The sequence below is a fragment of the Puma concolor genome, chromosome B3 (assembly GCF_028749965.1).
Source record: "Puma concolor isolate L17-30 chromosome B3, mPumCon1.1.hap2, whole genome shotgun sequence".
NCBI classification, from domain to species: domain Eukaryota; kingdom Metazoa; phylum Chordata; class Mammalia; order Carnivora; family Felidae; genus Puma; species Puma concolor.
In genome coordinates this window covers 115,680,838-115,924,439 of record NC_141672.1, presented here as the reverse complement: position 1 = coordinate 115,924,439, position 243,602 = coordinate 115,680,838, and the positions used below count along the sequence as shown (strand labels likewise).

The window sequence follows — 243,602 nt, the reverse complement described above, 5'->3', positions numbered from 1 at the left end:
TTTTGGGTTTCATTCATCCTAGTACGCGGAACTAACTATGTAATGAACACAACTATAACAGGATCCCGGCACCCACAGCACCAACCTTAAAGTAGAGAGAGGAAGTCAGACATTAATAATACAAGCAAAATTTATGAACAAACAGTTCACTAAATAAGAAATACAAATGGCTGTTAAACATGAAAATACAACTTTGCAAGGAAGAAAGAACATGCGAATTAAAGTTTCCAAGAGATACTTTACACCTCTTACATTGGCAAAGAAAAAAATTTCACTAACATAGTTGTGAGGAAACATGCATTCTTCATCTGTGGCTAGTGAGAATGTGAATTGATAACAACCTCCATTGAGAGCAGTTTGGAAATAACTACCAAAATTTAAAATGCGCATAAACTTTAATTCCCTTATTTCAATTCTAGGATTTTATTCTATAGGTATATTTGTGGGAAATGACTTTACATACAAAATTATTCAATGCAGCATTGTTTGTAGTAACCAAAGCCTGAAAACAACCTCAATGCCTAATGATTGAGGTTAAAATTTTATGGTAAGTCCATATTATCTGGCACATGAAAAAGAGGCAACTATTTACATATTGTCATAAAAGAATTGCCAAGATACATTATTAACAGATAAAACCAAAGTGCAAAAAAAATGTATATAATATCTGCTAAATGAGGAGAAGGAAAAAATCAAGAGGAATATTATGTATATAATTGCTTGTGTACTCAGAAAATATCTCTGGAAGTATATTCAAAATGCTAAACTTGTAAGGAGAACAACTGGATAGCAAAGGGACAGGGAAGAGAAGAGACTTTTTGTTCTATACCTTGTGTACAATTTGAATTTTGTATCAAATGGATGTATTACCTATTCCAATTAGAGAAAAATAAAATTAAATGAAAAGAACTACATAACTATGTAATTAGAATCATGGTAAGTGCTAATAAGAAATATAGAATAGAAAAAGTGAATAACAGGGAGATCCAATATAGACTTGCTTGGACAGAGAAGTTTCCCTGGGTAAGAGATTTTAAAATGAAATCTAGGAGATAAGGCATTAGCTTGGGGAGGGGGCTGAGGAAGTGGGCAGGCCTGGGAAGAATCCTAAGGCAAAAGAAGAGTTTGTGCAAAGGCCCTGAGGATGGAAGAAGTTTGGCCAATTTGTAGCACAAAGAGACCAGTGTGGCTAGAAAGAAGAAAGGGGAAGGGAGTTGTTTACAAGAGGTGGAGAGGTAGGAGAGACTAGTGGTGTAGATCCACAGAGCTCACATGAGGGATTTTATTCTAAGGGGATTGGGAAGGCACTAGAGAGTTCTGAGCAAAGAGTGACATGGTCAGAATTAACATTTAAAGAGTTCCTGTTAGGGGCGCCTGGGTAGCTCAGTCTGTGGAGAATGTGACTCTTGATCTCAGGGTTGTGAGTTTGAGCCCCATGTTAGATGCAGAGATACTAGAAATAATAATAAAGTTTAAAAAAATAAAGAGTTCATGTTAGCTAATGAGTGGAAAATGAATCAAGAGGAGGGACAAGAATTGATCATCTAGGAGAGACTAAAGGATATTGCAAACAAGGTTTGATAAAATCATTCACTTGGACTAGAGTGATGACAAAAGAAAAGGTGAAAAAGTAAGTGGATGGTAGGAGGTAAAACAAATTTCCCATGGTGTAGAATTGGATATGGGAGAACGAGAGAAACGGGGATAGATATCACAGGAAAATCACTAGGTTTCTAAATTTAAAAGCAACTAGATGAATAGTACTACCAATTACTGAGATGGAGAGTCTTTGGGAAGCAGATGTTTTTGAGAAGCTCATGAACACACTTCCCAGTATATAAAATCTCCCTGAAAGGGGTCCTGTCAGGACTACCTGACATTCTTTATGCCTGTGTTACTAAGTAAACAGATGTTGTTATTGTCGTACGTTTTTATCTCTCTCCTTTGATCCCTTTCTCATAGGAGAAAGATGGAGCACTTTCTGTCCAATGGCCTTTTTCATAAGAAAGCATGTTGGTTTCTCAAATTGCAATAACTAAGCATAATGTGCTTTAATTACATAGGTAATTAGAAACAAATTCCTCAAAAAACATAACATCTTCCCAGGAAGATCCCAGAATCACATAGACACTGTTTCTTGTATAACAAATCAGGCTTCATTTCCCTTAGAAATCCTCCTTGGATGTAATTTTGCTTATCAGGATCATTTCAGTCATATAGCTGGTTAAAGCATTCCAAACAAAATGACATTCATCTTTTTCTCCCCCATGGTGGGGCCTGGGGAGGCAGGACAGGAATCCCCAATATATGTATAAGGAGTTATATCCCCCCCAAAAAAAAGGAAAAGGAAAAGAGGAGGGAAGAAAGGACGGAAGAGAGGGAGGGAAGAAGGAAGACTGATAGGGTCTAACAGCAAGCTTTGTTCTGATGCCACCTACTAGGCAACCCTCTAGAACCTTATGCCTCTTGTATGATACTGGTCCTCCCAAAACTCATACCACCAACTCGTAAGGGCCCAGCCAACACCTGGGGAAACACTATAAAATAATATGAAGCTCCAGGAGCCTTCATGAAGCACTTTTTTAAATGTTTATTTTTGAGAGAGAGAGAGAGAGAAACAAAGGAGGGGGCAGAGACAGCGGGGGAGGCAGAGAATCCAACCTGTCAGCACAGAGCCCAACACGGGGCTTGAACCCACCAACTGTAAAACCATGACCTGAGCCAAAGTCCAACACTTAACCGACTGAGCCACCCAGGCACTCCATGAAGCACTTTAAATATACCCATTCCTATACATATACTCAACATCAAAAGAATATATACTACATTGTGAGAAAAAATACTGGCAACAACTCAAATGTCCATCACCAGGGATTGTTTAAATAAACCAAAGTACATCCATGCTAACACATATTATAGCCTGTAAAAGGCTTTAAGATGGTGAAATAGTTATATGGAAAACAAAAAGTGTAAAAAATATAGTATGCTTCTATTTCTTCAAAATAAGGTGGCAAGTGGAATATTCATATTGTGTGAATAGAATTTTGAGAAGAAATCACAAGAAACTGGTAATGATGTTTGTCTCTGTAACATCTGTAACAGAGAGGGTGGAGGGGGAAATAGAATGGGAAGATGACTGTTTTTCATTGTTTACCATTCTATAAAATTCGAGTTTTTATTATCCATTTATTTTTAATTTTAAAAACCAGTTAATGAAATATGTAAATGAAACCATTTTGAAAACTCTCATTCCTGGAATTCACTTCTGATTTGGATGTTAAAAAACACAAGAGGATATAGCTCCCATCCTAGCAAACAAAAGGACAGTTTAGCTAGAAGACCAAAAAACTTTTAAACTCATCAGAAAGATAAGGACATAAACATAAATGAACCAACCTCCAGAAAGTGCTAAGTCCTTCAGAAGAGAGAAGAGCCCTATAGCAGCTCATATTCCTGGCTGAACTATGCTGGGAAGAGGAATCCACAATAGGGGAATAAAGAGAAACCAGTTGATATTTAACAAAATTTGAACAGACCCATAGAGACTAGCATGACATAAGCATCTAGAGGACCCAAATCTACAGAGAAAGCCTACATCCATTCACCAATCTTAGCTTTTGGATCTTAACCAACTACAGGGAGGTAAGAGACTGAAAAGTGGGAGTAGGGTAGATAGTAGGAATTGAGACAGATCAGTCCTGTGTTTGAGGTGAGTAGAGCCTCTCCCAAGTGCAAGATACCCTTTAAAAATGAATGAGCAAGGCAGGAGCACTGAGAAACCCTTCAGAGGCACTCTTGAAGGCTAAGAGTGGGGCAGGGATGCTGAGAGACCCATCCCTGAAGCACTGTGGACATTATTCTTCAAACAACTAAGGGTAGGGCATGTATAGGAACTGACAGAAATACCTTCCCATGACCCATCCCAGCGACCAAAAAAACCTGGCAGCTACGTCAGTTTGTCCACAGTTTCCACGGGAAAGGGGAGATCTCTCACATTTCCAAAGATTGATAACTTGGCTGTGAAGCAAAGTTAGATCTCTGCAATTTTGCCGATGCCCCAAACTCAGAGCTTATTGAAGGGGAATTTCTCTGTCTTCAAAATATTTGAAGCTAGTGGTGAACCAAATCAAACTAAAGCCACAATAAAGCCCAGATCTAGGTCAGATATACATTAGATTTACTGAGCCACTACTCAAGTAGGCTGAAAGAAAAATAGGCATGCCTCATCTTGAAGGTAAGAATATTTCTTCAGTTTCTCCTGTTTTTTACACAAAATGTCCAGTATACAATCAAATCAAAGACATGTGCAAAAGCAAGAAAATGAGATCTACCATAACAGAAGAAAGGTTCAATAGAAGCAGCACTAGAGACAACCTAGATGTTGAATTATCAGGATCTTTAAAAATAACTGTGATTAGGGGCGCCTGGTGGCTCAGTCAGTTAGGTGTCCAACTTCGGCTCAGGTCATGATCTCACAGTTTGTGGGTTCAAGCACCACGTCAGGCTCTGTGCTGACAGCTCGAAGCCTGGAGCTTGCTTCGGATTCTGTGTCTCCTTCTCTCTCTCCCCCTCCCCTGCTCATGCTCTGTCTCCCCCTATCTCAAAACTAAATAAACACTAAAACAAAACAAAACAAACAAACAAAAAAAAGACCTGTGATTAAAACGCTAAAAAAAAATCTGGTGGGAGCAAAATACTGGAATTAATAGAGTTTTTTAAATAGTTGTGATGAAAATTCTAAAAAAAAAAAAAAAAATCTAGTGGGAATGTGGGCAACATCCATGAAGAAATGGGGAAAATTTTAACAGAAACATGTAACTGTACAAACATAATGAAATGCCAGAAATGAAAAATACAACATCAGGGGTGCCTGGCTGGCTCATGGAGTATGCAACTCTTGATCTGAGGGTCATGAGTTCAAGCCCCACACTGGGTGTAGAGTTTACTTAAAAAAAAAAAAAAAAAGTTTATTAAAGAAAGAAAAGTATATCAGAAATAAAGAATTCCTTAGATGGACTTAGCCAGAAAGCATTAGGGAATTTGCTAATGGAAAAGCTAAATGGAAAGTATCCAAACTGAGAACAAAAAGAGAAAAGAATGGGAGGAAAATCATCTGAGATCTGTAGGATAATATGAAATCATCTAATATATATATATATATATATATATATGTATATATATGTGTGTATATACACACACACACACACATATATATATATGGAGTTCGAGTCCCAGAAGGAGAAAAGAGGCAAGAGAGTATGGAACAAAAGAAATATTTGAAGATAATAGCCAAGAAATATCCAATATTAGTCAAAAACATCAACACAGACCCAAGAGATTCAGTAGACTCCATACAAGGATAAACATACCTACTCAATCTGCTAATGACCAAAGATAAAGAACAGATATAATCATTGAGGGAGGGCAAACCACATTATGCAAAGGTAAAGAAATAAAAATGATGACTTCTGACCAGAAACAAATGAGACCTGAGGACAAATAAATGACTTCTTTAAAGTACTGAAAGAAGAAAGAAAAGGTAAACATAGAATACTATATCCAACTAAAATACCCCTCAAAAATAAAAGTAAAATAAAAATATCCTCTGACAGATAAGTGTTGAGATAATTGATCTCTAGAGAAACTACAATATAAGAAATGCTGAAAGAAGTTCCTCAGACTAAAGAATAGTCTAGAATAACCACACACACACACACACACACACACACACACACACACACACACACACAGTCCATTGATTTTGAACCAAGATGCCAAGTCAACCTAATGGGTGAAGAAAAACCTTTTTAAAAAATGTTGCTGGAACTGGATATCCATGTTGAAATAAACCTCATTTTGAACACAAAAATTAATTTGAGATGGATCATATACCTAAATGTAAAACTCCAAACCATAGATGTAAAGCTTAAAACTACTGAGATGGATCATTGACCATCTGTGAAACATTGCAGACATAAAACCCCAAATGATAAAACTTTTAGAAGAAAATATGTTCTTTGTGACCTGGAGATCATAAAACCATAAAAGAAAAAAATGATAAAGTAGACTTTATCAAAATAAAAATTCCTGCTCATCAGAATATCCCAATAAGAAAGTGGATAACCTTTGTCTACAAACCAAACAAAAAAATCACAGCACATATATCTGTTAAAGGACTTGTATCCAGAATTCACAGAATAAGAATCACAATAAAAAGACAATCCAATTTTAAAATGGGAAAAGACATGAATGATTTTGCAAAAGATATACAAATGTAAGATAAGCATATGAAAGTGCTCAACATCATTAATTACCAGGGAAATGTAATGCAAATTAAAATCACAGAATTATTTCATACCCACTAAATTGGCTAATAAAAAACACTAACAACAGCAAATGCTGACAAAGGTATGGAGCAACTAGAACTCTCATACATCATTGATGGGAGTACAAAATGGTAAATCACTTTGGAAAACAGGAAGGCAGTTTCTTAAAAAGTTAAATACACACTTACCATATGACTCAGTAAGTTTCTACTCTTAGGCATTTATCCAAGAGAAATGAAAACATGTATCCACAAAACAAAATTTTAAAATTTACATAAGAATATACATAGCAGCCTTATTCATAATTGCCCCAAACTGGAAACAACCTAAAAGTCCATCAATAGGAGAATGAATAAACAAATTGTGGTATATTTATAGAATGAAATACTACTTAGCAATAAAGAATGATTTACCAATACATACAACAATATTGTTGAATCTTTAAAGCACTGTTAAGTGAAAGAAGCCAGATGCAAAAGAATACGTATTATATGATTCCATTTATATAAACTCCAAAAGCAAGCAATATAAATCTTTAATGATAAAAATCAGCAAAAAGTTATTAGAGATGGGAATGGAGATTATTTGAAAGATGCACAAGAGAACTTTCTAGGTTGATGGTAATGTTTTATATCTTCTTTTGGGTTATCACACAGGTGTATACAACTGTCAAAACATCAAACTTAACATGTGTGCATTTTATGATATATTGATTTCTACATATCAATTTAAAACAAAGGTAGTGGAGGATTCCTATTCCAAGATCACCTGTCTCCAAACCTTTACTGACCTATCTGATCTGTTCTCCTCAGTGTCTTTTCAGGGCTAGGCCCTTGATTCTAGAATTTATCTTAAAGGACACACAATTGAGTGTCCCAAAGAAATAGCATTTAGAATCTGTGACACAATTTTGTTGAAACAGTAGTTTATTTCCATTGGTTAGTGAGCAACCATTTGACCATCGTAAGGCACTGACTTGTACTAATGTGATTTTAACATGAATAGATGGTACAAGAATTAACCTATTCTATTACAAGCTAGTAAAAAAAAAAAAGTAAAAATCAATTCTTCAAAGGCATGTAGAACACTATCACTCTTCATTATGCCCATTCCCTGATATTTGCAGCCATGACCTTTACAATGCTCCAAACCAGTTGCAGGATTTTTAGATACAAACTCATTTCCTATCCAAAGTAGACATCTTTGTTGGACACTCAGGTCATGCCTCCTTCTTTATTAGAAAACTTTAGTATTTGCTCTAGTAATGTAGAAATGAACCACAAGGCAGGGTCATATGGTAGGAATTTATTAATGAGCAAACAACTTTGTTCATACCAGTAAGACTAGCAAACAGGTTTTAAATGACTTGAGAGCATGTGCAAGAGCTTACAATTTTAGAGCATTCCATCAGAATGTCCATTGCCCCAGTAGGCCCACAAAAGGTGCTCCATTTATATCATCATTTTATGCTGGACTCCCTCTGAACAAATGATGTGATCTGCAGAAGGAGAGTACACATAGGAGTCTCCCTTGCAAGGACAAGCTGGGAAATTCAATAGGTGGTGTTTTTAGGTTGGTTCCCTCAGGTAATTTAGGATGAAACCCTACCCTGTGTGTTCGCTCACTCCTCAGGAATCCTACCATGGCCTATTGATTCCAGAGAGCCAACTCCTCACTGCACGATCCCTAGATTCACAATTCTAAGAAATAGCCGTTTAACGTGCACTGAAGTGGCTTCCAGAAAACAGCTTTATTATTATACATACAGAAACCAACTTCAGCTATCAGAAGGCAATCTAAAATCTACAAAGCAAGTTTTCAGCCTACAGAGCTCTCTGGAGAATTAACTGTCTACTATACAGAATTAGTTTTATATTCCTATGATCACCTTCAGAATTCCTACCCTGAAAGAAACTTAAATACTCCATGGCAAAAAGCAGGCAGCTTGAAAAGCAAATATTGCTGTTACACAGGTGTCAAGTAAGACCCCAAGCCAAGAAATGTTACTTTGTGCACAGGAAACCAAATCATCAGCTCAGAATAGATAACATTGGCCTTCCGAAGAGGGTTTGAAAATATGGTGCTTGCTTTGCAACTCTCAATAAAACACTAGGTTGGCTCTCAAAAGTGAGGGAGAAAAGGCATACTTTGGGTCCTTCTCAGAGTATGAGGTTAATAACAAAATAAACATGTTTTGAATAGGTAATAGCCCAAAATAGCAACTGGTCATTGAGTCTCCAGGGCAATCTAAGACTTGAAATCCCTTAACCAGTCTATGTAATTTTAGCAGGTACTTTTGGCAAGGCTCAGAAGAGACTAGTGTGATGAAATTACAGTGTAGTGGTCAAAATATGCTTCCAGCTCTGCCACCATCTTGGTGATGGTCAGCAATCCATCGAGTCTTTATGTAGAATCAGGATTAAGAGTTTAGGACCAACCAGCAGACCCTTTGTTCACTGCTGGGCCTCCAGTGCCTGGAACAGTGCTTGACACCGTGGGTGTTGACTGAAGGATCCTAGGTTAGAATTTTCTTTCTGCCATATACAAAAGGATTACTTTAGGAAAGTTCCCTGCCTTTTTTGAGCTTCTGTTTTCTTATTTAAAAAAATGGGGATGGTAACTATTTCATAGGGTTGTATTTTATTTTTAAAGTACTTTCTACACCTAGCATGGGGCTTGCACTCATGACCCTCAGACCAAGAGTCACATGCTCTACGAACTGAGTCAGCCAGGCTTGTGAGTTTAAAAAGATGGACCTGAAGCAATTAGTAAACACTAAAAAAGTTAGCCATAATGGTCTATTATATACTAATTCCTTACATTTATTTGCAAAAGAAAAAATTCAGGGCATTTTGGTTGTGTTGAAGATGCCTTTTGTGATGTGCAGCTAGCAACCCATCATCTCCCAAGATCTGCCTCCTAATCCACAGGGGTAAGCTCTCAAGAGCCACATTTGTACCAATGATCCTGTTCCATGGTTGTTTGGTTCTGTTTCATGTGTCTGGCACAGTTAATATGTAACACCTGGGGTTACAGGGGAACTGCCTGGAAAAACAGGAGCTGTTCGAATGACGTGGAGGTACAGAGGATAAACAATGCCAGTTTAGTTCCTGCATCCAATCTCATCCTGCCTTTGGGTGTCTAGGAGATAGCTGATTTTTTTTTTTTTCCCTAAATTAGTACTAGTATCCTTATTATTTATAACTAGGCTTTGTTTTCCAACTAATTTTCTTTGATCCTCATAATATCCCTGTACAACAGACAAAAGAACATGATAGAATGAACACATGGAATTAGACAAGCATGACCCTGCCATAAACTCTCTAATTTTGGGGTTAATTATGTATGAACCTGTTTTCTCATTTATAAGATAGGAATGCCTACTCTGTTTTAGGGCTGCTTATAAGATACAGATAACATAAGGCATCCGGCAAGAAGCATTCAACAAGTTATAGCTCCTATTTGTATCCCCATTTTACAAAAGAAAAGCCCACAGAAAACTATGGCTGAGAAATATTGGTATTTTTTCCCACAATACTACACTGGGACTAAGAAACAGGAAAATCCACTGTTTTAACACCCAAGAATGACATCAACAGTGAGAAGCTTGAGAGTCTAAGGGCTCTGAATTGAACTCTCAGTGGTTAAGTGGAATTGTACATTGACCTGACACAAATAGCTTAATGACAGCTTTGCTTAGAACCACTCAACTACCTTTGCTCAAACCCTACGCTAATCTACTTCCCAGATAGATTTCTCCCCCTTGGGAAGAGAATAAATATACTGCCAATTGATGTGAACATTTTACTCTGCTCATCAGTTCTACAGTTCTTTTGGTTTTGTGAAATGAATTATTTTTTACAAGGCAGACCAAATACCAGAAAACTGACAAAAAACAAAAATTGGGCTCTTCACACTAGACTCTTAAAAGGCAGCAATCCACAAAACCCCACTCAGCCATGGCCTCCAGTATAGCCCTTTCCTGAGCTTGTGAATTTGCCACAAATCCATTGTCCCTTATGACCTAGATTGCTCACCTATACTCCTCTCTTGCAACCACACAAATGTCTAGACCAACTGTCCCCACCTTGTCTGCAGGTCTCAAACTGTGTTGTACAATCAGCAGGGATGGGGTGGGAATAGGACTTTAAAAACTGACACCCATGATGCAACCCCCAATTAAATCATAATCTCTGGGGTGGGACCTAGGCATTAGGTTTTGTTCTTCTGAAGCTACTTGGTGATTCCAGTATGTCAGATGGTCAGTGGCATCAAGTTGCAACCCAAGATTAACACAAACTGAGAAATAATATGGCCCAAGTGTAATTTTTCTTTGACCTATACTTAAGAATATTGTAAGTTACCAACATCTCAAAATTGAGAATTCACATGTGTATTTCACATGCTCCGCTCAGAGCCCACTTAACCCACTGTAATCTTTTATTAAAATATTCACCTGGCTCTTGCAGATACAAGTTCCTTGGGACCCCTTGATTTTTACTGTAATAAAGTTGTGCTTTTGACATTTTCAGAGCTGCTACATATCAATGTGTGATTGATTTATACTAATTGGCTCCTACTCTGAACATGGCCCTACCTAAACAAGCATATCTATGGTTTAATCATAGTCTAAAAACTCCCTTTCAAATGAATCTCATAGTATTTTTCCCACCCTGCCACTGCCTAGAGAAAGACCAACAGTTGCCTTAAAGATTTATTTAATTCCACAAAAAGCAAAAAATTAAAACTCAGAAGTTGTCTGTTTACTCCTATAATAGCCACTATTTATTTCCAGTTGAGCATTTCCAAGTTAGTGATTTCATCTTGGGTTATTAAGAAGCAAATTCCTTAAAAAGAACCAGAAATACACCAGCTTCATCGCCGAAGAAACCTGACAAAATCTGACAGTCCCATGCTTTTTCCTGTTCCCGAAGTCAAGATTTCCCCATAATGCTCACTACTTATCTTCTTAAAGCTCCATACATCATCCAGCTGTAAGAGATGCTGAGAACAAATAGATATCAGCTGTTTTGTACATTTTCAGTTGTTATAAAACAAATTCTGTAACAAGTTCCAGTAGACTATCCAAAATTCATTTGAGCAAATAACCAGACCAATAACTGTAAATCCCTTGGCCATTATATCAAACCAAATAAATGCTGAACCATTTACTCTCAACTATCTCATGTGAGTCTTCCCATGAGGATGGTCCTAATCAGCAAGGTGGGAAGGGCTATTCTTTCCTCATGGCTGGTTTCCTTTGGGCAAAACACAGAGCCACATTAGTTGCATACTCTGCCTCAAAAATTAAAGATCAGGAAGAGTACATAACATTCCTCAAACAGGAGCAGTGACAGGCATTCATATGGTCTTTTATGTGGTTTAAAAGCACAATGCCATAGTTAAGAACCACCTTTCCTGGTACTGAATGCTAGGTCATACTGAGACCAAACTAATAAACAAGGAGGTAGTACAATGTTGACTGAGTGACAGAAGAAATTGTGAAATCCTGGGCAAGTTAAATTTTGTCAAGCCTTATTTTCTTTTGTAAAACAGAGCAATTTCTACACCTCTGTAGACAGCAATAGAAGTTAAAGTGCTTTGAAGATAAAGTGATACATGAGCTCTCATTAAGTATAGATCTGAATAAAACCAAATCAAATTGTCCTAAAATTAGGACTTGGCTAGAATTGATCAGTGATGGAGATCTCCGACTTATGGGGACCTTCTTTAAGAAAGCTCTCCCTCCATCCCTACAGGAGATACTAGCTTTTAAGAGTGAACTAAATGGAAGCAATGTGAGGGAGTTTCAATGACTTTTAAAATATTTCATGCTTACAAAACTGACAAACTCTACTGAGCATCTAATATCACCGTTACAACACAAAAAGCAATTTAAATTCAATGTTCAAGACAGAAATTGGAAAGCTTTCAGAAAATGCTCTAAAGGCTTCATTAACCAAGGTAATTGTTGGGGATGGTCTCATTCACAGTTCCCTGCAAAGAAACTGAACCAAATCTCAACATTTTATATTAAGTAGGAACAGTGAATAAGGCACATAAAATAGGTGACTTGGGCCACCAATATGTCTTTTTTTTTTAACTATAAAAATAAACATAAGTAACTAATGGAATAACAAAATAAAAGTTTATTTTATTAGAATTAGGAATGTTCTTTCCCTCTGGGCAACCTGAACAGTCCAGTTACAATGAAAATCTAAGAACAGTTATTTCCACAGCACAGGGTGCTCTATGCACAAAATTACAGGGTTAGGAGCATTTAATCAATTTACCGATCTGATTGTCTCACCAACCCGCCCCCTCCCTTCCCCCAAGTGCTCTATACCGGGATCTGTAGCTAAAAGATTTTGTTACATCAAGTCCTTTTCTCTCTTGTACTAAATTTCAGTTCCTAATCATGGCTGAATCACATTTTACACTGCAGATTCAACCATTTCAAATCAAGTCAGTTGTCTTGGATCTGTTATATATGTGTGTATGTATACACATGTGTATTTAATATATTTATTTAAACACACATAAAACACATACAATCTGGGTTGCAAATTACACAGAATTTAGGGTCTGATGATATTATATGCTACTCAATTTTACCACTGTGTGTATCCTGAGCTTTGGATCAAAATTTTATTGAAAATCATTTAAAGTCCATCTACTGCTCAATGAATTGTTCAAATGAAGCATCATGCACTTTCAAAAGACAATGTTAACTGCCCTCAAGAAGACAAGGAGACCCTGGTGCTTACCGTGAATAGAGCCCTCTGACTAAAAGACTTAGGTAGAAATAGGGAAGCTGTCATTCAATACGGCTTGCCTATCTCAGCTGGGGTCACTGAAGCTACTAACAATGAAAGCAATGAACTCAGGGAATTCTGTCAAACATGGAGATAGCTGTTAAAAGCCTGGAAGTTCAGAAAAGGCCAGTTCACCTTGATCCATACAAATTAGGGAATGCACACACAACTGCAATACCCTTAGGTAATATACCAACACTGAAACTAAAAAGCATCTCTAAAAAGCACTGTTCCTCCATGGGTAGGGGCTGATATTATGAAGTGCACACACTGTTTCTGGATACCTGTTGCAAGGGGAGCATGTAAAGAGGATTTATGACACTGAAACCTAGATACTGCAGTTAACTGGTAAGAGTTTCTAAAACACCACACATACACAAAACGTTTTAAGGGAAGCCACATATATCTAGATAGCAACTCTGGCTGCTTTTCAAAGTTACCAGGGAAAGGAACTCATTCAAGCTTTCTATTAAAAAAAAAAAAGTCTCCTTAGTTTCAATAAATGTATTTTAAGATTGATGCAGTCATTTAAAATAAAGTCAAATGAATGACGGGGGCGGAGGGGAGGAGAAGAGACTGGAAGCAGACACTGAGTTCAGATTTGCACCTGAGGTGGCAAGGGAGGGGAGGATGAGAGGTACGGGTAAAGTTGATCCTAAAGCGACAAGTGGTTTAAGGAAGCAGCATAATATATTCAGCAAACATTCACTGATTTTTGATGGGAAAAGAACAGTTGCAAGTACATCTCATGTAACAACCTTTTTCTAAAAGGAAAAGTAGGGTTGATTCAGCAAAGCCTAACTTAGGCAAAAGGCCAGAGGAAAGTGAACCTACTTCCCAATGGAGTAATAAGATGTACAATGCAAGAGCAGACAAAGCTGCCTCACAAATGGTAAACACTCCCTAGGCGCAAGACATTTAAAGGAAGACAAAGAGGTCACCAAAACTGGTATTTAATATGAAGACCTCTTGATCTAGTTGCCTAATTCACTCTGCACTCCTGTAGAAAACTGACAGATTTAGGGATGCTGACCTGTTGAAAAATACCACAGCCAGAATGGCCTAAACAGGTATATAGTTAATAAAACCACCACCATCCTTTACTTTTAACATAGCTCTTAGTAGAAATTTCATAAAAATGGACATCACAGCTAAAATGCATTATTAATTCTCCTATCTGCTGACAATAGAAAAGAAGCAAACTCATTGATTTCTATTTAAATGCACTAGATGGGAATATTATGTTCTAGGGGTGTTCTCCTTCAAACTGAACCCACAGCAACACACACAAGCAATTTCAGTATCTGCCGTTTTAAATTCACAATCTGAAACTAAGTGAATGGCTATTTATTTATATTTATATTTAAAGCAAAAACATTCTATTTGACACCCTAATGTAAAGAAGGGGTGAGAGAAGAGCCAGAACTAAAATCTTAAAAGGCTCAAAGCAGCAATTAAGGGGGGAAAAAGTTGAAATGTTTCCTCTGGATGTGATAGAGAGCATAGGAAGCCTTCAGGTGTGTGCATGACAGGGGCGCACAAAGGCTTAGGTAGATGGATGAGGCCATGGAAGAGGAGGAGGCTGGGACTGGGTCATTCTTGAAATACAGCAAAAACCTCCCTGTTGCAGCCCTTATCAGGCCATGGCATTTAGTCAGAGCTTGACTTCCCTGTCCCTGATCAAGAGCTGGAATTCAAGGCATGAGGCCCCTGGCCAGCAATGGGCATACCAAACGAGAAAGGGCAAAGCAATCTCAGGAAAGGGAAATCAAAGAGCTCATTAGGTCTTCCAGAGGTGCTAAACCAACACACCTTTATCCCAACCCTCAACCCTGGAAAGATAAAGCAAACTGAAAGAAAATGCACAGCAAATAGACATAATCTTGAAGATTTTTAAAGAATAAATATTTTTTGTAATTAAACATTATGCAAACACGTGCCACGCTTGCTTTGTCCATGCATATGCGCTATATACAATTTTGAAAAATACTGTGTTGTCCTCTTGTTTTAAAAGTCATATACAAAGTTTTTTTGTGTTTTTTTGTTTAATTCCTCCTGCTGCCTACCCCCTTCCCCGCCCCAAGAATTTTCTTTACAAGGAACTAATTCACTAATTCACTCATGACCTTGGGGTATGAGAGAGAGAGAGTCAGTCTGTGTGTGTGGGTGTATTCGTATGTGTAAGGGCGGAAGGGGAAGAGGTCCTTTACCAAAGTACAACAAAATGGCTGGTTTGGACATGAAAAGCAGTGTCAAGGAGCTGTTTTAAATTTTAACTGTACTATACTCAGGAAAAAGAAAAAGAAAAAAAAAGGAGTCAGCTTTGAGAATGAAGCTACGTTACAAGTTAAAGTTGGAGGGCTTTTTAGTGTGTCTGTCACACTTTTGTTGGCGGCCTAGAATACTGTTGTACAATGGTTTATCTACCTTTTTTTATTACAATATAATTTACTTAAACTTTCCGTTAACAAAACAGAATTCTGGTACTATAGACCAGAGGCGTCAGAACAGGCTTAGTGCCTCCTTGTTTGTGTTTGTTTTGTTTTGTTTTAATTGCATGAGCACTCTAGATGGTAAAGTTTTCAGAGTTCATTTTATGCAGGGCCATTCTCAGTCCTCAATGTACTCCCACAGATCTTTTTCATAGCCTTCATGCACATGCTGTAACAAAACCCTTCGTCGACTCTCACAGTATCTGTAATCAAAGAAAAAAAAAATTTGTCAGCCCCCAATAATAAGAAAGAGGCATTTACTTATTTTTTAAAAATGTTTATTTATTAATAATTCTTAATGTTTATTTATTTTTGAGAGAGAGAGAGAGAGAGAGAGCGCGCGCGATGAGCTGGGGAGGAGTAGAAAGAGAGGGAGACACAGAATCTGAAACAGACTCCAGGCTCTGAGCTGTCAGCACAGAGCGCGAAATGGGACTTGAACTCGTGAATCATGAGATCACGACCTGAGCCGAAGCTGGACACCTGACCGACTGAGCCACCCAGGTGCCTCAATTTTACGAATATTTTAAGGTACTCCAGTTTATCCAGAATTGGAACAAGTTTGTTTTGTTTTCTAATAGGCACATTTTCAGGTCTAGGTGTACACAACAAACTGTTTTCTAATTTTAAAAAGGTATTCTCCAAAAGTTGTGAATCCTAGTTTTGGAAATTAATTTCAGAGTAATAGAATGTTAGAAATTCCTAAGGGCTTTAGAAGTAATTTGATTCAACCCTGTCACTGTACAGATAAGTAACAGTTTCAGAAAGAAGAAATTTCAAGGGTTACTGATTCACATCTGTAAAATCTTTGTTAACTGTAAAAATGACTGTTAACACAATGTAGTAGCTAAAGATGACTAAGGGAAGTGAAAATATTACTTGCACCTAAGTCTTCCAAATGCCCAAAGGTTTCTGCTACTATTAAAAAGGTATCTGTCAGGAAACAACTTAGGGGGAAATAGCTCCATGTTAAGAAAGCAAACATTTGCACTTTTAGCTTAAAAGGCAGCATATTTTGAAATATCACCTACCCCTGGAAAAAGTAAACCTCTCTTTAGAAAAAAACCAAACCTTGGGGCGCCTGGGCGGCTCAGCCGGTTGAGTTTCCTACTTCAGCTCAGGTCACGATCTCACGATTCATGAGTTAGAGCCCCACATTGGGTTCTCTGCTGTCAGCGCAGAGCCTGCCTGCTTCAGATCCTCTGTCTCCCTCCCTCTCTGCCCCTCCCCTGCTCATGCTCTCACTCTCAAAAATGAATGAATGAATGAATGAATGAATGAATGAATGAGAGTGAGAGAGAGAGAAGGAAGGGGGTGGAGGGAGGAAGGAAGGGAGGAAGAAAGAAAGGAAGGAAGGAAAGGAGAAAAATACAATCTAATAAAAACTCTAAAAAAAGTTTGGGTAGCTCACCTGTCAATAGCCATGATCCCCAGGATCCCCAGGCTAGAACCAGCACCTGAATCTCACCCCTCATCCTAACAACCACTTGCCCCTTTTTAGGTTTTCTTCCTTACAATGCAGCAACAAGTAGATAAAGCTGAATGGAAGTAGAATCAGCCAGTGTGATAAATGTTTGACTAACACTACTGCCTGCAATTTGTTCCCCAAAAGACAGAAGCAATCTGTGGGAAACATGGCAGCAGCTGAGTTACTGGATATGCTAAACCCAAGTTTCACTATCATCTAACTTCTCCACTAAAGCACACCAGACCACCACAGGCAGAAACTTTTGCTTAACAACTGTTAAAGAAGTCTCACCTGTACTTATCTTGTACTTTCTGCTTTATATCCTGCAGAGAATCTTGGGAAATATCTCTTTCGAGGTAGCCCGAAAGCACCTCTGTGGCATTCTCTAGATCTGCTTGGTTATTCTGCAAGAGAGGAGGAAGAATACATAGTAAATTCGGGCTTAGAAGACAGATGAAACATAAGCCTTCATGGCTGCTTCCTTGCCTATCGACTGTTCTCAACATTGATTTTGTAATTTTCATAGATGGTTTCTGCACCTGTAAAGTTCCTTATCACTTTCCCCTCTAACAACTTGTACTCTCTTTTCCAGGACAGTTTTTTATATATTAAAATAACTAAAGATGGGGGCGCCTGGGTGGCGCAGTCGGTTAAGCGTCCGACTTCAGCCAGGTCACGATCTCGCGGTCCATGAGTTCGAGCCCCGCGTCAGGCTCTGGGCTGATGGCTCAGAGCCTGGAGCCTGTTTCCGATTCTGTGTCTCCCTCTCTCTCTGCCCCTACCCCGTTCATGCTCTGTCTCTGTCCCAAAAATAAATAAACATTGAAAAAAAAAAAATAACTAAAGATGTACCCATTACCTCTGGAAGAAAATGAAGAACAAAGCCCTGAAAAGGACTTAAGAAGTCTTTTGGAATATTCTAGTTCTGCAAACTGCTATTGGCTAAAACTCAAAAAAAAAAAAAAAAAAAAAAAAAAAGGAAAGCTTGACAAAAAATATAAACCCATTCTTGTTTACAACTGGCTTCACCTACTTCGTATGAGAACGCATGGAAAATTAATATTGTTAACCTTTACTACTATGGCTAGTTCTGTACATGTAACCAATTTTATTTTGTTTCTTATAAAACTAAACTACAATAAACATACAGTGTCACATTAGTTTCAGGTGTACAATACAATGATTCAGCAATTCTGTACATGACTCAGTGCTCATCATAAGTCACCATCTGTCACCAAAAAATGTTAATACCATCTTACTGACTATATTCCCTCTGCTATACTTTTCATCTCTGAGATTTACTTACTATTTAGTGGAAGTTTGTACCTCTTAACCCCCTTATCCACTTCATTCATCCTTCCATCTACCTCTCCCCTCTGGCAACCACCAGTTTGTTTTCTGTATTTAAGAGTGTTTTTTTGTCTCTGTTTTCGTTTGATCATTTGTTTTGTTTCTTAAATTCCACATAGGAGTGAAATCATATGGTATTTTTTTGTCTTCTCTGACTTAATTTACTTAGAATTATACTCTCTAGGTCCATCCATATTGAATGAATGGCAAGATCTCATTCTTTTTTATTATGCATCAATTTTAAATGAGCAGCTCTACTTGAAAAACATTTACTGCTAAAAGACCCCTTTCATCACTTTTCCACCAAAGGTAACCACCATATTAACTTCTAATACCATACATTAGTCTTGCCTGACTTAAAACTTGTAATATCCTTGAAAAGTATTATCTCTATTTTAAAATAAAGATATAGATGACATTAAGTAATCTGCTCCAAGTCAAGAGAGCTAAAAAGTGGTTGAGTCCAATTTCAAATTCAGGCTGACTTCAAAGCCTCCACACTTAATTGCTAGCTGGCTAAACCACATCAATTTGAATGCAGTTTAGGACAAGAAGTCTAAACTTCTGAGCAAATAAGGAACCTTTATTATTTTTTTCTTTTTCTAATTTTTAAATTCTAGTTAGTTAACATATAGTGTAATATTGGTTTCAGGAAGAGAATTCAGTGATTCATCACTTATATATAACACCCAGTGATCATCATAACAAGTACCCTCCTTAATATCCATCACCCATTTGCCCCCCCCACCCACCCACCTCCTTCCATCAATCCATAGTTTGTTCTCTGTCGTTAAGAGTCTCTTTTGGTTTGTTTTCCTCTTTTTTCCCTTCCCATATGTTCATCTGTTTTGTTTCTCACATTCCACATGAGTGAAATCATGTAGCATTTGTCTTTCTCTGATTGACTTATTTTGCTTAGCATAATACACTCTACAGCTCCATCCATGTCATTCCAAATGGCAAGATTTCATTCTTTTTGATGGCTGAGTAACATTTCATTGTGTGTGTACACTACATCTTCTTTATCCATTCATCAGTCGATGGACATTTGGGGTCTTTCCACAGTTTGGCTATTGTTGATAATGCTGCTATAAACATTGGGGTGCATGTACCCCTATGAACCTGTATTTTTTTTTTTATTTATCCTTTGGGTAAAAACCTAGTAGTGCAATTGCTGGATCATAGGGTAGTTCTATTTTAACTTTTTGAGGAACCTCCATACTGTTTTCCAGAGTGGCTGCACCAGTTTGCATTCCCAAACAATGTAAGAGGGTTTCCCTTTCTCTGCATCCTGGCCAACATCTGTTGTTTCCCGTGTTGTTAATTTTAGTCATTCTGACAGGTGAGAGGTGGTATCTCATTGTGGTTTCGATTTATGTTTCTCTGATGATGAGTGATGACGAGCATCTTTTCGTGTGCCTGTTAGCCCAGATAGGAAACTTTAAAACTCTACATATCTATGGCAGACCAAGTAGTCCTGTGACACAGCTGGGGTTTTTCCCCACTCAGTAACTATTCCTACCTCAAAGATAATGGACTGGTTATTCTTTTTGAGGTAGAAAGCGAAGACATAAGTGTACATGAGTGTGGCACGACACTGGCAGAGGACATCAACTGCCTTCTTCAGGAACTGCACCTCAATCCAGGACATGTTGTGCTGTTGCATCTCCTCCATTTTCTGCTTCACCTGAGCATACAGTTTGTGCTCAAAGCGTAGACTCTGCATGTGGTTCATATAGCGATTACAGTAGAACAGGTACCTCTGCAGGGCTGCCCTAGATCGCTGTCCCATTAAGAAAAATTAAGGAAACGTAATTGTAACAAACGTATCAAACATACATAAAAGCTCATATCATATTTACTGATGAAACAGTATAGGAATTTAGGCTAAAATCAGGAACAAACAGACATCTCTTGCTACCTTTTGTTATTTAATACTGCTATGAATGTCCTACAGCCGCACTTCCCAATATGGTAGCCACTGGCCACGGGCGGCTATTTAAATTAAAATAAAAAATTTAGGGGCGCCTGGGTGGCTCAGTGGGTTAAGCGGCCAACTTCGGCTCAGGTCATGATCTCGTAGTCCGTGAGTTCGAGCCCCGCGTCGGGCTCTATGCTGACAGCTCAGAGCCTGGAGCCTGTTTCGGATTCTGTGTCTCCCTCTCTCTGACCCTCCCCTGTTCATGCTCTCTCTCTCTCCCTGTCTCAAAAAAAGTTAAAAAAAAATTTATAAAAAAAATAAAAAATTTAGTTTCCCTGTGCTCAGTGGCTACCAAACTGGACAGTGGTGATAAAGAACATTTCCATCATAGGAAGTTCTATTCTGCAGTATGCAATAAGTAAACAAGAAGCATCAAAATTTTAAAGTAGAAAACAACAGAGAGGCAACCAGACATCATACAACTCTTCATATAATACAAAAGAAAATATCCAGCATCATCAGGTAGGTGCCCCCACCTCACTCCTCAATTGAATCTAAATTCAAGTTATCTAGAATTAACCACCAGTTTCAGGAAATACAGGAATAAAAGAACCTATTAATAGTTAACCTATTAAATGATATCAGGGAGTTACAATCAGCAAAATCCAGAATGTGAAAATTTTTACAGGACAAAAATGGCTTCGTTTCCTCAACAAATAAATAGTAATGGGCAGGGAGGGGGGCGGGGGTGAAGAAGAAGGAATGAAATACACAGAGATTAGACAATACTCAAAAGATATCAATCAAATCCAAGTTGGGAACCTATATGGATCCTGATCTGAACTATAAAAGAAAATTTATGAGATAAAGACATGTGAACACTGGATAGTTAATAATATTTAAAAAGTAGTGCTTTAAAAAACATAATAAATATATATACAAACACAATAATGGTATTGCAGTTCTATTAAAAGTGTTTTAAAGGGGAGTCTGGGTGGCTCAATCAGTTAAGCGTCCGACTTTGGCTCAGGTCATGATTTCCCTGTGCTGACTGCTCCAACCCTAGAGCTTGCTTCAGATTCTGTGTCTCCCAATCTCTGTCTCTCTCTCTGCCCTTCCCTTGCTCCCTCCCTCCCTCCCTCTTTCTCTCTCAAAAATAAAACATTAAGGGGCGCCTAGGTGGTTCAACTGGTTAAGCATCTGACTTCAGCTCAGGTCATGATCAGATAGTTTGGTGAGTTCGAGTCCCACATTAGGCTTTATGCTGACAGCTCCGAGCCTAGAGCCTGCTTCGGATTTTGTGTCTCCCTTTCTCTGCTCCTCCCGAACTTGTGCTCTCTCTCAAAAATAAATAAACATTTAAAAAAGTAAAAAATAAAAAATAAATAAAACATTTTTAAAAATAGTTTTAAAGATACATAAAGTGTTACCAAAGAAACAATATCATATCTGGTCTAGATTTGTTTTATGTTATTTATCAGACTGCAAAAACAATTCACCTTGGTCTCTCCCATTATACTGTAAATCTCTAGAGACAGACTTTTTAAAAAGTAATACTGTTATCTCTAGTGCCTAACATGCAGAAAATGATTAATAAATGCTTGTTAACTGCAACCACTATGAAAAAGTTTTTGTTTTTTTTTTTTAAACACACATATATTATTTCTTTTCTTTTACTATCACTTCCTCTTTCTCTCCTTATGCCTTAGTGACTACAAAGGGCACAGATGCTACAAGGCCTTATGTTTGCTCTCCTGCTTAGAAATACTAACTCTGGGGCCGCCTGGATGGCTCAGTAGATTAAGTGTCCGACTTCAGCTCAGGCCGTGATCTCATGGTTTGTGAGTTTGAGCCCCACGTCAGGCTCTGTGCTGACAGCTTAGAGCCTGGAGCCTGCTTCGGATTGTGTTTCCCCCTCTCTCTGCCCCTCCCATACTCATGCTCTGTCTCTCTCTGTCTCTTGATAATAAATAAACGTTAAAAAAAAATTTTAAAGAAATACTAACTCTGAACTACTTAATTGGCCAATCACATGATCCAGTATCATACAACACTGAAACATCTCAAAAAATCTACTCTTACTATTCAAGAGTCAGGTAAGTACCAAATCAATGCTTACACACTGGAAAATTATGCCAATTATATTTAATCATTATTAGATTAAAAGCAATATTAATGTTGGGGTGACTGGGTGGCTCAGTCTTGGTTAAGCTTCTAACTCTTGGTTTCAGCTCAGGTCATGATCAGATAGTTTGGTGAGTTCGAGCCCTACATCATCAGGCTTTGCGCTGACAGTGCAGAGCCTGCTTGGGATCCTACCCGCCTCCTCTCTAAATAAACTTTAATCTGCTTGGCATTTTATCCCACCCCCCAAAACCAACCACTAATATTTCAAGCCTGTCAAATTTCCAAAATTAAATGGAAAACCTAAACTACCACATTAAAATATATAATGTTATAGGACTTGATTTAAAATCCAATTTAATACTTCAATTAATTCTAAAACAGCTTCCTACTAAAATACCTCTAAAACATAGCATGAAAGAAAACTCATACCACCACTACAAATAAGACCAACTTTTAATCAAATTCCAGATTGAGAAAATGCAATGAGTGACCTTAAACACTTTGGGAAAAAGTCCAAAACAACAAACCTGACTACCTAGAACAGGGGTTGGCAAACTGTCCTGTGAGCCAAATCCAGCTGCTGCCTGGTTCTGTAAATAACTTGGAACTCTGTCATGCCTACTCATTTGAGTTTGTGGCTGATTTAGCATTACAAGAGCAGAAGCAGAGTTCAACACGTGTAAGAGAGACCATATAGTCTGCAAAGCTGAAAACATTTACCATCTGCTTCTTCACAGAAAAAGTGTACTGACTCCCCTGGTCTAGTAAATAAGAAAATCCAAATATCCACCACAATCAGCACCATGGCATAGTATGTTAAGTCAACAACTTTCTACAATGCAGGTACACTTTTCCAAGGCACTCAACTACCATCTGTGTTCTTTCTGGACTATGTGCCAACCTTCTAGCACTTTTTAAAGCTACAACTCCCAGTGAACACTATATCAGAGTACTGGAGCACGGAAAAGGAAAGAAAAGGCCAGATGCGTGTGCAATGGTATACTCCATTTTGGGGGACACGGCTCCCACTAAATAAACAAAGCCACTTGTATAAAGTCTTTCTCTGTACACCCATAGGATCAGAAGATTCTAGTTTTTTTTTTTTTTTAAGTTTATCTATTTATTTTGAAAGAGAGAGAAAAGTGTGAGTGGGAGGGGGCAGAGAGAAAGAGAGAGAATCTCAAGCAGACCCCTACTGTCAGCACAGAGCCTGATGGGGGCTCGAACCCACAAACCATGAAGTCATGATCTGACCCGAAGTCAGACACTTAACTGACTGAGCCACCCAGGCTCCCTTAATTAGAAATAAATTTTAAAGGAACATTTTAAAAGTTGAGGGGAGGGGAGGGGAGGGGAGGGGAGGGGAGGGGAGGGGAGGGGAGGGAGGGAGGGAGGGAAGGAAGGAAGGAAGGAAGGAAGGAAGGAAGGAAGGAAGGAAGGAAGGAAGGAAGGAAGGAAAGAAAGAAAGAAAGAAAGAAAGAAAGAAAGAAAGAAAGAAAGAAAGAAAGAAAGAAAGAAAGAAAGAAAAAACATGTTTTGGATGACATCTTAAGCAAGGAAAACCATTTGAAAAGAATATTTTTGGGACAACAGGGAAATTTCAATATGGAATAGATGAAAGTAAGGAAGGAATAATTAAATTCCAGGATTCTACAATTCTGACAGAATTACCAAGCTGAAAGAAGCTCAAAATGTTGATGAACTTAATTCACACCTATTGATTGAATCCTTCTCTACAATGGTGAGTTATATATCCCTAATCAGTAAAAGGGAACTCCCCCTGAGGCAGTCCATTCTAAATCAGCTCACCTATGATCTTACTGGCTTCTTGATGAATAAGTTAAAAAAAAAAAAAAAAAAAAAAAAAGAATTAAATAGAAATGAGAATGCACATAAACAGCAGGAAGGCTTTTTAACAAATACTGTTCTCTAGACTCCTTGCTGGGGTGAAAAAACCTTAACAGCAAAACTAATGAAACCTGGAACTGCACAACATGACTAGATTAATCTTTTAAAAGAAAGAAACAAACCTATAAACAGGAATGTTTCCTGATAGGCATTTTGTTCTCAATGTACACAGATACGCAGTATTTACTGGGGTGTGTTTCCACAACTCTTTCAGAATTGAAAATTTCTGCTAAATTATTCCCTAATAAACATGTGATACACATTCCCATTCAACTGTTACCTGAAAATAAATGTACTTACCTCCTGTGCGTCTCTTGCTGCCTTTGCATCATCCTCATTATAGCGGTTACAGTTGTACCTTAAAGTGAAGTAAGAGGATTCCATAAAGCCAAAAATCAATGAGAAGGAACAAATAACAGAATTTTAGCCTGGATTCAGAGATGATCTAGAATCAAAATTCTCCTTTATATAGATAAACTGAGGTGTTTAAAATGCCCAGGGTTCTAGAATTCCAAGACAGAAAAGAATTCCAAGTGTTGTTGGATTGAACGAACCCCCACCTAGTGCTGGAATCCTCTAACACTGTACAGTTCTCTACTTCCTGAACTAGTCCATTCCAAATCGGCTCACCTGTAATCATTAGAAAGCGCTGTCATTCTAATATTCCATATCCTGACTGCAGTCTGAACTTCTAACTTAATTTTTGAAGAGGTCATCTTATTTCCTAGGTTGTCTGTTATTTAGGCTAAGTATTCCCAATTTTTCCAGTTACTTACCTTCTTATTTTAATAAACCAAAGAGAACCAATAGTTCATGGAATACTATGTAACAGATGCTGTGCTATGTGCTTTACATGGTATTATAACTTACAAGAATCATTGAAAACTGAATGATACACAAAATGAGAAGCAGGGGAAATGTGCCCAGAAGACAGCTCAGAGTGAAGATGGACAACAATGGCAGTTCCCTTGTCCTGATTACTCTACCTTTGCTTTTCTGGGAGTCTACACTATGGGAACAGCTGATAGCTACCTATCACCCACTTACAAAGGACTTCAAATGTACTGTCATATTCAATTCCTTGAGCCACTTTATGAAATATGGATTATTACCCACATTGAACAGATGAAGAATTAGGCTTTGAGAAGGTAAGTAACACACGTAAGGCAAGATAGCTAGAGTTTCAGAGTTAAGAATTAAACATATGCCTGTCTGCCAATTGAGGGCCGTGCTCTGAACTGTTGACTATATAGTTCACATGCTGTAGTTCTTAACAGTAATCCTTTTAGGTCTAAAGGAAGAATTTTGAATTTACTTTAAATCTTGTTAAACTGGATTCACTGTTCTAGCTTGCCAAGTTTCCCAGGATTTTAATGGTCTATATATTTAATATATTTCTGTGATGTTACCCTAAAATGTAGGCAAGATTCTCTTATTAGTTTAAGAAAGTCATCAGTAAAACTGACCAGAAAAGTAGTACACAGTTTACATGAATAAAAAAGGTAAGGACAAAGCCTTTCATTCAGCACATCTTGGGGAAGTACTTCATTAGGAAGAAGGAAATCCATTACCTGTAACTGCAAGAAACAGTCACTCAATTAATCCCAAATATCCTTGTGTGTGTTCATAGCCTAGGCCACAAACTTCTCAGCTCACACCAAAATACCTTGTTGAGATTCACAAAACGTTCCCTAATCATCATCCTAATAATACCATTTGATTCTGGGATTTCATGTAAGAGAAAAGTTATGTGGTTCATATGTATTTCATGGAATCAATCACAAATTTTGGAAATTTGGGATTACATTTTGTCTGCTTTCAGTTTTTGGTAGCTCTCTATTTTCCATAGCTACTCAGAAATAACCAACAATGGCTCACTGATCTCATCTTTAAGTTTTTAAAGTAACCCAGACCATAATTCACTCAAGTCAGGAGATACATTAATTTCCTACCAGCTTGGGTTATAATCCTCTCTTAGAAAAAATTACTTAGGGGCGCCTGGGTGGCGCAGTCGGTTAAGCGTCCGACTTCAGCCAGGTCACGATCTCGCGGTCCGTGAGTTCGAGCCCCGCGTCAGGCTCTGGGCTGAAGGCTCGGAGCCTGGAGCCTGTTTCCGATTCTGTGTCTCCCTCTCTCTCTGCCCCTCCCCCGTTCATGCTCTGTCTCTGTCTGTCCCATAAATAAATAAAAACGTTGAAAAAAAAAATTAAAAAAAAGAAAAAATTACTTAATTTAGCCCAAATATTGGCTCTCCTTGCCCTCTACTGGTCAACTGTTAATACCTCTTCTTCTTATCTAATGTAATATCCTTAAAAACTTTCCTTTTGATATTTTTTGGATATTTTTAAGCCTCAACTCATTTTGTACTCTGCCAAAATTATTAAGGACTTGAAGGCCAGGAAAGCAAACAATTCACCTCTACTTCTAACTCAGATGATGGACAGTGCTACTTGGAATGCTATTTTGAGGATTCTGAGGCATTTTCAGATTTAAATAAGGAAGCACAGTATGACTCATTTGAAATGTTAGCTATGGGTAAAGGCAAGACACAGGAAACATTTCTGACAACTTCGGTCCAGGCCGTTCCTCATCCTCCTGCACCCAACATTTGTTCTGTACTCTTTTCAGTTTTCAAAACAGCTTCTTTAAAATTTGAGTTATGATCCTAGATTTCCTTACACACAGAAAAAGTAACTTAAAAAACGTATTTTTAGTAACTCTTCTCCATTTATTAGGCTTGTTTGTTTAAATATACTAGAGTGGATTTAGTTTCTGAGACAGTCTAATTCTCCAGTTTGCCTTCTTAAAATCTAGAGTATCTGTCAGGCTAAACCCCAAATACCTTTCTTGGATTTGACAGTGGCAAAATCACATTCTTTACTTCTACATAACCAATTAGTTTTTACCTAATTCAGAATTAATTTCAGACAAGTAATCCCTCTCTCTATTCCTCTAACTAATGAAACTAATGAAAGTTTCAGTGAAACTAATGTAAGTACCAATGAAAATAAAAAGAGACTTGCCATTGTCTTCACAAGACCCTCCTCCAAACCTAAGAGATTTCTTCCCCTCTCATTCACTATTTACAAAGCAGCCACGATTCTGACGTAATGTATGTAAAGCACATTAATACAAAGCCCTCTCATCTAAATTACAGATCTAATCAGGCCACTCCCCACTTAAAAGCCTCCTGATAATGTCCAAACTACTTTAGGTCTCAGTCTACTTTCTCTTTTCCTATGCCCTACAACGTGTAAGGGGCCACAAACTGAACTGCCAATAAGTAACATAAATTAGTGAAACGGGCCCATTTGTGTACTCTAACAATCAGAAATACTTTCATTTTTACCAGGTGTGCTAGCTCCCTTCTCTCAAAACTCAAGGCATCATGATTCTAACTTGCATTTTCCTGAACTGGTAAGATATATGCACAGAACAAAGATATGTATCTACTAAATGTGATACCACCTTCTAAATATGGTGCCATCATGCTACATACAAATGCCCTGAAGATTCAGTCTTGGGGAAATAAATGTATCGAACTGGCAAGTTAAGACATCATCTAAGGGGCTATTAATCAATTCCAGATGACTGCTGCCAAGCAGGAATACAGGCCTGTTCTTATATTTCAAAAAGAGGCTTATAATCTGGATTGCACTGGGCAATTTTCCAATTCTTAAAGTTTGGGACACATTTTTTGTCTAATAGTATACAAGGGTAAGTAAAACACAACTGCAGGTTAGGTTCTACCAACAGTCTTTTAGTTTTCAACTACTGCCTAACAGACATATTAGACAATGCAACTCTTCTCTAAATTAGTCATATACTTTCATATCATTCTACCTTTATTCATGCCACTCCTTTTGCCCTGAACGTCTTCTCTACCACTTCCAACTAATGAACTTTTACTCTCCCTTAAAATTCACATCAATTGGTACCTTCTCTGTAAAATATGCCTAATTTAGACTTCTCTCCAGACATCTTGCCCGTACTTTTAACGATGATCACACACTGTATTCATTTACTTAGCTCCCAAGTTAGATGGTGACTTCCATGAGGTAAAACCTTAGTCACAGTATACGCATATATTACATACTTATGTGAACATTTTCTCCCCTTCGTTTCCCCAACCTACCAGGCAGATCCATGTGGTTCCCAAGGGCCAAGACACACCCAGCAAAACTCTGCTTTACAGTTCTGGTTACGACACACCATGTGATTACAACCGCCATCCTTTTCAATTGTGACATGGCATTTGGGACATTCCTATGAAGAGAAACTATAAAGTTGGTGTCAATGCTACACTAGGTTGTATTACTATCACGAAGAGAAGCCAATTCTGGATTTGGTTTATTTTTAAATACCACATTTATTGTTATTAATACATGTAAAGCACTCAGAAAAGTGTGGAATACAGTAAGTACTACTGGAAATGAGCTATTATCATTATTACTGGCTTTGAAGATGTATTATACAAGAGGGGTGCCTGGGTGGCTCAGCTGGTTGGGCGTCTGACTCGGCTCAGGTCATGATCTCACAGTTTGTGAGTTCGAGCCCCGTGTCGGGCTTTGTGCTGACAGCTCGGAGCCTGGAGCCTACTTTGGATTCTGTGTCTTCCCCTCTCTCTGCCCCTCCTCTGCTCACGCTGTCTGTCTGTCTGTCTGTCTCTCTCTCTCTCACTCAAACATTAAAAAAAGTATTAAAAAAAAAAGGGATAAGGAGTATTTAAACAATGGAGGCCAACACACAATTTTATACCATTAGTACCCTGCTCTACCCAAAATGGTTAAAACATATTTTTACCTCCCAGAAAGCATTAGTAATGAAACAATAAGTCTTGTCACTTAAAACAGATGCCCACACCTTTGAGAAATGTATGGTTGAAATCAATATTTTTGTGCTCTCTAAAATTATGGTAAAGATAACTCATGTCACTTAAGAAAAACCTTTTCTGTGTTGTTAGGGAACAACTTTAATGTGTTCATTAAAGTCCCTGAATCTTTGAATATGCTCTATAAAACTAGTAGTTCAGAATAGGGCAGTTGTATTTTCACTAAGTGGTTCATTTAAACTATAGGCCTCTTTTTGCATCTAGAGAAATCCCCAAACCTTTAAACCTCCAAGATGCTTAAACCTCCAAGATGTTTAAAGTAGGGAGTATAGGCTTGAATATGTTTGGCTTTGTTTAGAGAGATTTTTGAGGAAGAATGACAATTAGTAATAACAAAATTATCTGCTTGATAATTTTGAGATAAAACTGGAGTTTTTTTCTCTTGAGTGATTTCAGAAGCTTTTATTATTGTTATTAGTTCCTTGAACAAATTTGCAGATTATTGGGGGACCTCGGTGTCTTGGGTGAGCGTCCGACTCTTCATTTCGGTTCAGGTCATGATCTCATGGTTCATGACTTTGAGCCCCATGTTAGGCTCCATACCGACAGTTTGGAGCCTGCTTGGGATTTTCTCACTCCCTGTCTCTCTACCTGTCTCTCTCTCGCTCTCTCTTTCAAAAATAAGTAAACTTAAAAAAAAAAATTGCACGGGGCGCCTGGGTGGCGCAGTCGGTTAAGCGTCCGACTTCAGCCAGGTCACGATCTCGCGGTCCGTGAGTTCGAGCCCCGCGTCAGGCTCTGGGCTGATGGCTCGGAGCCTGGAGCCTGTTTCCGATTCTGTGTCTCCCTCTCTCTCTGCCCCTCCCCCGTTCATGCTCTGTCTTTCTCTGTCCCAAAAATAAATAAATGTTGAAAAAAAAAATTAAAAAAAAAAATTGCAGATTATTAGTGGTATCGTAACATATTGAGAGCTTGGTTAATTGTGACCAAGAAATATAGAATGAAACATTTTATTTTATTTTTTTAAGAAATGTTTTGTTTTAATGTTTTTTATTTATTTTTGAGAGAGAGCGTAAATGGGAAAGGTGTGAAAGAAGGGATGTGTAGGGGGACAGAGGCTTGAATTCAGGAACTGTGAGATCATGACCTAAGCCAAAGTTGAATGCTCACCCAACTGAGCTACCCAGGCACCCCAGCTACAGATATTCTAGACCTGGAATTTGCTTCTTGAGAAAATGTGAAATATATTAATTGATTTCAAAGATTTGATTTAAAATGTATAATTAGAAGTTACCATATTGACCTATTTAAAATTACTATAGCTTATGGGCAGGGTAGTGTTATTTCACAAAGGTCAAATTGTGAATCACTATAAGGATTATCAGTAATATAATGGGTGATACTCCCCCCTTATGGGAGTTACAGGCATCAAACTAATGCAGGGAAATAGAACCTTTATATCTTATTCATGGTTTTATTAAAATTAATGTTTGATTCTGTGGATTTTCCAAAAGGAAAAAACCAGTAGACCTGCTGTAGGGTAATAACTTTAGCTCACTGGCAACCAAGAATATGACACAGACTTGGAAAAAGCCATGATCTCTGTAGCACAGTTGTAAATGGACCACAGTGAAAAGAATTTAAAACAAGGGTATTTGAGGGGTATTCGACTGGCTCAGTCAGTGGAGCATGAAACTCTTGATCTCTGGGTTGTGATTTCAAGCTCCCTATTGAGGGTAGAGTGTACTTAAAAATAACAACAACAAATAAATAAGTAAAACAAGTGTATTTGACAGAAGAAAGCTGGGAGACTCCGTAGCCCCAAAAAGAATTTATCAGTCTTACCAATCCCACTGACCTTATTCTTAAGGCCAAATTGCTTGGGTTTGAATCCTGACTCTACCATTGCTACCTGTGTGATCTCAGACTAGTGTTTTTATTATTTTTCTCTTCCTTAGTTATTCATCTGACAAAGGAAAATAGGAATAGGATCACTGTAACGATTATGAGTTAATGCATATAAAACAATGAGAGCAAACAGTATGTGGTATACAGGAGTACTCAATAATTATTTCTAGATGATACTGGAGAGTGTATTTACATGAACAAATGTTTTACCTCCTGTAAAACTAGTATTACTACGTGTATGGTTAAAAGTGCTTAATGTTTTAGTCCCCCATCCCCAGTAAAAAAAATCTTTTAATTGCATGATACATCTTTTTTTTAATCTTTTTTTTTTTTTAACATTTATTTATTTTTGAGAGACAGAGAGAGACAGAGCATGAGCAGGGGAGGGAGAAAGGGAGAGAGAAAGGGAGACACAAAATCCAAAGTAGGCTACAGGCTCTGAGTTGTCAGTACAGAGCCAGATGTGGGGCCTGAAGCCATGAACCACAAGATCATGACCTGAGACAAAGACCCTAAACAACTGAGCCACCCAGGGGCACCTAAACACTCCTTATTCTTCTAATTGTCCCGTGATTGAGTGATGGAAAGCTCTAATGCTGGTCAAACAACTCAGTATTCATTAAGCATCATCTAAGACAATACTAAAAATGAATAGCCCATGAATAACCCTATAATCAAGGGCAAGCCACTTCCAATATAGATAGGCTATAAGGCTGAATTAAATAAAGACTGGCTATTTATACAATTTCTACTAAGAGATTGCTGGGTACACAGCTGGGATTCAAATGTATGCTTATTACTTAGTGCTAAAAAAGAAGGGTGTTCAAAACAACTTCCATTTGCAAGACAAAACATCTGTCTAGGGTTAAAGAACTGGTCCATGGTCATAAAGACATGAACAATCTTGAAACTAGTATCCTGAAACTAATATCATGAGCAATAATGTACCTTAAAAATAAAAACAAAAAACCAAGGGATACCCATATTATCCCCAAAATCTCTATTTCTCAGGAGTCAAGTCTCTTAAATCATATTTTAGCAATTTAACATGTTAAAGATGTCAAACATGTTAAGTCCAGTGCAGCTACATAAAAAAAAAGTTATTAGTCAGTTACTCTCAATACTGCTTTAAAGAATGACTCCGTAAGGAGGGGCACCTGGCTGGCTCGTCAGTACAGCATGTGACTCTTGAACACAGCGTTTTGAGTTCAAGCTCCACATTTGGTGTAAAGATTACTTAAAAATAAAATCTTAAAAAGAAAGAAAAAAAAAAAACGACTCCTTAAAAGTTAAACCCTGGAATTTTTTTAAGGTTTATTTTATTTTTAGTAACCTCTAAACTCAACATGGGGCTTGAACTCACGACCCCAAGATCAAGAGTTGTGTGTTCTACTGACAGCCAGCCAAGCACACCAAACCCTGGGAGTTTTTAAAGGCAGAAATGTAAATTTGCCTAATAAAACCAAGCTAGGTGGAATAAACTCTATATACTAAAAGGCAGGTAATAACAATATAAAAAAGCATCATCAAACTCTCAGGTAGAAAAACTGTCAACTTCTTCTTCTATAGGAAACTGTGTCCTAATGGACAAAAATTTCCAAATAAGAGTACTATACTGCAGTATAGTGCTCAATAAAATAAACTCAAACACTAAAAATCGGCAATCATTCTGGAAAAACACAAACAACCAAAACCCAAATCCCCAAAACAACCAAAAAACCCCCAAATCTGAACTGAGGAAAAGGTAAAACAAGTTCCCATCCCTAATTAGGAAACTTACTTGTTTTGCTAATGCCAAGGCTCCTATGCTTATCACAGTTTCATTACCAAGAGTTTACTGAAGTGAAATACCAACCTTTGTGTTGGCTGCAATCCAGTTAGAGGTCTCACTGTCATCATCACACTTTTTAATCCATTTCTTTAACCACTGTTTGAAAACAACAACTGTTAGGGTACAACAAAAGACTTAAGAGAAAGGATAGCAAATTACTTCAATATTTAAATATAGTCAAGCTTACATTTAAAAGGCAAAGGACAAGATTATCACTGGATTTAATTCCTCTTAAACCAAGGGACTCTGGTAGTTCTCATATCCAGTGTATATAAAATCAACCAAAGGAGGATTTTCTCTGGCTGAAGCCAAGTGAGGAACCTAGAGCTTGATGAGAAGCCCGGCTCCAAGATGTATTATTCCCCTTCGTAAATTACAAAATCTGCTCAGGGAGGTGCCTTAACCACTGTTAATCCTGATAATTATCAGGAGCTGACTTATTTGTAAGGAATGCTTTATGAATACTTGTGACGATCATTTGAAATAAAAAGGAAAAAAATACAATTTTCTATCTACAAATGGATAACAAAGTTGTGGGCCCCAGTTTTCAGTCATCAAGTCTTAGAACTGCTCTATTGTATTATTTAAAAAATGAAAATGCCAGACAAACTCACCTTACATTTAACAGGATCGTGCCAATTTTCTCCACAGTTAAAGCTGTTAAGTGATAGAAGAGTTAAAAGAATTAAGTCCTACCTACTGTAAGTCAGTACACAAACAAACCCATTTCATGCTTTATAGTTCCTCAGTGGTTTCACTGTTTTTAAAGACTAGCAAATACAAGAGCATGAGGCAAGTTCATATTATTCTACAGATTATTTAGAATTTAGCATTAGAACAGCATGTATTGTGGTGTGTGCGAGAAATGAAGAAATGATTATAGCCGTGAAGACATGCTATGATGACAACTTCCTAAGAAAGGACTCTCTAGCCACCAAACTATTAAGACAAAAAATTGAGTTTAGCGAGATCTGTATTTTTCTGATAGTTTTGAAAATGTATAGTTCCATGCTGTAAACATTCTTCAATTGAAACCAAACAAATAATTTTCACTAATTTAAACTTAAATTTCAACCAATGCTTCATCAGTATATATTAAATCTCTTACTTAACACCCCCAATGAAGAATTATATAATTTAATCCTAATGCACAGTGAGCAAACAGGTCACATCTTTGCATGACACAAACAAATGAACCTCAGTCTTGTAGAGAGAAAGTTTACCAAGCAAGGTGTAAAACAAGAGTGTGGCTAAACACTCTCTAAGAACACATCAATTGTTCATGCCTTTCTGTTTTCTAGGCAAATGTGGTGTATACATTTGCTAAAATAAAGTATAAATTAAGAATAAATTCAAATGCTTATAAACCTCCCCCCCCAGCTGAATGGCTGATTTTTTCCAGGAATGCCAAAAATCCTTTGTAAATGAGAGGAACAAAGTGCTATCAATTTAAATGAAGTCAAATATAATGGTTACTTCTGGAAAAGAAGATGGCGAATGGGATGGAGAAGGGAACAAAGGAGTGTCAAATGAATCTGTCATTCATTTGACAGATTTCTTAACAAAAACAAAATACTTTGCTTAAAACTGGGTTAGTAGCTACTAAGTATTCACTGCTGTTATTCTCTATATTTTGGTCTGTATACAAGATACTTCATACTAAAAATATGTTTCAAAATACATATGAAATCAGACTCCACGTCTTATTTATAGGGTAAATTCTACATTAGAATGTATATTTAATTTTTTTACCAAAATAGCATGTATTTCACACATATTTAATCTCTGTGAGGTTACCTGCTCTTTTTGGAAATATTTAGTATTAACGACATATAAGTCTAACTCTATAGTTGCTTGTAGAGAAAAAAAAAAAGAATGGTATAGAATACCAATATAATGTCTATCTGCTAGCTCTTAGAGCTACTTGGTTTGATGGGTTTCTTGTTCCTAAAAGATCCAGCAAGGAAATGGAAAATTATCTTAACTTTCTAACATGAATATGCTGTATTGGAAATTCTCTGTTAAGTCAAATCTAGAATTCAAAGACCAAAAGAGCATGCTATACACTCCAAGAACCAAGGTTACCAGGAAAGGTGGGGCCAGAGAAGCCACAGGAAAACTTTTGGTGAAAACGCACATGTAATCAAACATGTTTTATCTTTCCAAATTTATCAAGGCGTATTTTCTTTCTAGAAGTAAGATTTAACTTGTCAGAGTAAAGGAAAAATAATCCTGTTTATTTTATTTCCTAAGAGATAACTAGAAAACAGAGCAAGAGCCATAAAGAAACCAAATATACCCTGACAAAATAAATAGTCCATCAGAAATGAGACGAACTAAGTTCTTACCCCAGATCTACAAGTTTGCTCATATACTAGTTCCAGCAGAGCACACAAGAAAATGTGATTATAGCTGCTTCTTTTCCCATAAGAAAAAAGAGCAACTAGGAAAGAAAAAATTACTGAAGATGCGACCTTTTAATCTAATTCTTATTTAAAAGAAATATACACTATCTTAAATCAACATCACCCACCTCCCTCCCTGAGGTAAAAAAAAAAAAAAAAAAATTCTATTATTTTTCTACCAAGAATAAACAGAACAGCTATGTGTACTATTTCAATTTAGTAAATCACTTGCTTACCAAAACTGGCGCCCACATTTGCAGCGAACAGGTTTAGCATCAGGATATTGGACTTTAACAACATGGTGGCAATCTGGGGCAGGACACCACTTCAACAGTCGATTGCACTGAAACCCAAGTTAGAAAATAAAAAACGATGGCAAATTAAATCACGATTTGTGATTTCCTAGCACAACAAGCAATTATTTACAATGCTTCCCTAGTGTGGGGGCCAAAGACAGGGATGATGACAGAAGCATATAAAAGCCTGCCTCCAATATTTAGTAGTCTTCTACAGTAATGCTCTCAGATGCACAGTTTTTCCAAGATCTCTCAGAGACTTGGTTTTATAAAATATGCATAAAATATGGTTCTATCATCAAAATCCTACCCACAAACTTTAAAATAATTACCCATTTGGGGCACCTGGGTGGCTCAGTCGGTTGAGCGTCTGACTTCAGCTCAGGTCATGATCTCACAGTTCCTGAGTTCAAGCCCTGCATCAAGCTTTGTGCTGACAGCTCAGAGCCTAGAGCCTGCTTCGGATTCTCTGTCTCCTCCTCTCTCTGCCCCTCCCCTGCTCATGCTCTGTCTCTGCCTCTCAATAATAAATAAACGTTAAAAAAATTTTTTTTTAAATAATTACCCATTTTATTAAGAAACATTGATTTGTTTATGGTTCTACTTCAGGGTAATTTTCAAAGATGTAAGGAAACAAGATGAACTCCTACTCAGGGAAGGAGGGAAGGTATTTAAAGATTTTATTATTTTTTTAAGTAATCTCTACATCCAACATGGGGACTCGAACTCACAACCCCAAGATCAAGAGTTGCATACGCTTGCATGACTGAGCCAGCCAGGGGCCTCTCCCCCTTTTTACTTATTATTTTTTTTAAGTAATCTCCATGCCCTTCATGGGGTTCAAACTCACAACCCCGAGATCAAGAGTCGCATGCTCTATTGACAGGACCAGCAAAGTGCCCCAGGGAAGGTGTTCAGATGCTACAGAATATATATGTAATTTCTTTCTTTGACCATAAAAAAAGTCTTCTAAGAACAAAAGTCAGTTCCTAAACCATGGTAAAGATTGCATTTTAGTTCTTAAAAAAAAAAAAAAAGTAAAACCTTTGGGTATTTTTTTTTATCAGGAAACAAAACAGGGTTCAAGTAACACTCTACACCGGAATTCAAGTTTACTATTTAAAAAATGTTATTCCTAAAATATGCTGTTTTCTAGAAGATCTGACCTTCAGTTTAATCCCTAAGTGAAATAAATATTACTATGTAGAACTAAAATACCAATTTACACTGATGATCTCATACAGAGGCTGGCAAACGTCTTCCATAAAGAGCCGGAGAGTAAAGATTTTTGTCTGGGAGGGTCAAAAAGGGCCTCTATGCAACTACTCTATCTGCCACTGTGGCACTAAAGGAGTCATAGAACAAATGGGCTCATCCAAATAAATATTTACCAAAACAGGCAGGCCATAGTTTGCTGACCTGTTTCTGATAAAAGAAAGACATTTGATAAAAACAAGTAACTATAGCTCTCTTTATTAAAGTTTACTGGTAACAGGAGCTAAAACAAGCAGAGATATAGCAAGGTTAAACTGCCAGACATGATTAAACAAGTCATCATTAACAGTCAGCTACAATTTTTTGCTAGGGATAAAGGAAGAATACTGTAAAAATAATTTGATCACCACAGCTCTAGATCTATGAAGAGACACCCACTTATTGGTCTGTCACACTCCTTTGAGAATACGGGTTAGGTATGCTTCATTAATGAAGTCCATAATCTAAATTTATGGTAAAGGTCTTTCTTACTATCAAGAGAATTTCATACAAGAAAAAATATTTTATTAATAAATAATTCCGCTTATTTAAAAAGGTAACCTGAAGAGAAATCACTTACCTCTACAAAGCTATTTGTTATTAAATGTTGATACTTTAATTTAACTTTCGAATCTGTGATCAGGCGCCTGAGAAGAAGAATAAAAATAGTTTATTAGGATGTTTTCAGCCAAGAGTATTTTTCCACATTTACAAAATAAAATTTCAATGCTGCAGCTCTAAAAACTACCCTAAACTGAATATACTCAAATGCATATAGACTATCAACAAATGTAACTGTAGAAATCAAGACAACAATCTCCAAGTTTCTGTAGTTTTATTTTGGTAGACCCCCGATTCCCATGTTTCCTATACACGAAAGTCCATTTTTACCCACTTTATTACAGTCTGATGACAGAGTAACTATTGCCAACTTTAGGCCCTTTTCAGAGTATTCTTACTCTGATATCTTGCCTTAGGACAGCAATTCTCAGCCAGCTTCCTTCAGACCCCTCCCAAAAATCAGTGTGTGAAATAAGAGATGCTGACAGGAATGTTAAGAAATGGATCCAGGTTTTGCTATATATAAATTTAAGGGCCTTCTTCTGAGATCTGTTAGTAATTTACCAGAAATGTTTACTGACTGCAACGTGGCTTCCATTATGCACCTAGAACACTTTATATATTCGTAACAATTTCTAGAACTCATAGTAACCCATCCTGAAACTTAAGTTTTATTAGTCTTAATGGTAAACATTCCCGTGTTTAAAGAAAATAGTTAAAACAGAAAGAGTTAACCACTGACAAAACCAGTAAAAACTATCAAAACACAAACACAGTCTAACCTCATTAAGTATTTTAAACAAACAAAAAGGTTTTGTATAATCTGGCCCCATCAAATTCTTGAGCTTCTATGGCACTGCTTGCCTTCCACAAGACCCCACCCTGTACTGTTCCTCTTTCAGCGTACTCCTGTCACATCTGTATTCTTTCAACAGAATTTGGTGAGTATTGGAACAGAATTCTGGTGAGTATTGCCCTTCTTCAGGGGCTTTTGCATACAGCTACCTCTCTTTAAAAGGAAAGAAGAATATCGTGGTGGGCTCTGAATTGGAACAGCCTAGCTTTGACTACTGTTTTACAACTTACTAGCTATGAAATGAGGGTAAGCTCTTTGACCTCTCCATTTCTGTTTACTCATCTGTGAAATGGATAGCAGAAATGAGGAGTTGTGAACTAGAACAGTGCCTGGCAAATAGTAAACACTCAATAAATATTAGATGCTATATTATTATTATTTTTTAACTCAGCTAAGAAATATTGCCTCACAGAAAAAGGAGGCTTTTTCTGACAATTACCCACACCAGTTCCCTCTCAGCTCTCATGGCACCTAACACATATCCCCTTAATAAAATCTGCCATAATTTTTATTAAAAAGTTATCTGTATAATGTGTTTAATATCTGCCTTTATGCTCTCTTAACCCTAACCAAATAATAAACTCCATAAAAGGATCCCTTGTGTCTAGTACACTGCTTGGCCTACAGTAAGTGTTCAAGAAATTTTTTTCTAAGTTTATTTTAAGAGAGAGAGAGAGATATAAAGTACGAGTGAGGGAGAGGCAGAGAGAGAGGGAGAGAGAATCCCAAGCAGGCTCTGCACCATCAGCGCACAGCCCGACATGGGGCTTGAACTCACAAACCAAGAGATCATGACCTGAGCCAAAACCGAGTTAGACGCTTAAGCGATTGAGCCACCCAGGTACCCCAATAAGTATTTTCTAAATGAGTAAACCTCCACATTTCAGAGATGCTAGAACTGAGGTCTAAAAATACTTAGTGTATTTGGTGATTCCTCAAAAGGCTAAACACAGAATTACCAAAGGACCCAGCAATTCTATTCCTAGGTATCCAAGAAAATTAAAAATGGGTGTTCAAATAAAAAACTTGCACACAAATCTCCAAATAAAAACACAAATGTTTTGAGGCACCTGGGTGGCTCAGTCAGTTGAGTGTCAAACTCTTGATTTCAGCTCAGGTCACAATCCCACACTCAGTGTGGACCCTGACTGAGATTCTGTTTCTCTCCCTCTGCCCCTTTACCCTATTTGCACATGCACTCTCTCTATCTCAAATTAAAAAACAAAAAAACAAATGTTTCCACAAAAAATGGAAATAACCCGAATGTCCAAGAACTGATGAATGAAGAAACAAAATATGGAATATCCATACAATGGAATACTATTTAGCCATAAAAAGGAATCAAGTACTAACACATTCTCCAACATGGGTGACATGGATGAACCTTGAAAACATTATGTTAAGTGCAAGAAGCCAGAAACAAAAGATCATATGCATTATGACATTTAAATGAAATCTCCAGAATAAGCAAATCCGTACAGACAGAAAACAGATATGTGATTGTCAGGTTCTAAGGGAAGGAGGGAATGAGGAGTGACTGTTTAATGAATATGGGAATTCTTTTAGGGGTGATGAAAATGTTCTAGAATTAGATAGTGATGATGGTTGCATGACATTATGAAAAGTATACTTTATTACTATTTAATGTTTATATTTATTTTTTGAGAAAGACAGAGAGACAGACAGACAGACAGACAGACAGACACACACACACACACACACACACACACACACACACACACACACACACACACACAATCTGAAGCAGGCTTCAGGTTCCGAGCTGTCAGCACAGACCCCAACGCAGGGCTCGAACTCTCCCAACCACGAGGTCATGACCTGAGTCTGACACTTAACTGCCTAAGTCACCCAAATGCTCCCTCTTTTTTTTAATGTTTACTAAATTGTATACTTTAAATAGTTAAAATGGTAAATATGTTATGTGAAATTTACATCAATTAAAAAAAAATAAGAATGAGATCCAAAGTCAGATGCCCTGATTTACCATTTTTAATTTCTATTATACCACAATGCTTCTCTGATGTGACAAACCCCAACAATTTTTTTTTTTTTTTAAGTTTATTAATTTAGGGGGGAGCAGAGAGAGAGGGAGAGAGAGAGAATCCCAAGCAGGCTCTGATCTCAAGAACTGTGAGATCAGGTCCTGAGCCAAAATCAAGAGTTAGGATGCTTAGCGGACTGAGCCACCTGGGCACCCCCAGTGATTTCTTATAACTGATCTAGCTTACCTGGTTAGAACAAAGGTCAGCCATAGTTACTAGGGCAAGGTTATTAGTTAGGTCTGTTATTAGGTTATAGTTTATCTTGTGATAAAGAAAAGTAAGAAAGTGATCTTGAGAAAGCACTCTCAAGATGACAAGCATTATCCTGGCTATTAATAAGCTAACTCTCTTGGCAAAGACCTACTGCCATCACTTACGTTGGAAATAGTTATTATGCCAACTCTCATGGTGGAAGGCAACTCTTTATGAAGGTAAACATAATGACTTCTACTGATAGCCTATTATACATTCTAAGCACAGTGTCAGATGCATTTAAGTACCCTTAAGTTTTGGGATAATTCTGTTTTTACAAAAGAGATAAGTGGACAGCTATCCACAAGAATTTTTTTTCTTTTTTAGTGTGCCAAGTAGTAAACCATGCCTTCTGCTTATATAGCACGATGAGTAAATGAACATTATGCTTCAATTCAGGATTAGTAATAAAATATTTTTCTATAATATGGGTTTTTTCTCCTGACAGATATCCCAATTATAGACAAGTATAAAGAAGGAAATAAAAATCACCTGTAACTCTATCACTCAAGAGGAATAACCACTTGACATTTTAATAATCTGGACTTTGGGGCGCCTGGGTGGCACAGTCGGTTGAGCGTCCGACTTCAGCCAGGTCACGATCTCGCGGTCCGTGAGTTCGAGCCCCGCGTCAGGCTCTGGGCTGATGGCTCAGAGCCTGGAGCCTGTTTCCAATTCTGTGTCTCCCTCTCTCTCTGCCCCTCCCCCGTTCATGCTCTGTCTCTCTCTGTCCCAAAAATAAATAAACGTTGAAAAAAAAATTAAAAAAAAAAAAAAATAATCTGGACTTTTTACTCTTTTTTTGGTAAATGTATGATATGTAATTTTAAACAGAATGTACTACATATAATAATTTTATACCTTTGCTTCTTCACTAAGATTATTATAGGCATTTTCCAAAACATTAAAATAATCCACAAATCATTTTTTTTATAAAAACTTGAAGTTAGGTACTCCCCCCACATTAAAAATAAATATAAGATTTACTATAGGGGCGCCTGGGTGGCGCAGTCGGTTAAGCGTCCGACTTCAACCAGGTCACGATCTCACAGTCCGCGAGTTCGAGCCCCGCGTCGGGCTCTGGGCTGATGGCTCGGAGCCTGGAGCCTGTTTCCGATTCTGTGTCTCCCTCTCTCTCTGCCCCTCCCCCGTTCATGCTCTGTCTCTCTCTGTCCCCAAAATAAATAAACGTTCAAAAAAAAAGATTTACTATAATCTCTGGCTCATCTCTTCCTCTTATACTCCAGTATCTGACTTTACCTTTAAAATACATTTAAAATCCAACTATTTCTCATTACTTCCTCTGCTCCCATTGTGGATCAAACTACCATCATCTCTCACCCAGACTGCTACAAGAGTCTCCCAATTTCCCTGCTCCTACTTAGTCTCTTTTTCATGCCAACAGTAGGAACAACCCTCTCTGACCACATCACTCCTCTGCTCAGAATCCTCTCATGGCTCTATCTCAGAATAAAAGCCAACGATCTTATAATGATCTATAAAGCCCTACACAATCAGCCTCATGCACCCGTTCCACACTCTTCTGTGCCTCCTTTCAATCTATTAAGTTTACATTTACAGTTCAAAAATATTTTCAAAAGTTTAAATAATAATCAGTAATTTACTGTCTATATACTTTGCCTTTTGAACTACCAAAATTTGATAACTTATTTCATTTTGCATTTCAATGAGACTAGGAAATTATTTCAGTACGAACTTGAGCTCTGATCCCTTAAGCATGTATTTTAAAATAGATAGTATTCTATAGCTTTTGTATGAAATTTCCTACTTTAGAATACTAAAATGCTTTTCTCTTTCACTGTAGGGAGATAATGGGAGGCATTAAATTTATTCAATTATGAGACACACAACTCTAAAGCCATGTTATCAAAGCATTTTCCATAATGTCTCTGTGGACTATCTTAAAAACAGATACAACTTTGGGGTTAAAAAAAGATTTAAGTAGCAATAATTATAAATGAGGGAAAATGATGAGTTAGATGCCATTAAAATGGAAACTTTGTTCACCAAAAATCATTGAGAGAAAAGAGAAGCTACACATAAGGGAAAGTAGGTGTAATACATATATATCTAACAACAGACCCATATCAGAATATTTAAAGAATTCTTACAAAGGAACAAACAAAGTAACAAAATTTGAGGTTACTTGAATGGGCACATTAAAAAAAAAAAAAAAAAAAAGATATACAAATACTTTGGAAAACTACCTGGAAGTTACATATTAAAGTTAAAACCTTACTCCTGAGTATATACTCAAGAGAAATCAGTGCAGGTGCACCTAGGTGGCTCAGTCGGTTGAGCATCCAACTCTGGGTTTCAGCTCAGGTCATGATCTCACAATTTTGTGAGTTCAAGCAAGCCCCACACTGGGCTCCATGCTGATGGCACAGAGCCTGCTTGGGATTCGGTCTCTCTCCCTTCCTCTCTGCCCCTCTCCTGCTCACACTGTCTGTCTCTCTCAAAATAAATAAATTAATTTAAAAAATCAGTGCATGTTCACCAAAACACACATGTAAGAATATTCTTTGTAACCTTTTCACAACAGTCAAAACCAAGCAAACAAACCAAAAAACTCCAAATGTCTATCATCATCCTAAGAATGAAATTACTATCTATCTTTAGTAATAACAAAAAAAAACAAACAAACCTAAAAATATATAGATATGTTGAATACATATCTGAAAGACATTATGTTAAATGAAACAGATACACACTCACAAGAACAATACATGCTACATGATCCCATTTAAAAGAGGCTCAAGGGGCACCTAGGTGGCTCAGTAGGTTAAACATCCAACTTTGGCACAGGTCACGATCTCATGGCTTGTGCGCTGGAGCCCCTCGTCAGGCTCTGTGCTGACAACTCAGAGCCTGGAGCCTGCTTAAGATTCCGTGTCTCCCTCTCTCTCTGCCTCTCTCCCCTCCCCCTCCCCCACTCACACTCTGTCTCTCTCTCTCTCTCTCTTTCAAAAATAAATTAAACATTAAAAAAATTTTTTTAAAGAGGCTCAAGAACAGGAAAAACTAACTGATGGTCACAAAAATCATGACCGGGAACAAGGCTGAGATAGATACTGTCTGGTAAGGGGCACAAGAATGAACATTCTGGGTACCTCTATCTTGTTTGGGTAGTTAATAAAACACACATACTTTTAAAGTTAATGTACTTTACATATTTTAGTCAATATACTTTAGAACTTACTAAAGTAAAATAGAAAGCAACATATAGCAAACTCAGCCTACTGTACTTTTCCTCTGTAAAAGATGAGATGCTTATTGTACTAAGATTAACACATATCATTGTTTAGTTTTTCTCCTTCCTCAGGCAGTTCAAACTGTATGACTTCACTTAAGGGTCTAGACAGGTTCACAACTGTATCTGTGACCTTTAAGAAACTATTAGAATATAAAAATTAACCATCTGACTTTGATGTCTGGATATTCTTCCCAGAGAAGCATAACTTAGAGGATTACATTTACTTCTTTCTGGATCCATTCAACTACTTGGTTTTAAGTAATATTTACATAGCTGTAATATTAGAAAAGTACTGGTTTATTTTCTGAATAAGCTTGTTGGCAAAATATGAAAGAATCTGTCTCAGAAAAGAAAAAATAACTATAAAGTTGGCAATATAAAGTAATTACATGTCTAACAGAAATTAGGAGGTGAAAGAGATAAAGGTGAAAGTGCAGAGGCATCAATTTCCTAACCTTATGTAATATGGAGTTAAGATCTAGTGCTTACAGTTGATGGAACAGGAAATAATTGCAAAACAGCATTTAAATTATACTATCTAATTTAAAACAACTCATTTCCCAAAAGAAAACTTTCTGCCCTTTTCAGACAGATGGGAAATTAGCCAATAGAGGTAGGCATTATCTATACCGTGATCCTAAAATTCATTTTTAAAAAAATCTTATGTATCAGTTAAAGCTTAAAGTAAAAGCATTTGGCATAATTTTGCTAGAAGTGAATAGCAATGAGTTCCTGTCACAACCTCTGCTTGTCTGTTTCTAAAACCTCCATATATGAAAATAAATCATAAAATTTTTTTAGTGATATCTTAGGATGTTGAATTAGAACATCACATTCCAGATGTGTGTTGGCACTATTAATTATTACTCAAGATGAGACTAAATAGTATTACTTAAAGGTTTTGTTTTTTTTTTAAGTTTATTTATTTTGAGAGAAAGTGTGCATGCGAGTAGGGGAAGGGGAGAGAGAGAGAGAGAGAGAGAGAGAGAGAGAGAGAGAGCGCGCGCATGCGAATCCCAAGCAGCTGCCTAGAGTCTGAACTGGGCCAAAATCAAGAGTCGGATGCTTACTTGACTGAGCCACCCAGGTGCCCCTACTTGAAGGTATTTAAAGACTTAATAGATACAAGTTTACCTTTACCACCCCTAAGATGAATAGAGAAACTGCACACAGAAAAGAAACTTAGGCCCTAAACAACTATATTAAAAAACAACAACAACAAAAAAAACCCCACAAGTGCTAAGATGAATAGAAACAGATGAGTATTTATTTGGTCTCAAGTGGTAAATAATTTAGAGAAGTAACTTACATTAATCTCATGAAAACATCAAGGACAAATCCTGGGACAAAGAAAAATTCTCAGAGTATACTGTTACCCTCCTGACTGTGGAAGTATAACTATATGAGGCCATTGTATAACAGAGACCCACTTAGCCAAACAGCCTTGATGGTATCCTATCTATCACAAATCCATGACTAAAGGCTAAAATGATGACACGTGCTTATAAGTGCAAGAGAGAAATATACACCTCCAGTTACGGATTCAAAGATACATGCCTATTATATACACACTGCTGTGGAATAAAAAATTGAATCTACTAAGTAACTAGTTTTAATTATTAATTTAAGATCACCTCCTGAATGGAAACAAGCATTTAGTGAACACAAATAGTGGACCTGGAATCATACAGTTTATAGTCTAAGAAAGAATATAGATAGGAACATAGGCAATTACAAAAATGTATATTAAGGAAAATATGGGGGAGTTAAGGAACATGTAGGATACTTGCCCAAACCAAAATGCAAATCAGTAAGCTGAGACCTGAAGGAGACTAAGAGGATGAACGGATTAACAGAACTAAAGAGCAAAACAGTAAAGAGTACTACATATCAGTCAAGAGACATTAGAGAAAAACTAAAAGTCAAACTAAACCAAATGCAAATAAAATGCACAGTACTTTCAAGACGCCAAGTTCCACACCACTAGAAAAGAGAATGTGAGAAAAGGCAAGGCAAAGATGAAGCTGCACAGGTAACCAATACAGAATGGAAATAACGAATTGAAAAGCGATGATATAGTATAAGAGAATCACTGAGGAACCAGTCACAGATTCCCAGCTAAGAGAAGATGATAGCCTGTATCAGGTCAATGTCAGTAGGAACTGAGGGAAATTGATGGATTTAAGACTAACTGCGATGTAGGAATGAATTTGGTGTAAGGAACATTCTAGGAAATGTGGAAGAAAAATGAATCAGGGATATGATCAGGATTCTAATTTAGGCAAGTCTTTTACATCTAGTGGTACCATTCTTTGATACTAAGCAGCCAGAAGAATGAGTTTGGTGGCGGTGGCGGTGGCGGTGGTAGGGGAGTTGGAGAAGGTAAAGCCTGAGGAATATACATATGAACATGCCTGATAGGTAGTGGAATATGTGCGTCCTCAAAAGATAGAGCTGACCTGGACATATAAATCTGGGAATTTCCAATGTATGGCCAAGGAGAGTGTATAAAGCATGAAGAAATCCAGAAACCCGAAGAGCAATATTTTAGAAGAGGCAGAAAAAGATGATTTTGCCAAGTCAATTAGAGTAGATGTGGAGTAGGCCTAGGTTGGTAGCCTTAGGAGCTGGTGCTGGAGTAAAGGGGATTTTACTGGAAATGAGTACAACAGGAAAATGAGAGGCTATGGCAGTATGCTGATGTATGCTTAAGTTCTCAAACTACACTAGGAGAGCTTGTTCAGATTGCGGGGGGCCCCATCCCCAGAGGTTCTGATCCCCAGAGATAAGTCTGGATCTGGGCCTGAGAATGTGAATTTTTAGCAAGTTCCTAGGTGATGCTGATGCTGCTGGTTGGGGGGATTACACTATGAGAACCACAGGGTCAGGGTATAGAATAACAGACTATACGTAGAGACACTGAAATCACACTGATGACAGCAAACTTTGGGAGAAAGACAGTGAGTAAGTTGTGAATACTATGAATAATTAAGTGGGTGCGACCAAGAAGTCAAGCAAATAAAAGTAGAAAGGACTACAACATAGCTGAGTAACACAAGACTCAAGGTCTATATGGATTTTAAACTGAAGTAGAGACCAATCTGAATATAACATCTGAAGCTAAGGGGGACAATAACTTCACTTCCTGACCATGAGGCACACATGGGGGGTGTGGGGGGAGAGGCGGAATGCTAGCTTCAACTTGAGAAGTTTATTTATTTTTTTTTAATTTTTTTTTTTCAACGTTTATTTATTTTTGGGACAGAGAGAGACAGAGCGTGAACGGGGGAGGGGCAGAGAGAGAGGGAGACACAGAATCAGAAACAGGCTCCAGGCTCTGAGCCATCAGCCCAGAGCCCGACGCGGGGCTCGAACTCACGGACCGCGAGATCGTGAACTGGCTGAAGTCGGACGCTTAACCGACTGCGCCACCCAGGCGCCCCTCAACTTGAGAAGTTTATATGAGAATGTGTCTTCAAGAAAGAATCCAGTTTCAGGTTCAATTCAAGTTCCAAATGAGATGAATTCAGATTAAACTATTTTTTTAACCTATCAAATTGGAAATTTAAAAATGATAATACCATGACTGTGAAGGATTCTATTTCTTTCATACTAAGAGAAAAATTATTAAGCATATTTCATTTATTATTTAAGATTAAACACTTAAACACATTCTCTCATTTAATTAAAATAATCTTAAATTCTACAATATTTATTTCTAAGAAAGAAAATGGAATTATATACCAACAGTATACAACTGTATAAGGTGAACAATAAAAATCCCTCTTCCTAATCCCCAAACCCCTAGCTGATATCGCTATTAACATGCTCTTCTAAGTATTCTCCAAGCTGTCCTTTTTTTATAGTTTATTTTGAGAGGGGAAGGACAAAGAGATAGGGAGAGAATCCCAAACAGGCTTTATGTTATCAGTAGCCCGACGCAGGAATTTGTTGCTGAATTCCCTTAAGCTAAAGACACAGCAAATCTTAAAAAGTAGCAAATAGGGAACAATATGATTAACAGCTGACTTATTAGAAACAATGGAGGCAAGAAGGCAGTACAATGACATATTCAAAATGATACTATTGCATGAAAAGGCAAAGAGTATATATACATTTGTAGAAATTGCCAAATTGCATTACAAAAAGGTTGCAACAGTTTACATTCTCTACTGTAGTATACTCTCACTCACATTACACATTACCAAATTCTTTAATCCTTACCAATCCAAAATGTAAAAACAAAAACCACAACTTTTTAAAACTAGGGCACCAAATTTTGATTTACATTTATGTAACTAGGCATGATGATAGCTATTATTTATTAGCATTAAAATTTCTTTCATTGTGAACTGTTTTCCATAGGATTATCATCTTCTTGATTTATAAAAGCCCTTGTGATATTAGCCACATTGTTTTATGTGTTGAAAATATTTATTCCATTCCCCTCTAAAAAAAAATGTCACAAAATTTCATAAATTAATGGTCACATCTCCCTGCCCAAATGCCTCCCCACTCTAAACCATCCTTCACTATACTAAAATTGTATTTCTTTTTTTTTTTTCCCCTAAGTTTATTTATTTTTAGTAACCTCTATACCCAACCTGGGCCTCGAACTCACCCCCCATTCCAACTGAGCCAGCCAGGTGCTTCCTCAATACATTTCTAAAAATGTAAATCTTGTTATCAGAGTCTTAACAATCTTCTATGACAAAACTCATCAACTGTCAAGGTCTTTTATCCTCGTCTCTAACAATCTACTACTCTCTAGCCACCACAGAATACTTAATAGAGAAGTTCATGAACTATTTTTTAAAATACTGGTATTTTTTCTTTAACCCCCATTACCCTCCACTCCCTCAATCCACATTTTTACCCCATTTATATTACTTCTTAAGTCTTCCTAATCTCTTCAGGTGGAATAATTTGCTTCTAACTGTACTTTATACATGCCTTTATATATAAAACTTAAACTCTGCATTTTATCACTATGATCCTACTGGCCAAAGGAAATGCACCTAAAAAAAATGTTTTAAGTTATTTATTTGAGACAGGGAGCAAGCGAGCAGGGGAGAGGCAGAGAGAGAGACAATCCCAAGCAGGCTCCATGCACAGGGGTCTGTTGTGGGGCTCGATCTCACAACCATGAGATCATGATCTGAGCCAAAAACCAAGAGTCAGATGGACGCTTAACCAACTAAGCCACCCAGGTGATCCGGGAAGGAAATGTATCTTAATGCTCCCAGTAAATGTTTGTGGAAGAGGTAAGAGATACAGTGCCCTATACTGATGAAATGTATCGCTGAAGCTGATGTATTGATGAAAAATTACAAATCAGAAAGTATCAGGGGACAAGATAAAGACAACTGGAAGGATGGTGATACCTCAAGATGATATATAACTGATTTTTGCTAGCTTAAAACAGTAAAGTAAAAATTCAATTCAAGATAGAGGCAGTATTAACACAGAGCTGACAACAAGCAACAGTACATATGTTTTAGTAAACCAAAGTAGGTTGAGGTTAATAAAGTAGAACCAGTAAGCTTTATAAACTGCTGGCTAAGTCAATTTAAGGCTTTATTAGACAGGTTGAGAAATTTGCTCATTAAAGTCCATGGCTGCTTTTACTTTTATTACCTTCAAATCCCAAAGTTTAAACACAAACCTACCTTTCTACATAGGCAATTATCCACTACTAACTACACAATTTTTTGCAAGACAGTTCAGGCCCTCAATCTGTTTATCTTCCTAAAGTGAAGTCAATTAAGTAGCCTCAGGCTATGTAATAACACAGACTCAGGATTCTACCCCAGGTTCAGGACTAAAAACTATACTTGTTTCTTTAAGTGTATTTCTCCCTTCAAAAAGAGAACCTTTCACAAGAAGAGTTAGCCAACAACCTCCAAATGCAGCACCTTTGGGAGCAGTGTTCCAAATGAGGCCACATTCTCCCTGGGTAGCTCCCAGTGAATGACAGAGCCTGGAAGGGGACCGGGGCTCAGTCATTTCTGCTTCCTGAAGTGTTCATGTATGGGCAATCTATGTGGTAGAATTCCCCACAGGGCTGCTACAGACTCTCACACCTGCCCCACAGTCTGAGTCTCTTCCTACCAAATCCTTCTTCCTTTTCTCTTTTAATAAGTGTCATACCAACATTAAAGTGTGTCCACTCCTGTTCCTCTTTAACCTGCACAAATACTATATCGCAACAAATCCCCTTCCCTGTTACCTCCATCTTGGCAGAGGACCTCAATGGACATATCCTATTTTCCAACTCCAAGGTTTACTGAAATGCAGCTATCACATATTGCCTAGTATTTTGCCATATATTTACAAGAATAGTGTCTGGGCATTTACCCAAGTTAGAAATGAGCTTTTCTACTACGAAGGAATGTGGATTAGAAAGTCTCTTCAGACTAAAAATTTCACCTCCTTTGAGGTTTGAGCAAAAAAATGATTTGGTTTAACCAACTAACCAATATTCAACATGCAATATCTATCAGAAATACTTACATAACTGTGTTGTCATCCACTAAGATATCACAACCATGAGCAGGGCACGAAATAGTCTGAAAAAGATTGAAATTTAAACTATGTCTTCATTCAACAAAAATATTTACTGAATGCTTACCATCGCCAGGCACTAGGTTGAGAATACCTTAACATTCATAGGATCTTAATTGTTCCCTTTCCATTAAAGGAAATGTATGTGTGTATTTATCACCATAATGTAACTAGAACTGCTGACCTGAATAATTGGTTTTTCAATATAAAACTTGAAAGGCACAAGCAAGAGACCTGACAAAATTGCTCAACAAGTTCAGCCTGACATATACACATATTAATGCCGCGGAGAAAACATACCTGGACTGTACCTTTAAATGGATTGCCACATTATAAATAGGAAAAAAAAGCCTCAATTATCTTTTATCTCAATATAGAAAGTAGTTCCTCATGCAATTCATAATCCAGAATGCTTCACCTGTTCATATCTGTGCAAGAGTCTAAACACTGTAGAAAATTCAACAAAAAATGAAAATCAAATTGACATCTTTACCTGTCCCATGCCTTCCTCCATTATTTTGGTAGTTAAATATTCGCTCCAGCACTGCATACAAAACTTATGTCCACATTCAAGGCCAGTGAAATACTGCAACAAAAATAATACATGCACTTTTAAAAGATATTGCCAGAAAAATCACTATACATAGTGACCCAATAAGGCTCTATTAGGTCACATTTCTCATACTGGCTAAAATTTTCCATTTGACAAGACTAGATGGACTCCTAAAATAAACTTGGTGGTAAAATCTAGACACGCAAATACATTTAACACAAAATAATTAATGAGAAATGCATCTATAGTCGATAATTGTAATTTTTAGGAAAGGCAGACAAGTTTGTACTAAATATAATATATCATGTACCAATAAGCATATGAAAACATGCTCAAAATCCACAGCCATCAGACACTACTTAACACCCACTAAAACAGCTGTATTCAAGAAGACACATAATAACAAGTGTTGGCAAGGATGTGGAGAAATCAGAATCTTCATACACTGCTGGTGAGAATGTAAAATGGTGCAGGAACTTTGGAAAACACTGTGACAGTTTCTCAAATAATTAAACACAGAGTTACTCATGACCCAGCAATTCCACCCCTAGGTATATAGCCAGAAGAACTGAAAACATAGCTCCACACAAAACTTGTATACAAATATTCAGAGCAGGATTTTCACAGTAGCCCCAAGTTGACACAACCCTAATGTCCATCAATTGCCGAATGGATAAACAAAATGTGGAATATCCATTTGAAAGAATATTATCCAAGCATAAAAAGGACTGAAGTGCTGATATATAGTATAATGCACATGAGACTGAAAACATGCTGAATAAAAAGAAGCTAGCCACTAAAGACCACATACTGTTTGATTCGCATGTATACAAAAGGTCCAGAATAGGCAAATTCACAGTCAGAGTAGATTAGTGGTTGCCAAGGGTTGGGTGGCAGGCGGCAGGGAGGGAAGTGACTGTAAAAGGATATGAGATTTCTTTTCAGGGTGATGAAAATATTCTAAAGTTTACTGTGATAGTGACTGCAACAACTCTGCAACTATACTAAAAAGCACTTAAAAATTTTTTTTTCTTTACTATTTATTTATTTTTGAGACAGAGAGAGACAGAGCATGAGTGGGGAGGGGCAGAGAGAGAGGGAGACACAGAATCCAAAGCAGGCTCCAGGCTCTGAGCTGTCAGCACAGAGCCTGATGCGGGGCTTGAAGTCGTCTACTGCAAAATCATGACCTGAGCCACCCAGGCACCCCTAACAATCACTTTAAGTAAGTGAACTGTATCGTATGTGAGTTATTATCTCAAAACTGTTACCAAAAATTTCACACAAATATAGGACTTCATAGAGTTGCATGGTATGTTGCTTACCAAGATAATCAAAATCTTATGGAAACCAGAAAGATTATTCAGATAGCTAAGAATAATAGTAACATTTTGGTCTAATCTTGTATTACTTACATGAGTTGAAATACTATTAATTTGAGGGATGGTTATAAGAAGTATATTATTTTCTATAATGGAATATTAAGCAAGTACTTTAGTAAGTGTCTTGAGGACAGTATTGTAAAAAGACAAATGGTCACTAAGAATATGTTATAATATTTACTTGAAATTATTTTTAAGTGAATAGGTAATATAGGCTCATGGTCAAAAATAATTATTTAACAGTATGAATTTATGTTGAAAATAAGTCTCCTTTATTCTTATACTTTTCCTCTACTTCTCTACCTAAAAGTAATGACTATTACCATTATTTTACATATTCTTTCAGAGATGTTCTAATGTACACAGGTATACACACACACACAAAGAGTAACACACACTCTCTTCTGCATCTTGGTTTATTATTATTTAATAGGTTTCTTATGTGGTTCTACATTAGTACACGTGGGTCCACCTCTTTCTACATTCTGTATGAAGGTACCATAATTTATTTAAACAGTCCACAATTAAAGGACATTTAGACCTTCTTTTTTTTTTGCCGCCATGCTACTGCATTGGCTATATATATACATACATACATACATACACACATACATATGTATACATACATACATACATACATACATACACACACACACACATCATTGTGATCATGCAAATTCACCTTGGGACAAATTTTTACAAGTGACATTATAAAAGGTACACATTTACACTTTAATAGATTATTACCACACTTCATTCAAAGAGGTTGTAGCAATTTATACTGTTCAAGAGAACCTGGTTTTACAATACCCATGTCAACATAGTATCAAATTCCCTGATCTCTGCAAATCTGACAGGTGAAAATGAATTATCTTCATCAATTTTGATTTTATTTTATTATGAGTGAAGTTTAAGCATTTGAAAAAAGATTTAAGGCTCTACATTTCTTTTTCTGTGCACTCTCTTCACCTATTTTTCCCATTTTTCCACTGGGTTTCCCCCCCCCCCTTAATGATTTAGTGGGGATTTTCACCTACTTAGAAAATTGACCATTTATAGGTGTGGCAAATATTTTTCAGTTTCGAATCTGAATGTTCCCGTTTTGTTGTCATGCAGAAGCTCTCTACTTATTGATATGTAGCAAAGTGTATTACTTTTACAATTTCTGGCTTCTAAATCAATTAACTTTAATATAAGGAGTTAGGAAGAAATTTAAGATTCTACTCCAGATACCAACCAAGTTGTTCCAATGCCATTTTCTGAACCCACCTGATTTGAAATGCACCCTTTTATAATACACCAAATTCTCACACATATTTGACTCTATCTTGTTCCACTGCACTGACTATTCTTATATTAGGCAGGACTAGCTCCTCCCTGTTCCCCATCAATCTAGTTGTTATTTTTTTCTCAATATTTTACTATTATTCTATTTTTCCAGACACTCAAGTCATCTTTTTATCTCTGTTAGTATTTCAAGTTTTCTTCATAATAGAGCTTTCACATTTCTTGCCAAGTTTACTTCTAGTTCTTTTATTCTTTTTGTGGCTCACATAATATTTTGAATTCCATTCCATTTTCTAATTAGCTGTTATTTGAAAAGTGCTCATGAAATTTCTGATGTTGCTTATGACATAAGATACCAATAGTCAGGATGCAAAATTCTACACTACGGCATATCAACTATATAAAGAATGCCCAGAAGCAGGCATGGGGGAAAAAAAATCTATCAGTGTCCTAAAAGACAGAAAATATTTACCCAGTTTAAAATACAGTGCTATTCTGACTGACAATTATTCTGACTCATTCACAGAGGAAGTGAAGGTAAATATTTTGGAAATCAGTATTCTCATACATTAAAAAAAAAAATCTGGAAACAAACAAAAGAATCTATTCTCATTACTCCCCACTGCTAAAGGAGATCTGGCACTAATTTGTTGCCTGATCACTAATGGAGAGCATATGATTTTCAAGGCTACAATGAGAAGGAGCATTCTATAAAGGACAAATATAGCAGAGTAAAAGATCAACAATTCTAAAATGTTATATTCGTAACTTAAAAACACATATGCATCCTCATATGTTTTCTTTTTTCAAATAAGAATCCTTGAGAATGAGAGACTGAAGGTCACGATGGTTACTAAGTGATCACTGCGAGTAACATCTCTACCTTTGAAACTTCTGGACCAGGGATCATTATAAGATATAAAGAAAGCTTTTTATTCTTTAAAGGCTTCTTTTCAATATATTTTTTTATTAGATACTAAACATTTTAATTAGATGCTAAACAATGCTAAACAAGATAAATTAGAAAATAAATCACACACACGTCTAAAGATAAAACAAAAACTAACCTGTGGTATAAACGCATTTATTGTGCTCAAGAGCAGTGTCATCATTATGGATATATCTGAGTATCATCATTCTGTTGCATTTCCCTTTCCCTCCTCCTACTTTCACGTATCTCTATTCCTTTACTATCTCGTGCTTATTATCTACTTGGGTCCCTCAACCTTTCCCTGACTCAAGGGATCTTATCAAACTTATCCCTGTGTATATCATAAATAAATCTGACTCAGAATACACTAAATACACATGAAATATTATGTAAAACAAATTAATGGTCCCTTAAAAAAGAACTGAAAGATTAAACACTCTTAAAGGGTTTATTTATCCCTGCCATTTTACATACTTGGCAACTAATGTCAAACAGCAGTAAGTACATTAAGAATTATCTTTCCTCCATCAGAAGTTGGACAAATAATCTCTAAAGTTAAAGCCATTATGTTTACAAAAACTGAATAATCAGGGCATCAGTTCCCTCATCTATAAAATGGAATCAGTTAAAAAGGAATACAGGGTTGGACTTAGATCAGATGTTTTCAGTGTTCCCAGCACAAAGATTCAGAGTGAGGGGGTAAGGGATGAGAGAGTGGACTATCCTTATAATCTTCAAAATTACCTTTAACACATCTGATTCTTACAATATACAAATTATTTACTTAAAAATGAGATCATAGCTCAAAGTATACTTCCTAGTAGAGTGGGAGAGTTAATAAAGATAGATCTTACGCTCTAATTCAAAGCAACATTATTATAAAGTGAATGTTGCCAGGGCTAAGAAACCCCTGAATTGGCCCCAACACAAGGGGTTGGGGGATGGGGGAATTTATGAATTTTAAAGTGCCTGTGAGTCTCTGGAAACCGTTTTTAAAGGAGAGATCATCCACGATAGTTACTCCAAAGTGCTACAACCTACGCAACCAAAGCATTTGTTTAAAAAATTTGTTTGCATATGGCACTATAAAGCTAAAGTTGCTTTCTGGAAGGATAAAGGTATTGAAGAAATATACTAAATAAAAGGCAAGTATCAGTGTTTGAAGACAGCAGTGGAAATTGAAACATGGGAGTTGTACAACAGAGGTAAAAAAAAAAATCATCCAATTAAAGCTTTAATGGAGTCTCAGGTGACATTTACTTGCAAAACTGAACAGGTTAAAATTATCTTTATATATTAGTCTAAATATTATGAAAAAAAAAGTCCTAGTTTTATTACACTGTATTTTTCATAATGCTTGGCACAGTTTCCATAACAATCTTTAACTTACTTTCCAAACCATGTTGCGGTTTGTTTTTTTGTCCTATCACTTCCGTAGCCAGACTTCCTTTAAAGAGCAATTTGTTCATATTTATTGCTTCTACTTCCTTTCCCACCTTCAAATCAATGACTCTTCAGGTCATGCAGTATGGTTTTCCATCCTACCACAACACTTAAATTTAACTTTCCAGTATCATCAGTAAACTTCATGTTGTTAATTCCAAAGTCACTCTTCAATTCTTTTCTCTGAAGATTTTAGCAATGTTTCTTACAATACATTCTCTTCCTTTGGTTTCTGTATTGCCACATTTTGATGGCTCACCTAACTATCACACTTCCAGAGGTTATTTCAGAGGTCAATTTCAGTGGGCAATTCTCCCTTATCTAAAACTGGGTTAGGGGTATCTCTCCAACATGTTCCCACAGTATCATGTCCTACTAAAGTGCTTACCATTCTTTCTGAATATGTCATTTTACTTTTCTATCTAGCTAACCTATAAATTACATGAGGCAGGCATTATGCCTTGATTCTCCATTGTGTTTCTAACACTTAGAATAGTGCCTCGTGTGTTGAAAAAAATGAGTAAGTAAATAGCAGGCCTTCTAGTTACAAGTGTAAGCAAAATTTACTATGCAAATCTCCAGTCATGGTTTTTATTCTAATTTGTTGAGACAGTTAGACAATACCAAGGGCACTGAGAAAGTTATAAGGGATATTTGTAAGCAGCTAGTTTCAGTACTCAAATTACATTTAAGATTTAAACTACAGAAGATCTGGTTATGCAGAGCAGGAAGAGAAATGCCAGGAAATAAGGAAACCCTGAATGATCTGGGACAAATTCCTTGGGTTTCAGTATTATTTCACAGAAACTTTTATGAACCATACAAGTATCAACTGGTAAAGAGAATCTGTTAGAGACCAATAATAAAATGGTCAAAACATGAATTTAATGTATTTTTAATATTAATGTTGTTTGTTTTTTTAAATGCTCAAATTAAGGTTGTGATTTAAAGAAGGAAATTCTACAATCCTCAGAATAGTAGAGACTTGAAAAAATATCTTATCCAACTCATGTGAAAGATAAAAAGAACTCCAACCCAGTGAGATTTAATAATTTACTATGTAAAGTCAAATAGTTAGCATTAGAGCTATGATCTAACTTGAGAACTTGGAAATTCAACTCAACACCTTACCTACGAAATTATTTCCATTCTCTGTTCTATTTCTCTAAGAGCACTTAATTACTTTCTTTTAAAACCTCTTTTCTAAGCACTTGTACATGTGCACAAATTAGTTCCCTTCAAATGGGCCTCTACAGAGATACATAGAAATCTCAGAGAAAAACAATGAAAAACCTTCAATATGTTAAAATATGTAATATTGTTGACAAAGACTTTGTATATAGTAATTATTAGGAAGAGTTTGAATAAGGTAGTTATTTTTATAGAATTAAATTATTTCTTAGATATCTTAAAACATCTTAGAGGTGAATTCCAAGAGACTAACTACATTTATGCCACAAATATTATTTTTCTATGGTTACTAATAAAGTAAGGACTTCATACAAAGATTATGTTTAAGCCTAAAATTCTTTACTAGACATGCCAAAATAAATCACCTAAATTCAATAGGTTTTAAGAGGGATACTTTTACTGAAGAGAAACATCAATTAATTGGTCCTAGTGTCTGCTCCAACTCTGTTACCACTTGCTATATTTAAGAATCTCCATTAGAATGGATCTGCATAAATGAAAATCTTTGGTTATGAAAAATCCTGAAAGCTCCATAGTAAAATGCTATTAAAGATATTTTATAAGTGTTTTGGATATTTTTAAATGTTAGTTTTAAATCTGTTTTATTTTGGATGAAAAATTATTCTATTCACTGCCCACCTATTGAACAATTCTCCCATGATAGTAAAATGAACTCAGAATAGATTTAGGTATGTAATGACAACCTGGACAAGTTGCTGCTTAAAAAGCAAACAGGGAAGGAAGGGGAAAGAACAAGCTCTATTCTTCCTCTTCCTTTCCTTTATCCTTAATATTCTGATAGGTTACTGTTTTACTACAATACAATCCCAAACTCCCAGATCTCCCTTTGTTTAAATAATGAAAGTTGATTTACCCTCTGAAACTAAGAGTCAGTGCTGGCCTTAAACTACCAGATACTCACCGAGTTAGGGTAGTTCAAGTAGCAGATCTGACAAGGCATATCCTGTGCTGATGACCTTGTATTCATCTGGCGTGTTCGAGACTTTTTACTTGGATTAATTACATGACACTCAGCAAAGAGCTTCTCCAGGTTTCCATCAAAGTACCTGCATTATTTAAACAGAAAGGATGAGAGCCCAGCAATAGCACACTGTTAGAGCTCTCCAAAAACCTGATTTTCTATAGGGAACAGAAATGAACTGAATTAAAATAAACCCAAATCATAACCTTTTTTTGCTCAGAGGAAATGAGGTATATGGCTACAAACTGTAGCAAAAAAAAAAAAAAAAAAAAATTCATATATATATATATATATATATATATATATATATATATATATATATATGAAAGCAGTTTGAGCTTTTGTTGCTGTTTTGGTCTTTGTTATTATCCTGGAAGGTTAGGCTATTACTATTTTAATAGTACTACAAGTAAAACTTAAGAATGAAAGTTGTTACTATCTCTGATGGTACCTTATAAAGAGTAGTGGTATTTTTAAAAGGCTAGGTTGTATTTTATACAAGTAATTTTATTAATAATTTTAGTTACACCAACTTAAATATATTAGCAAGTAAACTATCTGCAAAGCATATCTTACCCCACAAATCATTTACATGTGTCTCATTCTACAAAATATATTTGCTTTCTAATTAGTCTCTTAAAGTAATTTTTAACTAACTAGCAAAGGGGTGGAAGGAGGAAACAAAAAACTATACCTTAAAATGTTTTTATATCAAATAATCTATATATTAGCCTTTCATACAGGTTTCAACAGGTTTCTAAATATACCTAAGTAGCTCACCATCTAGTATCAAGAGCACAGAATGCCAAGTATGATTTATAGAGCTTCAAGTGAACTGCAGATTTCTTTTTTTTTTTTTTAATGTTTATTTATTTTTGAGACAGAGAGAGACAGAGCATGAGCAGGGGAGGGGCAGAGAGAGAGGGAGACACAGAATCCGAAGCAGGCTCCAGGCTGTGAGCTGTCAGCACAGAGCCCGACGCGGGGCTCGAACCCACGAACTGTGAGATCATGACCTGAGCCGAAGTCGGACGCTTAACCGACTGAGCCACCCAGGCGCCCCTGCAGATTTCTTAACAGAAGACAGTGGCAAATACTTAGCACAGTATTTCCCATTAATCCAGATGAGACATGGTTGCTGGCCTCCCAAAATATCTTAATATTCTAAAGGGACAAGCAATAGATACAAAAAAACTGCAATCTGTAAATCAATATAACTAATGAAAAATCTGGTCAATTACTTTTTAGCTTATAAAGCCTAGGTGTCAATAACTACAGTGTTCTTTACATACAAACAGGAGTCTCTCAAGTTAAAAAATAAGTGATACTCAAAAGAGATTTCTATTTTTTTAAATGCAGGTCTTGTTCAAGCTTTGTGTCAAAGCACTTGCTATGGAAAGTAAATCCAGGAAATCACTCAAATGAGAACAAATCACTCTCCTTAGACTAATAAATATCTTTTTATAAATACTTTGACTACAGTATGTTTCACTAAAATGATCAAATTATTAATCAAAATGTCCATACATTATAAAAGGGGAACTCATATAAAGTTAAAGCTGTTAATGATGATTTACCTAATCAAAATATATAGAGCAGAAAATAAAATGCTTTCCTACTAATTACTTCTGAGAAAACCTAAGATATCAAGTTTTATCTCAAAAGCAGAAAGCATATGAAGCTAACACTAAATATGAACAGGTAAACCAATTAAACACATTGTCAGAAAAAATATTCATGCTCACATTAAGAGACAAACTTCTGCCATCCAAACTTGACTACATGAAATGACTAACTCCTAACACTTTGGTGATCATTCTAAACAGCAATCTCTGCATACACAGACGTGTCTGTAATTTCATATAAATAAAATCTACTCCAGATTTATAACCTTCAGTAAACAATATGTTAAGACATCTTTGTCAATGAACATTGTTTTTCATTGTTGCATAATATTCCACTGTAGCTATAACTATAATTTACCTAACCAGCCTTATACTAGGGACAGTTAGATGTTCCACATAAGTAATTCTACTTTAAAACCTTGGCCCATCTGATAGGGAAAGAAATATCTAGACTTAACTTACATTTCTTTATCAGTGAGGCTGAACATATTTTATTTTTCTATGAAGATCTTACCATTAATTTATGAGTTCAGTGTATCAACAGGAAGAACAACCCTTTGTCTCCTGCATTGCCTTCTTCCTCCAGTTTCTAACTTGCCCTCAACTTGTTTAATGGTGTTTAATTGCCACTTTTAATTTTTATGTAGGCATACTGACCATACAATCTTGTTGTGGGTTCTGGATTTCATATCAAGCTTTGCAAGATCCCTAAACCTAAAGATTATAAAAATTCATCCATGACTTATTTAGGCTTAAACTGTTTCCATTAAAACTGTTGATTCACAAGGAAATTTTTTGTAGTAAGGAATCAAGCAGGGATTCCATTTCATTTAAATTAAAATGGGTATTTACTGAAGGGTGTTTCAACTACCCTAAACACTTCCTCCTACCTGTAGGTCTCAACTTAACCCTCAGTTTCTCCCCACTGCAAACCCCCAAATTAGGTAAGGTTCCCTGTATAACATCCTCACGGAACTCTGTACTCCTGCACAACACTTATCACATGACCAACTCCATAATCATTTATGCTTTCTCTGCCAAGATGTAAATCCCATCAGTACTATTTTATTACTACTGTAGCACCTGTGTCTAGAAGAATATTATAATCACTCGATTGCTTTTTAAAGAGTAACTGACTTAGAGTAACTTCTTAAAGATAATCCATATAACAAATTTGAATTTCTTTGCTTTAGGCATTACTTTTTTTTAATTTAAGTTTATTTATTTTGAGAGAGTGAGCAAGCGGGGGAAGGGGCACAGAGGGAGAGAGAGAATCCAGCAGGCTCCATGCTGCAGCACAGAGCCCAAGATGGGGCTTGAACTTACAAACTCTAAGATCATGACCTGAGCCAAAACCAAGAGTTGGATGCTTAACCAACTAAGCCACCCAGGTGCCCCTGCTTTAAATGTATTTCTTAAAGAAAGACTATAAGCTTTTTGATACATTGTAGGAGCCTTCAGAGAATTTTCAAATACTGCCCAGGTAAGCAGAATGGAAAGGTGAAGAATCCATTCATACTGTTGGACATAGTGGTCCTAGAAATCTTTTTCTTTTACTTAAGTTCCATTTTATACGAAATGTAACATTTTAAAAATTGGCTTCTTTTTGTTTCTATTTTTACTGATTACATGGTCTACAACGACTCTGTAATGGTTATCTGGAAAATACTGAAATCTAATTTATTTTCACTAAATGTAACTTAAAATCTGTACTTAGGCCTATTTTTTAAAAATTTCTTTCTTTTTTCTTTTTAAGAGAGCGAGGTGTGTGTGTGTGCAAGCAGGGGAGGTGCAGAGGGAGAGGGAGAAATTCCCAAGTGGGCTGGACACTGCCAGCACGGAACCCAACGCGGAGCCCAATCCCACAAACCTGGGATTATGACCTAAGCCAAAATCAAGAGTCGGGATGCTCAATCGACTGAGCCATCTAAGGGCACACCAAGCCTATTTCTTCAGTTGTCAACTTTAAATATATTGAGTGTCGTTAATATGACCTGACACATAACCCTCTGGGGTTTTGTTTGGAAATTCCTGGAGCTTTTCCTAGTTGATTATCATTTTATGTAATTGTTTCACTAATTACATTATTTTTATATTATATAACTTTTCTTTCAAGATAATAAAAACTTTTTTGTTCCTTAACCTGATTAACCTGATTACCTAATTACTTACACATAACTCAAATGCTCACTTTGGCCAAAATCTGCCCCCCATCTCCCAATATTCTTTATATTGACAATATCCATTTCCCTCTGATACCTGCTGTTATCAAAGTCCGTGGTCAAAATAATTTTTCTCATTTTATAACTCAAATCCTTTTTTTTTTTTTTTCTTAAGTTTACTTATTTTTGAGACAGAGAGAGACAGAGCATGAACGGGGGAGGGTCAGAGAGAGAGGGAGACACAGAATCGGAAGCAGGCTCCAGGCTCTGAGCCATCAGCCCAGAGCCCGACGCGGGGCTCGAACCCACGGACTGTGAGATCGTGACCTGAGCTGAAGTCGGACGCTTAACCGACTGAGCCACCCAGGCACCCCTCAAATCCTTTTTCACCTAGCATATATGTAATTTTGTTTTCTTTCTTCTTTCTTGAAATCTATTCGTTCTATGGGCTTTATCTTAGCTTTCAGGTTTTTTTTTTGAAATGCCATTTAGGCCTCAATTACTTCAAGATTCTTTTTAGTTATTAAGACTGTGTCCTGGTGGATTTGTACCCAGTCTTTGTTAATTTGTCCTCCTGTCTACCATCTGCTAATTCCTTCTTTGTCCTTTTCCTGTCGTGTGTAGCTCTATTTGCCATAGTGTCTGCTCTGTTTCTTGCTGTTCCCAATGTGATTTCAAGTTCTGCGGGATTATTACGTGTCCTTTTTTTCTTACTTTCCTCAGCTTCCTTTTTATCTTGTTCTGTTGTTTTATCAATTCATCTTTGATCCTTCATCTCACAGAGTCTATGTGTATTTTAATTTCCTTAAGAGAACAGAGAAGCTTCTTTTTTTTTAATTAAAAAAATTTTTTTAAATCTTTATTTTTAACACAGAGACAGATCATGAATGGGGGAAGGGCAGAGAGAGAGAGAGAGAGAGAGAGAAACACAGAATGTGAATCAACCTCCAGGCTCTGAGCTGTCAGCATAGATCCCAATGTGGGGCCTGAACTCACCAACAGTAAGTTCATGATCTGAGCCAAAGTCAGACGCTCAACCAACTGAGCCACCCAGGCGCCCCTTAAATTTTTTTTAATGTTTATTTATTTTTGAGAGCGAGAGATAGAGCGCAAGTGGGGGAGGGGCAGAGAGAGAGAGGGAGACACAGAATCTGAAGCAGGCTCCAGGCTCTGGGCTGTCAGTATGGACACCTGATGTGGGGCTAGAACTCACGAACCGTGAGATCATGACCTGAGCCGAAGTCACACATTTAACCGACTGAGCCACCGAGGCATCCTACTTCTTCTTTCTAATTTTGATTGTTTTATTGTTTTATTAAGGACTACGTGCTCAAGAGTATGGGTGGATTCTTAACTCCCATTTAGCTGGTCACTATTGCTAGTATGCCAGCTTTTACATACATCTTCCCTCATGTAAAACAGGCCAAAATGAAAAGAGACTGACTGATTCAGGGTGAAGTACTGCAGCTCAGGTATCTTGTTTAATCAGTTAACACGTATTTCTGTCTGCTTCAATGACTTTACCAAACAGCTGCAAAGCTTATCCTAGGACATTGCTTCCCTCTTTTCCTGCAACTCCTGCCACCCACCCTTTTGAGAAAACCATTCATGTGATGAAAATAAGAATGGAAGTGAAAATAAAAATAAGAATAGCCATGTGGTTTTTCCTCTGGTGCAGGCCCTCCTCGGTCAGGAAGAGCACAATTAAGAGTATCCCCACCTTCTCTCTCACATGGCCTAGATTTCTCCAGATTAAGATTGTTAGAAGGGCAACTGGAGAGGTTTCTCAGCAGAGATTTTTAAATCCTCTTTTCTCTCTAGGATTCTTTCTGTTCATTCAGTGTATTTACAGAAATATAGTTAAGCAAACTCGCACTTTCCAGACAGAATACCTAGATCTTAAATTTTTCATTTTACTTGACTTCTAGACAGAAATATAGCAAACAATTTGAATTAAATTTCAAGGTGCTAACAGTTACAGCCTAAGAACTATGTCTGATTGTGGGGAGAGGAGACATGCTGATAGGGTACATAGCTGGAAATTGTTGCTTTTTGAATTTTCAATGATGGTGGCATCATTGTTTGCCATTTCAATATTTAATTTTGCCATTAGGGGTTTATCTTAAAAGCCCCTACAGCTGCACATTTCATAAATAGACCACTGTTGAAGAACTTATTTTCACAACAGAATCAGAAAAGCAAAAAGGTTAAGTTAATTTAAAGTTATACGGTGGGCTTTTCTATTGCATATTTTTAGGCTGTTAAAGTTCAATCCTTACAGGTTTTTTAATGCTTCCAATACATATTTATAACAAGTCAATTATCTTATTGCTGTTAAGTCTGAGAGGGAACGAAAGTACACACATATATGATAATGTACACAAATACATTATATATATATATATACACACACACACACACACATATCCATCCATGTATAAATATGCATATACACACACTTTTACTTCTAAATAACCAAATCATTTTGCTTCAGTATTTTCATGTGGCATTTTATGGGTACCAGACTTCAATTTCAAAAGGCGACAGAACAGTCACAATTACTCTGTACCTTAATTAACTATAGTTCTCATAAATCAAAAAAGGTCTGTGACGCCAACATCTCTTCTAGGAATTACAATTTCAACTATTCTTTGGGTCCCATTAACCTGCTTCTAATGGTGTCAGTTTTCCAATTTTAGAAAAAGTATACTTAGACAAAAGGTCAAAGGAGCAAAGGAATAGCTTAAGTTTGTTTAAATCATATGGATGGATAAGAACTGTTATCATATTAATGAAAAGCAAAAATAATCGTTGGGCATGGAAAGGAGTCTCAGAACAGTAAAACTGAACCACAGTAAATAGACTAGGAGAGGCGGCTTTCCCACATATAGACATTAGTTTCAGAAACTCATATTCCATAGAAAGAAACCAGTAGATGCAGTACAGTATGGTACTATAGACATGCTATTAAGAAATATTGAAGCAAACAGTTCTCACTTAACTGTAGATGTGTTACTTCTATAAAAATTTAAATTTAAAAAAGGGCTCTTAAAGTAGAATGTGGTTTTTAAAGGTATTCTTTCAAAAGAAGGACTAAAATCGGAACATAAGATGACTGGCACACATATGAAACTCTACTAGCTAAAAAACTAAAACTTAGGGATAGAACGGGATGGACTGAAGAATAGAAAATCTTTTCTTCTAAGGAAGACTTTTGGCCCTCATAAGAAAACAAATCTAATGAGGACTTATACATGTCTATAAGAACTTGCTTTAACAGTTTTGTCATTTGGGGTGCCTGGGTGGCTCAGTTGATTAAGTGTCCAACTTCAGCTCAGGTCACGATCTCATGGCTCTTGAGTTTGAGCCCCCGCATCAGGCTCTGCGCTGACAACTCAGAGCCTGAAGCCTGCTTCAGATTCTGTGTCTCCCTCTCTCTCTGCCCCTCCCCTACTTGTGCCTGCACTCTTTCTCTCAAAAAAAAAAAAAAAAAAAAAAAAAAAATTAAAAAAAAAACTTTTGTGATTTGGGGTGCATGGGTGGCTCAGTCAGTTAAGCATCTGACTTTGGCTCAGTTCATGATCTCACAGTTCATGAGTCTCATGGTTCTGTCAGCACAGAGACCATTTCAGATCCTCTGTCATACCATGCCCCAGCCCCTCCCCTGCTCACATGCATGCACATGCGTGCTCACACTCTCTCAAAAATAAACATTAATTAAAATTCTTTTTCAGTTTTGTGGGTTTTTTTCTGCTAATCTAAAAATAAGTTTAGTTCTCATTGTAATATTAATGTGTTACATGTGGTTTAAAGCTGAATAAACATACTGGTCATGTATTTTTTTAAAATACTTTTTGAGACTTCTAAGACTGTTCTCCCACTGGGGAAAAACACCCTAACAAAAAAAAAAAAAAAAAGCATGATCCTGAGCTTGCTTACTGTTCAACAAAAAAACCACTCTGACAAAGAAGCTACTAAATAAGTTGCAGTACAAAAATCTCATTTTTTATTTAAATTCCAGTTAGTCAACATACAGTGTAGTATTAGTTTCAGGTGTACAGTATAGTGATTCAACAATTCCAAACATCACTTGGTGTTCATCACAAGCATACTCCTTAATCCCCATCTCCTATTTAAATTTTTTTTTTTTAACGTTTATTTATTTTTGAGACAGAGAGAGACACAGCATGAACGGGGGAGGGGCAGAGAGAGAGGGAAACACAGAATCGGAAGCAGGCTCCAGGCTCTGAGCCATCAGCCCAGAGCCCGACGCGGGGCTAGAACTCACGGACCGCGAGATCGTGACTTGAGCCGAAGTCGGACGCTTAACCAACTGAGCCACCCAGGCGCCGCCCCCCCATCTCCTATTTAACCCGTACCTGCCTCACCTCCCCTCTGGAAACCACCAGTTTGTTCTATGTAGTTAAGTCATTTTGCGGTTTGCCTTTCTTTTTTTCCCTTTGCTTGTTTGTTTTATTTCTTAATTCCTTAGATGAGTAAAATCATACGTTAATTGTCTTTCTCTGACTTACTTTGCTTAGCATAATACTCTCTAGAGCTCTAACCATATTGTTGCAAATGGCAAGGTTTCATTCTTCTTTATATTACTGCATAATTTTTGAGAAACTTTCTGCCATTTGTTCCCTCATCCTTTATGCTTTCTGGTTCTGACCCATGATGAAAGCAAGTATATTAAGAAACGAACTTCAGTGAAACAGATGTACGATAACTCTAGTCTTAAATTCGCACAATTGTAACAGAAACACAATAATCTATGCCATCTTCCCCAAAGGCTCCCATCTCCACTTATTACAGACAAATTTAAATATACAAAAGTCAAAAAAGAAGAGTAAATTGAACTCCCACATACCCATCATCCAGCTTTAACTATCAACAACATTTTGCTAAAGACTGTTATGAAGAATAAAATTTTGTTCTCACATGATTTATTTTTTTCTTAGATTTTATTTTTAAGTAAAATCTAAATTCGGTGAGGGGCTTAAACTCATGACCCAAAGATCAAGAGTCACATGCTCTACTAAGCCTGCCATATGCCTCACTCTCATATGAACTTTTAAGGTAGATCTGAAACTATGCCTGACATTTTAAGAAGGTAATGATTATTCCCTTCACAGGTAGCTGTCCACATTCTCTGGCTCAATTAGGAGTATTTCAATTTACCAAATTCTTCTAACCCAAAGCCCCTGGAACTTCAAGAATGTTACAGTATCCAAAACTTTATAACTGATTTACATGTTTATTCGCTGTACCCCTCCACCGGAGGAAAAGTTGCAAAGCTTTTATTATTTTCTCAAAAGAGACTATGGCCCCCAAAAATGACAAGAACCAGTATCATTATTTTTTTTAAACTATTTTTTACTTCTGAGAAAACAAAGACAGTGGCTTCTGTGCCCTCTGTCCAAATATGTGCATGCAAGGGAAGTGTCTACAGCCTCTACTCAGTGGTGCTTTCCTCCTGCTACACATGAGCAGCACAACTTAGATAAAATGAAATAAATTACTTGTGATTCATGCAATAGTGGATCTGATTCCAATTAAAGAGAAATATAAAAAATATATACAAAACATTTTGAATGATATTTTATAATTTTGCTCACAATGTTTCAATACATTTAATGCGAAGTCCTCAGGCTGTAAATGTTGAGAGCCTCTAGAACAAAAAAGTATATTTAAAATCCAACTATGCAGGGCGCCTGACTGGCTCAGTCAGAAGAGCATGCAGCTCTTAATCTCAGGGTTGTGAGTTTGAGCCCCACACTGGGTGTAGAGATTACTTAAAAATAAAATCTTTAGGGGTGCCTGGGTGGCTCAGTCGGTTAAGCGTTCGACTTTGGCTCAGTCATGATCTCACAGTTCATGGGTTCAAGCCCTGTGTTGGGGCCCTGGGCTGGGCCCTGTGCTAATAGGTCAGAGCCTGGAGCCAGCTTAGGATTCTGTGTCGTCTTCTCTCTCTCCTCCTCCTCCCCTGCTTGTTTGCTTGCTCGCTCACTCTCAAAAATAAACATACATTAAAAAAATAAAATCTTTAAGGGGAGCCTAGGTGGCTCAGTCAGTTAAGCATCCGAATTTGGCTCTGGTCATGATCTCATGGTTTGTGAGTTTAAGCCCCAATTCAGGCTCTCTGCTGTCAGCGCAGGGCCCACTTTGGATCCTCTGTCTCCCTCTCTCTCTACCCCTGCCCACTAGCTCTCTCAAAAATAAAAACATTTATAAAAAATAAAACCTTTAAAAACAAATAGAAAATAAATATAAGATCTAGCTATGCTAACACTAAAAGTAAGTCATCCAAATACAAAACAATAGGGTGCCTGGGTGGCTCAGTAGGTTACATGTGCTTTGGCTCAAGTCATGATCTGGCAGTTTGTGAGTTCAAGCCCCATGTTGGGCTCTGTGCTGCCAGTTCAGAGCCTGGAGCCTGCTTCGGATTCTGTGTTTCCTGCTCTCTCTCTGCCCCTCCTCTGCTCACGCTGTGTTCTCTCCCAAAAATAAACATTAAAAAAAAGGAAAAACAATATACAAGACAGTATATATGTAATATCCATTGTTACATAGTTCCTTTACATACTAAGCAACTATATTAGGAACTGTGCTGGTTTGTGGCAGTGTTAATGGCTCTGAAGGAAAAACATAGATAGTTACTTCAATCTGATATGCTAAGTATACAAGAGGTGGGAGGAGAATGCTAGGAAAGTATAGAAAATAGCAACTAACTTCAAGAAGTTAAAATGACTTAACAGTAAATGTGTTAAGAATTCAGAGATTAAGGGGATCCTAAGGGCATCATATAAATTGTATGTGATGTACAGAATTATACACAATGCCTGTGAGCACAACCTCAGAATGAAATATTATTGATGCTCTCTGAATCTGTATATAATACAGCTCTTGAGGAGACTGGGTCCTGAACAGTCAAAGGCAACCTAACAGAGTGTAGACGAATAAGTACAGACATATAGAATAGAGTGAGGGGCGCCTGGGTGGCTCAGTCGGTTAAGCATCCGACTTCAGCTCAGGGCATGATATCACGGTCCATGAGTTCAAGCCCCGCATCGGGCTCTGTGCTGACAGTTCAGAGCCTGGAGCCTGCTTCAGATTCTGTGTCTCCCTCTCTCTGACCCTCCCCATTCATGCTCTGTCTCTCTCTGTCTCAAAAATAAAAATAAATAAACATTAAAAAAAAAATTAGAATAGAGTGAAAAGTATGGAAGGTTTTTAAAAGTCAGTATAGCTTTGATGTGGTAAGAACCACAAAGGTAGTGGAGGTTGATAAAGTAAGTTCACATGGTCAAAGTTAAGTTTAGGACAGACATGACAGTAGAGCCTAGGAAAGCAGTTGAGAAAACTGTCTTGGAAATATGTTGATTTACTTGTAGGTAACCAAAGGTACTATTAATCCTAAAACAATCCAAAAACAAACTGGACCTTCCCTTTTAAGGTTGTTCTTTTTCCTATGTGCGTGTGTTTTAAAATTATTTTTATTGTGAGATAACACAATTCTAGAAAAGTGCATAAATATCCATGAGCAGCTTACAAACTTATAATGCAAAGACCACAACCCAGGACAAGAGCTAGAATAATGCAAATACTTCATAAACACTCCAAACATTCCTTCTCATTAACAAACTCCTCTTCACCGAGAGGTAATCATTATCCTGTTTTTCTTTATAGTTTTACTGCCTAAATATACATCCTTAAACAATATGGCCTAGATTTGCTGGTTTTTGAATTGCATATAAACAAATTCATATAGGAGGTAGGTATTTAGAGGTTTTCCTTTCACTTAATATGATAGTTTTGTGTTATATATATTTTTAATTTTAGAGAGAAAGAGTGAGAGAGAGAATCTTAAGAAGGCTCCACTCTCAGTATAGAGCCTGATGCAGGGCTTGATCCCACAACCCTGGGATCATGGCCTGAGAGCTGAAATCAGCCAAAATCATTCAACTGACTGAGCCACCCAGGCGCCCTTCAAGATGATGGTTTTTAAGATTCATCTATACAGTCACTTGTAGCTCTAATTCATTTATTTTTCATTGTTGAATAGTTATTATATAAATATACCATAATTATCCATGTATCTATAGGCATTTGCGTTGTTTGTAGGTAGGAGTTGTTATGAATAATGCTGCTATGAGCACAGTTATGACTTTCAATTTAGATGTGCATATTTCTTTCTATTGGGTATATACCTGGGAGTGGAATTACTGGGTCAAAGATATGTGTGTAAATACTAAGAGAAAAAAAATAATAAAATTTATTTTTACCATCTTTCTAAAATCATTTAACAACTTATCTGTAGATTCCTTTGGATTTGCTATATACGCAACTCATATCATCAGTGAATATGAACTGTTTATCATCTCCTTTACAACTGTGATACTTTTTTTATACTACTGGCTAGAATCTTCTTCAGTATTATGTAGAACAGAAGTGAAAATAATACATATTCATGTCTTGAACTCTATCTGAAAGGGAAATCTTTTCAACATTTCAGCATGAACTATGATATCTCAACAGGTATGTTTACAGATTTACTACATTGAGAAAGTTCTCTTTTCTGCCTAGTTTGCTAATGGCCTCTTTTTTTAAATCAAGAATGAGGGGTGCCTGGGTGGCTCAGTCAGTTAAGTGTCTGACTCTTGATTTCAGCTCAGTTCATGATCTCATGGTTTGTGAGATCAAGCCTGGTGCTGGGCTCTGAGCTGGCAGCACCAAGCCTGCTTGGGATTCTCTCCCTCTCTCTCTGCCCCCTCTCTCAAAATAAATGAGCTTTAAAAATAAATAAATAAGATCATGAATGATTACACTGATTTTTAGCAACTGCTCCTTTGCATCTATTGAGACTGTTTTTTTCCCATTAAAATTTGTTCAAGTGACCATATTGAATTGTTCCAGGTTAAACCAACCTAGGATTCCTGGGATCAACTGGAGTTGGCAAGGCTGGGTTATTATCCTTTTTATGTACTGCTGAATTCAATTTGCAAATATATGGGGTTTTATTTTTTGCATCTATGTAAATGAGAGAAACTGGCAAGTAATATTTCTTTGGGTTTTGGAATCAAGGTTGTGACAGCCTTAAGAAGGTGGGTAATCCTCATTTTGTTTTCTAGAAGAATACGAGGTTAGAGAATGTAAAGTTGGAGTTACTATTTCATTTAATGTTGGCAGAACTTCCAAATGTATCTATCTGGACTTACTGTTCTTCACAGAAAATTTCAGTTTATAGTTGATAGCCCATATAGGTTTTCTATTTATTTCTTATGTCAATTTCAGTAAACTGACATTTCTAAGCATTTATCCCTTTCAGTAAAATTTCAAATATTGACACAGTTATCTTATGAGGTTATAATTACTTTTAAATATCTGCAGGATTCAAAGTGACATTTTTTTAATGTTTATTTTTGAGAGAGAGAAAGAGAGAGAGAGAGCATGCGCGCTAGCGAGAGCGAGCATGCAAATGGGGTAAGGACAGAGAGAGAGTGAGACAGAGGATTCGAAGTGAGCTCTGCACTGACAACAGAGAGCCTAACACAGGGCTCAAGCTCATGAACCAGGAGATCATGACCTGAGCCAAAGTTGCACTCTTAACCAACTGAACCACCCAGGCACACCCTAAAGGGACATTCTTTTTCATTTCTGATATTAGTTATTTGTGCCTTTTTCTTCATTAATCTCAACAAGGTGTCAATGTTGTCAGGTTTTTTTTTTTTAATCTTTTGGTTTGATCCCCTTTACTATAGGTTTCTTTTCTATTTTATTAAATTCTGCTCTGTGTTATTTCTTCTTGTAATTTCTCTAAATTTATTATGTTGCTTGTTTTCTATCTTGATACATCTAGCTCATTACTTGAGACTCGATATGAAAGCTTAGTTCACTGCTTTCCTTATATATGCATTTAAGGTTATACACTCTACTCTTGAGCACAACTTAGGCTGCATTCCCCAATTTTTCCCCTTAATATTCAAACAGCTGATTAAATAACAATTATTAATATTCAAAACTTCAACACTGACAGAACTTAAAATGTTGACTTAAAAAAATACAAAGGCTGGGGCGCCTGGGTGGCGCAGTCGGTTAAGCGTCCGACTTCAGCCAGGTCACGATCTCGCGGTCCGTGAGTTCGAGCCCCGCATCGGGCTCTGAGCTGATGGCTCGGAGCCTGGAGCCTGTTTCCGATTCTGTGTCTCCCTCTCTCTCTGCCCCTCCCCCGTTCATGCTCTGTCTCTCTCTGTCCCAAAAATAAATAAAAACGTTGAAAAAAAAAATTTTAAAAAAAAAAACACAAAGGCTAGTTACAACATAAAGGTGTTTATATTAATTAAAAGATAGTACTGTTTATGAAAATATTTTCCATGAACACAGTATTCTAAATTGGCATTTACTATCTTTCAACATACTGAGGTATCCATCTTACTATCACTTCCACTGTTGCTGTTAAGAAGTCAGCTGTCCTCTCAAAGAATACATAATAGGGGCGCCTGGGTGGCTCAGTCGGTTGAGCGGCTGCCTTCGGCTCAGGTCACGATCTGGCGGTCCGCGAGTTCGAGCCCCACGTCGGGCTCTGGGCTGATGGCTCGGAGCCTGCTTCTGATTCTGTGTCTCCCTCTCTCTCTGCCCCTCCCCTGCTTGCTCTCTGTCTCTGTCTCTCTCTCAAAAATAATAAACATTAAAAAAAAAATTAAAAAAAATACATAATGTATGCTTTCTATATTTTTTCTCTATATACATTATATATACACAAATCTTTGCTTTTTGAAAGTAATCTCCCTTGTATCTTATTGCTTTTATGATTATCTATTTTTGCTGTTGTTTCTATAGTTGTACTATGATGTTTTAAAACGTGCATTTCCCCCCACCCAAAATATGGATTTTTTACCATATTTCATGAAATCTAAAATGTTTTGGTGCTGAAATTTTGTGATCTTACCAGAAAGTGATGAGGGGAAAATTTTCACATAAGTCAATATTTCAATATTGTTGGACTGTAAAGTGCCATCAATTGAAAGATGTATTCAAATTTCAAACACATTAAAATATCTTAGAATCAATTAAATATTATTTATTATGCATGGGAACTGTTAGGTTTCTTAAATTCTGTGGCATGTTTTCTTTTACCAATCTGGAAAATTATCAGCCATTATACCTTCATATATTGCCTCTGGGCCATTCTCTCCTAAAACTAAATGAGATCTTCTCATTATATCCTCTATGTTTCTTAACTTTCCTTCTGTATTTTCCACCTTTTAGTGTATGTACTTAATTTAGATAGTGGTTTGATCTTTTAGCAAACTAAAGCTCTCGTTAGCTTTGTCCAATGTACTGTTAAAATTAATTCACTGAGTGAATTTTGCTTATTTTGTTATAGCTTGAGAGCTTAATGTTCTTTCCCCAGAAAAGATTTATATTTGCTTCTGTCAAGTGCCTGGATACATTAATAGTCTAGGACCAACTTAATCCATATTTAAGGCTTAAAGTTGTCTGGACCACCCAAATGACATGAATATTATCTTCAATCTTCAGAAGAGCTGGTTTACCTAATCCTCATTCTTCCAGAAATTCTTTTTTTTGTTTTCAGTTTACTTATTTTGAGTGAGAGAGAGAGAGAGAGAGAGAGAGAAAACACACGCAGGGGAGGGGCAGAGACAAAGAATCTCAAGCAAGCTCTGCACTGTCAGTACAGAGCCTCTCACGGGGCTCAAACCCACAAACTGCGAGAGCATGACCTAAGGAGAAATCAAGAGTCAAGATGCTCAACCGAATGAGCCACCCAAGTGCCCCTACCTTATCCTCATGCCTAAGTGGGCCTAAGACTCTAACATTTTCCCCACTTCCCCCCTCTCCCCAAGCAAAGCGCCAACAAAAATCACAGCTCAGTCTCTCAGCTACCTCTTCTAGATCAGAACATACTTCCAGGGCAAAGCAGACTGGAATGCTTGGCTCATCTCTCTAGATTTCCATATTCTCTTATTCCTATTTTACAAATTTTTTGATTTTTTTGATTTTTGTTTTTTAAATTTACTTTTTGATTTTAACTTTTAAGATGTTCCAATATCATACGGATTTCTCTATTGTATTTAGTAGATAGAATGGTCCAAATTACCAGAAGTTTCCTAGAGCCTTGTATATTCTGTCACAGTTAAAACTCCCCCTGAACATCCCTTCCATCTATACTTTGCATTCAATTAACCATCACCATCCTAAGTCAAGCCAACATTTCCCTTTTACTTAGAATATTAAAATAGTTTTCCAATGGGTCATCCTGCTGATGGATAATCAGCTCATATTATCACCAATTTTTTTCCTGCACTAATGCCCTTTTATCACATTTCTCCATAAAACAACCTTCAAAGCTTTCCACTTAATAGGAATAAAAGGCCAAATTCATGCCCAGGTTCCCATGTCACCTGCCCTCCCAAGTCCAATCAAATGACATCTCATCAATAAATCCTTTCCTACCTGAGCGAGAAATAACCTTTTATGTATTCCCTTAAAACGTTATCTCTAAGTACCTTAAGGGTAAAAAATGGTATATGACACACTGCTCTTTGATGTTCTTCATCACTCAATGTCTCCTACTCAACTGATGTTCAAAAACATTCTTGAAATGTATGAAGTAGTAAGATAAGTAGCAAGACAGGGACAACACAGTAACTTCAGGTGAAGTCACTAATGGAGGAAATTGCTCCAAGTTCATTCAGCTAGGAGATGGTAGAGCAGAGATCCCATTAACCACTATAGTATATAGCAAGATGGTACATTTGCCTCTTTCCATACATGCTCCGCAATAACACTTAAACTGTTTAAATAGTAAAAGATCACTATAATATAGAAGAGTGAAGAATGCCATCACAAAAGCCTGCTTTCTGATAAACCAAATTTATTTTCACATCCCAAAAGTTAACTGTGAAACAATGTATCATTAGTGATGCAGCTAATAAGGAAAGTTCCATACCATCATAATAAACATACAAGTGCTGGTTCTAGTACCTATTCACTAAATGGTGTTAATCCTTCAGAATGAAAACCAGAAAGTTATTTGCTACGTAGTCTGCACTGAAATCCGTCTTCAAGATTCTTTGATTACACCTGCCCATTAAAAGTAGTAAGTCAAAGACCACCTGTATTTCCCCTCTCCTCAAAAATGCCAGTTAACTCATTAACACACACCTTATAGAGGAGATCCTGATTTTGTATTTGTTATCAACTCTAAAGGAGTTTGACTTGGGGGTTATGTCTCTAGCTCCTGACATACTAATATCTGATTTACATGCATGTCATAATTTTCAGAAATTACATACATATTACAAAAAATAAAACCTACAGATGGTTGAATTAAAATATTTACTAAATACTGACTACAGATTAGGAGTTCTGTTATGCACTAGCAATGAAAGACGAATAAGATAGTTTTTATGCCCAAACAACTCTAATGAAAGTGTTGAAATATTAAATCAAATACATTTAAAAATGCAACAGAAGAAGTGATTAATTTTTTGAGAAAAAAAGTCATCTTAGAAGTAAAGTTTAAGTTGGATTTTAAAGAACAATTAGGAAAAAGGATAAAGAGAAAGGCATGTCAGGCATGGGCCAACGACAGTACAATTCCCAAAGTGCTCCCTAGGGCTTTACAGCTAAAAGCCTACGTAGACATCCACAGAAGCCCCATGTCAGACAAAGGAAACAGACGCAAGGTTGAGTCAACACAAAAATGAATTTGGTGACATTTTAAAAGTTGTGTACTACTAAAGTGTAATATGAGAATAGAAATAAAGATACAGAAATAAAGAGAAAATAACAAAGGCAAACAGAAGCTGGCTTTTTAAATGTCTTGTCAAGGGAGGCAGGTGGGGAGAATGGGCAAAATAGGTGAAGGGGATTAAGAGGTACAAACTTCTAGTTATAGAACAAGTAAATCACAAAGATAAAAAGTACAGCAACAGGGAATACAGTCAACAATATGGTAATAACATTATATGGTGACATTATCATAATAAGCACTGAGTAATGTATACAATTATTGAATCACTATGCTATACACCTGAAACTAACATAACATTGTATTTAAATTATATTTCAAAAGTAACAATAATTTTAAAAATCTAAAACAAAAAAAGCCTTGTCATAAAAAGAAAGGGAAAAAAACCAACTCATTTTCATAGTCTCTCCTGCTAAAGGATTCATGCCTACCAGGAGCTGGGTAACTATAGTTTACAAAAAGCATAGTGCCTGAAGAAGACTCAATGAAGAATTCATTCTTTCAAAAGGGTAAGGATATATCCAGCTCTCAGAGGCTGAAAGAGCAGAAATATGAATTGTGATATCACATGCCCAATATGATGATATGAGCTGTGACGCCTGTGTCCAATGGCAACAGCATGTTCACTAAAACAGTTTGATGCTGTGATTTGGACACTTCCTGGATGCACAGCCTTCATGGAGGATTCGCAATCTTTAATGTTGTTTTCACTTATTCTCTTCAAGTTTGTTTACAACTAAAAACCCTCAATGATAACAGGAATGGAAAAGGCTCAGGATATGACAGATGAAATAATGGAAGCAACATCCCACAAAAATTATGATAAAATCAAAGCCCAGATGGAAAGGTTAGCCTTCTAAAGAAGTAGAAGGGCAGATATAGTTGTTGCTGCACTTCTGATTCTCTGATTTGCTGTTCTGCTTTATCTGGAGAAGCAAAGGAAGAAATCTAGTGAACAGAAAAAATTCTATTTATGTAACAGAAGAGAAATCAATCTACAGAGTAAAAATGCAGAAGGCTGGGTAAGAAAGAAAATGGCAAAGGTCTGGAAAGCTGCTATGAGAGATAAAAGATGACACCAAAAAATATAATTCGTCCCTTCTCCATTAGCCCTTCCTCACCTTTACCAAAATGTATTTTTAAAAGGAATAAATTACTTGTTTTTAGGGTCAGGACAAATTTGTTTAAACCATGGACTAGACATCTGGGAGCAAAATAAGAAGAATTATTGGCAGCAATCTATTTATACCTCTATGGCTCTCACTAGACCATAAGATCCTCCTCCAGGGCAAGGACTAGGGCTCCCTAATGAATAAACAAACAAAAAATTGGTATGTTTGGTATATGGAAATGAAGAATGACAACAGAGAGGACAGAATTTAAAGTACTTCACAATTTCGACTAGGATAAGATTTATCTTTAGTATGTCAAAATGAATAGAAAAGATACTTGAATGTATTCTGTGTTACTAAGCGGGAAGCAAGATTTTTTTTAATGCTATGTAACAAAATTATCGGCCATATTGTCTAACCTATGATTCTGGGGAACCTAAATTGTTACAAGATTGACATACAAGCCATCTTCATTTTTATACTCAAAGACAGGAAGGTGCACAGTGTCACCTGAAACTGTATTTCCTTACATTCTGGGTTTCTTTTCACTTTCCAAGGGTATTAAGGGAAGGTGAAGGAGAAGGCATGGAAAGGGGCCTAGGCATTGGTGTTTTTTAAAGTTCTCAGGGATTCTAATGTGCAACCACTTTAATAGTTTATCAGTTGATTCTTTGGGATTTCATAAATAGATGATTATACTGTCGACAAAAATTTCTCTTCCTTTTTTTAAATAAATGTTTTCATACAAATGAGCGTTGGGGCATCTGGGTGGCTCAGTCAGTTGAGCATCTAACTCTTGATTTTGGCTCAGGTCACGATCTCACAGTTTATGGGTTCGAGCCCCGCACTGGGCTCTGCACTGACCGTGTAGAAACTTGGGATTCTCTCTCTCTGCCCCTCTTCTGATTGCCGCTGTCTGCTGTCTCCCTCTCAAAATAAATAAGCTTTAAAAAAAAAAAAAAAAAAAAGAGTGCTTATTTTCTGAATCAGTTATCTTGTTATTATAAAAATTTTTTTTAACGTTTATTTATTTTTGAGACAGAGAGAGACAGAGAATGAGTGGGGGAGGGTCAGAGAGAGAGAGGGAGACACAGAATCTGAAACAGTCTCCAGGCTCTGCACTGTCAGCACAGAGCCCGACGCAGGGCTCGAACTCACGGACCACGAGATCATGACCTGAGCCAAAGTCGGACGCTTAACCGACTGAGCCACCCAGGCGCCCCGGTTATCTTGTTATTATAATGCTTTTCTGTGGTTATTGAAGAAAGTTCACAGCATACATAAAAGTATAAAGAAGAATCTAAAAATAACCCATAATCCTCCCATTCCCCAATCTTTATACCATTTATTTAATTTTCCATGTATTATTTTACTTATCAGAACTTCCAGTTCATTTAAATGCTGGTAACAGCCAGTAACCTTGTTTGGTTTTAATGGACATCCTTCCAATGTTTCAAAATTAAGGATAATTCTGCTATTGATGATTAGTTGATGTTCTTTATTAATACCTTCCTAGTTTGCTAGAAATTGTTTTTCTTTTTCTTTCTTTCTCTCTTTTTTTCTTTCTTTCTTCCTTTCTCTCTCTCTCTCTAATTTCAAGCCCGACATGGGGCTTGAACTCATGACTCTGAGATTTAAAAAAGTCAAATGCTCTACTGACTGAGCTAGCCGAGCGCCCCTACAAATTGTTTTCTTCTAACTCATGGGTAAATGCACAATGTATTAAATGCATTCCTAACATTTATTATAATTTCCTTTTGGTTTCCCTTTGCTAACCTGTTTTAAATTAAATTAGTAAGTGCTATAGATGAGTTTTCTCCCCAATGGTGACCTGTTTTTGCATTCCTAAGAGAAATCCTACTAGACCATTAATTCTTCCAATTTAACTGTTATTTTATTTATGAATTCAACAGCTATGTTCATAATAAAGACAGCTTTCCTATGCTGTCTTTGTCAAATTTTGTAACAAGGGTTATTGTGATTTGGCTAATAGGAATTAATAATGTCCTATCTTTTTCTATGTTCTGAAATAATTTTCAATAGAAACTGGCAGTTCCTTGATGGTTTATTAGATAGAACTTGACCATAAAATCATGTAGTGTTTTTTGGAGAAGTAGAGGGATCTTTTGGTATATTTACTACATTCTTCCGTGGTTATTTTTCTACTTCTTATGGAGCAATTTAAGTAATTTCCATTTCTAAGCTTTCAAATATATTGGTAAAAGTAGCATACAGTATTCAGTTATAACTTTGAAATATTTTTCCCATCTGTAATTATGAATTATTCCCAATGTTTATTTGTGCCCTCTTCCTAGTCCCCATCACATTTACCAATAGTTTATTTCCTAACCCTTTTCAAAATAGCTTTAACTTTTTAAGAGCAGTTTTAACTCACAGCAAAACTGAGGATTAAGTACAAAGCATTCCCATATACCCTTTACCCCCACACACGCACAACCTGGTCCACTAGCAACATCTCACGTTGGAGTGGCACATCTGATAGAATCAATGTACCTACATCAACACATCATTATCAAAGTCCATAGATTACATTAGGGTTCACTTTTGTGTTGCATCTACATCTTATGGGTTTGGAAAAATGTACAATGACATGTACCCACCTTAACAGTTTCATACAGAGTAGTTTCACTGCCCTAAAAATCCTTTTTGCTCCACATATCCATCCTTCCCTTCCCCATCTCCTGGCAAGCACTGATCTTACTGGTCTCCACAGTTTTGCCTTTTCCAAAACGTCATATGGTTGGAATCATACAGTATGTAGCCTTTACAGATTGGTTTCTTGCATTTAAGGTTTCTCCATGTCTTTTCATGACTTCATGGCTTATTTCTCTTTAGCATTAAATAATATTCAATTGTCTGGATGTATACCACAGTTTATTCATCCACCCACCAACTGAAGGGCATCTGATTGCTTCCAAGTTTTAGCAATTATGAATATTCAAGTGCAGGTTTTTGTGTGGAAGCAAGTTTTCAACTCATTTGGGTAGACACAAAAAGTGTGACTACTGGATCGTATGGTAAGAACATGCTTAGTTTTGTAAGAAACTGCCAAACAGGAAGCAGAGGGGCTATGCCATTTTGTATCCCCACCAGCAATGAGAGTTCTCGTTGCTCTACAACCTCACCAGTATTTAGTAGTGTCAGTGTTGTGGATTTTAGCCATTCTAATAGGTATGCAGTGGTATCTCATTTTAATTGGCAATGCCCTAATGATATATGATGTTGAGTATCTCTTCATATTAGCTTATTTAACATCTATATCCTCCTTACTGTGATGTCTATTCAGATTTTTGCCCATTTCAAACTTTTTTTTTTTAATTATTACTGAGTTTTAAGAGTTCTTTGTATATTTTGGTTAACAGTCTTTATCAGAGGTCTTTCACAAATATTTTCTTCAAGTCTGTGGTTTGCTTCTCATACTCTTGATATGTCCCTTTTAAAAAATCCATTTCAAAAAATATTTTTGTTTTATGTATTTTTGTTCCCTATTTCATTTATGTTGTTTTTATCTCTATCTATGCTGCTCTCTTTTTGTGGTTTTCTAAGTTCCTATTTCAAATGCTTAGTTTGTTTTCTACCTCTTTTTCTCTTATAAAGATACAAAGCCTATAAATTCCCCTGTATCTCTTCAGCCATATCCTCCTATATTTGTACTTTCACTGTGTAGTTATAATCATTTTTGGATAATAAGAATTATTTGAAAGTATGAAAATAAAACGCATATCAATTTTTACTGGAATTCATTATAGCCTAAATTTGACCAATTTGAAAATAATATACTCTGAAATGTACCAAATACCAATACATATTTTAAATCCTCTCTGTTTACTGATGAACGGTCTAGAAGAAAACACATTATTTTAAGACAAGTTATGTGCCAAGGGAGATATGGGAAACTGAGGAGCCTCAAAACAAGAATAAAGTTATTAAATAAGTTGGATACTGTTGAAATAAACAATTTAAGATGGCTAAATAGCAGAATGGGTACAAAAAGAAAAGCAAGTTAGTGAAATAAATAAAGATAAACCTGAGGAACTTCACACACCAGAGTAGAAAGACAAAGATGACAAGCACAGAAGAAACATTTTGAAAAAAGTTAAACTTCAAACGAAGATCCAGAAATTTCAACATGTGACTAACAGGAATTCCAGAAAGCATCAGGAGAATATAAAAAAGATAATACTAAAGAAATAATAGCCAGGAATTTCCCCAAACCAAAAAAATTAGTTCTCAGACTTAAAGGTCCCAACTGGACATGCTTTCAAAATCTACAAAATTTCAGAATATTAAAAGATTCTCTTAGAGCCCTTAAAAATTTAGCACATATGAAATGATTTAAATGACCAAAGATATATTCTGGAGAGAAAAAGGATAAATTTGGAGAAAATAGTAGGATGCAAGAAACTAATCAGCCAAAACAAACAAACAAACAAACAAACAAACACCAGTTAAATATATGAGAGCAAAATTGCCTGTAAAGGTGGCCACTAGAAAAACTGAAATAAAATGAGTAACTCTGAAACTACGGGGGGGGGGGGGGGGGGGGGGGGCGGGGGACTTGATCAAACCAATAAAATAAACAAATAGAAAACATAATAAATATAAAGCACATCTTACATGGGAGTAATTATATCTAAAAGTGTGTCAGTGCTAATATCAAACGTAGAGTATAATGTGAAACTCATTAAATGAGAAAAAGATACTGGATATTCATTTTAAAACACTATTTAAAAATATTATAAATATCCAATAACATATCTTCAGAATATATAAAAAACTGAAATTACAAAAAGGAACTGAAGAGTTCACACACACAGAAGTTTCCAAGAAGCTGCCTACTTTTTAATTCATACTTACCACATGTAAGTACAGTATTTAATTGAAAAATGCTTTCAGCAGTATCAGTAGTGTTACAGGAGAAAATTCAGAATGTCTTTGGAGAAATAAGAAACTGTAAGCCTCATTCACTAGAAGATCAGATGTAAATAATGAAAACTCCTTTTCCAAATAGAAGTGTCATAAAATACGTCAGAAAACAAATGTTACCAAAGTTAAAAAATACCACTGACTTCAAAAAGGGTAGTCAGACCCAGCAGGGACAGTGCAGGCAATCACACTGAGGAGGCATTTTATTCTTCATGAACCCTGGGAAAGCCATATAGCATATGTTGAAGAACATAAGCAATTCTGGAGTCCAATAAACCTGAGGTGGGAGTGCTAACTCCTTGTGTTACAAAACTGAGATAAATATATTAAGCCCTAAACCTTAGTTTTTGTATCAGTTAAGTGGAGATAATAGTTTCTAGCCCCTTAATAAAGCTATAAGAAGGATTAAATGAAATAATGCCTGGCACAAAGGGCTCAATAACTGATAACTATTATTTGTTACCATTAAATTGTAGTTGGGGCACAAGATGTGAGAAAGTGAGTAATGTTCTTATTTATTATCTGTTTTGCAAAATTCTTTCAATTTTAAAATCAAATGGGAAATACTTTCCATTTATTTATCATAATATCTGGGTTCTCAATTCCCAACAACTAGTTGTAATTTTTTATTAAAATTAGGATTGTTAATTTTAAACCGAAGAATATGGCTGATAAATACAAGCTTTCACCCTACCACCTTAACAAGTGCTAATTTACAATCCAAGGAAGAAAAAAAGATTAAGAATGGCATTAATATTGTCCTTCTCTAGTCCCTGCAATTTCCTCCCTTCTAGAACCAGAAACATTTTCAGAGAGAAAATATAAAAAATACTCACTGGAATATAATCTTGCCTGAAACCAGAGAAAGAGTCCAAACAGCTATTTTGATGGTCAGGATACCCTGAGCAACTTCTTCATTTTTACTGAATAAAGGTCATTAATATGCTTAACATTGATATAAAGTTTTATGGACAAGAAATTTTTAATTAATGGAAGATATAAATTATGTTTGAAGGCTGTATCAAGGGCTTTTTTAAATGTGTTTTCTTTTCTTTTATTATTTTAAATAGGCTCCATACCCAACGTGAGGTTTGAACTCAGGAACCTGAGATCAAGAGCCACAAGCTCCACTGAATGAGCCAGCCAGGTGCCCCCTAAGAGGTTTTTTAAAACTCATTTTTAGTTCTCAGTACTCAAGAGGATGTAATTTAGAAGATACTGAAGGAGAGCCCCCTCACCTCCATAATAAAAGAAGGAACAATGAGCCTGAGTTCCCTAACACTAAGTTTACTGTAAAATTTACACAAGGAATGCAAGAAATTAAAGCACATACTGGTATATAAATCAATTCCTTATCTGCTTCTTATAAATTCAGTTCGACAAGCTTTCTGTGTTATTTGTAAGTACAAAGCTGACAGTATAGTTCCTTACCTTTCCATTAGCTTCTCTTTATCCCAATTGAAGTGGCTAAGGAGTATTCTTGTGATAGTTGCTGGATTCTAAAGAAGGGGGGAAAAAAAGTTATTTTAAGGTAATAGTACTTAAGTGAATTTTTAGGTTGAATTTAAATTTCATCCCACCCAAATTTCCTTTCCTAAGATTTTTCTTTATTCTACAAAGAAAATATAAAATTTAATTGTAAGATCAAAGCAATTTAAAAATAGTTTGCCATACTAATTTGTCAGGTTTCTATGGGATTCTAAAGCAGAATTCAAAATAAGCCAAAAAGAAATCGAAAATTTACTGTATTAAATCAAGCACTAATTAAAATTCACTGATTTCTGCAATTAAAATTTAGCAGACTGTCACACTGTTAATTGACAAAATTTCTATTCAATAAAATTTCTAACACCTTCAGTAGAAACCATTTATAAGTCAGAAAGTCCTTCAGAGATATTTAATGAAAAAGACAAAATATCTGTACTGTGTAATAATTTAGAGAATATAATCCGAGGATGCTGTTTCATTTCTGAAAAGAAAGGCTAACACCATGAAATAAACCCAAAATTTACTGTCCTACTGTTTAATGCTGTCATTTATTTTTATTAACATTTATTTCCATTTCTCATGAAATTAGGTTACTATTTGGGTACAGAATTTTAACTTAAAACTCTAGTAACAATGTCAGAGGTATAACTCAAACCTCAATCTGTTTGTTTGTAGGTCACAGTACAATTTTATTACATCAAGTAACATTTCAAAAAGAATCTCTGTATAAAATTATTTTGTGACACCATAGTTAGACCAGAGTTTTAGTTAGCCACTAATTTAATTAAAAGGTAATCTTGTATAAAAATAGTCATGAAAGAAATCTGTATCAATTATTCTCAACAATACCATTTGTCACAGAGAAATTCACATAACATTCAATACCCTCCAAAAAAGCCAAAGATGCAGACATGTTAACTCTCTCATTCACCCACTCTAGGCACATGTGGCTAATCCATTTAGGTACTCCTTGCTTCTTGGGTCCAGACTCCTCCAGAATCCTCCTTTAACACAGCATTTAACAGACTCCACCACTTTACAAGAGTTAATATGTGAGGGGGTGGGGGGGGACCTATTAACTGATCCTATGTTATGTTTGTTTGTACAGAATATACATTGTTGTGTCCAGCTCTCTCAGAAATGTGATCCAACAATTTATTAACTCCCCCCCCAAAAAAAAAACCCAACTCAACTCTTGTTTGGAAACAGGTTTCCACAATAGGATTTGCCTACAATTAAAACAGTTATTCATTTAGGTTTAGACACATGAAAAATAAAAGTGGTAATCCTATCAATTGGGAGAATGAAGTCTAGAAGTGCCGATGAGAACTGTGTGACTGTAATTTTGTGGCACCCAATATACTGTATTTTCTGCCACTAGACAGAATGCTTAGAGAAAAATGTTTCAGGAGGTGTTGAGTCTCGACTTGCAAACAGAAAAAAGGGAGAGGGGAACAAATGCCCTCTCTGACTTGATGCTGCAATAGTGTCTTTTCTGTGCTTGAGTTTCAATATCAGAAACTTCTATCCAGAGGTTCCCAAACCTGTTACTGATTCATCCAAAATTACTATGGAAAGTTCTGTTAAAATACAGATCCCCAGGTTCCACCACCATAGTTCTACTTAATAGGTTTAGGAAAGGACAGGACCAAATGTGCTCATGATCCAAAGGACTCAGAAAATTAGACCAGCAGTTCCCCAGGGAAGAAAACATGACAACTTTTCTACTTTTTTAGCTCATCCTTCAAAAATTCCTGTGTAGGTGTGTATGTGTTTGTTTAATAATGTGTGTATTATATTAAAGGTACATGCTCAAAAGTTTTTCCCAAAAGGACAGACTAAAAAAATTCATCTAAACCACAGTGGCATGATAATGCCAAAATACCTATATTCTGCGAGGGTCTATGCTATGGGACAGGAAATATTTCACAATACTAACTAATAATTTTTGGTTCACTATTTCAGTGTAGGTGGCTCAGATCATTTATGTGCACTACATATAAGGAAAGGTAATGGGGGAATAACATATAATGTGAATCTACTGTATGTGAGGCCCTGTAGAAGGTACTTTATATACCTCATTTAATTCTCAAAGCTCTAAGGTAAATATACTTATCTGCCATTTTAAATATGCAAAAACTATGATTAGAATCTTTGGAGATTATAAAAATTACCCAATATTATCCAGTTAAGTGGAATAGTTGTGACTTCTAGCCTAAAACAATCTGAATCTAATATTCTTTCAGTTATTCCATGTAATAGAACCCAAAAGGAACATTAAAGATATCATTTACTAGTCATATGTCTATGACTATCTGTGCTGACAGTGCAGAGCCCGGAGCCTGCTTCAGATTCTGTGTCTCACTCCCTCTCTGCCCTTCCTCCCTTGCTCACGCTCTGTCTCTGTCTCAAAAATAAACATTTAAAAGTTTTTTTTTTTTTAATGGGTATATTTAGTCATATAGTTATACATCAGTAATGTTAATTTATTTAAAAACAAAACAGTCTGACTTCTGGTCCTGGCCAAGATGGAATAATAAGCTAACTATAGCGTCTCTCTCTCTCCCCCCCGACTGATTACAACTAAAAATTGGACAAAATACTCTTAAAATTAAACAACAGCAAGCAGATTGGGGAGGGAAATGAAGAACAAATAAGGTGGTGGTGAATATCCTGTTTGTTTTTTAACCTTTACTTCCTGGCTTTGACCCATGGGTGGGCCAAATAGAGAAACTGTATAGCAGGCATGAGCATCTAACACTAAGAGGATTGCATCATTTTGGCTAGAGGGTTATGGGAAAAGGCTACTACTAAGGTAGGGAGAATAGTTTTTTTTTTTCCTTCTTTTGTTTCTCTAGGTCCTGCCCTGAGCCCTGCTGCAACCATGAGACTCCACTGCTCCAGAATGACAAGAGAAACCTACTGCTCTGAACAGAAGAATAAGGAAGAGGGCCCTGAAAGGGGGGAGGGGGAGTGGAAATCCCTATTCTTTTCTTTTTTCTCTTGCCACTTCATCTCAAGGCACAGGTAAGAAACTAAAAGCTAGAGAACTCCAAGCTTCAGGCTAGAGGAATGAAGGGCCTCTGGGAGTCAACAGTGTAGGGGAAATCACTGAGAAGAGAAAGATGGAGAAGTGATCCTTAAATCTGCAAATGAACCAAGTCCTGGGCTCAATTACAAGCTATGTATATGTGGAACATGGCAATTACAGGAGAGGCTTTTAGAATAGAGCTATGGTGCATTATGGTATATATAACTGCCCAAGTCCTAGATCAACCTAAGTGGGAAAGGGAGGGGCAAACTCAACACAGCAAGGGCTTTGAAAACTGAACAGATAATGGAAAAACTGCCCATATAAACTGAGAAAGAATATGCAGTCATAACCCAATTGGACTTACCTCTTTACTAGAACAAATAAAAAATCCTCACCTCCCTAAAGGATTTTAACAGGATTCAGAATCTCACAACAAAATATTCAAAATACCCAGGATAGAATCCAAAAGTTAACAGACAGAGCAAGAACAACAAAAATGTGACCAAAGCCTTTAAATTTTTTTCTTATGTTTATGTATTTATTTAGAAAAAGAGAGCAAAAGCAGGGGAGGGGCACAGAGAGAAGGGGAGAGAGAGAATCCCAAGCAGGTTCCATGTTCCATACCAAGCCCGACGTGGGGCTCGATCCCATGACCTTGAGATGATGGTCGGAGCCGAAATTAAGAGTTGGGTGGTCAACCGAGTGAGCCACCCAGGCACCCCAGAAATACCAAAGACTTTTAAAGCAGCTATTAAAAACATGATCCATTAGGTAAGAATGGACACCTTAAAATGATGAACCAAATTCTTAGGAAAGAAATGTAAGTTATAAAAAAAGAACCAAATGGAAAGTTTAGAACTAAAAAACAAAAGTTTACTGGATAGGCTCAAAAGCAGAAAGGAGATGACAGAGAAATCACTGAAACTGATGTATCAGTAAGAGTTATCGAAATTTAACAACAGAAAAACTAATTAAAAAAAAAAAAAAAAAAAAAGAATAGTCTCCAGGTACCTGGGCGGCTCAGTTGGCTGAGCGTCCAACTCTTAATTTCAGCTCAGGTTCTGGTCCCAAGGTCATGGGATTGAACCTTGTGTGGCGCTTCAGGCTGAGCGTGAAGCATTTTTTTAAAAGAACAGTCTCTCAGGGTCCTGTGGGGTAATATCAAAAGTTGTCAGCCTAGAATTCTATATTCAGGGAAAGTCAAGTTCAGGATTGAAGACAAAGATATTCTCAGACAAAAGAAAACTGAGAACTCACTGTCAGGAGACCTGTTCTAAATGAAATGCTAAAGTTCCTCAGGTGCAAGGGAAATGTTACACTGTGTTAACTGGAATTTAAATAAAAACCTGAAAATAAAGTGTTATTATTAAGAAGAGAGGAGGGGAGGGAAGGAAAGAATACCACCTGATCTCAAAACATACTATAAAGCTCCAGTACTGGCAAAAGGATAGACACAACAATCAAAGGAACAGAAGCCAGAAACAGATCCATACAAATATGGCAAAATGAGCTTTTGCAAAGGTGCTAAAACAATTCAAAGGGTCGGGGGTTGGGGGGGAACCTTTTCAAAATAACCAATCCTACAATGATTAAGACATCCTATAGGGACATCTGGGTGGCTCAGTCAGTTAAGCTTCCAACTTCAGCTCAGGTCATGATCTCACAGTTCATTCAGGCTCTATGCTGACAGCTCAAAGCCTGGAGCCTGCTTCGGTTTCTGCGTCTCCCTCTCTTTCTCTGCCCCTCCCTCACTCACACTCTGTCTCTCTCAAAAATAAATAAACATTGGGGCGCCTGGGTGGCGCAGTCGATTAAGCGTCCGACTTCAGCCAGGTCACAATCTCGTGGTCCGTGAATTCGAGCCCCGCGTCGGGCTCTGGGCTGATGGCTCAGAGCCTGGAGCCTGTTTCCGATTCTGTGTCTCCCTCTCTCTCTGCCCCTCCCCTGTTCATGCTCTGTCTCTCTCTGTCCCAAAAATAAATAAACGTTGAAAAAAAAAAAAATTTTTTTTAATAAATAAATAAATAAATAAACATTAAGACATCTATTTTTTTTTAATCAACTGTAACCTATAAAGACTTTACACAAAATTAATAATGGATCAGACCCAAATGTAAATCATAAGACTATGTAACTTCTAGGCGAAAATCTTTGTGGTCTTGGTTTGGGCAAACAGTTCTTAGATAACAAAAGCACAATCCGTAAGAAAAACTGATAAACTGGGGGTGCATGGGTGGCCTGTTCAGTGTCCGACTTTGGCTCAGGTCATGATTACGGCTCGTGGGTTCAAACCCCACGTCAGGCTCTGTGCTGACAGCTCAGAGCCTGGAGCCTGCATTTGATTCTGTCTCCCTCTCTCTCAAAAAGAATAAATAAACGATAAAAAAAATTAAAAAAAGAAAAACTGATAAACTGGAATTCACTAAAATGGAAAGAACACTTAATAAAATGGAAAGACAGGCCAGAGGCTAGGTGAAAATATATGCAAATCATATTTAACAAAAAACTTGTATTTAGAACACATAAATTTTCAAAATCTCCCGAAACCTAATAAAACAAAAACCCAATTTTAAAAGTAGGTAAAAGATTTGAACACTTTACCAAAGAAAATCTACATAGAGACACGAAAAAGAGTAAGAAAAGATGCTGAACATTATTAGTTATTTGGAACACAGGAATTGAAGCCACAATGTCACCACCATAAGCCTACTAGAATATGTGTGGGGAGAGAAGGAACCTATCAGACAATACAAAGTACTGCAGAGGATGTGGTACAACTGGAACTTTCATACACTGCTGATGGGAATGCATAATAATACAGCCAACAAGAAAATATTTAACAATTTCTTATAAGGTTAAACACATATTTACTACAACCTCAAAATCTCATCAGGAATTTACCCTAAAACTTATGTTCACCCAAAATCCTATATAAGGAGGCTTACAATGCTTCATTAGTACCTGGCAAAAACTGGAAACAGTCCAAATGTTCCACAACTGGGGAATGGATCCAACAAACTGGTATGTCCAACAATGGAATATTACTCAGCAATAAAAAGAACTATGGCTATATATATAACAACATGAAAGAATCTCAAATGCAAATTCTAGGTGAAAGAAACCATATTCAAGAGGCTACATATTGTATGATTCCACTTATATGACACCCTGGAAAAAGTAAAACTACAGGATTAGTATAAATCCCTGGCTGCCAAGAATTAAGGGTGGGGGAGGATTTGAACGAACAGGGTAGAAGGAAGGAATTTTTTAGGGGGCCACTATGGAACTGTTCTGTGTGTAGATTGTAGTAGTGGATACACAACTCCAGACACTGGTCAAAATTCATGGAACTGTACACCAAAAGTATAAATTTTATGTAAATTAAAATATAATTTTTAAATATTAAGTGTAAAAGTTTTTAACCTACACTGGAGCACCTATAATGGAGTTGTGACTGTTTAAGGTACAATATGTGTCGGGGTACCTGGGTGGCTCGGTAGGTAAAAAGTTTGACTCTGAATCTTGACTCAGATCTTGGATCTTAGGGGTAGGTTGTTAATTTAAGGCCTGTGTTGGGTTCTGTACTGGGTGTGAAGCCTACGTAAAAAAATGAGGCGGGGGTAGGGGGGAAGAATGGGGCACCTACATGGCTCAGTTAGTTAAAGCATCTGACTCTTGATTTTGGCTCAGGTCATGATCTCAACAGTTCGTGAGATCGAGCCCTACTATCAGTGCAGAGCCTGCTTGGGATTTTCTCTCTCCCTCTGCTTTTTCCCCACTCTCCCTCAAAATAAAATAAACATTTAAAAAGAAAATGGGCAGCCACTCTGGAAAACAGTAGGGAGGTTCCTCAAAAAATTAAAAATAGAACTACCCTACGACCCAGCAATTGCACTAGGCATTTATCCAAGGGATACAGGTGTGCTGTTTCGAAGGGACACATGCACCCCCATGTTTATAGCAGCACTATCGACAATAGCCAAAGTATGGAAAGAGCCCAAATGTCCCTCGATGGATGAATGGATAAAGAAGATGTATATATATGTATGTGTATATATATATATATATATATATATATATATATATATATATACACACACACACACATACACACACACACACAATGGAGTATTACTCGGCAATCAGAAAGAATGAAATCTTGCCATTTACAACTACGTAAATGGAACTGGACGGTATTATGCTAAGTGAAATTAGTCAGAGAAAGACAAAAATCATGTGACTTCACTCATATGAGGACTTTAAGAGACAGAACAGATGAACATAAAGGAAGGGAAACAAAAATAATATAAAAACGGCAGGGGGTGGGGGACAAAACAGAAGAGACTCATAAATATGGAGAACAAACTGAGGGTTACTGGAGGGGTTGTGGGAGGGGGGATGGGCTAAATGGGTAAGGGGCACTAAGGGATCTACTCCTGAAATCATTGTCGCACTATATGCTAACTAATTTGGATGTAAATTTAAAAAAATAAAAAATAAAACAAGTTAATAAATAAAAAAAAGAAAGAAAGTACAAGTGTCAAAAGAACAATGCTGAATAGAACACAGACATGAAATTATTCAATGCCAGGCACTTTATATACATTATTATTTGATTTAGTCATCACATCGATACTTTATATAAGGTAGGCATTATTCACATTTTACAGATAAGGTTAGAGAGGTTAAGTGACTTGACCCAAGATGAAACAGATTAATAGGATCTGAATATTAGGAAAAATTTATAAAAATGTATGCTTACAGTACCACCCTTAAAAGATTCTGATTTAAATGCTTTAGGCTGGGGACTAATAAAAGGAGAGAAATCACCTATGCGTGCTACCAAAATTCTTGATTAGTTGTGTAGAACATCAATTCAAGCCCTTGGTTGAAATAACTCTTCATCCTATTCTTACTGGCGGTTTTTTTTTTAAAGATATAAACAAAGCAAGAAAAGACCTAACACAATCTGAAATCTCATATACTCTCTAGCTGTAAACTCTAAAACAATGGTCCCTCATTTGGGCTATGTATTAAAATCTCCCTAGGAACTCTAAAAATATCAATACTTAAACTTCACCAGAGCAATTCTGATTCAATTATCTGGAGTGGACATGGGTATGTGAATTTCTTACTCAAATTTTTTTTTACCTAAAATTCCCCAGATGATAGTAATATGCAGACAGAATTAGGAACTACTGCTCTAAATAGTTTCCAACTGTGAGAGCTCTGAAAGAGTATACATTTAGAACTCTAATATGAATATAGAAGTGTAATACTGTAGTAATTTGAAGAAAATTACATTCTAAGGTGATAGCAAGTGTTTGCTTTGAAAGTATCTACAAAGTTCTGCTTTTGCACTTTTTTAAAGTTTATTTATTTTTTGAGAGAGAGAGCATGCAAAATCAGGGGAGGGGCAGACAGAGAGAGGGAGAGAAAGAATTTCAAGTAGGCTCTGTGCCATCAGTGCAGAGCCTGACTCGGAGCTCAATCTCACGAATCTGTGAGATCATGACCTGAGCCAAAATCAAGAGTGGGACGCTTACAGGACTGAGCCACCCAGGCACCCCCTGCTTTTGCCCTGAAAAGTAAATCTGAACATGCCAACTGTCCCAGCTGAGGCCTTAATATCAATGCACTATCATCCTCCATTCTTTGATCAAGTGGTTCTCAATGTGGGTAGCATTTTAGAATCATCTGAGGAACTTTCAAACACCTGTATTGGGCCACACCCCACAACAAATACATCATCGGACGAGTGTAAGGAAAGAACCCGTGCATTACCATTTTTTGAAAGCTCATTGGCAATTCCATTACACAGCCAAGATGAAGAACCACAATTCTAGTTGTACACATGAATGCAGAGCCTACGTTTAAAAGAATGTGACAGATCTCCTAGTAGACCCAATCAAGTTACTGAGTAACATTCCAATGATTAGTACTGTGGGGAGGCAACTATTTTTTGACATTAGACGTTTGACTTTGGCTCAGGTCATGATCTTGCAGTTTGTGAGTTCGAGCCCCACATCGGGCTCTGTGCTGACAGCTCAGAGCCTGGAGCCTGCTTTGGATCCTTTGTCTCCTTCTCTCTCTGCCCCTCCCCCACTTGTGCTCCATCTCTGTCTCAAAAATAAATAAATGTAATCCAAAAAAATTTTTTTAAAAAGGGAAAGCTCAATATTAAATGAATGGGTTTTATAATATAATAGTCTAGGATGAAGCAGCAAGAAGACACTTTTTTAGCCCAATTAACACACACAGAAAGGCCTCAAAGTATAGCTTTTCATCTATCTCATAATTTGATCTGAAATGAAATTAAACAGGTTATACACTCCATCTCAAAACTCAGTTTGACAATTTTCCTACAAAAGAATGGGCTCATAAAAAAGAATGAAATCTTGCTGTTTGCAACAACATGGATGGATCTAGAGAGTACCATCCTAAGTGAAATTAAGTCCGTCAGAGAAAGACAAATATCGTATGATTTCACTCATATGTGGAATTTAAGAAACAAAACAAATGAGCGAAGGGGAAAAAAAGACAGGCAAACCAAAAACAAACTCTTAACTAGAGGGAACTAATGGTTGCCAAAGGGAAGGTGGGAGGGAGATGGGTAAATAGGTGTTAGAGATGAAGGAGTGCACTTGTGATGAGCACCAGGTGTTGTATGAAAGTGCTGAATCACTATCTAGTACACCTGAAACTGCACGTTAACATTGTATGTTAACTGAAATTTAAATAAAAACTTCTTTTAAAAAGGCCTTGTTTTTATAGTATGTTTCCATGTAGCTTAATCTACATGCTCCTTAAGAGAGCTGCTGCTGATCCAAATTTTATAGACTATTGCTTCGTAATGCCTTACTTAATATTAGGAACCCAAAAGCCATATTTTATAAAAAGTTCTACATAGAAATATTTGCAACACCTAAAATAAACAGTAAATAAGCAAACACACAAGTCCATAAGAAGACAATACAACACAAATGGATGGTTTATGAATTCTAAGAATACAATTAGCTGAAAAACAAGAAAATATTCAACCTTCTTAATACAGTGGTTTGTTTTTTTTTTAATGTTTTATTTATTTTTGAGACAGGGAGAGACAGAGCATGAACAGGGGAGGGTCAGAGAGAGGGAGACACAGAATCTGAAACAGGCTCCAGGCTCTGAGCTGTCAGCACAGAGCCCGACGCGGGGCTCGAACTCACGGACCGCGAGATCATGACCTGAGCCGAAGTCGGCCGCTTAACTGACTGAGCCACCCAGGCGCCCCTTTAATACGGTGTTTTTAATTTACCACAATGGCTAAAATCTTAAAAATTTATAATATGCAGGGACAGAGGAGGGGAAATGTCCCATGTTAGCGAAATGGCAACTTTGGTAAAATTTTTGTGAGAGTAGTTTGGCAGAACTCAACAAAATTTAAAACACACATGACCATAGAGCACCTGGGTGGCTCAGTCAGTTGGGCATCTGACCAGCTCAGGTCATGATCTCGCGGTCTTTGAGTTCGAGCCCCACATCAGGCTCTGTGCTGACAGCTGGGAGCCTGGAGCCTGCTTCGGATTCTGTGTCTCCCTCTCTCTCTGTTCTCCCCTGCTTGTGCTCTGTTACTCTGTCTCTCAAAAATAAATAAAGATTAAAGAAACCAATTTTTAAATGCACATGACCTAAGATAGGATCTAGAGATTCCACTTCCAGGAACTTACTCTGCAGAAATATGTAAGTGTAGAAGGGGAAGGAGAAGAAATTTTACATGCACATTATTTGGAAAAGCAATAAGGCAAAGATAACCTACATTCTTCCAAGGGGGGGCGGAATGCCTACAAATTATGCCATATCCATACTTAGAACATTATGCAGCAATTAATAAACGAAAGAAAATAGGTCTGTACGCATGCACATGGAAGGATATCCATGACACATCACTAAGTGAAAAAAAAAAAGCAAGTTACTGAGCAATGTATAATATTTCATTTTTGAGTTTAAAAAAAAGGTAAAGTTCTATGATATATTCAATATGTAATAAAATGTTTAAAAGGATTTATATTAAAGTTGCTCTGAAAAAGAAAAAAATAAATAAAGCACCTCTGGAGAGTTACCATCCTTGAGGGAGGTGCTTATTTGGGAATGAGGTGAAAATGTGTTTTTTTCTGTACTGTATTACTTTTGTAACAATCAACTATCGGGGCGCCTGGGTGGTGCAGTCGGTTAAGCGTCCGACTTCAGCCAGGTCACGATCTTGCGGTCCGTGGGTTCGAGCCCCGCGTCAGGCTCTGGGCTGATGGCTCAGAGCCTGGAGCCTGTTTCCGATTCTGTGTCTCCCTCTCTCTCTGCCCCTCCCCCGTTCATGCTCTGTCTCTCTCTGTCCCAAAAATAAATAAAAACGTTGAAAAAAAAAATTAAAAAAAAAAAAACAAAAACAAAAAACAGTGTAAGTCTTGCTTCTCAAACTGTAGTTCACAAAATCAATCACCTGAGAATCTGTTAGAAATTCAGAATCCTAAGTCTCAATCCACATCTACTGAATCATTTCAACCAGACTCTCAAAGGTGCCTCCCACAGGTTTCTGAAGTGATACATATGCATAGTGAAGTTTGACAAGCACTGATACAAGCTACAGGAAGTTCTGAGAGTTCGTTATACTAACTCTGAAAGGTTTCATTTCCATTTCTCCTTAATTTTAAATACTTGACTTCTTTTTAAGAAACTATCATGTAAAGGTGGTTGAGCATCTGACTTCAGCTCAGGTCATGACTTCATGGTTCGTGAGTTCGAGTCCCGCATCAGGCCGCTGCTGTCAGCGGGGTCTCCTTAAGATCCCTGTCCCCCTGTCTGCCCCTCCCCCACTCATGCTCGCTCTCAAAAATGAATAAACATTTTGAAAAAAAGAAATTATTATATGTAATTCAGGTATAATTTTTCTTCTCTTAAAAGATATAGAAGTATGTTGAGAGCTTTATACTAAGAATCACTAAAAAGCTGCAATATAATTAATGCTTAATAAATGACATTCAACAGAATAAATTATTTATGTATCCAAAGTTCACACAGTACCATATACAAAATGGAAGAGTAGTATCTGTCACCAAAAGATGCTCTGGATTTTGATTATTCAGGATTTGATGAAGGGTGTAAAAACCACTAAATAGATATTCTGGGCAAAGGAGGAATTAATAAAAGGAATTGAGTGCTTGATTTGTAGATGGACTGGAGGAGTGGACAGTACAAGAACGAGACCAGAATACTACACAACTAAGTCACAAGGAGCTCTTCCTGTACAAGCCACCAATGGAACCACTAAATTCAAGAATGGGAGATGATCCAAGGATTAGAAAGCTAGAATCAGGAAGTCATCATTACCACTGCCACGACTGACTCTAGATACCCAAGAAGCCAGGTGATGTACAAAGCAAAACAGAGTCTATCTGCTGCCTTTGCCACAAATGCCTCTGGATATTTCAGAAGAATGGCCAATGCAATGCTACATTTCTGCTACTGCAAAAAAAATCTCATATCCTTACAATTGCAGGAAAAAAAAAAAAAGGAAAGAGGAACAGCAGAAAAAAGAAATAGTTTTTGGCTTTCTAGCCCAACAGAGCACAAAAAGGTACTTCACAGAACTGAGGAAGACCATCACAGAATTCCCAAATGGCTTAAAAGCTGTATGCATTTAAAACAAATGTACAACTAAACAACACTAATCCTCAAAGTTTCCAGTTTCGAATATTTACTTTTAAGCTACCCTCCAAGAAGGAAGGTAAAAGACAAGAGTAAAATGTTGAAGGTCATGTTGTTAGGAGACTTTCCCATTGAAGATGCTGCTTGGAGATTACTTCAGCAAAAAGTTCACAATTTCACTCACTACCCTTGGACATTAATTAAAATGAAAATTTAACACTGACAAGTTTTGACCAACTACATAGAATTCTGTAGATCCATGACACTTAACTTGAAATTGTGCTGAGGTATGCATTTGAACTCCACATGTAATCCTGTTGCACCCAAACTTGCTAATGAATACATTTAGCCAACTACCATCAATAACATCTCAAATTTGGCTTTGCTGTTCTTCACCTGCCCTTGTACATGCATATTATGAAGGCAATTACTTCCTTCTATGTCATCTTAAATTTGGAGAGCCAAGACTTCACCTCTAGAGAATGTCAAGAGTTTAATCAAAATTTAGTAAAAGAAATAAAATGTTTCTATTAATAGAAGAAAGGATACTATCACTGTATGTATCATTTGATTTATTCTGTATTCAACCCCAAACCAAAGTGGGGCATGTGATGGAAGGGATATATCTTATGTAAACAGTATAAACAATGTTAGGTAAAACTTGTATTTTACATCAGAAAAACAAACTGAAGGCTTTACATAGCACTATATGCTTTTAGCATCTAGTTGATGAACAGCCAAGTCACTTCCAACAAATATAACCCTAGTTTTATTTATTTATTTATTTATTTTTTTTTTCAACATTTATTTGTTTTTGGGACAGAGAGACAGAGCATGAACGGGGGAGGAGCAGAGAGAGAGGGAGACACAGAATCGGAAACAGGCTCCAGGCTCTGAGCCATCAGCCCAGAGCCTGATGCGGGGCTCGAACTCACGGACCGCGAGATCGTGACCTGGCTGAAGTCGGACGCTTAACCGACTGCGCCACCCAGGCGCCCCTAACCCTAGTTTTAAACGTTTACCATTACATGAAGCCCCATTCAAGGCAAGATTTTCTTGGGTCTCAGTCTCCTAACTGAAGGGGAAAAAATCCCCATACTCTTTGAGAGGAAGAAAAATTCCTACAGATAAAAGGGTAAGAATTTAAAGGAAAGTCCAAGAACCAGGTAACTCCCAATTCCAAACTACCCTGGCATAACAGCTAATTTAAACCACAAATGAAAATTCTATATAGTCCACTTTATGTTACTTGACTATTTTTGCAGTAATTCAGAATTGTTAGAGAATTATTTAAGAATCCTCTTAGTTATCTATTCACACGTTCACCTCTGGGTTCCAATTGTCAAGCCCAAAGTATTAGCATTCTATACATAGCTACTGTGGCACCACTGAAAATGTTCCACAAACACACAACCAAAACGTTCTGAGTGACTTCAATGTACCGCACTTAACACAACCACTAGCCATCTCCAAACTACCTGAAGATGACATACAAAATTGAATTCGTTCTGTTAAGTGAACTGAATATTGTTAAGAAGTGTTGTATATAGTTTTATCTTCCTTTGGAGGCACTTCAAAAAAAAAAAAAAAAAGATACACATTCCCAACTACTTCTTAAGAACAAATTTTAACAGTACATAATTTGAATTTTTTTTTCAATGTTTATTTATTTTTGGGACAGAGAGAGAGCATGAATGGGGGAGGGGCAGAGAGAGAGGGAGACACAGAATCGGAAACAGGCTCCAGGCTCTGAGCCATCAGCCCAGAGCCTGACGCGGGGCTCGAACTCACAGACCGCGAGATCGTGACCTGGCTGAAGTCGGACGCTTAACCGACTGCGCCACCCAGGCGCCCCAACAGTACATAATTTGAACTAGTACTTCCTCCTTTCTTATCATAGCAACTCAAAATACCTATTGATAAGTGGTAGGATTCTAACAATTCAGTTTCTTAATGACACTCCATGTATGTATAGATGGCATACAAAAATTTGTACAATATAAACACAAGTGAGATTCTCTGAAAACCATAGTGCTTATTTAAAAAGTATGGGGGTTTTAATTTTTATCTCAGAAAGATCTTACTTAAAAAAAGCCACTGTAAATTTCTTTAAAGCTCAAGAAGTAGCCATAAATTCAAATGATCTTGAAATAGACACATACATACTCCTGTATCATTTAAAGAAAGTTTTATAACCAAGCTATAACAGGCCATGTACATCTCCAGTACATTTTCTTGCCAATTATTCTCAAAAAACACAGGCTCAATGATTAACAATCATGACAAAAGGAACACATGGCATATACAACCGGAATCATCCTCTTTTCGTGAAGCTTATAATGAATACCTAGCCTAAGAACACTTCTACATATACTTGCTGAAAGGATTTTAGAGAATGAAGATCAGTGCTCACTGTGGCAGCACATATGTTAAAACTAAAACAATACAGAAATTAGCACGGCCCCTGTGCAAGGATGCCATGCAAATTCAGGAAGTGTTCCACATTTTTGTGTCAAAGAGTTGGGAGATCAATTAAGGAAGAATTTTCCTGATTGATTAAAAATAACTTGGTTATGCTCACCTACTCCTGCTAGAAGTTTACCCAGTATATTAACATAGTGCACAATAAAAACAAAAAAGCCAAATAAGTAATTAAATAATGACAGTATCACTAAATGTGGATCTTTAATAATGGGGTTGAACTGAATCACTGTTTAAGCATTTTTTAAATTTAGTGTATGTGCATAGTTTTAAAAGTTAATTATAACCTCAAGGTTTAACAATCCTCTCTGCCACATCTCAGTCAATACTGATTTCCAATCCTTTGAGGCAAGTATTTTAAATTCTTTTCACTGTTCCTTCTAGTACTTTTATCCCAAATAATATGCTTTCTCAGATAGTTACTATCTTTCTATTTTAGATATCATCTATCACAATGTTCATTGATGATGATTTTGCACTCTTACATGCACCTTCCCTCCAGTCTTTCTTGTGTAGTTTTATCATCATTTTTATTTAAGCCACTATCCATTGTTTTTAACAATCACCTAACAGGAATTCCAGAAAGAGAGGAGAGGGAAGAAAATTACCAAAGCAGTATTATAAGTTCATTTCTCAAAGCTTTAAAAGGACACAAATCTGAGGGTGCCTGAGTGGCTTGGTCAGTTAAGTGTCCAGCTCTTGATTTCGGCTCAGGTCATGATCTCATGTTGGTGAATTCGGGCAACTAGCCCATTTGGGATTCTCTCTCTGCCTCTCTCTGCCCCTCCTCCCACCCATGTGCATGCATTCTCTCTCAAAAAAAGTAAATAAACTTTAAAATAAATAAAGGACACAAATCTTCCAGTTAAAAGGGTCCACTAAGGCCCAACACAATGAAGAGACTTGAAACAACCAAGAATAAAGAGAAAAGGCTGAAACTTAAAAAAAAAAAGTCATCAAGAAACGAGAACCAGACTGGTATTGGACTTATTAGCAACAGTAAGTGCAGAAGGCAGTTATCTTTCATCAACATTCAATCCAGACTTTTCCAGCTAGCCCATCTAGCAACCAAATTTGAAGACAAATTAAAGACACTATCAGGGCCACAATGAGTAACATCATAAAGTTACATGGGAGTTAAATTAAGGATGTAGCCCAGCAAAATGAGATTAAGTCAAGAAAAGACACAAGTCTAAGAAAAAGGGTCCAATTCAAGAGTTAGTGGGAAGAGTTAGTGATTACAACAGCAGGATGGAGGACTCCAGAAGTGTAAATACAATCCAAATGACCTTGATATCAGAAGCATTGTTCTCGGGGAAGGTCCAGAGTATTTGGCATTAAGCCTGTTTAAAAAAAAAAAAAAAAAAAAAAAAAAGCATAATAATCGTAATACACTATTTGGGCTGTCATAAAAACAAACACTGTTCAATAGTGTCGTTTTTTTTTTTAAATTTTGAGAGAGAGCAAGAGCAGGGGGGAGGGGCAGAGAGAGAGAGAGAGAGAGAGAGAGAGAGAGAATCCAAGCAGGCTCTGCACTGACAGCGCAAGGCTCAATCTCATGACCCTGGGATCATGGTCTGAATGGAAACCAAGAGTGGGACCCAACTGAGCCACCCAGGCACCCCTCATCATGAGTTCTTAATATACGATTGTTACCTTGGCTCTTTTCTCCAACTTGTGATTTTAAAAAAGTCATTTTGTTTTTTGATCATAGTCAAGTCTTAATTTGCTCATAGCTTGATTTGTTTTTTCTTGAAGTGACACTTGATGGGGCGCTTGGGTGGCTCAGTCAGTTAAGCGTCCAACTCTTGGTTTTGGCTTAGGTCATTATCCCAGGGTCAGGGGATTGAGCCCTGCATCAGGCTCTGTCTACACTGACAGCATGAAGCCTGCTTGGGATTCTCTCTCTGCCCATCCCTCACTTGCACTCTCTCTCAAAATAAATAAACATTAAATTAAAAGACAGTTCAGAGAAATGTTAAATTAAAACCAATAATATTTTATCAGACTAATGAAAAATTTAAAGATTCTTAATATACTGTGTCAGCAAAAGAGCAAAGAAAATGACAGTTCACACACTACTGGTTAAAAGATAAACTCAATAACCTTTGAAAACATTTCATCTTATTTATAAAAACTATGAATGTCTATACCCAAAGTCCAACAAACCCACTTTGAAGGTTAGGTTAGGTCAAGAAAGTAAAAGGAAGGGAATGATAGGAAGAAGACACACAATACGAGTGAACAAAATGCCCAACAATAAAAAAAAAAGATAAACTGGTATGTCCCTATTAGAAAATACTGTACAATTTTTAAATCCACAGTAATACTGAAGGAAAAAATAGCAACTTGCAGAATAAACTAAACTGGAGCAGGAAGCAGGAAAGAACACCAATATAACATTATTTTTCTTCTAAAATAAAATACATTTCAACTTTGGATTCGTGTTTATTGACATAAGAACACTATTTAAATTTTTTTTAATGTTTTTATTTTTATTTTTTTGAGAGCGAGCGAGAGAGTGTGAGCAGGGGGGCAGAGAGAGAAGTGGACACAGAATTCGAAGCAGGCTCCAGGCTCTGAGCTGTCAGCACAGAGCCCAATGCGGGGCTTGAACTCATGAACTGCGAGATCATGAACTGAGCTGAAGTCAGAGCCCAAAACGCTATTAAAAAAAAAAAAAAAAAAATCAAATCTTAGCAATGATCTAGATCCAGTTAAATAGTTCCCATCTTCACACCCTTACTAACAATCCCTTTCAAAGAAGACATTAATAACCAACATGCATCTTAAAAGGGGAAAAGCAATCCCTATCAAAATAACACCAGCATTCTTCACAGAGCTAGAGCAAACAATCCTAAAATTTGTATGGAACCAGAAAAGACCCCGAATAGCCAAAGCAATCTTGAAAAAGAAAACCGAAGCTGAAGGCATCACAATCCCCGACTTCAAGACGTATTACAAAGCTGTAATGATCAACACAGTACGGTACCGGCATAAAAACAGACACTCAATAGAACCCAGAAATAGACCCACAAACATGTAGCCAATTAATCTCTGACAAAGCAGGAAAGAATATCCAGTGGAATAAAGACAGTCTCTTCAGCAAACGGTGCTGGGAAAACTGGACAGCAACATGCAGAAAAATGAACCTGGACCACTTTCTTACACCATACACAAAAACTCAAAATGGATGAGAGACCTAAATGTAAGAAAGGATGGGGCACCTGGGTGGCAAAGTCGGCTGGGCATTTGACTTTGGCTCAGGTCATGATCTCATGGTTCATGAGTTGGAGCCCCGCATCAGGCTCTGTGCTGATAGCTCAGAGCCTGGAGCCTGCTTGGGATTCTGTGTCTCCCTCTCTTTCTCTGCCCTTCCTTGCTTGTGCTCTCTTTCTCTCTCTCTCTCTCTCAAAAATAAATAAACATTTAAAAAATTAAAAAAACAAAAACAAAGTAGGAAAGGAAGCCATCAAAATCCTAGAGGAGAAAGCAGGCAAAAACCTCTCTGACCTTGGCCTCAGCAACTTCTTACTCAACATATCTCCAGAGGCAAGGGAAACAGGAGCAAAAATAAACTATTGGGGCCTCCTCAAAATAAAAACCTTCTGCACAGTGAAGGAAATGATCAGCAAAACTAAAAGGCAACCAATGGAATGGGAGAAGATATTTGCAAACGACATATCAGACAAGGGTTAGTATCCAAAATCTATAAAGAACTTATCAAACTCACCCAAAAAACAAATAATCCAGTGAAGAAATGGGCAAAAGACATGAATAGACACTTCTCAAAAGAAGACACCCAGATGGCTACTGACACGTGAAAAAATGCTCAACATCACTCATAAGGGAAATACAGATCAAAACCATGATGAGATACCACCTCACACCTGTCAGAATGGCTAACATTAACAACTCAGGCAACAACAGATGTTGCTGAGGATGCGGAGAAAGTGGATCTCTTTTGCACTGCTGGTGGGAATACAACTGGTACAACCACTCTGGAAAACAGTATGGAGGTTCCTCAAAAAATTAAAAATAGAACTACCCTATGACCCAGCAATTGCACTAGCAGATATTTATCCAAGGGATACAGGTATGCTGTTTTGAAGGGGCACATGCAACCCAACATTTATAGCAATGCTATCGACAATAGCCAAAGTATGGAAAGAGCCCAAATGCCCATTGACTGATGAATGGATAAAGAAGATGTGGTATATATATACAATAGAGTATTACTCATCAATCAAACAGAATGAAATCTTGCCATTTGCAACTATGTGGATGGAACTAGAGGGTATTATGCTAAGCAAAATTAGAGAAAGACAAATATTATATGACTTCACTCATACGAGGAATTTAAGATACTAAACAGACGAACCTAAGGGAAGAGAAGCAAAAATAATATAAAAACAGGGAGGGGGACAAAAACGTAAGAGACTCTTAAATATAGAGAACAAACAGAGGGTTGGTGGAGGGGTTGTGGGAGGGGGGATGGGCTAAATTGGTAAGGGCATTAAGGAATCTACTCCTGAAATCACTGTTGCACTATATGCTAACTTGGATGTAAATTTAAAAATTAATTAAAGAAATAAATAAAAGGGGAAAAAAACTAAAAACTAGAAATTACTTTTGAAATGTCAACAGTGGCAGAGCCAGAATTAGAATGACCCTAGTTTGCTTTACATTAGTTTGCTTTATATTAATCCAGATTTGACAGTTTTAAAGAAATTATAGGCTCGTGACAAATATTCATTTTAATATTGCCATACAAGGTAAGCAATGATTTATGCTCTCTTTAGACTGTGAAATACATAAAATACATTTGGAAGAAAGGGCTAAGTATGGAATAAGAGAGTAAAAAAGTTAACTAAAAAGGATTCCAAGACCAAAAAAAGAGCCATCTTAAATACCAAAACATCTTGTTTCAACACAATTGATTCAAAAAACCTCTACTATGGTATACCATGAAACTCTGAAATACATTTCCACATTTAAGAGAATGCAGACTAGTTCTCCTCAATATAATATATAGTTTATTAAGTATTAACTACTAACCTCAGCCTTTTGGGCCAGAATTTAGGCAGCAGATACTTAAGATCTTAGGTTTTATAGTCATTTTGAAAATTCAGCAATCTTCACTGAAAACCAGATACAAACCTGTATCTGCCTTTTCATTCGGGAAGCCTTAAAAAGCACTGTATTAACCTATTTAGAAAAACAGAGCCCCTTCCTTTTAGAAGTATATCCACAAAGAAAATGATGCACATATCTGTATCATGCAGCTAACCCTACAATCTTACTTTGTCAGCCAATACTAGGGTAATATAAAGAAGCAACCTAATACTTTACCTTCGATGTAAGCTTTCCATTTCTCTTTCTTCAAACATTTGCATTATATTGCCTGAGTTCTTAAAATTTGCCTGTGATTTTGTCTTGGAATTCAGTATAAAAAACACTGTTGCTCTCTCATTCTAATATAGCATTTAAAAAAAGAAAGCCAGGTACTGGTATTGTAATTGCTATCATTTTACAAGCAAATGGATACAAATATCTAAGCAAATGGTACAAACATTGAAATAGAAATGTTTAAACTTCCTTCCAGAAGTTAAGCCTGGAAGATTCAAATTATTTCCATCAAAATATTCCAGAATCAGATATATAAATATTAATGTATATTTTATACATATACACACATGGCCAGATCAATCTAGCTTTCCTCCTTTTCCTCCCAGTTTTACAAATGGGTCCTCTGTCATCATAGTTTCTGAAAATTAACCAACCAGGCCCATGAATCAAGCAAACAGCATGAATACCCTCCATGTAATCATTTCTTCTATTATTTAGCATTAAAAAAAAAAAAAAAAAAGACAACGGCACACACCAATTTACTATTGCCTAAGTGCCGAGTAAGCTTCTCGTTTAAAAAACACAAAACTGTACCCTTTATAAATGGATATATCAAGTCTGTCATGTCAGAACAGGCTTGTCCTCAAGAGGCTTGTCCTCAAGATTTACAGGATAAATGGTAGGCCCTTAAAATAATGAGGTACTGTACTTGCTGCCAAGTGTGCTTGCACATATGTGTATTTAATGGTCCTTTAATGACTTGTCTTTGGAATGATTCTGTCCTACCTTTGCTGCTGCAGCCCGCCTGTCCTTTGCATCACTGAATTCATACTTCTGGAAGTACCCAATATGCACTGTAACAGACAGATGGACAGATCAATGGGCCACAGCGGCAAAGGCCAGATAGACAGACTTGATAAAAATTAAAATCAAGGTATATAAAGGGAAGGGGGAAACCAGAAGAAAATATATCTATCTATATTCTATAAGCAAAATGCCTGAACTTCAGGTCTACAGTCCTCCCAAACACATACCCAAATAAACTAAATTTTGATTTCTTTTCTTTCAAGTAGAAATAGTACCACTGCAGTAATCAGTATTTTTAATACCATTAACAGTTACAGATATGGCAAGCACTTCTGTAACCATGCCACACAATTTCTTCACAGGCTACTCTTTAATACACAAATTATCACATCCAAAGACATTTTATACCAAAATTAATATGGCAATTATTACATGTAGAAAATTTCTCTAATACCAAAGTCTACTAGAATCACAAAATAAAACTAATATTTCAGCATTTTACCATTCTACCTTTCGCTGTCTTCCTATGTAAAAATGGTTGCTAACACCACATCTAGGTAACTTTGGGTGCTTAAAAGAATATATGATAGTGTCATTTAGGCCAATTACCAAGACTTGGTAAAACATTTATATACAAAACTACCATCAGTATCTTTAAAATCTATGTAGAGTCCTTCGGTTACTTCAAATCCATTCAAACAAGTATTCACACTTCAAGAAGTTTCTAAAAGTTATTTTTTAAAACACACCTTAATATCCCAAAATGCTAGCTTGCTTAAGTAACCTTCATTAAAAGCTTAGATCCAGAGGTGACTGGGTGGCTGTTAGTTAGGTGTCCAACTTGATTTTGGCTCAGGTCATGATCTCACAGTTTCTTCATAAGTTCGAGCCCCACGATGGGCTCTGTGCTGACAATGTGGAGCCTGCTTGGGATTCTCCCTCTCTTTGTGCCCCTCCCCTGCTCGTGCTCTCTCTGTCTCTCTCAAAATAAATCAATATACTTGAAAATAAAATAAAACAAAATAAAATAAAAGTTTAGAGACCCATGTAAAAAGCCATTTTAATTTAATCATTTTATTTTGTATACATCTAAAATAACATGGATCCATTCTCCATGTTTAACAAAGACTGAAGAAAAACACTTCCCATTTTTTTTTTTTTAATTTTAACGTTTATTTATTTTTGAGACAGAGAGAGACAGAGCATGAACGGGGGAGGGGCAGAGAGAGAGGGAGACACAGAATCTGAAGCAGGCTCCAGGCTCTGAGCGGTCAGCACAGAGCCCGACGCGGGGCTCGAACTCACGGACTGTGAGATCGTGACCTGAGCCGAAGTCGGATGCTTAACCGACCGAGCCACCCAGGCGCCCCAACACTTCCCATTTTCAATGGGTCTAACCATTTATACAATTCTTACTGTAACCTCTCAAAAAAATAAGCAGGTAATTAAACATGATAATCAAATGTAATGCATGATCCTATACTGGAAGAAGAGAAGTTATAAAATGACATACTGGACAACTGCAGAAATGTCAAAGTGGTGTGTGTATTATTAATATTTTCTAGGGTAACATTATTCAGATATAATTCACACACCACTTTGAAAATTTACTTTCAAAGTGTATAATTCAGTAGTTTTGATTATATTCAGAGTTGTGACACACAGTTCTATCAGCCATTAATTTTAGAACATTTCATCACCCCAAAAAGAAACGTCATACCTGGTAGCAGCCACTCCCCATACCTCATTCCCTTCCCCAACAGAGCCTCTGACAACCACTCATCTTTTTGTCTCTGTGGATTTACCTATTTGGGATGTTTTATAAAAATGGCATCATAAAGTATGAGGCCTGTTGTGACGTTAATTTTTTCATTTTGGGGCTCATGGGTGGCTCAGTCGATTAAGTGTCCAATTTTGGCTCAGGTCATGATCTCGCAGTCTGTGAGTTCAAGCCACGCACTGAGCTGACAGGATGGAGCCTGGAGTCTGCTTCGGATTCTGTGTCTCCCTCTCTCTCTGCGCCTCCCCCACCCCTGCTCAAAAATAAACATTAAATAAAAAGGGTTTTAAATTTTTTTTTTCCATTTACTTTGCTTATCTAGGAAAGTCAACAAGCTGAGAGCTTACCATGGACATCAAATAAGTCTGTTTTATTGAGGGAATGGAGAGGAACAATTAATCTGGAAGTCAGTTAAATGAAGGCTGCTTTAAGCTTCAACTACACTATTTTTCAACTACTCATTTTACAGGTAAGGAAAGAGCATCTATTAAAATAAATGACACCAAGTTATACAACTGATAAAAAGCAAAGCTGGACCTGAACTTAGTTCTATATATGATACCAAAGACTTAACCACTAGCTCTTTTGTCCTGTTATAAAATTTACCAATTCCTACTGATTCCACACCCTAATTCCTTGAATGTCTATTTCAACCTTGCTAACCACATCATGTATTTCTTGCTCAAACTATTTTTAATTTTTAAAAATGTTTTATTATTATTTATTTTTGAGAGATAGAGCACAAGCAGGAGGGGGGCAGAGAGAGAGGGAGACACAGAATCTGAAGCAGGCTCCAGGCTCTGAGCTGTCAGCACAGAGCCTGACATGGGGCTGGAACTCACAAACCGCAAGATCTTGACCTGAGCTGAAGTCAACCTGAGCTGAAGTGGTCGCTCAACCAACTGAGCGACCCAGGCACCCCTCTTGCACAAATTATTGAAATAGACTTCTCACTGCTCTCCTTGCTTCCTAATCTCATCCTGTTCTCATTTATTCCCTATACTGCCAAAGTGGTCTTTCTACACACTAATCCCACATTAATTTGTTTTGCTAGGTCCTAGGGGATAAATGCATCTCATTTAGAACTATGCTAAAGCCCTTCATAAATTGCCTACCTGTCTAGCCCAGCTCCTACCACACTCCTTCCCATACCATACCATTAACAGCTTCTGCCTTTGCACATTCTACTCCTTCTATTCCTCTGGCTGGAATGCCTTCTCCAATCCCATCCACCTAGTGAGCTACTACTATTCATTTTGCAAAATCTAGCTTTAGATCATTTTCCACCAGCATTAGTCCTTACCAGGACTTAACCAGAAAAAAGCATTAAACAAACATTCCTTCTCTGACCTTGTATGTCAGTGATATGCTGCACACATCACTGTATTGTAACTTAGTTATACATGCCTCTTTAAAAAGTTGCCCAGGGGCACCTGGGTGGCTCGGTCAGTTAAGCATCCGACTTCGGCTCAGGTCATGATCTCATGGTCCGTGAATTCAAGCCCCGCATCGGGCTCTGTGCTGACAGCTCACAGCCTGGAGCCCGCTTTGAATTCTGTGTCCCTGCCTCCCTCTGCCACTCCCCCCAGTCGTGCTCTGTCTCTCAGAAGTAAAGAAATGTTAAAAAAAAAATTTTTTTTTTTAATAAAATAAAATAAAAAGTTGCCCAGTATTTGTATTCCCCCAGCACAGCTTAGCAGCTAAAGAAATATCAGTTGGTAAAAAATCAAGTACTCAATTTATATAATGTTCTAAATTAACTGAAGCATTATTTTGAAGAACCCATTAACCTCAGAGAATATGCAATGGGAAAAAGACAGCCTCTTCAACAAATGGTGTTGGGAGAGCTGGAAGGCTACATTCAAAATATTGACCACTGGCTTACATCATACACAACAAAGATAAATTTATAATGGATTAAGGACCTAAATGTGAGATCTGGAACCATAAAAATCCTACAAAGAACACAGGCAGTAATTTCTCTAATCTGGGATGTAGCAACTTTATTCTAGATATGTCTCCTAAAGCAAGAGAAATAAAAGCAAAAATAAACTATTGGGACTACATCAAAATATAAAGTTTCTGTACAGCAAAAGAAGGAAACAAAACTAAAAGACAACCTACTGAATGGGAGAAAATATCTGCAAAGGACGTATCCTATAAAGGGTTAACATCCAAAATATGTAAAGAACTTATATAACTCAACACTCAGAAACCAAATAATCCAATTAAAAATAGGCAGAAGACATGAACAGACATTTCTCTAAAAGAATCTAGATGGCCAACAGACACAGGAAAAGATGTTCAACCCAATTCACTATCAGGGAAATGCAAATCAAAATACAATGAGATATCACCTCACACTTGTCAAAATGGCTAAAATCAAAACCACAACAACTGGTGTTGGAGAGGATGTGGAGAAATAGGAACCCTCGTGCACTACTTGTAGGAGTGCAAACTGGTGCAGCCACTCTGGAGAACAGTACGGAGGTTCCTAAAAAGTTAAAAATAGAACGACCTTATGGTCCAGTAATTACACTACTGGATATATATCCCCAAAATACAAAAATACTCAAAGAGATACATGCAATCCCTATGTTTACTGCAGCATTATTTACAACAGCCAGATTACGGAAGCAGTCCAAGTGTCCTCTGATAGATGAACGAATAAAGATGTGGTATATAATACACAATGGAATATTATTCAGCCATAAAAAAGAATTAAACCTTGCCATTTGCAACATGGATGGAGCTAGAGAGTATAAAGCTAAGTGAAATAAGCCAGTCAGAGAAAGAAAAATAACATATGGTTTCATTCATGCATAATTTAAGAAACAAAACAAAAAAGGAAAAGCAAAGGAAAAAAATTTTAAAAAGGAGAGCGAGATAAACCAAAAAATAAACCCTTAACTACAGAGAACAGACTGATGATACCAGAGGGGAAGTGGAGACATGGGCAAAATAGGTGATGGAGATTAAGAGTACACTTGTCATGATGAGCACTGAGTAATGTATAGAATTGTTGAATCACTATATTGTACACCTGAAACTAACATAACACTGTACGTTAACTATACTGAAATTAAAATAAAAAACTTAATAAAAAAAATTTTTAAGTACATGTGTGAGGCCGTTAGCAGGCAAGAAACACGTAGGCATTCCTGAAAAATTTGTTCTCAGCACCCAGAATTCCTTCCTACCCACTCCAATCCCATAATTTAGAAAAACAACTGCCCCTACTCCCAAATATCCTAGGGTTCTGAAGGCATTTTAATTGAGCAATGACCTTAAAAGACACAGTGGCAAAAACGTGAAGGTCCAATCCCAGACTGGATGAACTTTTTCCTTAGCTTATGGCTGTGTCCACATCCTTATCATACCCGAACTGTGGTTCTTCAACTTTTATCACAATACAGTAATTTGGAACAACAGTTTCATCTACATGGCTGATATCACACTATAGAAATGAGTAGTTCTGACCAAAAGCCTTGCTTCTGGTGGTGCTAATTCTTTCTTAAAGCAATTGTAGGCAGCCCTCCCCCAATCAACATGGGGTAGCTAGAGCACAGAAAGCCTCCCTAGGAAGTAAGGCAGACCTAGAGAGACTCCTTTTTTATCTCTCTTCAAAGATTTGTTAGTATACACTGCAATTGTTCCGCTCTGACACACAAACAAGTGAGCTAGAAAAAAAAAAAAGGTGTCAAATCTTTGACATTCTGGTTTAATAAAAATTAAACTGATTAGATTCACTCATTAAACAAATAACTATACAATCACAATCAAAAGTACTCTACAATTGTAGGAATTTTTTTTTTTAATTTTTTTTTCAACATTTTTATTTATTTTTGGGACAGAGAGAGACAGAGCATGAACGGGGGAGGGGCAGAGAGAGAGGGAGACACAGAATCGGAAACAGGAAACAGGCTCCGAGCCATCAGCCCAGAGCCTGACGCGGGGCTCGAACTCACGGACCGTGAGATCGTGACCTGGCTTAAGTCGGACGCTTAACCGACTGCGCCACCCAGGCGCCCCAATTGTAGGAATTTATACATGTGCTTCGTTTTCATACATTTTCCTCAAAAGTATAGTTGAATTAGAATGCAAAGAACTGGAACACAAGAAGCCCTGGCTGGTTGGGTGGCTGCAGAACACGAACACACACACACACACACACACACCTTAAAAGAAAAAGAAAAAAAAGAATGTGGACTTGTTCCAACCTGGAGACAGAGAAAGTGAATATTCAGGAGGAAAGCATTGTATCCTCCTAGTTCATTTTATTACCAAAAAAGATGGGCAGGAGATGAGCTTTTACCCTGTTTCAGTTTTCACAGGCTTCTGCAGGTCTAAATATTCCAAAGTGCTTACTACAAGAGATGCCATAGAATACACAGGGCATTTTTACGTTCCTAAATTAATAAAACAACTTTGTAGACAGGAAAAAAGAAAACATTTAGGGTCTCAAAAGGAGGATAAAAATCAAGTTAGGAGAAGGGTAGAGGTTCTACTTTTAAGAGAAAAGTATTAGTAAGAATGAAGATATTAATTAAAGTGATCACTTCTGAGGGAGGGAATCAGGTAGTGAACACATTAAGGTAGGAGAGTTTTTACTTTTTGAATTTTGAGCCAAGAAAATACATGCATAGTCAAACAATTTTTTTTAATCCTAAAAAATGTCTTATCAACAGTCTTAGAATACTGAGGTTTAAATCTTTTTCATTTTTATTTTTTTAAGGTTTATTTATTTTTGAGAGAGAGACAGAGTATGAGCGGGGGAGATGCAGAAAGAGAGGGAGACACAGAATCTGAAGCAGGCTCCAGGTTCTGAGCTGCCAGCACAGAACCCAACGTGGGGCTTGAACCCCTGAGCTGTGAGATCATGACCTGAGCCAAAACTGGATGCTTAACCGACTGAGCCACCCGGGTGCCCCTAAATTTTTTTTAAATCAAAGGTTATAAGAGGAGAGTTCAATTATATTGACCTCAGCATGCAACTTATTTCTATATTATGTGTTGGTTACACAAAATGAAGAAAATCTGGATTCACAGTAAGTTTGCATTGCAGTTTCAGGATACTCTTCATTTTAAAAGACCCAGAAGCTTAAAAAGGTAGTTGAAAACATTTTATTCAGAGCTAACTAGTTAACACTGTCTAGCAACTGCCTTTATTTTTATAAATGCAGAGTCCAAGGAGATATATAGAACATAAAACTATTAGTAACATCGTAACATAAAGATAAATTACCTATTGTTACTGCAAAACCTTCCAATGCCTGCAATGAGGATGTAAATAAACAGATCTGCCTTTGCCTTCTCTGGCATTTATTTAACTGAACAGGGTGCACATGTGCTGCTGTAGTGTTCCACCTTATGTAACTTTGCTTGAGCAGACACCCACAAATCTGAATCCAAAATACCAGTGAATAATTTTCCTAATCAACAATCCATAAGAAGTAAAGCAAAAGCCTTATATCTGGATTCTACATCCCTCCAAAAAAATGTTAGCCTGGATATAGTTTAATGCATTGGTAGTCTCCGATGTTAAATCAGTCTTTAATAAAACGGCCATCAGGAAGAAGAGTTAGAAGCAGGTAGGTTCAAGCAAAAAAAAAAAAAAAAAAAAGCTACAGACAGATATTAATATATGGAAAAAGTCAAGAGACACGTGGGTAGCTGACACGGTTGGGTGTCCAACTCTTGATTTCAGGTCAGGTCATGATCTCGCGGTTCATGGGATGGAGCCTGGTGTTGGGCTCTGCACTGACATATGGAGCCTGCTTCAGATTCTCTCTCTCCCTCTCATTTCAGGCCATCCCCTGCTAGCGCACATGCACACTCTCGCTCTCAAAATAAATGAACTTAAAAAAAAATATATATATATATGGAAAAAGCTGAAAACACAGCTGTTCAAATATGAAATGCACTCACTTCTAGAAGTGGTTGTGAGGGTTTAAGTCACTGTAAGAATAGTCTCAGGGACTATTTAACAGGGAGCTAGTACTTAATAAGTGGTTGGCCAAAACAACCTTTAAGATCCCTTTTTATCTTTGTTAATCTGACTCTGTGTGAATCAAAAACAGTGATTAGGTAAGTTTACTGCCACCCTTAATTCTTTAGCTGTTGTTTATTTGTCCTAATTTCATTCCTAAGGATGAGTAGATCTTTGTGAATTTTAAAGTCCTATTTTCACCCTTTTATCTTCACAGTAGGATGGAACGCAACATTATAAATCAATCTCCAGGCACTGCCATATATTCCAAGGACCCAGCTCTATATTAATGCAATATGAGTTGAGATGATTACAAAAAAGATAAAATATTTAGCTCCAATGGAATTGAATTACTACATTTAAAAAGCTAAACTGGTGAATAAAATTATATACATACCTTTCTTCCCACATTAACAATCTGAGGCCTACTTAAGTTTTCAGTTCATAAGAACTGAAGTGATGAACAGGAAGTTGAAAGATAAAGACATTTCCTTACATAGCAGTTTAAATGGGGTCAGTAATAAGCTCCTCTGAGAACTTCACAAAAGAACTATCTTATTATTGATCAAAATGAGTTGAGTCAGCTATTTTCCGGTTAAACATATCAAGCACTTGTTATCCTGTGAATCTGTAACAATTTCACAATATTATTCTTCCAAAATTTCTTGGTGCTTCTATCACAAGGAGAATGTTGTTAGGCTTTGCAGACCACTGGTCTTAGTTTGTAATTTCATACATAAATCAAGAACACAATTTTGCACAGTATAAATGCATTCTATAACGTAGGTCAAGTAGTGGAATTATTATTCAATGTTAAAACTTCGTGTTTCTAAATGCTTACACTGGGCTACAAGATAGTAAATATTGTAATAGCGATTCTGACTTGAAATTTTCTTGAGGATGGTACATTTGTAGGTTGTAAAGTTTAAAGGGGGAATGTGGTATACTTCTGACTCTGTCTGACTCTTGTTTATTATTTATTTGGACTCATAGGCCATAGCAATGAAGTCTTAAGCCAGAGCCCACTGACTCAGTCTGTACAAGTCAGTCTCCTGGGGCACAGAGCTAGATGGAGAAAAGTATAGTGGATCTAGAAAGACAAACAGAAAAGATCCAGCACACAAGACAGTAACATTCACATGTTTTACATTTATACCTGTTTTACATTTAATCATACAAAATTCTTTTTTTTTCTTTTTTTTTTTTTTTTAAATTTTTTTTTCAACGTTTTTTATTTATTTTTGGGACAGAGAGAGACAGAGCATGAACGGGGGAGGGGCAGAGAGAGAGGGAGACACAGAATCGGAAACAGGCTCCAGGCTCTGAGCCATCAGCCCAGAGCCCGACGCGGGGCTCGAACTCACGGACCGCGAGATCGTGACCTGGCTGAAGTCGGACGCTTAACCGACTGCGCCACCCAGGCGCCCCCAAAATTCTTAAATAGTAAGTTCCAACCCCAACTATGAAGACCTTGGCAAGTTATTAAATTCCTCTAAAGTCTCAATTTCCTTATCCATAAAATAGTAAAAATACCATCTACTTCAGAGAACAGTTGTGATGACTAACATTCTCTAAACCAGTAAAGAACAAAAATTGGAAAGCATATTAGAGAATGAGAAAAGAGCTAATTCAGTGATGTCAAGAGGAATGTGAACTGACAAAAAAAACAGGTATAGTACCAAGACTAATTTTTATCAAATAATAAAACCAGTAAGAAAACTCATTCATATTTAATTTTGACTTTTCAATCAATGTTTATCAGCTATGTTCCAGGATCTGTGCTGGTCAATGGCAATGTCAAAATTAATACACTGATCCTACCCTCAAGGATTGCAGATCTATTTAATACAAGGACAGATCAGAGATAAGACCTTTTTAAAAAACAGTATGTACAAAATTTTGAGACCTACTCACAGGTAAGGATTCATAGAAGAAAGGACATTTAAAGTGGGTCTTAAATGGGGCGCCTGGGTGGCTCAGTCGGTTTAGCATCCGATTTCAGCTCAGGTCATGATCTCATGGTTCATGAGTTCGAGCTCCACCATCAGGCTCTGTGCTGACAGCTCAGAGTCTGGAGCCTGCTTCGGATCTGTGGTCTCCCTCTCTCTCTGCCCTTCCCCCATTCATGCTCGCACTCTCTCTCTCTCTCTCTCTCTCAAAAATAAATAAACATTTAAAAATAAATAAATAAGTAAGTAATAAAGTGGGTCTTAATGTATGAAAGAATTTATCAGGGAAAAGCAATAGAAGCAAAGAAAAAAGCCTTACCAAGGCAAAGAGACAAACTTCACAGGAAATATCATTACTTTGCTATGCCACGATGAGTGTGAAGACATGGCAGATAAGGTACATGGGAGCTGAATTATGAAAAGCATGATCTACCATGCCAAAGAATCTCATATCATCATAATATGTGTCCTCTTGTAACCTAGTCATTGCGACCTGTCGGCTAAGAAGGGCTAAGCATTATTTCCTATCCCATTTCCACCCCGTTGCTTATCACAAATAATAAAGATTTAGTATACTTTCTCAGGCTATAAACTTAGGACAAGTATGAACATTTTTGACACTGTCATAAACTGAAAAGAATGAACACCCTATAAAAAAAGGAAACATGCAGCATTCCTGGAGGAATCTGTAGGGACCATAAAATTATCACAAGGCCACACTTTCCATCAATATCACCCTTTTCATGTTCTTTTGATTTTTTTAATTTTGCCAATGAGAGAGGCTTCTAATAACTTCTAATAGCTATAACAAGACTCTACGTGTCCACAGAGAAGTCAATATTTTGCTTCTTTCCTAAAAACCAACAAATCTCTTTGGAAGGCAGGGCTTTCCTTCACCAAGCAGCAAAGATGGGGCAACACACAACAGAAGTGAAACACAGCAGGGTTCACCAGTATAAAAACAATACTTCGAAAGACAAACTGGTAAACTGTGGCATTTCTGGGTAATGGCAATACACTAAGATCCTCAACTTTGAAAACAAGGCCAGGGCAAGTCCAGAAACAGAAAATAATTAGGATCAGGCTACAGATGGATAAAAGTGAACATGAAGAGTCCTGAGTTATTATCTTTACAATCAAGTACGTATTTACCTGTCTGCCCTTCCTAGATTAGGAACCCTGGAAAGGAATGTTCTCCACTCATCTTTATATACCTACTGCCAAGCACACGTACTGAGGGAGGCATATAGATGTAAAAGGTAAGTACAGATTTGGCAGAACATGGTGACAGGAAGCTGTATAGTTTCAGGAATAGTAAAATCTAAGAACAAGTTCAAGATAGTGGCATTGGAGCAGATGGAAAGGAGGCTTTGGTCTTTTAGCTTCCTATCTTGAAAGAATTCACACTAATGATGTTTTGCCACTTGTACCTGCATTTCGTAACTGGAAAAGAACTTTGGAAATCATCAAATCCAAATCTTTTCTTTTACAGGGGCAGATTCAGAGTAGGGCCTGATTTAGTCTAAGGTCACACAGTAGTATATACAGGATGAGACTCTAGTCCTAGATTATAAAGTAGAAGAGTTTTATGAAATGTGAATTAAACAGACAAAATGATTGTTATGTACTTAAGAGTTTTATAAATACTTGTTGTCTCACATATGGAAGAAGATTTTAAATACTGATTTTGGTAAATCTACCGTATTATACAAAAGAAGGCTGGCTGCTCTATACCCAGTTTGGAGGGCTTTCAAGTCTACTTTTAATTACTCATTAAATGTAACTTTTTTTTTTCTTAATTCTCATGATCCTGGAACTAAAATCTAGCCTTATAGCCATATCCCTATATCTTATCCTTCCTGTCTTCCACATGGTATCTGTGGTAACTAGCCTCCAAGATGGCCTCAAATGATCTTTATGTCCTGCTATTTGTTCAGACCCCTCCCACACTGGGTTCTAAGGCTAGATCATAGAAGACTTACAGTATCTGTCTTGCTACTTTGATTACTTGTTCTGAAAGGGTGATCATAAGTAGCCCTATAGAGAGGCCCGTGTATAAAGAACTGAGACCTCCTACCAATAGTCAGTGAATAAGCCATCTTGAAAGCACTTCTTCAGCACAAACCAAGCCTGAAGCCTCAGCTGACAAGATGATTACAACCTCATTAGAGACCCTGAGCCAGACCATCCAGTTAAGCAACTCAAAACTATCAGATAATAAATATTTGGGGTAATTTGTTATACAGCAATTGATAACTAATATAAGTGACTCATCTAAAATCAATTAGCTATAATGAAAAATCATTAAAATTTTTTTAATGTTTATTTTTGAGAGAGAGAGAGAGAGAGAGAGAGAGAGAGAGAGAGACAGAATGGGGGAGGGGCAGAGAGTGCAAGAGAGAGACACAGAATCTGAAGCAGGCTCCAGGCTCTGAGCTATCAGCACAGAGCCTGACGACACGGGGCTCAAACTCAGGAACCGTGAGATCATAACCTGAGCCGAAGTCAGATGCTTAACCGACTGAGCCACCCAGGTGCCCCTGAAAAATCATTTTAGTATTGTAAAGTTTTACTACACAAAACAAAGAGAAGAGACTACAAGAATTTGGCTCGAAATATCCAACTAAAATCTGAAAAAAGTTTAGTAGAGCAGAAAGTTAAGACCCAGTTTCAACGGCCTCTACCAGTCTGACAGAAACCCATTTCTCAGCTTAACTTCGAACTACTCATCTGTATAATGGAAATAATACCATTTCCCTGGGATTTGTAACAAATTAATACAGGTGAAAACACCTAACATATTCTACAAATATCAGCTGTTACCACTTTTGTCTGTGAGTCTCCTCTTACATAAAAACTAGTAAGTTAGATCTTTTTTCCATCCCATTCTGTTACTTTCCCAAATCTCAGATTCCTTACTCTAATCTTTAAACTGTCGTACTTTCTGGCTGGAATCCAAATTCAAAGTGCATTCTGCAGTCCACAAAGTGGCTGCTTGCTCCCATGGAATGCATGTTTCAAAAAGCCTCAAGACAGGGGCACCTGGGTGGCTCAGTCAGTTAAGCATCTGACGTCAGCTCAGGCCATGATGTACCCATGAGTTCAAGCCCCACGTCAGGCTCTGTGCTGACAGCTCAGAGCCTGGAGCCTACTCTGATTCTGTGTCTTCCTCTTTCTCTGTCAATCTCCTGCTCGTGATCGGTTTGCCTCTCAAAAATAAATAAACGTTAAAAAAAAAATTTTTTTTTAAAGAATATTCATTGAGTTTTAAAATACTTATTGTTCCCCTTCTAGGGAGGAGTAGCTAAGAGGTAAACCAGTATTGCCATGTGAACTGGAAAACCCAGATAATGTCCAGAAATCATTCATCTGAAAGCAGTAGAGAGCTAATGAGACAACTAGAGGAACTAAGGATCTTACAAATGCAGTGGGTTTTACCTGGGAGCCCATATCAATTCTGAAAGCAAGACCAATCAATAATCTACCACAAAGGGCTACTAATGGGAGGCCAAATAGTGCTTCACCCTGCCAAGATGTTCATATCCTAATACCTGGCAACCTATGAATGTTAAATTACATGGCGAGGGGAAATTAATTAATGTTGCAGATGGAACTAAAATTGATAATCAGCTGACCTAAAAATAAAGAGATTATCCTAGATTATTCAGGTCAACCCAAAATAATCAAAGAGTCACATTCAAACTGAAAGAAGTGTAGGGAGCCTGAGCATGCAACTCTCGTTCTCAGATCCTAAGTTCAAGCCCCATGTTGGGTGTACAGCTTAGTTAAAATAAATAAAAATAAAATAAAAATAAAGTGAAAGAAGGAGGCAAAAATAAAATAAAAATAAAGTGAAAGAAGGAGGCAAAGCAGAAGTGTCAGAGAGATTTGAAGACGTTATGCTGCTGGCTTTGTAGATCAAGTAAGGGGCCACAAGCTAAGGAATGCAGGTAGCCTCCAGAAGTGACAAAGTGGGTGAGAAAGCCCAGTGAGATTCACTTTGGACTTCTGACTCTCAGAACTACAGAATAATGAATTTATGTTTTAATGCATTAAGTTTGTGGTAAATTACAGCAAAAAAAGGAAACTAACACTGAGACTTGAGGGGGGTGTCTCAAGAAATGGAGGAATGGTTGGTCTTTCCCTTAAGGCATCTGCTCAATCGTTGGACTAAAAATGGGGCCAAGACTAAAAATCTAATGTTAAAGTCTCTGAAAACCAAAGTGGTGCTTCCAGCAGTCTAGGGAGTCGATGATTAAAGTCTGAGATCCCTAGGAGAGGGACTGCTGAGAATACAGCAGGTTCTTAGTTGAAGGGCCAGAGGCAGATCAGAGAGAGACTGAAACTGAACAGGGCTAAAACTCAGCCTGACTGGATTAAGGAGACCATTCACTCTACCCACTGAACAGAAGAAAGAATGAAAATCCTCTGTGGAGAATCTATCATCATCCAGAATCCCTAAAATACTTTATACACAACATACAGCATGAAATCAAAAGTATGTCAAATGACATGAACACATGATCGAAAACTAAGAGAAAAAATATATATATGAAGAAACTAACAGTTACTGGAGTTGGCTGACAAAACTTGTAAGAATAAATGATTAATATGCTAGAGAAAACAAATGAAAAGAAGTCACCATAAAATTAGCATCTACAGAAAAGAATCAAATGGAAACTCTAGAATTAAAAAATACAGGGGCGCCTGGGTGGCGCAGTCGGTTAAGCGTCCGACCTCAACCAGGTCACGATCTTACGGTCCGTGAGTTCGAGCCCCGCGTCGGGCTCTGGGCTGATGGCTCAGAGCCTGGAGCCTGTTTCCGATTCTGTGTCTCCCTCTCTCTCTGCCCCTCGCCCGTTCATGCTCTGTCTCTCTCTGTCCCAAAAATAAATAAACGTTGAAAAAAAAAAATTAAAAAAAAAAAAATACATCAGAGGGGTACCTGGGTGGATCAGTCAGTTGAGTATCCATCCGGCTCTTGATTTCAGCTCAGGTCATGATGCCAGGGTCGTGGGATCATGCCCCACATCTGGCTCCATGCTGAGCGTGGAGCCTGCTTAAGATACATTCTCATTCCCTCCCTCTCTCTCTCTCTCTCTCGGTATTCACCTTCAAATGCCCTCTCTGCAAGGAGAGCTTTCACACCATTCTTACTTTCTTACACTCTAATAAACCTTTACCTGCTGCTTAAAAAAATTATTTGTTTCTCTCCCCCCCCTTTTCTGCTCATGCTCTCTCTCTAAAATAAAATAAATTTAAAAAATACAAACAAATTAAGAATTGGATCAAGAAGGCGTGTGGGTGGCTTAGCCCGTAAAGTGTCATAGTCTCATGATTCATGGGTTCGAGTCCTGCATTGAGCTCTCTACTGTCAGCTCAGAGCCTGCTTCGAATCCTCTGTCTCCCTCTCTCTCTGCCCCTCCCCGACTCACGTGCACCCTCACTCTCTCTCTCAAAAATAAATAAACATTAAAAAAAAAAAATCAGATCAGGAAAAGACAGATTTAGAGACCCAGAAGATAAATCAATAGAAATTACCTAATCTGAAACAGAGAAAAGAGAATGTAAGATACACATATGGCACATAACAAAAAGCTCTAAGCTAAGTGTAACTGAAGTTTCAGAAGGAAAGGGGATGAAGGCAGAGCTGAGAATTTCCAGAACTGATAAAAGACATCACCTCCACAGATCTGAAAGGATCTGAAAACCCAAAGTGAGATAATAACAAAGAAAACCACTAGACAAAGTAAAAAGTCCCTCAAACACTCAGATTAAAGACCTCATTAAGCCTTCTCCCACCACAAACAATGGAAGCCAGAAAACAACAGATACTGAAAGAAAACAACTACAACCTAAAATTATATACATAACAAAATATTCTTTGAAATAGAATTGAAATAAAAGTACATAAAAAAATATTTACTAAGTACCTAATATGTGTCAGGTACTGTTGTGGGCATGGGGACTGCAGCAATGAATAAAGCAAAGTCCTGCTCTCACATGGCTTTCATTCTAACGTAAAAAATCAGAATATAAACAAATAATTGGGACGTGTCAAGTGGTATCTCTACTACCTCTTCCTTGAAAAAATTAAGCCTCTCATCCCATTTCCAACATCTTTCCCCTACTAGTCATATCTTATGGTTCATATTTCCTAGATGTTATTTAACTATAGAGGCTAATATTTCTGTTAATACCACTCAGAGCATCTACCATAGCTTATAAATAAAAGTTTCAGATCAGTAATAACTTGTAATTTATAAACTACTGCTAATTAATAATAAATTCAAGTAGCGTGGTTAGTCATAGTTCTGTTTGAAGGCCAACATGACTTTTTCTTAACAACTCAGAAATATTTCATAATATCAGAGCAACAATTCTCAATCTGTTTGGTCTCAGAACTCCCTCTCACCTTAAAAATTATTGAGGATGCCAAAGAGTTTTGTTTATGTGGGTTATAACTATCAATATTTACCACACTAGCTACTAAAACAAAATTTTAAAAATATTTACTAACTCATTAAGATAACAGAAATAGATCCCAGTATAGATTAACACAAAAAAACACTTTTATGAAAATAAATATATGCTCTGACACAAAAAAGCTGGGGTGAGAAGAGTGCACTATTTCACAAGTTTGAAAGTGTTCAGTATCTGGCTAAATAGAAAATAGCTGGGTTCTCATATCTGCTACTGCATTGTCTCTTGGATATGCTGTTTTATTCGAAGAATAAAAAAGATGTGGCTTCATAAAGTAAGAATTTTGAAAAAAAAGAGGAGCACTTGGGGCTCCTGGCTGGCTCAGTTGGTACAGCACGTGACTCTTGATTTCGGGGTTGTTAAGTTCGAACCCCACATTGAGTGTACAGATTACTCAAAAAAATAAAATAAAAAGGAGCACTTTCATAGGCTTTTCAGTTAACTATGGATATTCTTTTTGATATTAAGCCAAAATTCAAAAAGTAGCTTTTTTTTTTTAAGTTTATTTATTTATTTTGAGAGAGTGTGAGGGGGCAGGCAGAGAAAGAGAGGGAGAGAGAATTCCAAGCAGGCGTCACACTCTCAGAGCAAAGCCCAATGCGGGCTCAATCCCATGAACCATGAGATCATGACCTGAGCCAAAATCAAGAGCCAGACACTTAACCAACAGAGCCACCCAGGCACCCCCAAAACATGGTTGTTTCTTAAAGGCTGGTCACAAGGTAGAATCTGAAACCATGTCAAAGAACTTTTCATACTCTTATATTAAAATCTCGTGGTCTATCTTGTACTCTTAATGGACCACTTACCAAGGCTGTGAAGTATTGTAATTGGTCAATGGAAAATTGGTCATTTGGAAAATATTGATTCATTATGTTAATTACATGGATCTTCCAAATATTGATATATTTTATTACACAGTATTTCATCAGAACTTTTTAAGTATTAGAAAGCTGTCAGTCTCACAGTGGCAAACATAAGTGTTCCAAAATTCTAATTTTCACTTACAAACTTAAAAAATGTTATCATTGGCAATATAATGTAAGCAGTCTTCCTTTAAATAACAGGTGTACTTCATTCATTTGGAGAAACATTTACCATATGTTTGCCGTTTGTCTAAATAACTAGTCATTATTTCAAGAAAAAAATGGTGTTCCATCAAACACGCGACTTGTACAGCTCACAAAACTGCACAAAAGTGTATCTTCAAGACAACTTCTGTAACTTTAGTATGCTCAAGTGCTTCATGCATATCCAATTTTGCCACCTAAGCTATAAAAAAGATGTGTACTTAAAGGATAAAATATAAAACTAATAACTTTTACTACTTCATCCAGAACAAATGAAAAACTTTTTTTTACTGTGTGTACAGGTGAAGATACAATAACTACTAGTATTTTGGGGTGCCACTTATTTTATGTGCTAGCATTCCCAAGGTTTTTACCTACCCACTGCTTTCTGCACCATCAGCACAGAAGTCAACACATTAAACAAGGCAAAAGTCTTAGTATTCTCATACAATGGTTTTGCTCTCATGGACCATACTTTGAGAACTATAGCATTAGTGGCTCAATTTTTTTAAATCACTGTCAGTTCATATAAAGTGGCAGGGAACAACATGCAAATAATAAACTTTAAAAGTGTTGCTATATATTCAGAGGCCTTAAAAAGTTTGTCCTCTTGGAATTTAAACATTTTTTTCTTACTTCTTACACTATCACTGTGGCATTATCTACAAATCATAAAGTAATTTATTAGTGCCAAAAGAAATCTTATCTGGCTCCCTTTGGTTTACAGATAAGGAAACTGAGGAAGCGAGCGTTTACTAGGTAGGGACAAACCAAGTATTTACTGAGTTTGTACGATGGCAAAGACTGCTGGTGTGCCACACGCTACGGATGAAGAAGATTCAGCTCTCACACTCAAAACCCTCATACCTTGCTAGCTGAAGAGACTTAAGTATTGGGATGGCTATATTACAACCTCACATAGGCTGTAGCAACATCCCCATGAAATGCTATGCAAACATAGACAAGGAAGCACTAGAAAGGTATCGAAGGAGGACATGGTAAGAAATCTGGTAATATATGAGCAGGGTCTGAATAGAAGCAGTTAAGAGAAGAAAGTATCAGAAGAGGGAGGAGAATGAGCAAATTTAAGAAAACATAAATATGTATTATATATTAAGAAATTATAACCTCAACAAAGAGCAGTAAGAAGAAAGAGAAATTATAAATAGTGCAGTTGGGGGTGGTAGAAGAATTAGGAACAATAGCAGCTGACACTGAGAGAAATCAGCTGACATCAAGATGGGGAAGCCGTGAATGCCATATTAAGGAATCTGGACTAGACTTATAATAGTAGGGGAGGGAAGGGGTGGACGAGGAAGTTTTTTTTAAGCAAGAAAATGACTACTATATTTGTATTTGGTAATATGACATAAACTAGAAGCCTGGAGACAGTGAGGCAAAAAGAGGCCCTGGATTAGGATTAGTTAGTATAACAATTAGAAATAACTTAAAACAAAGTTCAGGGACGCCTGGGTGGCTCAGTCGGTTAAGCATCCAACTTTGGTTCAGGTCATGATCTTGCGGTTCGTGGGTTCAAGCCCCGCATTGGGCTCTGTGCTGCCGGCTCAGAGCCTGGAGCCTGTTTCAGAGTCTGCCTCTCCCTCTCTCTCTACTCCTCCCCTGCTTGCACTCTGTCTCTCTCTCTCAAAATAAATACACATTAAAAAAACATACTACAACAAATTTTAGAGGTAACTTGATTAGGTTACTTAATTGGATATGTGAAACGCAGAAAAAAAAATTAAGGGTGACTCTCAAATTTCAAGAACGGTTCATTTGTAAATCAGTCAAAGAAAGAAGAGCCTTAAGGAGAGAATGCAGTAAATTTGGGTTTCAAATGGGTTTCAGAGAAATACCTGTTCAAAATGTCACAAATGTCAACTCAAGTGCCCACGTCACAGATTTTGACTTGTAAATACTTGCTAAGAATCAGAAAATACTTCTCAGTCTCTAGCTTATACTCAATCCCTAAAAAAATGTACAATTTTGATTAAGAGGAAGGATATATTACCAAGTAATTAGAGCCTGTTAATATTTGAATTAGAAGTATGACAGTTTCAAAGGAGATAGCAGAACAAGCCTGGGGAGAAGTGTCTGAGATTATAGCTATTCTTAGCTTTGTCTAAACAAATGTCTTAGTTATAAGGAAATGTTACCTAATACTTCATTATCTGCTGTACTTTTTGCCAAAATGTATTAAGTGTCAGGTCACTTGTGACACTTCCTTTAAATGGAACACAGCAAAAATGAAAAATGCTATTGAACAATGTTTACATTAAGAAAAAAAAAATTTACACAAGTGCCTGGGTGACTCACTTGGTTAAGCCTCTGACTCTTGGTTTTGGCTCAAGTCATGATCTCACCATTTGTGGGTTCAAGCCCGGCATTAGGCTCCAAACTGACAGTGCAAAGCCTGCTTCAGATTCTCTCTCTCCTCTGCTCTCAGTCCCTCCCCCAATCGTGTTGTCTCTCTCTCTCAAAATAAATAAACTTAAACACACACACACACACACACACACACACACACACACACACACACACACACAAATTCCTAGTACAGTATTTGGCATTTCTCATTCAAATTCTTACAACCTTTTGATCTTAATACTAGCATTCTCATTTTTAGAAATGAAAAAAGTAGAGCTCTGAAAAGTTAATCTACCAGAGCAGCTAACTCAGTAAGAATTTCTTAAACTGCCTTTTGAGATACAAACTACCCATCTGTTTAATGCAAATACCAATTGGGCACCTTATACGCACCAAGATACATCAGAAATGAGACATTACTCAATATAAAGCTAGATGACCCCCTATCGCTGAGTAAATGAAAATTTAGGAATAAAGCAAAAATTTAGAATCTCACATATGATTGTAGAAACCTACTGACTATGATGTGCTATTTTTTTTAGAATTGAAGACACAACAGTGGCCCACATTTTAACTCATTTGGAGAGTTTTGTTTTGCTGTTTTAAATATATTAAGTTTTTTTGGGGCGCCTGGGTGGCGCAGTCGGTTAAGCGTCCGACTTCAGCCAGGTCACGATCTCGCGGTCCGTGAGTTCGAGCCCCGCGTCAGGCTCTGGGCTGATGGCTCAGAGCCTGGAGCCGGTTTCCGATTCTGTGTCTTCCTCTCTCTCTGCCCCTCCCCCGTTCATGCTCTGTCTCTCTCTGTCCCAAAAATAAATAAACGTTGAAAAAAAAAATTAAAAAAAAAAATAAATATTTTAAGTTTTTTAAAACACGGGGGGGGGGGCAAAAAAAGGCAAAAACTGCCACTACTATCTCTTTAGGCCCCAAAGGATACAGCTATCCCAAATTAGGAGCCTCTGATTATAAATCATTCTCTCACAAGTGATCATCAAACGTCAGCCCAAATAAATTCTCATTCTTGTATTTATTCCATCATTTAATGGGAATAATTAAACTATTTAACAAAGCTATACAGTAACAGTATGATAACATACAAAGGATGACCTATATATTGTTAAGGTCTTAGCAAAATTATGGCCTGCGACACTACCTATTAGAAGAAAGAGTCTAGAGGTGTCTCAGTGGCTCAGTTAAGTGTTTGACTTCGGCTCAGGTCATGATCTCGTGGTTCATGGGTTCGTGCCCCACATCAGGCTCTGTGCTGACAGCTCAGAGCCTGGAGCCTGCTTTGGATTCTGTGTCTCCCTCTCTCTCTGCCCTCCCCCTGCTAGCACTCTATCTCCCTCTCACTCAAAAATAAACATTAAAAAAACAAAGAAAATAGATAAATAAGAGTCTAAAGAAAATAGAAAAGCAGGCAATGTACATTATCAAAAATATAGGTTCACTGTTGTACTAGGAACAACGAAAGAGGGACAGATTAACTTCAGGAAGAAAAGTTGTTCCTTTAAGGAAGAAAAGCTTCCAAAACAATCATTACATTAAGAAAAAAAAATTTATCCAAAGGGTGATCCTAGGAACCATAGGTAAAAGTTACAACAGCAGCAAGCAGACTTTAATTTCATTTAAAAACAAAATCAAGAGTTAAATTTGGAATAGGCTACATCACAAAACAGTTCACTGTCACTTAATTTGTAGCTAAGCAGAGATCGGAATATTACAGAGACGAAATGGACACGAACAGGGGCTCTCAACCCTGGGTGTGCATTAAAGTAAATCCAGGGAGGGGGGTGGGAGGGTGGGTGATGGGTATTGAGGAGGGCACCTTTAGGTATGAGCACTGGGTGTTGTATGGAAACCAATTTGACAATAAATTTCATATATTGAAAAAAAAAAGTAAAAGAAACATTAAAAAAAAAAAAAAAGTAATCCAGGGAATATTAATCACAGTGTCTGGTCCAAACTCCCAGAGACCCATCTGCTTAGTCTGGGGTGGGGCCTGAGTGCCTGCATTTAAAAAAAATCTCAGGGAGAGACCCCTGGATGGCTCAGTTGGTTAAACATCAGACTTAGGCTCAGGTCATGATCTCTAGGTTTGTGAGCTAGAGCTAGAGCCCTGTGTCAGGCTCTTTGCTGACACCTAGGAGCCTGGAGCTTGCTTCAGATTTTGTGTCTCCCTCTCACTGCCCCTCCCTCGCTCAATCTGTGTGTGTATCTCTCTTTCTCTCTCTCAAATAATAAATAAATAAATAAATAAATAAATAAATTTTTAAAAGTCTCAGGGAAAGAAATCTGAATACTGTGTCAATGTCAATCTACTGGTTGTTACATTATAATATAGTTTTGCAAGATGTTACTGCAAAAAATCAATAAAGTGTACATGGGATCGCTCTGTATTATTTCTTGCAACTGAAATTAAAAGTGTGAAAAAATCCCCAGATGATCCCACTATGTAGGTAAAGCCAAAAAAAAAAAAAAAAAAAAAAAAAAAAAAAAAAAAAAATTGGTGGACTGAAGAATCTCAAATTCCTGCTAATTCTAAGAGACTGGAAACTATTCTTTTAAATCTTAGCCATTGAAAAGTAATTAGGAATGTTTATCATTTAAAGATACAATACTGCTCTCTAAAGAGCCAAATACAAACAATTTCTAGTTAATCCAAAATAAAAAATCCAAACTACTATGCCCTCCCATTTGTATATAAATTGACCGGACAGATAAGCATTATACATGGTTGTCATTCACCTCTTGACTAAGCCAAATATAGATACACAAGATGGTAGAACCTCTAAGATGGCCCCAGAGATACCCACCTCTTGGTCTTCACACTTTTGTGTAATCCCCTCCTGAACATGTGGATAGTTATTCACTTACAAGTAAAATATAACAAAGTGATGAGATATCAATTCTAAGATGAAGTTATAAAAAGATTGTGGCTTCCATCTTGGAGGCTCTCAGTCAGACTCTTCATTCTGAGGGAAGGAAACTGTGTTATAGCCCCTTTCTGGAGAAGACCACATGGCAAGGAACTTAGGTCTCTGGCCAACAACCAGCCAGTGAAAACCTGAGGCCTGACAATAGCCACATGAGTGAGCATCGAAGGGGATCCTCCCCAAGTCAAGCCTTGAGAACTGCAATTCAGCTGATACCTTGGTTGCAGCCCTTAACAGAGACCCTGAGCCAGAGGCACCCAGCTCAGCTGTACCCAGAATCATGACTCAAAGAAACTGTGAGATAATAAGCGTTGTTCTCAAGCCACTAAGTTTTGGGGAAATACAGGGTTAAAGATAACTAATACATACAGCTACCACAGGTCAAACCCAAAATAAAGGAATCTAACCTGATGGCTTCTGCCTACCTTTCTTCAGATTATCAAACCTCCCAGCTTCTGCAACATTATCACCCACAGTTAATAAACTCTGTTCCACTTTAGCAGACCTCACCATTATCCTGACACCCTCCTCCTTCTCACTTCATTCAATTTCTTAAAATGGCTTCCTATCCCTCTTTCCTATCTATCCAAATCCTAGCCATCTTCCAGATAACACCCACAGATGTCTCTTCCATGAATATCTATTACTACCCAGTTAACACAACTTACTGACCTAACACTTGATTAAACAACTTACTGACCTAATAGCTTTGAGTGTCTATATTCAAAGAGATCATCAACTCCTTGAGAATGTCTTCTCATATTTTCAACATTTAGTACAGTATTAAACAGGAGCATTTACAGTATTCAAAACCTTAAATCCTTTCCAACGTATTAAATAATCTCAGTTATGTTTGTAAGAACATAGAAAGAAAGAAAGAAAGAAAGAAAGAAAGAAAGAAAGAAAGAAAGAAAGGAAGAAAGAAAAAAGAAAAAAAAGAATAAAACCCAGGGGGGTAAGGAAAGGTGGAAGGAAAACCAAGGGTTCTAATCTAGAATGTTAAGAGGCCACTAGTTTGGTATGCATGTTTGAAATAACTGAGTAAAGACCACTTCAGGGGCGCCTGGGTGGCTCAGTCAGTTAAGTGTCTGACTTCAGCTCAGGTGATGATCTCGCGATTTGAGAGTTCAAGCCCCACCTCGGGCTCTGTGCTGACAGCTCAGAGCCTGGAGCCTGCTTCAAATTCTGTGTCTCCCTCTCTCTCCGCACCTCCCCTGGCTTGTGCTCTTTCTGTCTCTCTCTCTCTCTCTCCCTCTCTCTCTCTCTCTCTCTCAAAAAAAAAAAAAAAGACCACTTTATCTGAAGGATAGCAGTAACGATGACAAATCCCCTCCCACTTGATTAGCCCAGTAAGTGTTGTCCATGCTCTTGAAATTTTCCTTTTATTAGTTTCTTAAACAATTTGCCTTCCATCATTAACTCACTTCTGTAGTATATTCCAACTAGATCAGTGGTTCTCAAACTTTGGCTTGCATCGGCATCACCTGAAATGTTCATTTAAACAGACTGCTGGACACCACCCCTCCCGCCAGTTTTATTCACAGGACTACTGCCATAAGTGACTTAATAAGAATTAATGTAATTTAAAACCTACAGCTCAAGTAAGTTCAAGGAGATTAGCTGGGAAAAAATAGTTCAAGTTCAAGAGAAATAAACCAAACACCTTAATAGCTTCAAGATACACACAGTCGCCCCTTCCTCTCCCTCTTCCACCATTCAAATAGTTAAACAATTTAAGTTCATCTCGATAATATGCACACTTGAATTCACTTCTTGGAAACAATGAGCATCTCCAATTAACTGAGGTTTTACGAGGATTTTAGATAAACAAAACACCAATGTAAAAAAAAAAAGGGCAATCTAATATTTCAACTCCCTTAATTTCCCAGATTAAAAAAAAAAAAAAAAAAAAAAAGCAAACAAAAACTGAAGGTTCTGATATGTAAACAAAACTTACCATCTGGAGGAAAAGTCAAGGCTAGAACTGACTCCTGAGCCAGTAAACTGAAATACACTGCTTCTCAATTTATGCTTGAAACCACACCTTAGAAGTTAATTCTTTTAATTAGATAAATAAATAAATAAATAGGTGAAATAGAATTAAAGACTTAAAATCAATATCAAAAGAAAGTTCCCCCTGAAAGGATGATATATCTGTTGTCTTTAAAACAGGTCATTTAGGGGCGCCTGGGTGGCGCAGTCGGTTAAGCGTCCGACTTCAGCCAGGTCACGATCTCGCGGTCAGTGAGTTCGAGCCCCGCGTCGGGCTCTGGGCTGGTGGCTCGGAGCCTGGAGCCTGCTTCCGATTCTGTGTCTCCCTCTCTCTCTGCCCCTCCCCCGTTCATGCTCTGTCTCTCTCTGTCCCAAAAATAAATAAAAACGTTGAAAAAAAAAAAATTTAAAACAAGTCATTTAGCATAATCTTATAATAGCAAGACACCCACCCACCCACATCTTTATACCTTCTCTGTGACCACTCACATCCATCAGCCCATGCTCCTCTTCTGCAGCACACTCTTTAAAGGTGGTATTCCTAAGGGTACTGACCTTCTCACTCTACTCATTCTCCCTGAATGAGTCAAAATCATGACAGTAGATGAACTATGACTATTCCAGTAGCTGAGAACTATCACTGGAGCAGCTAAAAATATATAAATGCTCAGGCTCCAACTCAGACTTAACTAATGAACAACAATCTCTGGGAATGAAGCCCAAGGACCTCTATGTTCCCCATTTCTATATGCTCCTTAGGCAAGAACCATGTCCTCCATCTACTCAACAGTGACTAGCATACATACACAAGCACAACCAACATTTGTTGAATAATGTTGTGGAAACACAAAACAGCAAGTATAAACACCTTCAATTGCAGAACTGTGTAGTGTTTAATAAATTACCAAGCTACTAGTAATTACATCAGAAAGCCACTGTTTAACTATACTAGTTAAGTAAATACAGTTGGATAGTTAAGGGCTTTAAGTACTCCTCTATCACTGGTATAGGTTTAAAAAAATCCCTGATCTTTTTTGAAGTCCACAAGATAATGTAGGTAGCCACAAAGGATTTAAATATAACAAGGCCAAATTAAACTATAACAAGAGAATTACAGAAAGCTAGAAAACCAAGAGTATTCTAAAAGAAAAACTGTTAAGCTAAAACTACACTGCAGATATCTACAAATAACAGTATTAATCTCCTGCTGCCCAGAACTACTCTCCCAGAAGTAGTAATCAAATTCCCAAGGAAAAATTAAATTTGGCAATCTTTTCAAATTTCAATCTTTTTCTCCTGCAAATTCATTTTCAAATTCAATAATAACATACTTGATTTCATATTGAAAAGTAGCATTAGAGAGCAGAGGATTTAAGTTTTTTAGAATTAACAGTAAGCTCTCTAATGTGAACTAAGTAAAACAATGGTTTTTAACTTGATAAACGTAAAACTTATGGCCACATTAAACATTTTTTTTAATTGAAAAACCTAGACAACTGATATTTAAAACTTCAGGAAATATAAAGGGATCTTATGAATCAATAAAAGAAAAAAATCCCCCAAAAGGGAGCAAAATGAGCAAAAGCAAAGGGCAATTTACAAAAGAAAAACCAACACCTAATAAACATGTTAAAAGTTCTACTTCGTGTTTTGTTTTTTTAAAGAAGGAAATTTTTTTAATGATGATTGTTTTATCCCAATCAAGCACCGACTGGTCGGGGGAAACTAATATAACCTTTCTGAAAACAATGTGATAGGTAGTACGTATCAAATGCCTTGAAAATAACCACATCATTTGACTCAGAAATTCAATTTATCCTAAGAAAATAAAACATTCAAAGATTTATCTAGGAGGATATTACCAATGAAGTTTATAAAAGCCACAAACTGGAAAATAAAGGAAGGCCAATAATAATAGATGGATTAGATAAATTACTTTAGATCTGCAATCATGTAAACACTGGAAAAAGTTATTAACAAGAGAAAGTTGAGATTCCTTGTTTTTGTAACCTGCTTTTCTCCACTGAAAACATAGAGCATATGGTATGATTCTGTTGCTATTAAAAAATATGTATAGCTCACCCAGAGGTCTGGAGAGATAACTACAGTTTAAATTTTGGTGCATCTCTCTTGGTGTAGATCTAATCTTTTTTTTTTCCCCCTTGCCTAGTCAGTTTTTTCTTACAGTGTGCATGCATTACCAGTATAACTTTTTAAACCTATTAACATAAAAAACCCACACTATAACCAAAGCCTGGCTCAGAAGTATACCATTTGGAGAAAAAATGGTCTGAGATAAATCTTATTCTTTGATTTACTGATATTGTGAAATAGAAACCTAACAAGGAATAGATATTTATATATTCTGGAATTCCATTTAAGAGCATCCTTAACATGAAGTTGACTAGAAAAAAGACAGTTTTCAAAAATCAGGCATGGAAACACGGTAAAAGAAGGATGCCTAAAAAAAACCCCTAGTATTTTATAGTCCCTATTAGCTCAGTTCATCTGCGTTTATTCTCTCCTCCCTAAACTAACAAAGAAAGAATGATGTCATATGCATTAGCTACATCTCTGTTCCAGAAGTCCTATAAAGAACTTGCATGGTTTGGCCTTAGTGATTAAGACACACCTAAGAGCTGAGAAAGTTGGATGAGATTTACTTACTACATGAAAACAAATAAGTTAAAAGGTTAAACAATAAATATCCATTATCCATGAGTTTTAAGCTAATTAAAATGCCAATAAGCTAGATAAGTTTGAAAATTTTAGATTTTATATAATGCAGTTGTAAATAAAAAGAGAATTCAGGGTCTTACTCTAAATTCTTTTAATTTCCTCAAAAAAGAGAAAAAAGTCAATTTAGTGGCATAAGCTGTCATATTTTTAGAATCAGAAAAAGAGCAATAAAGCTTATCTTCCTTCTACATCCCTTCAATTTCCTTAGACTGCAATATCTATATGAAAGTTTGAGATTTCCACAGTTCAATACTAACATTATAGATCAGATATTTTTTACTATTCCTCAAAATACGGTCTTCAAATGAGCCTGAAGAGATGGTTCAATTGGAAGTGCTGCTTACTAGACAATACTGTAAAAATCTGTTAATCATGCAAACTGAACAAGTAGGCAGTGACATACTACTGCCAATTTGTCAGTGAATATTAGCCAACCAATTCTAAGGGAGGAAAAAAAAAAGTAATGACTGACATACAAGGCAACAGTAACTTGCTCGTATGTATAGTCCCCTTACTTGTAACTAATGTTTTCTAAAAGTTGCGCTGAATCAAGACTTCATTTTTATTCTTCGGTCATATCCCTGACCTCTCATCGTAACTGGTTTTTTTTCCCCCAAACAAATGTAAACTTTTGATTTCCTAAAGCTCAAAAATACAAAATCTGACCCACGAGGCTAAATGGGTTGTGGTTATCAACTTAACCCAAGCCTACTCACCACGAAATAAAAATTATCAGAGAGTCCAGAAGCAGAAAGTCTCTACTTTCTAAAGCACAATAGAGTCTTGTCTAATATTAGACAGTAACACTGCGTTTTGTTGTTTTAGCTGCAAAGCTGGGTATGCAATCTGCAGTAACCATTCCATCAGCTTCAAGTAAATCCTACGCTACCTCTGAAAAAGTAGCAGTTAGGTCCCAAGCAAACAGCAAAGACTAATAAAGAGATATAGGCAGAAGCCTCAACATCAGAAAAGAAGGCCCATCAGCACCTCTTCCGAGAAACCGTTCCCTTCCCCCACCTTTAAGTAGGCACTTAAGACTGCCAAGCAGATCCATTTCTTTATTAACTGGTGCCCACTTGGGGCAACCGTACACCAAACTGCTCTTAGGCCTACTCCAACCCCTTCCAAAAGTGCTCAAGCGAGCCTGAAAGCCGGGGTAACCCTCTTAGGGGCCCCGTTCTTCCTGCTCTTCTCCACCCGTCCTCCGCCCCGCCCCGCCCCTGTAAGCGCTCCTCCGGCCAGAGGAAGGACACCGGGCCCAGGGACCGGCAGGAATTGCCCGCAAGAGAAGTCTCAGACGGCCGGAGGCCTCCGCCATAGCAGGACCTGGAAAGCACCGCCCCCAGCGCACCTCCCCACACCCGGCTAACCGGCGAATGTCTGCTTTCGACACCCTCTATCCCCAGCAGAGGCAGCGGAGGAGACAGGGCCGGGAGGCAGCGGGCAAGGCTACGCAGCAGGCCCGAGCCTGCCCCTCAGGCCGCCGAATCTGCTCCCCAGTCCGGCCGGGTCAAGTCAGCGCGGCGGCCACCCTCACCTGGATGACCTCGTTGACCTCCCGGATACATTCCACCATGTGTTGCAGAATCTGCTCGGCCGTGAGCACCTCGTAGCGGTAATCCTCCTCCTGCTCGTGCCCTGGCCCGCCGCCGCCGCCACCGCCGCCACCGCCGCCGCCAGGTCCCAGAGCGCTGCCGCCGCCGCCGCCCGTCTCCCCGCACAGCAGTCCGTCCCGCTCCCCGCCGACGCCCAGCCCGGGCTCCACCAGCTCCACCTCGCCCAGATCCAGGTTATCATCGTCCGGCTCATCCTCGTCCTCGTCTTCCTCCTCCTCGGCGCCGCTGTCCTCCTCGCTGCACTCTTCGTCCTCGTCGAACTCGTAGTTGTAGCCCTCGTCCGAGTCCATGGCGCGACACGCGAGGGCCCGGCGGACGCTGGCCCTGAGGCGGGGAGAGGGCGGGGACGCCGAGGCCCCGGCTCTCGCTCCGGCTCCGGCTGATGTCCGGACGCAGGCCTGGCTCCGGCCCCGCGGGCCGCGGCTCCTCCCCGGGCGCGGCGGTTGGCGGTTGGCGGCTGGCGGCGGCGGGGAGGGCGCGGAGGAGGGAGGGAGGGAGCGAGGGGGCCGCTTGCCGCCCGCCTCAGTCAGACGCGGCTCCGCTCCGGCCTCCGAGAGAAAACAGTCCCCAGCGCCACCTCCACGGCCGCTGCTACCGCTACTGAGCCAACAAAGGGGCGTGCGTCACCGCGTCGCGCTGCGTCGTCGCGTCACTCCTCTTGGCGTCACCGCGCCCCGCCCCGCCGCCCCTGCGTGGAGTTTGGGGAGACCCCACGGCCCGGCCTGGCTATGGGAGCGCGGCGCCGCGGGAATCGCCTTCTCGGTTCCGGCTGCGGTCCCTCTATGGACCGACACTGGTGGACCCTGTTCCGGAGGAGGCCGTGGCCTCGTCGTCACCGAGAGAAGGGCCCCTGGACACGATGGTGGTTGTCGCCTCAGGCCATAGGGATCCAGCCCCTTCACTGAATCCAGCGAAGGCGGCCTTCCCACCCGGCGGTAGAGACACTTCCCGCTCGCCCTGGAGTAATATTCTGGGAAGACCTCGGTTGTTGGGCTAAAATTCCTGTTGCCCGGGCTACTAAATGGAAATCTGTTTCATGCGGAACCACTAAACCATGTGACAGGTGAACCTCGTTTTAAATACTTCTGCTGCTGCTGTACGCTGGTACAGACGTGCAGTGGTTTTTAAGTCGCCGATAGTGACGTCATTTTAGAGGAGCGTTTCCTGAACTCAGCTCAGCAAGCAGCTACCAATTGAGGGCCCTAAGCAATGTAAACAGTCATGGCTTTCCTTGATTGAGCACTATGTAAGGGCTTTACATACATTCTCTCTCATCTTCACGGAGCCACAGTACCCATTTTGTATCTGAGGCTCAAAGGGAAAGGAACTTGACCAAAACCACAGAAAACGCCCTGTTCCAGCGGCCGGGTGACCTAAAACATCAATCATAAAACTGCTTTACGATGCATAATATGGGTTATGTACTACAAAATATATAAAATGCATTGTAATATAACACAATACAAGCTGTAATAGAAATACCTACAAGGACCAAATATAGCAGAGAGACAGTACTTGTCTCTTATCTAGAAATGTGCTGTGTGAGCTGCGTGGTGATTGGTGGCTAGGAGTTTAACACAGAAGGTAGGTCTAGCCTGAGACCAACAGAAGATGATTTAGCCTGAGAGAGTAATAGAAGCAAAAGCACGGAGGTGTAAACTAGTTTCGTTTCAGCAGCTTCCAGTGAAAGAAGGGTAAATGGGAAATTATTAGGCAAGTTAGGGGCCAGGACAGTAAGAGCATTTTATACCATTATAAGAGTGGGTTTAAATTTTTGTAAGTAGGACAGGAGAACCAGAGAAGTGTCCTGAAGGAGGAAGAGGCCTGAGAAAGCACCCTCTGGGGGTACCCTGAAGGATTGGCCAGTTATTTTTAAAAATCTGAATTCCTATCTTACTGATAAATCTTACTGTTCAAACTACAGGTTCCCTTTGGAAATTTATTGTTTTTAAGTGAAAAATCCTGTGGGGCGCCTGGGTGGCTCAGTCAGTTGAGCATCTGACTCGTGATTTCAGCTCAGGTCATGATCCCAGGGTCATGGGAACCCAAGTGCAGCTCCAGAGGAGCTAGCTTAAGATTCTCTTTCTCTCCCTCTGCCCCTCTCCCCTGCTTGCTCTCTCTCTATATATTTTTAAAATGAAAAGTTCCTTTATGATGTGAATAAGCTACTAGTTTGTCCATTTTATATATGTTTAAATAATCAGATTTCCTGAAATAATCAGGATTTGTAAATTAAAGTGTTTAACATCAGTGCTGGTAAGTCTTGGTCCTTTGATTCTCTTTCTACTTAGTAGTTCTAGGTTGTTGCCACAGCTGGCTAAGGACACTAGCAACCCTTCTCTCTACCCCATCCCCATTTCTATATACATGTGAGAAAAATTAAGTAACACTTGTCAGTACCCTCATATCCTTTGCCCCATTTTTTTTCAATCTACCCCTACCTTGTATGACTCCTACTATCCTTATCCTCCCCTTTGGTACTGGAGCAGCTGACCATCACTGGAATCTGTGCATAATCACATGCATTCTATTATTCTAGTCACCAAGCACAACTGAACCATCAACACCATTCAGAAATCCTGTTAAATTTTTCTGAATTGTCCTTCCCTCTGTAGACAACTCTTGAAACCTTCACCAGTTTTCTCAAACCCTCACCATTGCCCTTCCAAATCCTCTCAAAGTATATAACTTTACATCACAAAGAAAATTGAAATCGTAAAAACTAATGTGACTGAAGCATGCTGAGCAAAGAAGAGTGTTAAGGGATAAAGTCAGAGAAGGGCTATCAAGGCAAAAGCAGGGGGACAGCAGGGCCTTGTAGGCTATCTTAAGAAGTTTACATTATTGCAAAGGGAAGCATTTTTAACAAGAATGAAACAATATAATATGCATTTAAAAAAATAAATGGCTAAAAGGAAATAACTATGGCTGCTTTGTAGAGAATGGACTGAAAGGAGAGATTATGAGGCTATCTCAGTAGTTTGGGTGAATGATGATAATGGCTTGGGCTAGAGATGTGACAGTGGAGATGATAGAAATAGTTTCAGGTATAGTTTGAAAGTAGAGCTAATAGATTTGCTGATGGCTTGACTGTGGGGTTGATAGAGGAAACAAGGATGCCTATTAGATTTGGGGCTTGAGGAACTGGGTCAATGGATGTACCATTTCCTGAAACGTGTTAAATTTCAGATGCTTGTTAGACATCCAGGTAGAGATGTTAAATAGGCAGTTATATTAACTAATGTGCAAGACAGAAGGTATGGGGACGTAGGACTGAAGATACAATTTTCAGAGTTTATGTCAGCATTGTTGAGAAGGAACACAGACTAAAGGTCAAGAGCTTAGGCTTTGGAGGAAAGAGACCTGAATTTGCCTGTGCCCCTCCAGTTGCTGTCTATAACCTTGACCAAATTACTGAACCTTTCTGAGTTTGCCTTTGGAGGATAATTCCTATTCTCATGGGATTATCTGTGAGTGTCAAATGAATAATGCATCTAAAGCTCTTGACGTAGTACCTGACACATAGTTAAATGCTCAAATTTAGAACTTTAAAAAAGTGTCATAAGTCACCTTGCATCTTGTGGGGAAAATTGTAACCAATTGGATTTATAACCTTTTAATTGATTTTATTTGAATTATGCAAGTATGCACATGACCTCAGTCATCCCCATTTTCTAAGGAAGAATATTCGTCTGCTTTTTTCTCAGAAACCTTTTCCATAATCTCATAACTTCTTTTTTGGTCAATATCCTGGGCAACATCATAATGCTTTTGAATTTTGAGGCCTCTTGTTCTATGGATAAACCTTTTTTTTTAATGTTTATTATTTTGAGAGAGAGAGAGACAAAGTGTGAGCAGGGGAGGGGGAGAGAGAGAGAGAGAGAGAGAGAGACGTAGAATCTGAAGCAGGTTCCAGGCTCTGAGCCATCAGCACAGAGCCCGATGAGAGGCTGGAACCCTCTGATAATGAGATCATGACCTGAGCCGAAGTTGGCTGCTTAACTGACTGAGCCACCCAGGCTCCCCCATAGATAAACCCTTCTTAACCAGATTTTCAGCAACACTCATTCCATTGATATTTTGGAAATTATCTTGGAATCAGGTTAGGTTATAGAGCTATTTAAGGAAACCAGTATAACAACTTCTCTCTGGCCCCAAATTGTCCAAGTAATGACCCACATACAATGTTTTTTTAAATGACTTGATCTTAAAGGTATTGCCGGTGTACTGCTTTCTCAGCTATGATGATTACCGGGTAGAAGTACAGTAATCTGTAAACAACATGACAAGGTCCTTGAAAAAAGAATAGGCAAGTTAATATTTTCTTGGTGCCAAAAGAATCATTATTGGTAATTAGGTACTCCCCTTATCCCCATGTTCTAATAAGGTCAAAAGATATTAGTATACATTTATTAAATATCTACTCACAGAGCAAAACTCTATAAATATTTCTATGCTCACCAAGTGGCACTGAATGAAATCCCAATAGGAAGGATATGCAAATGCTTTTCAAATATGTAGAAATTAAAATACTCATGGAATTTTTCTAAGGGCACATGTTCAGAGCTGTAAGCTATGGAAAAGCCTCTAGTAATTACTGGCAGGGCACTAAGGTGACTAAGCCTAGCTGGTACAGAATGGGTTTCCAAGGTTGTGGAGTTTTTAGTGCTAAAACTGGGAAATCCAAGGCAAACTGCCTTGGTTGGTCACCTTACTTGGCACCTCACCACAAATTTTTGTATAATATAATTAAAACACTCTTTCCAAAAATAAAGGGAAAGAAATTATCTTTTGTCATTTTGTTTATAAAGTTTATTTTATTGCAGCATTTATTGCTTTTTAAAAAATGTTTTAGTTCTTGTGTTTTACGAGACAAGATGTAAAAAAGTTACATTTTAATTTTAAAATAAATTTAAGGTTACATTTTACCAAAAGGGCAGAGAGAGACTAATAAGCTCACTGAGTACTTTGCATTTGTTTAAAAACATCTGTCTGCGTACTTACAAACAACAATTGAGTGTTATATCATTGTTGGGAGATAGATCTTATGACACCACTTTTGTGTGGAAAAAATAAAGCTTAGGGAAACTGAGGTTATATGCTTCATTAGAAGTCTGGGCACCTGGGTGGCTCAGTTGGTTAAGGTCCTACTCTTGATTTGGGCTCAGGTCACCATCTCATGGTTCATGGGTTTGAGCCTGGGTCAGGCTCTGCACTGACAGCACAGAGCTTGCTTGGGAGTCTCTCTTTCTCTGCCCCTCCCCTGCTCTCATGCATGTGCATGCACACTCTGTCTCAAAATAAGTAAATAAACTTTAAAGAAAAAAAAGTCTGGTAGAGATATTAATAACCAAGACAGAACTGAGATTCCTGACTACAACCCTTCCCTGTCTTTCTTCCAGAATACAGAGTCTAAAGACTCTATTATTGAACTTAAGATTTCATGAAAGTAATTATCTACAATGGGTGGTAAGATAATTCTGGCACTAGAAGTAGAGTGCCCCTCATGCAATTAGACAAGTGTACAAAGTGTACCATAATGTCTGTGTTCTCTGCAACTGCAACACACATTAATTTGGCCTAAATGTGTGCCTATATTATACTCCTGCAAAAAATAGCAAATGATCATACCCCTGAAAGGAAATGTGTTTGTCCTAACAATTTAACCACTTGAAGAAAAAAGTAGTTTTATAACAAAAGTTTTCAAAAGAAATGCTTCTCTGTGGTTCATGGTATTTCTAGTTTGTTGTGTTGCCTTGTGGATGTATTTGAATGAATGGATGAATGAATGGGCAAAAAGTGAACAAATATATTATTGAGTCTCTATGCGAGAGTAGATGTGTGTATGTTTTTAATTTACTCCTTGTGATCTTGTGAAGTTGGAATTCTTAACTTCATTCAATACATAAGGAAAAAGGCTCAAAGACGAAAAATAATCTGCCGAAGTTCACAATGGATGCAGAGCTTTGATTCCAGGTTTTAAGAGTTCAAGTCCACTGTTTTTACCATGCAATTCTCAGTAATTTTAGTAAGATTCCTGTAGAATTTAATAAGATTCTTATTCCTGTACTAAATTGTGCCTTCCGGGGCACCAGGGTGGCTCAGTTAGTCCGTTATGCATCCAACTCTTGATTTCGGTTCAGGTCATGATTTCGTGGTTGGTGAGGTAGAGCTCTTGTACAGCCCCTTGGTCCAGCTCTGCATTGATAGCATGGAGCCTGCTTGGAATTCTCTCTCCCCTATCTCTCTGCCCCCTCCCCCCACTTGCACGTGCACTTTCTCTCTCTCTCAAAATAAATAAAATTAAAAAATAATAAAATGTGTGTTTATATTTGTTATAAATTTGTTAAAATTTGTTTGCTATCAAACCTACTGTTGTAACTGATTGGCAACATAAACATTGACTATATGCAATGTTTGTTCCTACTTAGAAATAGGTCATAAAAATAGACTAGTGAATAAATAAACGTGTTATCCTCTGTTTACATAGTCCTGCTTTATTTTTTGTAGCTGCAATCTTAACATTTTATTTATTTATTTGTTTATTTATTTAATTTTTTTTTAACGTTTATTTTTGAGACAGAGACAGAGCATGAATGGGGGAGGGTCAGAGAGAGGGAGACACAGAATCTGAAACAGGCTCCAGGCTCTGAGCTGTCAGCACAGAGCCCGACGCGGGGCTCGAACTCACGGACCGCGAGATCATGACCTGAGCCGAAGTCGGCCGCTTAACCAACTGAGCCACCCAGGTGCCCCTGCAATCTTAGCATTTTAAAAAAATATTTATTAATTTTAAGAGAGAGAGAGCACATGGCACATGAGTGGGGGAGACGCAGAGAAAGAGGGAGAGAGAGAGAGAATCCCAAGCTGGCTTCTCAATGTGGGTGCAGAACCCGATGCGGGGCTTGATCCCACAGTGAGATCATGACCTGAGCCAAAATCAAGGGTCCAACACTTAACTGCGCAGGTGCCCCAAATTGTAGCATTTTTAATGAAAACTTAAGATATGTAAGTTGTGTGTGTGTGTGTGTGTGTGTGTGTGTGTGTGTGTGTGTGGTCAATCAATCAATAGTTATTTATTAGTGTTTATCCAGCTCAATGCACCTTTCAATGGCATTCCGGAGAGATTTTTTAAAAATAACACTACCACCTAAGAAATCAAATTACTTAAGGGGAAGTGTAAATGTAAAGGTTAGTTATAGAAATGGTAACTGTACATCAAAGAGAGATAACAAGCAAGAAGAATGGTACAGGTGGTAAATGCTAAAAGAGTTTAAGGGAGACAGAAGTTACTAAACTGGGGTGTTCTTTTTTTTTTTTTTTTTAATTTTTTCTTTCAACGTTTATTTATTTTTGGGACAGAGAGAGACAGAGCATGAACGGGGGAGGGGCAGAGAGAGAGGGAGACATAGAATCGGAAACAGGAAACAGGCTCTGAACCATCAGCCCAGAGCCTGACGCGGGGCTCGAACTCACGGACCGCGAGATCGTGACCTGGCTGAAGTCGGACGCTTAACCGACTGCGCCACCCAGGCGCCTAAACTGGGGTGTTCCAAGAAAGCATTGTAAGCTGGACTTTCTCAGACCTTTATACCTTTGCATCTGCTGTTCCCTCTGCCTTACATCCTTCCAAGCCACTCGTAACCAGCACCTAATCCACATGCTTAGAGACTACTGTTTTTCCAAGCTATTTTAAACCCGGCACTTGATGCCTAGAATGTGAGTAGTTTATGCATCTCGCATTTCTTTTTTTTTTTTTTTTAATTTTTTTTTCAACGTTTATTTATTTTTTGGGACAGAGACAGAGCATGAATGGGGGAGGGGCAGAGAGAGAGGGAGTCACAGAATCACAGAATCAGAAACAGGCTCCAGGCGCTGAGCCATCAGCCCAGAGCCTGACGCGGGGCTCGAACTCACGGACCGTGAGATCGTGACCTGGCTGAAGTCGGACGCTTAACCGACTGCGCCACCCAGGCGCCCGTATCTCGCATTTCTAACATACTTCCAAGTTTTTGATAATGTTGAAATGAATTAACATAAACCAAAAACAGTAGGCCAATAGATATTTATTGTCTTCTTACTGCAAATGTGTTGCATCTTGTCGACATTATATCATTGTTGGTGCTCTTACCTGTTAATTCTTTTAGGGCTCCATGACTTGCAGGTTGTGTGGAGGAAGAGAAGGGGGCCCAATGTGCATGTCCTCCACAGCTCTCCTGATGTAAGGTTTCTCTAGGGCTAATGCCCACATCACCTCTCACATCCCCAACAGTACCTCAGCTTCTCACACTTCGTAGCAAAAGAGGATTGATGTTGGAATTCAGCAGATTGGACACACCTGATACAATGCAGTCTGGTTATGAGTGAGTAAAGGACTGCAGCAGGGAGCAAAAGAGAAATGTGTCAGGGACTTGAAGACTGGAGTAACCGAGGGAATCCTGGAACATCAGCACCTGGAAGGTGCACCTGTCCCCAGAGTCTCATTTTTAAAAGTTTTCCTTTGGCTCTCTTTTGGTTTAGGGGGTCTTTTCATCTGTCTTGTCTGAGACAATAACCATGATTCAAAAGGCATAGTCACCTCTTCCAGCTCCAGGAACCAGATGCCACTCCTTATGGTGATTTTGCAATGTGGCTAGAACTGGTTTTTCAATTCTGTGGTTCCAACTATACCCTCACAGACATTGTCAGTGAGGTAGTAATGGAGGGCTTGTGATACATGACTTCTCGCCCAAAAGTCTTAATGAGCTGCTTCACATTGGCTTTCTTGAAAAGAGAATTTAACATGCTGGATATGTGGTTTAACACACTCAAATGCAAAAGCACCGAACAGAGCTTCCATTTTGAAGAATTTGAAAGGTCAAAAATTAGGGGCGCCTGGGTGGCGCAGTCGGTTAAGCGTCCGACTTCAGCCAGGTCACGATCTCGCGGTCCGTGAGTTCGAGCCCCGCATCAGGCTCTGGGCTGATGGCTCAGAGCCTGGAGCCTGTTTCCGATTCTGTGTCTCCCTCTCTCTCTGCCCCTCCCCCGTTCATGCTCTGTCTCTCTCTGTCCCAAAAATAAATAAACGTTGGAAAAAAAAAGAAAAAAAAATTAAAAAAAAAAAATTAAATCATTACCTTCTATATAAATGTTATTAGAATAGTCCCAAAGGGTTATTTCATAGTTATTGATAGATATTTTTACATCAAGCAAAGCTATGCATGTTCAGACACATTTTTTGGCTGAACAATAACAAACTGCATGCATGAGACTTTGTTTCTTTCTAGGTGAGTGTGTGTAGGAGGTTGCAGGTGAAAAGGGTCAGACAGAAGTACATTGTACTGAAGCGGATATTCTCACTCAACTAACTTTGGCAGGTGCTACAGTGTAGCAGCACCATAAGCTCCAGAGCAAGAAGCCTCATTTGGTAAGAATGACCTCAGCAAGTTATATCCACTTAAGAGCCTGTTTTCCCATCTAAAAAAATAGGAACAACAACAGGATTTTCCTCATTGGACTGTAACAATTAACTGACAATGTGAAAGTACTCATTACATTCATCATTATTGGACACAGAAAATGTACAGTGTTTTGTTTTAGGCTTGAGAACGTATACAAAGATGATTATTAGTCAATTGTAAAGCAATGGCTCTTTGAAGAGTACACACCCTCTGTCAAATTGTTGAAAAATGTTGCTGTGCTCCTCTTGCATGCTTGTGTTTTTATTAGTTAATTCAACAAGCCCATTGTTTGTTCACCAATAGTATGTTAGGCACTATGCTAAGATGTTGAGAGGAAGCAGATAAATGCATTTCAGGGGCACCTGAGTGGCTCAGTAGGTTAAGCATCCGACTTCGGCTCAGGTCATGATCTCACGGTTCAAGTCCTACATTGGGCTCTGTGCTGACAGCTCCGAGCCTGGAGCCTGCTTCGGGCTCCCTCTCTCTCCGCCCCTACCCCACTCATGCTCTGTTTCTCTCTCTCTCTCCCTCCCTCTGTCTCTCTCTCTCCCTCTGTCTCTGTCTCTGTCTCTCTCTCTCTCAGAAAATGAATAAACATTAAAAATTTTTTATACCATTTCAGTTCTCAAAATGCTCACAGACTAGCGAGGGCAACAGACATGCAAACCATTAATTACATTACAATATCGTAAGTACTATAATAAAGTATGGTCTGAATGTTAGGGGAGCAAGAAGACAGGCATCTCAGTGTGGGAGGCAGACAAGGGCAGACAAGGATGTTATGGAAGGCTTCCTGGGAGGGTGTGGCTCGAGCTGAATAGTGGTGGAAAAATAATGTTCTGGAAATAAGGGAGTATGTATGTGCATGTAAGTGTGAAAGAATATGGCATATTTGAGCCATGACCTGTTTGGGGAACTGCCAGTAGGTCCACATACCTGAAATTTAGGGTATACATAAGATTTAGAAATACGTTTGTCTCTTCTCTGTACCTTTTTTATATTCCTTTCCCTTTTCCCATTCTTTTTTTATTCTCTTTTTCCTTCCTCCTTGGGTAACTTGACTAAAGATTCCACGGCTTGAGTGATAGAGCTAGAAATCAAAGCCCTGATTCATCTTTCAGTTTCCAGAGTCGGTGCTTCTCTTACTATGCTACGTTGAAGATTTTTCACTCTTTTAATAAAGCTTCTCATTATTTTCCTAGGATTTTTGTGAAGGAGACTATGTCAGGTTGCTTGCTTTACTAAACTAATTTTGATCATTTCATTTAGGTTCTATGGGACAGTAGGATGAATACAAGGAGGGTAAGCTGTGTTCCATATTAATTCAATGAAATATGCATTTACTGAATGCAGGTGAACGTAAACCATTGTAGTGGGTGTTATTGAAAAAATACAAAACAGGTTACACTTCCTATCCTTAAGAAGCTGACAGTGTAATACAGGAAATGATACAGGAAATAATCTAATGCAAGACAGCTCATTTAACAGCTGTCTTTTAAGCTTAGCACAAGGGCAGTATTTCTCAACTTTTTTTTTCATTATCAGTCCCTAAGGAACCTTTTTAAACCTTTCCATCTTAATCACTTCCCCCCAATGAAATTTTACTACCACAGATAGACTGTGTATCTATGTACTGTATGTATACCTGTGCTTTATACAGAAAAAGAGGACTTTTTTTTTGACACACACCCCCAGAACCAATTTTAGCCCCCTTAGGGGCAAATATTGACTCTGTTGAGGATATATGCACTAGGCTAACACTATCACTTTCAAAGTCTAAGATTGGACAGTCAGATTCTAGTTTCAGAATTTTTGTAAATATCTACCAATGATTAAATCACATTTAAAAATTAAATTTCCTGGGGCGCCTGGGTGGCGCAGTCGGTTAAGCGTCCGACTTCAGCCAGGTCACGATCTCGCGGTCCGTGAGTTCGAGCCCCGCATCAGGCTCTGGGCTGATAGCTCAGAGCCTGGAGCCTGTTTCCGATTCTGTGTCTCCCTCTCTCTCTGCCCCTCCCCCATTCATGCTCTGTCTCTCTCTGTCCCAAAAATAAATAAACGTTGAAAAAAAAAATTTAAAAAAAAAATTAAATTTCCTGAGTTTAAAAATAAAACCCACAGCATTAGATCAAAAAAATAAAATAATCGAATATATTCATGTTTCTGTGGCTGAGTTCAGGGCTGCCACACTGCATAACTCCGGGGGAGTATAGTCACAGTATATGGTCTGTAATGGTAATAGAGGGAGAGAATGAAAAATAATTTGAAGCTATAGCCATGATGTGGTTGAAAGAGAATCTCAAGTTCATAAGTCATTTCAACTACTGCCCGTTCTAATCATCTTAAACTTTTCCTGACATTCCTCTCCTATACAGAATTATGTGTTTGTCCTCTTCAACATGCAATTAATTCTTTGTAAATGCTTAATTCACTCACAAATTAATTTATATACAGGCCTGGAGTGTGTACCAACCGGAAAATTCAGAGTGTTCACACATTCGCTTTAGTCCTCGGTCAGGAACTGGGAATACAAATGCCGTGCTAATTTTTACTCCACATTGATACTCTTTACAAATTAATGTGTCCAAGCTGAAATGCCCACCCCAGGACAAAATTGAATTCTCCTAGACTTATATGCCAGGGAACTGAGGGGGTCCCCAGCCAACAGTAAGGAACTGTGAAGAACTGAATCCTTAGTGAGGAACTGAAAGCCTTGGTTCAAAAGTACCATGAGGAGCTAAATCCTGCCAGCAACCACGGATGCACACTTGAACGTGAATCTTCCTGCAATCAAGCATTCCTGTGAGACTGAAGCCCTGGCTAACACCTTGCTTCGTCCTTGCGAGAGATCCTGAGACCAGACCCAGCTAAGCCACACACAGATTCTGACCTACAGATACTCTGAGATAAGTGTTTGTTGTTACTGGTTTGTTTTTGTTTTTGTTCTTGTTTTTTAATTGAATTCTCCTTCATCTCCAAAAGGTCTCCTTTTAGTTGTTCAATAGGTACCAGAATAACCGATTAGATTCCACCTACTGTACCCCACCATAGAATTTAGCACCTCTTCATAGCACTCCCCACACTTGTATAATGTCTGTCCTCTCTGAGTTGATAAGTTACGTGAGGTCAGAGACTGTTCCTATCACGTTTATGTCTATAGACTACATATACAACTTAGTTTTTAATGGTTAGAAGACATACAGTAAAAAAGGTAAAGATCTAACTTGTTTCGCCCATTTGTTCTTTCTACCAAGTTAGACCTTAACCCGATGTCATATATCAAAATAAAATCCAGATATATATTTAAATAAAGGAAAGAAAATATAAAATTGGTTCAAGAAATATTGGTGAATATTTAATCATCTGGGAGTGGGAAAAGCATTATCAAGGATAGCACCAAAGGCAAATCTCTAAAGCAAAAGACGAATAGATGTGACTAATTTGAAGCTTCCTTCTGTTAAAAAAAAAAAATCACAAATAAAAGACAAAATGGGGAAAATATTCACAACGTGTATGACAAAAGGTTCTTTATCTTTAATGTATTCTAAAATCTCATGAATTAATAAGACACATACTCTGTGTGTTTGCGGGGTAGAGAGAGACGTAAACTAATATGCAAATGTCCAATAAATAACAAAAAAGTGCAACTTTATTAGTAAATGAAATGGAAATTAATAACAATATGCAACTTTCACCTGTCAAGTGGTATACAGATTTTATAAAACTCCGAGTTTTGAGAGGAGCAGCAGGAACAGAATGATGACTCATAAGAGTACAAATTAGTACAGCTTTTCCAGAGGGCAGTTTATAAGCAAGAGAAAAAAAACCTTAAAATGGTCAAATTCGGTTGTTTTTAATCATTTTAATTTTTATTTATTTTTGAGAGAGAGAGAAAGAACGCGAGCAGGGGAGGGGCAGAGAGAGAGGGAGACACAGAATCGGAAGAAGGCTCCAGGCTCTACGCTGTCCACACAGAGCCCACCGCGGGGCTCCAACACACACGGACAGTGAGATCACGACCTGAGCCGAAGTCGGATGTTTGTTCTAGCTTCGAGAAGAATGCTGGTGCAATTTTGATTGGGATTGCATTGAATGTGTAGATAGCTTTGGGTGGTATTGACATTTTAACAATATTTATTCTTCCAGTCCATGAGCATGGAATGTTTTTCCATTTCTTTGTATCTTCTTCAATTTCTTTCATAAGCTTTCCATAGTTTTCAGTATAGCGATCTTTTACATCTTTGGTTAGGTTTATTCCTAGGTATTTTATGATTCTTGGTGCAGTTGTGAATGGGATCACTTTATTTCTCTTTCTGTTGCTTCATTACTGGTGTATAAAAATGCAACCAATTTCTGTACATTAATTTTGTACCCTGCGACTTTGCTGAATTCATGTATCACTTCTAGCTGACTTTTGGTGGAGTCTGTCGGGTTTTCCATGTAGAGTATCATGTCATCTGCAAAAAGTGAAAGTTTGACTTCAGTGATCATGTCCTTTGATCCAGCAACATTTTTTTCTAGTAAATTAACCTAAGGAAATTAGTATCAAAGTCTAGCTCCAAAAGTGTTCAGGGAATTAGTTGGTAAAACGAATTATAATAAAATCAAAAACTATGCTAACCACTTAAAATGATACTATAGAGAAATATTTGATCTGGAAAGATGGTCATGATATCTGAATAAACAGGAAAAAAAGAAGTTAAAACCAGTATTAGACGATAGTTATACAGTGTATGTACATTTGTATGGGCAGAAAGAAGGCTAAGAGGATTTTTCATTCACATATTGTAAAATTTTATTTACATACTATAAAATTCACCCATTTTAAGTGTATGACTCAATTATTTTTAATAGATTTACAGAGTTCTATAACCATCACATTTCAGTTAAAATAATTTTTCTTTTCTTAATTAAGCCAATTTTTTAATACTCCCGCAATAAGTTTATATAACAGGTCATTTTAAAAGTTAAATTCCTCCTTTACTACTGACTTCTCCAAAAAAAAAGAGGAGGCAAAATATGCAATGTCAAGATAATTATAACGGTAGTTAAAATGTTTTCCAAAGAATAAAAAAGGTAATGAACAAACACACTTTAATTCTTACAGAGGGACTGAAGACCTACTGAGATTGAAAGACCTGCTTTCAGCTTGTGGAAGTGTGCCTATTTGCAAAAGGGCTTTACTCTTTTATCCCCACCTGCCCTCTCTCCTTGACCTTGCTGATCTTCTCAACATATTTCAGCTTAAAAGAATAAGGAGTTCTACTTCTGGAGCCATTAAAATTGCTAATTCAATCTTAATTATTCTGATTTTTTTTTTTTTAAGTAAGCTTCTATGCCCTACGTGGGACTTGAACCTACTACCCCGAGATCAAGAGTTCACATGTTCTACCAACTGAGCCAACCAGGCGCCCCTAATTCAATCTTAATTCTTAAAATTAAACTGGATTTAGACTTGATAAACATAAAGAAAAATGAATTCAAGAAATAAATAGGAACACGGAATCAGAAAAAGATAACAAGATAGATTGATGTTTCAAAGATGAACATGTAATAACCAATTGTTATAGCTGTGGAAACTATATGATATGTACCAAATAAACACTGATTTCATGGGCAAAGCCACAATGATTTTCCACCTGTAAATATCTAATGCCACCATGGAGAGATCAGATCTTAAAATGCCAGATAAATAGGGATGAGATTTAAAATTTTCTAAAATTTTACCCTACCCAAATAACATTCTGTTTTATAGAAATAGAGATAGAACACACACCTGTGTTTCACTGTTATTATGTGAGTTAGTTCTGGAATAAATATGAAAATATGGGAGAATGGCAAAATTCCAAAACCTTTCCATGCAATGGCAAGAAAAAATAAAATCCAAAAATACATTTTTCACACAACAGGATCACAGAATATTACGAAATGAGAGTCTCGTTATCTCTACTTCAATCTCTCTTTTTTTTTTTACGAATGAGAAAATCAGAAAGATCGTGATCTGTCCAAAGTGATATTAGCTCAGTGTCAAAAAAACTGAAAACCCTCATCTCTTTCTTCTTAATCTCCTGCTTTTTACCTTAATCCATGTTTCTATGGGAAACAATATAGTAGAGGCTCCACAATCAAAGTGTTTGGTTTCACAAACAAAAAAAAAGAGACAAAAACAGATTCTTAATTATAGAGAACAGAGATGATTAGCAGAGGGGAGGTGGGGGGGGAATGGGTGAAACAGGTGAAGGGGATTAAGAGCACACTCATGATGAGCACAGAGTCGTGTATAGGATTGTTAGATCACTATATTGTACACCTGCAACTAATATAACATTATGTGTTAATTATACAGAATTTAAAAAAATGTTTTAAGTGTCTGGTTTCAAATCCTGGGTCACCACCTAACGAGCTCTGTACTTTGGTAGGTCACTTGATCTTTCTGGCTCTCATCTGGAAAGTGGAGGAACTGATAGAATTTATCTCACAAGAGTGTGTAAGATTGACATATTATATGTAAAATGCTTAATAGAGCTGCTAGCACATAGTAAGCACTCAATAAACAGTGGTTGTTATTCAATATATATGAGATTTTTTAAATAGTAACATGATAGATAGGAATGTCACTAAAACAGTGTAGAAGCAGGGGTGAAAGAAGTTGAATTTGGGTGTGGAGGTGGGGGAGAGAGAAAAGGGTATGGGGTGCAGAGGGAAACTATGGATTAGGAAATACTCTAGGATTGAGTTAATTAGAGAAAGACAATCAGAACAAAACTGGATCATATGAGAATTTTAAATAATGGACCAAAATCTCTGTGGAAATCTGAGCTTTGGTGAAATTGTGAGCCTTTGAGTCATAGTAGGAACAGGCTTCCAAGACCGTGTTCCCTGAGCCAAGCGAGAGAACAAGCCAGTGTTAGATACTTGTCCACCCAGAGCAACTGAAGGAAGGAGCTGAATTCGGAAGTGGGTAGAAATAGTACAGGATTAGAGAAATGTATTAGGCTTCTTTTGGGAAACCTAGGCACAGGAGAGATTGACAGTTGCATGGAAGGAATGAGGTCAAGACATTGGAGAGTAAATGCACAAAACTAAAAAACACGAGGGGCGCCTGGGTGGCTCAGTCAATTAAGTGTCCAATTCCTGATTTTGGCTCATGATCTCACAGTTTGTGAGACCGAACTGTCATATACTTATGTCATATGCATATTTATTTTTTTAGTTATAAAAAGGTAATTATTTATACTCTTAAAAAGCTGGCATAAGTACGACGTAGTTTGCAATATCCTACCAAACCTAGAGTCAGAGCCAAAACAGTTTTTGGGGGTGGCTACCAGCATACCCATTTACCACTAGTAAACAAAGAGGCTTTTACGGCTTTTTGTCACTACTTTCTCCAGAGAGGTTTTTTCAAAGTTGCCATTACAGTGATAGCACACGAGTTCTATGGACACCATGTAGAACCTTTCTTCTGAGATGACAGAGCTCCACATGCATAATCTCTCTTTTTTTTTTTAAAAAAAGAACTTTTTAATGTTTATTTGAGAGAGGGAGAGAGTGAGTGAGCCAGAGAGGGCATGCACACACACACACACACACACACACACACACACACACACACACAGAATCCAAAGCAGGCTCCAGGCTCTGAGATGTCCAAGCAGAGTCCAACGCAGGGCTTGAACTCACGAACAGTGAGATCATGACCTGAGCCGAAGTCAGATGCTTAACCAACTGAACTACCCAGGAGCCTGCATAATCTCTCTTAAACTGCAAAAGCATTAGAAATTAGAATCTGTATAATATGTACTTGGTTCCTCTGAATGTTCAAACAAGTAGAATTGACTAGGTTTAGAGCTGGCAGGGACTTTAAGAAGTCCTTCATTTTATAAAAGGAGAACCTGAAGCTAAGGTAAACTCACTTGCCTGTTCCCTAAGTGACCAACAGCAGAGTTGGCACTAGAATTGCAATTGCCTAACTTTTAGGGCAATGCTCTTTCCACTATAATGGATCATTAGCTTGAATTAAAAAAAATTTTTTAATGTTTATTTTTATTTTTGAGAGAAAGTGAGAGAGTGCGAGCGGGGGGAGGGGCAGAAAGAGAAGGAGACACAGAATCCGCAGCAGGCTCCAGGCTCTGAGCTGTCAGCACAGAGCCCGATGCAGGGCTTGAACTCACGAACCATGAGATCATGAGCCAAAGTCGGACGCTTAAACCGACTGAACCACCCAGGTGCCCCTGTTAACTTGAATTTTTAAACTGATCTGTAAAAACAAAGTCTGGGGTGCCTGGATGGCTCAGTTGGTTAAGTGTCCATTTCTTGGTTTTGGCTCAGTTCATGATCTCATGGTCTGTGAGACTGAACTGTCATATCAATAGTTTGTTCCTTTTTACTGCTGAGTAATATTCCATGGTATTTATAGACCACAGCTTAACCATTCACATTTACGTTTGTGGCTTCTAGTTTGGGGCTATTATAGAAAAAACTGCCATAGCCATTCCTGTATATGTTTTTTGTGTGAATATAAGTTTTTGTATCTTTAGAATAAATGTCCTAGAACACAATTCCTGGGTCATACGGTAATTGTATGTTTAATTTTATGAGATGCTACCAGACTCTTTTCCAGAATGATTGCACCACTTTACCTTCTCACCAGCAATATATGTGTGATCTGATTTCTCAACATTCTCAGTAGCATTTGGGAGTATTACTCTTTTATTTTAGCCATTCTAAATAGATGTGCAGTGATATAGCACAGTGTTTTTTAAAAAAAAATTTAATATTAAAAAATTATTTATTTATTTATTTTTTTAATGTTTATTTTTAAAGGAGAGAGAGGCCATGAGAAGGGAAGGAGCAGAATGAGAAGGAGACACAGAATCCGAAGCAGGCTCCAGGCTCTGAGCTGTCAGTAAAGAGCCCGATGTGGGGCTTGAACTCACAAGCTGTGAGATCATGACCTGAGCCGAAGTCAGATGCTTAACCAACTAAGCCACCCAGGTGCCCCACCCCACTTTTTTTAGAGAGACAGAGAGAGCTCAAGCAGGGGAGAGGGACAGAGAGAGAGAGAGAGAGATTGAGAGAGAGAGAGAATCTCAAGCAGGCTTCATGCTCAGTGTGGAGCATGGAGCATTGTGCAGGGCTCAATACCATGATCTTGTGATTATGACCTGAGCCAAAATCAAGAGTTGGACACTTGACTGAGCCACCCAGGCACCCCATCACAATGGTTTTTTAACTTACTTTCTTCTAATGTCTAATGATGCTTGATATCTTTTCATGTGCTTATTTGCCTTCTGTATATCCTCAATGGTAAAATATATGTTCATGCATCTTGCACATTTGCTAATTGAATGGTTCCATTTGTATGTCTTTTTTAATTATTGAATTTTAAGTGTTCTATATTCTAGATACTAGTCCTTTGTGAGATACATGGCTTGAAAATATGTTCTCTCAGTCATCTAGGAGATTTTTTCTTCTTAATGGGGTCTTCCATAGAGCCAAAGTTTTTAATTTTCTTGAGTTCCAATTTATCAACTTTTCCCTTTCATTGATTCCTTTGGTGTCATATCCACGAATTCTTTACCTAGACCTAGGTCCGGAAAATTTTCTCCTCGTGTCTATCCTAAAAGTTTTATAAGTCTGGTTTGCATTTAAGTCCATGATCTATCTATCTTGAGTTAATTTTTGGACCAGGTGTGTGGTTTAGGTTGGCATTCATATTTATAGCTATGGGGTGTCCAATTGTTCCTGCACCATTTGCTGAAAAGGTTATCCTTCCTCCACTATGTTGTCTTTGTGTTTCAGTTGAGCATATTTGCGTGATATCTATTCTGTCTCACTGATCTATGTATCTATTCCTTCACCAATACATTGTCTTTATTATGCAGCTCTATAGCAAGCCTTAGTATTGGGTACAGTGATTCCTCCCAGTTTTTCTTTTTACAGGTTTTAGGTTTTTAGGGCCTGTGACTTTCCATATAAATTTCAGAATAAGTTTATCTATGTCACCAAAAATCCTTGCTGGGGTTTTGAAAGGAATTGCCTTAAACCTATGGCTCAATCTGGGGAGAATGACCACCATCTTTATTCTGTTGAGTCTCCTAATCTACAAACAAGGTATGTCTCCCATTCATTTAGACTTTCATGGATTTTTTTTCATCAGTGTTTTATAATTTTCAGCGTACAGATCATGTTTTGTTAGGTTTATACCTATGTATTTCATTTTTCTTTGAGCAATTACTGTAAATGATGTTATTTTCTGAATTTTTTTCTACATGTTCATTGTTCATCCTTTTTTTTTTTTTTTTTTTAATTTATTTTTGGGACAGAGAGAGACAGAGCATGAACGGGGGAGGGGCAGAGAGAGAGGGAGACACAGAATCGGAAACAGGCTCCAGGCTCGGAGCCATCCACCCAGAGCCTGACGCGGGGCTCGAACTCACGGACCGCGAGATCGTGACCTGGCTGAAGTCGGACGCTTAACCGACTGCGCCACCCAGGCGCCCCTCGTTGTTCATCCTTCTATTTTAAAATCCTCTGAATCACTTTGCTTGGGGTATACATTTTGTATATAACACTCAGATTTTGTTTTGTGGTTCAATCTGAAACACATAGTTCTTTTATTAGTTAAATATTAAGTATTCACACTCATTAATGAGTTATTTGGTTTTTGAGCATATCATTATTTTCAGATACACTTCTTTTATAGATTTAATTTTCTTCAAAATGTGGTCTGTGCTTCCTTCACTTTTTGTGTTTGTATTTCTTAAAGTAAGTTGGAAAGTTTGCATTTTTTCTATTGAATGCATTTATAATGATACCTTTATACCTTTAATTCTCTCTTTCTATAGATGGGTCCAATGACTTCCTATTATGAGAATAATTAAATCAGCACTAGAGTATTTCTCCTCACTTTTCTTCTCTTCCACCACCTGATTTTATATTTATGTTTTGTAGTATTTATACTTTGTATTTGCTAGAAAAGTATGTAGCTGCCTATAATAGAAAACTAACGCTGTCTTTAAAATTAAGGCTTTAGGGGCGCCTGGGTGGCGCAGTCGGTTAAGCGTCCGACTTCAGCCAGGTCACGATCTCGCGGTCCGTGAGTTCGAGCCCCGCGTCAGGCTCTGGGCTGATGGCTCGGAGCCTGGAGCCTGTTTCCGATTCTGTGTCTCCCTCTCTCTCTGCCCCTCCCCCATTCATGCTCCGTCTCTCTCTGTCTCAAAAATAAAAATAAAAAACGTTGAAAAAAAAAATTTTAAATTAAGGCTTTATTTTTTTCATATAACAAGAATTCTGGAAGGAGGTCATTCTTGGCATTGTTTCACCAGCCCAACAATGTCATTAAGGACTTAAGCTTTTTTCTACATTTCTGCTATGCCATCCTCAGATGCTGGCTTCTGACTTCGTGCTTGTCTCTTCGTGTTTCTAATATGACCTGCTGCAGCTCTAGCCATCACACTATCATTCAAGGCAAAATGAAAAAAACTGGGAGAAGCGCCAGGAGTGTTTGTAAAGCAAATACATATTCTCTGTAACTCCACAACATATTTCCTCTGATGTCTCATCAGCCACAAATATGTAATATGATCATCTCTAGCTATAGAGGACGCTGGAATGTGACTAATTAGGTGGTATGTTACTATTTAAATAAGTTTTCTGTTCTTATAAGAAAACTCTAGTTTTCTGCACATAGATCCTTCACATTTGTGTTTATTCTTATGTATTTTCTTTATTGTTATAAGCTTTATTGCTACATTTTTCCACTGGTTAGATGGCTAATTTTTAATTTAGATGTTGATTTTTGAATGTTGACTATATTGTTTTTATTCATGACACTAAAATTTTTAATTTAGTTCTGTTAGTAAATTGGGATAGTGAGGGGGAAGAGAAGGATGGAACCACTGATACTCTGGAATGAGGCATCAGGACTGTCTCTGCCTTAGACCCTACTGCAAAGGCAGGCCCTTTGAGCTAGCTTAGCCACTCAGGAGGGTCCAAAGAGGAGAGTGGTGGAGCAAATACCTTCTCTAGGGGTAGAAGAACTATAGCACTCTCCCACAACAGAAGGATGAGAAAGAAAAGCATCACAGGTTAATACTGTGTTTAATACTGTTGTTTTCATCTACTCTCAGAAGAACTTACAGAACAGCTTTTCAAAATGCTCCAAAGAGCAAATGTAACAGAAAAGGAAATAAACCCTTCCTTTAAAGCTAGATGATGGACCTTTTCTAAAACCTAGAGTTTTATACAAGGTTTTCAAATAATTAGCTGAGCCCTTAAGAAAACCCAGAGGTGATATTGGGTATAAAGTTTGAAAAAAGGTGAAATTTCCATGTGTAAGAAAATGTGGAAAGGAATGGTTATTACTCAAAAAAAGAATGGAGTAGCAAAAAGTAAAAGAGGACAGAGGAAAGAAAGGAGAAAGGAAAGCCAAGCATTTATGACAAGAGGCTAGAGTCCCACGAACAAAAATGGCTGATTAAATTTTGTTTTTCCTTTCTACCTTTTAATAACAGGCTGCTGTAATATTATTCGGTTTACAGAACCTTTGGGAAAGTCAGCTTTACACTAAAGACTTGTTCGGGGATTCTTCTCCTAGATCAAGTTCTAGTTATCATTTTTCTTTTTCCAGATTGAGCTCGTTCATGTTTTACCAATTCCAGGGGCTTTCCTTTAAGCCCCTAGACTGAATTGGGCTGAGACTTCTGTGTGCTATGAGAATTCCAGAAACCTGTTTTTTACCCTTTACTCTTATTGTCTCTATCCCCCTCTACACAGTGAACTACATATTAATGTTCAATAACTCTTTTATAATTTTTTGATGGATGGATGATGCATGGGAAGACAGGTATGAATACAAGAAAATGCAGGTTACAGGTTTCCAAACCAGTCAAACGTTGGATACTTTCACGGCTGTAGACAAAATTGTAATGGAGATGAAGTTTGTCTTTACCAGTGTCCCACATTTCTTCTTACTGTTTCAGTATGCCTGCCCCCCAGGTAATCAGCCCCTTCATCCTGACGGAAAGCTCACAAAATTCTCCCCCCACTACACCTTCCCTTTGCAAAGTTTCTTCTTTCTCCTCTGTCATCTATCAAAGCATCTGCTTAGTCACATTTGGCTATGTAATTATCCAGTTGATTTAAGTAACACACATTAAAGTATGGCCAAAATTTTAACTATCCTCTTAGAGAATTTGTACTTTAAGGCAGGCATCTGTTAATTCATTATGCTGGGAGGAATATCTTTTAATGCTTCCTGCCCTGTTCATCTTCTTCTCTCTCCTGGTTCCTTATCTAATGTTCCAGAAAGTGAAATATGTGGAATGGAGATGGTATCATTTATTGAAGCCACTTTTAAAGATGACAAAATTAAGGGTCATAAAATTTGACTGACTAGCTAGAGGTGCAAGCAGCCAGCAATAGTGACTATTTAAGGAGTTAAGAGCGGATTTTCATGGTGAACTACTAATATTTCCAACCAAAAAACTAGCTTCCAGTTTCAAAGGCCACAATCTCTTTTGTGAAACTGTTTAAGGCCTCACTGAAATTCCCTGAGTCTATGTGGTAGACTCTGTCAGAGAGTCTCAGGCCTTTTGCCTTTCTCTTTTTTTCTTCCTTTCTAGTTCTTCCAAATAGTTAAAAACAGTGGGATTTAGCTACATTTTTAAATGAGGTATCTAAATAAAAAAGTAAGGAGTTGCCAAAAGTAGCCTTGGAGGTAGAGAACTGAATTTAGTTCCTCTGACTAGACTAAGTTACTTGCTAAAATAATCTGGGGTCATACGAGCCAATGGCCAAAGGAATAATTTCTCCATTGTTTATCATTCATGGCCATAAAGAGCACTAGAGGAAATCTCAGAGTCTAGCTGGTCAATGAAGGATGTTAGGCCAGAGAAAGTTAAATGCTTGCCAAAAGTCAGCCTAATGAATTAGAGAAGTAAGGACCAAAAATGAGAGGTTGAAATTCCAAACTGAAAGTTCTTTCAGTCCCACTGAGATGTGCCATTGTGTGGTCATGGAAATCTGGAAAGGTTTGGTGGCCTGGGCATCTCATCTCCTGCCAACCTTTCCCAGTCACAGCACACAACACTAACATGGAAACTTCCTTTAATAAGCTTTGCATTTCTTTCCTTGTGAGCCTTACGATATTGGTGCCTTTGCCCTAACCCATACAAATGGCTTGCTTTCATCCATAATACCACTTGCTCCGTGAAGGAGGTGTAATCCAGGGTGGGGGGGTGGGGGGTGGGGCGGTTCAAAAGAATAGTCATACTATTATATCAGAATTACTTCTGATACTCCTACCACACTTCTTACAGACCCAACAAAACATCTTTAAGCCTTCTAGGGTTTGTTTGTTTGTTTGTTTGTTTGTTTGTTTGTTTGTTTTTAATATCTCTGCTCTCACTACCTTGTATCTAAGATTAATTTTTTGTTTTGTCATCCTCATTTTTCTCAGCTGAATCTCTGTCCTCATAATTCCAGTTTTTGGTCATTTTGTTTTCATTACCCTGAAGGCTATTGCTTGACATATCATCAGCCACACTCCCAATTATCTCTGCCTCAGGCCTTGGCTCTACTGTGTCAATTGGTTCTATCTCAGTAGCTAACCTTGTAGTTATTAACCCATCTTTTATTGCTGATTCACTTCCTATCTCTGGCTCTGTGTGGGTCCCTGACTCAGCCTGGACCTCTGGTTCAACCTGACTTTCTAGCACTTTTTGGGTTACTGTCTTTGTCTGAGTCCCTTTCTCTGTGTAGACACTTGATTGTGCCACTGAACCTGACTGCCTTTCTGGTGCCTGATTCATCCACGTAGAAACACCTACATTTGTTTCAGTTAGTCTACGGTCTACTCTGGCCGTATTTCCTATTCTTGTCCTTGTTATAGGAATCACAAGGAGATTTTGATCTGGAGAAGTAGCCCGAGAACTTATGTGATTGAGTCCAGAGAGGAACCCTAGAGAAAAAGAAAAGGTCAGGGTCAGTGTTGTGGATTAGTAATAGATAAAATCTTAAGTCATCAAACACCCCTGAGGCACTGGCTTAATTATAATAGAATTTGCTTTACAATACATTTCTGAATATCCTGTTCATTATCTTTAGGGAGCTGAGATTCAAAACATTGATCCCAGCTTTTCTGTAGTACAGTATTTCCCAAGGGGTATGCAAGCCAATTCATTGGGGGCACAGGCAGAAAATAGTAGTTTATTTTTGTATTTTTAGCAAATTTTGTTTTCAGTTCCATTTTTGAGTATATTTTACACTGTAATAAATATATGAATGATATAATACATGTACATATTTTATAAATAAATGTGTCTTTTCAGAATGCTTGCTGAAAAGTGTTTTACTAATAGGGTGTGTGATGCAATGGTTTGAAGACCATTGTTAATTAATGAATAAAAATAAGTATGTGGCTTAGCAGGATTAAAGGTGAAATGTTACACAGGCAAAACTCCTATATTATATCTCTGCTTTATGTTAGTAATATTACAGAGGAACTTATGTCATATGTTGAAGCTTTATTTTGGAGATCCATTAAGGTGGAGAGGTTATTTAATATAATAAAAGGAGAGGGGAATTTAAGAGATGTCTTCTGGAAGGACAGAAGAACTATTCATAGCTCAGTTAATGTCTTTTCCTTCTTTACTTCCTGAATCTTACTCCTACCTGTGTAGCGACAAGTATCATTTTAGAAAAAAAAAAAAAGTTTTCAATTGGAGGGACTTGCTATTAAGAATTGTTCACTGACATAGAAATAACTCTTGTAGAGCCCTTCCAAATTATGAGATTCTAATATGTCAAACATACAACCAAAAGAAAGCAAAAGAGAGGGGACCAACCATGTAGAAATTTCTTTTCTGTGCCTTCACTGTTTAACAGGAGGATTGACTCACCAACTGTCATGTAGAAGATACTGCCCCACCAATTGAGGCGGTAGGCTAATAGGAAATGGGGCTCCAAGACGTTCCTACTGTACAATTTCACTTGCATCAGGTAAAAAATGAGGCAGAGGAGTAGGCAGGTGCCTGGGATCAGAATGAAAGCTATCACTACCCATCATAACCCTCCTTCTGCCATCCCTCCCATTCCACCCTCTTCCCTCTCTTTGCACTTCCTTGTCACCCTCAACCATCTCAATTATGCCATGGAGGCCTATTACATGGCAGTGTCATGGGAAGACCCATTTGGCAATTAACTAGAATGAGAGAACGAAGAACTTCTGCTTTGGCTGGAATAAGGTTATTAAGGTGGAGCCTATAAATAAGACCACTAGAACAGGTACTAGCTAGCTACATTGAAATTTGTCTTAGTGCCACAAGGGCCTCCAGCCTATGATATCTCCTCTAGTAGTCCATCAGATAACAACTTCTAGAGATGTTTCCATTGGATTAGGCATAGTTTCTTCAGGGTCCCCTCTTTAAAGGCAATAGCCCCATAAGGAGTAAAAGTTTACCAAAAGCTTTCTTCCCTATGGGAAGAGACACTGTCCTATGATGGCAGTGTTCACGTGAGGTAGGGAATGACTTGGTAAAATAAGGAGAAATGGCCCAGAAGGGGAAGACGTACAGGGACTTCAGGGACAAACTTTTCCAACCTCATCATTTTGTACCTGAGATGAAAGAGAAGATGGACAGGCCCAGATCTATGTGGGTTTTGTCTCCTGGCCCTTTGGTGAGAAAGGTGCTGAGCCATATAATGATAATGAGGATGATGAAGGCAGAGATGAGGAAGAAGGCCCTGGAGTATTGGAGGTGGTCTGCCAGGAGAAGTGGAAAAGGAGAGGCTTGGCTGGAGAAGAGGTGACCTGCCCTCTGATAAGGCTAGACAGGGCCTAGGGAAGGGACTGAAGGGCAGAGGAGGACAGAATTAGCACTTGTCTTACATCTAATGGAGTCAGAGTAAGGAGCCACCAAGTGGGTGGCCTCACAGGCACCAGTAAGGACCCTCTTTCCATCTCCTCATTGACATGTGGAATTCCTTTAACAAGGAAAGAAATAATTTATTCCACAATGAGAGAAGAGTTGAAATTATAACCTTGAGAGGCATATTATGAGGTAACTTTCATATTAAGGTGCAAATTACTACTATTTCCCCTCCCCCCCCGGGAAGTTGTGAGTGCAGAGGAAGGAAAAAGAACAAAGTCACTAGGCGTTAGCTTCCAATAATTAAGGAGCTGTGGCTTTGAAGTCATTGGAGAAGTCTAGTGAAGACAAACTGGGATAAATTTACCCTGTTTGGAGGAGCTGTCCTTACATGCTTGTGAATCGGGAGAAAAGAAGGGGTAGAGTTGTGGGAAGGAGAAAGGGAGAGAGGCAAGCTGTAGGCGATCTGAGCAGATCTACCAAAGGAGGGGGCTCTAGGCTCTGGAAGGCACTCACAGGGTGCTTTTGGCACGTGGCTCCAGCAGAGATCATGGTGGCACACAGTCCAGAGCCCCGCAAAGAGTTTCTTCTTGTCTTTCATTACCATGAACCGCACCCAATATAAAGGGGACAAGCACATCAGCAGGACAAAGATAAAGCCCATGAGGCCAGCACAGAACATGCGAATGTAGCTTTGGGTCCTCTCCAGAAGCTGTCGCTGGTGTGGTGACATAGAAGAGAAGTGGTACATGCGGTAGGGGAGAATTGGCTGTGGTGGGGAAGGGAGGAGGACATCATGAAAGGAATGTCATCTCAGGCATCTCCATCTCCACTCACAGAAAAGATAAACCCTGGGTCCTCTACTGGATGGGAACTCCTCCTCCCTCCACACTTCAGGGTCTTTTGCTCCAGAGCCTCCCACAACTTGTAAATATATTCCTTTTTAACTGTCCCCCATTAAAAAAAAGTTGGAATGATCTTTGCCTCTCCTGCCTTGACATTTCCCCCATGCCATACACAAGCTGCTTCCTGCAAAAGGACCCCACCACTACCTAGCTTACAAAGGCTCCCTCACCCTATATGTTGGGTAACCCAGGATGCTGGAATTGTAAACCCTGTGTAAGGGCATGGCATTTCCTTCCCTTCTCTCCATCCTAGTTTCTGGCTCATTGCTCTTCTCAACTGCCATAGAACCTAACCCACTCTGACCTAACACACTTTCCTGTCCCTCCCCCACCCCAGGAAACAGAACTAACAGGAAGTGTACAGTGTCTCTGCCTCATTTGCCAGATCTAGTCCAATCCCTTCCTCCAATCCAGATTCTGTTGAGTTTCAAACACCTAGCAAACTGCCTGACAAATCCAGGTTTCTTATAGACACACCAAACCCAAGAGGTCTTCGAGAGCTCTTTTCTTTTCATCCTACACCCCCTTCCTATGTCCTTTTTTTGTTTCCCACCATTCAATCATACCATATCCTGCCAATCCCAACTCTTTGATGCTTTCAAGTCCATTTTGTTTTTCTGTTTCCTTTTTCTTAGAACATCTTGTTGTCATCTCTGTCCTAGATTGCTATAACAGCCTTTTACCTGTTACTTCTGCTACAAGGCTTCAGTTTATTCTTGACAAATTTGCCTCTAAGATGCAAATCTGATGTGTCTCTCCTCTGTTCTGATTGCACTCCACTGCTATGAGGTAAAGTCCTAATTTCTTAGCATGAATTAGTTAAACCCAGCAAGATTAGGCTTCTGCTTCCTATATGACCTCATTCAACCATTCAATACCTCCTCTGTGCCAGGTGTTGTGTTAGGTACTGAGGGTGTAGTGATGTGTTGGATATCTTTCATATGTCCCTTTGGATCCAACTCTTCATCCTTGTCCTTGTTCAAGAAGGCTGACTGATATGGACTACATCAATGGGTTCCCTTGCCATCCAGTCTCTGATTAGGTTTAACCAATGGTAGATATGGGCAGAAGATCAGAGGTCCAGAGATCTGTGTGTTTATTCCCTGGTTCTCTCCTTACCAGATAACAGAGAGTTGTCTGTGTTCTTTTACCTAAAGTAGAGCTCCTCACCGGCAACCTTCTCCATAGAGCCACCCTTTCTGTTCTGTTAACTGCTCCTTTCACTTATGTGATCAGGCTTAGGAGTCATAATGACTTTTCACTGATGGTTTCCCCAAATCCTTCTCAGTTCAAAGGGGACTTTATAAATAGTTCCTTAACTCTCCCTATTAACTAGTTTGAGCAAGCCATCTGTTTCCTGCTGAACATGGTCCTTATTGTCATGAAGTAGAAAGCCGAGTAACGTTTAGGCTCATTCTCTCCCTCCATGTTATCTTGTGCTCCAGACAACTTTATTTTTCTTGCAGTTTCTTAAACGCATCTTGGTCCTTCCTTTGCACATGGTGCAAATGGTATTTACCTTGCACATGGTATCTATCACACTTCCCACTTTATCTTTGTCTGAGTTAATATTAGTCAAGATTCACTTTAATCTAACCCTTTTGGGGAAGCCTTCTCTGAATTCAACCTCAGTCCCAGACTTTGTGATCCTGCAGCAGCTTGTGCTTACTTCTTTCATAACCTTTATACATAGTATTGTAATTTGTCTATACTTCCTTTTGGTCTGTGAACTTCAGCAGCAAGGAGTTATCCTTGTATACTCAATGTCTAGCAGAGTGCTTGGAATATAATGATTCAGGAAATGCTTATTGATTGAGTGAAACTAAAAAAGGTAAAAAAAAAAAAAGAGTGGACTTCTAGTTTCTAGTGTGGCATGCAAGGAACTTGGAGGTGGCCACTCCATTATAACAACAAGTAGAAAGCTAAGCAAACTGAAAAATCAACAACTCTTCTTAGGTTCGTCAGAGAAATGAGATCATAAGGCAAACTGTGGCTCTCAAAATTGGAGAGATAGAAAGACAAATACAGAGAATCACAACTTACTAGTATATAAACCCCTACAAGAACCAATATGAGGATAGGAAATTTGAACTGTAGTTGATGAATTGCTGGAGGTTCAGGGTGGACAGATCTGAGAGATTACAAACTCTGGGCGTATCCAATCTTAGGGACATCCTTACAATTTAGTGAGTTTTACCTCCAGCCCACCTTGATCAGGTTTTCACAGTGAATATCAGAGAAAAGTCCCCTTACACTTCTGGAAGAAGGAGGAGAAAAGGAACCATTTTGAAACATGCCAGAACATTCTGTTCATCTTAACAAGGCCTTCCCTAAAGAGAAACTGTCTTACCAGAACCTAAACTATTGGAGTTTTATCAGAGCTTAACCAATCTGGGGAGAAGGAAATACTCAACTCCAGCATGCTGTAACATTTCATGGTATACTCACTCTCCCATCCTGTCCCACCTAAGGAGGGGAAACTCAGAGGTACCTGTGAATTTCACAGAAGCTTAGATCAGGAACAAGCTAAGAATGTCCTTTCTTGCCACTCATTTTCAACATCATACTGGAATGTAATAAGACAAGAAAAGGAAATAAAATGTATAAACATTGAGAAGGAAGAAATAAGACTGTCTTTGTTTACAAATGGCATGATTGTGTAGAGAGTACAAATGAACTGACAACAACAGCAAAAATTCTTAAAACAATAAGTGATTATAGAAAGGTTAATATACGGGGCACCTGGGTGGCGCAGTCGGTTAAGCGTCTGACTTCAGCCAGGTCACAATCTCGCGGTCCGTGAGTTCGAGCCCCGCGTCAGGCTCTGGGCTGATGGCTCAGAGCCTGGAGCCTGTTTCCGATTCTGTGTCTCCCTCTCTCTCTGCCCCTCCCCCGTTCATGCTCTGTCTCTCTCTGTCCCCAAAATAAATAAACGTTGAAAAAAAAAATTAAAAAAAAAAAAAAGAAAGGTTAATATACAAAAGTCAGTCATTTTATGTGGTGCCTCACTGGCTTAGTGAGTAGAGCATGCAACTCTTGATCTCAGGGTTGTGAGTTTGAGTCCCACAATGGGTGTAGAGATTACTTTTAAAAAAAAAGTCAATCATTTTCCTATATGCCAGTAATGAATGAGTAGAATTTGAAATTAAAAACACAATATAATTTCCCCAAAATGAAACACTTGAGTAAGAGCTAACAAAATATGTACAAGATCTATATAAGGAAAAATACAAAACTCTAATTAAAAAAAACCCAAAGGGTTAAATAAATGGAAAGATATTCCTTGTTCTTGTGTAGCAAGACTCAGTATTGTCAAGATGTCAGTTCTTCCCAACTTGATTTATAGATTCAACACAATCCCAATCAAAATCCCAGCGAGTTATTTTGTGGACACCAACAAACTGATTTTAGTGTATATCAGGCAGAAAAAAAAAAAAAAGACAAAAAAACCCCCACCTAGAATAGCCAACACAATATCGAAAGAAAAGAACAAGGTCAAAGGACTGACACTACCCAACTTCAAGACTTACTATATAGCTATGGTAATCAGGACAGTTGGTACTGGAGAAAGAATAGATCAACAGAAAAGAACAGAGAACCCGGAAATAGACTCACATAAATATGGTCATCTGATCTTTGATACAGGACAAAGACAATACAATGGAGCAAAGATAGTTTTTTTCAACAAATGATGCTGGAACACCTGGACATCCACATACAAAACAATGAATCTAGATGCAGACCTAACACCCTTCCCAAAAGTTAACTCAAAATGGGTTATAGACCTAAGCAAAACACAAAACTATAAAACTCATAGAAGAAAACATAGGAGAAAATAGGTAACACTGGAGTATGGCAATGATTTTTTATTTATTTTATTTTTTTTTTTAATTTTTTTTTTCAATGTTTATTTATTTTTGGGACAGAGAGAGACAGAGCATGAACGGGGGAGGGGCAGAGAGAGAGGGAGACACAGAATCGGAAACAGGCTCCAGGCTCCGAGCCATCAGCCCAGAGCCCGACGCGGGGCTCGAACTCACGGACCTCGAGATCGTGACCTGGCTGAAGTCGGACGCTTAACCGACTGCGCCACCCAGGCGCCCCGGCAATGATTTTTTAAATACAACACCAAAAACACAAGCCATAAAAGAAATAATTGATAAACTGACTTCATTAAAATTAAAAACTTCTGCTCTGCAAAGACATGGTCAAAAAATATGTGAAGATAAGCCTCAGACTGGGAGAATATATTTGCAAATGACACATCTGATAAAGGACTGTTATCCAAAATATACAAAGAACCCTTACAACTAAGAAATAAGAAAACAAATAACCTGATTTAAAAATGGAGGAAAGACCTGGGGCGCCTGGGTGGCTCAGTCGGTTGGGCCTCCGACTTCAGCTCAGGTCACGATCTCACGGTCCATGGGTTCGAGCCCCGCGTCGGGCTCTGGGCTGACGGCTCAGAGCCTGGAGCCTGCTTCCGATTCTGTGTCTCCCTCTCTCTCTGACTCTCCCCCGTTCATGCTCTGTCTCTCTCTGTCTCAAAAATAAATAAACTTAAGAAAAAAAAAATTTTTTTTTTTAAATAAAAATAAAAATGGAGGAAAGGCCTGAAAATCACTCTCCAGAGGAATGTAACAGAGATCAGAGGTGCTACAATGTATCAAACGATGTCCAGCAGTCAACAAAAAAATGACTAAACCTGTGAAGAATCAGGAAAATATAATCCAGATTCAAGAAAAAAGGCAGTCAAGAGTAACTGAACTCAAGATGATCCAGATGTTGTAATGATCACAAAAGGACTTTAAAACGGCCATTATAAATTTTTATAAGGACTGAAGAGAAGATAAATGCATAATGAATGAATAGATACGGGATCTCAACAAAGATAGAGAAAATATTAAGAGAAAAACTAAATGAAATTCTGGAACTGAAAAATACAATAACTAAAATTAAAAATTCACTGTATGGATTTAATAGTAAATTGGAGAAAGTGGGGAAAAAAGAGTCAGTGAACTTGAATGTAAGTTAACGGAAATTGGCCAATCTGAAGAACAGAGAGAAAAAAATGGAAGAAAAATAAAGTCTCAAATTCCAATTGGACCATAAAAAGGTGAAATTAAAGTCCTGGAATAAATTGAGAATGGGGCAGAAAAATAGCAGCTGCAAATTTACCAAATTTTATGAAAGATATTGATGTATGGGTCCAAAAGCTGAAAGAAACCAAAAAGGATAAATACAAAAATCACATCTAAACATATCATAAATTGCTGAATCCAAAGATAAAATCTTAAAAGCAGCCAGAGTAAAGCTACATGTGACAGAAGATCAATGATGTATATCTGATTTCTCATCAGAAATAATGATAGCCCAGAAGGCAATGGAATGACTTTTTCAAATATATATAATTGACATATAACACTGTGTTAGTTTTAGGTATACAACATAATTATTTGATACATGAATATATTGTAAATGATTACCACATTAAGTTTAGTTAACATCCATTGCCATACATAGTTATGCTTCTTTTCTTGTGATGAAAACTTTTAAGATTTATCCCCTTAGCAATCTTGAAATACAGAATACAGTATTGTTAACTATAGTCACCATGCTGTACATTACATCCCACAACTTATTTATTTTATGACTAAAAGTTTGTGCCTTTTGACCACTTTCAGCCATTTCACTGATCCTCCACCTCCCACCAATCTGTTCCTGTGTCTGTAAGTTGAGTTTTTAAAAAAAATCTACATATAAGTGGGAGAAAAGATTTGCAAAATATAGCTGACAAAGAACTTGCATCCAAAATATACAAAGCACTCGTACAACTAATAATGAGATAAACAGCTTAGTTTTAAAAATGAACAGAAGAATAACCATACTTTACAAAGGTAGATATGCAAAGGGAAAATGTAAATGGCATCAAAGAAATGCAAATTAAAACAACAGTGAGATACTGTTTTATGCTCACTTAGAATGGCTGAATTTAAAAGGATTGACAATAAATGTTGGCAACGATGTGGAACAACAAACTCTCATATATTGCTGGTGGAAGTGTAAAATGGTACAACTGTGGAGAATGATTTGGCAATTTTAGAGTTATACGTCTATACCCTATGACCTGTGATTCCTCTCTTAGGTAGTTAAGAGATTTGTAAACTTATGTACACAAGAGACCTTTACATGAATGTTCACAGCAGCTTCATTCACAATAGCCCAAACTGGAAACAACCTAAATGTCCCTCAATAGGAAAATGGATAAAGAACCCTGGCATATTCATATAATTATTACATAACTAATCTGCAATAAAAAAGGAATAAACTGTACATACAACATAAATGACTCTCATAGATGTTATGTTGAGTGAAAGAGACTGGACACAAAAAAGCATATATTTCCATTTATATATATTTCTAGAACAGGAAAAATTGATCTTGATCTTCCTCCACTCTGACACTCAAAACTTTTCTTCTCTTTGGGGTGCCTGGGTGGCTCAGTCCGTTAAGCATCCAACTTCAGTTCAGGCATGATCTCACTGTTTGTGGGTTTGAGCCCTGCGTCAGGCTCTGCGTTGACAGCTCAGATCCTGGAGCCTGCTTCGGATTCTGTGTCTCCCTCTCTCTCTCTGCCCCGTCCCTGCTTGTGCTCTGTCTCAAAAATAAATAACAAATAAATAGAAAGACACTTTTTTTTTTTTTCTCTTTGTCTACATGAACTTGCTCTTCCCATCTGTCTGGCCTCTTCCTCCACTATGCTACTCTGTGACTACTGCTCTGCAGCTATATTGGCCATCTTTCTCAGGAATGTCCTAAACTCCTTCTTCTAAATGCAGTTTTTCAGATGTTCTTTCTTCTTCTGGCCAAACTCTATTCTTCAAGTCTTAGATTAAATATTACTTCCTCAGTGAAGGCTTCCCTGACACTCCACTTCAGCCTGGATTGACTAATCCCTCAATTATACACTCACAATCTTTCTATACCTTTCTTCCTTAGCGTTTAACACAATTGTTAATTAGGTAATTATTTGTTTTATAATGCACCTCCTCCACTAAATTATAAGCTTCAGAGAACAAGGTATGCATTTATCTTGTTTAGCTGCCAGACCTATTGTAGATACTCAATAATATTGTTAAATGAAAGGGAAATGAGATAAAAGGAAAACAATCTGGACCACGTTCTGAGTGGTGAACCTGATGTGGACATCATATCTAGATGGGTAGATTTGTCTCAGTAGCCCAAGAATGAGATAGGCTTCCTCCTCCTTGTATGAAATAGCAAAACTTTCCTAGCTTTGCCTGGTAGAATTTTCTCAATGGTTTTTGAGGTACGAGGCAGGTTCTTATTTTTCTGGCTCATCTTATTCCCATTATGATTGATGGAATCTGAACGTAATGCCCCAAATGGCATCAATACTTTCATTTCACATCTTTTCATCTTAGGATGTTAGGGCTGAACACAAGATGGCAAAGAGGAGTGTTTGGGGCCAGATATTGTATAATGTGGTAGAAAATAGGGTGAATCTTTATGTGTGGAGTGGTTGCAGATGGAACGTCAATGCCCTAAGTAGTGGTATTCTATTTCAACCAAAGTAGATAGTGTCTATTTGTCAAAAGGAAAACTACACATTATCTTGGTGTCTATTTGTCAAGAGAAGAGCTATATAGCACCTTTAATTTGGATTGCCTTTCTGGGACCTAGTGCTAGTCAGTTCCTTGGCTCACTAGTAGGTATTCCACAGACATTCTTAGGTCTAGTAGCAGGTGCTGTTAGTGCCCTGCCTGTATCTCTTGGGCCTTAACACTTGAGTGTTTTCTGGAAGTCTTCCAGTACCCAACACCTGCACCTCTTTTCCTAACAGCTTCTCTCCTAACCTGACCCTGATATTCTGGGGAATTAACTAGTTCCCTACCGCTGTGTGTGGTAAGTATAATTTTGAAGTACGAGTTTTATATTGTTTCCTAGTCTCTCTGCATGAATAAGTCCCAGTTGACCATAGTGGTAGGTGGCTTAAAAATACATTATTTATTGATTGCCATCTCTACCTTTTCTCACTTCTCTTTCCCACATTATGTATAGCCTAACATTCTGACATAGAGAACAAAGTATGAAAGGGAAGAAGTAATGATGCCATTGGGAGCATCTGCTCCTCCCAGCATTCCATTTGCACCTTCCAAATAACCTACTTATACTTAAACCTTTGTCTAAGATTGTTTTCTGGAGGAACTCAAACTAACACAGGTGGTACATTGGGCTGACTCAGCTAAAGAGGCAGAATCTATTGCTTGCTCAAAACTGTAACAGTTCTCAATCTCAACACACTTGAGGAAGATGATAAACTTGCAAGAGAAACAGTATGACAACCCAAGATAATCCCAGGTATAGCAAGAGACAGTATAAGAAACATATGAACAGGGGCGCCTGGGTGGCGCAGTCGGTTAAGCGTCCGACTTCAGCCAGGTCACGATCTCGCGGTCCGTGGGTTCGAGCCCCGCGTCGGGCTCTGGGCTGATGGCTCGGAGCCTGGAGCCTGCTTCCGATTCTGTGTCTCCCTCTCTCTCTGCCCCTCCCCTGTTCATGCTCTGTCTCTCTCTGTCCCAAAAATAAATAAACGTTGAAAAAAAAAATTAAAAAAAAAAAAAAAGAAAGAAACATATGAACAGCAGACACAAGAGAAAGTCATTCCATTGGGAGGCAACATGCATCTGACCATTCTGACAACGTATGTTTCATTGACCCAAGTGAAACAGACAATTGCTAGCTGTCTAAGTCATTTGAGACCATAAAAGTTGTTCTATTCAGGATAAGCCATATTCTGTTTCTCACTGGATATACTGGAACAACACTTTCTTCCATGTTAAAAAAAAAAAATTGGAGGACGCCTGGGTGGCTCAGTCAGTTAAGTGTCTGCCTTTGGCTCAGGTCATGATCTTGTGATTTGTGGGTTCAAGCCCCATGTCGGGCTCTCTGCTGTCAGGGTAGAGCCTGCTCTGGATCCTCTGTCAACCCTCCCTCTCTTCCCCTTACCCACTCACTCTCTCTCTCTCCCTCTCAAAAATAAATACACTTAAAAAAAAAAGTTGGAAGTAAACTATAAACTTAGAGAAAAAGTGTAAGAATAGTAAAGGAATACCCCATACCCTTTACGTAAATTCACTTATTAACATTTGCTCCATTCACTTTAATATTTGTTCTTGTATCTATATAAATACATAGGATCTTTCATAAGGCCTATTTGACTTCTATTTCTCTTTAATGTTTTATTTGTTTGAGAGAGAGCGTGAATGGGGGAAGGGCAGAGACAGAGGATCCGAATTGGGCTCTGCACTGACAGGCTGACACCAGTGAGCCAATGCAAGGCCTGAACTCACGAACTAGGCCTGAACTTACAAACCATGAGATAATGACCTGAGCTGAAGTCAGAGGCTCAACTGAGTGAGCCACCAAGGCGCCCCTTGACTTCTGTTTTTACCACCAGCCAGCTCATAGATGATGATAGCTCATTTCATTTTTTCTGTGGGACAGGGGCTGGTGACATTTCTCTTCCTGAAAAGTCTCCAAATCAGAGGTGATGGTAATATTTGAGTAAATATTTATATTTACTCAAAAGTAAATATACTCAAATTTACTCAAAAGGAAATACTGAAGTCCTTCCAGGACATTTTTCCTTCTGATCCTTTTATTAACTGTCCTTTGGTTTTATATGGATCTATTGTCAATTTAAGAAGCTGCTTGTTTATCTGATTGGAGGTGGCATTCATACATTGGTGTCAGCTTCTGACTGACTACATTTTTAACAGAGCCAATTATAATTATTTCTTTGCACACTTGAACTCTTGCTTTGCTCTTTGATATCACCAACAGTTTTATAGCTTTAGTACAAATACATTAATTAATGCCTTCAACAAATATTTATTAAGCATTTATGTGTGCGAGGCACTGTTTTAGTCACTGACCATGTACACTGGTGAACAAAACTGGCAAAATCCCTGCTGTGCTACAGTTTATATTCTAGAGGGGTATATCAGTCAGCTATCATTGCAACAATGCTGCATAATAAATACTCCCAATGTTCTCAGTAGCTTACAATAGCAGATACTTATTTTTCGCACTCACAGGTCTGCGTATCAGATAAAATTTGGCTGATCTTGACTGGGTTTGCCAATGTTTGGCTGGACTTGGCTGAATACCAGGTTTCAGGTCAAGTTCAGGTCTGCATTACAGTCTTCAAACTGCTTATCTGAGGCACATTATTCCCATGGCGGATGACAGAAATACAAGAAAGGTGAGTAGAAATATATAATAGCCTTTTAAGTCCTCACGCCCCCCTCCCTGCTTACATCCCATTAGCCAAAACATGCCACATGAGATGTCCTACTACGTTGCACTGTAGTAGGAGGATTTGCAGAGTCACATGGTGACAGCTTGGGCAGTAAAGAACTGAAAACAATGACCCAATGACCATGATGAAGGGTGGGAGACGGAAAGCAAATAAATATATATCAATATACAAAGCAAGTTAATGACATAGAACATGAAGAGAAGGAGTAATCTTTTAGATAGGATGGTCAGGGAATGCTTTTCTGAAAAGGTGGAATTTGAGCAGAGTCCTGAAGGAAGTGAAGGAGCAAGATTAGTGGATTTCTGGGGTAAGAACATTGTAGGAAGAGAGTAAATGAAAAGGCCCCAAGGTGGGAACTTGCTTGAAGGGATCAAGGAACTTCAAGGAAGTCTGTGTAACTGGAGTAGAATTAGCAAGAGGGAAAGCAGTACAAAATGAATCCAATTCTTTTGTCAATAGATATTTAAGTTGTTTCTAATTTTTCACTGTAACAAAAGTGCTAGACTGATTGACTATCCTTACATAATGCATCTTTACCTATGTAATAAAATCTTTCTCTAGGGTTAATATCTAGAGATACAATTACTAAGTCATAGGGTATACATATATTCAAGTTTACTATTAAAAAATTGCTTTCCAAAGAATTTTTTAACCAATTTACACTCCTACTAGCAGTGCATAAAATTCCAATGTGCGGTTGATAATGTCAAACTTTTCAATACAAAAATAATCTCATTATGGTATTTAATTATACATTTTACTCTAATGTTATATTAATAATGCTACCATAATATGACTATTATAATATTTTATCATTGCTGTTTTATTTTATATTTCCCTAATTACTGGTGAAGTTGAACATTTTTTTTTATATTGTTGCCACTTGGATTTCCTTTTGGAAACTGCTTATGCAGATCCTTTGCCAATTTTTCTCTTGGGTTATTTGACCCTAACTCCTTTTTCTTTACATGGAATTTCTTTAAGTATTCTGGATATTGACCCTTTGTTGGATATACACACACACACACACACACACACACACACACACATATATATATATACACACACACACATATATATATATACATACATATATATATATATATATGTATATACATAACATCTTCCTATAGATGGGCTTATTTCATTGACTGCTTCTATTATATTTTGTAGTACAGAAGTTTTAAATTAGTCAAATTTATGAAGATTTTTCATTGTGCCTTATAAATCTCATTGTGGCTTATAAACTTCGAGGAGCACCTGGGTGCTTCAGTCCATTAAGCATAGGACTCTTGTTTTGGGTCAGGTCATAATCCTAGGGTTGTGGGATCGAGCCCTCGGCTGGGCTCCATGCTGACCATGGAGCCTGCTTGAGATTCTCTCTCTTTCCCTCTACCCATCTCCCCCCACTTACATGTGCTCTCTCTGTCTCTCCCCCAAATAAATAAATAAATAAATAAATAAATAAATAAATAAATAAATAAATAAATAAAATTAAAACTCCTAGAGGTGCTTGGGTGGCTCAGTCGGTTAACCCTCTGACTCCTGATTTAGGCTCAGGTCATGATCTTGAGGTTGGTGAATTTGACCCCTGTGTCAGGCTCTGTACTGATAGCACAGAGGCTACTTGGGATTCTCTCTCTCTCCCTCTCTCTCTGTCCCCCCCCCAAAATAAATAAATAAACTTTAAAAAAATTCACCTTTTTGTATTTTGCAAAATCTCAAACACAGAGAAGAGTTGAAAAACAGTAAAATAAATACCTTTATACCCCTCGCCTATATATACCAACTATTAATACATTTGACAATTTAACACATTGGCTTTATATTTCTATCTTTATATATACATTTTCCTTTTTGCTTAATCGTCTGAGAGTATAGAAATCATGACACTTCACCTCAAAATATTTCAGCATATCTCCTTAGAAACAAGTGTATTTCATATACATCCACAGCATCATTAATAACCCTGAGAAAAACCAAATGATTTCAATACAATCCCCAATATACTCTCTACACTCAAATTTCCCCATTTGTCAAAAAATGTTTATACATCTAAAAAAGAAATCCAGTAGATGGGAAGCCATCAAAATCCTTGAGGAGAAAGCAGGCAAAAACCTCTTTGACCTTGGCCTCAGCAACTTCTTACTCAACACATCTCCAGAGGCAAGGGAAACAAAAGCAAAGATGAACTACTGCGACCTCATCAAAATAAAAAGCTTCTGCACAACGAAGGAAACAATCAGCAAATCTAAAAGGCAACCGACAGAATGGGAGAAGATATTTGTAAATGACATATCCGATAAAGGGTTAGTATCAAAAATCTATAAAGAACTTATCAAACTCAACTCCCCAAAAAACAAATAATCCAGTGAAGAAATGGGTAAAAGACATGAATAGACACTTCTTCAAGGAAGACATCCAGATGGCCAACTGATACATGAAAAAATGCTCAACATCGCTCGTCATCAGGGAAATACAAATCAAAACCACAATGAGATACCATCTCACACCTGTCAGAATGGCTAACATTAACAACTCAGGTGACAACAGATGTTGGCAAGGATGTGGAGAAAGAGGATCTCTTTTGTGGGAATGCAAGCTGGTGCAGCCACTGTGGAAAACAGTATGGAGGTTCCTCAAAAAACTAAAAATAGAACTACCCTACAACCCAGCAATTGCACTACTAGGCATTTATCCATGGGATACAGGTGTGCTGTTTCGAAGGGACACGTGAACGCCCATGTTTATAGCAGCACTATCAACAATATCCAAAGTATGGAAAGAGCCCAAATGTCCAATGTCCATCGATGGATGAATGGATAAAGAAAATGTGATACACACACACACACACACACACACACACACACACACAATGGAGTATTACTCGGCAATCAAAAAGAATGAAATCTTGCCATTTGCAACTACGTGGATGGAACTGGAGGGTATTATGCTAAGTGAAATTAGTCAGAGAAAGACAAAAATCATATGACTTCACTCATATGAGGACTTTAAGAGACAAAACAGATGAACATAAGGGAAGGGAAACAAAAATAATATAAAAACAGGGAGGGGGACAAAACAGAAGAGACTCATAAATATGGAGAGCAAACTGAGGGTTACTGGAGGGGTTGTGGGAGGGGGGATGGGCTAAATGGGTAAGGGGCATTAAGGAATCTACTCCTGAAATCATCGTTGCACTATATGCTAACTAATTTGGATGTAAATTAAAAAAAATAAAAAATAAAATTAAAAAAATGCTCAACATCACTCATCACCAGGGAAATACAAATCAAAACCACAATGAGATACCACCTCACACCTGTCAGAATGGCTAACATTAACAACTCAGGCAACAACAGATGTTGGTGAGGATGCAGAGAAAGAGGATCTCCTTTGCACTGCTGATGGGAATGCAAACTGATGCAGCCATTATGGAAAACAATATGCAGGTTCCTCAAAAAATTAAAAATAGAATTACCCTATGACCCAGCAATTGCACTAGTAGGTATTTATCCAAGGGATACAGGTATGCTGTTTTGAAGGGGCACATGCACTCCAATGTTTATAGTAGCACTACCAACAATAGCCAAAGTATGGAAAGAGCCCAAATGTCCATCGATGGATGAATGGATAAAGAAGATGTGGTATATATATACAATGGAGTATTACTCAGCAATCAAAAAGAATGAAATCTTGCCATTTGCAACTACATGGATGAAACTAGGGGACATTATGCTAAGCAAAATTAGACAAAAATCATATGACTTCACTCATATGAGGACTTTAAGACACAGGACAGATGAACATAAGGGAAGGGAAGCAAAAATAATATAAAAACAGGGAGGGGGACAAAATATAAGAGGCTTTTAAATATGGAGGGGTTGTGGGAGGAGGGGTGATCTAAATGGGTAAGGGACATTAAGGAACCTACTCCTGAAATCATTGTTGCACTATATGCTAGATAACTTGGCTGTAAATTTTAAAAAGAAAATAAAATTTAAAAAAAAGAAATCCAGAATCAATGAATTTCATCTGTTTTATGTCTGTAGTCTCCTTCAGCTAGAACAATCCTATCACCTCCCTCTGTTCTTCATGATATTAAATCCTTGAATAGTTTGGGTCAGTTGTCTTATAGAAGGCCATGCATTCTGAATTTGTGTGACTATCATTGTATTCAAGTCAAACATTTCTAGCAAAACCCCCACACAGGTGGTGGTGTATACCTCCCACTGTTTCACATCATGAAGCACGTGATGTTAACTCATCCTTCTCTTGATGATGCCAAGCTTGACCACTTAGTTAAGATTGTGATTGCCAAATCTTCCCATTGTACATTTCCTCTTTGGAATTAATAAGTATTCAGTGGAGGGATAATATGATATACTATTCTCCCGTAACTTTTTACTTAATGATGATATACTATGATTCTTGCCTGAATTATATTGGGGATTATAAAATGATTTTCAACATCTGTCATTCCTTCTATGTTTATTGGCTGGCATATTTCTGTAAAGAAAATCTGCCTCCTCTTTTCCTTCTCCTTTCACCATTTCTCTCTTTTGTTGAATGTCACTACAAACTCATGGATTTCTTAAAAAATTCAAAGTGTTAAAATCTATTAATGTCATTATTCTTTTTTTTTTTTATAAATTTTTTTTCAACGTTTATTTATTTTTGGGACAGAGAGAGACAGAGCATGAACGGGGGAGGGGCAGAGAGAGAGGGAGACACAGAATCGGAAACAGGCTCCAGGCTCTGAGCCATCAGCCCAGAGCCCGACGCGGGGCTCGAACTCCCGGACCGCGAGATCGTGACCTGGCTGAAGTCGGACGCTTAACCGACTGCGCCACCCAGGCGCCCCTCATTATTCTTTTTGAGGCTCACATTTCCTCCAGATGGGTATGGAGGTCTTTAAAGTTTTGCTTTTCACATTAGGTCCTTACTCTCTGGACTTCCTTTTTTTTAAAAAAAAACTATGATCATGGGTCAAAGCTCTAGTTTTATGTTTTTCCCCCTGTTTAACCAGTTGCACCAACCCTACTACTTGAATAGTTCATAATTTCCTCATTTATGAATAGTTCATAGTTTCTTCATTTATTTTTTTTAATCCTACCACTATCATATATCACATTTCCACATCTCTAGATTTTCTATTCTGTCCCATTTGTTTGTTTATATCTGTGCCAACAACACACTGTCTTGACTACAATAGTCACCTCCATATAGGTTAGAGTAATTGTTTCCATCTTCTTATTTTTCAAAATTATCTTGGCTCTTTTTGATTCTTTGCAAGCAGAAGAGAATGAACTGCCCTAAATTTTAGGACCTACCTGACATTCTTCACAAAAGAACCCTACAAAAGTGTCAGACTTCCTTTGGAATTTCACTGAATCCACAGATTAATTTACATATTCAATAACTTAATGGTTCAAATAAAGAGTAGTAAGAAAGAAAAAAAATTTAAATTTCTATTTAAATTCCAGTTACCTAACATTCAGTATAATATTCATTTCAGGTGTACAATATAGTGTGATTCAACACTTCCATACACCTGGTGCTCATCACAACAAGTTCACTCCATTTAACCCATCCCCCCCGCTCCTCTCTCTGATAACCATCAGTTTATTCTCTTCAGTTAAGAGTCTCTTGGGACACCTGGGTGGCTTAGTTAGTTGAGCATCTGACTGATTCTTGATCTCAGCTCAGGTCTTGATTTCAGGATCATGAGTTCAAGCCCAACATTGGGCTCCATGCTAGGTGTGGAACCTACTAATTTTTTTTAAAAAGGAGTCTTCCTTGGGGCGCCTGGGTGGCTCAGTCGGTTGGGCGTCCGACTTCGGCTCAGATCATGATCTCGCGGTCTGTGAGTTTGAGCCCCGCGTTGGGCTCTGTGCTGACAGCTCAGAGCCTGGAGCCTGTTTCAGATTCTGTGTCTCCCTCTCTCTCTGACCTTCCCCCTTTCATGCTCTGTCTCTCTCTGTCTCAAAAATGAATAAACGTTAAAAAAATAAAATAAATAAAAATAAAAAGAGTCTTTCTTGGTTTGTCTTTTTTTTCACTTTGTTTTGTTTCTTAAATTGCACATATGATTTAAATCATATGGTATTTGTATTTTTCTGACTGACTTATTTCGCTTAGCATAATACTCTCTAGCTCCATCCATGTCATTGCAAATGGCAAGATTTCATTTTTTTTTATGGCTGAGTGCATTATAAATATATATCACATCTTCTTTATCCGTTCTTCAGTTGATGGACACTTGAGCTGTTTCCATAATTTGGCTGTTGTTGATAATGCTGCTATAAACATCAGGGTGCATGTATCCCTTTGAATCAGTATTTTTGTATCCTTTGGGTAAATACCTAGTAGGCAATTGCTGGATGGTAAGGTAGTTCTATTTTTAGAACCTTTGAGTAATCCTCACACTGTTTTCCACAGTGGTTGCATCAGGTTGCATTCTTATCAACAGTGCAAGAGGATTCCCCTTTCGCTACATCCTTGCCAACACCAGTTGTTTTTTGTGTTGTTGATTTTATCCATTCTGACAGGTGTGAGGTGTGACTTTGTAGTTTTGATTTGCATTTCCCTGATGATCAGTGATGTCGAGTAACTTCTCATGTGTTTGTTGGCCATCTGCACAGTCTTCTTTGGTAAAATGTCTATTCATGTATTCTGTCCATTTTCAATTGGATTATTCATTTTTGGGGTGTTGAGTTTTATAATATTTTGGATACTAACCCTTTATCAAATATGTCATTTGTTAATATCTTCCACCATTCTGTAGGTTGCCTTTTAGTTTTGTTGTTTCCTTAACCGTGCAGAAACTTTTCATTTTGATGAAGTCCCAATAGTTTATTTTTGCTTTTGTTTTGCTTGCCTTGAGAGGCATATCTAGAAAGAAGTTGCTATGGCGGATGTCAAATAAACTACTGTCTGTGTTCTATTCTAGGATTTTTATGGTTTCAGGTTTCATATTTAGGTCTTTAATACATTTTGAATTTTGTGTGTGTGTGTGGTATAAGAAAGTGGTCTAGTTTCATTCTTTTGCATGTTTCTGTCCAGTTTTTCCAACAATGTTTGTTGAAAAGACTGTCATTTTCCCATTGCTACTCTTGCCTCCTTTGTTGAAGATTAATTGACTATATAATCGTGGATTTATTTTTGTACTGTCTATTCTGTTTCATTGATCTATGTGTCTGTTTTTGTGTCAGTACCATACTGTTTTAATTGCTACAGCTTGGTAGTATACCTTGAAATATGGAATTATGATACCTCCAGTTTTGTTCTTCATTTTCAATGTGGCTTTGGCTATTCAGGGTCTTTTCTGGTTCCATACAAATTCTAGAATTGTTTGTTTTAGCTCTGTGAAGAATGCTGATATTATTTTGATAGAGATTGCATTAAAAGTGTAGATTGCTTTGGGTTGCATAGACATTTTAACAAATTTTTTTCTTGCAATCCATGAGTATGGAATGTCTTTCCACTTCTTTGCTTCATCTTCAATTTCTTTCTTCAGTATTTTATATTTTTTCAGAGTATAGGTCCTTCACCTCTTTTTAGATTTATTTCTAGGCATCTTGTTTTTGGTGCAATTGGAGTGATTCCTTAATTTATCTTTCTGCTGCTCCATTATTGGTGTATAGAAATGCAACAGATTTCTACACATTGATTTTGTATCCTACAATTTTACTGAATTCATGTATCAGTTCTAGCAGTTTTTTTGGTGTAATCTTTCAAGTTTTCTCTCTATGTAGTATCATGTCATCTGCAAATAGTGAAGGTTTTACTTCTTCCTTGCCTATTTAGACACCTTTTATTTCTTTTTATTGTCTGATTGTTGTGGCTAGGACTTCTATTGTTCCTGACCATAGAGTAAAAGCTCTCAGTTTTTTTTCCCATTTAGGATGATATTAGCTGTAGTTTTTTTTCATATATGGTCTTTGTTATGTTGAGGTATGTTCCCTCTAAGCCTACTTTGTTGAAGGTTTTTATCATGAATGGATATTGTACTTTGTCAAATTATTTTTCTGCATTTATTGCAATGATCATAGGGTTTTCTTTTTTCTTTTTTAAATGTTTACTTACTTATTTTGAGAGAGAGAGAGAGAGAGAGAGAGTGGGAGAGGGGCAGAGAGAGAGAATCCCAAGCAGCTTTGCACTGACAGTGCAGAGCTCAATGTGTGGTTCAAATTCACCAACTGTGAGATCACAACCTGCACCAAAATCAAGATTCGGATGCTTAACCGACTGATCATATGGTTCTTAGTCCCATGATCATATGGTTCTTAGCCTTTCTTTTATTAATCTGGTGTATCATGTTGATTGATTTGTGAATATTGAACCACGCTTGCAATCCAGGAATAAATTCCATTTTAATATTCTACTTATGTCAATGGACAGATCATCTAAACAGAGAATAAAAAAGGAAACAATAGCTTTGAATGACATATTGGACCAGATGGACGGACTTAGCAGATATATTCAAAATATTTCATCCTAAAACAGCAGAATACACTCTCTTTTCAAGTCCACATGGAGTATTCCCTAGAATAGATCACACGTTATGTCACCAAACAGGTCTCAACAAATATAGAAAGATTGAAGTCATAACATGCAACTTTTCTGACCACAGTGCTATGGAACTAGAAATAAACCACCAGAAAAAAATTTGGAAAAATCACATATATATGGTAGTTAAAGAAAATCCTATTAAGAATGAATGGGTCAACCAGGAAATCAGAGAAGAAATTAAAAAAACACACGGAAACAAATGAAAATGAAAACACAATGGTCCAAAACCTTTGGGACGGCAGCAAAAGCAGTCTTAGTACATCCAGGTATTGCTGGATAGAATTGCTACATAGAAGCAAGAAAAATCTCAAATAAACAATCTAAACTTAAACCTAAAGGATCTAGATAATGAACAACAAATGAAGCCTAAAGCCAGCAGAAAGAAGGAAATAATAAAGATGAGAGCAGAGAAAAATGGTATAGAAACTAAAAAAAAAAAAAAAAAAAAAAAAAATAGAACAGGGGCGCCTGGGTGGCTCAGTCGGTTAAGCATCTGACTTCGGCTAGGGTTATGATCTCATGGTTCGTGAGTTTGAGCCCCACGTTGGGCTCTGTGCTGACAGCTCAGAGCCTGGAGCCTGCTTTGGACTCTGTGTCTTCCTCTCTCTTGGCCTCTCCCCCGTGCGCACTCTATCTCTCTTTCAAAAATAAATAAACATTTAAAAAATTAAAAAAAATAGAACAGATTGATGATACCAGGAGCTAGTTCTTTGAAAGAATTAATAAGATAGACAAACCTCTAGCCAGACTTATCAAAAAGAAAAGAGAGGGGCGCCTGGGTGGCGCAGTCGGTTAAGCGTCCGACTTCAACCAGGTCACGATCTCACGGTCTGTGAGTTCGAGCCCCGCGTCGGGCTCTGGGCTGATGGCTCAGAGCCTGGAACCTGTTTCCGATTCTGTGTCTCCCTCTCTCTCTGCCCCTCGCCCGTTCATGCTCTGTCTCTCTCTGTCCCAAAAATAAAAAACGTTGAAAAAAAAAAATTTAAAAAAAAAAAAAGAAAAAAAAAAAAAAAGAAAAGAGAAGGGACCCAAATAAAATCAGAAATGAGAGAAGACAAATAACAACCAACACCAAAGAAACAAATTTTAAACAACAAAATATGCTTGAGTAACATATCTATAATATGTTATATTATATATAAATATATAAAAATATATAATACACAAACCAATTATATAATCTATAATGTACAGACTACTTTAGCAGTTCTTTTCATTCCTGATACTATTTATTTATAGTTTTTCTTTTTTTTCTTAATTAGATTTGCTTATAGTTTGTCCTTTGTTTTATTGTTTTCCAAAGAGCTAGGTTTTAGGTTGTTTGAACTTAAAAACTTTTTCATATTTTACTGTTTACTTAAAAAATTTTTTCTTTCTTCTCCTTTTGGTTTATTTAGTTATTCTTTTTCAGGTCCATGAGTTGACTGCATAGTTATTTATTTTAAACTATTTTTCATTTTTTATTTTACATAAATGCACCTGTGGGGTTTTATGGTAGCCATTCTTTTATTGTTTAGTTCTAGATATTTTGTCATTTCCACTGTGATTGCCTTTTTACTCATGAATTTTTTAGGGAGCATTTTTTAGTTCTCAAAAGCATATAGAATTTTTAAAAAATTATTATTTTTATTGAATTATAATTTGATGTCATTGAGTTCAAGAAACACAGACTGATTTATAGCCTTTTATTTTTTTTCAACGTTTATTTATTTATTTATTTATTTATTTTGGGGGGGGGACAGAGAGAGACAGAGCATGAACGGGGGAGGGGCAGAGAGAGAGGGAGACACAGAATCAGAAACAGGCTCCAGGCTCTGAGCCATCAGCCCAGAGCCTGACGCGGGGCTCGAACTCACGGACCGCGAGATCGTGACCTGGCTGAAGTCGGACGCTTAACCGACTGCGCCACCCAGGCGCCCCTATAGCCTTTTAAATTTGTTGAAACTTTCTTTCAGACATATTACTTGGTCAATTTTTGCAAATATTCTAGATATACCCCAGAATAAAATATTTTCTCTTTTTATTTAGTGTACTATTTAGATTTTTTTAAATTTATTGAGCTTTTTATTTTAATGACTATTATATTTTTTTTATATAATTACTATTATATTTTTTATTTTAATGACTTATATTTTTCATTTCTATGATTTCCATCTATTTTTGTTTCATAGTTTGGGGTCATTTTTTATAATCTATGATTCTGTCATATATCTCTTCATGTAGCCTAAGAATATTTAAAGTCTCTATAATACTATGCTCCAAATTAATCTGAAATGAATCCATATTCTGATTGTGGACTTCGAATTTTTTCTGAACATTTCTTTACATGTTTGGAATTCCTGTTTGCAGGCACAAAGTTTTTTGTTGTTGTCTCTTGTTTCTTTCTCTCCTTTTATGTTCATACCATCCAATGGGTTTGGGTTTCCTTTCTTTAGCCAAGTTCCCCAGTCCAGACTCAGGTCTCATAAATATGATATTTCAGATTTCTTGTTCTGCTATGTTGTCAGGGAATGTTACAGAGCCAGTTAATGAACGAATGGCCTGCTCAATTGAGCAAGGGTGTGTTTGTGTCCTTTTACCTCTTCGAGTGTATGGTTCCAAGTAAGCTGTAGTCCCAGTCAGTCCTTGGCAGCTTTCCATAAGTCCCTAGTTTGAGCTAGAGTCATGAACCTACCTCTAGTCCATGTCTTGAGAAGCACTTTAACTCTTTTCACCCTACAGGAGTTGTCTTGCTGTTTACTTCCATATTACTTTTGGACTTTGAGCTCATTAAATCTATGGCTTAACTCAAATTACGGCCTTGTGTTTTGGTCATTTTTCTGCTCTGTGAAAATGCTTGTCTTGTTTTGACCTGGCTATACTTCTCAATCTATCTTTCTCCCTCCCGCCCTGTCCCACCTTCTCCCTCACTCTCCCTCTCCTTCTCCCTCCATTTCATCTATCAGGCAATGTATTTGGAGCAGAGGGAAGGTATGGAAGGGTGATTTACTGAGCTATCTTATTGGAAATCCACTTAAGCTTTTTAAGGAATTTTCTACAAGCAAAGACAGAGAAAGAAGAAAATAGAGCATTCAGCTTCTAAAGGAGCAATGAAAGGTTGTCTCTATTTTTTTAAGTTTATTTATTTATTTTGAGACAGAGAGAGTAAGTGGGGTAGGGGAAGAGAGAGAGGGAGAGAGAATCCCAAAGCAGGCTCTGCACCATCACGCAGAGCCTGATGCAGGGCTGGAACTCACAAACCATGAGATCGTAACCTGAGCCAAAATCAAGAGTCAGATGCTTAATTGACTGAGCCACCCAGGCGCGGCAGGTTGCCTGTTTCTTATAAGAGTATTATTCTCTGCTAGCAAAGTAGAAAACTTGGTTATAATGACTATCCATTATCTCCTAATAGTCAGGGCTTTTACAGTTACTTTCTTTTGTTTTCTTTTTTAATTTTTTAATGTTTATTTAATTTTGAGAGAGAGAGAGAGAGCGGGGAAGGGGCAGAGAGAGGGGGAGACACAAAATCTGAAGCAGGCTCCAGGCTCTGAGCTGTCTGCACAGAGCCCCATGCAGGGCTCAAACCCACGAACCGTGAGATCATGACCTGAGCCAAAGTCAGATGCTTAACCAACTGAGCCAACCAGGTGCCCCTTTATGGTTACTTTCTTATGATTTAACATCTTCCACTCTCACTCAGACCTACTTCCTTCTTCTTACCCCACTTAAAACTTCCGGTTCCTGAAGAGTCATCAGTACTTAGCTCACTGTCAGTTTAGTCTTACAATTAAAGTAGTAAAACTGAATTATAAATAAAGCTTATCAATTCAATGAATCCTTCATTCATCAATGTGTGGAGTATGCTTAGTGTGTGAGGGGCGTGGGAAGATGAGGAGCTGGACTTCAATACACGTGTGTTCTTACAACCAAAGTCTCAGGAATAGCCTGAGGAGCCTCTGAAATGAGGCCCCCTGTGGTAAGGAGGCACCAGTCATTCTGCCATAACTAAGGCCACCTGTTAGGAAGAGGAGCCAACATGGAGAGTTTTCTAAGGTAGGGTCAAAATGAAGTGTGTGTATATATGCGTCTGTGTCTGTGTGTGTGTCTGTGTGTGTATATGGGTGTCTGTATGGATGGGTGCACATAAGCACATGCTGCTAAACTCCTATCCTTAGGAATAAAAGCTAAGGTATTAACCTAATGGGCTTTCAGTTACTATCTGGGAATGTTAGGGCATTTCTAATCAGGGACCAGGATTATAAAACCTACATAAATTATGGGGTGCCTGGGTGGCTCAGTCGGTTGAGTGGCCGACTTCGGCTCAGGTCATGATCGCACAGCTCGTGAGTTCAAGCCCCACCGTTGGGCTATGTGCTGACAGCTCAGAGCCTGGAACTTGCTTTGGATTCTGTGTCTCCCTCTCTCTCTGCCCCTAACCCACTTGCATTCTGTCTCTGTCTCTCTCATAAATAAGTAAATAAAAACATTAAAAAAAAACACTACATGAATTGTAAGAACCACTCAAATAAAATTATCTTAAAAAGGCAAAAAAAACAAACAAAAAAAAACCCAAAAAACCCTACATAATTGCTCCATGCTGTTATGTTTGTTTTCTACAGAAGTTACCAGTAAATCTTTAAATTAAACCAAAAGGACCCAAAAGCTTATCTTTAAGAGCAGAAAGGGGTTCAAGCTGGGCACTATAGTCCATTCCACTGCCAGGTTGGGGGAGAAGTATGCACCTCAACCAGTAGAGTAGTAGTGGCAGCTACTAAAGGAATAAAGAACAAAATGAATGTCAGGGACTTTCTGCATGGAATGAGGTCTGGGTTTGAAAGGGATCTTTAGCCATTGAAAGACCTATGTGATTGCCTTACTTAGTTTTATGGGGTAAAACCTTTTAACTTGGTCCACATCTATATACTTAGGCCGAAGAAAGCCCTTTAGCCTCATTTGGCTCATTAAAACAAAACTGAGTAACAGGAATCAAAAGAGTCACAGGCCTATCAAAAATCTGATGGAGTCTGTGGCTCTCTTCACAGAAAAGGGCATCCACAAATTTTGTGCACAGTTTCAGAAGTTTGTGGAGGCCTGGTTAAGATATCTCTCAGCCTAGGGAGAAGCAGTGGGTTCACATAATAGACTGTAAAGGTTTCAAATGACCAGTCCTCATAGGAAATTGGACCTCATGGATTCCCCAGAACCCACCTCCCACCCCAGCACCTTTCAGTACCTATGGATGATAAGCATTATTTCTACTGATGTTTATTCCATTGCTGGCAATGATCTGCAATTCAGATTCAACAGTATAGGCCACGTATAATAAAGAAAAGAAATTTTCAAGCAGAATTAGATGATATCTTTCTCTAGATGGCATCTTCCTCTAGATGACATCTTTCTCTATGGGTCATTCTGCTCTGTAAGATCCCTGATGCCCAAAGACATCTCTAATCCACACACTGCACCTACTGCTAGTTTCTTTCATTCGTGATTCTAACCACAGATGTTTTATCTTAGAAATTTTTTCTTGGGGAGCCTGGATGGCTCAGTTGGCTAAGTGCCCAACTTTGGCTCAGGTCATGATCTCACAGTTAGTGAGTGCGAGCCCTGCATCAGGCTCCATGCTGATGGCGCGGAGCCTGCTTGGGATTCTCTCTCTGCCCCTCTGATTCTCTCTCTCTCAAAAATAAATAAACTTAAAAAAATTTTTTTTCTTAAATGGATTTTTATTATTTTCTTTTATTTCTATAATACATATTTTGGGTCCAGTGCACACAAAAGATAGCTTTACTGCTATCTCCTTCAATAGCATGGACATGACATTAGGAGAGTTTCCTAGAATCTACACAATCATTTCCAACTCAGCCCCTCTTCTGTTTTTAAAACAAGCAGTAGTTGGGTTTTCCTATCACCATCACGGTTCTGCTTCGGGGGCTGTTTTCTCTTCCTCAGTTGGAGCTTCTATATCAGACCTTAACCCTTCATCTTCAGCAGGTAATTCTTTGGTCACTGGACCAACCCCCAGCCTTGACTTCTCCGTGGGACTCGCGGTGACATTTTGATCAAGGGGAGGAAATCTGAAAGTTATGTAGTTGAGGAAGGACATGATCCCTAAAGGAGGAGAAGAATTTGAGGTGAGTTTCAGTAGACAGATGGTCTTTTGGCTTTCAAAATTCTTAGTGATGCTTTAGAAGAGGTTCTAAAGACCTCTTCTTAGTGAAGCCAACCCTTCTCTCCCCCAGCACAGTTACTTTACCCTCCTGTGCTCCCATTGCATTATCTCACATGGTGAAGACAAAGCTTGAACCTCCTAGATTCAAATGATAGTTCCACAACTTTCTGTGTGGTCTTAGGCAAGTCAGTCAACCTGTGCCTGCCTCAGTTAATGGTAGAACAGGTTACTAAATCCAGGTTTCCAGACTTCAAAATCCATACTTTCTTTGCCATACCACTCTGCCTCTCCATGTATAAATGTTCCGGATAGGAACAGTCATTTCTTCTATTTCTCCTAAATTCTACCTTGCCTTCAAGAAGTGGTTTCTTCTTCTATCCTTCTAGCAAAAGACAGGGGACTGACTCACCAGAAAACGTGAATAAGAAGTCACTCCACCAATTAATATGATAGGCCCATAGGAGATCTGGCTCCAAGGCATCCTTAGTATGCCTGTAAACCTGTGCCAGAAACAGGATAAGGCAGAGGAGCAAGGAGATGGCTAGGACCAAAAGAAAAGATGTCACAACCCATCAGTGTCTTCAGTCTTCCTTGACCACGCACCCCCCCCAAGTCTTCTTCTACCTCCACGCCATATGCACAGCAAGATTAAAATTTAGGGCTTGACCAATATGGGAAAGAGAAAGGGGCCTCTCCCTTCCCCCTGGTATAAGTCAGTTAAAGTGTGTTTTATGCAGTAAGACAGGGCCGGAAGCTGGCAACTTGATGTGATACTGAAGAAGAGGAAAGGGACAAGAAAAAGAGAATAAAAGCCCCACAGAGAATCTTGATTCATTTGACAGTTTTACCCTGGCATTTCCCTGCCAGTCTAGGTCTGTACCTGAGATGAAGCTCAGTATGGATATCTTCAGATCGAAGTTGGTGTTCGTACTTCCTCTTCTAGGCAGGCAAGAGTTGATGAGCCAGCCAAGGGCAACGAGTATGGAGAAGATAGAGATGAGGAAGAAAGTCCTGGAATATTGAAGGTAATCTGCCAAGGAGAATGAGAAAGGAAAGGCTTGGGTAGTCCAGCAGGGGGCCAGCAAGGTCTGGGTAGTCCAGCAGGGTTTTCTTAAGAAAACCAGATAGAGTCTTAGAAAAGGGAGTGAGGACTAGGGAGGATGAAACAGAGCTTACTATGTGGCGTCCAGGGCATAAATAAGGATCTTATTTCCCAGATTTTCTTTTTAATTTTTCAAGTTTATTTATTTATTTTTGAGAGAGAGAGAGAGAGAGAGAGCACATGCATGGGAAGGGCAGAGAGAGAGAGAGAGAGAGAAAGAGAATCCCAAGCAGGCTCTGAGCTATCAGCGCTGAGTCCCACATGGGGCTAGAACTGTGAGATCATGACCAGAGCTGAAATGAAGAGTCAGACACGTAACTGACTGAGCCACCCAGGTTCCCGTTTCCCAGCTTTTCACTGATACTTGGAATTTATTTACTGTGAAGGCAAAGCCTTCATTATAAAACTAAACATACAAATAGTTCTGGGTGCGTTAACACATTAACCTAGATGTAAACTAGCTTATAGGAAACATGACTCTAACATCACAACACAGATTAAACCATTTTCTTGTTCCTAATTCTAATTCTAAAAGTAATACATGGGGGCATGTGGGTGGGTCAGTCGGTTAAGCATACGACTTTGGCTCAGGTCATGATCTCACAGTTCGTGGGTTCGAACCCTGCCTGGGGCTCTGTGCTAACAGCTCAGAGCCTGGAGCCTGCTTCAGATTCTGTGTCTCCCACTCTCTCTGCCCCTCCCCTGCTTGTGCTCTGTCTCTCAAAAATAAATAAACATTAAAAACATTTTTTAAATAAATAAAAGTAATACATGTTCAATATAAGGAAGAAAATCAGCCACAAGCCCACTACCTAGAGGCAGCTACTACTGCTAGCATTTTATGTTATTTCTTTCCAGTATTTTTCTACCCTCTGTACTGAGTGGATATGATACTGCATATCAAGTGAATTTTTTCTTAAGATTATATGGTAAGATTATCCTCCAAATCACCTGTTGTAAACATCATTTTCATTTTTTTTTTAATTTTTAAAAATGTTTATTTATTTATTTTTGAGAGAGAGAGCGAGGCTCAAGCCCACGAACCAGGAGATCAAGACCTTAGCTGAAATCGAGAGCTGGTTACTTAACTGAGGCACCCAGGCACCCCTGTATACATCATTTTTAATGGCTACCAAGGAGCTTATCATATTAACATATTTTACTTAATGACTTAACTGTTTTTGGACAGGTAGTTTGTTTCTATTTGTTTTTTCTCTTCCAAGTAGATCTGGCTTGTACAGGCCTTATCTTGCATTTGACCACAAAACGACGTCCATTTACTTGAACTCCTCTCTTGTAAGATTTCAAGCCTGAATTTTCTGGATTGTAGGAATTTCAATCCCTAAAAATATCTTTCTTTTTTTTTTTTTCTTTCCTGAGAGTCCCTCAAGGTCCTGCGTCACATTTGCTCAGGGACAGGCCTGCTAACATCCTTTTGTTCCAAAGCCCTTACCCAAATGCCATAACGCCACTTCTCTCATCTCCTGGCTCAAGATCTCTGCTCTCTGCAGATTGGATGTTGGTAAGAGAGAAGGGGCATGCTAAACATTGCTTTTTCCTAACATCTCCCTAATATCAAGCAGATCCTTCCCTTAACTCCCACAGCAATGTTTTAAGATACATGCACCTGATGTTTATAGCAGCGTTACCTACAATAGCCAAATTATGAAAACCGCCCAAGTGTCAAGTATCTATCGATTGATGAATGAATAAAGAAGATGTGGTATGTATGTATGCACGCACACACACACACACACACACACACACACACACACACAGCAGAATATTACTTAGCCATAAAAAGGAATGAAATCTTGCCATTTGCAATGACATGGATGGAGCTAGAGAGTATTATGTTAAGTGAAATTAGTCAGAGAAAGAAAAATACCATACGATTTCACTCACATGTGGAATTTAAGAGACAAAACAAACAAGAAAAGAGAAGCGAAGAGGCATACGAAGAAATAGACTCTTAACTATGGAGAATAAATGGATGGTTACCAGAGAGGAGGTAGTTGGGGGATGGATTAAATAGGTGACGGGGATTAAGGAGTGCTCTTGTTGTGATGAACACCGGGTGATGTATGGAAGTGATGAATCACTAGATTGTACACCTGAAACTAATATTATTCTGTATTTTAACTAACTGGAATTTAAATAAAAACTTGGAAAAAAAAAGAAATAGAGGATAACACACGATTGCGAGTAAATATAGTTCTTCTGATACTGCAGACCCTGCAATGTCTTCAGTATCCTTTAGGGGGTGCCTCCTTGTCTAGCTTTTTTCCTTTCTTAAGCCAGATGGGCTCTACCACTAAAAGTTCTCTCAGAACTTTTATGTCTGAGAATCACAGTCCGGCTTCCAGGTAACCCAGAGAGAAGAAAATATGTTAAAGCTTATCCCAATTTAAGATTTGACTCTTAAGTTTTACTTCGTTCTCTAGAACTCACCACTTACATCATCAATAATAGGAAAGTCCATGAAAAGAAACCACACCCCTACCCACAGAGGTGAGTTGTTCTGTGGCCCAAACAAATTAGCCACATTAAAACATGATGACCCCAAAGCAACACATTTTCTGAAACCTGGGTTTCAGAATTAGCAGGATATGTAGCCAGTAAGAACCATCAGCCTACATTGAGCTTCATGAAGCCCAGTGTGATAGGCATCGTTCATGGTATTTAGCCCACTGCCCCCAACTAGACCTAGTAGCCCTTGCCTATAGTCCCCTGACTATAGCTAATTGGACCAAGGAATGGGCTCTGACCCATATTGGACTAATTTGATTCTTATGCTTGGAAATTTGGATTTGAGACTGATTCATGTTAATTTCCTCTTTTGCTTGTTTGAGCCAAGAAGATACAAAGCTAGACTGGGATCTCACTTTTTAGGATTTGCACACTAACAAGAGAAACTGAGCTGTAGTGACAAAGTGTAAACTAAGATGAGTGACAATGCAGCTCTAGAGAGACTGAGTGACTGGCAGGCTTGATTTTCTTCATCAGAGACCCCGGTCTTGTCTGGAATTTCCTAAGGTACAGCAAACTTCCTGCCTTTGGGAGTCTATGAGATTCTTCTGAATAAATAAGTTCACTCTATAGCTTATACTAGTTCAAATGAAATCTGATCATTAAAACACAAAAGTGCACTAAGATATTCAGTGTAAGTTCTGTCTAAGATATGTTACAGCCCGCCTTTCCTCCACCATGAGAGGAAGAATTGACTTCATGTTTTTCTTACAATCTTCTCTATTTTGGCTCCTTATCTCCTGAAACCACATGAACAAGATCACTCACAACTCCAAAGGAACAACTGAAGATTTGCAGCATAGAATAATCTCACCCCAAAAGGAAGCAAGTCTACTAGTAATAATTATATACAACTAATTATCTGACCAAACTAAACACTTAACTCCATAGTATAAAATGGCTGCACATTTGGTTAACTTCATAGTTTTTTTCCTAATTCATTGAACAAAACAAAACAAACATCCTAAAGCTGAATTCAAGTCTCCATCTCCTATAAAACCAAAAGCTATTTCAGCTTTTAAACATCAGTTTTTACAGTAGCTTACTTGTCAAAGTTTCAAAGATCTTAGGACCTATGTTACAAAAGGCCCTACTTGTCAGTAAGAAGTTTTGGTCCAGGGAAAGAGAAGTGCCCTAGATATAAGGAACACCCACGTAGGTCACATGTATCAAAACACTGCTGAAGATTTCCTTAGTAATATTCTTTTATGGCCTTAGGTTGCAGGAATAGCAAGGCAAACCTCCCAGTTTGCTAAAGGCAATGAAGCTAATGCCCTGGGAAGAGAGGGGATGTCATTCTCAATTTGGAGACTAAGAAGCCCACATCACGCGAAAAGCTTGATAAGATCCTTGCTGGTGTTCTCAGGATCATCCCAGTCAGTGATTCTGTACTTCAGAGCACCATCAGGTAAGACATAAAAGCTACCAAGACTGGAAGGGATACTACCATACTGGAAAGCAGTAATGATTCTCAGTGAATTGGGAACACTCACCATTCAGTAGTTTGGGCTGGGCAAGATCTCCTTCTATTGTTATGAAAGTAAAACTTGGTCCAGGAGGTTTTGGAAAGTGAGAGGGCCAGGGCTATAAGCCACCTTGCTCTTGTGAACAAATAAGCTTAGTTAACACTAGATGCTCTTTTCCTTTACAGCTGTTGACACTCTGGAAGGAATCAATGGGGAAGCCAAGATGACGTGAGAAGAAAGAAGCATAGGAGAGAAGCCAGCCATAGGAAAAGCTAAGCACCTAGTACTCAGCTGTGCCAAAGAGATTTGGGGGTGGGATTCCTCTTACTGCACCCTAGGTCCTTCAGCAAAAATCAAAGCCAGAATAGGGAGACAGTGCTCCGAAAGGGCTAGCTCCTTTTAACTATGAAGGAGCCAGACTGAGTGAGTGCAGGTGGGGTGTGGCTATGGATTTTGAGAATGAAGAAGGTGCTGCTGAGGAGTCAGCCCACTTATTTAGTCAGATCTAAACCTCCATGTTGTTGCCATAAGGCCAAGACAAAACTTTTATTCCAGTCACATAAGGCCAGGACAAAACTTCCCCAGCCTCATGGAAAAGAAGGTGGTTTTGGAATGGAAAAGATGGAGACCTAGCACCTGGGAGAGGAGGCTGTGAAATCAACTTAAGATTTAGGTTCCTCACACAGCTTGGCCTTGTTTATTGTGCAATGGTTCTCAGGCCCTGGCTTGGAGGGTCCACTGCTTTGACTAAAAGACCTAATCTTCTTTCTCCACAGTCTTCCAAATGGTCCAACCTACTCTCTATGGCAAAACATTCCTTTATATTATGGTTTGATCTCACCTATGCTACAGGGGAGTTAACAGAAGGGTCTGTTCCACACTTGAGACCTAGAATAAAAGTGAAGGATGGTGTCCCCTACTCCCCACCCCTTCTCCATTCTGTTAGCAACTGCTACAGCAGAGAGGCTATCAATCATCTAGAACCAGGTGAAATCAGAGGCAGAGGCACAATGGCCTAATGTAACTCCACGACAGAGGAACATGAACACACACATTCTTGAGCCCATCTTAGAGAGTCCCCATGAAACTCACAGAAATGACATTACTGCTTTCCAGTAGGGTAGTATTCTTTCCAGTCTTAGTAGCTTTTATATCCTACCTGATGGTGCTCTGAAGTCAAGAATCATTGACTGGGATGATCCTGAAAACACCTTTCCATGGGAAAGGGGGCTAAATTCTTGCAATTAGTAGGTAAAAGTTTAAAGTTCTTGAATTTGGACAATAGTGTTTTGGGCAGTAGTAACATAACAGATTAGTGAGAGCTGAACACACTCATAACATTTGGGAAATTCATTATGAGAACTGCGGACTACTTACTGATCCTAGAATTAGAACTTAGTTAACGTTGCAAACAGGATAGATACTTGACTTAAAATTGTGTACTTAAAGGACTCAGTTGACCACCTCTAAATCATTAACAGTTGGCCTCATAGGTAATATCCAGGTTCTGAGAAATAAACTATTTGCTACTGTAAGTGACAAAATTCCAAGACTCTCATTCATTAAAATTTTAATAATCTTCAAGTCCTAAATTTTAACCTGGGCATGATTACATAAATATTGCAGTTTAATTTTTATGCCTGTATCTTTTACTCCATTTCTCTAGAAATGGAATTTGTGAGTGTAAATCTCTGGATACACATAATCATATTGCTTTGGTTATAGCCATTTACATGGTCCCCAGTGTATATGAGAGTGTCCAGCATTGTGTATCATCATTTAAAAATCTCTGCTAGGGGCGCCTGGGTGGCGCAGTCGGTTAAGCGTCCGACTTCAGCCAGGTCACGATCTCGCAGTCCGTGAGTTCGAGCCCCGCGTCGGCTCTGGGCTGATGGCTCAGAGCCTGGAGCCTGTTTCCGATTCTGTGTCTCCCTCTCTCTCTGCCCCTCCCCCGTTCATGCTCTGTCTCTCTCTGTCCCAAAAATAAATAAACGTTGAAAAAAAAAAATTTAAAAAAAAAATAAATAAATAAAAATCTCTGCTAATGTCGCGTTTGAAAAATCTTATCTTACTGTTCATTTGATTTGCCTTTCTTTAATGATTTATTATGGTTAAAATAGTTTTACCTATGTTTACTAAACATTTTTAGTTTTTGTTCTGTGAATTGTCTGGTTATCAAGAATTTATTTGAGGGGCGCCTGGGTGGCTCAGTTGGTTGGGCAACCAACTTCAGCTCAGGTCATGAACTCATGGTTCATAGGTTTGAGCCCCGCATCGGGCTCTGTGCTGACAGCTCAGAGCCTGGAGCCTGCTTCGGATTCTGTGTCTCCTCTCTCTCTGCCCCTCCCCCACTTGTGCTCGGTCTCTCTCTATCAAAAATAAATAAAATATTTTAAAAATTTTAAAAAAAGAATTTATTTGAGTATTTGCCTTTTTATTAATAATATACATTTTAAAATATTAAGGCCATTAGCCTTTTATCTTTCATATTTGTTGCAAATATTTTCTTTAGTTTTTCTTTTAAGTTGAAGGTGCACTTGAATTGTCTGCCTGCCTTTGATTTTAGTTCCTTCTCAAGATCTTGTGTTTGGGTCCTGCCCTTGAGTTCCACATGTCATAGATGCTTCAGCTCAGGTCTGAGCCTAGGTGCAACCCCTCCAACCCCACATCCAGCATCTGGAGCCTCTGCTTATCTGTATCTCTTGTGGATAATGGGAAAACTGTTTCGTGTAGTTCTGTCTTTCCTCTAAGTGTTGCTTCTGATTGAAAAACTCATGCATATGGTATCTTCTAGCCCTAGAAACTTATTTTTCAATGTTTTATATTGCATTTTCAGATCTGCTTAAGTTCACATAAAATTTGACATTAATAATTTACTCTAAATAGCTAGCATTTGTTATACACCCTTATCTGACATGCATTTACATTCTCTTCTACTGTTGGCAGAAGAACACACTGACCTTAAAAATTAAATCTGATGGAGGCTGAGACACCTTGCTTTGTTTCCCGGTTATGATCAATTACATCTATTTCTGCAAGTGATGTTAGAATAACCAACCATACTGCTTCACAGGGACAGCTTATAAAGGCCCAATGGGTTCTTCCCAGAAAGTAAAGAGAGTATCAACTACTGAGTTGGGAAAGGTTACACTGAGAACACCAAAGAAAAGGATGGCTACATTCACAATTTGGCTGAGATCCATCCTGGACTTGGAGAAGTGAGGGCAAAGAGATCTTGGAGGAGGAAAGATGAAGGGCCAACATGGCAGAAAGCTCTGGAACTGTGGGGCCTGTGGTGTTTAATTTGGTGGAACTCACAGGGTGGTTTGGGTGTGTGGCTCCAGCACAGCTCATAGTTGCATGTGATCCAGAGTCCTGCGTAGAGCTCAAAGCCATTCTTGGTCACCAGGAACCTCACCCAGTTCAGTGGGGACATGCAGATCACCATTAGGAAACCAAAACCACACAGGCTGCCACAGAACGTTCGGATGTAGATGTGTGTCTGATTCACATGCTGCTGCCGCCTCTGGGGTGGCATTGAGGCATTCGGATATTTGTTGACGGGGAGGGTAGGCTACAAGGATGAGGGAAATATTGCCTACCCAAAAAGATAACCATTGATCCCCAGGGGCTCCTACTCATCTCTACCTTAAGTGTCTCCATGTGGGCTTGATCTGTGGCTGTCTATCCCTACCCAGGGTGATCTTTTCTCTTTCTTTAGGATACTCTATCTAGACCCACCTTTAAGTAAGTCTTCTTCCTCCCATCTGACCTACAATTAGGTACCTCCTCACCCTTTGGTAGTGCCGGTTCCCCTTAATTTTGGGAACCTTAGGATTATAGAAGGTCAAGGCCATTTGTTCCCTGCTCTCCATCTTGGCAGCCAGTTCGCTTTGTAACTGCCACGGAATTTGTCTCAGCACCTCCCACATGTGCTGGCAGCATCAAAACAGGCCAGAACCCATGGCACAGATTCCATGTCCGTTTGATATTCTGGGTCTAATCAGATCAGGAACAAATCATCACATTTTAATCAAGTGCATGCATATGTGATGCTCCCACCTCTCCCTTCTCTGACCCTTTCAACTCCTTCATTAAATAAATCCACAAATATTTTGTCAGCAGTTGCTGTGTGTCAGGCTTTGTCTTAGGTCCTGGGATATAAAGATGAATAAGACACAGTTCCCTAATAGCCAATAAAAAAGTTAACTCAGGTGTCTTCGGGACTCCATAGCTTGTGGTTAGAATTCAAGATTACAAGTAGCCTGGCATTCATGGTCTTGCCCCAACACTAAGTGGAAGGCCCTGGGTGTGTCTCAATAGGCTCACAAACCAGTCTGTCAGCCATAGATCATCATGCAGTATTCCCCTTCCCACCCACCCCCCCCACCTTTTCTTCCTTTGTTGCTCGAGTACCTTCTTTCAATGCCTTCTCATGAAGCCATTCAAGGGTGCTACGGTCCTGCCACTGCCAGTGCTGACAGGGCCCACTGTGAAAATGCCAGCATCCCCAGGGCAGGGGGCTACCAGCCTGCGTGCTGAAAGCTATCATTCTCAATACTGCAGCAGTGTTGGGTTCTATGTGAAAGCGAGAATGGCCTTTCCCTGTTTCCACAGCCAGCACAGCTTGTGCCCAGAGTAGCTCAAAGTCTTCTTTTCAAATAATTCTCTCAGTGTTGCTCCTAACTCCTCTCCCCACAAGGGCTCAAAAGCAGTCCAAGATGCTGAACAGACACCATCCTGTTCCACATCATGGACATTTATTCAAATAAATGACCAGCTGTATTGCCAGCTCTTGTTTTCCATGAACAGATAAACTCCGATTCCTAAATTTGGGCTGAATTAGAATGCCCTATCACCCGTTTCTCCCAGCATACCCTCTCCTCGCTCGCCCAAGCCTGTCGAAACCTATACTTTGTTAGCTGGTGGGAACAACTGGCAGTTAGCTTGTTTATGTCCATGCTTTAGCATGAAGCCCTCCCTCTCCAAAAGTGTTATTTGACTCTCTGTCTACCAGAACTTAGCCTAGCGCCTGGAAAGAATAGTTTTTAATGTTAAATGAATAAATGAACAATATATTTTTAAATAAAGGACAGAGGTTGGTACAGAGGACAGAATGGTTAACATTTTCAGGGGAAAATTAGGAAAGATTTATTGGAAGAGGTGATGTATTAATTGGATTTCCAGCTAAGGAATATTCCAGGTGATAGAGGTGATAGGGCACTGAGGCAAAGAGAATGATATGTCTCAAGGCAGGAAACCATGGACAGCATGAGGTTCTTGGGACATTAGAAGCAATGTGGTTCTACTAGGTACAGACTCAAAGGTGAGGGTTGAAGGGTGCAGATATCAGCAAGAGCTAGATCACAAAGAGTCCTTTAGGCCATGCTATGCAATTATATTGTGAAGTCTCAATTGCTGTAATACGCTAGTGCCACTGGAGTGATTATAGGAAAGACTTTTCCATTTGCAGCAAACTGGCTGTACAGCATGACTGTTAGATGCACACTCATGCCTAGGGAGCTAGACATAGGCATTGAATACACAGGCCTACCTTTCCGTCCCCATTCTAGCACTTACTTAAGTAGTTCCAATACTCATGGTTAGGTTACTTGGGGCAGTTTCCTTAACCTCACTGAACATCAGTTTCTTAATCTCTAAAACTGGGTTAATATTCATTCCTGCCTCATTAGAATTTTTGTGAGGATTAAATGAGATGATATGCATAAAGCTCTTAGCACAGTGCCTTCATACGTGCTCAGTAAATACTATTATTATTTATTTTTTTATAAAGCATTTTTTAAATGTTTTATTCATTTTTTGAGGGAAAGAGAGTGTGAGTAGGGGAAGGGCAGAGAGAGGAAGACAGAGGATCTGAAGCGGGCTCTGTGCTGACAAGCTGACAGGCTGACAGCAGCGAGCCCGATGTGGGGCTCCAACTCATGAACCACAAGATGATGACCTGAGCCAAAGTTGGACACTCAACCGACTGAGCCACCCAGGCGCCCCTGTTTTTTTTTTTTAAGTTTATTTTATTTTTTAGTAATCTCTACACCCAATGTGGGGCTCAAACTCATGACCCCGAGATCAAGAGTCATTTTGTGGACAGTGTCTGATTGGCAAATGATGCAACCCTCCAGCTGTTGAAGGAACAGGTTGGGCAGTACTGGACAAAAGGCAGGATGTTCTTGGCCTGCTGGGAACTTGCTAGGGCCCGGATGCATATGACAAAACATTATTCATGCATCACTGGTGACTGGGTATATTGCCACTTCCCCCACTTTAAAAAGCAATTTGGAAAAAATAAAATAAATGAAATAAAATAAAATAAAATAAAAAGCAATTTGGGGTCCCCTGCCTATTTGGCAGCCACTGCCCCAGAGCCTGCAGAGTCCAGGAGGAGCATAGCTCAAGCCAGTGGATCTTGAGTCTCCAACACCAACCCAACACAATGTGGAGTTGCTGCAGAAACCAGATTATGGGGGCTATTTAGGCTCCCAGTCCCTCCCTGCAGAAGCCTGGAGCTCTGCTCTTGCACTGATGCCCTTCACTGTGGAACTGGCGCAAGCTGGTTAAGGACTCAGTCTCTGAGAAAACAATTGGATTGATGTGAATGCAGTTTTGGAAAAACACGTGGACGATGTATACTGTAACATTCCACCACAGCAGCCAGTGAACCAGCGGAGGCACTGGCAGAGGCAGGCCCTGCTCCTGGGCCCCATGCTGACCTCGCAGAAGTCCTCCAGGGGGGGAATGAAAAGCCAGGCCCCCACCATGGGATACTGAGAAGAAGAAAAAGCTGCTGGGAAGCTGCTAGCAAAAGACATACTCTGGGAAAAAATGGCTTATGGAAATCATTAGTAAAGGAGACAAAATTTGGATGACAAAACATATCATAACATCCAGGAACTGAAAAATGATGCTGAAAACACACAGAACTCTCCTTTTCATTTAACCCTAGAAATACTGGGGGGGGGGGGGGCCGGGGCACCTGGGTGGCTAAGTCAGGTAAGCATCCGATTTCCGCTCAGGTCATGATCTCAGTTTGTGAGTTCGAGTCCCTCGTCAGGCTCTGCACTGACAGCTCAGGGCCTGGAGTCTGCTTCGGATTCTGTGTGTCTCTCTCTGCCCCTCCCCTGCTTGTGTGCTTGCTCTCTCGCTCTCTCTCTCTCTCTCTCTCTCAAAAATAAAAATAAACATTAAAAAAAATACTAGAAATATTGGGTAAAAGGAACTTCATACAGATCATGCCGCAAGTCACAATGGTAAAGCACAAGGCATCGTCACATGCTTGAGAGCAACGCCCTATCATGGTAGCAGAAGAAGGGCGTTCCTTCCCCTGGATATGTGCATGTTTGACTAATACAATACATGATATTTCACGAGAGGATTTTCTACAGAAGAATTAAGCAAAATGTGAGAGACGAAGTATATGCCATTGCTAGCCTGGCACACTGGTGCTTAAAGCATGCTAGGTCCTTCCACAAAAGTGTTCTTGTGAAAGCATCCCCTGCTTCTCTTCAAGTTGCTCTGGAGGACTATTAAAGAAAATTCAACAAGTGAATTTATATATAGTCCACCCATCTTTACAGCACAATAATGCATCATTTCCATTATCTGTGTATATTCAATCATGAAGAAAAAGAACTTAAAATAATTTCATGGCCTTGCAAAAAAAAAAAAAGCAGTTTGGTTAAAAGAAAATAGAGTAACATGTTTGTGACCTTACAGTAGGCCAAGAATTGTTTTTATTTTTTTTTAAATTTTTTTTTCAACGTTTATTTATTTTTGGGACAGAGAGAGACAGAGCATGAACGGGGGAGGGGCAGAGAGAGAGGGAGACACAGAATCGGAAACAGGCTCCAGGCTCTGAGCCATCAGCCCAGAGCCTGACGCGGGGCTCAAACTCCCGGACCGCGAGATCGTGACCTGGCTGAAATCGGACGCTCAACCAACTGCGCCACCCAGGCGCCCCCAAGAATTGTTTTTAAACAACACTTCTGGGGCACCTGGGTGGCTCAGTCGGTTAAGCATCCGACTTCAGCTCAGGTCATGATCTCACAGTCTGTGAGTTCGAGCCCCGCATTGGACTCTGTGCTGACGGCTCAGAGCCTGCAGTCTGCTTCAGATTCTGTGTCTCCCTCTCTCTCTGCCCCTCCCCTGCTCATGCTCTGTCTCCCTCTGTCTCAAAAATAACTAAAAACATTAAAAATAAAAAAAAAAATAAACAGGACTTCTATTCACCAAAAGATACCACTTAGAGTGTAAAAAGGCAATCCATAGAGTGGGGTAAGATATTTTCAATATGTGTATCTAAAAAAAACTCATAGCAAGAATATAATGAAGAATTCTTACAAATAAATGAGAGAGGCAACCTAATAGAAAAATGATCAAAGTCCTTAACTGATGTTTTGCCAGAATAAAAACATATACATATATAACATAAAAAAGTGCTCAGATTCATTAGTCATGAGGGAAATGCAAATTCAGACTGTAATGCGATATCACTACACATCCACCAGAATGACTCAAATGGAAAAGTGTTGGCAACTATGTAGAACAACTGGAACCCTCATACACTTCTGTTGGGAGCGTAAATTAGTATGTTCACTGAAAAACTGCTTGGCGGTATCTGCTGGAGCCGAATAGATACATGTCCTTCTCATTTTAGGTAGGCATGCAACAGAAAAAAGTGTCCACATGTCCACCAAAAGATATGTATTACAATGCTCATAGCAGCACTTGTCATAATAGCCCCAAATTGGCAACTACCCAATTGCCCATCAAGAGAAGAAGGGAGGGGCGCCTGGGTGGCTCAGTCGGTTAAGCGTCCGACTTCAGCTCAGGTCATGATCTCACACTCTGTGAGTTCGAGCCCCATGTCCGGCTCTGTGCTGACAGCTCAGAGCCTGGAGCCCGCTTCAGATTCTGTGTCTCCCCTCTCTCTGCCCCTCCCCTGCTCATGCTCTGTTTCTCTCTGTCTCAAGAATAAATAAAAACATTAAAAAAATTAAAAAGAGGGGCGCCTGGGTGGCGCAGTCGGTTAAGCGGCCGATTTCAGCCAGGTCACGATCTCGCGGTCCGTGAGTTCGAGCCCCGCGTCGGGCTCTGGGCTGATGGCTCAGAGCCTGGAGCCTGTTTCCGATTCTGTGTCTCCCTCTCTCTCTGCCCCTCCCCCGTTCATGCTCTGTCTCTCTCTGTCCAAAAAATAAATAAACGTTGAAAAAAAAAAAAAAAATTAAAAAGAGAGAAGAATGGAAAAATCATGGTACATTCATACAATGAAATACTATGTAGCAATATAAATAATCTACAAGCACAGAAGCAATATGGATGAATCTCATCAACACAATGTTGAGCAAAAGAAGCCAGATACAAAAGACTGAATATGTATGATTCCATTTATATGAAGTACAAAACAGGCAAAATCTGTGTTGTCAGAAGTCAGAAATACCCTTGGGAGGAAGATGACTGGGGACTAGGAGGGGACACTAAGGGGACTTTGGGGTGCTGGAAATGTTCTATTTCTTGATCTGGGCGTTGATTACCATTCTATATGTATACTATACTTTAATAAAAAGTTAAAATATAAAATCAAGAATCTTAAAAATGTTATCATTTGTCTTAGTAATTTCACCTCTAGGAATCTATGAAATAAATATTAGTTTTATAGCTTGTTGATATAACCTCTTATCTGCTAGGAACAGTACTAGGTGCTTTACATATGTTAACCCACTGTTTTTGTGAATCACATTTTTCCATTTCATCTTCTAATTTGTTACTGCTGACATAGAAATAAGTTATTTTTGTCTATGTATTTTATAGGACCACTTGACTGAATTACTTTAATTCCAATAATTCCTTTGGATAATCCTCTTGGGTTTTCTAAGTAAACATCATATCGACTCCAAATAATAAGAATTCTGTCTCTTCCTTTACAAAACTTGCCTTATTGGATTGATTGGACCCTCCAAAACAATGTTTATGAAGTGTAGTAGGCATCCTTATTTTACTCTTGACTTTAATGGAACTGCCTGTATTCCTTTTTGTTTCACATGTATATTCATTTTTGTGTTAGTTTCATTCTATTTCTGTTTTGCCAAGATTTAATGTTTAGAATGGCCGTATCAAATACTTTCTTAACCTCTAGAACATGGTCTTTCTCCCTTAGTCTATTTACCATATATGTTGCCATAATACATTTCCTAATGTTTATCTAAGTTTGCATTAGAGTGATTAAATGTTTGTATAAGATACATTGTTCTTTTTTGCAGATTTTTATTTAAGTTCTAGTTAGTTAACATATAGTGCAATACTGGTTTCAGGAGTAGAATTTAGTGATTCGTCATTTACATATAACACTCAGTGCCCATCACAACAAATCCCCTCCTTAATACACATCACCCATTTAGCTCATCCCCCACTCACCTCCCTCCATGAACCCTCAATTTGTTCTCTATAGTTAAGAGTCTCTCATGATTTGGTTCCCTCTATTTTTCCCTCTTCTCATATGTTCAGTTGTTTTGTTTCTTCAATTCCACATTGGGTGAAATCATATGGTATTTGTCTTTCTCTGACTTATTTTGCTTAGCATAACACACTGTAGCTCCATCCACATCACTGCAAATGGCAAGATTTCATTCTTTTTGATGGCTGAGTAGTGTTCCATTATGTATATATACCACATCTACTTCATCCATTCATCAGTTGATGGACAGTTGGGCTCTTCCATAGTTTGGCTATTATTGATAATGCTGCAATAAATGTTGGGGTGCATGTATGTACCCTTTCAAATCTGTATTTTTGTATCCTTTGGGTAAATACCTAGTAGTGTAATTGCTGGGTTGTAAGATAGTTATATTTTTAACTTTTTGAGGAACCTCCACACTATTTTCCAGAGTGGCTGCGCCAGTTTGTGTTCCCATGAACAGGGTAAGAGGGTTCCTCTTTCTCCTCAACCACACCAACATTTGTTGTTTCCTGTGTTGTTAATTTTAGCCATTCTGACAGGTGTGAGGTGGTGGTTTTGATTTGTGTTTCCCTCATGATGAGTGATACTGAGAATACTGAGAATCTTTTAATGTGTCTGTTAGCCATCTGGATGTCTTCTTTGGAAAAACATCTATTCATGTCTTCTGCCCATTTCTGAATTGGATTATTTGTTTTTTGGGTGTTGAGTTTGATAAGTTTTTTACAGATTTTGGATACTAACCATTTATCAGATATGTCATTTGCAAATATCTTCTCCCATTCCATAGGCTTCCTTTTAGTTTTGTTGGTTGTTTCCTTTGCTGTGCAGAAGCTTTTTATCTTGATGAGGTCCCAATAGTTCATGTTTGCTTCTGTTTCCCTTGCCTTCTGAGACAGTGTCTAGTAAGAAGTTGCTATGGCCAAGGTTAAAGTTGCCTGTGTTCTCTAGGATTTTGATGGTTTCCTATCTCACATTGAGGTCTTTCATCCATTTTGAATTAATTTTTGCTTATGGTGTAAGAAAGTGGCCCAGTTTCATTATTTTGCATGTCGCTGTACAGTTTTCCCAACACCATTTTTTCCATTGGATATTCTTTCCTGCTTTGTCAAAGATTACTTGACTGTGTGGTTGTGTGTCCATTTCTGGGTTTTCTGTTCTGTTCCATTGATCAATGTGTCTCTTTTTGTGCCAGTACCATACGTCTTGATTACTACAGCTTTGTAATATAGCTTGAAGTGCAGAATCATGATGCCTCCAGCTTTGCTTTTCTGTTTTAGGATTGTTTTGGCTATTTGGAGTCTTTTGTGGTTCCATACAAATTTGAGGATTGTTTGTTCTAGCTCTGTGAAAAATGCCAGTGGTATTTTGATAGGGATTACACTAAATGTGTAGATTGCTTTGGGTAGTATAGACATTTTAACAATGTTTGTTCTTCCAATCCATGAGTATGGAAAGTTTTCCCATTTTTTTGTGTGGTCTTCAATTTCTTTCACAAGTGTTCTATAGTTTTCAGAGTACAGATCTTTTACCTCTTTGATTAGGTTTATTCCTAGGTATCTTATTGTTTTGGGTGCAATTGTAAATGGGATTGATTCCTTGATTTCTTTTTCTGCTGCTTCATTACTGGGGAATAAAAATGTAACAGATTTCTGTACATTGATTTTATATCCTGTGACTTTGCTGAATTCATATATTAGTTCTAGCAACTAATGTTTTTTGTGGAGTCTTCCAGGTTTTCTACACAGAGTAGAAATGTCATGTCATCTGTGAACAGTGAATGTTTCACTTCTATGCTAACAAACAGGGGCAATCTGTAAGAATAGACTAATTCCTAGAAACATACAAACTACCAAAACTGAAACAGGAAGAAACAGAAAATTTGAACAGACCTATAAACAGCAAAGATACTGAATCAGTAATAAAAAAATCTCCCAGCAAACAAAAGCCCAGGGACAGATGGCTTCCCAGGGAATTTCTACCAGACATTGAAAAAAGAGTAAATACCTATTTTACTCAAATTGTTCCAAAAAATTGAAATGGAAGGAAAACTCCCAAATTCTTTCTACAAGGCCAGCATTACCTTGATTCCAAAACCAGACAAAGACCCCACCAAAAAGAAGAATTTATAGGCCAATATCCCCAATGAACATGGATGCAAACATTCTCAAGATACTAGCAAATCGAGTTAAACAGTACATTAAAAGAAATTATTCATCATGATGAGGTGGGATTTATTCCTGTGCTGCAGGGGTGGCTCAATATTTGCAAATCAGTCAACATAATACACCACATTAGTAAAAGAGTAAGAAACATATGATCCTCTCAATAGATGGAGAAAAAGCATATGACAAAATACAGCACCCATTCTTGATAAAAACCCTTAACAAAGTAAGTAGAGATGGAACATAACTCAAGATCATCAAATCCATATATGAAAGATCCACAGCTAATATCATCCTCAATGCGGAAAGACTGAGAGCTTTTCCCCTAAGGTCAGGAACAAGACAGGGATGTCCATTCTCACCATTACTATTTAACATAGTACTAGAAGTCTTAGCCTCAACAATGAGACAACAAAAAGAAATAAAAGACATCTGTTATTCTTCTGATATACTTCTAGGAGTATTTGTTTTTATAGTTGACCCAAGAATTATTCAGAATTTTAAAAATATAAACACGTTTAGATTTTTTTCCAGTTTTAATATATTTTTTTTTATTTTTTTTTCAACGTTTATTTATTTTGGGGACAGAGAGAGACAGAGCATGAACGGGGGAGGGGCAGAGAGAGAGGGAGACACAGAATCGGAAACAGGCTCCAGGCTCCGAGCCATCAGCCCAGAGCCCGACGCAGGGCTCGAACTCACGGACCGCGACATCGTGACCTGGCTGAAGTCGGACGCTTAACCCACTGCGCCACCCAGGCGCCCCTCCAGTTTTAATATATTATGGTCAAAGAACATGTCCTATAAATTCTACTTCTTCCTTCTCATCACAAGGGAAAAAATGTAACTATGTATGCTGATGGATGTTAACTGGACTATTGTAAGGACCATTTTGCAATAATACAAATATCAAATCATTAAGTTGTGCACCTAAAACTAGTGTTAGATGTCAATTATACCTCAAAAAATGAAAAAAAAAAGTCCCACTTTTTGGAACTTAGTAATATTTGAGGTTTTTTGAGTTTTCTCAATGTTCTATAGACATTTTAAATTTTTTTTAAGTTTATTTATGCATTTTGAGGGGGAAGAGACAGAGGGAGAGGGAGAGAGATAATCCAAAGCAGACTCTACGCTGACAGTGCAGAGCCCAATGTGGGGCTTGAACTGACGAACTGTGAGATCATGACCTGGGCTGACACTAGGAGTTGGACGTTTAACCACCCAGGCGCCCCGGTCTTAGTGATATTTAAATAAAATGTATAAAGGTGTGTGTGTGTGTGTGTGTGTGTGTGTGTGTGTGTGTGTGATATCTTCTTCATTGATTTATCTGTCAAAAGACACTTAGGTTGCTTCCCTATTCTGGCTATTGTAAATAATGCTGCGATAAATATAGGGGTGCACATATATTCTCAAATTAGAGCTTTCATTTTCTTTGAGTAAATACCCAGTAATGGAATTATTGGATCACATAGTATTTCTGTTTAAAATTTTTTGAGGAAGCTCTATACTGTTTTCCACAGTGGCTGTGCTGATTTATATTCCCACTAACAGAGCACAAGGGTTCCCTTTTCTCCACATCCTTGCAAACACTTGTTATTTATCTTTTTTTATTTTAGCCATTTTACAGGTGTAAGGTGATATCTCATTGTGGTTTTGATTTTGCATTTCCCTGCTGATTAGTGATGTTGAGCATCTTTTCATGTGTCTGTTGGAAATCTGTATATCTTCTTTGGAAAGATCGCTATTCAAGTCCTCTGCCCATTTTTAAATCACATTGTTTTTTAGTGTTGAGTTGTATAATTTCTTTATACATTTTGAATATAAATTCCTTATCAGATATATCATTTGCAAATATCTTCTCCTATTCAGTAGATTGTCTTTTTGTTTTGTTGATGGTTTCCTTCACTGTACAGAAGCTTTTTATTTTGATGTTGTCCCAATAGTTTATTTTTGCTTTTGTTTCCCTTACTTTTGGAGACATGTCTAGTAAGAAGTTGCAATGGCTGACATCAAATAGATTACTGCCTAGGTTTTCTTCTAGGATTTTTATGGTTTCAGTTCTCACATCTAGGTCTTTCATCCCTTTTGAGCTTATTTTTGTGTATGGTATTAGGAAGTGGTCCAGTTTCATTCTTTCCCACATAGCTGTCCAGATTTCCCAGCACCATTTATTGAGGAGACTGTCTTTTTCTCATTATATATTTTTGCCTACTTTGTCATAGCTTGACATTTTGGTACCATTTTAAATGTCTCTAATTGGGGTGCTTGGGTGGCTCAGTCGGTTAAGTGTCTGACTTCAGCTCAGGTCATGATCTCATGGTTTGTGAGTTCAAGTCCCATGTTGGGCTCTGTGCTGACAGTGCAGAGTCTGCTTCAGATTCTCTCTCCCTCTTTGTGCCCCTCTCACTTTTCTCTCAGAAAAAAAAACAAAAACTTAAAAAAATAAATGTCTTCTATCAACAACATTTAGATGGTTCTTTGCACAATCTGAGTCTTTGTCTCTGATTAGCGGAATTTAACCTATTTACATATGTGATGATAGTTTAGATTGATTCGGCTTAGTCCTATCCTCATTCTTTGTATTTTCTGTTAAATACATATTCTTGTTTCCTCCTCTTTCCCTCTTATTTGCCAGAATGATCCAGTTTTCTTTCATCTTTTTCTTTTTCTATAATGACATGTATGCCATGTATGCTGTTTCTGTCTTGCTAGATCTTACCAATTTCATTATACATATATTTACAATTAAGTTTAAGATATTAACAGTAGCAATGAAAGGATAATACTAATATTGAAAAAGATTGATTAAATGAGCATTTTCACACATTACTGGCGAGAATGTCAATATTTATTCCATGTTTCCAAGTATTTACAGAGTGAGAGGGAATTATATGGCTTAAGCCAGGAAAGGCCTAGGACTGTGGTCAATCTCATCCAAGGTACAGAACTGAAGGATGAAACTTCCAAGTGAAAACAAGGTATTAATGGTGGGATAGGATGAAAATAGATGTTAGCTTGGCAACCAATATCCTCAATGATGGTCATTGTAGTATTGCTTATAAGTGAGAAAATTTGGAAGCAACCTAAATGTGCATTAATGGGAACTGACTAATGAATTATGGAAGCTTCACAATTATGGAACTTTAACCATTCAATTCAAATGTCCTTATCTATAAACTGAGAATAATAAGAGCATCTACATATATCAAATATAAAGTTATCGTGAGGCTTAAATAAATTAACATAGGTAGAGCCCTTAGAATGGTGTCCAGCACATGATAAGTATGTTAGTGCATGTTAGCTACCATTATTATTATATTATTATTATTATTATTATTATTATTATTATTATTATTATTTCGCTTTTAAAAACAGAATATTACAGGGAGTAGAGGGAGGGGAAATTGGATGAAGGTGGCCAAAGGCACAAACTTCCAGTTATAAGAAATAAATCCTAGGGTTGCAATGTACAATATGTTGACTAAAGTTAATACTGCTGTATGATATATATGAAAGTCATTAAGGGAGTAGATCCTAAGAGTTCTCATGGCAAGGGAAAAAAATATATATGTATCTATATGAGATGATGGACATTAACTAAACTTATTGTGGTAATCATTGCATGATATATATGTCATTATGCCATACAACCTAAACTTATAGAGTGCTGTATGTAACTATGTCTCTATAAAACTGGGGGACCCCCCTAGAATATTAGCTTTTACATAATATATTGGTTTTTAAAAATATTTTATTTAAGTTCCAGTTAACATACAGTGCAAATATTAGTTTCAGGTGTACCATATAGTGATTCAGCACTCCCATACAACAGCCGGTGCTCATCACAAGTGCACTCCTTAATCCCCATCACCTATATAACCCAATCCCCCCCTCCCCACCTCACCTCCAGTAACCATCAGTTTGTTCTCTATGGTTAAGAAGTCTGTTTCTTGGTTTGCCTCTCTTTTTTTCTCTTTGCTCATTTGTTTTGTTTCTTAAGTTCCACGTATGAGTGAAATCATATGGTATTTGCCTTTCTCTGACTTATTTCACTTGTCATAATACATTGTTAACTGAAAGATGAGAGCATGGCAATAGTTATATCACGGTGTCATTTTTTGTTGTTAGAGATTATGGATGTATGCGCATAGGAAATGGTCTTATACAGAAATAACCATACATACTTTGTCATATATATGGTTTCAGCTCAGGTCATGATCTCACAGTTTGTGAGTCTGAGCCCCACATTGGGCTCTGTGCTGTCAGCCTGGAGTCTGTTTGGGATTATCTCTCTCCCTCTCCCCACCCCTCTCAAAATAAATAAATAAACTTAAAACTTAAAAGAAAATGTCTATAGGACATTGAGAAAAACTGTCAAAAACCAAATATTACTAAGTTCCAAAAAGTGGAATTCTTTTTTTTTTCATTTTTTGAGGTATAACTGACATACAACATTAGTTTAGGTGTACAACTTCATGATTTGATATTTGTATTATTGCAAAATGATCATCACAATAGTCTGGTTAACATCCATCAGCATAGTTACATTTTTTTTCTTGTGATGAGAAGGAAAAAGTAGAATTCTTACAGGACATGTTCTTTGACCATAAAATATTAAAACCAGAAAAAATATAAACATGTGTATATATTTTTTAAATTGCACATATATATTTATAAATTTGTACTAAAGTGCCAGTAGTCTTTATCTTTCTGGCTTAAAAAAATTTTTTTTTAATGTTTATTATTTATTTTTGAGAGAGAGTGCACGCACAAGTGGGGGTGGGGCAGAGAGAGGGCGACACAGGATTAGAAGCAGGCTCCAGGCTCTCAGCTGTTGGCACAGAGCCTGATGTGGGGCTTGAACTCACGAACTGTGAGATCATGAGCTGAGCCGAAGTTGGACGCTTAACCGACTGAGCCACCCAGGTGCCCCTATCTTTCTGGCTTTTATGTGGTCCCTTAGCACTTAAAAGAGCTCAAAAGCATGAAATAAGCCCTGGGAAGGGTATAAACATCGGGGAGGATGATGGTGAACCCAGCAGATCAGGTGGTTGGGTCATGAGGTATTCTGGAAAAGAAAACTGTAATTCCTGTGTAGCTGAGTTTGTGAACTGAGAGTCATCCTTCTACATACAATATTGTGCTTTTTGAATTTTAAAAAATAAATATATATTGCTTTTATAATAAAGTAATGACAGTCATTACCTCCCCATAGAGTCCCTTCTAAGTGAATCTATTCCTTCACTAGCATCTGTTCAAAGATGGGAGTTTTGATCATCTGTGGGTTAGATGACTGCCATGTCTTACCAATAGCCACAGCTGTTATGATCAAGAATGACATCTCTTCCTAGCGGGACTAATCATATCCTGTCTCTGGAGAACTGAAAACTGGAATACTGAGGGAATAAATTAGGGAGATAAGGAGAATGAAACAGATGCAGGGGTGGAGATGAGAGTCTGGATGGGTCCTGAGAGACCACAGGGTAACCTTGATTCCTAATAGATATTACAGCCTATTTGACCTTGGCTATAGCTACCTTCTTATGTCTAGATGCTTGTGAAGATGATTAACTCCCCGCTGTTGAGCTAGTTGGAGTTTTCTTCCTCACAACTAATAGAACTCTGATACGAATAGTAAGTGTTTAACCTTTTGCACGTAGAACATGAAGAATCATTTTAATTTTTGAAGCATTCTTATATTACGTATTATCACTTATAGTAATTGGAAGGATCACTGTTTATTTGACCTTTGACTGCATGGATAGAGCTCTAATTACCTCATAATTACTTGTGTGTTCACTTGTTGAATTTGAACAATTCTTTATCCTTCCACTGGCCTCCTCCCACTATCTGCCTAATGTGGACTCAAGGAAGATTAATGTATTTTATTGTTTTCCTAAGCAAACTTTAGGAAGTCAGCTGTCAAGGGAGAGAAAAATTGGCCAAACACAGTGACTTTATTACTTGCATCGTTGCTTCTTTCTAGCTCTAAAGTTAATTGAAAGTTGCCATGCACATTCAAATTCAATGATCGTTCCTTTCTAGAATAAGGCAGTGGGCTAAGAATAAGACGTAGGCTTAGTGGACTCCATGACTAAACCGCATTCAATTCCCAGGAGACTAGATGACTGCAGGCATTTCCAGAGGCACAATCCAGTGGGGTAGAGAGAGTCCCAGTTAGGAAGGCCACACATCTGTGGTCTGGTTCCAGCCTTACCACTCTCTGGCTATATTTGCAGCTGGTTGGGTAACTGCAATATAAAAATTTATTGGTGTGCCTACTGCATGAAAAGCACTGTATTATGTGTATCAAGGAATGGATTTTGTCATTTGACAAAAATTTACTGAGCACTTACAATGTACATTCACTGTGCTAAGTGCTGGAAGTTTCACTATGAACAACATCCTATTCTTGTTCTTGAGGAATAGCACTTCAACTTTACCTCGCTGGTTCTCAGTTCTTTTATCTTAAATGAGAAGTAACTTAGATAATTTCGAAGATCATATCTAGCTCTAAACATTTATGCCTCCCAGAATTCTCCCCTAGATCTCTGTATCCCTTTTGGGGGTGCCAAGGAGGTTGTTCTGTTGTTTTAATTCAAGCAAACATTTACAAAAGAGGATTAAATAGTTTTCAAACATACATTCCGAACAGTAAATATATACTGTTTGTATATCAGATTTCAAACATACACTATAGTATGTATCTAACCATGCATAGGTTTGTATGTTTGAAAACTATATATTGTTTTTTTTTTCCCAAACAGCATATATCGATTTGAGTTCAGTAATGTAGTGTCTCTCCCTAAGATCTTTGTTAAGAGTTGAATCTTTCTCTGGAATTTCATGAATGCTTGATCTTTATTCATGATAGTATGAGGCCAGGAGCAGAATATTCAAACCATTGAATTTTGGCCAACTGCCTAATGTGGTTATAACCCAAGTCCCTATGGAAGAGACATGCTGAGGATACTCCAGGCCAAGGAACACTGTAGCCAGGGCCTTGACCCAGATCTTGAATGAATACTCTACACAGGTGAGCTAGGCATTACTACCTTGGGGCCACAGGATTCCTTCTGCCTAGCCTACATCCTGCATCATCTTCCACTCCTCCCTTCTTCTGGACACCTCCTGACTCCTCTCTCCAGTTCTCTCCCAAGTGGGAGGAAGCCCCAGGGCATTTTCTGTGGCAGAAAAATTCAAAGAAGGATAATCAATCCCAGGAAGGAAAAAAAATCCAAGAGAAAGATCCAAAAGGCACTCCCAACATAAGTAAGACATTTTAACTGTCCTCTTACCACAAAGAGGTCTACCCATAGCATCGGTGATATTGGACATTTTGGAAATCTGATTCACAGTAATATGCCAGTAATGTTTCCTGAAGTCAAACGTTAATAGATGGCCAAAGAACAGGAAAGTTGAAGGGGTTTGTGCTCTAGGTTTCTTGGAGTCTATAGCCTAGTAGTCAAGGAAGGAGAATAGACCCAGGCAGGAGGAGAATGGGAAGAAGGCAAGGAAATGAGTGATAAATTTTAGGGCCAACTGGGGAATTCCAGTGGGCAAAGGGTCTGAATGATTTTCTCTAAAGGACTTACATAACTAGTTTAAGGTTTCATTGGTGCCCCACCTCCCTAAAGGGGGTTTCAGATTATGTCTGTGGTTATGGCCAGCATGAGCATTTATAACCACTGAGGCTCTAGGCATAAAGGCCTAAGAGATCAGACTGGAGCCAAGATAATCCTAGGCCAGAGAAGCCATCAGGTTGCCTGGAGCAGGATGCAGTTTAAGCAAAAGGGGTCCCTATTGAAAAGGCCTTAAACACCACATAACGATCCTAACTATATAAATTTGCCCTTTTTTGGTCTAAAAATCCCAACATCAGAGGCTGCTGACCCAACCTGGATAGGATTTCTGATATTTTCCCATGAGTTTATCTGACCTAGATGTAAGCTTAAAGTAGGCAGGAGCCTTAATCAAATAGCGCCTATGGTAAAGGGGAAACTAACATTTTTATCAGTATTTCTCTTCATGCACTATTGAGTCTAGACAAACAGAACTGCTCACACCCCCATAGCACTCCAGATTCTTTAGAGATCTCTGCCTAGGTTCATTCTCTTCATTCAAAAATATTCATTAAGTGTCTGTGAGCCAGACACTGTTCTAGGACCTTCTGGATCCTGAATCAAACAAATTAGATGAAGTTCTCCTCAAATTTGTAGCCCTTCTCCATGGACTGCTTTTTGTCTACACATTGAAATTCTGACTATCTTTAAAAAGTTAATACAAATGCTTCCTCATTTATTCATTCTTTCAACAAATATTTGTTGAACACTTACCACATGCAGAATCCTGGCTCAGGCAGTTAGGATACCACTGTGAAAAAGATACCACTCACTCAGCATGTGGTTTGTGGGGGACACCAACAAGTAAAGAAGATAAAGTGACAGTGCCATAAAGAAGCACCCAAAAGGCAGTGATGTCTGAGTGCTTCTCAAAGTTTCTCATAGCACATGTAGGAGATGGCTCTTAGCTGGAGGTGACTGGCTAGGATGCCTAGCTGCCCCAGGCTCTGCCTGGCCACCTAAGGATTGAGAGGATCACTGTCTCAGCACACTTGTACCCCAGTCACAGCATACATGCTGGTCTGGTCTAGGCAAAGGCCTGAAGGGTAAGTAGATGCGAAACTGTAGAAAAGATATTCAGAGTCCTGTAGGTGTTCATTTAACAAGACTTTATCGAGCTATGTGCTAGACACTGTGCCTGGGGCTAGGAATACAGAAGTGAACACAGAACCTGTGCTTAAGGAGCTTTTACTCTAGCAGAGAAGACAGACAAATGGACAAGCAATTACAATACTATGACATAAGTGCTCTAATGGAGATAAGCTCAAAGGGTTATGGGATTTTACCCAAGTCTGAGAAGTCAGAGATTTACAGGATAGTAAAAATGTAAGTTTAGACCTTCAAGTAGGTGGAGTGTGAGTGGGAGGTGGGAAAGGCATTCCAAGAAGAGAGTATGGTAAAAGTGAGATAATCATGGCAAATCTCCTTTTGCTATCCCCATAAGCCCTATCCTTAATACAGGTTCCCCACTATCTAAAAGTAGAGCATTCCTGGGGCGCCTGGGTGGCTCAGTCGGTTAAGTGTCCGACTCTTGGTTTTGGCTCAGGTCATGATCTCATGGTTTGTGAGTTCGAGCCCTGCGTCGGGCTCTGTGCTGACAGTGCAGAGTGTTCTCGAGATTCTCTCTCTCCCTCTCTGCCCCTCCCCCGCTCCCTCTCTCTCCCTCTCTCTCTCTCTCTCTGTCTCTCAAAAATAAATTAATTAAAAAAAACTAAAAAAAAATAAAGTAGAGCATTCTTATGAAACCTTTCATAAATCAAAATAGTGCAAAGCAAAGCAGCAGCAATTACCCTTAATTTATATGGAAAATTTTAATTTGAGTATTCCCAGACCAAAAAAATAATCTCTCTGAGGCTTTTCTGATACCTTTGGACACATCTTGCTAATGGAGGCCCCAAATAAACGGAGAGAAAGCCCAGATGCTCACAGACACGGTTCAAAGGTGTGGCGGCTGAGCATAGTTCCCAGGGAAGGGGTTTGACACGGCCACTCTTTCTGCTTTGGGCACACACTGCCTCTATAATGGCTTGCTGCAAAGCAAACACTGAACACTATTTTCACTTTTTGCTTTTTTTTTTTTTTTTTTTTTGTAAAAACGAAAATCCTCCAGATTTCTTTGGCAAAACAGGTACTGATGTGATGGAGGTTTTTCATAAAAGCAAAGTGGCTTAATAACAACTTTCAAAAAGCAGGTATACCTACATGCCATCTTTTTTCACTCCTCTGTGCTTTGCCCATGCCCCCCTTCCCTGGTTGGCAAACTCTTGCTTTAGGAGCCAGCTGGAAAGTCACCTCCTTTGTGAAAGACTTCCCCAGGCAATATTTAGTCATTCCCTCCTCTCTGCTTCTACAATGATGAGTGTATGAATCAAAATTCTGGACACATTGTCTGATAGTGAATTCTTTTTCTGATAATGTAAACTAATTTTATTAGAAGCTATAGATATGAAATTAAATTATGTTTCATTCATTTAACAAGCTCTCTTTAATAAAAGGAAAAATAGCAAAAAACAACCAAATATCATATACTAGATTATCTATGTCCTTATTCTTGTTATTCATCTGTTAAAATTGATGGCAATGTATATATATATTAATTTAAAGAATTCACACTGTTAAATAACTTTAATTTTAATTTTTGCTACTATCTCTATCTGGTTTCTAAACATTTACATGGATTATGACTTTAAGTTTTTAATGGTTGTTCATTACTTTTCTGATTGATGAATTTCTTAGAGGATAATATGTTTAAAATATTCTCTCAAGAAAAATCTTTGTATTTTCATTAGTAATTTTTACAATCTCTTTATTCAGAGTTCAGCTCCTTCATTCTGTGACTTAAGTAAATGACTCCTTTCCCTTGGTACACGTTGAATATCACATAAAGGAGTGCCTTCCCACATGCTCAGTCCTGAAATCACACTTCGACCTGCTGCTCTTGTATTTACCCCTCCGATTCTGGATACCCACTATTTCCTGGATCTACAGTCCTCTTGCTGCTGTACAGCTGTTCAAGCTGTCATTATCTTCCACTTGCAATAAAAAAGGGCCCCTTAACTAGTTTATCCATGCAACCATTCAACGTGAGATTGCTAAAACGCCAAGTCTTTGGGATGATTTTCAATTGTCCACAAAACAAAGTGCTGACTCTTGGGATTGCTATGTAAGCCCCTGCAGGGGCCTGTCTTTATCTCTGGGTATTCCCAATCTTGCACCCAAAGTCTAAGCAATGTCTAAATGCTTGCAGTAAGTATATAATGTTTGGGGGGGAGGGGACTTGGGGGCAATTACTAAGAGATTATCAACCATCAGGGCAAGAGCCCACACTAGAAGCGGGGAATGGGATGCCTCCAGCTCGCTCTGAAAAGTACAGATTCTTTCCAGTCATAAATACATCACATTTTTGTGATCTCGTGATAACTGTCAAGCAGAGCCAGTCAGACTCTCCAATTCCAGCCCCTTTCCGCCCCCCAGCATTTCACACCACCACGACCTGTGGTTTTTATCCTTCAGCGTTTCTGCTTCTGAAGTTCTCTGGGCCCAGGACGTCCTCCACCTCCCATCTCGTTCGCGCTTCAGGCTGGGAGACTGTCCCTTCCCGCTCGCCCACGCCACCCTCCCACCCGGCGCCCGCGCCTACTAGGTCCAGGTCGCCCGAGGCGCGGCCGCGGGGCGGTCTTCGTCACCGCCGCACCGCTCCGTGAGAGGAGGGGCAGGGAGCTGGTCCTCCGGGGTCGCGGCGTAAGAGGGGAGGGGGGGGAGGGGTGTCGGCCGGTCACGTGGCACGCCGATAGTCACGCGGGCGCCGCTCAGCTGACCGGGGGCTCACGTGGCCCGGCCGGCCGAGAACCAGGGGACCGGCGAGCCATGGCGGGCTGCGGGCTCTGTTTTTCGCTGCTGCTGGCGGCAGCGTTCGCCCGCCAGGCGCAGGCCCTCTGGCCATGGCCCCAGTACATCCAAACCTCCGATTCGCACTACGCCATCTTTCCGTACAACTTCCAGTTCCAGTACCACGTCAGTTCTGCCGCGCAGCCGGGCTGCTCCGTCCTCGACGAGGCCTTCCAGCGCTACCGCGACCTGCTCTTCGGCTTCAGCTCTTGGCAGCCTCCTGAACCCACAAGTGAGTCGGACCTGCCCCCGCCTCGTTCCCGGCTCTCAGAGGTCCTGCCCGGGGGCAGCTCGCCAGACCTCCTGAGACGCCCTCCTTTTGGCTCCTGCCCAACCCTGTCGTCTAGTCACAACCCTCTGGCCTCCACTTCCTCCTGCGCCTTTTCTCCAGCCGTCATCTCAGCGTCCCCAGCTCCATTCTCTACTTCGCTGAGCTGACTTCTGGGAGCCAGGATTTCTCCGTAATCCTGTACCCTGGCTCTGTTTCACCAAGAATGCCTGCCGCAGGACTACAGTTCAATCTCGATATCAAATTGCTGAAAGTACTGTGCCGGGAGACATCGAAGGTGATCCCTCCGACCGTGTGCAAGTGTCGCAGGGTCCTAGTGAGGCTGTGACTAGGACTGGGGAGAGGACAATAGAGCTGACACCAAAAATTGGCAAGATAAGACATTAGAGATGAATTGATCTGTGCAAAATTACATAAAAGTGTCTGACACATAGCATGCCCAGTGAGAGAAATCAGAGAACACTTCCACAGGGAAATGAATTTTGAGCAGCCCCTTATTGTGGGGTGGTGGATGTAATTGGCCAGGACTGAAAGAGTATTCCAGAGAGGAAGCAAGGCTTGACCAGAGGTACAGATGGTTTTGACTGAGCTCAAAGTGCTTTGAGGGTGTGTGTGTTGAGAGTGAGGAAGAATTGTTGCATCCACAGGACTCCTGAAACAGAATGCTACGGGCACCAGTGACAGTCACAACAAAGTTTATTACAACGAGAGGCAAGGCCAACCGATTGGGACCAACACTCTTGATAAGAGTGTGGCCCCGAACAGCCGGGGTACAGAGTTTTTAAAGCCGATCACATTGTTTTATCATTATCTGGGAACAGAACAGAGAAACAGTTCCCAGATGAGTTAGAAACAGTTGCCAGATGAGTCAGAAACAGTTATCAAATGAGGTGATTATTTTAGACTTTCTGCGCTAAGTTGCAACCAGTGGATCTCCTTGACCTTGTCTCTGATGCTCTTTTTTTGAGCTTTTGTTTCCTTCATTGGTAAAGCCTGATTCACAAGAGTATGGAGTATGATTTACAAGAGTAAAAGCAAGGCTGTTATCTTTTGACCTTCAGTGTCAGAACAAAGTTGTTATCTTTCAAGCTAAGCGTTAGCCCTACAGTACAATTTAACCCTTACAGAACGAGGTTGGGGAAAGCGAGACTGAAGTCAGGAGTACTTTGGATATTGGTTTCATCTAAAACAGAAGGGGCTGGCAGTTTTCTTTAAGTCAGTTGCTGAAAATTGTGTTTGAGGATTATTATTTCACAAAAAATTGGTAACTAGAGTCAGCAACAGATAGGGATACAATTCTACTTTCTGGGCTTAAAATTTAGAGTTTTCTTGAAACTATTTTGGAATTTAGTTCTCAAGTGACGATGTATAGGTGTTAATGGGGAAGCCATATTTATGATTGGGCCATATGATTAACATCATTTTGTACTGTGTTTCAAGTGCGATTGAATTACTTTTGCAAATGTTCTCATTTGATTTATAGAATTAAAGGCATTTCATTAAACAGATGGTACTGAGAGAGTGACAGATAATTGAGGCAAAGAAATAAGAGTCTCAACATCAGGGTAGTTCTGAACTGATAAGATGGATTAGGCTGGGGAGGATAAAAGGGTATTGTGTGTGTGTGTGTGGTAGGTCACGTATTTCTCTGAATCCTTTATGACAAGTAATGCCTTAGACAAGATTGGCAGTCAAAATGTTTATTTTGGTATAGAGCAGTTAGGGCCTGACTTGTGCAAGAAAAAAAAAATTGTCATCTAACTGGTATGTGCCTGTTCCAGTGCCAGGCACTCTGGAGGTTACACGAAAAGTATGCTCAGAAGTAGTAGGCTTGGGCGCCTGGGTGGCTCAGTCCGTTAAGCATCTGACTTAGGCTCAGATCATTATCTCTTCGGGTGAATGTGAGCCCCGCTTCTCTCTCTCTATGCCCCTCGTGGGATTCCCTCTCTCTCTCTCTCTCTCTCTCTCTCTCTGCCTCTCGTTCACTTGTGCCCTCTCTCTTGCTCTGTCTCAAAAAAAAAAAAAAAATTAAAGTTAAAAAAAAAGTAGGCTCAAGCTTTGCAGTCCAGTTAGAGAAATATGAAGCAAAAGGACACAATGTATTTTAAAATGCCCAAAAGATAATTAGAATGTTTGCCACTGTTGTATAAATTAGGATAATTCCTGTATTTCTAAATTAAGCCTTTACCTCCATTGCTATAGGTCTAGAGTTTAATGAAGAAAATAGAAATGGGGATAATATGTGACAATGGGTCCTGTAAATTCTCTAATAAAAGATTTAGAGACAGATAAGAAACTAAATAAGATGTTTATTTCAATTTGTTACCTTACTGTGAATGAATGTGCTGTATTTGAGGGTTCTTATCCCTTGAGAGATAGTGAAAACTGGTTTGGATGAACATTACCGAAGACACAGAAGTAGCTTCCTTCTTTGTTCTTCTTCTGGAGTCTTTCCTTTGAAACATTAGTCTCTGGGAGGCTTTCAGATGGCTTGAACTATAATCCTTCTTCTGCAAAAACAAGGATGAATCCCTGGAGGGGAAAGCAACATCAGCAAGGCCCACCAGACCATATTTCTCTATGGGGCTGATTTTAGGAAAGAAAATAACATATGCAATTTAAATCTTGGCTGACAGCTTTCCATCTTCTTCCACCTAACTTCCTTGTAGGTTCCGGGCCAGTGTTCTTTTTAATGTAGCACAACTTCTGGTTTTGATCTGAACCTGGAATTCAGTGGAATCCATACTTCTCTGAAAAACAAATCTCTTTTTGAGGTTTGATTTGATTCTGAATTCACCTTCAGGAGTTAGCTGTAGTCCACTGATTGCTGAATGGTCTAGGAAGGTGTTTAGTATTTGCTACCTGTTTTTGTTGTTAGAGGTGTTTCTGCCAGCTGGAGGGTGTGTGTTGCATGTTGTTAAACCTGTTAAATGGAATTATTTTAAGCTCTAGATACTTGAGTGAACCTACCTCCCTGTTTTGATTATTGAGCCACATCTTGTTTATGACTCAAAAATCTGCTTCCTTGGGATGGTACCTATCTGACATTGCCTCGAATGCATTTTTTGGGTACCTGGTGGAGTTGATAAAGCCCAAGTTTTTCAGGTAAAGTGCTAAGTCTGATTATGCCATTTGGCTGAAGTCTTTGCTTTTCTGAAACTAGTTGATTGAAGCTGTAGTATTTAATGGTTATTAGAAGTTTGCATCTAGTTGTGATATTCACACACTCATACCTGTGAATTACTTAAGATACCATTGTCCCTGAACAGAATAACTCCTTTTATTCTAAAATGGAAGGAAGATTATTATGTGACTATCTGGATCCTTCTGCAATCATTATCAATATTTGATTTGCTCATCCTCAGATATGAAACAAGTGACTAGTTAGTGAGTGGCATAGTTTATTACAACCTAAATCTCCTAAAAGACCTCCTTTGGCCATGCCTTCTATTGCAATGCCTGAAATATAATAGATACTTAATTATTTGTTGGATATATTAAAAGGGCTACTTTGTATAAAGTAGAAAGTGCCATGATTTTTTCTATTTCTAAGATCATCATAAAGGAGATGATTTGCAGGTTTCATTTAGAAATGATTGACTTTCAAGTTTTAAATTTGGAGTATTAGCATGTGATTCCAGGGAAAGGAGGATCACACTATGCTGTGGTCCCAACTGGGACTAGTCTTCTCACAAACTTGGAGATGCCTTGGAAGTGCATCTAGGGAGTGTAGGAGGGAAACAGATAAGGTTGGGCAGCAGGGGTGGGGAGCAGGAGCAATGCTAATTAGTGCTGCACTCTAATTGTACTAGTGGCTATGTACACTTTAACCAAGGACAGGTTATTCCTGCGAAGCCTTGATGGCCCCTAAGTTTATTGTTTTAAAGCTAAGAGGAAGAAAACCATGCAGGAAGAGTGTTTTGCAGTTGAGTTACTTTTCTTGTGAAGGGGTATGTGGAAAATGGAGGAATATATAAGGAGGAGAAATAGGAAAATTTGGAAGGGGATGGGTAGCAGGAGCATAGTTTTTGTGAGGGCCAAAATAATTGTGCTCCATGTTGAATTCCAGGGCCTAGACTAACTTGGCCACCACCAGCCTCTCTTCCCACAACCTTGTGTTTTCTTTATTGTTAAATCATAATATTTCCCCAATAGCTTGGGATAGTACTGACTCCACGAAGCTCATCTTGATCAGGATGTGTGTGGGTAGCCTCGGCCTGGTTTATGAAAAATTCAAGTCTCATCTCCTTGAGCTATCATTGCTCCCCCTGGATATTCTGCTTGAAAACCTATACAGTAGACTTAAGATTTATTCAGGAGTCAGCCAGAGAATATTTAGCAATCACTTGTTTAACTATGTGCCCTCATGCAAATCACCTAATTGCCAAGTAGTTGCTGCTCCTTTTTTAATCCTTCTACATTCCAAGCATTTCTGAAGATAACAGGGAGATAGTGATGAATGTTTTTACAATCTTTGAAGGAGGATACAGTAGAAGGAAGAACTTGGTGATTTTAAAATAAAACAACAAAAACTAAGTCTAAGCCTCAGAGCTGCCGTTCCTCCCATCTGCTTCCGCCTGACTTCCTCTTCTCCGAACAGAAGAGTGAAGCAGGGCATTGCAGGTTTTTTGCCGATTGGTACTTTGTTTTTGTGTTTTGTTTTTATCAGCAAGTGTGAATTCTTTTTTACTTATGGCTGCACAGTTTTTTACTGGGGCTCATTGTCGATTTCTTAGCCTGTTAAAGGCATAAACCTCAATCCTTTTCCTGTGGATTACACAGAAGAAAAGGAGTTTTATTGCCCACCAGTACTTCCTTTAGAAATGAAAGAGGTTACTTTTATGTTTCTGCATTTTCCTAAATTTCCTCTGCCGGCCCTGGAAATAAATGAGAAGTCAATATGCATCACCAAGAGGTTTAGCCCGTTGGATTAGGAGTTTTCTCCCACCTTCGTGGGGCCCCTGACAGCAAAGTCAGCTGACTAGAGGAGGTTGGATCTGTAGAGGTGATAGTCTTATGTGTGCAGGGTTTTCTGTGATCTGCCTCAAGGTTTATACATCTGTAATCCATCATAATAGAGAAATGGATTTGCTTTCCTTCTCAATTGCTGGCTATAGTGAATAAGACCCATTCCTGTGTCAACTTCTCTTTTTCATTTCCTTTGCTTCTATTTAAAGCTTTTGTTATTGCTTAAGCTTAGCTTTGCACTCAGCCCTGATCCCTAGCCCATAGTGGTGTGCTATTGTTATGTCCACTTCCTGAAGGTGGTTAGACTTGGGTATGGTGTAGAACTCTTGTCTTTGGAAGTGTGTGCTTGGATGCGGGAAGTTTGGGTGCTTACCACCTTTGGTGTCAGTAGGCAGCCTTCCCTTTTGTGTAAAGCTTTGGGAGCAAAGGAGATGGCTTATCAGGTACCTTGTGTCCTAGATGAAATAACTATTGTCATATTTGACCTTGTCCTGGTAGTAGCTAGTATTAAGATCCACATTAGTGGCTTTGGTCTTTGGACTAGAGCCACAGTCCTAGTTTGATTCAGAGTTCTAAGTTCATGTCCCTTTTATATGTTAAAGTCTCAGCCTATTTGCCATACAGAGTGACATCACACAGTAGTGGAGCCTTCAGGCTCCTGTGAGAAGCTCATGAAAAGCCCTCACAGAAGCTGTTCCTATGGTGTGGTTATCCCACGAGGCACCCAGATGCTGGGCTCCTCCGGCAAAGTGGCAAAACTGACTTTTTAAGAAAAAGGAAGTAGAAGGTGGAAGGAAACTAGCATTTATTAAAGAGTGTCTGGCGCTTGCTATATGTTATGCCCTTTAATCTTTGCAACAGCTCTGTTAGGTTGGTGTTATCTCCATCTTTTAGAACTGAGACTCACAGAGGCTAAGCAACATGTACGGGGTTTCACAGCCAGTAGTGGTGGGGCAGAAATTCCAGTCAAGTCTGTTTGTCTACAGAGATTGTGCTCTTTTCAATGTGCAATCTTAGGGCAATCTCCTACTTATAAATATTTTCACCAAGTATTGTACCAATTAGCAATTTGGAAAACTACTGGCCTTTGGTAGGAGTAAGCTTTGATCATACTTTAGCATTAATTACCTCAGATAATAACTTCTAACATCTAATTGCTTAATCATTAGCACTCACGTTATGAATGTTTTGATCCTGGGCCCATCATTATCAGATTCCAGTAGTATTTCTGGCCAGCTTCCTTCTTTCCATCCATCCTTAGTACAAGTAGTATTTATTAAGCAACTATAATTTGTCAGCACTTGTCCAAGAATATGAATTGAACTGTCCTTGTCCTTAAAGAATTTACAGTCTCTAGAAGTGGGAATACAGACCTACAGTAAAGTATCACTAAAGTGATTTTTGCTGATAGATACAAAGTGCTTTGGGAACACCTGGCCCAAGTGTATGTGTTGGAGTGGAGGGGAGAGTACATTTTGAGAAGGCTTCCATTAAAAGCTGTCCTATCATCTTTGAAAGTAGTAGTTGATGGGGACACAAGTAGTAATCCACATGGGAAGAACTGTACATGGGAAGAGCTGTCAGGAAAGAAGCCTTCATGTCATGTATTTAAGAAACTCAGTGTCACTGGTTGAAGCACACAGAGCTAGGGTGGATCAGCAAGTTAGCTATATGGTACAGAAGCTTGAGAGAATGAGTTGGAACACCTCCAGGGGACAGGAAGATTCAAAAGGTGACCATGAGAGGGTGTTAAGGTGTTGTTGGGTAACTGCTATGCTAGAATGTGGGTTAGTTCTTCCTCTTGAGTGTTGAAATCACCTAGGATGATAGTCAACCTTGGAATGGAGAGGAAGACTGGGGACCAGGTTCCAAAATCTTGGGTAAATAAAGAGGTGACCAGGATGTTGCAGAGTGTTGGTGGCAAGGAGAAGCTCAAGATTTTACAACTGAATGTCATGGGCCAGAGAAAAGAGGTGTTTTTTTTTTTTTACTTGATGGTAGAAGCTAGATGTCCTGGAAGCAGCTGAGAAGAAGCTGCCTCTCAGAGCAAGTTGTAGGGGAAATAGTATTCCTGGGGAGAGCCTTGCTTCAGTTAAAAGGAAATAGACTCAGGATGTTGGTAGTTCATTAACCATGGAACAGGATTCCAGAGGGCTTGTGGGGGTGGGTGATGTGTAGTCCAGGTGGCTTGGTGGAGGAGAGGAAACAACATTTATAGGAATGGGAGTGTGGGTCCAGAACAGAAATGAGCAGAGGTGTCTATATACTGGACAGAATGACAAAAGATGATAGCACTATGAGATCATAGATCCTCCTATTGGATTGCCATGAAAATAAGCTCCAGAGACCAGCAAGAGTTCATATGCCTGGGAGAATTTAATATATGGTAAAGGAAACATTTCTAATCAAAAGTGAAAAGATGTTTAGTCAATAAATATGTGTGGATCATTGGTTATCCATTTGGAAAACATAAATTGAAACCTATACCTCATGTCAAACACAAAAGTAAATTCCAGGTGGATTAAAGATCTAAAGATAAAGGCTATGTCATAAAATTATTAGAAGAATATTAAAAGAATGTTCATATGGCCCCAGAGGCAGAGGAAGCCTTTTTAAGCAAACAGATAAAAGAAAAGACAAACAGATTTGACTACATAAAGTGAAAGACAAGCAGATTCAACTACATAAAAATCAAAGCAAGAGAGCCATAAGGTTAAAAAAATAAAGGACCAAATGGGGGAAACACTTGCAACCTTAAAAGACAAGGTTAAACTCTAAAAGGAGCTCTATAAATCAATAAAAAAAATTTTTTTAAGTGCAAAATATATGGCCAGTAAATGCTAAGTGATTCTCAAATTCAGTCATTATATTTAGAATACAGTTGAGGGATGCCTGGGTGGCTCAGTCGGTTAAGTGTCTGACTTTTTAAAAAACTTTTTGTAAATTTGTTTATTTTTGGAGAGAAACAGAGCACATGAGCAGAAGAGGGGCAGAGAGAGAGAGTCCCAAACAGGCTCTGTGCTGTTAGCACAGAGCCTGATGTGGGGCTCAAACCCACGAGTGAGTTTGAGTTGGGCTCTGTACTGGCGGCATGGAGCCTGCTTGGCATTTTCTCTCTCTCTGTGACCCTCCCCTGCTCGCTTGCACATTCTGTCTCTCAAGATAAATAAACCTAAAAAAAAAAATAAAAAAGTAAAATACGGACAAAAAAATGGTATATATATATTTTTTATCAAGCTGGCACAGATAAAAAGGAATTGAGACAGTCTAGTTTTGGAAGGATGTGAAGAGATGGGCCCGTGTATGTTGGTTCAGACGTAAATCAGTACAATAATTTGGAAGAGTAATTTGGCAGTGTCATTAACTGAAATTTTTCATATCTTTGGCCTCGCATTTCTACCTTCAGGAATTTTCCTGCAGAAATCCCTCAACAGGTGCTTTAAAAAAGAATATATATATGTGGGGTGCCTGGGTGGCTCAGTTGGTTAAGCATCCAACTCTTGATTTCGGCTCAGGTCAAAATCTCATGGTTCATGAGTTTGAGCCCTGCTTTGGGCTCCATGCTGACATTGTGGAGACTGCTTGGGATTCATTCTCTCTCCCTCTCCCTCTCCTCTCTTTCTGCCCCTCCCTGGCATGCACGTGCCCTCTTTCTCTCTTCTCTCTCTCTCAAACACACAAAATAAATAAACTTAAAGAAAAGAATGTGTGTGTGTTTGTGTGTGTGTGTGTGAGAGAGAGAGAGAGAGAGCGCGCGAATATTTACTAGAACATTGCTTATAAGATCAAAAACTTAGAAGCATTCTATCATGTACACAAAGACAAGTTGGGACTTTGAACTTTTTAAAGTATATTTCAAAAATAGAATTTTATTCAGCATTTAGAAGTAAAGATTGTAGATCTATGTATATTGACATTAAAAGATCTACAAATTGTTGTGGTAAGTGGAAAAAAGTTACAAACTAATATGTTTAAGATCTCATTTTTGTTTCAAAAGTAATCTATATATTTAGGAAAAAAATTGAAAGACTGTGCAAAATGTTAACCAAAGTTATCTTTTGGGATCTAGAATTACAGGGAATTGCTCTCTTGTGGGCGAGGGGTGAGGAGAGAGGAGAACAGATGAAGTTTTAAAAGTAGAGGAAAAATGGAAACTTTTAACTACAACATTTACAAAAGAAGGTGGAAGGGAGAACATTCAGGATTTGTTTGTGGACTAGGTAGATTGCACTTCTGACTAGGTATTAGTAGTCTCTAAAGGGTGAAAAGTCTTGGGACTTGTAGGAGGAGGCACTATGGTCCAGACTGAATTCAGCAGCACTATGGAGAGGCTCTAGGATCGGGGCAGTTGGATTCTCAGACTCCAATTTGGATAAGAAGTTTGATAGGGGTGGCCTTGCCTCTTCCCCTATCCACAACACTGTACTTTTGCATTGGCTACTTCCCAACCTTAGAGTACCTTTACTTCTCTTGGTAGCCTGGCAAACACCACCTCAGGTTCAAGGTTCTGCTCAGAGGTCCTCTCTAAAGTGAAGCATCCCTTCCTTTGTGGAGGTAACCGTAATATCTACCCTAGCCCTATCACACTGTTTTATAATTGTTGTTTGTTAATTTGTCTCCTACTAGACTCTGAGCTCCTCAAGGGCAGGGACTAGGGCTTGTTTTTATTTTTAACTGCCCCAGCACCTAGCATGGTTCCTGATGTAGAAAAAAAAGCTCAATATATTCTGGTTGGAATGAAGAAATGAGTGGGAAATGAATGATTTCTAGGACTTCCATTAGCCTGAATATGGGGAGAGAAGGCCTGGATGTGATGTATATAAAGGTGGAAGGGGAAGGGGAATAATATAGGCTTGGAGAACCGACACTGGCACCAGCCTAGGAGAGTACCAGGACACAAGGGCGGGGGGGGCACGGTACACCTGAAAGAGTAGGAGGGTGCCAAAAGCTGGGTTGACTTTCCTAGTTTCCACTCCAGAAGCCAAACCAAATGCCACTTTATAACCAAAATGAATGTTTTCTTTATGCTGCTAAAATTCTGTGAATTAAACTCACTGATGTGATAGAAATGTTTTGATTCAGGGAGGAGCAGGTTGGTGCAGGGAGAAGCTATTGGACACTGAAGTAAAGACATAGTTTCTGGGTACCCTAATGTAGGAATGAGCTCCCCCTTCCAGCGAAGTAAAAAGACCTGAATCTTTGGATTAATGGACCAAGGGTCTTCAAAGTAGTGTCTGAAAAGACACTTTCTGTATGCCTGGGTGTCTTCTTACCATTCCCCACCCTAATTCCAGGACTTCACAAATACTAGGTGTGGGTGTATAGAAGTAATCTCGCCATTAACTATTTGCCATTTATGCCTGATTATCATGTAGCACAAGCATTATGCATACATAGCATTAAATGTGCATTTTTTAATTCTAGCATCATTCATTTTTTCAGCAAACATTTATTGAATGACTACCGTGTGTCAGGCACTGGAAATACAAAGGCACTGAGATTGGTCCCTGCTGTTGAGGAACTTACAGCCTCGGTGAGGAGATAGACAAATAAACAGCATATATTAAGATAAGTGTTGAAAATGTATGTATACATTGCTTCATGATCTCATAGGAAAGTCTCTTAGGAAAGGGTGGGGGAATGATAGAAAAGTTTTATAAAAGGAAACCAGAGCTGTTTCATAATTAGGTGAGATGAGGAGGCGATGCAGTTTGCTTCACTTGGAGGAAGCAATATGTGCAAAGAAAGGTATGGAGAAAATGTGGCATTTCAGTATTCTGTAAAGAGTTCTTTGTGTTGCTGTGGGACTCCCTGCACGGGATCCGAGCAGAGATCTTCATTTTAAAAGATCACAGAGGATAGTAGATTGAAATGGGTATATACGCAGGGAAAACAATGGAGAGGTTTTGTAGTCTTTCAGGGGAGAATTTATGAGAGGCTGAATTAAGGCATTGACCCAGTGGAGGTGGGAAGGTGGTCATGATTTTGAGATAATAAGGATTTTGTAGTTATAAGGCTTAATTGGGTCTTTCTTTTTCAGTGCTGTAATCTCAGTGCTTAGCACAGTGTTTGACACATGGTATTCAGTCGATAAATATGGGGTGAATGAGTTTTTAATGTACACAGAAAGGTGGGAGAAGGAGGAGGTTTCTGTCAGGATAAATCAATAGATGATACTGTTATCAAACAGAGAGAAGATCATCCAGGAAAAGGAATAAAGAGTTAGTTCAATTTCGTATTTAAGATTTGAAGGGCTTCTAAGCCATTTGAGTGTAGGCCTGTGAGCCGAGTCCCAGAAAAAGAGTTAGCACGGAAAGGTAGATTTGAGAATCATCAACCTACTGTGGGGTGGATGACATTGCCCAAGGAGAGTGTAAGTGAAGAGAAAAAGAGAAGTCTGGAAGCCTGGAAACCCCTGGGAACACTAGCATGTAGGGGCTGGCAAAGGAAGGGGAGAATGAGGAAGCATATTCAAAGAGAGCTATGTCCTCTAAGCTACGGAGTTTAGTTTAAAGAACATCAGGGGTGTCTGATGCTGCCAAAAGGTCCTAGAAGAAGTGAGCGGCCACCAAAATATTACCTGTGTGACAGCAGGGATTTTTGTCTGTTTTGATCATTGCTGTGTCCCCAGCACTTAGAACAGCCTGGCACATAGTAAGCACTCAGTAAATAACTGTTGAATGAATGAATGAATGAATAAACTGAAAAAGATCCCTTGAATTTAGTTACTGAACCACAGACCCTTGGTGAAGGCATTTTCAGAGGAGTGGTAGAAAAGGAAGCCATATTATAGTGGACTAAGGAGTAGATAGGATGTCAGAAGTGGCTACCAAGAGAGGACTAAGCATGGCCAACTCTGTGATCACTTATGTGCTGGGCAATGCCTAAGCCCTTTACATATATTGACTCATTTAATCTTCCCAACAACTCAGTAAGGTAGGTGCTAATCATGATCCCTATTTTTCAGATGAGGAAGCTGCAGCACAGAGAGGGAAAATAACTGGCTCAGGATCTCATAGCTAGAAAGTGTTAGAACTAAGATTTGAACCCACATCTGTCTGGCTTTGAAGTTCAGCACCTAACTGCTCAGGCTACATTTCCTTTAGAGTTTCTTTGGGAACAGTAGGCAAGAGGAAGAATCTGTTGGAGATAACATGGAGTTGAAATCAGGAAGACTTGCAAATATGTGAATGCTGATGGGAAAGAATCAGTAGAAAGAAATAACTTGAAGATTTAGGGGAAAGGGGAAAGCATTTATACAAGAGGAGCCTCAGGAGAGATCCAGAGCACAGGTGAAAGGAAACCCCTTCCACCCAGGTAGGAGAAGGTAAAGACCAGACATGTGTTACAGGTGTTTTTGTCAGGAAGGAGAGGGGAAGGTAGAGATGGATGGGAGTTCTCTTCTGATTGTCTACTGAGAGTAAAGCCAGTGGTGATCAAGTTACAGGCTTGAGGAAAGTGGCTCAAGTTTGAAATAGCTGTTGCAGAGAATAGAAGAAAGGAGTGGTAGAGATGGGAGATTTTTCAGGGCAGCATCAAGGGCCCAGCCAAGTTGACAGACCATGATTTTATAGTGACCAAATCCTATCATTACATGATTTTCTCTCTTCCCTCCAGCAGGATGCAGTAGCCAGGGTCGGTGCACAGAAGGTGGATGTGAGATTGATCCAGAGTTGAGGGGGTTTTGCTCACTGCATGCAGTAGATTAAATGATAGGTTGTTAGGAGAATTGGCTAGATTGTGTTTGAAGTGAGAGATCAGCACACCCAGGCTGAAGAGAAGATGGGAGAGGGCTGAGAACAGTAGAGTAATGGAAGGGTTATGGCACTGGCATCTGGAGAAGGTTCAACAGTGGGTAGAAAAAGGGTCTCAGAGTTCCACATCCAGATCTGACCTGTCTGTGAGGAATAGGCTAAATTATGCTAAAAGGGGAGAGGTGCCAAAGGTAACTAATTTTTCGTTACAAATACTTCTGTACTATTTGAATTTTTTTTATCTTCTTAAATTTAGAAAAATGCAAACTGTTCAGTGAACCAGAAGAAAAGAGCAGGTGTACATGAAAGCAGGGGGATGAGGGAGCCGTGGAGATAGGAGGTACTGGCCACGGAATGGGACTCTGGAGCATATTATCTGTGTGTGGAGTCACAAAGTACTAACTCTTTAGAGGAATAGCTGGAATCTGGTCCTACCTTGCCATTGTTTACAGGGGAGAAAATAGTCCTGAGATTCACTCAGCTTAGCAGCAGCTGAACCAAAACAAAACCAACCTTTTCTGATCTCCCTGCTCAGTGCTCTGTTGGCCATGCTTCTTCCTGAGCACTTGAGACTTCAGAATTTCCTGTTGTCCCAGCCAGGCTCATTGTTGAGTGTGCCGGGCCATGCTTCCTACACCTCAGTTCTTCCCAGTGCAGAGTGTGTGGGTGCATATAGAGGCAGCTGGCCTGTCCCTTGCCTATTTCCTGCTTGCTTCAGGGTAGCAACTTGGAGGCGGAAAACCACAATGATGATACACTGTTTATATCCTTTTAAGTGACCCAGTGTCCCTCCTGTTTTGCCAGTTCTCACATTACCACTGCCTCCAGACCTTCCCCCTCATAACTTGTTTAAATAGCAGCCATGATTCTGTATCTCCTCTATCAGCCCAAACCCAAGTGAGTCACTGAGAGCATTTAGGATAGGGAATCTTCACCATAAGATTAGTGGCAGGGGGTGGAGGGATAAGCCCTTAGTTAGGGGCATTGTTCTAGGGAAAAAAATCCTTTCATTTTCATTTTCATCAGATCTTGTAAGGAGTCTACCACCCTCCCCCAAAGGGACTATGGATTTAGAGGATGGCCTGCAGGTGTGTTTTAGAAAAATAAAAATATACTAACAACAAAACAAGCTAGATGTTTTCTTATGTTCCAAGCAATTGTTCAGATAAACCTAGTATTTGTACAGCCTCTCGTGTCATTAGGACAGTGACCATGGCAGTTGTACACGGATAGTTTTGATTTCTCCTCAGCTTGGTAGCCTGAAGTCCACGGAATTAACACTTAAAGCCCAGGACTTTTGCCCTCTTTTGGATAGATACACAGATGATCCCTCCTCCACACAATGATACTGGGGCACTGTGATGTGTGGGATTGGAGTGGGGGTGAGGAAGAGAGGGATGAGGGCATAGTTTAAGGAAGAATATTCTTTTGTAGTTTTTTTCACTCCTCCCTCTCAGTTAAGTCCTCCTTGGTCTTTGGGGTTTGTAGAGATGGCTTCTCTGCCTGGGGAGCTTGGGAGGGCCCTACAGATTCTGCTTTGAAGGTAGTTTCTGCCCTGACAGTCTGGTCATCCTGTCTTGCTGGGGATGAGTTTTCAGGGTTTAGAATAGAGTTGTGAGTTGGCCTGGCCCAGAGTAGCCTCACATTTCCTTCTCCCTGCAGGATTTAGGCAGGTATTAGTGTGGGATACAGGTTATTTACAGGGAGGGGAAAGAATGCATTTGCTTATAGTGGTAGGAATGGGCTCCTTATTGGCTTGCTTCTTGGCAAATCTGCGAGCTGAGATGCGGCCATGTGGTAGTGCTCAAGCAGTTTGAGCTCCGTGAAGGCTTCCTTGAAATGGCTCAAGGCTCTTGGATTCCTTGTGCCTAGAGATGGATACCATAAGGGATGCAGTTTTGTTCTGAATTCTCACCCTGCCTTTTTCCAGACTATCCTATCCCTGACTTTGTGGTTCCATAGGAAGTCATGGTTGTGGTGGTACCAGTGTGGATGTATGTGGCCCCAGAAAAGAATAGAAAGGGGCACATTCGGGTTCAGGCTTGGAGCTGTACAATCAGAACCACCTCAAAGGTCACAAGGAAGAACCCTTAGGAGGAGGAGGAGAGACAGCACTTTAGTATCTTGGCTTTGGCTCTTTTATTTTTTTCGGTGAGGAGGGGTGTCATCTGTATAACTATGCTCAATGTTGGCTCATACTGGATGGCTTCCCACTGCTAGACAGAAGTCTGCCTCAGACAGAGAACCTGTTTGGGAGAGGGAAGGAAGCAGGATGGGATGGTGACCATGTCCCTTTGCTGGGGCACCAGCTAGATTATCTCAGGCCTCCTTTGCATAGGAGATCCTTCTGTCATCTGCTTCGTGTGCTTGCATCAGCTCCTGGGCTTTTACAAAATGGGAAACCCTTCACCTGGAGCCCTCAAGAACAGTGCTACTTCAAGTGACAGTCTGCAGTGAGAGGGGAGGTACACCAGAATGTAAAACTATTCCCTTCATCAAAACAAATGTGTAATGAAAAAATGTTAGAACTGAACAGTGTGTTTATTCTGACATAATTGATTTACATTCCAGCATTGTATAAGCTTTCTGTCTATCAGTATCTTTCCTTTCAACCAGCAGCACAGTTTGCAAGTCAGCAGCTAATCTGCAGACCACACTTTGGGTAGAAGTGCTCTCAAGCTGTCTCTAGTTTAGAAGCAGTTGTTGAGGTGTTGGAATCATGTGCTTACTGTACCCAAACTAGAAATAGAGAGCCCTGGCTACAAAGAGCTGCTGCCAGATCTTTGATACATGGGTCAGGGCGGGTTATGGGAGAGAGGGCAGCACAACGAAAATGAAAAAGTTGAACAAGTGATGAGGCAGTGTCTACGGCAAGGGTAAATGCCCTGTCCTCCCTTGCCTCTCCCCACACGCATGCGAGCAGAAGGGACTAGAGTTAGGGACCTTCCTATGAGACCTTGGTTTTGCCTGTTAGCTTCTGGTGACAGGTCAGCCATGTTGAGTTTACCCTGTCCTTGCAGGAAAACAGCATACACCAGAGAAGAATTCATTGGTTATCCTTGTGGTCCTTCCTGGATGTGACCAGCTTCCTTCTTTGGAGTCGGTGGAAAATTGTAAGTGCCACCCCGTTCCCTGTTCTAGAAGAGGAAGATATAACTCTGGTTGGCCTGGCCTAAGCTCCTGATGCTAGGCCCAGAGCCCTCCATGACTGTGGAGACCCAAGGTCACCAAGTGCTGAGAGACACAGAGGTGAATCTTTTGTATGAACTCTAACCAGTGTCTGAAGGTTGACTGTGGAATGTCACATTGGCTTTTCACCGAATCCCACAGGACACTTGTCTTCTGAACTGCATATAATTCCAATGCCATTTTAGGAATTTGCTGATTTTCTTTAAGAGAGAAGGAGTTTTTGGGCATGACTAGAGTTTTTGGACATAATGATTGAAATAAAGCCAAATCATTAGCACTGTGATGCCTCCGTGCCCCTGAGCAGCAGCAGTTGGGAACTTCTCAGTCTTCAAAGTGAACGTTCTAGTCTTGGCTTCCTCCTCTCATTCTTGGATGAAGTAGCTGAATGAAACCTGAAGATGAAGGGAGAGGAGGGTGATTACAAAGGCTTTGGGAACATTGTAACCTGGACACATGCCTCCAAGCATCCCTGTCCCCTTCATACTCTGAGCTAAGGGCTGGTGGAAACTCGTGTTTCTGGAGGGGGAGGAAACTGAACCACAAGGCAGGTGGTGTTTTTCTGCTCTAGCCAGACCCTCATCATGCATTATCTTTTAAGGCCTGCAGAGCTGCTGGGTGACCTCCCTCTCACTCTAGTCCAAGGCCTAGCTGACCTGCAGATGCTCTCCTCTGGGGATGTCTCCTCTTTGAATGGAAAAAAAATGTGATCTTTCTGCTGTTTTGTAATCCAAGGATTTACACAGAACATGTGATCTGTAATTTAAGAGTAGAATCCTTAACCAATGGAGTCATTTCTGTCATTTCAGACACCCTGGTCATAAATGATGATCATTGTTTCCTCCTCTCTGAGACTGTCTGGGGAGCTCTCCGAGGTAACATGGGAGCTGATGCTGGGACGGGGAGAAAGGGGTGATGTGGGAAGGTTGGCATCGGTGGGTTGGGAGAATAGGGCTGAGGGTCCGGCACATACCCTCACTTTAGGAAGCTTTCTTTATGGAGATCAGTTGGAGTGTTTCCCGGTCTCCCTGAAGGGAGTGTTCTCCTTACAGCTGTCCCAAGAAATTGATGGGTGTCAGCCTGTGCAGCGGCAGCAGTGGCCCTCCTGGGCAGGTGCTCTGGGGCAGCAGTGAGAGGCCCAGCAGGCTGATGCTCGGTGCCGCAGGGGACAGGCTGCTTGGGAACCCCACCACAACACTGCCCGTTCGGCTTTCACTAAACACACGTTATTAGAAAGATGCATTGTAAAGGACAACCATATCACAAGAAATAGATAAATGTCAAAAAAGAAGTAAATAGTAGTAAAACATGCAGAATTAGATTATTTCAGGAGAAATGAAGACTTTCTTAGCTAACAGGTGATGGGCCTGTGCCCTTCCTCTTGGTTTACTGAAAAGGTATTTGGTCCTTAGATATAGACTTAGCCAGATACCTCTACTACTTTTCTAAAACTTCTGCTGGTGAATGAGTAGGGAAATTCTAAACAGAATTTCAAACCTTGTTTTGGTTTGTCTTTGTTCACTTACCCCTCCTCTTCCCTCTCCTGTGTTTTGGAGAAACAGCATGCTGATTCCCCTTTCTGCTCTCTTACACCTTACACTCTCTTACATTAGCAGGGGCTAATGATTAGTCAGGTTGAGATAAGGGAAAATCTGGGACTCCAGAATTTTGGGTGTCAGAGTCAGGGTAGAAAGAAGCCAAAACGGTATAGAAGCAGTCTGCCTTGAAGCAGATGCTGAGTGACTGTCAAGATTTCAGATTCTTTCATTCTGAAATTTTGAGACTCTGGAAATCCTTCACAGGGCCTCTGCTAGGTTTTCAGAAGAGGGGCTTTAGCTGTTGAATCCATACAATGCTCTGGACTCCGCATGCCTGCCCTTAGGCCTTACCAGAATCTAGGAGTCTGTGTCCACTGGACTGGGGCATTTGCTGCCTACCATACTTCAGCTCTCTCCTTATAGCTGGTTTCCTTCTCAAGCTCTGAAGAGGAAAGGTGGATGATTCTTTGTCTTCTAGGTCCAGCCGTGGACCCAGGCTCCTTGGAAACTTAAGCTTATGATCACTTTTTCACAATTCAATCTGGGATAATAGAAGGGGCAGTAGATTGAGGACCCTTTTTTCTCTGTTTCCTTAGCTCCTGATCAGTATTAATTATGGAAAGCCTTAAATGTGTGAACTGGCTTGTCCCTGCACCTCTCCACACAAGCACACATCTTGGCCTCTCTTAATACTCTTGTGAGTTCAAGGCTTGGAAATTATGGATAAGAGGCCTGTGGGTTTTGAGGGTGTGTTCAAGGAGGGGTACTAATCTGCTACCCTTACACTGCTACCTCCCAAAATAAAATAGAGTAAAAATAGCTACCGGCTTCCTAGTATCCCCTTTGCATCTGTGTGGAGACTCATTAAGCCCGTACTACATCTGCTTTTATTGTGTGCCCAGGCATTCTCCTCTGCCACATTGGGAACCTTCCAAATGGGTGCATCTTTTTCCCCACCTCTCTAAGCCTTTACCCTGCCTCTCTACTTCCCCATAGGTCTGGAGACTTTTAGCCAGCTAATTTGGAGATCTCCCGAGGGCACGGTAAGTGGGGGCCCTCCAAAGAGGCTCCTTTTAAATCTCTGGAGTTGTCTCTCAATGTTGAGAGTCCAGAGAATAACTTACTGCCTTACACAGAGTCCTGGTGGCTCAAGATGGCCCCAGCAAGAGTTAGAAGGAGGTGTGGGTAGAAACTGGTTTGGTAGATTTGGCCTGTTTGGAATCACTGTAATTCAGTTCCCCTGAGTAATGACCTTGAGACCACACTGCTTTAAAGAAAATAAACAGGGACGCCTCGGAGGCTCATTCGGGTAAGTGTCCAACTCTTGATTTCAGCTCAGGGCATGATCTCACAGTTTGTGAGATCGAGCTCTGCATGGGGCTCCACGCTGAAGTGCAGAGCCTGCTTGGGATTCTGTTTCTTCCTCTCTCTGTCTCTGCCCCTACCTTGCTCACGCACATGTGTGCGCATGCTCGCTCTCACTCTCTCTCTCTCTCTCAAAATAAATAAATTTAAAAAAAAAAAGGAAACAGATGAAAGTGAAAATCCAGAATTTGTAGGCTGAGTGGTGTGTGGGACAGCTCTATATGGCTAGTGTGGGACTGTTACTCTCTGACAGGTGCCTCCTGGTGGTCATTGAGGTAGAGATGTGGGGCATTTGGAGAGATAGTTACTCTACAGAACAGTCATAGATTGGCTTTTGAAAGATTAGGAGACTTTTCCTCATCCCCCCTCCATTCCCATGGTGAGTTCCCTTTGAATCCTGACTGCTTCGATGTTTGATCCACACAGTTCTTTATCAACAAGACCGAGATTGAAGACTTCCCCCGCTTCTCTCACCGGGGCTTGTTGTTGGATACGTCTCGCCATTACCTGCCACTGACTAGCATCCTGGACACTCTGGTACCCAGGCCTTAAGGCCATCTTTGCCCTTAGTGTTCTGGGGTGTTGGGGCAGGGATAGGCCAGTTGCCATATTCCTAAAGAGTTACAGGGGGAATGTATGTAACTTTAGGAGCTCCTCAGAAAATGGAAAAGATGACCCGCTCTTTAAAAAAAAAAAAAAAAAAAAAAGGCTTTAAATCTATCCCACTGGCTACTCTGGACCAACCAATGTCCAGGTTATCTCTAGGAATGCAGAAGGTGATTTGGGGAATTGGTTTTTTTGACATAGCAGTTTAGCTTAGGACAAAGTCACAGGAAAGATACTCAAAAGCCATAGCTGGCGATGTTCCTATTTTGAGTTTCATGAGCAGTCTTATCTTACAGTTGCTGATCCAACTCATGTATCTACCTTTTCCTTTGCTCCTCTGATGGAATCAAAGCAGTAGACACATCTGTCAGTCTTGGCTCTGAGGTTTATAGGCTATGAGATTACTAAATTCAACAATAGACTTCACAGTTTGGATAAACGTTAGTCAGACAACCTAAAACAAATGGCAGGAAGAAGTATTAGTCTTCAAGGTACTGTGGTGCTTTTGGAAGACCACTGTACCACATCGTTTCAGCCATCCTTTCGGTGTGGCTAAAATTCATCTCAAAAAGAGGAGGCGCTGCCTCTGTCAGCCATCTTCGGATGTGCCTTGGCAGAAGAAGGAATATGCTAGGTCTTCCCTCTATGGCAGGCACTCCCTGGTCGGAAGATTTGATAGATAGACCCTATGAACACTTATCAAGAAGCTGGGGCAGGCTGGGCCTATTGAGGTATGTGGAGCAGCCTGCCTGTATGTCTACCTTGGGAAAAGTGGAGAAGCTGTGGTGGGCTCATAGCATGTGCTCTGGTCTACAGGACGTCATGGCATACAATAAATTCAACGTGTTCCACTGGCATCTGGTCGATGACTCTTCCTTCCCATATGAGAGCTTCACTTTTCCAGAGCTCACCAGAAAGGTATGTCTCAATTTCTCCAAGACCAAGTTTATGAGCTGATGTCTGAGCCTGACTATGGCCCTGCTGGCAAGGACACTGGCTCTCATCCTAACCAGCCAGTTTTAGAGACATACTGACTTAGAGGAAGGGCACTGGATTTGGAATCAGGAGACCTAAGTTTGAGTCAAACTTTGCATTAATTTTCACTGTGACAACTAGGAGATAATCTCTCCTGGTGTTGTTTGTTTGTTTATATTGTTACCTACCTTGTTGTCTCACTGGCATTTTGACACTCAGATAAAGCAATAGATGTGATAGCTTTGTGGGAAATTCTGATAAAGGTCCTTGGAGATAGTCCCTGATACCAAAGAGCTGTGTAGGTTGGGGCGCCCGGGTGGCTCAGTCAGTTGAGCGTCCGACTTCGGCTCAGGTTGTGATCTCGTGGTCTGTGAGTTCAAGCTCCGCGCCGGGCTCTGTGCTGACAGCTCAGAGCCTGGAGCTTGGTTCGGATTCTGTGTCTCCCTCTCTCTCTGCCCCTCCCCCGCTCATGCTCTGTCTCTCTCTGTCTCCGAAATAAATAAACATTAAAACAACAACAACAAAAACCTGTAGGTAGATTTTCTGATATCCAGGGAGTCCTGGAGGCATTTTGAGTGTCTTCTACTCTGCTAGCCTTCAGGAAGTGAGATTGTTATGGGTGTCTCTTGCCTTTCAGGGGTCCTACAATCCTGTCACCCATGTCTACACAGCACAAGATGTGAAAGAAGTGATTGAATATGCACGGCTTCGGGGTATCCGTGTGTTGGCAGAGTTTGACACTCCTGGCCACACTCTGTCCTGGGGACCAGGTAAGAATAATGTCGGATAGAGGGAGCCTACTGGTCCCCCTCAGTGGGCTTCAGGGCATTGACTCTTGGATGTGGTGTGCCTGGCCTTGGTCCCTGGAAGAATGGTTTCCATCAATAACTTCCACCTGGGAATTTAGATAGGCAGAATTTATTTTGGACAAAGGAGGCCACTTCCTAGTATTAACCTCTGGGCAGATTCTTCTCCGATGCCTTTATCTTAATGATGCTCTTGCAATTTGTGCCCTAGAGCGGAAGAAAGATTTTGTCAGTTTGGCAGCATCAGGCTCTCTGCTTTCCTGCCTAAAGGCAGTAGGAGAGCAGCCTTTGGGAGCAAGGGTGACCCCTGCTGGAAGCGATATGTCAAGGCAAGAGTGTGTATGTTGATCGCAGTCTGGCTGTAACCCAGACTCATGATAGTGAATATATTTTTATTTCTTTGACTGTGACTAAAAGTTCATGGTCACCAGTGTATGTGAGTGGTTGATGTTCCTACTTATGTGCATTGCAGTTTTTATGAGCACAATATCTTACTTTGTGCAACTTAATGTCCTTAAGTATATGACTGTGGGGGGGGGGGTTTCTATGTATTTGTGACACTTATGTGGGGTTCTTTGTCGCCTTAGGTTTCCCTGGATTATTGACTCCTTGCTACTCTGGGTCTCGTCCCTCTGGCACCTTCGGACCAGTGAATCCCATTCTCAATACTACCTATGAATTCATGAGCACATTTTTCTTGGAGGTCAGCTCTGTCTTCCCAGATTTTTATCTTCACCTTGGAGGAGATGAGGTTGATTTCACCTGCTGGTATGATCCCCTTTGGTTTTCCCATTGCTGCCTGTGTGGAATTGCTCACTCAGAATAGAGGTTAGCTCCTGAGAGGCTACCTATCTCAGGTACTCCTCAGGGGCTAACTTCTGAGAACAGTCTCGGTCCAGATGGCTCAAGTCTTAGGTCTTTCCTCTTACCGCTGTATTGAGGCCCTACCTGATTTTGGCGAGGTTGTGAATATGAAACTATCCCTTCCTTCTGTCATGTCCTTGAGATACATATGGAAGAACCAGATATGGGCACAGAATTGTCCTGGGAAAATCCAGGATAGGGAAAAATAATTCCCACTTTTGAAGACTTAAAATAGTCTGGTTGAAGAGTGAAGACACAGGTGAATTTGAGAATACTATATGCAATTGTTTTTTTTGTTTTTTTTTTTGTAATTGTTTACTAGGTATTAAACTGTAAGGTTCAAACCCTCAGATTTACTTAGCTCAAGAGAGGTTGATGGGCTTCTCTGAGAAGTGGGCACTAGAACTGGATCTGGGGAAATAGTTGGCTTTTTTGAGCGGTAGAGGAGGGAGAAAACATTCCAGGAGGAAATGTGAGCAAAATATAAACGTTGTTGGGGGAGGAAGTGCAGCAGGTAACAGCAACACTTGTACCAATCTGGAATAAAGAATCAGTCTTAAGGGAAAAGCAAAATATGCGTGGGTAAGGGGTTAAACAGAGAAGCCAGAATCCAGTGTGCCAGAGCCCCAAACCAAGACCTCAAACCCACATGCTGTAGTCGAGACAAGTTAATGTGCGTTCTTGTTGAGAGTTTGAATTTAAAGCTCTTCAGGTCCAAACTCATCCTTTCTCAGCCTGTGTCAATGGCCCCCATCACACAGCTTTGTTCAGCCACACCTGCCGTATTTGGGGGCTCTGCGATCCAAAGTTGATTAGTTTTTCAAGTGAAAAAAAGAAGTTGTGGGAGGCCAGGTGACTAATCGCCAAGTTTTTGAGGCTGTTGAAAGAATTAATCTCCATTTTCTCTTGGGATTCAGGAGGTCCAACCCGGATATCCAGGCCTTTATGAAGACGAAAGGCTTTGGTAATGACTTCAAGCAGCTGGAGTCCTTCTACATCCAGACGTGAGGAAGGAAAGAGGGTGGGCAAGGTCCCTTGGGATTACCTCCTTATGGGGTCCTCTCTTTTCATACCAGGACCAGGCCCTGCTTGACCACCCTCTGGGCCCCTGAAAGGGTACTTTGTTCTATCCTTTCAGCTTTGGAGTAGTCAGCTCCCAACTGGGGAAGACACTGCCCAATTAGGAATGGGCCCCTAGCCAGCCTGAACCCCTACTGGCACCAACAGCCTAGAACCTATTTGAGCTGACCAGACCCTTTCTTTACTCTCCAGACTGCTGAACATCGTCTCTGCCTATGGCAAAGGTTATGTGGTGTGGCAGGAAGTGTTTGATAATAAAGTAAAGGTGAGCCAGGGGCATAGAGAGAAGGAGCCACCTGTAGTGCTTCCCTTTGGTCTCTCAACCCTTTCCTGCCTCTGCACAAACTGGTCCACCTGGAGTTTAGATTAGGCTTTACTATTCAGAGCACCGGGGGCCATTTCTCCATTTTCTCCTCCAGAAAGGTCACAGAAGTCTGAGACCTGGGTGTGAGTGTCAGAGCTTCTGTCTATCTTCCCTCAGCACAAACTGATCAAGAGTTATTTCTGCTGCTGGGTTACTTAGGATTCCTGAGACTGGCATGCTGGGTTGGATTTTCCATTCTGAGTCATAGACTAAGGTCTTCCAGGTCTGGGAGCAGGGCTACCTTCTTCATTTTTCATCAGTTAGAGCCCAGCCTCTTGCCAAATGGAGGGGTTCTATGGGAACTTTATCTCATCCTCAGAAACATCTGGGGATTCTTTAACATGGTAGCTCTTGACGAGTCTCCTGGGCCCCACTGCTTGCCTCCCTTAGCTTACAGCCAGTATTACTATCTCATTGTGGACAAGGAGGCTGTAGGAGGACTGAAAGAGGAAGCAGCTGGAAGGACTCCTAGGACCAATAGAATCCCTGGCTTCTGCACTGGGCTGGGAACTCAATAGTTAGGAATCATGGAGAAATACTTTGCTGCTTGGGAACAGAGTGGCCACATACCCCTTGGCCTGGTTTGCTTGCATAAGAATGTGGGCCAGAAATCTCCTCAGCTATGTGCCATCACTGCCATTTGACCTTTTGTGACAGGTTCCTCCAGATACAATCATCCAGGTATGGCGAGAAGAGGTACCAGTAAATTATTTGAAGGAGCTGGAGCTAATTACCAGAGCCGGCTTGCGTGCCCTGCTCTCTGCCCCCTGGTACCTGAATCACATAACTTATGGCCCTGACTGGAGAGATCTCTACGTGGTGGAGCCCCTGGAATTTGAAGGTGAAAGCAGGGAGCTCTCCTTGCTGACCAGATCAGGCTGGTGCACAGAGCGGGAGACAGGAGGGTCTGGGCTAGACCTTTCAGGTTAGATGAGATGAGCTGTTTGAAGAGAGGGCTACATTGGGAAGGTGGTAGAAACCCTAGGGTTACTCCCCTTGTTCCCAGCAGCCTGTTGTTGCTTGTTTTCTCAGGTGGCGCTCAGCAGAAGGCTCTAGTGATTGGTGGAGAGGCCTGTATGTGGGGAGAGTATGTGGACAGCACAAATCTGGTCCCCAGACTATGGTAAGGGTTTCCTGAGGACGTGGGTGCTGGGCTTGTGGGCATGGGTTCTTCTTTATAGACTCATTCCTGTTCAGTCACCCCCAGCAAGTACCTCCTGAGAGAAGGCCTGAGAGAAGGAGCATTGGAGTGATCCTTCTGTTTGTACATTATACTCACCTACGTAACTTCCACACAGGATAAGTTTTGTTATCCTCACTTCACAGATAGAGACAGTGAGGCCTGGAAAGCACAGATGACTTGCTTGGGACCCAGCACTTAAGTTCATGATTCCTGTGATAAGACTTCCTTAATGCTGTTTTCCTAGCAGCTTGACCAGGCCTGGCTGGGTATGCAGATTGTACATTCTGAGAACACCTGTTGCTCCCATCAATAACAGTTCGTGATGCCTTTACAACTTACTCTGGTACCATATCTTTGGGAGAGGAGGAGAGTGGGATCGATGTTGTGTACCTTAATGACGATGGAGCTGAGCCCTAGAAGTCCCTAGGAGCCCTCCAGCCAGGTTGTTGCTCTGAATAACCTTGACCATGAGTCTAGGGTGCCTAAATAAGAGAGAGTAGCCTGTGGGTGTCCAGAACCTTTGCAGAGAATGCGGGAGCCAACCTGGTACACAACCGTTCCCTCCAGGCCCAGAGCAGCAGCCGTTGCTGAGAGGCTGTGGAGCAACAAGTCGGTGACTAACCTGGACTTGGCCTTTAAACGTCTGACACGGTTCCGCTGTGAGCTGCTAAGGTAAGCAAGCAGGCCATGTTGGGGCCTTCCCCAACATAAAGTGGGGGCTTACTGACAGGAAAAGAATACTAATCATAGCTAATGCTGACAGAGGGTTACTGTGTAGCAGGCACTGTTCTCAGCTCTCTATGGGCATTATCTCATTGAATCTTAACCACAACTCTGTAAAGTAGGTAGTTTTATTCCCACTTTAGAGATAGGCAGTGAGGCACAGAGAAGTTAAGTAACCAGTCCAAAATCACTCAGAACCAGGATTTGATCCAAGCCAACTTCAAAGTCTATGTGTTTAGCCATGGTTATGCCTTTATGGACTCCTGTGACACCTGTGCCAATGTTGGGGATGGGCCTGAGTAAGGTGGTCATTTCCCTGTTTTATTTATTGACTAAGTCTTGAGGACTTGGTGGATACAGCCTAGTGCTGAGCTGAGAGCGAGCCATGGCAAGGTCTAGGCTTCAACTATCTGTAATTCACTGGGCAACTTTGAGCCTGTTTCTTACCATCTCTAAGCACGTTGCTCACTTGGATAATAAAGGAAGCATGCCCAGAGGTCCTCTATGGAGATTGGTCACATCCTGGAATTGGTGAGGCTAAAAAGGATTTCATGTCCACACCTCTGCAGGGACAGGACAGCACATTAGTTCCCCATTGCCACTGCATTTAGAGCATTTGAGCCATTAAAGGTGGGCTCAGTGGGCCAAGAACACTAGGCACCCCTTAGGCATCAGCTCTTTTCTAAAAGTACTGAGTTATTTGGGACTCGGGTACAGAGATAAGCAGATTAGAAATAGGGATGTGTCCCCCCAAATTCCTGGATGTCTCTGTATCAAAATCACCTGGAGCGCCTGTCAGATTCTTGCCAACACATGACCCCAGTCCGAGCAAGAATCTCTGGAAATGAGAGATACCTGAGCAATTCTGGTGTACAGGGGCAGTTTGAAATCCACTGAAATAGGAGAAGTCGGGGGGTGGGGGGAGACTGTTGGTTGTGGTGGAGGTGTTGCTGGGGCCTCAGACTGACTCCTGTCTGAATGGCTCATCTCGCCCTGTTTCTTCATATCCTCTTGCAGGCGAGGTGTCCAGGCCCAACCCCTCAATATAGGCTACTGTGAACAGGAGTTTGAACAAACCTGAGCAGCCCCAGGTACTGAAGAGGGCGCTGGCCCTAGGAGAGTGGTAGTGGGGCCAGGCTTCCACTGCATCCCGGCCGGGGGACAGAGCCCCTTGCCTACGTGCCCCTGTGCATGGAGAGAAGGGGGCCAGTGTTGGCACTAGCATCCAATAAAGAGTGATGTGGCTTTTTTCCATAATGAACATGGACTACCTGTGTAAGAAAAATGTGAATGGCTCTGGGGTAGTGAGTTGCCTTCACTGGCCTTCTGCTCCTGAGAGTGTTCGGGCTTATCAGGGCCCAGCCAGGTTGGGCTCAGTGTCTGCCCCTGGAGGAATCTTACAAGTTGAGGGCTGGGAATGAAACCCTGTGCAGCCTATGACTTGTGTGACACCTCTCCCACCCCTGACACGTAGTCTAAACACATACCCCCATCCTCAGTCTGCTCACTTCCCTCCAAGTGCGAGGCCACTTGGACCTCCCAGGGTTCCATGTATGGAAGAAGGCATATTAGCAGCCTGAGGAAGTTCTGGGAGAGGGAAGGGCTCTCCCCCATGCGTACTCACACACTTCCCACCCCTAGAGCTTTTCTTCTGCTATGGATTTCTTGTTTCTTATTTTTTGTTTTGTTTTGTTTTGTTTTGTTTTGTTTTATTTTGTTTCTTTTTCAATTTTTTTATATAAATTCTAGTTAGTTAACATATAGTGTAACATTGGTTTTGGGAGTAGAATTTAGTGAATCATCACTTACATATAACACCCAGTGCTCATCACAAGTGCCTTCCTTAGTACCCATCACTCATTTAGCCCATCTCCCACCTACCTTCCTCCATCAACCCATTATGGTTTGGTTCTCTCTCTCTTTCTTCCCCCTTCCCATATTCATCTGTTTTGTTTCTTAAATTCCATATATGAGTGAAATCGTATATTTGTCTTTTTCTCACTGACTTATTTCACTTAGCATAATACACTCTAGCTCCATGCACACTGTTGCAAATGGCAAGATTTCATTCTTTTTGATGGCTGAGTAGTGTTCCATTGTGTATATATACCACTTCTTCTTTATCCATTCATAAGTCAGTGGACATTTGGGCTCTTTCTGTAGTTTGACTATTGTTGATAATGCTGCTACAAACATTGGGGTGGATGTAGCCCTTCGGATCTGTATTTTTTATCCTTTGGGTAAATACCTAGTAGTGTAATTGCTGGGTTGTACGATAGTTCTATTTTTAACTTTTTGAGGAACCTCCATACTGTTTTCCACAGTGGCTGCACCAGTTTGCATTCTCACCAACAGGGTAAGAGGGTTCCCCTTTCTCTGCATCCACACCAACATTTGTTGTTTCCTGTGTTGCTAATTTTAGCCATTCTGACAGGTGTGAGGTGGTATCTCATCATGGTTTTGATTTTATTTCCCTCATGATGAGTGATACTGAGAATCTTCTCATGTGTCTGTTAGCCATCTGGATGTCTTCTTTGGAAAGAAATCTATTCATGTTTTCTGTGCATTTCTGAATTGGATTATTTGTTTTTTGGGTGTTGAGTTTGATAAGTTCTTTACAAATTTTGGATACAAACCCTTTATCAGCTATGTCATTTGCAAATAGCTTCTCCCATTCTGTAGGCTGACTCTTAGTTTTGTTGACTGTTTCTTTC

General features: G+C 38.8%; 4 protein-coding genes, 1 non-coding gene and 1 pseudogene across 12 annotated transcripts; 3 read left to right on the top strand and 3 right to left on the bottom strand.

Annotated features, from left to right (window-relative positions):
• Positions 1-7,616: 7,616 nt before the first annotated feature.
• ARIH1 (ariadne RBR E3 ubiquitin protein ligase 1) lies at positions 7,617-133,948 on the bottom strand. The gene is made up of 14 exons (XM_025919083.2): positions 133,580-133,948; positions 83,329-83,396; positions 58,215-58,359; positions 50,999-51,091; positions 50,455-50,510; positions 37,513-37,579; positions 35,619-35,725; positions 33,592-33,634; positions 33,002-33,073; positions 28,543-28,673; positions 24,708-24,765; positions 19,974-20,234; positions 17,393-17,505; positions 7,617-15,836 (listed from the first exon to the last, which is right to left on the bottom strand). The coding sequence occupies exons 1-14, from the start codon at positions 133,946-133,948 to the stop codon at positions 15,752-15,754; spliced, it is 1,668 nt and encodes a 555-aa protein (XP_025774868.1). The 3' UTR covers positions 7,617-15,751.
• On the top strand, positions 98,506-98,609 carry LOC112856556 (U6 spliceosomal RNA). Its single transcript, XR_003223128.1, has one exon. It is a non-coding gene; the product is annotated as a U6 spliceosomal RNA (small nuclear RNA).
• Positions 133,947-135,918, top strand: LOC147580319 (uncharacterized; annotated as a pseudogene).
• Positions 135,919-146,431: 10,513 nt separating this feature from the next.
• LOC147580318 (transmembrane protein 202-like) lies at positions 146,432-215,098 on the bottom strand. Of its 8 annotated transcripts, none has more exons than XM_086711159.1 (6): positions 161,045-163,519; positions 160,486-160,738; positions 159,717-159,863; positions 159,001-159,132; positions 157,930-158,060; positions 146,432-147,555 (listed from the first exon to the last, which is right to left on the bottom strand). In XM_086711159.1, exons 1-6 carry the CDS (start codon positions 161,156-161,158, stop codon positions 147,547-147,549), a joined length of 786 nt encoding a protein of 261 aa, XP_086567285.1. In that variant the 5' UTR covers positions 161,159-163,519; the 3' UTR covers positions 146,432-147,546. The 8 variants fall into 8 exon arrangements, 6 of the variants coding, with proteins under 6 accessions (XP_086567285.1, XP_086567282.1, XP_086567280.1 ...); XM_086711156.1 differs by lacking the exons at positions 146,432-147,555; positions 161,045-163,519 and adding exons at positions 166,053-166,090; positions 194,786-194,880 and having other exon boundaries at positions 157,191-158,060; XM_086711154.1 differs by lacking the exon at positions 146,432-147,555 and having other exon boundaries at positions 157,191-158,060; positions 161,045-163,494.
• On the bottom strand, positions 181,727-194,976 carry TMEM202 (transmembrane protein 202). Its single transcript, XM_025919175.2, has 5 exons — positions 194,839-194,976; positions 194,363-194,618; positions 186,828-186,977; positions 186,357-186,488; positions 181,727-185,886 (listed from the first exon to the last, which is right to left on the bottom strand). Exons 1-5 carry the CDS (start codon positions 194,974-194,976, stop codon positions 185,690-185,692), a joined length of 873 nt encoding a protein of 290 aa, XP_025774960.2. The 3' UTR covers positions 181,727-185,689.
• Positions 215,099-215,116: 18 nt separating the features above from the next.
• HEXA (hexosaminidase subunit alpha) lies at positions 215,117-242,149 on the top strand. The gene is made up of 14 exons (XM_086711153.1): positions 215,117-215,419; positions 231,219-231,311; positions 232,194-232,259; positions 233,919-233,965; positions 234,714-234,824; positions 235,710-235,811; positions 236,506-236,638; positions 237,262-237,442; positions 238,456-238,542; positions 238,811-238,883; positions 239,640-239,823; positions 240,015-240,105; positions 240,733-240,837; positions 241,906-242,149. The coding sequence occupies exons 1-14, from the start codon at positions 215,167-215,169 to the stop codon at positions 241,967-241,969; spliced, it is 1,590 nt and encodes a 529-aa protein (XP_086567279.1). The 5' UTR covers positions 215,117-215,166; the 3' UTR covers positions 241,970-242,149.
• The last annotated feature ends 1,453 nt before the right edge of the window (positions 242,150-243,602 follow it).

What these genes read in the sequence shown, in the direction of transcription:
- ARIH1 (XM_025919083.2), bottom strand. Translation starts at nt 133,948, where the DNA reads ATGGACTCGGACGAGGGCTACAACTACGAGTTCGACGAGGACGAAGAG. An exon ending in ACTTGAACTACCCTAACTCG is followed by an intron (nt 51,092 to 58,214) that starts GTGAGTATCTGG and finishes TTTTTGTTGCAG; the next exon opens with TATTTCACTGGCCTTGAATG. An exon ending in CAGCAAGAGACGCACAGGAG is followed by an intron (nt 20,235 to 24,707) that starts GTAAGTACATTT and finishes TTAATGGGACAG; the next exon opens with CGATCTAGGGCAGCCCTGCA.
- LOC147580318 (XM_086711154.1), bottom strand. Translation starts at nt 161,158, where the DNA reads ATGGCAGTTGAGAAGAGCAATGAGCCAGAAACTAGGATGGAGAGAAGG. An exon ending in TGGGTTACCCAACATATAGG is followed by an intron (nt 160,739 to 161,044) that starts GTGAGGGAGCCT and finishes TCCCCACCACAG; the next exon opens with CCAATTCTCCCCTACCGCAT. An exon ending in TATCTTCTACATGACAGTTG is followed by an intron (nt 158,061 to 159,000) that starts GTGAGTCAATCC and finishes CTTTTTCTCTAG; the next exon opens with GGTTCCTCTCTGGACTCAAT.
- TMEM202 (XM_025919175.2), bottom strand. Translation starts at nt 194,976, where the DNA reads ATGTGGGAGGTGCTGAGACAAATTCCGTGGCAGTTACAAAGCGAACTG. An exon ending in CCACACACCCAAACCACCCT is followed by an intron (nt 186,978 to 194,362) that starts GTGAGTTCCACC and finishes TCTCCTTGGCAG; the next exon opens with ATTACCTTCAATATTCCAGG. An exon ending in CTTCTTATTCACGTTTTCTG is followed by an intron (nt 185,887 to 186,356) that starts GTGAGTCAGTCC and finishes CTCCTCCTTTAG; the next exon opens with GGATCATGTCCTTCCTCAAC.
- HEXA (XM_086711153.1), top strand. Translation starts at nt 215,167, where the DNA reads ATGGCGGGCTGCGGGCTCTGTTTTTCGCTGCTGCTGGCGGCAGCGTTC. An exon ending in TGTTTGATAATAAAGTAAAG is followed by an intron (nt 238,884 to 239,639) that starts GTGAGCCAGGGG and finishes CTTTTGTGACAG; the next exon opens with GTTCCTCCAGATACAATCAT. An exon ending in TTCCGCTGTGAGCTGCTAAG is followed by an intron (nt 240,838 to 241,905) that starts GTAAGCAAGCAG and finishes ATCCTCTTGCAG; the next exon opens with GCGAGGTGTCCAGGCCCAAC.